The sequence below is a fragment of the Ornithodoros turicata genome, chromosome 8 (assembly GCF_037126465.1).
Source record: "Ornithodoros turicata isolate Travis chromosome 8, ASM3712646v1, whole genome shotgun sequence".
In the NCBI taxonomy this organism is placed as follows: Eukaryota; Metazoa; Arthropoda; class Arachnida; order Ixodida; family Argasidae; genus Ornithodoros; species Ornithodoros turicata.
Window position 1 is genome coordinate 35,784,957 of NC_088208.1, and position 288,358 is coordinate 36,073,314.

General features: G+C 45.0%; 7 protein-coding genes and 1 non-coding gene across 15 annotated transcripts; 4 read left to right on the plus strand and 4 right to left on the minus strand.

Annotated features, from left to right (window-relative positions):
• Positions 1 to 9,929: 9,929 nt before the first annotated feature.
• Positions 9,930 to 17,836, minus strand: LOC135366207 (kelch-like protein 10). Its single transcript, XM_064598877.1, has 8 exons — positions 17,514 to 17,836; positions 16,563 to 16,853; positions 15,197 to 15,478; positions 14,130 to 14,322; positions 12,914 to 13,083; positions 12,748 to 12,856; positions 11,307 to 11,639; positions 9,930 to 10,437 (listed from the first exon to the last, which is right to left on the minus strand). The coding sequence occupies exons 1-8, from the start codon at positions 17,675 to 17,677 to the stop codon at positions 10,156 to 10,158; spliced, it is 1,824 nt and encodes a 607-aa protein (XP_064454947.1). The 5' UTR covers positions 17,678 to 17,836; the 3' UTR covers positions 9,930 to 10,155.
• Positions 17,837 to 23,431: 5,595 nt separating this feature from the next.
• LOC135366208 (cholinesterase 1-like) lies at positions 23,432 to 25,432 on the minus strand. The gene is made up of 3 exons (XM_064598878.1): positions 25,263 to 25,432; positions 23,681 to 25,193; positions 23,432 to 23,611 (listed from the first exon to the last, which is right to left on the minus strand). Exons 1-3 carry the CDS (start codon positions 25,318 to 25,320, stop codon positions 23,458 to 23,460), a joined length of 1,725 nt encoding a protein of 574 aa, XP_064454948.1. The 5' UTR covers positions 25,321 to 25,432; the 3' UTR covers positions 23,432 to 23,457.
• Positions 25,433 to 26,189: 757 nt separating this feature from the next.
• On the plus strand, positions 26,190 to 30,850 carry LOC135366209 (cholinesterase 1-like). The gene is made up of 5 exons (XM_064598879.1): positions 26,190 to 26,380; positions 26,457 to 26,722; positions 27,162 to 27,540; positions 28,257 to 29,109; positions 29,614 to 30,850. Exons 1-5 carry the CDS (start codon positions 26,305 to 26,307, stop codon positions 29,789 to 29,791), a joined length of 1,752 nt encoding a protein of 583 aa, XP_064454949.1. The 5' UTR covers positions 26,190 to 26,304; the 3' UTR covers positions 29,792 to 30,850.
• A 32,308-nt stretch (positions 30,851 to 63,158) lies between these two features.
• On the minus strand, positions 63,159 to 66,808 carry LOC135366210 (neprilysin-1-like). Its single transcript, XM_064598880.1, has 2 exons — positions 66,654 to 66,808; positions 63,159 to 65,374 (listed from the first exon to the last, which is right to left on the minus strand). Exons 1-2 carry the CDS (start codon positions 66,675 to 66,677, stop codon positions 63,203 to 63,205), a joined length of 2,196 nt encoding a protein of 731 aa, XP_064454950.1. The 5' UTR covers positions 66,678 to 66,808; the 3' UTR covers positions 63,159 to 63,202.
• A 17,810-nt stretch (positions 66,809 to 84,618) lies between these two features.
• Positions 84,619 to 220,582, plus strand: LOC135367145 (calcitonin gene-related peptide type 1 receptor-like). 8 transcript variants are annotated; one of them, XM_064600263.1, is made up of 17 exons: positions 84,619 to 84,730; positions 87,701 to 87,895; positions 199,684 to 199,794; positions 200,763 to 200,870; positions 202,315 to 202,475; positions 203,158 to 203,369; positions 207,178 to 207,303; positions 207,392 to 207,486; positions 208,396 to 208,487; positions 208,598 to 208,742; positions 209,173 to 209,323; positions 209,447 to 209,507; positions 211,924 to 211,990; positions 212,815 to 212,900; positions 213,415 to 213,550; positions 216,086 to 216,127; positions 219,092 to 220,582. In XM_064600263.1, exons 4-17 carry the CDS (start codon positions 200,823 to 200,825, stop codon positions 219,302 to 219,304), a joined length of 1,635 nt encoding a protein of 544 aa, XP_064456333.1. In that variant the 5' UTR covers positions 84,619 to 84,730; positions 87,701 to 87,895; positions 199,684 to 199,794; positions 200,763 to 200,822; the 3' UTR covers positions 219,305 to 220,582. The 8 variants fall into 8 exon arrangements, with proteins under 8 accessions (XP_064456333.1, XP_064456334.1, XP_064456332.1 ...); XM_064600264.1 differs by lacking the exons at positions 84,619 to 84,730; positions 87,701 to 87,895 and adding exons at positions 120,657 to 121,176; positions 124,557 to 124,703; XM_064600270.1 differs by lacking the exons at positions 84,619 to 84,730; positions 87,701 to 87,895 and adding exons at positions 120,659 to 121,176; positions 217,529 to 217,668 and having other exon boundaries at positions 219,092 to 219,199.
• Positions 94,945 to 97,293, plus strand: LOC135367589 (uncharacterized). The gene has a single exon (XM_064600879.1). The coding sequence runs from the start codon at positions 94,945 to 94,947 to the stop codon at positions 97,291 to 97,293; it is 2,349 nt and encodes a 782-aa protein (XP_064456949.1).
• Trnas-gga (transfer RNA serine (anticodon GGA)) lies at positions 166,803 to 166,873 on the minus strand. The gene has a single exon. It is a non-coding gene; the product is annotated as a tRNA-Ser (tRNA).
• Positions 220,583 to 245,118: 24,536 nt separating the features above from the next.
• On the plus strand, positions 245,119 to 248,019 carry LOC135367146 (allergen Arg r 1-like). The gene is made up of 5 exons (XM_064600271.1): positions 245,119 to 245,258; positions 246,101 to 246,252; positions 246,322 to 246,389; positions 246,904 to 246,993; positions 247,840 to 248,019. The coding sequence occupies exons 1-5, from the start codon at positions 245,178 to 245,180 to the stop codon at positions 247,965 to 247,967; spliced, it is 519 nt and encodes a 172-aa protein (XP_064456341.1). The 5' UTR covers positions 245,119 to 245,177; the 3' UTR covers positions 247,968 to 248,019.
• Positions 248,020 to 288,358: the final 40,339 nt, after the last annotated feature.

Here is a 288,358-nt window from a genome sequence, read left to right on the forward strand (position 1 = left end):
AGGGGGTACGGTAGGCTTCTTCTCTTGGTGAGCCTATTGTTAATTTTTTATCGGCCAAGACGGTCCAAGCTTGTGAATCTGCTGCTTGATCGTGTTGGGAGGATAATTTGCTTAGATGGCAAGAACAGCGAGTGTGCACATATCGCCCGCTTCGTTCCTTCCCTCGAGACATGGAGGTTTTGGGAGGGGCTGTAATAATGCGCTGCTGCCTTGTAGCTAGTTATGCCCCTGTTCCGCGTTTCTTGTAGTGTTTTTCTTTTTCTTTTTCGTTGCTGGTAATTTGTAATAAAGGTAGCGCGCGAATGAAGAAAAAACGAACAGCGGTAAATGCGTTGTTGAAGAAACGCATATACGTTTCACTTTTCGAGTCTCTCGCAGCTGAGTAGACGTTTGGAATTTCTATTAGCTTTGTTTCGGACGCAAGTGAAATAGCTCAAGGCGTATTAAGTAAAGAAGTAGGTTTCTCTGGTAGGCCTGGTAGAGAAAGTGGATGCAAAGGGTGATTTCCAGGTAAACTTATACCCTCTCCTACTACTACTTTCCTCAAAGTCTTTACTTTCCTTGCGTAGTTTTTTTTTCTTCATAAATTTCCATTTACTTATTTAATCTAGCATAGGTGTACTGATATAGACAGGTCAACCACATCGCAACTGACGCACCCATCTCCTTCTTCTCTTCTCTTTCTTCTCTTTCTCTTGAAAGTCACTTGAAAGGGGGAAATTCTTTTCTTTTTTTTTTCTCGAGTAAGTATCAGGCGTGATACCAGCATGTAATATTTATCCTAATGGCTAACGATACGTAACACTGTTTACAATTTCAAGGCATATGGAAGTGCAAACGATCTGAGGAACGACCCAAAGATTCATTATGGAACAAACAAGCGTTCAGACAAGCATTATGCCTTCAGCATGAGAGCCGCTGATATTTCAAACAGAGAAGAAATATTTGCGGTACTCGTCCTGAAGCTTTTTCCCTAACAATTTCTCACTGGTTCGCCTTTCTAGATCGTGACACATAGTAATGTAGACAGAAAATCGACTGGACATACAGGTAAAAATGATTATGTGGAGGGGCTTGTTGACAAATATATATGTATATATAAATAGTATCTACAGCCCTCCGTGCATGGTCTGTTCAGAAAGTCGATATTGTTTATTGTGGAAACTGCCTTGTAACATTAAGCGTTAACTCCGCGGCGTCGTTGCTTTTAAAGAGTCCCAAATCGATTCGCTGTTTCGCAGGTCAATACGTTCTCCTCTGTTTCGGCGAAACATTTGGCGGAGAAGCGATTATCAGTTCTCCAGTTACTCTCATTCTAGTTGAAAAATCACCTAAGAAAAATTACCTCGGAAAGCTAATCGAACCCCACTGGTTAAACTCCTCGACTCCTCAACCATGCACACAATTTGGCTTTGCCAGTGTTCAACGAATAATTCCCTCGATTAATTGACCGCACATGAAGATTGGGATTCGGGATTGAAAGGACGCAGCCGTAAGGATAGCTGAAGTGCGGTCGATGACTGTCCTCGAGTGTCCTCAGAACTTGTAGTACACATTTAGCAACTCTTGTTTCGAATGTGTTGGTGTAATGCGTGCCGGAGAAAAATCACATATACTGCTGCTGTCGGAGTAGCGAGACCGTTGACAACAAAATTCAACTAGAGACCATTGGAGCATAATATGTATTGTTAACTATTTCACATAGTGATCTTGCACATAACGAACAATCATCTGACAGGAGTATTTTTTAAAGGTCTCGTTTGGTTCTCCACTCCCGCTATGAATTACCTAAATGGCCGTTATAAACGATTACGGAGCGCTCTAAATATGGATTGTTAGCCTCAGCAGAAGCCTTACTAACGCTGATCGCAGCTTGGTATAGCGGAGGAGGAGGGACCGTCGAAAAGTGACACTATTTCTTGTTAAACAAGCTGTTAAGCGCGAGAAGCCCGTTAGTGCTACGATATACTAGCAACGTTCTCGTTATCGATGGAAGTAATAAAGAATTTCTTTGCACGAGACCGAAACGTGCTTACTGCGTCACTACGAACACGAAAAGGGAGCGGTTAAATCTGCAAGGTACACGCGAAGCCCAATGCATGCGCAACCATATATACATAGCAGGGGGCATTCCCGTCTCGCATATCTTCTTACATTTCGCCACTTCGAAGATCCGTGACACGTGCACCCCTGTGTATCTGTACCCCTTCACCCTGTCACGCAAGCTACGCATTCACGATCGACTGGATCATGTCTGATATTCCCTTTCAGTAGCGAACAGCCCTTTTAGTAATTATCCCTTCGAGAGCACGCGTCTCCTCTGCCATTCCTGGCGTCTTTCAAGGGAGTTATTTTATTGCAAACGACTTAGACGAACGATTCTCAAGGCTCAGGAGGAAAGGCTCCTTGAGTTGTCTTGTGTGCATTTGATTGATTTGGTTTCACCCGGTCATTACTCGTATCATGTATCGGGCCGTTTCTTGAAAAATCTTGAAGCAAAAAGGCTCTATTAGATGAGGACTGCTGACTACTAACAAGCCGCCACTACGCTTCTGTCCTTCACAAACATTCGAGTCCTTTGCGAGTGTATCGCACTGCTCTTATTTGGTATATCTCGTATATTGATACCCTATGTAAACTCCGCTGGAATGCGTGCTCCGGAATTTTGTCTATGAAAGCGAAAACGGGAAATATTTCAGCTGCTTGAGGTGTGTTTCAGGAGGTTAGTTGTGACGAAAGGAGTTTATTGTCCCTGTTAACTCGATCTTGAACCACTGAGGCTCCGTTTTGTGATGTACATGCTGTTCACAGAGCGATATTTCACTATGAATATGCAAATAACAGTGCAATAACTGTGCCAAATAACTACAAGCAGAAATGTACCATATCGAAAGCTCCGATACATATAGGATATATATACATACCTCATCGGAAGCCCTACAACGGCCTGTGGGTTCTATCACACAGCAACACTTTGTTTAGTATATGATATTCAAACCAGTACTGCGGTACTTCATTGTCTAAAGCACTGCTCTGATCGTCACCTAAAAAAGGGTCTTAAAATACTTTACAACGATTCGAATACGTCATTTTCCAAGCCGCTGCAAACGGGGGCGGTGATTTAAATTTCAAATTTAAACTACGCGCCACTTCCACACATTCATCACCACCGATAATGGACTTGCGTTGTTCTTCATATGGCTACGCATAACCGTAAACGCAGTTCCTAATCCTCTACTCCAAAAAGTGCTTTTAGGATATGCGAAGACATTCACGTGCTCATAACGATGCACGACGACTTCAACATTCTGGTGCACGCGCAGACACAAATTTTCTTCTACGTCTACGTCTCATGACAGACTCGGGCCACGAGGACGTGACGAAGACGTTTTCGGGATTTTATTATCGCCGCACTTGCCTGCGTGGGACTAGGCTATAACATTGTCTCGATAAAAAGAGGAAAAGGGAAGCAGAGGAGGAAAGATGGAAGACATGTGCGGGGGGAGAAAAACGATCTCGATTATAAATCGAGCTAGATATGAAAGTGCCTCGCACTGTTTCTTCTTCCGAAGCATTTTGTGTTTGCGTTCGAAGTGTATTTTTCATCGCAGCTTTTCTTCTGTGTAATCGGTTCTGAATCGCTCACTATTGCGTGGGTTTCTGTGTGATCTGTTTCGGGTGGAAATTTGATGAATTCAGATTCGGTATATCATAATCCCACACCGCCCCCACACTTCATTTCGTTTTGATGCACGAGTTTTACGCGGTCAAGGGCACCCCTCCGCATGTTGTGCTAGTTTTGAACGCGCCCGAAATGGAAGAGGGACATAGTAAGAGTAGAATTCTGTGGATAAGTTATTGGAAGATACTTTAGTCACCGGCTTATCTCATGGTAGTTATGGAAATCCCTTGGTATTAACTAGGAAGTAACTTTTAGAAATAATGATAACAATTATATGGTCATCCAGTGAATTCAGCGTATATAGTAGTTCAAGCTGGTTTTCTCTTTGTTTCTTACAGTCAGCGCACTTTCCCAGTGCACGAGCATTGCAGTAGCCAGACCTCACCCCGTCCTGACTAGCATTTCCGTACCTTTCATCTAATTTAATCTAACCTATCTATCATTTTAATCTAATCTAATATGTAATACTCCGTTACAGCCGACTACGTAACCCAATCGCATTAATCTGTAATTTTCGTGGAGTGCATAGGTAATGATTATTCATCTTATGTGCTGAAACAAACCAAAAAATTATACCCTCGAGTTTACTATTCCTATGGTATTAGACGGCCATATCTTCCGATGCCGATTCATTACCACAGCTCAGCTTGGAAATACTTTATCTAAAGATTCAGCGCGGCACGCATGGCATGCGAGCCAAGGGGCGTTTCAAGCGAGATGAGGATCCAACCCCTATCGTGTTCAATCTCGCGAGAACCGTTGTCATTCTGGAATCCCGATCACCGCGTGCGTGTTCTTCTGCTGACCACAATGGCACTCGAAGAGCACTAGCGCGGTTTGGAAGGAGCAGTCATCCTTCGCATCACCGTGGTCTGTAAATGAAGCGGACTTTTCCTATGTCGACTCGCCCCTGAAACGAACGGAATTCGTCTCGAACCTCGTGGATTGTGCGAATGACATCCATGCTGTGAACACCAGCATGTCGATATCATTTAGACGGCATCGACGCGGGAAGAGGTTTGCCGAAATGTACACGATCTTAAAATGTGAGCATTATTAAATAGCGGGCGAAACCAGTTACTTGCTGCCACGCAAAGGCTGAAGAATCACAGGACAGAATAGCCGTCTATATAGCATTTCCTTTGGTAGTCGTCTGCTACCCCAAGCAGCACGAACATAGATGTACAATGCAAGAGAGCTGGTGTATACCTGACGTCGGCAGCATGTACCGAAGCTTGGATGAAAGACAAACACAGAAAACTTGTCTTGTGCCGTTCGTTTTGTTTTTCGCCTGCTTGTATTTCCCCCAAGCAAAAGGACATGTTACCAACGTCAAGCACGAACAGTTCCCAAGTTTAGCTATGGATGCCCTGCACTCTACTACACCCGCGTTCGAGGACGACACTAACTGTAGTCCGTCAATCCTTACAGAGATATTCCGCTGGAGAAATTATACTCCAGCGCCACCATGTGCCGTTTATAGCGCTCCTATAGTTTCCGCGTCGGCACACTACTTCTCGTGACGTAGAGCGATGCGGGTAGCTACTACAACCAATAGGCGCACGCGTATGCCGTTGCTTGAACGTGCCCTTCTCAGGTACCAGCTCGCGTGACTTAGTGGTTAGCGTGCTGGCCATGTAACGTCTAGACTGGGAGGTACCCGGGTTCGAATCCCGGTGCCGCCTGTGCTGTCTGGGGTTTTCCCTTCGTTTTCCTCAAACGCTGTCGGGCATATGTCGGCGCAGTTCCCTTAGAAGTCGGCCCAGGACGCACAATCTCCCAGGGCGTTAGTCATGACTTTGGCCACATCTGTCAGGCCGACAACGGTGAGCTCTTCCATTAGCACCATTACCGCCCTTCTCGGGTTCAACGGGTATGTAACAAGACATTTCTCATGTCAACAGTCGGTTCCATCATTTGTATATGAAACTACACCCCTTCCATTCCTATATCCGCCTGGTGACTTCACTATTATCATCAACATCACTGCTTATTGCATGAAACAGCCTATGAGTGCGATGCAATCGTTAGAAGAAGTCGATTGAACCGAAATTTTTAAATCTAGCAATACACTTTCGCGGTATATAATGTGCTCTCATTCCAGACGCACCAGTTCCTGCGCCCGGAGACCTCCTCCTGCGAACCCTCATCAATAATGTTTTCATTCCGCAATATTATGACCTTCTACCGCATAAAACAAAGAAGTTTTCCATTTTAATACCCGCAGGCAACGAAACGAGGGTTCGACCCTCATGTGAAATTGAGTTCAAACTGCGCAACGCAAGATGGCAAGACATTCAATTTGCTCGCGCATCGCCCGTAGCTATTCCGACTTGGGTCGGTGTGCACACTGAGCAGTCTCAAATGTACGAATTAAAACCGTGATAGACGAAGCTCTTCGATGTTTGATGTCGAGTTATTCCAAAGAAGTGCTGGTTGAAAAATGAAAAACCGAAACTACATCCAGTATGGAAAAAATGGAAATGAGTTCCGAGCTGGGGGACGGCTTCCCCCGTGTAACCGCAATTTGGTTTACGTAAATTATTTTTGCAAATTCTGTTTTTGCCTTTCTAGCCGCCTTGATTAACAGGTGTAAAATTTATTGGTCTGCTATTCCTGATGTTCTATAACACGAATATTTTCCAATAAAATTTGATTTTGAACTACATATTTACACTTTTATATAGCTTTCGCAGAAGCACGTCGAAAAGGAATTTGATTTGCTGATATCAGGAAGCACTTTCTCTGGGGAGGAAATGCGCTTCATGAATCAAGTAAGCCGATGAGTACCGACGCCTGCATTCGAACCTATACCCCACTTAGCTCATAGAACCTAGTTCCACAATTCACGAGAAAGCCGTGCGGAAAGCAGGAGGTGTTTGGTTCGAATCTTAGTGCAGGCACACATGAGCTTTTTCCTGAGTTGATTGAACTGCATCGTCCATTATGTGTCTATAGGCTTCACGTCACTGGGTGGTTCGTGAAAGACTCCGTTCTTCTTGCCGTTACAGTCACCTTGAACGCTTCGTGTATTTGCTGCAACAAACGGAACAAAAACACTTCACCCAACTATGATAATGATAATAATAATATGATAAAAGTACTATGATAATAATAATTTGGAGCTTTACGTCGCGAGACAAATGTGATCATGAGCGACGCCACAGTGGGAGGGTCTGTGAATTAATTACTCTGAATTAATTATTAATTATATTTATTTTTCCCACCAGAGGGTTCTTTAACGCGCGCCGAAATCTCGACACACGGCACACCACATTGAACGTCCCTCGAGGAAGACTTTGTGTCTAAGGAAATTGTGCCCTTCCACCATGTTGCCACACGTCCTCGGCCGGATTCGAACCCGCGATCTTGGGATCATCCGACGGACACACTACCAATCCAACAGTACTAGAAACTGACGCCACTACTTCGTGTCATACCAATTTGGCGTCGCGTCTTGCTGTTCATTTGCAGGAATGCAAGTGTACCATCACGGTTACGAATTACAAATTAATATATATATATATATATATACTTTGTGTCACGTGACGCACCATGTGGCCATAGAAAGCTACGGACGGACCTACACGTGGTTGGTCCTATGAAGCCATCGCTTTGAAAACTTTGGAGCTGCCATTTCGCAACAAAAAGAAAAAAAAAGTGGCTGACACAGCGCTGCGCACTGTTCTCCTCTTATCAGAAACAACTCCTGCAGGCCTGCATAGATTAGACAACAGTGAAGCCTTTCGTAATAGGAAGGTTCGAGAATGAAGCTCCTCGCTCATTCGAGTGAGTCGCGTGAGTTTTATCAACAACACCTAAAGAAGAGGCCGAGCAAATCCCTGGGAAGTTGGAGGACTTTCTGCCTTGAATCGATTTTAGAAGCCTCGTTGTTTGTATATGTGGTATATTCTAAGTGCAGTTTACTGGTAAATACACATTCTACACTTATGGAAGCGCTCGTGCTGTCGCCTAGGCAAAAGTATTTCGTCAGACACCGATGCTGCGTCCTTTATATATATATATATATATATATATATATATATATTTATTTATTTATTTTTGTTTGGGCGTCTTCTCAAAATCAAAAGGAAATGATCGACCTGTTTTCACGCTACTTCGGCAATCCGACTTGAAAAGGAGTTTACTTGATCCTGGTATCAGTTGGAGAACAGAAGTTAGTCAGAACAAAGGGAAGTTTCTGGAGAACCATCGTCCCGCTCTAGCCTGGACTGATTTCACGGTTGCTTTTGCTTTCAAATGGAAGAAACTCGAGTCCTTCTCAGTTTCTTTTCCTCCGAGTGTAAACAGATAGTTTGTGAGGGCTCTCGAGGAAAACGAAGAAGTATTTTATGTTTGTACGCGTTGCTTTCGTTGAATGCGAGGGTAGCGTATCAAGGGGCTACCTGAGGTGGACTGAGAAGTCGTGTTTATTGTGCGGGCATACGTCTCCTATGTAACTCATGTATGCCTCCTAGGTATGCGTCTCCTGTGTATGTATCTCAAAGCATGGCATCGATGAAGGTTTTGTTCAAGGGATGTAGAGGGGTGTCGACCAGAACAAGATGTCATTCAGCTTAACGGAACAGAGTTCATGACGTAAACAGCGTATTCTGCGAGTTTGGGCTTGAAGTAAGAGAAGGAACAAACCATCCTCTCTTGTCCTTTTGCCTAAGTGTGTTCGTCCCCTTGTATTAACCCCAAACTTAGAGATATGCTACCTACGTCAGGAGGCCGTGGTTCAGTTTCATAGAACCGGCTTCCAAATCAGTATCCCATGTTTAGTTTTTCGTATGTTATGTGTCTAAAGCAAGGAACGGTAACGTCGTCGTACCGGACACGGTATACAGTCAACCCTGGTTTTACGAAACCTCGACCAGCGGTATGGCCGAGTGATCTAAGGCGTCCGCTCGTTGGTGGTAACCAAGGTCGTGCTGAAGACTGGGAGGTGGTGGGTTCGAATCCTACCACCGGCTGTGCTGTCTGAGGTTTTCCCTTAGTTTTCCGAAGACTTTCCAGACGAATGTCGGCACAGTTCCCCCTGAAGTCGGCCCAGGAAGCATACTAACCCCCCTGTCCCCCACTCCTTCCTGCTGCCCTCTCTCCATCTGTGCACGCCTGTACGCCGCTCATCGCCACAGTTGCTCCGCGGCGCTAACACACAATAAAAAAAAAACGAAACCTCGACCTACGAATTTCCTCGCGTTATCAACGCTGCCCTCTGGACAAGACACCCCCTGTTCCTCATTCCGAACCTCTATTGATCAGTGATTTTTTCTTAAAAACGTGAACCGGTCATAATTCGAGGGTTGACTGTATTACCGAAATATGTACACTGATGTTACCTACGTATATATTACCGAAACCGTACCGTACCGATAACGGAAGCACATACCACGTTCCTCCTTTACTGTAATCCCTGTAATGCATCTCCCCAGTGCATTGAGACATGTGAAACGCAACATGCAAATTTGTGTCCAAGTTCATTGCGAAGTACCTAAGAAATTTCGACCAGTGTAATTCCTAGTGATGAAGCCCCTACTTCGACGCTCACAATCTCTCCATCAAACATTAAGTCCTGGCACATATACTTCCAGTCATTCCTGTGATAAGTGGCAAGCTACACAGATGAATCACATGCTCCTGTCTGTTCCTTTTGAGTTAGGTATTCCTCAAAGCGAACATTACGATTCGGCGACGAAATTCTTTGAAAGAAGCCACCGTTTCATTCATCACCTTGATCACCTGTAGCGTCCATCAATTGCTTGAGATCTATGATCAACGATAGTTCGGTCACCGTTGCAGCTGTAACGAGCAGAGACTCCGTTGACAGCTTATTTATGGTCATGTAGACAATGTCCATTGTGCCAAAGATGATAGAATGAACTTACATAGCACGCGATAATTTCCAAGTCCGAGCATACTCCCGCTATGCCTAGAAGCGATGCCTCTGTTCCTTCTGTCCATATCTGTTGTTCTCTGCGTGTTTGTACGTGTCCAATGAAAAATACGCGTAAATCACCGGAGAAATAATTTAACAAATAAAATATGCGAGCGAACCGTGATTCTCAGAACGTTGCAAAATACATACCACATAAATCGGCATAACGACTGAAATGCCCACTATTTAAATGGAGTGAAATATTACTCCCGTGCTCTTGAAAAAACTCCGCCCTTAGATACGGAATAATCACTTCCAACTTACCGCAGTCATGGCATTGATGATGTGACGGACACGACCAACACGTAGTTTTCATCACCTGCATCCATTATATTTTATTTCTTTGCATTATCCTCTACAGTCACCTTCAGCCTCAATTTTGACCTTAGTGCGAAACTCGGGCCGCTGTTAGTTTCCACTGGCTATCATGTATTGGTATTCTGATAACCTATCAGATCACTCTCACAGGTGCACCATCTCCAAATAAGCTTAGCATGCTCTTACGTGCAAACACTACACCGACGGCTTGAACTTAGTTCACCCTGTCAGTGTCTCTGTTTGTCTGTCTTGAGCGTAAGCGCAAAATATCGAGCATCTTCTGCCGCTTCTCCTCCATCAGGTTGTCCCTCCGCAAGTGAATGTAGTCCCGAATGTTCGGCAGGCCACCGATGACGCAGGCAGCCAGAGCGGAACGAGATTCGTTCATGTCCGTAGCCTCGTACCACTGGTCCGTCGTGGGGTCGTAGCATTCGACCAGATTTGTGGTACTCTCACCGTTGAATCCACCGATGGCGAATACCAGGTTGTCGATTATCTGTTTGGGGAACAACGATATAATATGTAGCACGCATTTGGTTTGCCTACAGTACTACATCGTACCACACTTCAGGGCAAAGGACAAACTTCAACGTCATGTCGGCAGAAGTCTGTTGTATCTTACTATCCGATAGCAGTGTGTTGTGCGTGCTGCTATCCCCTGGCTGACTTCCCAGCCAATTTTGCAATGGACCTTTTTCACAATGGCCTATACGCATGCGTATGACCTTGAGGCGCTGGAGAGGATTATCTCAGTCTTCACTAGGTGGCGCAGTTTGGGGACGACAGAAGTGGGGACCAGTGGGGAGCCCGCACGAATGGCGCGACCTTATTTGTTTTGACGCACGCCGAGCATAGTTCGTTGGAGAGCCGCTAGGATACCATGTGTATGTGAAAAAGGTCCATTACTATGCAGAGGAAATTGAGCTGTTTCTACACACGCTACCATCCAGTAGCTACTTCAACGCCCTTACTCTATGTCGTAGCCGTCAGACGTCCAGTGGACGTCACATGGACGTCAGTGGACGTGGACGACGTCAGATAGCAGCGCGGAGCGCTTTGGTGCTCAGCCCAATGCTGTTCGCTTAATGACGCCGCTCATTTGTTCAATCCACAGGCAGCACAACGTACTGAAAATTCGAGTGCATAGGGCTGGACGGAAATATCTCTCTGGGCAACTCTGAAATGAAGCACTGCACTGATAAGACACCTTCAAGCCGCCCCTGTGTACTTGAACTTTCAACGCATTGTGCTGCATTGATACTTGAATAATAAGTCGTTTCGCTGTGTGCACTGCTGATCCGAAGTACTTGTCATTCCTATCGATCTAAAGCGGGACCAGACAGCTGTACCGCTATACATACTCACAGCCACAGAGAAATTACTTCGTGGTGTGTACATATTGGGGAGTGTGGTCCAGCTGTTGTTCTCCGGGTTATACTTCTCGGCAGAGCATAGCCGTGAAGTGCCATTGAAGCCCCCGATTGCGTAGACGAAGCTCTTGAAGCCAATGCAGCCAACGCCACTGCGACGGAATCTCATGGGCGCTATCGTGCACCACTGGTCCACCGTGGGATCGTAGCGTTCCGCAGAGCTGAGGCATTCGTTCCCGCTGAATCCTCCAGTCACGTACACGTAGCCGTCGTGGGTCGTGGCACACGCGTCGCTTCTTTGCATGTTCATCGGTGCTATCATGGTCCACTGGAAGAGTTGATTCATAAGGGTCTAAATGGGTGTTGGTTGTCCAAAGCTTCATAGAAATGTTCTTCAAAGATGTGTTTTCTAGAAATTTCTCTTATGGTAATTCGTTACATCTCATTTTTGAGCATCTTCGTGGCTCTGTTGGTATTTGTGCTACAAGTGGTGCAGGAAACAAAGAAAAACAGGTCCCGTACAAGTCATTGCTCTGCTCCACGCTTCAGGACAAGTTCAGCTCCTGCGCGTAAACTCTGCGCACAAATCTAAGGACACCTGGTTGGTTTAGGCGGGTGCATGGCACCTCCGTGTCGCCTGTGCATGCTTCAATATGTTGCGAGAACACCCGTCGGAGTCTACGTATTTGGAGCAAACTAGCATGCTTTGAACGCAAACGCGTAAGGTCTTTCCCGTCGTCTGCTTGGCGTCCGACATACTCGGTACGCCCCATATGCGCTGACGGAGAAATACATCTGTGGCCGTAGAGCTCTTATGTTGACTCGAACCATACATGTTTCATGAGACACGAATAACGTCTGCGGAATTGTAAATACAAGATCATCATTACGTAGGTATAATGGTTCTTAGTATGATAACGTAGGCCAGCACCTTCGCACCAATAACGCCGCAGGGATAAAGATCGGAGTCTTTCTACTTGCCTTTCTACTTAGTCTTTCCTGCTTGCGACATACTTGCCTGAAATCTCCAGCCCGTGGCCCAGTCGTCCCCTATCGGTCGGTGTCGCGCGCAGAGGAGCTGTACCATTATCGCTCCGGAGGGGAGGCCGTGTTTCGCACAATTCCACCAAGCGGGGGAGATAATCTGTAATACTTGGGCGTCGTCTGCTAGCATTCTTTTCTCTATTCTAGCAGACTACTCCCAAGCATTACAGATGATCTCTCCCGCCTGGTGGCGTTGTGTGAAACAGGCACCCGGTACGGTCTCCCCTCGGAGGCGATAATGGTACAGCTCCTTCACGTGCCACACCGACGACAGGGGACAGCTGTGCTGCAGGATGGAGATTTCAGACAAGTATGTCGTAAGCAGAACATTCAAATCCGTCATCTTTCATGCTCCGTTAGAAGGTTGCAGTGACTAAATACAATAACTCAACCTGATTTGTTCTGTAGTCGAATTTCTCAGCTGTGTTGAGACGGTGCCTCCCGTCGTAACCTCCCATGGCATAGATGACGTCGTTCAGCATTGCAACGCTCACGTAGCATCTGAAACAAAGCGAAAAAGCCAATCACATTCCTTCCAAGCTCTTCTCGTACTCCTACCTCTTTACGTGCATGGGGGTCACAGATCTCCACTGCTTTGTAGCCGCGTTGAAACAGCGCACGCTGCTGAAGTAATCTTCACCATTGAAGCCTCCAATGACGTAGATGTCTGTATTGATGGCAACGCATTTGTGGTACGCCCGCGGACCCTCGGGGTCGATGCAGTCTACCTACGCACCCGTTCATATGTAGCGCATGCATAGAAGTACGCACATAATAATGTAGAGCAAAGTTATCTAAGGTGATGGCAATTGATGTTCTGAGGCTGGAACACATAGAAAGGACAAATACATACAAAGCCTCAAGTGCCTCAGAAGTTAATTAGTAATTAAGAAGTAATTAATTTTATGATACTTGCCCCATGTAAACTTTTTTTTTTTTCAGAATACAGTGTAAAACGCGTAGATTTGCAATGGCATAAATCGGGTAGGATTCTGAAGATTCGGAAATGTATCAAGCAGCCAGACATACGCAAGCAGATTCACCTTAGATAAAAGATGAAAGAAAGACGTCACTGGGAAGGTTAGCCAGCTGTAGGACTCGAACCCACATCTTCTGGATTGCCGGTCCCGGGCTCTACCAATTGAGCTAAGCTCGCATCCTTGGAAGTCGCTGGGGAGGTGTGTTAGCTTAACTCAACTGGTAGAGCCCTAGACCGGTAATCCAAAAGATGTGGGTTCGAGTCCTACAGCTGGCTAACCTTTTATCCAAGGCGAATCTGCTTTGGTATGTCTGGCGGCATGATACACTTCCGAATCTTCAGAAACCTACCCGATGTATGCCATTGCAAATCTACATGTTTTACACTGTATTCTAAAAAAAAAATCTTTATATGGCGGAAGTATCATAAAATTAATTTCTAGTTTCGAGATGTATGACGTCATGATGTGCCCAGTCTCCACAGGAGTCTGGCAACATTGCTGCTCGATTTCAGTCTCCTCACCATGGCTGCTGGCAGCTTTCCAGCGTGGGGCGCATAGCCGAGACGAGCGCAGTCGCTAACAAACAGACGCCAAACCTCTGAGTGACGTCACGTATTCCTTCAGAATCCGAAACTATGAAGTTTTGCGGTTCCTTTTGAAAATTTCTCTAAGCAGGTAATGTTCACTGGAGCGTTCATTTTTTGAGTATTTTACGATTGGTTCATTAATTATTAATTTATAATTTTATAATCAGAAATATATGGCGTGAGAGAAAGCAAATAGTTTTCAGTCACCCTGATCCAGCGGTCCGCTTTAGTATCGTAGCTTTCGATGAAGGCGGTAGGACCCCCAGACATCCAGCCTCCGATGACAAACATCATTTCGTGGGGGATCCTCGGTCTTGCAAACACGGGGGTAGGCACTTCGTCATTATGTACTACAACGTCCAGGTCGTACAGGAACCTTAATGTGTCGATGACCAGTGGCCTGAAAAATGTATTATGGTAGAGTGATCCAAGACTGTACAGCTGCGATGACGATTTGCTAAAAGCCGCGCGACAGAGTTCGTCATTCTGTATTATAATACAAATACTTCCCAGTAATCGCTATTGTGTAATATGTGATTCTGAGGTATTATTAGACTAATATTTACGTGCATCAAATGAGTAATGCTAGTAATACATTGATACTTAGCTCAGGGGTTCGCGAGAAAGAAAAAAAATGCAGAAACAAACACGATTGCGCAGTACTTATTGAGACAGTCATTCTCCAATCACGTTTTATTTCAGGCTGTCACATTGTAACATGCTTTTATTGAGACAATCCTCTAGTGCACGCCTATTCTGTCATATAATTAGTATAGGTATGATAAGTATCACCGCGCAGATAGTTTTTTTTTCCTTTTTTCTTTCAAATAGGAATGCACGGATAGTGCCGGATCTGCGCGGATAGTGAATTTGCAAATCCTTATCGAGTGTTGATCCTATACAGCCACACTAGGAATGTCATTTCATGAATATGGCTCCTCACGGGCTTGTCCCTATAGCCTTAGTTGATTGAGCGCCATAAAACCTCAATCCTCATCAACAACAACAACGGGCTTGTCCGTCTGCAGTGACAATTGGAGCATTATCGTAACTAAGGGTTGTCCTGAAACTGTTACGAAGTATCCGCTATTATGGTAGAAGATTTGTGCAGAACGTCCTAAGATAAGTCACGGTCGCTTATCATCCTCGGGACTGGACTATCATTGGCAGACAACTGCGCTGATATCTTGTTCCACACGCTACGCATACAACTCCGTTCCCAGCAGTTGCAAAATATCGCTACAACGGCGTATGAATTACTGACGGTCAATTACCTGCATGTCTCATTGTCTTGTACATATTTATGAGCCTTAATTTTCTCCACGAAGAAGTTCGTGTCGACAAGACCAGTGCGGACACAGCGCAACAGGCGAATGATGTGCTGCTGTCGGTTGATGGGGTCGTAGTCGATCCAGCGCGTTACTGCCTTCCATACAGTCTCCTCCTTTATGACGTTGAGGTTTTCATCCGAGAAGATCGCTTCCACTTCGTCGATGTCCAGGCTGAGTAGTTCCTCGCTTTTCTTCGAGACCTCGATAAAATTGCGCATCAGGTAACTGCAAGCAGGTTAATAAGCCATGTAACTTTACCTCGAGTGTTCCCCCGCTTTTTCTCGCACGTGAGGGGGTTTCCATTGGACGAACTTAATTACTCGACCTTTAATTAACTGCTAATTGGAGAAATACGCGTAAAGATATCTGATACTCACGTGTTTAGTAACTTCCACGGTTGTAATACAGTAAAGAATTATCTTCTCAATGCTCTGTCTACTTTCAATTCAGTAACATAATTTTTGGACTGCTACGGCGTTGTACTGGCCTTAGCAGTTCTATAAAAAATTAGCTAATTGTGGTTCATTGTTCTGACATAGAAAGTGTTTTTTCCCTTCTAAAGGTAAAGGGTTAAAGAAAACAATTTAGCCTAGATAAGTAGTGCCAATGGCGCTGCGCTGCGTCGGCGTTCACACGCAATAGCGTAAGAAACTGATACCGCGCCTGGACTAGCGTTCGACTTGTCCTTCGTCCTTGTGGTCTTAGCGTTGTTAACTTGCATTCAGTCCGAACGCGAGACATGATGTAATACTGGAGGACTGCTGGTGCACTCTTAAAAAAAATGGTTACTTTAACTCCTTTTCCTACCCACATATATCACTCCCTTTTGTAGAGTACAATTACCCTGAAAAAGCATAGACGCTCCATTCGCTCCCTTCAGGGATTGAGGGGCCATTAACTCCCTACTGGAGAGTAATTGTACACTCCAAAGGGAGTGATGGCAAGGGTGTACTCCCCAAAAAAGAGTTACTGTACGCTCTTTTCTTTTCTTTAAGAGTGTGGACTAGTGCACAAAATATCGTAACCGCGAGACCATTAGTCCCCTTAATGACGTTCAGGAGGTATTTGCAGTGCTGATGAGCAATTTTCTCACGGAGGGACTAAATAGAGTAATTGCAATGTAGGGGAATACAAGCTGTGTTTACTCCTCAAATTACAAACACATAAGTCTCCAACGCCCAGACTCGAACAACTCAGCGAAAAGGTGCAGACGAGAGGATTCGAACCTGGACCTTGCTATTTCCCCAAATTACTTTCTTTCCTTTCATTTTCTTTTCTTTTCTTATAGTGCCGCATTGGTGAAACGTACTTGTACGCCTTGTCTGCCAGGGAGAAACAGTTGTAGAGCTTAGCGACGTTGTGTATGGAGATGCAATTTTCGGGTGCCATGATGGAAACGAGGAAGTCGCAGCAGTCCTTGATCATGCCCACGACGCAGAGGTAGTCCGCTGCCTCCAGAAGGCTCTCCACGTTGTCACAGCCCACCCAGGTGACTCGCTTGTAGGCGAACTCCACAATAATGGCCATAGTGGCTTTTGATACCCCAGGGACGACCACGTCTGCCCTGGGACGTCCGTGCAGCATGCTCGCAAACAGGGCCCTGCGCCATTGGTGTACTCTAAGTAGCACATCACAACTAACCTCAGGTAACTACAGTGGGCATTACTTCTTATACCGCCACTGCAGACCGAGAAGAACTACCTCTCGTGCAGTGGCCACTCTTGACTGTGCGTTATCGACTTCACTACCAGACGCTGAAGACTGCAGATGTCTACGAACTCCCCATGTACATGAACTGTCGGTGCATTGTGCTGCGTTGGCAACCACCTGAAGCTAAATATCTAGATGAAACACCCTTCGTAACGTGTATGAGTCCTTTGCGCCATGTCATACTTTACAGTTCAGCTACAACGCACTGTGTAACAGCAGCTATTCCGGTCATAACAGTAGATAGCAATGAACTGGTGGATCACGACCATAATCCTCCCCCATGCTAGCAACTAGTGCATATTGTTGCAACATTAGGTAGACTATTATTATGCTTCTAAAGGGAAAGCTCAGGGGCTCTTACATGGCGTCCTAATGGCACGGTGCTCGTACCTTCATGCTGGGCTGTTTAACCCATACCTTATGGCGGTCGAAAGCATGCGACGCTCTTTTCACGGCGACTCAACCTCTACCTCGCGTGATGTACATCGATGTTGTTTGTATACATCAAGTAGCACATTAACAGTTGCGTCCGCTTTTCCACGGGACTCACCGAAAATATTCGCTGCAGCTGGTCATGATAAATCTATGAACGGGAAAGTCTCCTCCGTCACTGGTTTTGATGATGCCGTCGCACAGAAGCCGAGGAACCCTCATGTCCCAGAGGCGCTGCAGGACTTCCTGGCTGAGGATCTGCTCGGCATCGGGGCCGCCCATGCTGGGTTCGCCCCGCCTGGATCGCTGGGTGGGCTCACGGGACCGGCCCAGCCGCTGCCTGCCCTTTGCCGCCGCAGCCTTTCCTTCGGAACGCTGCGTGAGCGTCCACACCCGATTGTCCACCGCGTGCTCGTTGGTTGCCCTTGTCTTTCTTGCATGGGTGATGTTGATGCTGATGTTTCAATGTTGACCGGCAGCACTCCAGCATGAGCAGCAATCAGATCAGTAAATCCGTTTCCGAACAAGGAAGCCTGTGGGACCACATACGCTCAGAATCTCAATGATAATGTTCATTGCTGAAGAAGAGGTCCCTTACAACTCGCTTGAACGTAATTTGTGAATTGGTGAGCGTGCGCATATTGGGTAGAATAATCGGTTATTTCGTAGTAAGGTCACATTGCGACTGAGAGCACCATATTCCTAATATGTTTTGCAGTTTAGCAGCGACCATCTTAAGGTCTATCATTGCAAATTGGATAAACTGTCTCATTGTATAGATATTTAACTAAGATTCAAGATTCAGGCTACCTTGGGTAGCAGTGCAGCGTTGCGTTAGGCGTAGTATGAACCGGTTAGTGTAGGTCGACAACTCCCCGCAGTATTGACCGTACTCGAAAGCGACGGTCGCCACCAGTCACTAGTGGTAGCAAACGCCGGAAAGCGTCTTGCCTACTAGAAACGTCTATGAGTAGCTCTTCAGCCGCAGCCATTGGGTGCTTTTGATGTCCCTGAATTTTGAATACCACCGAGGGGCAGCGTAGCTCACTTTTCTGATACTCTCCTGATGATAGGTAGCACAGTACCGCACAAGCCCAAAGGAACTGGTTTGTGGTACGCGAAGGAAAGTGCCGTGATCTGGGTGACGAGGAACGCCATCTTAGACGCTACAGAGCCTAGGTCATGAACTTAGAACGCTTAGAACTAGGTCATGAACCACATATGGACCCCGGTGCATCGAGATGTGATTCTACGTTAGTGAGCTGTCCATGGTAAGCTCTTAAAGGTACTGTAAAGCAGTAGACACGCATGATATGCCGGTGGTGTGACTAGAGACTCTGTTGCTTCTAAATACCATATGCGGAACCATGCGACCGACAACGCGCTATAAATATTTTTAATTTGCCATGAAAAATGCGGCGTAGTGGAGCGGTGCGACGCCTGGTGTCAAACAACCCCTGTACAGCGGGCAACACTGAAAATTGGTATTACACCCTACTACATCGGAACTTCGTTATTTTCGTAACCATATTATTAGTTTCCCTGTTTACCTATGCGTTCTGAAACCCCTGTTCACAGTGTTGTTTGCGGAGTAACCCAGCGCTGGCCGCCGTTTGATGGAGGCTCGCCCTACTTCTCTACTGCGCCTGCACGCTCCTTCTCTTCGCGGCCTCTTTCGAACGAACAAACTCTCTCTGTGAACCTCTGTAAACAAACAAGTCCCAGACGCTGTCTGGCTCCTTGAACGTCTGATACATTTTTTTTTTTCAACGGCTCAGCATTTCATTTCAGTTCGCTTATCCGTTTATCCTCAGATGTGGATCGTTGTGTGAATTGCAGGGACGGATTTTATGGTGGATTGTGGTGGATTGTTATGTCGGGCCCAGTGTTATACGCGTGCAATGTGGTTGCCGCCGTATGTGGCAGGAGTACGGAATCATTTGGAATACCTAGTACAGTGTTGTCCGTAATCTTTAATTGTAATTTTCTGATTAATTGCACCGTCGACTGGAATGAAACTTGCGCAGTTTTTGTCCTGGTGGCTTGGACTAACGAATAGCCACACTAAATGCCATTTGATCGGTGGTGCTTTACAGTACCTTTAACAAACGTTACTCCGTGAATCGACCTCAAACAAACAAAGCAGTCAATGCTTCCCAAGGTCATCCACAGCGCTTCGGTACAGCTTGGGACAATGTTTGTGGAACCCCGACGTGTCGCATTTCTCAATCGGAGCGACGCCCTAGCAGCAGGAGCGGACGCACATACTGAGAGATAGAAAGAATAGCCCGTTTCACCCGTTTCTTATTGGACCTCTTCCTGGTAGCTAGCAGGCGGACACTCCGATGAAGAAATACGCAAGTGCCGTGTCCCGTAAACTTCTGTCCCAAGCTGTACCAGCATTACAAATGACCTCTTCTCGAACTCGGCATATAAACTGTAACTAATGTAATTGCTCTTATTTCCTTTTTATTTTTTTAATTCCGCGTTAGAGCCGCGAAGCAACGGTGGCCATGAGCAACGTACAGACGTGGACCGATGGAGAGAGGACAGCAGGAAGAAGTGGGGGACAGGGGGTTAGTATGCGTCCTGGGTCGACTTCAGGGGGAACTGTGCCGACATTCGTCTGGAAAGTCTTCGGAAAACCCAGGGAAAACCTCGGACAGCGCAGCCGATGACAGGATTCGAACCCGTGTCGCCTCCCAGTCTCGGCGTGGAAAGCGATCATCCTAACCACCATGCCAGAGGAGCTGGTCTCTCTTCTTTTTTTTTTTTTCTTCCGTCAACAGACCTGCCTCTATTGGTGGCCTCCTCCTACCTGACGATAAGTTGATAACTATTGTGTGCCAGTCACTCAGGCTCACTTTTATTGGTTCATTATCGCATTATACGTTATGCCGTCCAGGGAGTTTACGTTGTGCCGTTCCTTATGCTCTTTCACATGTGCTCACGCGCCTTTCGCATAAAGTGCAGGTCTTTTCGCAAGAACGAGGTTAATATTTACGGCTGAACACGACATTTCACGACTTTTGTGGCAAGAAGAGCCCAGTGTTATGAAACTAGTCAGCAGGAGATGGGCTTTCCAGCACACGCATTTAAATTTGTATCTGTCTGTAGCTTAAAAACTTAATTACGACTGGACGCCGCGAGAGCGCACTACGTCTCATGAAACCATGGTAATACAAGGATTATCAAACCACACTAAAATGTCTGACATGCAAATCTTCATTACACTGGTGAAGTGACGAGCAGAAAACGCACGTGCTCTAGCTATATCACGCCACTATGAAAATTTGAACACTGTCCAACTGCGTCGCAGCCACTCAGTATGTCTTCAAATCTTCAAATCCCTACCTCATTTCGGAAGCACTTGCACGACAATCTTTAGGCGTGTGAATAACAGGGGACGAGCAGTTGATACCAACTGGAAAGAAAAGACCGGAATAGTTGTCTCGTGGTCGCTTTCCAGAAAATGTCACCTTGATGAACATTGTAGAGTACGGTTTATCGAAACAGTGGTTAGACGCTGCGTCGCGTAAGTGGCAATATGAGCACATGGAGTGTGCGTGGTTGAGAAAGGATGTGTTTTGCCCAGCAGAAATTGAGATCTCATTAAAAGTTAAGCGAGGTACACGAGAAGCTTCCTTTACATACCTAAAAATCCGGCGAGATATGAGCTCTGTGTGTTTTTGATACGTGTGTTTTTGTTTTGTTCCCGCAAGTCAAAGCTCATCTTCGACGCATGAGGCGGCACTGTGCTCCTTCACCCTCTCACATTGGGGTGAAGGAAAGACGCGTCTCCGAAGATGCGCAATGAACAAGAAAAAAAAAAAGAAAAAAAAAGGTGTTCCTTCACGAATTTTTTTGCGGACGATCTACCAAGGGATTTTTGTTCTGAAAACGGTTACGATATCAGGTGGCCGAAAGGAACAGATGCTCGCATTGGGGCAACTTCGTAGCTTTTATCATTAAAAAGTGAAAACAGGATATCTATAGCCCTTACGTTTTTTTTATGAAAAATCTGTATCGAAGAAAAAAAAGACACCCTGTATATGACTCCCTTTGAAGTGTACAATTACTCTCCAGTAGTGAGCTAAACGGTCTCCTCACTCCCTTCAGAGAGTGTGGAGACTCCTTTTTGAGAGTAATTGTACTCTCCAAAAGGGAGTGATATATGTGGCAAGGAAAATGAGTTAAAGTACGCCCTTTTTTTTAAAGAGTGTTGACTGTGGAGGCCGAGATAAAGCCCTGGTTTTCCAGAGAGACGTTGTAGAGAACAAGAGAGTTGGATGAGCAAATGCCCTCACGATGTTTGCCCTCACTAAATTTGTGCCGACAGAGGTTTCTCCTCACCTCAACTCGTCTGAAATTCGTTTCGAAGAATTTTCACCACCTCACCACTCCTTGACCTCCGTCGTGAAGATTCAAACGTCCGGGCAACAGCCGCCGCGGTTTCCGGCAGAGGACGAGGACTGTTTACACGAATCTCATCGCAACCTGCTCGTGTTATACCCTCATAACTCCGTCCCGGGTACCGACTGCTTTTGGACCGCTTTAATCTGCAACGTGAATGATCTGGGTCAGGACAAGTGCTGCTAACCCTGGTCTTTTCGCAGCTTCCAAGAGCGTAAGCGGTGTATACGTCACGCATCCTCCTAGATATGAGAATCAGCGATCTGGTCTGCATGTACGCACTCGGTAGCCGCACACTTGACAGGTCGTGTCGTGGAGTATTTGGGCGGCCTTGTTCGCGACCCAATGCACCCCTGACGCCCTTTAATACTGCATGGGCGACTCGGTGATTATCTGTTCTGTCTGTGTCACAGTACTGCGCCCATCGCAGCAATATGCCAGTCAGGAACGATGATCTCGAGACGAAGGCATGTAAAGCAAGCATTATTATGGTCTGGAAGAAAGCGCACAGAGTATGAATATATGCGAACAGCGTCTGAGCCGGCTGCTCAAGGGGGACACCGCCTCCAATTTTACTGTTTGAAAGCGACAGGAGGTAACCACTAGTCGGGTACCCTGAATGAGTTAACAAAGGACTATATTTCGTCTCGGGGTCAGGTTGTCCAAGATAGCGCTTTCAAATTGACCTCAGTGTTGGATATCCCGTGCGCAGTGCTGACACAGTTGACCATCAAAATGGAAAGTTCTTGAGCACCTTATAGCTGCTATATAGCCGCATAAGGCACAACTCGGTACGTATAGGTTGTGTATTTTATTATGTACATATTTGTCGGTACTTAGCTGCGGAGACACGAATGTTAAAGGGGCAAAAAATTGGGAGTTCCTCAAAGGTTCCTGCCAAAGTCGCACTCTCTCAGAAAAAAGGGTAGAGTCGTAGAGACCTTTTGGCGGTAACTGGCTTGCTAAACCCCATAGAAGGGTGCAACATTACCACATGCAGCAGGTACCTATATGCCACCTATAGAAGGGTGTAATAATAATTCGGGCTCTACACATGGTAAAGACATCTAACGTACCTCGCGGAAGACTGCGTGTCTGAGCAACGAAGAGCATTTGAACATTTGTGTTAAATTCACACAATCACAAGATTTTATCACCCCACCATGGTGGTGGTAACGGTGGAAGGTGGTACAACCTTTGTGGTCTTGAGCAAGGAGGTAACGTACGCATAAGGTGGTAACTTGTGGAGTTACCACCTCTTTACTTTACGCATTTTTTTGTTTTGTTTTTTCTGAGAGTGCAGTTGATGCAGATACTCACCGTCAGTGTACCCATGTACAGAAAATTCGCAAAATAATGACCCTGTACATTTTTAAACCGATATTGTTGCTTGACTAGACTATGATTCCTGTGATCCATTGAGTCTGGCAACCTTGTAGCCTCAGTGCCATTGTGCCTGTCATCATCCATCTTTGGCCCTGAGCCGAGGATGAACGCTCCGTTATCAGACGTGTTCCTAGCCATCGATTGACATCACAGTTGGAAAAAGTGACTACCCGCAGAAACATTGTGTCGCCTTCATTTTACTTATAAACATATTTCAGTCATCTGTCCTCTCTGGAACCTGCCAAACAGCTATGCGGAAGTGGTCACAGATAGTTCCGCCACATGTCACACTCGTTACGGTAACGATACTGTGGATCGTGATTGTACTCCCCATTGGCCGCGTAGTCCATCTTTAGTGGCGTACTGGCAGACGCTTTCCAACGTTGCCAGAGGACGTTTGGAAGTGTGTTAGGATTTCTGAAACGCAACTGCATGAATCAACTTTTTCGGGTGAAAAAGGAGCAACGCATGCGCAATTTTTCTCACCCAGTCTTGACGAATCCTGCGAACATCTTCGCCATGTCTTGCGCGAGGATTTTGTCATTTTCGTGAACTGCGGCTGACTCGGATATTATGTCCAGGAACCCAGTCGCGAAAACGTAGTCGAGAAACTGAGGCACTCCCAGCCAAGATCCCCACCACTTGTAATTGGGCGAGTAGGTGAACTCGTAGAAGAACACACGACTGCCCTCTCGGCTTACTTCTTCCAGGAAATACATGACGGGGCAGTAGACGAAGAAGTCACCGAGGGCCACAGCGACCTCTTCTATTAATAAAACCCCTAGCTTGGAAGCAAACGTCAAATTGTTGTATCCATAATATTGGATTATTTCGCTTGAATCCTTGATGCCGTACATATCCAAAAACTTCCTCAGCATGGACACCATCTTTGTCGCACTCAACAGCTGGTTGGCCGGGAGCTCGAAAATATTCATGGCTTCGGTGACGTACGACGTTCCTTCGGACTTTGTGTATCCAATTAGGATATCCAGCGGCTTCATTGTTTTCGCAGTTTCTCCTCTCTTCCAACGGTAGCCTTCTGATAGGGTTGGGCCAAAGAGAGCCCTGTCGCTGCTAGACGACAACTTCTTTCCTGCATTCACGGCAGCCAGAGGTGTTCTCCTCCTCAAGCAGGCTACCATTTCTTGTCGTAACCGCAAGTCCTGGAGCCCTTCCTCGCCTACTTCGCAGCCTAATATCTCGGCAAGAGAATTGGCATTTAAAAGCGCGGTGGCGCCGCTGTTATCGGGTACCGGCATGAAAGGAGAGCCACTGAGGAGAATGGCTTTCTGGAAAAGTGTCGAAGTCTGCTGATGAATTAGATGATACCCAACGGACGCTGCACCTGCTTCCTCCCCGAGAAGTGTCACTCTATCTCTGTCTCCGCCAAACTGGTCAATGTACCTGTGCACCCAGCGAAGGGCGTTCACTTGGTCTGTCAGACCGGCGTTGCCCGGGGCATCCGCTGTTTGAGCGTTGAGGAATCCCAAGACGCCGACGCGGTACGCGGGTGTAACGACCACGACATCCCACGTAGCAGCCATGAACTGACCGTCGTAGTACAAGTAGGTGCCTCCGCCGCCGTACTGGAATCTGCCACCATGAAAAACGACAACAACGGGCTTAGGCTTGCAGCGAATACTGGCCTGTCCAGGTCGCCATATGTTGAGACGTAGACAGTCATCTGTGGAGTGAGATTTAATCTTGAGAAGCGTCGGTATGGGACTCCAAGGCAGTTGAGGGCAGGGTGGACGCGAGCTTAGGTTCATTTCCCGCTGGTATTCAAGGATATCGGACGGGGCGAAACGATCAGACTTGCTCAAAACTTTCGCGTACTTCACGCCTAGGTATTCAGTTATGGTTCGTCCCATAACTGTCTTGACAAGACCGTGCTGAGAGTCGACGAGGTATTCACCTCGCGACTTGCTCGCTCCGGACAATGTGTAGTACATTATAACGCCTACGGTTCCGAGGGCTACCACTGTGGCTACGACGACGGCTGGAAGGATATAAATGCAATGAACAAACTAGCATTCTGTTACACAAGTGGATGCAGTAAATAACTTACTAGTTAGAGACTTGGGTGTCACTATAATAAATCCGTCTTCTGTGTGTGGGCAGCTCATTGTCCAACTCAGTGTCAAGTAGTGTTCGTGCTCCTTCTAATTGGACACAGAGCACGCGGCAGGACGCGTGACAAGTCAACAATACAAGGCTATAGCTATGGTGCGACATGCACGAGACGTGTATACGGATATTGTTGCCAGAGGTGTCTCGCCTGTAGTCTACTCCGATAAACGTCGTTTCCTGCGATTCTTACGAGTGACTTCAAACGGATGTTTCCTATGAAGTCTATTCACCTTTTTCTTCCGTTTTTCTTCTTTCTTTCTGCCAATAAAACCGCTACACCCCTAGATGGTCTTGGTGTTGATGGCGAGAGGGCTTGCAGTTGTCGGCCTCACCGAGGTGGGCCAAGTCACGACTGACGCCCTGGAGAACGTGAGTCCTGGGCCGACTTCTAAGGGAACTGTGCCGACGCATGTCTGACAGCGTCTGGGGAACTCAGGAAAAACCCCAGACAGCATAGCCGGCACCTGGATTCGAACTCTGGTACCTCCACCCCTGTGATTCTAAGTGGTTAATATGTGCTACATCGTGTCCGCGAGTGGCGTAGCCAGAAGGGGGAGAAGGTTCAATTCCCTCCCGAAGCCTTTACTTTGGTAGTGCATTTGAGAGAGGGGAAAGAGGGCAAAATGCTCCTGCCCCATGTAAAGTTCATCAAACTACAAACGAAAATAAAGTTAATCAAACCCCTCCCGAAATATTTTTTGACTACGCTACCGGCGTCCATTAGAGACACATGACGGCCAGTAAAGAACAAGTGTGAATTGCCCCATAGCTATTAAGGGCCCATTTCCTTTGTGGCTGAAGAAGAAGAAGAAGTATAGCTATTCATGGTATAGCATAGTATAGCTATGGTACACCATAGCATACTTCCATCTTTTGCCATCTTTTCCCTTGAACGGAGAAGAAGAAGCTCCGTCAGCTTCGTTACCTATCACGGACCATAAGAAGAAAGAGGAGGAAGAAGAAGGAGGCCAGGAACATCAATGCGAAGCCTTTCTCCGAGGGTTGTGTTACGTCGTGTTGCTCGTTGTCGGCCAGAGGAAAGTAAAAGATTGATTTGTAAGTGCATTTGCTTCTGTTCCGTGAATCTCTGGTGATAACTGCACGGCATGACAGCCTTTTTTTTTTCTTGAAGGTGGAATTGTGCTGTTCGTGGCAGTCGGCATAGGAGGTGTGGTGTTCACCTTCCTTATGATGCGTCACAAAGCCTTCCCCGAACCAACTTTTCCCCGCGAAAATACTGAAGAAATCGTGCTCAACAGGAAGATCTCAAAGTACATGGGCATCCCATACGCGGTGCAGATGACTAAAAGGTGGAGATTTTCTGCACCGCAGCAGTTGTACTTCTCCAGAAGGCACGTTAACAGGACGGGGTCATTCTCTCGTCTCGGTTGCCCACAAGTAAGTGCTGAATTCGTCGGATGCACGGAAGCGTCGATTTTTATCTTTTTTTTTCATTAATAGAGTTTCACCAGACCAGACGAAGCGACTCGTGCTCAGTATAAGGGGCGGATCAGGATTTTTCGGAGTGGGTTAGGACAGGCCAGCAAGCAAACCCGCATAGGTTCAATGGAAGCGCTCGGTGACGACAGGACCCCAGACAACACTTTATATCCTCTGGATGTGCCAATAATGTCCCTACGGATTGGTACATCCAGAGGATTCTCGGTGTTGTTGGGGGAATTGAGAGAGGTCAGGAGATCCGGCCCTATAGGTCCGCCCCTGGACACATATGACTTAAACACAGATCAGTTCTGACGCGGATCAGCTTAATCACTTAGCACGTAACGCTTAACGTAACTGTTCTGTCACTTTGCATACACGCCGCCACTCGTTACAGCCACTGTCGGTGCCCTTTCCCAGAAGGCACATATCCCAATCAAACAGCGAGGATGACTGCCTCTACCTCAATATCTGGCAGCCAAGCGAAGAAGACCTGCGATGCGGCTTGAAACCTGTTGTGGTCGTCTTGTTCGGCGGCGGCTTCCAGTATGGTGGAGGAGGCACGTACACTTTCTACGAAGGGAAATACATGGCTTCATTGTGGGACGTAGTAGTCGTCGTACCGGCCTACCGAGTTGGCGTTTTTGGCTTCCTCAACGCTGGTATTGCCGTGGCTCCGGGCAATGTCGGCATCAGAGATCAACTGGTAGCCCTTAAGTGGGTGAAGCAGAACATACACAATTTCGGAGGGTCGTCTTCTGATGTGACGATTCTCGGTAAGTATGTTACCGGTCTTGAGGTCCGTTCTCACTTGCGACGTCGCAAAACGCGAGGACATTTCGCGACACGGAAAATATAAACGTATCAGACTACATGTGTTGCATTGCAATATTCTTACATACGCAAGGTGATTCGCCATAGACACACATGAACTGGAAACTTTGTAAACCAGCGGGTTGTTTCTCGCTCTCTCTCTCTCTCTCCTCAAAGTACTTTTAAGTTCTTACAGCGTATTTGCATTTCTCTGTTTCTTTTTTTTTTTTCCAGACTTTGTCATGACACATGAATAAACACGAATAAGGTTGTAAAGCACTTGAATGTGCATGGTATTCGCAGGATCACATTTTAAAGAAATCAGCAAATATTCGTCCGTGCAGAAACGAACAACTGGAAACAGCAAAATGCGACCGTTTATGTCAGAACATCCTGAGTGCACGGTGCCAGCTTTCATCTTCTCTCTTTTTTCTGTTCGTGACAGACACATGTAACGTGTTTGTATTAACCAACGACATGTATACGTACCATAACTTAAAAACCCGAGACTAGCGGGCAAAAAAAACGACAAACCCCACCCGACAAACCTTGTCTGTGTTTGTCGTTTTTTTGTCCTCTAGTCTCGGGTTTTTAAGTTATGGATCCATACCACCAGCTCGCTTGCTACCTCTCTATCCTCTCGTTATGTATACGTAATGTTTACCATGTATATTTTCAGGCCACGAAGCTGGAGCTACCTCGGTAGGCTTCCACCTTCTCTTGAGTCACGCAAGCCTCCTCTTCCACAGGGCCATAATGATCAGTGGCTCCCCTTACGCGTTTATACGGAACAACACCAAAAACGCCACCGTAAACGTTCAAAATCTTGCCGCCGGTCTCAAATGCAAAGCTGCTGACGGTCCTGGTAAGATGCACTCTCTCGTCGCTTGCCTCCGAACGCGTCCCGTTAAATCCATCCTGGAAGCCGTGGATCGACGGAAGCTCTACTTCGGTCCAAGCTGCGACAACAAAGTAGTTGTTCTTAGTCGGGGTCTGCGAGACCAGCTCATAACATCCATGAAACCCGTAGACATCATCATCGGTTACACCACCAACGAAGGAAGCCACTATGTCGCGGAGTTTTTGAACTTCTTTGGTCTGTCGTCGAGACCCAAACTCAAGGGAGGAGACATTCTGTCACCCTTGTACGAATGGCTCTATCTCTATGGTGTTCAAGACCCGTCAACCGTGATTGACTTCTACAACATGAGCACTCCGGAGTTTGAACGTGAGGAGGGAACGGCGCTCTTGAGTTTTCTGGAAAGTCTGTTCGGGGACATGCTGGTCCATTGCCCCGTGAATTACTTCATCGAGAGAGCGACGCAAGTAGGAAGCCGGGTGTTCGCGTACGTGTTCGCTCACCTGCCTTATTACCGGTGGTGGAAGACATGGAAAGGGGTGCCTCAGATGTTGGACCTCATCTACGCCACCGGACAAGTGCATGTCATTGAGAAGGATTTCGGACTGGCTCAAGAGGAACTATGGTTCTCGGTAGACATGGCCAAGATGTTCGCTGGATTTGCGTGGAATGCGTAAGTGAGATGGGAGATGTGTAACTCTATTTATTTATTCATTCATTCATTGATTCATGTACCACTGCGACATTTTTGTACCAACGTGGAGAGGATGGGGTCCTGTGCATGCAGCAAACGGTTTGTCGCGTTCTTGTGGCAGCTTCTTGACGCATAATGTAAAACCCCGAGACTGGGGAACACGAAGCGACAAACACAACACGAAGTCTCAACACTGTGTTTCTCTTTCCCTCTGTTATGCATATATTTGTGGGCTGTGAAGTAAAGTTCTCAGCTGTGTTTGAGACTTCGTGTTGTGTCTGTCCCTTCGTGTTCCCTAGTCTCGGGGTTTTACATTATGCATCAACTTCGCCAGTTCGGTTGCTTCTTAGACATCTTTTCAGCTCCTTGATGTCAGTACGAGGAAGTCTTTCCTCCTTACGCTTATCCGATGTGACCTTGACTTGTTCATATCGTTTAGCGCGCGGGGTACCTTTCTTACCCATTACCGTTTACCCATTTCAGCAATCCAAACGTTCTACCCAGCACTACGTGGCTCCGCTGGGAAAAGGCCAGAGAGTCAGTTCTGGAGTTCAAACTGTCCAGGAACGCGACTAGGATGTACACAAGTCTTTCTCAGCTGCCGCACGAGGAGTATTGCAAATTTTGGATTCAGTATCTCAGCGCGAATTCAAAGGCATGACTGAATGCAAATACTACAGTTGTTCGTTCGTCGCGCCATCCAAGGCACGACGAGGCACATGGACTTATCAGTGTAGGCGCCTTTGTTTAATACTTCCATAACCTGAGGTTAACCATAACCTGTCTCCCTATTATTCATTCACGCCTCCTTAGTCCCAATGACGGAAGTTGCTTTCGACTTGCAGTGCTTAATGCAGTGGTGATACGCATCATACACGTGATGTTAGTTCGCCAATGAATACCTACCTTGGTATTGCTGTCCCCTTTTGCGAAAGGAATGTGGCATAAATATATGTTTTTATATGGCTGCGAAGGTTTAACAGTTTACGTCTAAGGCGAGGAGGGAGCAAAGCGTCTCCGCGGGTTCTTTGGCTGTGCCTTATTTAGATAGGTCTGCCCCGATTATTATTTATTACAAATTTGTACAAAAAAATTAGAAGAAAAGAACAGCACATCGCTTATGTCATCGTTCCTGGGCCCTGTGTGTGTGTATATGCACTCTCCGGTTCACAAGCATACTGTTTTGAAGATGTGTTACGTCAAATAATCGCGATTTTCTTCGTAAGACGATTCGTAACATCCTGCCGGTTCACAGGTAAACATGACTATCACGTGATGCATTGTCTGAAGAATTCACAATTAAATTACACAGAGCGTCGCAAGATCGCCATCATAGCTGTCACGCTCACTTGTCACTTTTTTCTAGGAGGCGACCACCATCATGCACTCTACGTTGCTATTTTGAGTTGCACATCGTTATTCATGTGAACCTCCCCTGATTGCCGATTTCCTTAATAAATTTCTCGTGTTTGTCTTACTTGCAATGCTCTATAATATGGATGACTTGCTTTATGGTCAGTTTTTGTCGGACACCCAAGTGTCGAAAACACCGAGGCACGACCATACGCGTACATACATACGCGTACACGTACATACGCAACATTTACACTGTGTTGATAACGCAAACGTGTTTTATATCTCGTTCGTTAGCATTCCCTATCAATAAAACTCTCTTTTACGTGCTGCCTGTCTGGAATAAATGGGTCGTGACACTTTGATACTTATGGTTCATGAAGTCACGCACGCCTTGTACTGCATGCTAGAGTAGTGAGTACAAGATAATGATTTTTTTAGGTGTCATAGTTGGCTATATAACCCTTCAAGAAATTTTGGCGTCGAACGCTGACATCAGGGGAATGAGTCTCGGACACCACTACTTGTAAGCATGTGACATATCCTGAAGCTATGATGCCACACTCCGATTAGTTTCAATGTTTCTTGTGTCAACTCTCTGCACGCCTATTAACCCAATTTGATGTGTAACTTGGAAAGCAGGTTCACGTCAATGAACGTAAACATCCCGTACATTTATCCGGGATGACTTAAACAAATCGAGTAAACGTGATCATTCAGAGGCACGAACACATGGTTTTTTACTCAAGTAGGAAGTGGCTCCTCTTTGGTTCAGCCATTATTTTCAAAAACCCTGTCGTTGATAGAATACAATCAATAGCCTTCTCGTGCGTAATTAAACATAATTTTTAAATAGTATCTCTCCTTGACAGACCATATTATACTTCTTAGTCATGAGGCCTTTTTGGCTGATGGCCTTTCAAATACGGAAAAGAAAGATTACTTTCCAGTTTTAGTTGACCGTGCAGATGCATGTAATATGGGATAACCAAAATATATAGAAATTGCCTGAAACCCGCCAAACTTAGGATAACTTGTTATCTCATTTGAACTTACCGGGTCAGCCTTCTCAGGCGAAAAACGTTTGTAATTCCAACTGGTTAATAACTTCCACTTGGTACTACTTTGCAACCCGCATTCATTTCAAATTGGAAATTATTTATATTAAACCACTCGAAATTCCAAACATTATAAAGCACTAAACAGTTTTAAACTAACATTTCGTCAAAATTTAAACGAAAATAACTCCATCAATAGTATATGTCACTTCCATTTATTCATGAAGGAGTTGGTGTGATATCCCACGCAATGAAAAAAACGACACACGTTTTACCTGGATTGTCTGCTATGTATAATTGCAAGAAAGACAGATCACAAAATATTTCGCGGGAGGGCACGTTGCGAGAGAGTTTGCCGTGTGCGAGGAAGTTCGCTGGGAGCTGCGGAAGTTGTGCGTGCCATCTAGGGGACGGCATCGAAACTACAGCTAGCTGTAGCGGGCGATAGGAGGTGGCGCTCCCAGTCCCAATCTCATTCCTTGAGTGAGGTTTACTTACGCGCTACATTTAGTTCGTTCCAGTATTCATATTTTTGAATACTACGCAGACGACACCGTAAGTATCTCGCTGATTGTCAGAAATCCGCCAAATTAGAGGCAATTTGTTATTGCAGTTGATGTTAACGAATATAACTCCAGTAATAATATGTCACTTCGGTTTATTCAATGCATTTTACGAATTTATTTTGCATTTATTGTAAAATATTTGAGCACTCGTTTGTATTCTCGCACGTTTCTCTTTGTTTAGAACAACTGTCTATGGTTTTTAGAAATTTCTCTTTGTTAATGGGCTTCATTCGTTATTTATCCTTCTCCATAAAGGTATGGGCAAGTGGATGTAATTTTCCTATATCTTGGAAAGGCGTTCGATAAAGTGTCACACACTAAAGTGCTGATAAAATTACAGTCCGCGTCTTCAAGAATCCACACTTCCCTGCATGCATTAATTCGTATTTACCTGACAGACAGTTTACCCCCACCCCACCCCCACCCCCTGGGAAAAATCCTGGGAACGCCCATGCTTCGTCGTCCTTACTTGTTAGCTCAGACGTTCCCCAAGGGGGGTGGGATATATGTATTAGAGGAAATGAAAAAAAAACGGGGGAAAGGTCAGCCAAACGGGACGTCGGCTTGCTATTCCGCAAGAAAAAGAAAATTCCCCAAGGGTCTATTTTGGGGTCCTTATTGTTCCTTATTGACATCAGTGATATAGCCGAACATGTTGTATTGCCAACTGTAGGATGGGATGCCACAAGCTTGCCCACATGACGTTCCAAAAACGTGTCGGAGTCAATATTAAGCTGTTCGCTGACGACTGAAACCCTTTCAACGAGGTATCCTCACAAAGCGGCCAAGTGGGCCACCAAAACTCTTTAAATTGTGTTCTTAGTTAGTGTGCAATATGATACATGTCGGTTAACATTACAAAAGTCTCACAATATGGGCGTTACTTCCTGCAACAAACATCGTACAATATAAATAAGTAGTGTTGAAACTGTTAAACAATATAAATAGTTAGGGTCATTATTGAAGACAATCCCCGCGTCAGTTACTTCGAGATGGTGACATTCCTTGAGATTGAGGGGACACAACGATGAACAAGAAGCAACAGGACAAGTTACTTCTTGTTCTCGTTGTCTCCCTTCACAAGCAGAGTCATCATCTCCATATTATCACCTATCACCAGTTCGCTTGTATCCTACTTTTATGTTCAATCAGTTATTCGGTTTCCCGAATCTGCAACAAAGGTCCAACAAAACGAAGAACCGTCCGTTTAATCCACAACAAATATATTCGCTAGGAATCGGCCCTCTCAACTACTCTCGGAAAGTGGCCTCCCCCAGCTTGCCGTTGCAGGGTACAGCGATTATTTTGGCTGATAATGAACAACAAAACCTGCCTTCACGCACAAAACTTCATCCATTCATATGATTCTGAACAGACTAGTTCCCGACTATATTTCGGGGGAAGAGCCGTTGCAAAACAGTCTCGCACGCGGGGGAAGATTTCGCAGGAAGCCGCGGTGATTGCGCGCGCCATCTAGGGCCCGGTATCGAAACTACCGCTCGCTGAAGCAGACGACGCGAGATGGCGCTCCCAGTCCTTATCTCATTCTTTGTGTGGGATTCAAGTTTACTATTCTGCTACATTTAGTACGTCTTAGTATTCCTATTTACGATAGCTATGGACAGGTGTTGACTTAAAAACACATGTTTTTCTTTGTTCCAGCTGCACAGTCATATCACGTGACTGTCGTCTGCTTGTTTTCACTCTCTTCGCAGACGACACCGAAAACCGTTTCTCTGAGTGTCATATACGAATTTCGTCCGTGTTTTTGAGTTATATTCTGGATCGAATCAGTGCATACCTTCTGGCTTTACATCCCTGAATAGTTTTCCTTCACCACATCAGCAAGACATTGACGTAAGCTGTTCGTATTCATTTATTTGGTTTGCGGTTCCTATAACGAAGCGTAAATCCCTTCGGGTATTGTCTGAGCTGTGTTGCTTATATAATGTTACAGTCGTGCTCAGAACAAAATATTTTTGTTATTTAACTACAAATGGAACACCGTATACCTGATCTTAGAGCGATATGTTTAGTTGTGAAAATCACGCGCGAGCATAAGCTGGGTGTACTTATTCTTCTACGGGATACAGTGAGCCCTGGGTCGTGCCAGTCCACAGCTTCTATTACATCGTATTTGTGCTCCGCCACATTATAAGTCTTTCTTCTTTTCGCTTTTTTTTTGTCCATTCCGTATCATGTTGTGTGACACGATTGGAAACCGAATGCCGTCTGCGTGGGAAAACCAAGTTTAACTCCCCTTTTTCCTGCAGCTTATTCTACTAAAATACGTCTAAAATTATTCAGCTTCGCTTTTTTCGGTTTTTATTCAAAATTTTCACATCGCGTAAAGGTTACTTTCCTGTTCTGTGTAATAACCTAACCTGTGTAACCTAGTGTAATTATCTACACAGTTATTTTTTTTTTTTTACTATGCAAAGTAGATATACACGACAAAAAGAGACACGGAAATACATTGATAGAGATAAATTACATGTCAATCGAACAGCATCAAGAGAACCGAAAACATCTATGCTGTGAACATTAGCAGACGACAAAGCTTGGCTCCAAGCTGCTAGTGGACGCTAAGCCCATATCTTTCAAAAGTTATAATTGACTGCGGAGTATATGCTACTGGTTTAATTTTTTACTATCTACTATCTACTATCTACTAAGATGTTGCTGGAACTTTGCTCACGTTTTCAGAAACGTATTTTTGCTTGTGGCGGTGCATAATTACGTCACGTGACTGTCGTCTGCCAGCGTTTGGTTCTCTTCGCAGACGACATGAAAGGCCGAACAAAATACGAATTTCCTCGTCGCTTTTGCGCTGTGTTTCGCTGGAGTCAGTGCACACTTCAAAATTTTGTATTTCTGAAGAGGATTTCATCACTTCCTGCAAACTTCATACATGTGAGCTGAATGTGGTAATTAATTATTTACTTCACATGCAAACGTCATGACTCCAATCCAGGCGAGCGAAGAACATCTACGTCCGACACGGCTACTCGTCGAGTCACAGTACGGATGTGATCTTTCTTGGTCTTACCATAAGAACCTTTCACAAATCTAAGCAGCCATGAGCATCAGCGTCACCGTTATTACGTTGCTTTTATGTTTTTTTTATTTTTTTATTGGTGTGTCGTGCCATTGACTGGTTTGAGACAGCTGCAAATTGTTGCTATAACTGGACCACTAGCATTGACAAGATGGAAGCTGTCTCCGATCTTCATCACCGATTGCAGCGACGACTTTCATCCACGCAAGAACGGAATATCTACCTCATGGGGGGCTACTAGCGGAGGTACCGCATCGGTGTCATGGTGTGTTTGTGGCTATCACAGTATAGTACTTTTACCAAGCAAGTCAGCCATGTGCATGAATGTGACTGTTATTATTTTGCATGATTTTTTCATTAGTAAGCCTTGCCATAGACTGCTATTAGGTTTCTTTCGGCAAATCGTTGCTGCCCCGGACCGGTGGACAAGACAAGGTGGAAACAGACTCTCATCTCCATCACAGAGACAGTCGGGACTTTCATCCACAGCACAACGGAACATCTACACCAAAACGGATTACTGGCGGAGCTGCGGCAGTGGTGTCGTGGTGTATTTGTTGTTGGGACTGTAGATTACTTTTTCAAAGCCAGCCAGCCATTAGCATGATTGTGACTATTATTGTGTTGAATGATTTTCTCCATTGCTTCATCCTGCCATTGACTGCTTGTAAGTTTCTTTCAGCGAATCGTTGGCGCCCCGGACCAGTGGACAAGACAAGGTGGAAACAGACTCTCATCTCCATCACAGAGACAGTCGGGACTTTCATCCACAGCACAACGGAACATCTACACCAAAACGGATTACTGGCGGAGCTGCGGCAGTGGTGTCGTGGTGTATTTGTTGTTGGGACTGTAGATTACTTTTTCAAAGCCAGCCAGCCATTAGCATGATTGTGACTATTATTGTGTTGAATGATTTTCTCCATTGCTTCATCCTGCCATTGACTGCTTGTAAGTTTCTTTCAGCGAATCGTTGGCGCCCCGGACCAGTGGACAAGACAAGGTGGAAACAGACTCTCATCTCCATCACAGAGACAGTCGGGACTTTCATCCACAGCACAACGGAACATCTACACCAAAACGGATTACTGGCGGAGCTGCGGCAGTGGTGTCGTGGTGTATTTGTTGTTGGGACTGTAGATTACTTTTTCAAAGCCAGCCAGCCATTAGCATGATTGTGACTATTATTGTGTTGAATGATTTTCTCCATTGCTTCATCCTGCCATTGACTGCTTGTAAGTTTCTTTCAGCGAATCGTTGGCGCCCCGGACCAGTGGACAAGACAAGGTGGAAACAGACTCTCATCTCCATCACAGAGACAGTCGGGACTTTCATCCACAGCACAACGGAACATCTACACCAAAACGGATTACTGGCGGAGCTGCGGCAGTGGTGTCGTGGTGTATTTGTTGTTGGGACTGTAGATTACTTTTTCAAAGCCAGCCAGCCATTAGCATGATTGTGACTATTATTGTGTTGAATGATTTTCTCCATTGCTTCATCCTGCCATTGACTCCTTGTAAGTTTCTTTCAGCGAATCGTTGGCGCCCCGGACCAGTGGACAAGACAAGGTGGAAACAGACTCTCATCTCCATCACAGAGACAGTCGGGACTTTCATCCACAGCACAACGGAACATCTACACCAAAACGGATTACTGGCGGAGCTGCGGCAGTGGTGTCGTGGTGTATTTGTTGTTGGGACTGTAGATTACTTTTTCAAAGCCAGCCAGCCATTAGCATGATTGTGACTATTATTGTGTTGAATGATTTTCTCCATTGCTTCATCCTGCCATTGACTGCTTGTAAGTTTCTTTCAGCGAATCGTTGGCGCCCCGGACCAGTGGACAAGACAAGGTGGAAACAGACTCTCATCTCCATCACAGAGACAGTCGGGACTTTCATCCACAGCACAACGGAACATCTACACCAAAACGGATTACTGGCGGAGCTGCGGCAGTGGTGTCGTGGTGTATTTGTTGTTGGGACTGTAGATTACTTTTTCAAAGCCAGCCAGCCATTAGCATGATTGTGACTATTATTGTGTTGAATGATTTTCTCCATTGCTTCATCCTGCCATTGACTCCTTGTAAGTTTCTTTCAGCGAATCGTTGGCGCCCCGGACCAGTGGACAAGACAAGGTGGAAACAGACTCTCATCTCCATCACAGAGACAGTCGGGACTTTCATCCACAGCACAACGGAACATCTACACCAAAACGGATTACTGGCGGAGCTGCGGCAGTGGTGTCGTGGTGTATTTGTTGTTGGGACTGTAGATTACTTTTTCAAAGCCAGCCAGCCATTAGCATGATTGTGACTATTATTGTGTTGAATGATTTTCTCCATTGCTTCATCCTGCCATTGACTGCTTGTAAGTTTCTTTCAGCGAATCGTTGGCGCCCCGGACCAGTGGACAAGACAAGGTGGAAACAGACTCTCATCTCCATCACAGAGACAGTCGGGACTTTCATCCACAGCACAACGGAACATCTACACCAAAACGGATTACTGGCGGAGCTGCGGCAGTGGTGTCGTGGTGTATTTGTTGTTGGGACTGTAGATTACATTTTGAAAGCCAGCCAGCCATTAGCATGATTGTGACTGTTATTGTGTCGAATGATTTTCTCCATTGCTTCATCCTGCCATTGACTGCTTGTAAGTTTCTTTCAGCGAATCGTTGCTGCCCATGACCAGTGGACAAGACAAGGTGGAAACAGACTCTCATCTCCATCACAGAGACAGTCGGGATTTTCATCCACAGCACAACGGAACATCTACACCAAAACGGACTACTGGCGGAGCTGCGGCAGTGGTGCCGGGGTGTATTTGTTGTTGGGACTGTAGATTATTTCTTGAAAGCCAGCCAGCCATTAGCATGATTGTGACTGTTATTGTGTCGAATGATTTTCTCCATTGCTTCATCCTGCCATTGACTGCTTGTAAGTTTCTTTCAGCGAATCGTTGATGCCCCGGACCAGTGGACAAGACAAGGTGGAAACAGACTCTCATCTCCATCACAGAGGCAGTCGGGACTTTCATCCACAGCACAACGGAACATCTACACCAAAACGGACTACTGGCGGAGCTGCGGCACTGCTGTCGTGGTGTATTTGTTGTTGGGACTGTAGATTACATTTTGAAAGCCAGCCAGCCATTAGCATGATTGTGACTGTTATTGTGTCGAATGATTTTCTCCATTGCATCGTCCTGCCATTGACTGCTTGTAAGTTTCTTTCAGCGAATCGTTGCTGCCCATGACCAGTGGACAAGACAAGGTGGAAACAGACTCTCATCTCCATCACAGAGATAGTCGGGATTTTCATCCACAGCACAACGGAACATCTACACCAAAACGGACTACTGGCGCAGCTGCGGCACTGCTGTCGTAGTGTATTTGTTGTTAGGACTGTAGATTATTTCTTGAAAGCCAGCCAGCCATTAGCATGATTGTGACTGTTATTGTGTTGCACGATTTTCTCCATTGCATCGTCCTGCTATTGACTGCTTGTAAGTTTCTTTCAGCGAATCGTTGCTGCCCATGACCAGAGGACACGACAAGGTGGAAACAGACTCTCATCTCCATCACAGAGATAGTCGGGATTTTCATCCACAGCACAACGGAACATCTACACCAAAACAGACTACTGGCGGAGTTGCGGCACTGCTGTCGTGGTGTATTTGTTGTTAGGACTGTAGATTATTTCTTGAAAGCCAGCCAGCCATTAGCATGATTGTGACTGTTATTGTGTTGCACGATTTTCTCCATTGCATCGTCCTGCCATTGACTGCTTGTAAGTTTCTTTCAGCGAATCGTTGCTGCCCATGACCAGAGGACACGACAAGGTGGAAACAGACTCTCATCTCCATCACAGAGATAGTCGGGATTTTCATCCACAGCACAACGGAACATCTACACCAAAACAGACTACTGGCGGAGTTGCGGCACTGCTGTCGTGGTGTATTTGTTGTTAGGACTGTAGATTATTTCTTGAAAGCCAGCCAGCCATTAGCATGATTGTGACTGTTATTGTGTTGCACGATTTTCTCCATTGCATTGTCCTGCCATTGACTGCTTGTAAGTTTCTTTCAACGAATCGTTGCTGCCCATGACCAGTGGACAAGACAAGGTGGAAACAGACTCTCATCTCCATCACAGAGATAGTCGGGATTTTCATCCACAGCACAACGGAACATCTACACCAAAACAGACTACTGGCGGAGTTGCGGCACTGCTGTCGTGGTGTATTTGTTGTTAGGACTGTAGATTATTTCTTGAAAGCCAGCCAGCCATTAGCATGATTGTGACTGTTATTGTGTTGCACGATTTTCTCCATTGCATCGTCCTGCCATTGACTGCTTGTAAGTTTCTTTCAGCGAATCGTTGCTGCCCATGACCAGAGGACACGACAAGGTGGAAACAGACTCTCATCTCCATCACAGAGATAGTCGGGATTTTCATCCACAGCACAACGGAACATCTACACCAAAACAGACTACTGGCGGAGTTGCGGCACTGCTGTCGTGGTGTATTTGTTGTTAGGACTGTAGATTATTTCTTGAAAGCCAGCCAGCCATTAGCATGATTGTGACTGTTATTGTGTTGCACGATTTTCTCCATTGCATTGTCCTGACTGCTTGTAAGTTTCTTTCAGCGAATCGTTGCTGCCCATGACCAGAGGACACGACAAGGTGGAAACAGACTCTCATCTCCATCACAGAGATAGTCGGGATTTTCATCCACAGCACAACGGAACATCTACACCAAAACAGACTACTGGCGGAGTTGCGGCACTGCTGTCGTGGTGTATTTGTTGTTAGGACTGTAGATTATTTCTTGAAAGCCAGCCAGCCATTAGCATGATTGTGACTGTTATTGTGTTGCACGATTTTCTCCATTGCATCGTCCTGCCATTGACTGCTTGTAAGTTTCTTTCAGCGAATCGTTGCTGCTCCGGACCTGCGGACAAGGCAAGGTGGAAACAGACTCTCATCTCCATCGCAGAGACAGTCGGGACTTTCATCCACAGCACAACGGACTACTGGCGGAGCTGCGGCACTGCCGTCGTGGTGTATTTGTTGTTAGGACTGTAGATCATTTTTTGAAAGCCAGCCAGCCATTAGCATGACTGTGACTAATATTGTTTTCCATGATGTTCTCCATTGCTTCATCCTGCCATTGACTGCTTGTAAGTTTCTTTCAGCGAATCGTTGCTGCCCATGACCAGAGGACAAGACAAGGTGGAAACAGGCTCTCATCTCCATCACAGAGGCAGTCGGGACTTTCATCCACAGCACAACGGAACATCTACACCAAAACGGACTACTGGCGGAGCTGCGGCAGTGGTGCCGTGGTGTATTTGTTGTTGGGACTGTAGATTACTTTTTGAAAGCCAGCCAGCCATTAGCATGATTGTGACTAATATTGTTTTCCATGATGTTCTCCATTGCTTCATCCTGCCATTGACTGCTTGTAAGTTTCTTTCAGCGAATCGTTGCTGCTCCGGACCTGTGGACAAGGCAAGGTGGAAACAGACTCTCATCTCCATCACAGAGACAGTCGGGACTTTCATCCACAGCACAACGGAACATCTACACCAAAACGGACTACTGGCGGAGCTGCGGCACTGCCGTCGTGGTGTATTTGTTGTTAGGACTGTAGATTATTTTTTGAAAGCCAGCCAGCCATTAGCATGATTGTGACTGTTATTGTGTTGCACGATTTTCTCCATTGCTTCGTCCTGCCATTGACTGCTTGTAAGTTTCTTTCAGCGAATCGTTGCTGCCCATGACCAGAGGAACAGACAAGGTGGAAACAGACTCTCATCTCCATCACAGAGACAGTCTGGACTTTCATCCACAGCACAACGGAACATCTACACCAAAACAGACTACTGGCGGAGCGGCGGCACTGCTGTCGTGGTGTATTTGTTGTTAGGACTCTAGATTATTTCTTGAAAGCCAGCCAGCCATTAGCATGATTGTGACTGTTATTGTGTTGCACGATTTTCTCCATTGCTTCGTCCTGCCATTGACTGCTTGTAAGTTTCTTTCAGCGAATCGTTGCTGCCCATGACCACAGGACAAGACAAGGTGGAAACAGGCTCTCATCTCCATCACAGAGACAGTCGGGACTTTCATCCACAGCACAACGGAACATCTACACCAAAACGGACTACTGGCGGAGCTGCGGCACTGCCGTCGTGGTGTATTTGTTGTTAGGACTGTAGATCATTTTTTGAAAGCCAGCCAGCCATTAGCATGATTGTGACTAATATTGTTTTCCATGATGTTCTCCATTGCTTCATCCTGCCATTGACTGCTTGTAAGTTTCTTTCAGCGAATCGTTGCTGCCCATTACCAGAGGACAAGACAAGGTGGAAACAGGCTCTCATCTCCATCAGAGAGACAGTCGGGACTTTCATCCACAGCACAACGGAACATCTACACCAAAACGGACTGCTGGCGGAGCTGCGGCAGTGGTGCCGTGGTGTATTTGTTGTTGGGACTGTAGATTACTTTTTGAAAGCCAGCCAGCCATTAGCATGATTGTGACTAATATTGTTTTCCATGATGTTCTCCATTGCTTCATCCTGCCATTGACTGCTTGTAAGTTTCTTTCAGCGAATCGTTGCTGCTCCGGACCTGTGGACAAGGCAAGGTGGAAACAGACTCTCATCTCCATCACAGAGACAGTCGGGACTTTCATCCACAGCACAACGGAGCATCTACACCAAAACGGACTACTGGCGGAGCTGCGGCACTGCCGTCGTGGTGTATTTGTTGTTAGGACTGTAGATCATTTTTTGAAAGCCAGCCAGCCATTATCATGATTGTGACTGTTATTGTGTTGCACGATTTTCTCCATTGCTTCGTCCTGCCATTGACTGCTTGTAAGTTTCTTTCAGCGAATCGTTGCTGCCCATGACCAGAGGACAAGACAAGGTGGAAACAGACTCTCATCTCCATCACAGAGATAGTCGGGATTTTCATCCACAGCACAACGGAACATCTACACCAAAACAGACTACTGGCGGAGCTGCGGCACTGCTGTCGTGGTGTATTTTTTGTTAGGACTGTAGATTATTTCTTGAAAGCCAGCCAGCCATTAGCATGATTGTGACTGTTATTGTGTTGCACGATTTTCTCCATTGCTTCGTCCTGCCATTGACTGCTTGTAAGTTTCTTTCATCGAATCGTTGCTGCCCATGACCAGAGGACAAGACAAGGTGGAAACAGGCTCTCATCTCCATCACAGAGACAGTTGGGACTTTCATCCACAGCACAACGGAACATCTACACCAAAACGGACTACTGGCGGAGCTGCGGCAGTGGTGCCGTGGTGTATTTGTTGTTGGGACTGTAGATTACTTTTTGAAAGCCAGCCAGCCATTAGCATGATTGTGACTGTTATTGTGTTGCACGATTTTCGCCATTGCTTCGTCCTGCCATTGACTGCTTGTAAGTTTCTTTCATCGAATCGTTCCTGCCCATGACCAGAGGACAAGACAAGGTGGAAACAGACTCTCATCTCCATCACAGAGACAGTTGGGACTTTCATCCACAGCACAACGGAACATCTACACCAAAACGGACTACTGGCGGAGCTGCGGCAGTGGTGCCGTGGTGTATTTGTTGTTGGGACTGTAGATTACTTTTTGAAAGCCAGCCAGCCATTAGCATGATTGTGACTAATATTGTTTTCCATGATGTTCTCCATTGCTTCATCCTGCCATTGACTGCTTGTAAGTTTCTTTCAGCGAATCATTGCTGCTCCGGACCTGCGGACAAGGCAAGGTGGAAACAGGCTCTCATCTCCATCACAGACACAGTCGGGACTTTCATCCACAGCACAACGGAACATCTACACCAAAACGGACTACTGGCGGAGCTGCGGCACTGCCGTCGTGGTGTATTTGTTGTTAGGACTGTAGATTATTTTTTGAAAGCCAGCCAGCCATTAGCATGATTGTGACTGTTACTGTGTTCCACGATTTTCTCCATTGCTTCGTCCTGCCATTGACTGCTTGTAAGTTTCTTTCAGCGAATCGTTGCTGCCCATGACCAGAGGACAAGACAAGGTGGAAACAGACTCTCATCTCCATCACAGAGACAGTCGGGACTTTCATCCACAGCACAACGGAACATCTACACCAAAACAGACTACTGGCGGAGCTGCGGCACTGCTGTCGTGGTGTATTTGTTGTTAGGACTGTAGATTATTTCTTGAAAGCCAGCCAGCCATTAGCATGATCGTGACTGTTATTGTGTTGCACGATTTTCTCCATTGCATCGTCCTGCCATTGACTGCTTGTAAGTTTCTTTCAGCCAATCGTTGCTGGCCCGGACCAGTGGACAAGACAAGGTGGAAACAGGCTCTCATCTCCATCACAGAGACAGTCGGGACTTTCATCCACAGCACAACGGAACATCTACACCAAAACGGATTACTGGCGGAGCTGCGGCAGTGGTGTCGTGGTGTATTTGTTGTTGGGACTGTAAATTACTTTTTCAAAGCCAGCTAGCCATTAGCATGATTGTGACTATTATTGTGTTGAATGATTTTCTCCATTGCTTCATCCTGCCATTGACTGCTTGTAAGTTTCTTTCAGCGAATCGTTGGTGCCCCGGACCAGTGGACAAGACAAGGTGGAAAGAGACTCTCATCTCCATCACAGAGACAGTCGGGACTTTCATCCACAGCACAACGGAACATCTACAGCAAAACGGACTACTGGCGGAGCTGCGGCAGTGGTGTCGTGGTGTATTTGTTGTTGGGACTGTAGATTACTTTTTGAAAGCCAGCCAGCCATTAGCATGATTGTGACTATTATTGTGTCGAATGATTTTCTCCATTGCTTCATCCTGCCATTGACTGCTTGTAAGTTTCTTTCAGCGAATCGTTGATGCCTCGGACCAGTGGACAAGAGAAGGTGGAAACAGACTCTCATCTCCATCACAGAGGCAGTCGGGACTTTCATCCACAGCACAACGGAACATCTACAGCAAAACGGACTACTGGCGGAGCTGCGGCACTGGTGTCGTGGTGTTTTTGTTGTTGGGACTGTAGATTACTTTTTGAAAGCCAGCCAGCCATTAGCATGATTGTGACTATTATTGTGTCGAATGATTTTCTCCATTGCTTCATCCTGCCATTGACTGCTTGTAAGTTTCTTTCAGCGAATCGTTGATGCCCCGGACCAGTGGACAAGACAAGGTGGAAACAGACTCTCATCTCCATCACAGAGGCAGTCGGGACTTTCATCCACAGCACAACGGAACATCTACACCAAAACGGACTACTGGCGGAGCTGCGGCACTGGTGTCGTGGTGTATTTGTTGTTGGGACTGTAGATTACTTTTTGAAAGCCAGCCTGCCATTAGCATGATTGTGACTATTATTGTGTCGAATGATTTTCTCCATTGCTTCATCCTGCCATTGACTGCTTGTAAGTTTCTTTCAGCGAATCGTTGATGCCCCGGACCAGTGGACAAGACAAGGTGGAAACAGACTCTCATCTCCATCACAGAGACAGTCGGGACTTTCATCCACAGCACAACGGAACATCTACAGCAAAACGGACTACTGGCGGAGCTGCGGCAGTGGTGTCGTGGTGTATTTGTTGTTGGGACTGTAGATTACTTTTTGAAAGCCAGCCAGCCATTAGCATGATTGTGACTATTATTGTGTCGAATGATTTTCTCCATTGCTTCATCCTGCCATTGACTGCTTGTAAGTTTCTTTCAGCGAATCGTTGATGCCCCGGACCAGTGGACAAGACAAGCTGGAAACAGACTCTCATCTCCATCACAGAGGCAGTCGGGACTTTCATCCACAGCACAACGGAACATCTACAGCAAAACGGACTACTGGCGGAGCTGCGGCAGTGGTGTCGTGGTGTATTTGTTGTTAGGACTGTAGAATATTTTTTGAAAGCCAGCCAGCCATTAGCATGATTGTGACTATTGTTGTGTTACATGATTTTCTCCATTGCTTCATCCTGCCATTGACTGCTTGTAAGTTTCTTTCAGCGAATCGTTGATGCCCCGGACCAGTGGACAAGACAAGGTGGAAACAGTCTCTCATCTCCATCACAGAGGCAGTCGGGACTTTCATCCACAGCACAACGGAACATCTACACCAAAACGGACTACTTGCGGACCTGCGGCACTGGTGTCGTGGTGTATTTGTTGTTAGGACTGTAGATTATTTTTTGAAAGCCATCCAGCCATTAGCATGATTGTGACTATTATTGTGTTGCGTGATTTTCTCCATTGCTTCATCCTGCCATTGACTGCTTGTAAGTTTCTTTCAGCGAATCGTTGCTGCCGCGGACCAGTGGAGAAGACAAGGTGGAAACAGACTCTCATCTCCATCACAGAGACAGTCGGGACTTTCATCCACAGCACAACGGAACATCTACACCAAAACGGACTACTGGCGGAGCTGCGGCACTGGTGTCGTGATGTATTTGTTGTTGGGACTGTAGATTATTTTTTGAAAGCCAGCCAGCCATTAGCATAATTGTGACTATTATTGTGTTGCGTGATTTTCTTCATTGCTTCATCCTGCCATTGACTGCTTGTAAGTTTCTTTCAGCGAATCGTTGCTGCCGCGGACCAGTGGAGAAGACAAGGTGGAAACAGACTCTCATCTCCATCACAGAGACAGTCGGGACTTTCATCCACAGCACAACGGAACATCTACACCAAAACGGACTACTGGCGGAGCTGCGGCACTGGTGTCGTGGTGTATTTATTGTTAGGACTGTAGATTATTTTTTGAAAGCCAGCCAGCCATTAGCATGATTGTGACTATTATTGTGTTGCGTGATTTTCTCCATTGCTTCATACTGCCATTGACTGCTTGTAAGTTTCTTTCAGCGAATCGTTGCTGCCGCGCACCAGTGGAGAAGACAAGGTGGAAACAGACTCTCATCTCCATCACAGAGACAGTCGGGACTTTCATCCACAGCACAACGGAACATCTACACCAAAACGGACTACTGGCGGAGCTGCGGCACTGGTGTCGTGGTGTATTTGTTGTTAGGACTGTAGATTATTTTTTGAAAGCCAGCCAGCCATTAGCATGATTGTGCCTATTATTGTGTTGCGTGATTTTCTCCATTGCTTCATCCTGCCATTGACTGCTTGTAAGTTTCTTTCAGCGAATCGTTGCTGCCGCGGACCGGTGGACAAGACAAGGTGGAAACAGACTCTCATCTCCATCACAGAGACAGTCGGGACTTTCATCCACAGCACAACGGAACATCTACACCAAAACGGACTACTGGCGGAGCTGCGGCAGTGGTGTCGTGGTGTATTTGTTGTTAGGACTGTAGAATATTTTTTGAAAGCCAGCCAGCCATTAGCATGATTGTGACTATTGTTGTGTTACATGATTTTCTCCATTGCTTCATCCTGCCATTGACTGCTTGTAAGTTTCTTTCAGCCAATCGTTGCTGCCCAGGACCAGTGGACATGACAAGGTGGAAACAGACTCTCATCTCCATCACAGAGACAGTCGGGACTTTCATCCACAGCACAACGGAACATCTACACCGAAACGGACTACTGGCGGAGCTGCGGCACTGGTGTCGTGGTGTATTTGTTGTTAGGACTGTAGATTATTTTTTGAAAGCCAGCCAGCCATTAGCATGATTGTGACTATTATTGTGTTGCGTGATTTTCTCCATTGCTTCATCCTGCCATTGACTGCTTGTAAGTTTCTTTCAGCGAATCGTTGCTGCCGCGGACCAGTGGAGAAGACAAGGTGGAAACAGACTCTCATCTCCATCACAGAGACAGTCGGGACTTTCATCCACAGCACAACGGAACATCTACACCAAAACGGACTACTGGCGGAGCTGCGGCACTGGTGTCGTGGTGTATTTGTTGTTAGGACTGTAGATTATTTTTTGAAAGCCAGCCAGCCATTAGCATGATTGTGACTATTATTGTGTTGCGTGATTTTCTCCATTGCTTCATCCTGCCATTGACTGCTTGTAAGTTTCTTTCAGCGAATCGTTGCTGCCGCGGACCAGTGGAGAAGACAAGGTGGAAACAGACTCTCATCTCCATCACAGAGACAGTCGGGACTTTCATCCACAGCACAACGGAACATCTACACCAAAACGGACTACTGGCGGAGCTGCGGCACTGGTGTCGTGGTGTATTTGTTGTTAGGACTGTAGATTATTTTTTGAAAGCCAGCCAGCCATTAGCATGATTGTGCCTATTATTGTGTTGCGTGATTTTCTCCATTGCTTCATCCTGCCATTGACTGCTTGTAAGTTTCTTTCAGCGAATCGTTGCTGCCGCGGACCGGTGGACAAGACAAGGTGGAAACAGACTCTCATCTCCATCACAGAGACAGTCGGGACTTTCATCCACAGCACAACGGAACATCTACACCAAAACGGACTACTGGCGGAGCTGCGGCACTGGTGTCGTGGTGTATTTGTTGTTAGGACTGTAGATTATTTTTTGAAAGCCAGCCAGCCATTAGCATGATTGTGACTATTATTGTGTTGCGTGATTTTCTCCATTGCTTCATCCTGCCATTGACTGCTTGTAAGTTTCTTTCAGCGAATCGTTGCTGCCGCGGACCAGTGGAGAAGACAAGGTGGAAACAGACTGTCATCTCCATCACAGAGACAGTCGGGACTTTCATCCACAGCACAACGGAACATCTACACCAAAACGGACTACTGGCGGAGCTGCGGCACTGGTGTCGTGGTGTATTTGTTGTTAGGACTGTAGATTATTTTTTGAAAGCCAGCCAGCCATTAGCATGATTGTGACTATTATTGTGTTGCGTGATTTTCTCCATTGCTTCATCCTGCCATTGACTGCTTGTAAGTTTCTTTCAGCGAATCGTTGCTGCCGCGGACCAGTGGAGAAGACAAGGTGGAAACAGACTGTCATCTCCATCACAGAGACAGTCGGGACTTTCATCCACAGCACAACGGAACATCTACACCAAAACGGACTACTGGCGGAGCTGCGGCACTGGTGTCGTGGTGTATTTGTTGTTAGGACTGTAGATTATTTTTTGAAAGCCAGCCAGCCATTAGCATGATTGTGACTATTATTGTGTTGCGTGATTTTCTCCATTGCTTCATCCTGCCATTGACTGCTTGTAAGTTTCTTTCAGCGAATCGTTGCTGCCGCGGACCAGTGGAGAAGACAAGGTGGAAACAGACTCTCATCTCCATCACAGAGACAGTCGGGACTTTCATCCACAGCACAACGGAACATCTACACCAAAACGGACTACTGGCGGAGCTGCGGCACTGGTGTCGTGGTGTATTTGTTGTTAGGACTGTAGATTATTTTTTGAAAGCCAGCCAGCCATTAGCATGATTGTGCCTATTATTGTGTTGCGTGATTTTCTCCATTGCTTCATCCTGCCATTGACTGCTTGTAAGTTTCTTTCAGCGAATCGTTGCTGCCGCGGACCGGTGGACAAGACAAGGTGGAAACAGACTCTCATCTCCATCACAGAGACAGTCGGGACTTTCATCCACAGCACAACGGAACATCTACACCAAAACGGACTACTGGCGGAGCTGCGGCACTGGTGTCGTGGTGTATTTGTTGTTAGGACTGTAGATTATTTTTTGAAAGCCAGCCAGCCATTAGCATGATTGTGACTATTATTGTGTTGCGTGATTTTCTCCATTGCTTCATCCTGCCATTGACTGCTTGTAAGTTTCTTTCAGCGAATCGTTGCTGCCGCGGACCAGTGGAGAAGACAAGGTGGAAACAGACTGTCATCTCCATCACAGAGACAGTCGGGACTTTCATCCACAGCACAACGGAACATCTACACCAAAACGGACTACTGGCGGAGCTGCGGCACTGGTGTCGTGGTGTATTTGTTGTTAGGACTGTAGATTATTTTTTGAAAGCCAGCCAGCCATTAGCATGATTGTGACTATTATTGTGTTGCGTGATTTTCTCCATTGCTTCATCCTGCCATTGACTGCTTGTAAGTTTCTTTCAGCGAATCGTTGCTGCCGCGGACCAGTGGAGAAGACAAGGTGGAAACAGACTGTCATCTCCATCACAGAGACAGTCGGGACTTTCATCCACAGCACAACGGAACATCTACACCAAAACGGACTACTGGCGGAGCTGCGGCACTGGTGTCGTGGTGTATTTGTTGTTAGGACTGTAGATTATTTTTTGAAAGCCAGCCAGCCATTAGCATGATTGTGACTATTATTGTGTTGCGTGATTTTCTCCATTGCTTCATCCTGCCATTGACTGCTTGTAAGTTTCTTTCAGCGAATCGTTGCTGCCGCGGACCAGTGGAGAAGACAAGGTGGAAACAGACTCTCATCTCCATCACAGAGACAGTCGGGACTTTCATCCACAGCACAACGGAACATCTACACCAAAACGGACTACTGGCGGAGCTGCGGCACTGGTGTCGTGGTGTATTTGTTGTTAGGACTGTAGATTATTTTTTGAAAGCCAGCCAGCCATTAGCATGATTGTGACTATTATTGTGTTGCGTGATTTTCTCCATTGCTTCATCCTGCCATTGACTGCTTGTAAGTTTCTTTCAGCGAATCGTTGCTGCCGCGGACCAGTGGAGAAGACAAGGTGGAAACAGACTCTCATCTCCATCACAGAGACAGTCGGGACTTTCATCCACAGCACAACGGAACATCTACACCAAAACGGACTACTGGCGGACCTGCGGCACTGGTGTCGTGGTGTATTTGTTGTTAGGACTGTAGATTATTTTTTGAAAGCCAGCCAGCCATTAGCATGATTGTGACTATTATTGTGTTGCGTGATTTTCTCCATTGCTTCATCCTGCCATTGACTGCTTGTAAGTTTCTTCCAGCCAATCGTTGCTGCCCCGGACAAGTGGACAAGACAAGGTGGAAACAGACTCTCATCTCCATCAGAGAGACAGTCGGGACTTTCATCCACAGCACAACGGAACATCTACACCAAAACAGACTACTGGCGGAGCTGCGGCACTGGTGTCGTGGTGTATTTGTTGTTAGGACTGTAGATTACTTTTTGAAAGCCAGCCAGCCATTAGCATGATTGTGACTATTATTGTGTTGCATGATTTTCTCCATTGCTTCATCCTGCCATTGACTGCTTGTAAGTTTCTTCCAGCCAATCGTTGCTGCCCCGGACCAGTGGACAAGACAAGGTGGAAACAGACTCTCATCTCCATTAGAGAGACAGTCGGGACTTTCATCCACAGCACAACGGAACATCTACACCAAAACAGACTACTGGCGGACCTGCGGCACTGGTGTCGTGGTGTATTTGTTGTTAGGACTGTAGATTATTTTTTGAAAGCCAGCCAGCCATTAGCATGATTGTGACTATTATTGTGTTGCGTGATTTTCTCCATTGCTTCATCCTGCCATTGACTGCTTGTAAGTTTCTTCCAGCCAATCGTTGCTGCCCCGGACAAGTGGACAAGACAAGGTGGAAACAGACTCTCATCTCCATCAGAGAGACAGTCGGGACTTTCATCCACAGCACAACGGAACATCTACACCAAAACAGACTACTGGCGGAGCTGCGGCACTGGTGTCGTGGTGTATTTGTTGTTAGGACTGTAGATTACTTTTTGAAAGCCAGCCAGCCATTAGCATGATTGTGACTATTATTGTGTTGCATGGTTTTCTCCATTGCTTCATCCTGCCATTGACTGCTTGTAAGTTTCTTCCAGCCAATCGTTGCTGCCCCGGACCAGTGGACAAGACAAGGTGGAAACAGACTCTCATCTCCATCAGAGAGACAGTCGGGACTTTCATCCACAGCACAACGGAACATCTACACCAAAACAGACTACTGGCGGAGCTGCGGCAGTGGTGTCGTGGTGTATTTGTTGTTAGGACTGTAGATTACGTTTTGAATGCCGGCCAGCCATTAGCATGATTGTGACTAATATTGTGTTGCATGATTTTCTCCATTGCTTCATCTTGCCATTGGCTGCTTGTAAGTTTCTTTCAGCCAATCGTTGCTGCCCCGGACCAGTGGACAAGACAAGGTGGAAACAGGCTCTCATCTCCATCACAGAGACAGTCGGGACTTTCATCCACAGCACAACGGAACATCTACACCAAAACAGACTACTGGCGGAGCTGCGGCACTGGTGTCGTGGTGTATTTGTTGTTAGGACTGTAGATTACTTTTTGAAAGCCAGCCAGCCATTAGCATGATTGTGACTATTATTGTGTTGCATGATTTTCTCCATTGCTTCATCCTGCCATTGACTGCTTGTAAGTTTCTTCCAGCCAATCGTTGCTGCCCCGGACCAGTGGACAAGACAAGGTGGAAACAGACTCTCATCTCCATCAGAGAGACAGTCGGGACTTTCATCCACAGCACAACGGAACATCTACACCAAAACAGACTACTGGCGGAGCTGCGGCACTGGTGTCGTGGTGTATTTGTTGTTAGGACTGTGGATTACTTTTTGAAAGCCAGCCAGCCATTAGCATGATTGTGACTATTATTGTGTTGCATGATTTTCTCCATTGCTTCATCTTGCCATTGGCTGCTTGTAAGTTTCTTTCAGCCAATCGTTGCTGCCCCGACCAGTGGACAAGACAAGGTGGAAACAGACTCTCATCTCCATCAGAGAGACAGTCGGGACTTTCATCCACAGCACAACGGAACATCTACACCAAAACAGACTACTGGCGGAGCTGCGGCAGTGGTGTCGTGGTGCATTTGTTGTTAGGACTGTAGATTACTTTTTGAAAGCCAGCCAGCCATTAGCATGATTGTGACTATTATTGTGTTGCATGATTTTCTCCATTGCTTCATCCTGCCATTGACTGCTTGTAAGTTTCTTCCAGCCAATCGTTGCTGCCCCGGACCAGTGGACAAGACAAGGTGGAAACAGACTCTCATCTCCATCAGAGAGACAGTCGGGACTTTCATCCACAGCACAACGGAACATCTACACCAAAACAGACTACTGGCGGAGCTGCGGCACTGGTGTCGTGGTGTATTTGTTGTTAGGACTGTGGATTACTTTTTGAAAGCCAGCCAGCCATTAGCATGAATGTGACTATTATTGTGTTGCATGATTTTCTCCATTGCTTCATCTTGCCATTGGCTGCTTGTAAGTTTCTTTCAGCCAATCGTTGCTGCCCCGACCAGTGGACAAGACAAGGTGGAAACAGACTCTCATCTCCATCAGAGAGACAGTCGGGACTTTCATCCACAGCACAACGGAACATCTACACCAAAACAGACTACTGGCGGAGCTGCGGCAGTGGTGTCGTGGTGCATTTGTTGTTAGGACTGTAGATTACGTTTTGAATGCCAGCCAGCCATTAGCATGATTGTGACTAATATTGTGTTGCATGATTTTCTCCATTGCTTCATCTTGCCATTGGCTGCTTGTAAGTTTCTTCCAGCCAATCGTTGCTGCCCCGGACCAGTGGACAAGACAAGGTGGAAACAGGCTCTCATCTCCATCACAGAGACAGTCGGGACTTTCATCCACAGCACAACGGAACATCTACACCAAAACAGACTACTGGCGGAGCTGCGGCAGTGGTGTCGTGGTGTATTTGTTGTTAGGACTGTAGATTACTTTTTGAAAGCCAGCCAGCCATTAGCATGATTGTGACTATTATTGTGTTGCATGATTTTCTTCATTGCTTCATCTTGCCATTGGCTGCTTGTAAGTTTCTTTCAGCCAATCGTTGCTGCCCCGGACCAGCGGACCAGACAAGGTGGAAACAGGCTCTCATCTCCATCACAGAGACAGTCGGGACTTTCATCCACAGCACAACGGAACATCTACACCAAAACGGACTACTGGCGGAGCTGCGGCAGTGGTGTCGTGGTGTATTTGTTGTTAGGACTGTAGATTACTTTTTGAAAGCCAGCCAGCCATTAGCATGATTGTGACTATTATTGCGTTGCATGATTTTCTCCATTGCTTCATCCTGCCATTGACTGCTTGTAAGTTTCTTTCAGCGAATCGTTACTGCCCTTTGCTGCTCATTGTAAGGTGGTCATTTGTTCACTTCGCAAGCGACTGTGTTTGAATACCATGCTGCAGGCAGGATGTCGGACTGAACTACTTTCGTTGCGGTTGTTTTGTTCGCGGTTTCGTGCAGTTTCAGAAGAGAGACAGTGGGGTTTCATGACTGTGTGAACATATTCATTTGTGCATGTACTAAAGACACGGTGACTAAAAAAGAGAATTAATATGGTAATTTTGATTTGAATGCTATGAGGCAACCATGAATGCAGTAGTCACACAGAGTGGTTGATAACAAAACTCTCCTATTGTATGTTGTGTCTCGCCGCATCATATTCCTGCTTCATGGCTTCAAGGATACTCATCTCTGCCGTGAAGACTTGTGATAACGTTTTTGGGCTAGAACTATAGTAAGTAATAGAAAATAATATGTGGTCCTATCTTGTCAGCTGTCGGTAACTGCTGTCTTTGACACATGCACACACTTCTTAACAAATGAATTCTGACAGACTGTTGCAGGTACCCTGAGCCGACACAGCTGGTGGCACCACGGAGAATTTGCAGTTACCGGGAGTTTCTCATTGATCGAAGGTAATGCAGACAATACACTTCATGTGGAGCAGGTAGTTAAAGAATGACATAGACTTTCACTTTGGCTAAAGCGCGATGTTGTTTGTTCGGGGTTGGGTGCAAGAGAGAGTACACAGTTGGGTGAAGAGAGCAGTCGCTGATGAACACAATACCAAATGTACCCGTCCAAACTGTCGAAAGTACTTGACAAAGTACTTCGCAAGTGCGTTATAGATACTATGTTACGAAGCATGGCCACTTCACTGCGTACTCATGGATATGAAATGAAACAGATGGAGTAATTTTCATTTACGCAGGTGCAAAGTGTGCAGGTGCTTCATTTTCAGGTGCAAACTGTTATTATTTCCAGAGTTATCCACCTGCCCATTGTTCTAGTGGTAACCCGTTTGTGTTATATGCATGATTGCATGAATCAAGAAGCCATGACTTCAGAGAAAAAAGAAAGAGTCTATGCAGTTAATCGGGAATATACACTTCCAAGCTTCAACACAGGCTTCCCAGAAAAATAAAAGGACAAGAAGTGTTTTTTCGTGTTCACACAAAAGTTGTTGAACTGTTATTGTGTAACAGTTCAACACTGCCATCTCCGACAAAGGACCCACTGATTAAGTGAGTTATACATTTATTGGCAGTTGTTGTATGGGCACCGAACCATATCCTGCCAAAAACCTTATCACACGCAGAACACCAATGTACATTTGGCCCATTACTTTCGAGGATTTGATTTCAGCCTGACTTCATTCCCTTGCATTGCAATACCATTCATCTCGCAGAGTGTCAGAGCAAACAGCAGCAAGCACCCACCGCAATCACGTTCCAGGTTGCGGAAAACGCAAACACCCGCAGCAATTTTTCCGGGTTCGGTTTTACAGTTTTCTACATGCATAAGTTTCAGATATAGGTATCATCATGGTGCGTGAAAGGCAGCCCTGGGCAAAGGGCTCCACGTGTGAGAGCTGACTGTCCAGAAGCTGCTTTTAAAATCCACTTCATATTGTTTGCGACCTTTTATTTTCTAGAAGGTCCTCTACGCTATAGCTCTCGCGAAAATTAGGAATTCGAAATGAATTCCAAGATATACTTAAAGGTATTTTCCTTTTTGCCCTTCGCCTAGGATTTTGTTGTCCTCCTTCATGGAGAAAGTATATATTGTTATTTGAGCGTGCACTAGCGGAGTATGTATTACCTGTCATGTCTTCCGCCACCGCAAAGAACGCAAGCGATTGCTTCTTGCCTCTGATGAAGTGGACGCGATATCTTCATCTCTAATGTGGGTGGACAGAAAAAATCAATATTTATCATCTAGAAAACAGAAGCATGCCGTCAGTGAACGCAACCAATCAACCTTTTGAGACCGTGTGCATCTAGTTCTCCTGGCTCTGGGTTTGTATCTTCTTCGCAATCACCCTTTGCCTAGGCAATCCCAGAATCTGCGTCATCTTGCCTCGGATAGCAACGTGTAGCCGCCTATGGTATATGATGCGTTCCCGTGGCATAGTGGTTAGGATGATCGCTTTCAACGCCGAGACTGGGAGGTGACACGGGTTCGAATCCTACCATCGGCTGTGCAGTCCTAGGTTTTCCATGGGTTCCGAAGACTTTCCTAGACGAATGTCGGCACAGTTCCCCCTGAAGTCGGCCCGGGTGGCATACTAACCCCCTGTCTCTAACTCCTTCCTGATGTCCTCTCTCCATCTGTCTGTCACGTCCGTACGCCACAGATAGCCGCTGTTGCATCGCGGTGTTAATGCGGAATTTTAAAAATATAGTCTTAAATAAATTATTACAAATCTTAAATCCTAAAAAATCATAAAATAAAAATATAATCTATAATAAACAATAAAAAAATAGTGCAATCAGTGCTGGCCTTAGGCTAATTCTCCAATCAATCAATCAATCAATTAATCAATCCGCACGACGATTACCAAGCAGCCCAACGCATATGCCCGCTAGAAGGAAAATGGCGACGTTTCAGGCTACGCGAAGCAAAGCAAAGGCTTGGCAGTACTGCTACCGAAGCACTCCGAAATGGGTGTTCCAAAGTGCTCCAAAACGAATATTTCAGTGCCTCAAAGTGCAACAAAATGCACATTTCGATGCACCAAAAAGTTGCTCCAAAATGAATATTGGGAGCAACACCACTGCGCTTTTGCAATGAAGCAAGCAGCAAAGTCCTTTCCTTGTAGAGCGTCTACAGCCTGGCCAATGGAAGAGTCACACCAGCTGGCCTGCCTTTGCAGTTCTGGATTATTGACTGGTGCTTCGAAATTTACGAACCTTCGTCCCTCGAAAACGTCAAACGTGCCCATAGCTGAGCATGCATCCTGCGACCAGCTTTATAAAGTTGCATATTCTCCCAAAGTGCTGCCTCAGATAGTATTTTATGAGCTGGAAGGAAACATACGCGTTCCCTCGAGGTACGTATACGTACGTAAACACGCGCAGCTTCGTCCACTATTTCGTCGACGAAAAGAAGCATAACAAAAAAAACCTCCTAGACGCGCGGGCAATCTCGAAGTGGTGCACGAGCCTCGCCTTATGTTGCCTATTTATTGCCCCTTTTTATTTATCTGCAGTTTATTGTGCAACCGAACGACTTCCGGGTTCTTTAAAATAGTCCCAATTCTGCGTTGTGGCGTTTCGAAAACTCGCGTGTGAAGAGTCCCCATCACCATGGACGTGTGCAGGTCGTATGGCGTATGAAATTCGTTGCAATGGCGACGTAGCACAGTTGCTTTACATTTGTGAATGTGTCGATGTATCTTCATCAAATTTGTTCACGTGTCATACTGCTATCTTTGTTTCTGACCGATTGCGGCACATCCACCAGAGTGTGTATTATAGCGTCAAAATCTATGTACGAAGCGTAGTGGGAATGTGTTGGGATTGTTTGAAAAAGCAGGACTAGGCCTAGAAGACGGCTCCAGCTGTGGAGTAGAAAGAGGCTTCATTTCCAGTGTACTGGTGATGTTGGCGCCAGTTAGACACACAATGTACGAGGATTGAACAGTCGTTATGGAACACCTTGTTTACAGTACCTCCTGTGGTGGGCAGTAAATCATAAATGTGTTTCGGTATGAGTCTGGGCATTGGTGATATTGATTTTCCGAGCGTCTATGCGCTACGCAAGTGGGTCGGTTCTTTGCGCAGCTCCCCAGTTCCCTCTTTCCCCTAATACCCGTGGAGATATCTCATTGTTCCCTTCTCCAAAATAGGCGGCAACATTTCAAGATGAGACGCACGTGGGCTGTAACTTCGAACGCAGGTTCAGATGCAGGTAACAGTATTTTACTTTCATCCGGCTTAGGGAGACTAAGAGACTGAGCGTCGCAACCCGTTTAACCACACATTGAGAAATAACTGGTGCAATTCACGTACATATGGGAGTAATGAACACTGCCTAGTAACAATGACGCTGCATTTTGATGACGCCTAATTTCACGTGACCTTGTTCGATGAGATATAGACCTGTTGTCGTAGAAATTCGCCGAAACGAGCTAGAAAACCCTGAAGTCCAGCTGCTTCTACAGCATAACCATCAATTAATAGGCGGAAAATTTCACAGGCCGTAATAGAAATTTAGAATAAAAAAAGAAGAAGGAATCCCCTGTGAACCGCTTTCGTTGACCTGCATGTGAGCTCGAGCTTCCGGGTAGGATGAGGCTATAAATCTTCTTGTTTACAAAAAGCGCAAGATGAATGATTCGCATCAAGCTAAAAAATACCAGCGGTTCTCAAGTACACAGTGCAAAGAACTGTATGCACAAAAATTTAGACCACGACATGTGTGTATACAGCTGGAAATGTCTAAGAAATATCGTTGCCATTTTTCTCTTTGGACCCATCAGTTTTTCTTCATGTATGCGCGGGACCTATAATTACAATTTCGAAACCTTTTTTTTAAGCCCCCCGCTTAACCCCCTTCTTATTTATAACAACTTTGCATAGAGCTTCCGTATAATATGATTAATTGCCTCGAGAGAGTTTATTTCAATGTATCACTTAGTGTTCATTTTTCAAAGCTGGAGAATATAGTATGAAAATGAAATGGATGATGCACACGTGATTTGGTCCGCATGGGGAATAGAAGGAAAATCGTAAGGGCTCGTTTATCATACGGCGGGACTCGCTTGCAGGAGGGCCCAAATATTCCGTACCATAGATGTTATTTTCTTATATCTGGGTATAAAAATTCCGGCGTACGTTGCCTGTGTTGATGTTATGCATCTGTGTCATAGCTTCATACTGTACATAAATCATTGTCGAATAATCAATACAGTTTTACGCCACGGTAAGACGTGTTCCTAAAGTTAGCATTACCAAGCACACATACACAATAGACTCCATACCCCCTCCACCAGAGAACCGATATAAATCAAAGGATCGAACACGCCAATGTGTGCCGCATTAATATTGGAAACTTTCTAAATTCCTCCTTGGATGCCACCAGCTGCGCCACATGAGTATTTTTTCTTCTTTCATTTCAACCACCAAGATTTTTACTTTTATTGACCCTTATAAGCCCCTTTTTAAGTGCCGGCGAGATGTTCTTGTTTTGTCGCATGCTCTTGCTCTTCTCGTGCACTATATCTTGTCTCAGGTTGAGAACACTCGCACGAATAGGTTACGGGCAGCGGCTTCATCAATGAGGTTCAAGCAGACCTTTTTATGCGGATGCACACTCACGAATGTACTGGCCTTTGATGGACTCTGTCGGTAGGATGGCACTTGGCTTGGTATAGGGTGTGGCCCGTGATGGGTACTTCGCTATCTTTGCAGTGACACAATCGTAAAGTGCGCTCGGAATCCCAATTACGTGCTGGTGCGTTTTATGTGCAGCGACCGACCTCATTGCGGCACACTCTACCAATAGGGTAACATCAAAAGCTTTATCTGGAAAGAAACATGTATGCAGGTTGACTGCTTGGTGCTACGTGGACATCAGGAGCCACTTTGCTTCTCTTTATGAGTAATACCCAGTCAAGTTAGCAAACTATCAGTACTTCTTGATTAGCACGCAAATTGCCTACCAGAGCCTCACTAAAACTTTCAAAACATAATTTATTTGAACAAAGAGTTAAAACGCAAGTAGGCTAGTGTAGCGATGCTCATGGTATCGTTTCCTTGGGCTTGAGTAGGTGGTAGGGACAGGAACATCAAAAGTCAAGTCCTGTCTATTTGCGTTTTCTGTTCCTGTCCCTACCAATTGCTCAAGCTCAAGGGAATGAAACCAAAAAAATAATTTCTTTCCTACTCTTTGTCATCATGAAACACTAAAGCATGAAGCGATGCAGATAAATTTTCAATCTACTTAACGGGTACCTTAACTTGCTGCTCTGTACCTGTAGCACGGTGCTTTGTCCTGTGCGTAAACTACCGACGAAGCCAGGCACTTCAGGCCGAACTATGGGATACTTTGCTCATAATCGGAAGGAAGAGAAAGGAAATTGTAGTCGACTTACACGTGAGTACGTGTCATTACAAAGTGGTGTCCAGTAAATAACGAAAACGGAAAAGGTAGTCAAATAGCACATGCTGTTATCCCAGTATGATACATGAGGTCACTAATATGAGCGATAACTCTGTAACGGTTAAAGACTCTTTACAAACTATGCATTTAGCACTGAACCAGACGCAAAAGTTCTTTGTGTTACAACCGCATTACAGCTGAGCGATGGACGGGCAGGGGGAGACGGGAAAGCGGGCCTCAACGCTGACGCATCATAGCTCCATTGGAGGCAAATTTTCTTTAGCAATGTTATATGGGGATGAAATATGAGGGTCACGTTCAGTGACGTTATTGCTTCCCGGGTTACAAACATCCACCCTGCCTCATGATAGATGCGCGCCTTTGGCTTATGGCTTTGTTTGGGCACCGGCGTAGTGACAACAGTGACCCCTAACTCTCTCCTACTCTGTTATTTCTTACCTGCTTATCACACTTCATTTCAACATTTATTGACACAATCTAAGAAAAATTAAGTGAGTTTGGGAGTGATCACATCTATACCCTAGAGTGCAATTAATTTCCGTTTCAATCCCTGCACATGAAATTTATTCCCCAGTGCCGCAGACAGTTCACAAATTCCTGATAGCCTTATCCATGCAGTTCATTTAGTCCAAAAACCCCTACTTTATTGCGAGATGATGAATGTGGAGCTTCATCGCCAGGGGCGATACTCTACCCCATTGCGGTGGTGAAGCGGGTAATGAAGTAATAAGCCCCTTCGTAATTAGGTTATTTTTCAGTCCCAAAAAGGATTAGTACGTATTACACATTTTTTTTAAATAAATTTAGCATTTTTTCTCGATGTTTTACCAAGATGTAGCTTTGAATGACAGCTTCTATGTTTGCAATCACTTATTAACCCATTGGCTGCTGGAATTCGATCACAAGTTAGTAACGATGCACATAATCCTCAGAAGAACACGTGTTAACTGTCACAACACCTTCCGATTCGCGGCCAGTGAATAGCTCCGTTTCGGTACGTTACCACCTGCAGCCATTTAGGTGGCCGTAAATCGTGCTTTGCCTGCAGCGCTAGTGAGTTATGCAGTGAAGCAAGATCTATTTCGGCGCACACGCCGAATACAGCATTCTGACGTTATCCTCCCTTAAACCACCATTTTAGACGTTCGCTAGTCAGTACTACCTAATTAATTAGTTGAGAGCAATGAAAATATACTGGCGACTGCGATGCATGACTGCTAACAACATTCAGTTAATTTCATTCGCTTTTTAATCAATGGTGCATGTTACAGGAACACGCTATATGTTTGGCTATACCGATTAATTGTGTAGAAGTTTAATACATCATCATAGCTCTAGCGGCCACAAAGCTGAGAGAACTTACTGCTACTAATTTAAAGATGCATCTCGATAGCGTTACGATAGAGCAAAAGTTTTCAAGTCAGCCAAACTTTTCTCGTACCCCTATGCACTACACGTTAAAAAGATGGCAAGGTGCCAGCTGCTTTCTATCAAACGTTCATTAGGAAGTGAAGCGACCGTGAACCTGTCCTTGTATATCCTTGCAACAGCATTAAAGTAGCATTAGGAGACACTGAAACCTCTGTCATACATTCCATGAAGGAGCAGAATGGCCGCTTGCCGCGTGATCCCGCGTCTGACGTCTGTCTGCTTTGTGAATGGATGTCTCAAACTTCTAGGCGTCTGACATTGAGCTCGTTTTATTTTCTTCTCGTTCGTGCCCTTTTTCAATCTATGCCGTTGCACCACCAAGCTGTATACGCTGCCGTCAAAAGTCGTCGCTTCTTCTGGAGCGTAATGGAATGAATTAGACTCGGCTTTTGGCCTTTTATGTTTTGCTCTAATGCCTTCTGAGGAGGTTGAGTCGTGGTAGGGGAGTTCATATTTCCGTTGTCGCATGGTATTCTTTATATGTTGAATGATCTTGTGAAGATTGGATTTAGAACAAATTCGGAAGAAAGGGCTGTACCTACAAAACTGGTAAGCGTGTACGGATAATTCTATATTATTTTAAAACCGAAGCGAATACAAAAGGAATATTTTTTGTAACCGTGCTGGATACACATGCCGTATGTGCGGATATAAGCACATATGTATAACACTTGTGCGCGACATGTTGATACGGGTCAAAATATAAGGAAGCGTTCGACCTTGCGTGTGCTGTTCCCGGACTATTTCATTGTATATTCGGTTCTGAAACATCGACACGATTCGAAATTCGAATAAGAATTCCGATTTCGATTCGGGCATCGAATCGAATGTAGAATTATTTGGTTCGGTGTCCTAAAAATTCGACGTGCCTAAAAAAGGCATTTCATTAACGAGTGAAACATGTGGTCTGTGTACATGCGGTATTTTAGAAATTAAAAGCACACTAAGTACAGTTCAACCAGTAACGTAAGTTCGTTCTACTGCTCTCTGTAAACTCTCCCGTTCGTTGCCGTTGTGGTTGAGCTACACGTCCACCGTGCCATACACCCTTAAGAGAGAAAAGTTGAAGGGAAGGCGAATGTCTACTAATCACTATAGTTTTACCTTGCATTTCCTTCAAGTACGTGTCGACCCTGAAGGAAGTCCCGTATGCGATATACTGAGTCTTAACTTGGTAGCGTCGTTTTGTTGCCGAGCTATGTGCCTGCTCATATGGCGGTATTGTGCTATCTCTATGGGGATGATCGTGTTTCATGGGCCAACTGTGCCGAGGATCGGCGCCGGGCTAAAAATCAATCAATCAATCAGTGACGCATTCCTTATAGGACACTGGATTCATTAAATTTTGAGGCGTGCCAGTGTTGCTCTGTTTGAGAAACCGAGTGTCCACCTAGCAACACAATAGACAAGAAATTGACAATACATAACACGAGGTGTAATCTTATTTTGCGAGTGAGGCGGAGGATTTCTCTTCACAACCGCGGTCACTGTACGCTAATATGCCAAATTGGTTCGATTCCTGGAGCCGCGAAAATTTACGCTCGAGTTCCTCGTAATCAGGAAGCTCGCGCTTTCCTTTATTCCTCTCGCCAATCCCCATGAATAATTCATGTTGCGGAACTCACGCCCGGCTTAGGAAAAACGAATTATGTCTATCGGAAGATAACCGAAGCAAAATGGCTTGAACGATTTCTGGCACTTTATGCGTACACGGGCGTTAATTCCACAACAAGCAAAAAAAAAGAAAAAAAAAACAAGGAAGTAAGATAAAAGGAAAGAGGAGAGAGGGACAGTAACGTATGGCTCCAACAGACAGCTTCACATTGAGTGTTCCGCGAAGGAGAACTCTGTTTTAGCTGTAAAATGAGAGTTCGTGGATGATAAATTATTTACGTAGTTCGACGACGATGTCTATAAAACACCACCACGGCAATCCGTTTCGGGATAAGCCTTTCCAGAGCACACGGCGTGGTGGTAAGCTATGCTGGAACGTATAAGACGTTCCTCAGGGAAGGTGATTTCGTTGAAAATGTAACGCACAAGTATGGAAAGATGCCTTTCGAAAAAGCGACGTGGCTCATGTATGTGGTTCCAGGGTCTCAAGCTTGGCACCACGCTTTTAGACTTAGTTCTACGGCAGACAAACATCCTATAGCCATTCAGGGTCGACGTTACCGTCGTACTCTCTTAAAAATGAACTTCACCGCATAGCACGCTCTTAGCCAACCATCATCTGGAATGATATCGTTATCTGCCCTGATTTGTTGAAAGTGGGAGGCGTACGCCATTTTTCTGACAATTATGAACAGCGTAAGTGTAATAAAAAAAAGGGCGTACGCCTCCCGTTTTCAACAAATCATGGCAGATAACGTAATCATTCGAGTTGATGGTTGGCTAGTCAAATCTACAAGTGTCTTCCGGTACAGATATTCCTAGTGTTTAGAAAACGGCACTGTAGTTCAGGAACAAAAAAAAAACACAACACAACACACACAAGAAATTTAAGCAGCTTTTACTGCGCTACAGTTTTTTACTGATCTACCAGAAGACGCACTTTCTCGGCGGATTCATTGGCGATCCAAGAGGGCAATTAAATGCCTTACCGAAGTGTTCGGAGCTCATAAGGGGAACGTTACACCTTTCATCAGACGGGGGATGATATCTGTACGTCTGCGGCACTCCGCACCACACCAGGCACCGGGCCACGTAGAACAGCTGCTCGCTTGTAAATCCTTTCACTGTCCCAAGAGTAACGGTAGCCCGTCTAGATGCTTTCTTGAACGCTCGCAGCACGGTAGCAGTGGCCATCGTGTCCGCTAGGTACTCCCGTGCGTAATCGCTGTAGCTCCTCGCCTTCGGGGCGCGTTCGATGCTGACATTATGACAGCCCACTAGGTCAGCGTATGCCTGCTTGCTAGCCTCCGTGAAAAGGTCGACCGCTTTGCCCACACCGTCGTAATTCCTTCCAGATTCGTCAAATCCGTGCATGAATTCGTGCGCCACTATGTTGCCCAAAGCGCCGTAGTTCACTTCCGGCGGCCCACCGTAGGTGAATATCGGCCGTCCCATTATGCCGGGCGCAATAAAAATCTCGTTCAATGTTGCCGAATACACTGCGTTGCCGGAATAGACCGGTACAGATGCTGCCATCTGATACTGCACGAACCAGTCGAAGTTGCCTTTCCTTCTTAACATATCGTATAAAGTCGACTGTTTTAGGGAGGTCATTTTCATCATGTTTGAAATGTAGCTGTCGGTCATGTCGGGAACTGGCTTCAGGTATGTCTCAACTGCATCCTCTGATGAAAATCCCAGAGGGTAACCTACATGTTGAATCACCTGAGATATCTTTCGCAAGGCGGCACTGCGAGTGGCGGGGTCCAGCCACCTCGAAATCCTAAACGATACCGTTATTTCGGAGCGTATGACTTCTGCCATCTCTTTGACGGCGGCGATTCTTGATTGGTCGACTTTCCCTAGCATGACCTTGACTGGTGCAACAGTGTTTAGCAACCTCAAGACGTGGTCCGAGCATCTGAGGGATTTGTAAGCCTCGCTTTTGTGTTCGATGTTCTTACCAGATGCGTTGTAAAGGAACCATGTCATCCTCCATGCAAAGAATGTCTGAAAGTCTCCTGTACTTATCAAAGGTTCGCTTCCAAATAGGTGAATGAATAGATGAACGTCAGTCAGTGTCATTAAAAGCCTATAGTTGCCAGGAAATATCGACGGGAACCATCTGCCCAGGCTTCCGCTCCAACGCTGTACCAGTGCCTGATCTCCTCCGGAAAATTGATCGATGCGGGACATGTCAAATTCATAGGTCGTGTCGTCGTTCGTTTGGTTCCTCGAGGCTCGGTGTGCTTCCTCTTCGGCCAGCAGGATACGATCTTTGATTGTATCATTGAAGCCTAAGTCTCCGAATACCCATCTTGACACTTTTTCGTAAACCCTCTTCCTTAGCGCTGCGCTGCGAAGCGAATTTGCGCGAAACGAAGCGAAGTCCGTAGACGCGCACAATTTGAAGATAATTTCGTTCCTGTGCCGTATAGCAAATGGGGACATCTCAAAGATTATAGGGATCCCTAGGAGCAAAAGGTACACTTGTACATCTAGCGGATCAAAATCTAACGTTCCATCGATGATCATACGTAAATTTCTCAGGGTGTCTACGATCGCTTGTTTACTTGAGTCCGGATCTTTCGTGCACGATTGAAAGAGTTTGGCCACTTTCTGAAATCCGCTTTGGTGTTTGCTCGGAACAGGACTGTTCTTCATCCAAGCTTCAATGGCGCCGCTGTTATTCCACTGAATTGCGGACAGCATGCTCCCTTGACCTTTACCGATATTCCTCATGTGCTCGATGGCCCCCGTGCAGACATATGTGTAAAAATTGGCGCAGGGGTCTTTCTTTGTGTCAACAGACATCTCGATGAGCCATCTCATGTAGTTGCAGTCGTCAGTATCACATGTCTTAGCCGGTTTCGGACTCGTCCTGCTTCTTATGATATCGCCTCCCGGGGGTATCCTGAACATACTTTCTTCATCAGCCCCATCGCCATCATCAGGTGGAGGAGAAGGCGTTTCGTCCTTCGGGTGCAGTATTATTACGGCGACGGAAGATGCAATCACCACGAACGCCAAAACGAAGAATGCCAGCGCAACAAGCTTGTGCTTCCTTTCGATACCTTGTTCTTTATCATCGAAGTCCTAAGAGTGCGGAAACATAAAATTATATTTAAGTCGCGCTAACACGCCGAGTGGAACCATGAAAGCAACGCATATGTATTTCCGAAGTGTCGCTTTCCTCGTTCTAATTTTTGTAATGAAACAGCTTCGCGTCTCAGCTCAATGCGCACTGCGCGAACACGTACATCATTTTCTTCGGGCCAACCAAGCGCTTGCTACACAGAGAAAAAAGTAACCGTTCGAGAAGGAACAGGATGTAGTTCCGTATCGGGGGCAACGGCGTTTTTTAAAGAAAACAGAATAAAAACAAAAATGAAACGCTTTTACGTAAACGAGGAACTAATTAGTAACGAAATTAAAGAGGAATGCGCCGTTGCGTGAAACGTAGAAAAATTAAATTTTATCGACAGTTTCTTGAATGCGATCTGCCATCTTTACTGAGGACTTTCCGATCTACCCCGAGGCACAGCCTCCACGCCCGCAACATCTAATGCGTGCCGGGGGAGGGGGGACGCCCCCGGACGCCTCCCCCCCCCCCCAATCTGTCTAACCCAAACTGACCTAACCTCACTAGAGTGAGGTGATTTATCCCAATTTAAGGACACTACCTTTTGCAAGATTGCAAGTTTCGAATCCGTTAGGCTTAGCATTCCCGTGTTTCTCCTGCGCTAGAAGTGCATCAGATGGGGTTCTTGAAATGCATATAAAAAGTGCTCTAGTTCACAGAATTTTACTTTTCTAAAATTTTTAGATCCATTATATGACCTATCACTTCTATGCAATGTTTACTTCCCAAATGCTTTCACAGATTTTTAAAAACTAGTGGTCCTCGATACGGAACTACGCCCAAAGAACCTTTTAAAGTTATTCGAATTGTTCGTCTACTATGCGTTTAAAAGGTTCTTCAAGAGTAGGACGCCAGAACATCCTTAGCCATTCTTTCGTTCTCGAAGATAGGAAAGGTTCAGAGAAAGATTCTTGCACTTCAAAGAACTCTCGAACAATCTCGAAGTACGGTTCTTTTTCTGTGTGTATAGTCACGGTAACATCCACGGAAAGTCGCACCAAAACCGTTGTTCGAAAAAGATAGGGCGGTGAGCTGCAGAAAATTCGACACGTCATCTGAAGTAATTTTCAACCAAACTCTGTTGCAGAATGGTTACGTTATGTTTCAACCCGGAAATATGGCAAATTTATGTTTTGTTTCTCTATCTCAGGAGCTTCTACGTATATTTCAGGTGGAAGTTTCTAGCGCCACTTCCAGGGACGACCCGTGACGTGCTTACTGCAACAGGCTTACCGAAAATTCTGACGCTTCAGACATGATGCTTGGACGTGCTGATACGTCGGGTGCTTGGTCGTAGACGGATGGTCACTGCAGTGGATACACGGTGGGGACAGTGGATCGAAGCAGCCTGCACGAGGACCATGCCAAGATGATGCGAGCTTCGTCGTTTACTGTGGCTACATGGAAAGGTTAGTCGGTGTTATTTCGTGCGGAAATGACATCGGTGTTCTCGCTTCCATGTCAAGCGCCTCACAGGTTCCGATAGGCAAGGTGCTTTGTGATCGCTGCGTGTTTAAAATTGGTTTCCCAGTCGCTTCCGAAGTAGTATGGGTGGCTGATGAGCTGTTATAAAGGACTGACTATTCCCTTCATGACTACAAAGCCAGGTATTGGCACAGCGACAATAATGCTGCGTACTTCTCCTACGTACGTATGAATGTATGGAAGAATATGAAACTCACAACATCCAAAAAACAAGATTTTAGACATTTTGATTTTAACATTTTTTTTTTCCAGCTGCAACTGAAAATGGCTGCTCACACAGGCAAGAAGTTTGCTCGTTGCAGCCGTTATACTCAATGTTACATTAAAAGTGCGTGCTTAGCGTCGGTAAATTAGTTTATGTATACACACAGAAAAACACAGTCTATTAGTCAGGTTCTGACAGTCGCGCTTTACCGCTTTCTAAAGATGTTTCTAGAGCCAGGTACGTCCATCTCCAGCGCTCATAGTGTGCGTTGTCTACTAGCGTAGACACGGAAGTCGACCCTTTTCCCATGATTCTTAGAAAGTACCGCTCACCAAACGCACTGTCGCATACAGTCTGGATCGGCGCGAAATCCTTGTCGCCGCAATCCCGCGGGATACGTATGCGTCGTCCGCACTTCACGTTCGCGATCCAGGTTTTCATTCGATGACGTCTGGCCAGAGCTTTGCACAATACATACTGAAGTTCCAAATCAAAAGGAAACATTGGTTCAGGTAGGATATCTGCATGAATGAAATTCACGCTGTACTATAGTACTGGGACTGGTGGCTTTTAAATATTGGTTTTGATTGGCTTTTAAAAGTGAAATAATGCGTGGAAGCGAAAGAAGACCATACACTGAGTCTAAAGATATAAGAATTATAATATTGTGCGCTCTACAACGTTTTATATGTGCATTTCAACAACACCATCTGGAGCACATCTACAGCAGGAAAAAACACGGCCACGCATAGCCTAACGGCTTCGGATCTATGATCTTGCGAAAAATATAAGCCTTGGGTTAGGTCAGGTAAGCGGTTTTCAGTTAGGTTAGGTCAGGTTAGGTTTGACAGATTGCGGATTAGGCGGTGCGGGCATGAGACAGTGCCTGACTAAAGATGGCGGAAAGCAGTCGCATTGCTATGAAATTCACATTACAGCATATGCCATTTCAGTTATGTCGGCGAGTGCCGGCGTTTTTTTTTTTTTTGGCGGGTCGCTGCCAGCCTGCCAGCGCGGAACCGGAAGGACGAATTCCGAGTAGGCAAGGGAGAAAGGCAGTCACTGCGCATGCGCCAACCTCCATGAAGCGAGTAATCCCGTTCGCGAACAGGGGACAAGTGTCCCCGTTGTTGGTGTGTATTTTTGCTTTTTATTTTTTTTTTTGTGCGGGTCGCCGCCCACTTGCCAGCGCGGAACCGGAAAGGCGACTTCCGATTAGGCGAGGGAGAAAGGGAATCACTGCGCATGCGCCAGCCCTTCATGAAGGGAGTAATCCCGTTCGCGAACAGGGGACATGTCTCCGCGTTGTTCGTCTCTGTCGCCGAGACTCACTTTGTCCACACCGGAGAGGCGATCGCAATCTCTGCCCAATCACGATTGTGCGCGATGTTGATTCTGCGTCGCTGCGTTTGGGAGCGCAGCATTACATCACCACCGACACTGGGTCACATTGTGTCGCCTAGTAAACAACATGTTCGAAAGATCTCGGAGGCTGTCAATGTCAGAAAGCCAATTATTCTGATTATAACAAGGGAGAAGATTTTGGGAAGATACGCGCGTTGAACGGGTCAGACCTTGATTGATGCCTCCGTGCACCAGGCGAGGTCGAATAAAACGGTCTCCGCTGTCATTAATCGAGGGTTATCTCCAAGCCCTCCGGACTCATGCCCAGGAGTTATCGTCTCTATGAGGGCGAAAGAGTGAATTAATTTCGCTCCTCGTGTGAAAACCTGCGGATACTGAATTTATTTATCGTTCGCATTAATAGCTGTTAGTCTGCGCGTATGCCTGCGTGAAAAGGCATTGATTAATTTGTGTAATATTACGTTGTTTTTAACGAGGATTATCTGCCTCAAGAGTTCGGCCGCTCGATAATAAATGGAGAGATTATCACGTGTCCTGCACTGTGGACGTGTTTATTGGATGGCGCTAACGCAATGTTCAGAGCGTCGAAGAGTATAAGCGTGGAGGCTGTGCCTCACGCCTATGAACACCTTGTACTTGTGCGCCAAATGCAAATGTCCTTCTTCTCGTATATCACGAAATGCGCGTGCTCACACGTTTATTTTGCTGCAGTTATTAGCAGTTCTGCTTTTATGTCATTTTCAGTTTTAACACAGTCCTTCTACATGGAAAGATTTAAAAAAGGTATTGCTGCACCTTCGTCCACAAGGTCCCTGTCGTCCAAAGACACACACCATCACATAGGCAGCGCTTCGTGAAACAGGAAATGACTAAGCCTGGAAGAGCAAATAGGGGTCCCTTAGTTTGAGACGAGAATTTCGATGCGCTGGTTCATCGTCATCGCTACCAAACCTGCATCGTGTTCCACTCGCGAAATAACGGGGTGGTATCGTCTCTGCCCGCATGTGAGCGTTTTCCTTTAATCAACGCGCATGTGTTGTCAGTGAATCACCTGCAGGGAAATGGAGTGGACGGTTGCGTGCAAATTTAGGTACACGATGTAATTGAAGGAGCACTGAAATGAGCCCCAAAATGAGTTTTTGTTTTTTTGTTTTTTGGTGCGGAGTGTTCTCCAACGGATAAAATGAGTTCCTGCGAAAGAACGATGAGCATAGTTGCACTACAGAGCGAGCGCCAGGGCTCCGCTCCGCACACCTTCGAAAAATTCTTCCCCTCGTGAAAAGAGCGCATCGCAGAACGAGAGGACCTCGTGACGTATGCTGCCCCCCCCCCCCCACGTGACCAGTGACGTTATGCTGGCTGCCAAGAATGAGCCGACATTGGTCTAATGCTTCAGGTGCCCTAGCGAGGAAAAGCTACACTATCTTTTATTCCTTGGCAAGTTTTCTGCAGCCCGGCACGGACGCAACTGTTAGCAGCACGGTTACAAAATTACGCGTAGTTTCGCGTAATTATAGGTTGAGCTTAAATAAGCGTCATTTTTTATGACTTATCTTTTTGCTTCTTTTAAGGGTGAGTCTTATTAGCACACATTATACTTAGAGTAATTTCTGAACAACTGCGGTTATAGCTGGAAAAATGTAAACAGCTCGCTTACACTACCAGTCTTATACGAGCCTCGAATATGTAGACAAAGAAGTATAAACATATAACATTTTGCATAAAGTACATTTCATAAAACACATATAACGTATTTTATTGCTTGAAAGCTTTTTTACGACCACGGAAGCAGATGCTGCTGGACGATAAAGGAACATTAGTCTCTGACAACATAGAAAAATTCAATGTAGAAAAAAGTAAGCATCATGATGCGAAGGAGGTTGTTCGGTCGATATGCAAACGGAGCTGCGTCTATCAGAAGACGGGACTCACGATTAATCCGCCCAGTAATAAAGTGACTTGACGTGACCTCCATATTTCATCCCCTTAGAGCATAGCTATAGGGCATGATTTGTACAGAGTGGGACAGCCCCGTGAGAAGGATTACCGGTTCTTTACAGACTCTAGTATAGGGAACAAAGACCTCGGTGGCTCGCAGCGTGAATGGATTGCCTTTATAAAGAGCGGCAAAGATTACCTTGCAGTCTTGCAAAGAATGCTCCACAGCGCGGTAGTCGAGAGCCGTAATTTAACGTAGTCGGCATTATTTCTCAGCGATGAGGAAAGAAGATGCGTCGCTGCTGCTCGTCGGTCACATGACTGAATATCGGCAAATGATCAGGGCAACGTCGGCGAACGATTTTATGTTCTTTCGTGCTCTACCTCCTGCGATGCTTTCCCACACGATTGCGACACTGTCGGGCGCTATCGGCTATCGGCCGGTTGGAAGCCGTCTGCCCCATTGCTTTACCGTATAATGTACCCGACGGGCTGTGCAGCCTGGGGAGTGTACCTCAGCCAGCGTAGCTGTCATAAGGGTCCCTTGTAGCCCGTGCAGCATGTACCAGTTCCAGTAGGCTACTGAAATTACTGTAAATCAGTGCGATATTTTTTTTTCTTTTTCCAGGCAACGTAATACCGAGGAAGTCTCGCAGCATGTGCAGCCATGGCTAATTTTCTTGGCAAGGGTAATTAGCTTCTGAGATTCCCTCACTCACTGAGATCACTCATCAGCATATCACGAGCGCTTTACTAATCTATTTGAACTTCACTCATCACAACGAGAAAGCAGCCATCGATGCCCCTTTACGCCCTGCTTTTTCAACGGAAGCTTCTGAGGTGTGCACGGAAACAACTTACGGTGGCTTATGTGCGCCATATATCACTCATTCCACTGCCATTGACTATCTGTCACAATCATGTTCACGTTAATTATTTTTTGGGGGCGCTAAAGTGAGCTATTCTGACATTCCCAGCATAAAAGGCCAATGATTCAAACCGACGCTGCGATATCGATTGCACCTTACATGCGTGACAGCTTCGAATACCATTGTTCTAAATGCGAGACAATGCAAACACACGCAGGCTAGGCTCTAAATCATCTTACAAAACGGCTGAACAATCGCTCAACGGTATCCGTGTCACGACCCTCCGTGTCTTCCCTTTTACTGCGTGGACAGTACCGTTCATATCAAGTGCTCCGGAACGACAAGTTGATATTACTCGTGAGCTGTAAATCTCCTGACTTGTCCGACGGATGTGTTCAGGAAGGAACATGTGCGGTTCGGAATACAGAACCGCAATACACTTCCGCTCGGACATTGCACTGATAAATGATTTCCCCCCGAACAGCGACGACAACTAGAGAGGAAAATTTATCGCACCGCAGGCGTCTGCGAAGTGATATCAGGCGAAGGGCTCTCGCTGCTCAGACAGTCTCACGAAGTAAAGAGGTTCTGGTGATGTAAACGGGCTACGTTTTTGGTTTTGTTTTTTCGTTAAAATGTAAATGTTTCAATGTGTACGTAGCGTTACCATGCTCTCAATGTAACTTGAGATGCTAAAGGGGTTGCGACACTCCGTCTGAAGTTTGATTGATTTAATTTATTTCAATCATAGTTGATGGGGGGCTGTCGATTGCTTGCATCGATGTAAACGTTACGAGTACATTCAAAGTGTTTGCGGCATAGAGGGTAATAGAAGAGTAGAGAACCGGAAACGCGAATACCGAAACTTATGCGATGTGATGTGATGTGATGGTGGTGGTAGGGCTTGCCGTTGTCGGCCTCACGTATGTGGGCAACGTCACGACTGACGCCCTGGGGAAATGTGCGTCCTGGGCCGACTTCTAGGGGAACTGTGCCGACATATGTCTGAAAGCGTCTGAGGAAAACCCAGGAAAAACCCCAGACAGCACAGCCGGCACCGGGATTCGAACCGGGGTACCTCCCAGTCTCGATGTGACATGGCTAGCACGCTAACCACTGAGCCACGGGAGCGACTTATGCGAGGCTCTGATGTCGCGCCAGGCGTCTCAGCCACTGAGGCAGCGCGAGAGTGGTCACGTGCTTACGGCTACCAATGGAAATGGCCCGGTCTGATGTTAGAGTTTCACGTGTGCGTGTGTTCAAGGGTTTATATCTTTCCAAGTACGACACGTAGTAGAAAGATTCTTGTTCCTTCAGTATGCTAGTGCGCAGTAGAATGAGTGCGTGATGTAATAACCCAGATCACAACCCCTTTAAGGTAGGGTCAGTATTGTAAAAGTTGATGTTGATGTTGATGAAGAAAAATACTAGGGAGAGGTTGAATTCTTCCCACTGCTTGCGACATATTTGTCTGCAATCGACACCTCGTGGTCTATCTTATCTGAAATCTCCAGGTGTTGCGAGAATTTCTTTTTTCTCCTGACCAATAGAATGGTGTGGCATACGGCTCAAGTTCGAACACAATAGTAAGTTTTAGTGCATCCTACGCTACCGCCTTTGCGTACGTAAGGAATAACGTGGTAGTTCTGCGCAATGCGCGGAGCTCTCTTTTTGGTTTGCACGTGCGCGGAAACGCCAAGAGCTATTCCTTACGTGCGCAAAGGCCAGAGCGTAAAATGCCCTAAAACCTCTCTAATATTGGTTCAGCTGCCTCGAAGGCGGTAAAACCAATTCGGACGGTTCAGCTGTTGATTGAAGATTTTAGACACGTATGTCGCAAGGAGCACTCTAAAGTAACAAAGTAACTTTAAAGATGAGGAAGAAGAAGGTTAGTTCAAAGACGAAGATATCCAACTCCACGTCTCGAAGGTCAGGCATGGAAAGTGCACTTAGCTCTAAAGTGAGCAGGATATCTGCGTCAACAGCTTCCCCGGCGCCGTCATCGGATTCGCTAGAGAAGGAAGCGTGGAATGCCGCCTTCACGGCGACGCAGGTCGGTGAAAAAGCATCTAGAGAGACTCGAGGTAGGTCGCTATGGCAGCGATGCCAGGAGGCAACGGTACAGTTCTTTCGTACCACAGGCACAGGTAGACAAAATACATCATTCTGTCAAGAGTGCTTTGCGAAGCGCCGGACGAAACATTTGATCTCGAAGCTCCTTGCCAGTGCTCCCTTGTCAGAGGAAGCGACCGTCATCGTTCTGAACTACATCAAGCGCCGACCGAAGGTTCTTCTTAACGTGCACGACATCAACAACTGTCTGGATACCTTAAGACGCTTCTTTTTAAACGAATCATCAAACGTAGCTTTGTCTGCACTAGAGGCGACGGCGTCCGTGATTAAGAGACACTGGAAAAAGGTCAAACTCTCTTCTCTGGAGGGAGTGATTTCTCGCCTTGTCGACTTGCTCGATTATGCATCGGAAGAGGAACAGAAAACGTGTCTGAACGTCTTAAAGCTCCTGCACAAGTTGAATCCTTCGCGGGCGTCCAGCTACGTCCTAGGCAGCGTGATACGTTGTGAGCCTGGTCAAATCGCGGCAATAATGAACATGTACATCGACCTCATGGACAAGGATAGCTGTCTAAGAGGTCTGCCGTACAGATGCATCTATCACCTTTTTATCGCTTACGAAAGGAGCACTGACCCAGACATTCGCGCAGCCGCTGGAAGAGGTGTTATGAAGATGGATTTTTACTTTTAGGAATCCTCCTGTCGGTACATGAATCCCAAGAATGACGTCGAACACTACACGAGTAATTATGACCGAATTCAAACAGCTCGGGGAGATGAGGGGCTGACGTCAGGAATCCTGAGGCTTACTTGTCTGTGTCGTTCATGGTTGTGGTCTGCCTCGGCCAATTTACGTCGATTACCAAAGAGTTACGGCAGAAATCATGTCATCCAACCCTCGAAGGCATTAGCCAGACACAGACTCTCACAAATTTCCGCGCCGGATGCCATATGGCGCTCTGTCGAGATGACCTGGCAACGCGACAGGTCCATCTTCACGATGACGTCAGAGTCATTGCCTGCAGTCGTTCCAGATTTCGTCGAGCATGCTGTCATGATTTTGCTGCTCTTCGTGATCCAGACGTGACGATGGTAACCTTCTATTTCATATTGGTAAGAACCTGTGTGAGTGGTCAGTCTTTCGGGCGTTTTTACATTCCACCCTATTTTACAGGCCCATCGAAAATGTAGCAATAGTCAATATTGGTATTTTGCAGTTCTTGGGTGGAATTCTGTGCGCCGAAAGACTTCGAAGCTTCTTAGCCTCCATATCACAGGGCGAGTTTTCCTTTTAGCAAGAATGCCAAGCACTAGCACACGTGTGAGAAATACCTGTAAGAAGTCGTTGTAATTATCTGGGAAGCACAGATAGCAAAATGATTATTGTTTCCTGTTCGCGCAATACAATCTTTCGAGTTTCAATTCCAGTTCTTCTCATCTAAGAGATGCCATGTGCATCTCAAATATTTTGGGATAGGAGTACGAAGCGTGAAAACAAATGCACGGTTGTCACTAACGGCTACTATTACCAGTTCCCTAGAGCATACTCTCTACAGGTACATGCACCATGTTTGTTTCACGTTGCAGGCGGAGACCGTGGAGTCATACGCCTTCGGATTGAGCCGCTTATGCGCCGTGTACAATTTGCAACAATGAAGAAAGTACATGTGCAATGCAGGTAAGATGTATTTAAGCTTTAGGGGGATACACGCCGGTCTCGTCAGCTCGATGCGGCTCAAGATCGCGGGTTCGACTGCGGCAGGGGGCAGTAGCAATGCGTGTGAAGTAAAACGTTGCTACCAGCTTCAAAGTACTCCGGCTAGTAGAAATCTTACGCAGTCCCTGAGACATGTACCGCATGTGCATGCCAATAGGTATGCACCGAATCGCCTTGCGGGTAAATCTCCCTCCTCCGGTTATTATAGGGGTGATGCGATTCTGCCTCGTACAAGTAATCACAGCCTAGCCATTATTTGGGGCAAGTTAAGCGTTCTGCAACCGATCACAAACAGAAAACTGGAGAAGCCAAGAGAGAAACGACACGTGGCTATTGAATTACCCACCGTGTACGCCATACCCGTAGACTTGTTACATTTCAATGCCAGACACAATCAATCAGTGGTGCTGACATCGCCTTGTCAGCATCCTCGTGCACCACGTTGGAGTCATCCGTCACCATAATTGCTTTTTGCAGCGGTGGCTTTGCGAGGGTTGTGACACAATGACGGTGACGGTGATCCGCATGCAAAGCGGGATTATGGGCGGAGGAGCAAATGCTAATGTTCCGTTGTGCAATGTCTTCTGTGTTCGTGTTAACGGTACTGCCTCTGTGCTGAGTGTGCTGTGTCTCGCAATTCGTTGTACCGTCTTCTCCGCCTCATTGTTTCGGAGTGTTCCTTATTCCTTACACTCCAGCTAGCCTGCGCTTTGTTCCTTCTTCATCTTCACGTCACAATCCTTGCCAGCTCTGGATCGGATGGATAATGGACGCCGTTTTCACATTACTCCGACGAAATGTTGCATTACACTAGATGAAATGTTGTTGCCTATATCGCGAGGTGTTAACGGTACATTGCTCTACACGTTCTTAGGAGTCCCAATAATAGAGAAAGGGCGACATGACATAAAATGAAAAATGAGAAAAACCCGACTTTATGTGTAGGTACTATGTGCGCGAACGCATGACGCCTACAACTAAATTCTGCGCGTCTCTTAGTCATTTTCCACCTTTCGAAGCTGATGCTAAAGATTCTGAGAAGAACACGGAGGCGATGTCAGGATCCTCCCATGTGAACACGTCGGGCTACTGGAAATTTTAGAAGATTATGCGGATATGCACTGTTTGATTTCCTGCATATCATTACTGTTCCGGACGCTTGCTGTCTTCTGCACTTTCCTGAGTTGTTATGCGGAACGTTAGAAATGCTGTACCTTCCTGTAAAGCGTGCTTTGCCTGCTTAGCTCTGCAGTGCTGCAGTGCACCATGCGTCACACTCACATTATTTTACGATCGTGTTCTGCGCATCCTAGTTCGCCGCATTGCAATGTGCCGCCGACGTTACTATTTTTATACGTCCAATTTCGTTTTTCTTTTTCCCAAGATTGCGCTGTATCACTGCGCATATCACTAAATACCGTTTCTCCTTTCTAAACATTTCATTCGTCCTGCGTACAGAGACCTCGAGCGTTCTTGCATATAATCTGGGAGCTTCACGTGGCAGTAGCCGTGGCAACACCGGCCTCTTCGTACAGGTTGACAGGAAGGTGCTCCTGATTGGGCCACAGATAAACTGGAACGGGTGCATTGGAGCCAGTTGGAACTGCACACTGTACGCACTCAGAGAGGTGATTTTCAGAAAAGGACACGGGAAGCGGAAGCTCAGCACCGGAAGTCGCTCTTATCGTGTTAAATGGATCCGGCGAAACGGAACGTTTCCGTGGCTGAAGCTTAAATCGTTGACAGCTGGGCCTCGTTATCGTTTAGAGAAGTTCCAGTAAAGTACCAAGCAAGGAGAGGACACGACACGTAGGTGCCGACGTCAAGACGCGACGCGGCATGAGGATAAGGTGTGTTTCGGTGTCGGAAGCGCAGATTTTTCTGAGCATGTAAAGCCGTCGCCACACTTAACCGTAATGGGCGATCACGTGGCCCGAAGAGACGCCAGCACCGCCACGCCTTGAAGCTGGGTTCGCGACATTGCACCTATTTTCTCGCACCCGGCGTCAATCGCTTGGCGGCGTGATACCTCTGCCGGCCACGCGTCCGGTCTTAGCGCCAGGTACTAACGACACGCTACACCATACAGTTAACAAAAAAATAATCGCGTGTAACTACGAGAATGAAAAACATGAGATACCGATCACAGCTTGCTACGGATTTGAGTTAAGTTGCTTAGTCAAAATTTCAAGATAAAAAAAATTATTCCATTGTCATTTCAGTGATCATTCATATCAATAATCACAGCTGCATAACACGATGGGAATTGATGTTCTGAGGCTGGAACACGGAGAAAGACAAACACGTAAAAGCCTCAAGTGCCTAAGAAAGAAATTAACGATGAAGGAAGGAATTCACTGAAAAAGTTAGCCAGCTGCAGAATTCAAACCTACATCTTCTGGGGAGTCACCGGGGAGGCGTGTTAGCTTAGCTCAATTGATAGAGCCCTGGACCGGTAATTCAGAAGATGTGGGTTCGAATCCTGCAGCTGGCTAACCTTTTCAGTGATTTCCTTCTTTCATCGCACAGCTGCTTCTTTCGAATGCTTTTTTTCTTCCTGCTCTGATTCTCGAGCGCATTATAACGTCCAAGCAAAACTGGCTTGACGTGCTTATACTCCAACTAGCCACACCCACACACACACACACACTAACAAAATAATCGAGTAAACCTGCGTCCTCCAGGAATATAACCGAAGGGAGGAAGCAGCAGAAGAAAACATCTTGTTTGTTGTGAAATACCGTCCTAATTTTTTTCAGTAATCACAATCCTCTCCACACGAGTTCACCATAGACGTCCTACGTAGCCCTCTACTCAATGTTTATTGTCTGCTGCCATAGTAGGCAGCATACAATAAAAATGACCCTAGCTATGTGTATACCAGCTCCCGCGGCATAATGGTTAAGATGATCGCTTTCCACGCCGAGACTGGGATGTGACACGAGTTCGAATCCTATCACCGGCTGTGCTGTCTGAGGTATTCCCTGGGTTTTCCGAAGACTTTCTATCCTTTCATGTCGGCACAGTTCCCCCTGAAGTCGGCCAAGGACGCATACTAATCTCGTACTGTCCCCCCACTCCTTCCAACTGTCCTCTTTCCATCTGTCCACTTCTTCACGCCGCTCATAGCCACTGTTGCTTCACGGGCTAACGCGGAATTTAAAAAAAAAACTATATATACATAGTTTTTTTTAATTTTTATGATTGAATGATGTTCAACCAGACGACTTGCAAGCAGCCTAGGAGAGAAGCGTAAGTGCGTTTTGAAAATTTGGAAGAGGGGAATGCGAAGCTCCAAAGAAATTAAACAACCATAAGAACAAAGATGTTGCGAGAACGAGCTTGTACAGGCGTTGAAAAAGTCGGCTGGTCTTTCTTCTCCGTCATTCGATACAGAACTCCTCAACTTGAGCACTCCGCTCACCAACAGACTGAACTACTTTTCAGCGTTCTGTTCAAAGCTGGGACTTTTCAAATCCCACGACGACCTGAAATTGTATCATGGTCGTCCAACCAGTTCAATTACACATTTCAAAATTCTCAAAAATATAATAAGCTTACACGCAGTCCGTCCTCTATAGGAAAGAAAGAACTGGGACAGAGCATCTACTGCACGGGATGCGCGCAGCTGCGCTTGACGGGATAATGCAGTGGCTTTCATTCACTCTTTGTACTCTTCCCTGTCCACGTTCTGTAAAGCATTCTGTTCATGCCGTTCCTTGTCTTCAAAATCGTCTTCGAAACTCTCGGAGACAGCTATAGGCGTGGCAGATCCTGTAATGAAGATCCTGTGAGCGTTTTTGATCTTATTTGTCTACTGTAGTGCGCCCAGTTTACGCAGAAGCCTCACAACCCGGGATGTGAGATCTAGAATAATGAGTGGTAGAACTATCAGAGCGATATTCGGTGCAAATTCTGTTAGGAACCTTGTCGATGCAACGCAAAATTATTAAAATCTCATATATATATATATATATATATTATATATATTATATCCCATATATCCCATATATATTATATATATATATATATATATATATATACATATTATATATATTATATATATATATATAACCTATTATATATATATATATATATATATATATAATAGGTTAAAGAGGTAAATATATCAGATGGCTGCGAAGTTGAATAAAAGTAAAATAATAAGACGTGGGACGACAGATTACTGGAAACTTAACAAAAACTAATTTATTTAATGGGTAATTTAACACATAGATTATAATGTGCTATGAAACGTTTAAAAGAACGGTCGACGTTTCGAAAGTAGCACTGTGTTCGTCAGGACAAAAGAGGTACAAGGGTTTCATAGCAAAGTTTTATATCATGTTATAATCTATGTGTTAAATTGCCCATTAAATAAATTAGTTTTTGTTAACTTTCCTGTAATCTGTCGTCCACATCTTATTATTGTACTTTTATATATAAAATATATATATTATATTTTCACGAATACACTTTTTGAGTTCGCTGCTCGCATTTTGATCTTGCAATCTTTCTTCCTTCTCTTGTAGTGAGATTTGCTTTTTCTTTACGTACTCTTAAAGTTCCCAAGAAATATAGACCATTTGATGTAGTCCATTTATAATATCATCGCAAATATTTGCACAACAGTTTCATGAACGTGGGATTACGTGGAAGTACGTCAACAAAAATTTGTCTGGTTTTCCTGCCATTTTCCGAGGAATAAATGTTATTTTGAAACACGGTCGCCTCGAAAGAAGCCGATTTCGTTCTTTCAGAAATATATCCTAACAAAACGGCTTGGGCGATTCTAGGGTACTTCACTTATTGACTGATTCCCAGCTTATGCGGCGAAGACAAACATAGGAAAACAAGATGGAGGATGAAATGCGCTTGATTTAACTTCTTTTTCGCTAGGTGACTTCTCGCTGAGAGTGTTCATCCGAGGAAGACGAAGAAAAGCCGTGCTTTCAATGCCGTAAAAACGTTTTCAGAACGCACGACGCAGAAAAGCTCAAAAGGCTTCGACTCCAGGGCTGATATTTTCTTGTTATACGATATTTATATATTGTTATTTTTATCTTCTTTATCCTAACTATGTTCTTTTCGTTGTTTCTTCTGCGTTAAGAAGGGGCGGCGTATCTACTGAAATACGCGATCAGAATCTTCAAAGACGGTTTAGTGATGGGTTCAAAAAGAAGATTAATGGCCTACATAGACAGAGAAGATCTAATCTTTTAAAGTACTTCTGCACCGTTATGCGGAGTTCTTTTTTTTTTTTTTTTTGTCGCCGTCTGACGTGTTTCCGGTTAGCCGGTCTGTAGGTCAACTGTGGAAGTGCATGTAGGATGATGACGATGATAGTATGCTGTAGTTGTGGTTCAGTATATCACCATAACAGGGCAGTCTATCTGTTGCGTCTTGACAGGCGTGAAAAGTGAAGCAAAGCGGTGCATTGAGTATGAGGAGAGGCAGGAAACTTGAAAGGTCATTCTACTCCAAAGCATTAAGGGATGAAAGGTAAATACAGAGTTGGGATCACTGTCTTTGTAATCACGTAGCACTCATATCAGGCCCCATGGGTATTACATAGGACTTTGATAATTCACTGCAGGGTTGCGGAAAGGGGATCACCCATTCAATTCCAATCCTATTCCGAGGAATGGAGATTTGTGATAATTCCATTCCTTTCAATTCGTCGGAATGAAAGGTAATGGTCAATTCCCAATCCTGGAATGGCTTGGCAACACCGTTCCATTCCTTTAATTCCACCAGTAACAGAAGTGGGACCGGTAACCGTACTAGCTAGCCCAGCAGTGCTATAGAGGAGACTGACATTACCCAGCACGGAAAAAGCACAAAGACAAGTTTATTTCGCCCTTGACCGTGTGGCACCCAGACCATTCCATTCCAATTCCATTCCACCTGCGAAAAAAATGCCTACTGCAATTCCCATTCCATTCCTACGACGGTTTTCGCCATTCCCTTCCAATTCCATTCTGGGCTCTGCTAAATCTGGAATAATTCCGGAATCACTCCAACCCCGGAGTGGCAACTCCGCAACCCTGATTCATTGATTGGTCAATTTGTCTCAAATAAATGAAGGACTTTACTACATTACCATCATCATCATACATTACATTACTACATCACGGGCACAATGTCTGGATTGTTAACACTGCCCTGCTGTTGTACATATTTCATCCCCAAACTCAAATAGAAGTCAAACTAGAAAGCAATTTATCAGTGGGATGTTCGATTTCTGAGAGCGCACCATCCGCAGAAGGTTCCAAAACAACCTTCCAGGCGCTATTAAGCCTTCAAAATCCGCAGAATCAAGTCATGCTGAAGTCTAATCGCGTTAAAATGGCGCTGAGCTATCTCAAAAACAATCCGCGTGTCGTCACTGAAAGTGTTAAGACCTACGTCGTTCGCTCCATCGTCAAAAACGAAAAGAAAAAAATACTTCACTCTGTTGGCGGTGGAATTTCGCACCTTGATTATGAAGCCGTTATCTTTAAAGACGCGAGAGATAAAAGTCACTCGGTGAAGAACTAGGGTTGGACGACGGAAAGATTGATGCCCGCAGCGCGGAGGCGCACAAGAAGGAAAGGCCCATTTTAGCTTCCTATCCAGTTTAGTTGGGCCTCGTCCTTTGACGAGTTTATCGAAGACTTTCGTGTCACAGGTTTAAGAAAGGCAGTTTTAACGGGTGAGTGATTGTATGTGAAAAGATATGTTGCCTGCTGTTCGTGGAGTTACACGGCTTGGCGACATGTGTTCATAATGAAAAGCAAGCGACACGGACAGTTTTCTGCACAGCCGCGTGTTCGTGTTTCCGCCTGAAGTATCTTCTTGACAAGCAGCCAAAGCAAAAATTATTAGCCTGCGACGCCATGATTTGTCAGTGTATACGTTATTTAACCCGGTCATAATTTTTGTAGCATAAAATAGGGCAAATTGGTTTAATCCGCGCTCGGATCTGACCGATCGTTCAGAATCCGTGATCGTCTTTCAGGCATCCCTGTCATAAAACATGCATCTCGATATGTTTAAAGCAAGATGCGCCTCAAGCTGACATCCCTTACCTATGAACTGTTTGCCGCGAAGACGGGATCATACCGTTTGATTAGACGAGAGGCTGTACGTTGGAATTCATCGTTACACATATGATCGTGCAGGAACCAGAGTTAATTCCCTCATAAAAGACGGTTACATTTCCTGGAGTCACAGCTTGCGTTTCTTCCAGATAGATATTCGGAGAGATACCGGATATGACTACACGTCTGACTGACCCGAACGCGTAGCAAAGAACGAACGGACATGGGGGAGAAAGTATTAAAAGTGGTGGACGTGCAACGCAGCAGCTGGTCGTCGTTGAAACTTGTGCGACAAAGTTCCCCCGATTGAAAAAGTAGGGGAGAAGCGGACACGGGAGAGAGCTGGAAGAGTAGACGGAATTTAATATTCAAAGCTTGTCGTTCGTAAGAATGTGGGAAGTGTGGGTTGGCATGTGCGCTGAAGATGAAATTAGACCATGCGTGGGAAACTGGACTCGAAACGAGTTTGTTGTCAGCTTTTTCGCGCTAAACATGGTAGAAAGAAGCGGAAAGAGGATGTTAGAAGAGCAGCGGGAACGAGACGACTTTTCGGGAATTGTATTCTATTCGATGCGTGCAACTGCGTGCGTGGGGGCAAGGAGCAGTGTAGTGTGAGTTGGTTAACAAATATGGCAACAAAAACAATTTTATTGTGAGATCATGAATGGGGAGTTTCATCGCCAGGGGCGAAACTCTATCCCGTTGCTGGTGGTGATGTGGGGAATGAGATAATGATTCCCTTCAAATAACGATCGAAGTCCTATGGTATCCAGAAAGGTCGAGAGAGCTTTGATGGCAGAGCGTTGGTGGACTGGATGTGGCCCGAGACCAAGCAATTTTGTGAGAGAGGGGGTGGGGGGCGAGAGTCCAGCTCGTTAAGTTATCCTTAACAATATGGAAGAGTTTATACCGAAGCAGGTGTCAATCTGCTATTTGCAATGTCGTTTGTATGCAAGGCCAGCTATTCTTCAGTCCTTCATGTCTTCTGTCCTGACTCCATCCATGCACGTCCCAGCAAAACAGAAAAAGAAAATTGCCTTTATCGTTGTGAAATGTTGTGAAGTGAAGTGACGTGAAGCGCCGTCACGTGTCCAGGTCACGCGATGGTTGACCCTGTAAAGTAAATAAAGGGGTTCTGAATTACGGGAAGGACCAGATCTTGTCCATGTCTAGTTTAGGTCCGTCATTCGATTTCCATTTTGAAATCTACATACCTGAACATAATTTTTTAAGGTGCATCGTAATCCATTATTAACATGAGGCGTTCAGTTTCCTCAAGAGACCCTAATACCACCAAAAGATTCGACAGCGGCGGACATGTCATCTCCATGCGCCCATTGTTTACCTACGAGCGCCTCCTCACCACCTAGCCCTCTTCCCCTCATTCTTTTCGCCTCTTTCCTCTCGCCCGTTGCTGGGAACGCGCAGCAGTTTCGCTAGCAGACGACAGCCGCTCTTGCTAAGTGCATTTGACGTTTGTATTTGGTTCCGAGTGACCGCAGCTATCCATTTTAGAGTGGCCTGAAGTGTCTGCCGCAAAAACACACCGCCTCTTATAGATACCTTAGTTGTTATTGCCCTCGTGAGGCTTTTGGGAACGAGACTGTCATCCTGCACTCGCACATATTAGCTGTCAAGTGCACTAGACTCGTCATTCTTGACTCACGTGGGCAATAAAAACGCAGATACCTATAAGAGAAGGTGTGATTTTGCGGCAAGCAGTTCAGACAACTCTAAAATGGATATAAGCGGTCACTCAGAACCAAATGCAAACGTCAAATGCGCTTTCTTAGCAAGAGCGGCTGTCGTCTGCTAGCGAAACTACTGTGTGCTCCCAATAACAGGCAAGAGAGTTGAGACGAAAAGAATGCCGGGAAGTGGGCTAGGTGGTGTGAAGACACTCGGTAGGTAAACAATGGGAAGATGGAGATGACATGACCGTCGCTGCCGAAACTTTCCGCATGAAGCTGGTCTCTGGAGAAATTTGGGGTAGTGAGCGCCGCATATTAATAATGAATTACGATGCACCTTGCATAATTACATTCAGGTATGTAGATTCCAAGGTGGAAATCGCATGGCCTGCCTAAACTATACATGAACCCAAGGTACTTTTCGCTATACGGTTCCAGCATACCAGAGCAAAGCGTCTTGAACGAATTATCCTCTTATCTATGCGGTCACGTGGTTCAAATCGCTCATTGTCAAAAGTAAACCTTGATAGCGCATATTCTCGGCCCAACACTAGTGGTAACTCAAGGAGCTAGCATCAAGCATGAGTCGGCACATCGACGGCCAGCTATGTCCTCATGGTCTCCGGCTGCTGCTTAACGCTTTTTCATGATGCGTTGCTTGCGATAACTACAACTGTGTTTTCTTTCTGACCCGCTAGACGGCACCCTTACTTCCTGCTGAGTCAGCTCTTACTCCAAGACGATCTTGGTGGTTGATTACGGACGCGTCTCGTGCATGTTATCTGCCGAGTGTACACCCACCCCTAAAGCTTCAGGCTACCGTTCAAGTCCGCCTGGTTCGTTGCTGTTTTCCTGTCCTTCGTGGTCCCTGACGGTGTTTTACATGTGAGTTGATCTTGAAAAGTCTGGAATTAAGCCGGCGCGCGAACGCCGCATTTCATTGTAGCTTCACTCTTTTCCCCAAGCAACAACGAACTGTTTGCCTTCGCTTCGGAACTGTTCCATTATACGTAGTGAACACAGCCCGAGCAGCAAACAAATTTAACAGCAAACAGTCTGGCAACAAACAAATAAGGACGACACAGACGGAAGCTGAAACAAACGAGTAAAATGATTTGTTCACCAAAACACGCAAGTTAATACAGCCCACGAGTACCCACTAAAGACACAGTTCGAAGAAAGGCACGGCAGGAAAAGGTTCACGTGAGAAAGAAGTCAACCCGTGTCCACCAGACGCTTCAAGCCCGGATGAATCGAGACAGTAAATTCTCGATTCGAATATGTTCGGCTCGAAAAGCACATCGCTTCGAATCGGAATAAATTTTAATACAGAATTGTGTACACGATTCTGAACGAATATAGAACTGATCGCTTCGGTATTTGAAAAATCCGAACCCTTCGCACAACCCTACTAAAAACGAATACTTGCAAATGATCCACTACACAATGATTTTACAATTATACAGCCACGAAGGCTGTCTATTTTATCCCTGAATTGGAACTCTGCCGCAGAAGTTTCAAGGCCGAACGCGAAGCATGGGATCTCGAGCCTGCTTAAAAAACGGGATGTAATGGCCTGGAAAGCTCTTTCAGTCGCAGTGCACCGTGCATGGAAGGGATAACCATTTTTCTTGGCCGCGCTTCTTTGAGTCTGTGACTTTGACACAGTTTAACCAAAACGATTGTGAGAAAAAAAAAACAAAGAAAACGAAAAAAAAAACGCCGATGTTGTTCGGGGTTTTTCAAACTTGTGAAGGCATTTCACCGTGATGCCGAAACGCTCTGTTTTGATGCAGTTACTGCGCGTCCGTTAGATGCAGTGCTTCGCGTGGCGCGTGCTGCCAGCTTTAGCGTATTAGGCGGTGCACTCTATATTATAGCCTGTTTCCTAACGAGACGCGCGTGGTTAACTGCCATTTCGTGCCGAAACTGTGTGTATTTTGTCTACAGCGCAGTAACGTGAGAAGCAGTTGCGTAAATGCCATATCGTGTTCAATTTTTTTTCCGATGGCTGGATCAGCGCTGCAGTGTTGCAGTTCTGTTGTGCCAGTGCGTCGCTTTTACAAGCCGACAGCGATACGTGCAAACTTCGCGCTCGTGTTAACAGCTCAAACGCATTAGGGGAGAGGCAGAATAAAGGCTCGCGCTAATCGCGGATTTTACGGGTCCACGCCATGCAGCACTCTTCTTTTATTTTCTTTGTTTATTTTATTTTTTTATCCCTAGAGGAGAATGCGCGTATGACTCACTTCTAGAACGGGGCAGGATTCGCGTGTGTCGTAAGTCGTTTCGAATCAACTTCCTTGCTCTGGCGAGAAATCTCTGATTCAGCCGGAACTTCTGCGAGTCACTGTCGTCACATCCGGGTCTTGCGAGGCCGGGCGACAGCGAGAGTTGGTCCTACTCGCTGAATTTGGCCCGTGTGGGCGACGGCCTCGTCGTGCTCTTGTTTGGAGCGCGATTGTTGGTTCGCTGCTGGAGGGTTTGGATTCGGATACGAATTCTGCACGGTGCAGGACTTTGTAAAGAGAGGGGAGCTTGGAAAGATGGAGCTTGCTCACCTAACAAGGCCGTTGTAACCATATGAACTTTTATTCGTTGCTTGTTTCTATGTGCTCAATGAAAAATCTATGCAGTTTTTTTGTGTTTTTTTTTTGTGTGTGTGTGCACTCTTCAGAAATGAACCCTGGCCACGAAAAGATAGACCGATCTGCGGGGAAGTTATGTTCCAGTTATGTTCCAGTTATGTTCCAGTTATGTTCCAGTTATGTTCCAGTTATGTTCCAGTTATGTTCCAGTTATGTTCCAGTTATGTTCCACTTATATGTTCCAGTTATGTTCCAGTTATGTTCCAGTTATGTTCCAGTTATGTTCCAGTTACGTTCCAGTTACGTTCCAGTTACGTTCCAGTTACGTTCCAGTTATGTTCCAGTTATGTTCCAGTTATGCTCCAGTTATGCTCCAGTTATGCTCCAGTTATGTTCCAGTTATGTTCCGAAACAATGTGCAGTCACTGAGATTAAAGCACGTGACGCCCTTGAACCGAAATAATCAAATTGTCTGAAAATAAATGGAACGAGAACGGGATAGTTCGCAAAGGAACCTACCGAGATTTTTGTAGCGACGACTGGCGACCAAACCCTATCGCCAATTTTGGTACTAAAAGGCGAATAACTGTTCGAAACTTTGCAGCTCTACTAAGATGTGCGACATGCTGCGGTGGTGATAAGGTCCACGCCGGATGCCAGATACTATGATACTAGAACGTGAATATCTTCTTACAAGGAGCTGACACCAAGTCTCCCTGCACATTTCCGCCCGAGATTATATTACGAATATTCTTGCAAAAAAGATAAAGATTAATTATTCCTGCACCGTTCTCAGTGGAATAAAACCTGCTGTTTAATAAAGCGAGATACAAGCTGGAATTTTACAATTAGAATACACGAATTAGACTTGAATCCAAAAGATATTTTGCATTGACTCGGTAGGTCTGCACCTGTATTTTTAAAAAGTGTACATAACGTTTCCTCTATTATAATTACATTATATTGTTTATATTCCGCGTGGAGAATAGAGTTAACTACAGTCAATACCTATCCCGTGCTTCAAAGGCCAGGAATTATGGCTATGATTTTGCGAAGCCAAGGCGGAAAGAAATTATTATGTCCCTGTATTGGAATCTGATACGAGAATACAGCAGAGAAGTAGAAAGTCTAAACACACATAGAATCAAAGGCAAAGAAAATCTAGAGGGCTTGACAAGGGTGTTTATAACATACACTGAGCCAAACTGTTGAGCTACCAGAGTTGTTCCGCAGACATGCGCGTGTTAATTTTTTTTTCCCTGTCCAGGCTTCTGCTGTGAACACGGAAGACGCGAGATACATCAGCCAGTGATGTACACTCACTGTCAGTGCCAGTTAATACATACAGTCGCAGCCAAAGAAGTGAAGGCATGCAGACAGACTCAAGAGATGGAGAATGGGAACGTTGTGGATGGGACAGAAACAAAATCCTGGGTGACCTTTCGGAAACGCGCACGAAATGGTGAGTTGCACTCTGACCATCCTCCTATTTTCTTGTCACCCCCTTTTTTTTCTGTGACGTCATGGCCTCGGTATAAGATGTCTGTGCGCAAAGTAGACTAGACCAGATGAAATATTGGTTCATTTTGTTTCGCCTTACCGCCAATAGATCGTGTGTCTTGATAAAGTACATCCTATGGTCAGGGTTCACAGTATTCTCAGTGCAAAAGGGAATGGGACGTGGGTTTCGGAGATAGAGTGCTCCCCTCCGTCTTCTCTGTGTGTGCTTTTTTTCTTCTTTTTTTTCCTTTTTTTTTTGCGTAGCGCGTATAGTTGGGGGAGGGATGAAATATGTGAAGTACGGAAGAGAAGATCGTGTTGCATCTTCCATTAGCGTCGCTAAAAAAAGATGCAAGAATATTCAGCCCTATATATTTGGCGCACTTGAAATTGATGTTGCACAAGCTGCGTTATTTTAGCCGAGCGCGCTCCATAAGCAAAAATACAACAGAGGATATTTGGTTGTACAATGAAGAAACTCGAACAGTCTGCATTGCTTGCAGTTTCATAAATCATGCGCAAACCTACAAAATGTGCCGTTCAGCACTAAAGCTTAATTACAATTACAGGCTCATGAAATTGAGTATGTTCCAGCTGTAATTAGAACCTCATACTTGTAATTGGCTTAGTTACTCTGAAAAATAATTGAGTAAAACCGAGTCCCATTACTATTGTCATGTATGACCGTTTTCTTTGTCTCTAAGGCACGCAGTACATTTTATTCTTTTTTTCTCTTAGAGTTCCTTTCAAATTGTAATATGAAAACAGAAAGATATGTAACATCTATTTATTACGTAGGTTAAAAGCTTTCGCCCAGACCCTGGGCTTCAGGTACGAATACAGTAGCCTGAGAAATGCTTACATAAAGACTACACTGCGCTTTTATTCCCGCGTCAGCCAAAATAGTAATATGGAAATATTTAATGAAGGGACAAATGGAACGGCTGATGGAGTACGATGAGAAGAAAAACGTGTTTAACAGAAATATATGTATGAATCAGAATCAAGAAGTGGTGAGTGATGCTGACAATACACGGCAAGCCTTGTCGTGATACTGTCTACGTTAGCCTCACTGATGCCGCTGAAGATGCGTACTGTACGTCTCGCCGCGTTTCTGAAATTAACGCTGAATAAAGGAATGGAACTCGTTAGACGAAACAAAAGTGACCAAAAAGGAGTTGCGTATACTTAATCGAACATGTTGCCGCGAAGAGTCCTGTTGCTACGGCAACGGGTCGGCATTCCAGTGCTGTCTTGCTTATTGCTGACGATGGTAGAGAGCACACAAATGACCCCACCCCCCGAACAGTAGATAAAACGTACTGCGGTTCTTCCCGGCATTCCTCTTGTCTTTCCTACTCTCCATTTATTTACAGCTTTATAACAAGGTTAGTGGGTGGCAGACCTGCATGTAACTGTAAAAGGCAGCATCTCGAACACTTTGCATTCCGTGCACCGCATGAAGAACATCGTTATCGGGACACATTTTTTCGTACTCTCCACGTAATGTTACGAAGCCTCCATTCTATCTCAAGCTTTTTAGAAGCTTACCGTGAAGCTTTAGCTTTCTGGCGAAGGCACGATTAAGTTACATACTTTCCCCATACTCTCCTCCCCTGCACGTCCTAGCGCGTGTTGCTACGCCGGCGTTTAATGAGAACATATAATATAAGATAAGATGTGAATATATAAGATATGGCTAGGGTTTCGCATTTTCAGTTTTTTAACCGAAAAACTGCGAAAACATGCGCCGGCAAATTTTTCCATCCTTCGGTTTTAATCGAAAACACGGAATACCAATGAATGTATGTGGAAAGATTAGAGGGATTAATCGCAGCACACGTTAAATTTAACGAAACAAGCCGGTTTCGGCTTTCACGGTTTAGGTACCGCCACTTCTCTGTGTAGCAATTAGATGTTCCGTTCGTGATGTCTAACATGGGAAGCCCTGTGAGGCAAATATACATATATGTAATGAACAGAGGAACGTCCGTTCCGAGCAACGTCAGTTTAATGAATACATGCCCATGCACGAGCGTGAGTTGGGCCTCTTCCTCGTTACGTCACATATCTATAAGTGGAATGTAAGGAACGTGGTTGACCACGAAAAATGAAGATACTCAATAAGAAATGGAGAAGAAGAGAGAAGTGGAGACAGTGCTTCTACAAGAAAAATATAAAAGGGATACTTTATTGAAAACTAACAAGGGCTATTCGACGTTTCCACACCGGCGCTGTCTTCAACAGGAATGGGGTATTATGGTGACGCAAGACAATTCCAAATGAGAGGAGAGTGAGAGGAGTACGTACAAGGGGAGAGGGCAGCACACGTGCTTTGTCAAACAAAGGTAAACAGGTTCAGGAAAAAAAAAAGAGTAAAATGAGTCACAGGCAGTCATGTTCTTCGCCAGAAGGCAAGGATTTCCTAGGGTGACCAGGAAAAGGTTGCCTAGGTGACATAGGGTGACCCAGGGTCACCCTAGGACTTACACTTCCTAGAATTTACATTCTTTTTAATCCTTATACGGCTTCCCAAGTCGCTTCATTACTTGTAGTCTATATCTTTTTCGCGTCCATCTGTACGCAGTTATCCAATATATATATATATATATATATATATATAGATACTCATTGAACGATGCGACAGCACCAGAGGACACGTGTTTCGCCGTGTTTGCGGCTCGTCGGCCCTGGGTAGCTGCGCATCGTTCGGGATTGGCTTTTCCCCCTTTTTTATAATTCACTGGCTTGCACTGTGGCATTGAGGAGTGCTCAGTCACCCTCCCAGGTGTATATCACTCGCTGAGTGACCCCTGGTTTGCCAATCCCGAACGATGCGCAGCTACCCAGGGCCGACGAGCCGCAAACACGGCGAAACACGTGTCCTCTGGTGCTGTCGCATCGTTCAATGAGTATCTGTTTCTCTACGTGCAGCCATAGAAGCCATTTTAATCTGTAAGTTTGAATTTCAAACACGTCTAGCATCATTTACTTATTATTTTTTTAATGGCTTTTCCCCCTTTTTTATAATTCACTGGCTTGCACTGTGGCATTGAGGAGTGCTCAGTCACCCTCCCAGGTGTATATCACTCGCTGAGTGACCCCTGGTTTGCCAATCCCGAACGATGCGCAGCTACCCAGGGCCGACGAGCCGCAAACACGGCGAAACACGTGTCCTCTGGTGCTGTCGCATCGTTCAATGAGTATCTGTTTCTCTACGTGCAGCCATAGAAGCCATTTTAATCTGTAAGTTTGAATTTCAAACACGTCTAGCATCATTTACTTATTATTTTTTTAATGGCTTTTCCCCCTTTTTTATAATTCACTGGCTTGCACTGTGGCATTGAGGAGTGCTCAGTCACCCTCCCAGGTGTATATCACTCGCTGAGTGACCCCTGGTTTGCCAATCCCGAACGATGCGCAGCTACCCAGGGCCGACGAGCCGCAAACACGGCGAAACACGTGTCCTCTGGTGCTGTCGCATCGTTCAATGAGTATCTGTTTCTCTACGTGCAGCCATAGAAGCCATTTTAATCTGTAAGTTTGAATTTCAAACACGTCTAGCATCATTTACTTATTATTTTTTTAATGGCTTTTCCCCCTTTTTTATAATTCACTGGCTTGCACTGTGGCATTGAGGAGTGCTCAGTCACCCTCCCAGGTGTATATCACTCGCTGAGTGACCCCTGGTTTGCCAATCCCGAACGATGCGCAGCTACCCAGGGCCGACGAGCCGCAAACACGGCGAAACACGTGTCCTCTGGTGCTGTCGCATCGTTCAATGAGTATCTGTTTCTCTACGTGCAGCCATAGAAGCCATTTTAATCTGTAAGTTTGAATTTCAAACACGTCTAGCATCATTTACTTATTATTTTTTTAATGGCTTTTCCCCCTTTTTTATAATTCACTGGCTTGCACTGTGGCATTGAGGAGTGCTCAGTCACCCTCCCAGGTGTATATCACTCGCTGAGTGACCCCTGGTTTGCCAATCCCGAACGATGCGCAGCTACCCAGGGCCGACGAGCCGCAAACACGGCGAAACACGTGTCCTCTGGTGCTGTCGCATCGTTCAATGAGTATCTGTTTCTCTACGTGCAGCCATAGAAGCCATTTTAATCTGTAAGTTTGAATTTCAAACACGTCTAGCATCATTTACTTATTATTTTTTTAATGGCTTTTCCCCCTTTTTTATAATTCACTGGCTTGCACTGTGGCATTGAGGAGTGCTCAGTCACCCTCCCAGGTGTATATCACTCGCTGAGTGACCCCTGGTTTGCCAATCCCGAACGATGCGCAGCTACCCAGGGCCGACGAGCCGCAAACACGGCGAAACACGTGTCCTCTGGTGCTGTCGCATCGTTCAATGAGTATCTGTTTCTCTACGTGCAGCCATAGAAGCCATTTTAATCTGTAAGTTTGAATTTCAAACACGTCTAGCATCATTTACTTATTATTTTTTTAATGGCTTTTCCCCCTTTTTTATAATTCACTGGCTTGCACTGTGGCATTGAGGAGTGCTCAGTCACCCTCCCAGGTGTATATCACTCGCTGAGTGACCCCTGGTTTGCCAATCCCGAACGATGCGCAGCTACCCAGGGCCGACGAGCCGCAAACACGGCGAAACACGTGTCCTCTGGTGCTGTCGCATCGTTCAATGAGTATCTGTTTCTCTACGTGCAGCCATAGAAGCCATTTTAATCTGTAAGTTTGAATTTCAAACACGTCTAGCATCATTTACTTATTATTTTTTTAATGGCTTTTCCCCCTTTTTTATAATTCACTGGCTTGCACTGTGGCATTGAGGAGTGCTCAGTCACCCTCCCAGGTGTATATCACTCGCTGAGTGACCCCTGGTTTGCCAATCCCGAACGATGCGCAGCTACCCAGGGCCGACGAGCCGCAAACACGGCGAAACACGTGTCCTCTGGTGCTGTCGCATCGTTCAATGAGTATCTGTTTCTCTACGTGCAGCCATAGAAGCCATTTTAATCTGTAAGTTTGAATTTCAAACACGTCTAGCATCATTTACTTATTATTTTTTTAATGGCTTTTCCCCCTTTTTTATAATTCACTGGCTTGCACTGTGGCATTGAGGAGTGCTCAGTCACCCTCCCAGGTGTATATCACTCGCTGAGTGACCCCTGGTTTGCCAATCCCGAACGATGCGCAGCTACCCAGGGCCGACGAGCCGCAAACACGGCGAAACACGTGTCCTCTGGTGCTGTCGCATCGTTCAATGAGTATCTGTTTCTCTACGTGCAGCCATAGAAGCCATTTTAATCTGTAAGTTTGAATTTCAAACACGTCTAGCATCATTTACTTATTATTTTTTTAATGGCTTTTCCCCCTTTTTTATAATTCACTGGCTTGCACTGTGGCATTGAGGAGTGCTCAGTCACCCTCCCAGGTGTATATCACTCGCTGAGTGACCCCTGGTTTGCCAATCCCGAACGATGCGCAGCTACCCAGGGCCGACGAGCCGCAAACACGGCGAAACACGTGTCCTCTGGTGCTGTCGCATCGTTCAATGAGTATCTGTTTCTCTACGTGCAGCCATAGAAGCCATTTTAATCTGTAAGTTTGAATTTCAAACACGTCTAGCATCATTTACTTATTATTTTTTTAATGGCTTTTCCCCCTTTTTTATAATTCACTGGCTTGCACTGTGGCATTGAGGAGTGCTCAGTCACCCTCCCAGGTGTATATCACTCGCTGAGTGACCCCTGGTTTGCCAATCCCGAACGATGCGCAGCTACCCAGGGCCGACGAGCCGCAAACACGGCGAAACACGTGTCCTCTGGTGCTGTCGCATCGTTCAATGAGTATCTGTTTCTCTACGTGCAGCCATAGAAGCCATTTTAATCTGTAAGTTTTGTCACAGGGCGACAAATTTTCAGTCATTACGCACAGGCAGATGCGCCCAGGTAATTTTCCATGACCACGACATGCAAGACTCGTGGTCAGCCACAAAGAGAGCACGTGTCCATCACGAGGACCAGAATAGCAGTACAGCCGTGAGAACGTCGTGGTTCTCACGTAACCAAAAGGGACTTCGGCATAGATTCCGAGAATGTGGCACGCGTGGTGACCCTTTTTCGTAGGGAAGAATGGGTTCGTTTCGTGGAAGCGCCTGAGGGTGCCCCGTCTGCCGAGGGATTAAAAAGGAGCGACCGGCCGAAAGTAGGTTGTCGTCCCATGGTCACCGGATAGTGAAAGTCGTAACGAGATAGCGGCGGTTTTGCCGCCGGAGATAATTGGAGGTGCGGAAGGAGCGGATCGGCGAAGATCTGAGTGACGGCAGAGTTTTGAAGACATCGCAGGGAGCTGCGACAGAAGTGGTGCAACCCAGAATTTTGAAGACATCGCAGGGAGCTGCGACAGAAGTGGTGCAACCCGGAGTTTTGAAGACATCGCAGGAAGCTGCGACATTTTGTGAGAATTAGTTTTGTGTGTGAGCGTGACCAGGAAGAAGGAAAGCATCCGACGTGATCCAGAGGGCCGCCCGACAGTATCGACTGCAACGAAGCCGACCGCCTCCAAGAATCGTCCGCCTCAGAGATAAGTTGACTGTTCGAACTTTTCTTTTCATTGTACGAACTTTGCGGAACTATTTTAGACAGTAGCCGGGCAATTTGTGCGTAATTCGCGTTTAGTCGGTAGCATTGGTGTGGTGCGATACCCGCCTCATTTGTGTGTCTTGATCGATACTTGCACATTTCCTGTTGTGTGCTATTTCGATTGATGTTATGTCTTTTGCGAAAGAGTAAATTGTTGTTGCTTGTTACGAAAGCAATGTGTCCTCGTCCTCTTGTTCATCGACTGGCCAATCTCCACCCTACCCGCTGAGTTCGAATACCTTCATCGATCTCGGAGCTGGGGGATATCACGCACGATCCCTGAGCCCCGTGACATATTTCTGGCGTCCGCGACAGGACTCAGGAACAGTGGTGGAGAAAAGGTTTCGTCGGTGAACTTGTGGTCGAGTTTTGCGAAGTTTGAGACGTGTACGCCATGGATTTGCCCGAGCTAGTAGCGATTGGGAAGGAATTAGGCCTTCAGGGTGCCGCGTTGAAAGAATGGGTTGAGAAGGAACAGAGAGAAAGGCGAGCGCAAGAAAGAGAACTATTGAAGGAACAGCTACATGCGAGAGAGCAAGAACAAATTCGAGAAACTGAAGCAGCGAAAGCTAGGGCAGAAGAAGTAAAACTTAAGATTAGACTGCAAGAGCTACAGAACCAGGGTGCAACTGGATCAACGCAGAGCGCTACGCGCGACGTAAGCAGCACGCTGCCCATAAGTCCTCATAGGTGGCTTGCGCCATTTGATGAAAAGAAAGATGATCTCGATGCCTACTTGCTGCGTTTCGAACGACTGGCGACGGGTCAACGGTGGGCAAAAGAACAATGGGCTACAGCGCTCAGCGTGTGCCTAAGCGGAGATGCTTTAGGTGTGTTTGCCAGGCTGACCCCAGAAGATTCCGCCGATTATGATAAAGTGAAGCTCGCGCTCCTTCAGCGGTTCCGACTCACAGCGGAGGGGTTCAGAGAGAAATTCCGAAGCGGGAAGCCTATGGAGGGAGAAACAGGCACGCAGTTTGCAGCACGACTGAGTAACCTCTTCGACCGCTGGGTAGACCTCTCCGAAACGAAGCATGACTACGTGAACCTACGAAATTTGCTCCTGACCGAACAGTTCATTAAGGGTTGCCAGCCTAAGCTTGCCGTGTTCCTGCGAGAACGAAAAACTGAATCGCTGACCGATTTAGCTAAACTAGCGGATCGCTACTTGGAAGCCCAATGTCAGAGCAGTCTTGGGAAAAACAAGAACGAAGAAGTGGAAGTAGTAGGAGAACCAAAACGAACGACAAACGTGAAGCAAGTACGGGACAGAGAAGAAAACCGTAACCCGAGACGATGTTATTTGTGTAACAAGATAGGGCATGTGGCCTCAGAATGCAGATCGCGACAAGGAAGACAAGTGGGTGTAACGTGCTACACGTGTGGTAAAGCAGGGCACACCGCAAGACAGTGTTGGGAAAAAGCACCGGCCAAGCCCCAGGCATCGTGCATTGTAGCCCCGAGGACGGAGAAACGTAACTCCGCAGACGACTGCATCAGTGAAGGATACATCGAACTGAAAAATGGAGTGAAGCTGCCAGTGGTGAACGCCTTCGTCTCGCCAAAAACTTTGCTCCAGGTCGAGGGTATGCCAGTGGTAACGGGAAAATTGGGAGAACATCGCGTGACAGTGCTGCGCGACACGGGAAGCAATACAGTTATCGTCAGAAAGATGCTCGTCAAGGAGGAAGACCTGACGGGAGAAGTAGGTCAAGTGTACTTGGTGGACGGGACTGTAAGAAACCTTCCAGAGGCGAGGATATCTGTGAAGACGCCGTTTTTCAGCGGGATCCTGACGGCCAAGTGTATGGAAAACCCCCTCTACGACGTGATCCTAGGAAACGTGCCCGGAGCCCGAGAACCAAGCGACCCAGACCCCAATTGGGAATCATGTGAAGCGACAGATGCCGAGAGGCTGCAGACGCAACTCGTGAAGGATGAAGAGACAGAGGAACTGAGTGCCGCAGTGGAGACGAGGAGACAGGCCAAGGAAAAGACTCAAGGGAGGAGAGAACGGGCATCACTCCGAGTAGCGGAAATACACGAATGGCCAGCGCAGCCCGGAGAAATTGCGAAGGAGCAGCAAGAGGATGTCACTTTGAAGTGCTGTTTTGACCGAGTCGGACAGAGACTTCAATGCCGCAATGAAAACAACAGTTACGAGTTCGTCGTAAAGGAGGGTATTTTGTGCCGGTTGTACCGAATGGGAGCTGGAAAAGAATTTCTGCAGATGATCGTGCCAAAGACGTTCAGAGAAGCAGTATTGAAGCTGGCACATGACGGCATTATGTCAGGGCATCAGGGTGTGCAAAAGACTACGGACAGGGTCCTAACGGAATTCTTCTGGCCAGGCGTACAAGCGGATGTCAAGCGATTTGTCAAATCCTGCGACCAGTGTCAACGGACAACCCCAAAAGGAAAGGTGGCCAAGGTACCTCTCGGAAAGATGCCAACGATCGAGACGCCATTCCAGCGCGTTGCCGTCGACATCGTTGGACCAATCTCGCCAGCCACCGCGAAGGGGAACCAATACATCCTCACGATGGTCGATTATGCGACACGCTACCCGGATGCCGTGGCCCTACCTAGCATCACAACGGAAAGGGTAGCAGAAGGCCTTGTAGAAATGTTCACCCGGACGGGGATCCCGAGGGAAATCTTGAGCGATCGGGGACCCGCTTTTGTGTCGGATGCCATGCGGGAAGTGAGTCGCCTGCTGTCCCTGAAGCAGAGTTGTGCCTAACTCGTTACAAGTAACTCGTTACCTGGTAACGGTTACTTTTTTTGGTAACGAAGTAACGATTCAGTTACTTTTTAAAAAATTGTAATAGTAACGGAATCAGTTACAAAAATTGGTAACGCGTTATTGGCATTACTCGTTCCTTTTTTTGAGCACGGGGAGCACATTTCGGCATTCCGTGTGGTGCAATGGCTGCAGATTTGACCTGCGTGACGTGTGACTCAAGGTATTATTGCAGTCCCTCACTGTGTGTTGTTGTCCTTTCTCTTGTTTCCGTAATCTCCGACCATCAGTCCTTCCCAAGAATGGACACCAATTGTGCTATGGCTACAAAAAACGCGTTTCGACTTTTCTTATCTTTGCTAAGCTTCTGAGCGCTCTAAATTATGACGCAGCCCCTCGTCTGTTTTGGGAAACCGTTGGTGATCTGTGGCACGAAAACCAGTGTTTTTTCTTGTGTTTTCGTAATCTCCGATCACCCCCACTTCGGAAACAAGGGAGAAGGTTCAGGCAAACTGATATAGATTCATGGTAACGGGCCGAGAGACACGGAACACGATGGACGGACGACAAATTTCGAGTATCAGCTTCTCCTGAAGTGCAATTCCTCATTAATAAAGAGTTGAAGGCAAGTGACGGCGTGTTTGTTGGCTCCTTTAACTATGCAGCGGTAACGTAAAAGTAACTCGTTACCTGTGAGTAACGAGAACTCGTTACTTTTGTATGTTGGTAACGAGTAACGTATTTAGTTACTTTTTTCTGAAGTAACGGGTAACGGTATTTAGTTTTTTTTTTCGGTAACGGGCACAAGTCTGCCCTGAAGCAACTTCACAGCTCTCCGTACCACCCGATGGGCAACGGACTTGTTGAAAAATTTAATGGGACCATCAAGATCACGTTGAAGCGTATGTGCGAGGAGCGACCGAGAGATTGGGACCGGTACCTGTCGCCGCTGTTATTCGCGTACCGTGAGGTTCCCCAAGCGAGCCTTGGCTTCTCGCCATTCGAACTCCTCTACGGACGCCATGTGAGAGGGCCGCTCTCAGTGCTGCGAGAATGGTGGACCAACGAGGACATCGAAAGTGACGTGAAGACCACGTACGAGCATGTATTCCAACTGCGCAACAAACTTGAGGAAACATGCAAGCTAGCGCACGAGGAGCTGGAGCGAGCGGGGGCAAGATACCGGCAACAATACAATAAGAAGGCCCGCCAGAGACGACTTGAAGTAGGACAAAAGGCTCTAATCCTTCTCCCCACAGACAGCAACAAACTTTTGATGCATTGGAAGGGGCCTTTCCCTATCATCGGGAGGAAATGAGAGGTCGACTACATCGTCGATCTAGGTCACACAACGAAGGTGTTCCACGCCAACCTCCTCAAGCGGTACGAGGAGAGAGAAGAAGCAGAGGGAGGCCAGACAAAAGTGTGCAGCGTCGTGTCGATAGAAGAAAATGAAAGGGACGAGACAGTACCGATGCTCAGCTTGGAGAAGAAAGAGGACCACAACGACATTGTTTTGGCAGGAAGGTTGAGTGATCGACAACGCAGCGAAGCAAGTCAACTGGTACGACAGTTCAGCACGATCATGTCGGACGTGCCGGGTAGTACAAATTTGGAAACATGTCGGTTGGAGTTGTCTACGGCGAAACCGGTACACACAAGGCAGTATCCGCTACCGTTCGCAGTGCGAAACACTGTGGAAGACGAGATCCAGAAGATGTTGGGCCTGGGCATCATAGAAAAGTCAAGTTCGCCATACAACTCCCCTGTATTGGTAGTGCGGAAGCCAGATAACACGCATAGGCTCTGTGTTGACTTCCGTAGGTTAAATGAGGTGCTGAAAGCAGATGCGGAACCAATCCCAAGGGCTGACCATATGTTTGCAGACATCGGGGAGAAGAAGTTTTTCACCAAACTGGACTTCAGTAAGGGCTACTGGCAGATACCTTTAGAAAGAGAGTCTAGGGCGAAGACTGCCTTTTCGACGGAATCCGGCCTGTACCAATTCCGGTACATGCCATTTGGTCTAAAGACTGCTCCAGCAGTTTTCACAAAGGTGATGCGAAAGCTCTTCGACGACATGCCAGACGTCCGTCACTACTATGATGACGTTTTGGTAGCAAGTGACACGTGGAGCGAGCATATGGCGACACTTAAACAAGTGTTCGAGAAGATCCGCGATGCAGGCCTTACAGTGCGGCCAACGAAATGCGAGATAGGCCACGACGAAGTAAATTTCCTGGGCCATAAGATTGGGAAAGGGAAAGTGTCTCCAGTCGCAAAGTTAGTCGAGAAAATCCAAAAAGCAGAGCGACCAGTCACGAAGAAGCAGGTTAGGTCATTCTTGGGACTAACCGGATACTACAGGGATTTCATACCCCACTACGCAGAGGTAGCTGCGCCGCTAACAAGCCTGACGAAAAAGGGAGGAAGCAACACCGTGGTATGGGAAGAGGCACACGAGGAAGCCTTCAATGACTTGAAGCGAAGGTTGACAGAAGCTCCGATTTTACGGCTGCCTGATCTAGACAAGGACTTTGTACTACGAACCGACGCCTCGGAAAAGAGTCTCGGGGCGGTGCTACTGCAAGAGTATGAGGGTGTGTTGCATCCGGTAGCATACGCTAGCCGGAAGTTGTTGGCCCGAGAAGCAGCGTACGCCACCATCGAGAGGGAAGGACTCGCTCTTATTTGGGGAATTCATCGGTTCCACCCGTACCTCTACGGCAAGCCATTCGTCCTGCAAACGGACCATCAGCCCCTTCTCCACATCAACCGAAGCCGACACACAAACGCACGCGTGATGCGTTGGAGTTTGCAGCTACAGGAATATGATTTCCGTGTGGAATATGTAAAGGGAAGGGAGAATGTCGGCGCAGACTATCTAAGTCGGATGTAATAACTTGTGAGGGGCCAACAGATTGTATATATTGAACTATAAGTGCCTCTAAAATGAATACTGTACTTTAATTTATTGTGTTTCCGCATATTTGTAGTGATTATCCCTTATTGCTGTGTACACTTGCGTTGTATAGTTGTGTATGCCTGTGGCTTGCGTTTGTATATACAATTGGTGTAGTGAGAATGTTGTGCTATCACGTGACCCTGTGTTATAACTCTTGAATGTGATGTTTTTGTAATTGTTTCGTAGCATTTCCATTCTGTTGAGGCGTTGAAGTGTATGATACCGATACTTTGATTTGTCTGCACCTGTGAAGATGTTGAATATTATTGTATAATATTCTTGAAGGGGGGAGTCGTGTCACAGGGCGACAAATTTTCAGTCATTACGCACAGGCAGATGCGCCCAGGTAATTTTCCATGACCACGACATGCAAGACTCGTGGTCAGCCACAAAGAGAGCACGTGTCCATCACGAGGACCAGAATAGCAGTACAGCCGTGAGAACGTCGTGGTTCTCACGTAACCAAAAGGGACTTCGGCATAGATTCCGAGAATGTGGCACGCGTGGTGACCCTTTTTCGTAGGGAAGAATGGGTTCGTTTCGTGGAAGCGCCTGAGGGTGCCCCGTCTGCCGAGGGATTAAAAAGGAGCGACCGGCCGAAAGTAGGTTGTCGTCCCATGGTCACCGGATAGTGAAAGTCGTAACGAGATAGCGGCGGTTTTGCCGCCGGAGATAATTGGAGGTGCGGAAGGAGCGGATCGGCGAAGATCTGAGTGACGGCAGAGTTTTGAAGACATCGCAGGGAGCTGCGACAGAAGTGGTGCAACCCAGAATTTTGAAGACATCGCAGGGAGCTGCGACAGAAGTGGTGCAACCCGGAGTTTTGAAGACATCGCAGGAAGCTGCGACATTTTGTGAGAATTAGTTTTGTGTGTGAGCGTGACCAGGAAGAAGGAAAGCATCCGACGTGATCCAGAGGGCCGCCCGACAGTATCGACTGCAACGAAGCCGACCGCCTCCAAGAATCGTCCGCCTCAGAGATAAGTTGACTGTTCGAACTTTTCTTTTCATTGTACGAACTTTGCGGAACTATTTTAGACAGTAGCCGGGCAATTTGTGCGTAATTCGCGTTTAGTCGGTAGCATTGGTGTGGTGCGATACCCGCCTCATTTGTGTGTCTTGATCGATACTTGCACATTTCCTGTTGTGTGCTATTTCGATTGATGTTATGTCTTTTGCGAAAGAGTAAATTGTTGTTGCTTGTTACGAAAGCAATGTGTCCTCGTCCTCTTGTTCATCGACTGGCCAATCTCCACCCTACCCGCTGAGTTCGAATACCTTCATCGATCTCGGAGCTGGGGGATATCACGCACGATCCCTGAGCCCCGTGACAAGTTTGAATTTCAAACACGTCTAGCATCATTTACTTATTATTTTTTTAATGGCTTTTCCCCCTTTTTTATAATTCACTGGCTTGCACTGTGGCATTGAGGAGTGCTCAGTCACCCTCCCAGGTGTATATCACTCGCTGAGTGACCCCTGGTTTGCCAATCCCGAACGATGCGCAGCTACCCAGGGCCGACGAGCCGCAAACACGGCGAAACACGTGTCCTCTGGTGCTGTCGCATCGTTCAATGAGTATCTGTTTCTCTACGTGCAGCCATAGAAGCCATTTTAATCTGTAAGTTTGAATTTCAAACACGTCTAGCATCATTTACTTATTATTTTTTTAATGGCTTTTCCCCCTTTTTTATAATTCACTGGCTTGCACTGTGGCATTGAGGAGTGCTCAGTCACCCTCCCAGGTGTATATCACTCGCTGAGTGACCCCTGGTTTGCCAATCCCGAACGATGCGCAGCTACCCAGGGCCGACGAGCCGCAAACACGGCGAAACACGTGTCCTCTGGTGCTGTCGCATCGTTCAATGAGTATCTGTTTCTCTACGTGCAGCCATAGAAGCCATTTTAATCTGTAAGTTTGAATTTCAAACACGTCTAGCATCATTTACTTATTATTTTTTTAATGGCTTTTCCCCCTTTTTTATAATTCACTGGCTTGCACTGTGGCATTGAGGAGTGCTCAGTCACCCTCCCAGGTGTATATCACTCGCTGAGTGACCCCTGGTTTGCCAATCCCGAACGATGCGCAGCTACCCAGGGCCGACGAGCCGCAAACACGGCGAAACACGTGTCCTCTGGTGCTGTCGCATCGTTCAATGAGTATCTGTTTCTCTACGTGCAGCCATAGAAGCCATTTTAATCTGTAAGTTTGAATTTCAAACACGTCTAGCATCATTTACTTATTATTTTTTTAATGGCTTTTCCCCCTTTTTTATAATTCACTGGCTTGCACTGTGGCATTGAGGAGTGCTCAGTCACCCTCCCAGGTGTATATCACTCGCTGAGTGACCCCTGGTTTGCCAATCCCGAACGATGCGCAGCTACCCAGGGCCGACGAGCCGCAAACACGGCGAAACACGTGTCCTCTGGTGCTGTCGCATCGTTCAATGAGTATCTGTTTCTCTACGTGCAGCCATAGAAGCCATTTTAATCTGTAAGTTTGAATTTCAAACACGTCTAGCATCATTTACTTATTATTTTTTTAATGGCTTTTCCCCCTTTTTTATAATTCACTGGCTTGCACTGTGGCATTGAGGAGTGCTCAGTCACCCTCCCAGGTGTATATCACTCGCTGAGTGACCCCTGGTTTGCCAATCCCGAACGATGCGCAGCTACCCAGGGCCGACGAGCCGCAAACACGGCGAAACACGTGTCCTCTGGTGCTGTCGCATCGTTCAATGAGTATCTGTTTCTCTACGTGCAGCCATAGAAGCCATTTTAATCTGTAAGTTTGAATTTCAAACACGTCTAGCATCATTTACTTATTATTTTTTTAATGGCTTTTCCCCCTTTTTTATAATTCACTGGCTTGCACTGTGGCATTGAGGAGTGCTCAGTCACCCTCCCAGGTGTATATCACTCGCTGAGTGACCCCTGGTTTGCCAATCCCGAACGATGCGCAGCTACCCAGGGCCGACGAGCCGCAAACACGGCGAAACACGTGTCCTCTGGTGCTGTCGCATCGTTCAATGAGTATCTGTTTCTCTACGTGCAGCCATAGAAGCCATTTTAATCTGTAAGTTTGAATTTCAAACACGTCTAGCATCATTTACTTATTATTTTTTTAATGGCTTTTCCCCCTTTTTTATAATTCACTGGCTTGCACTGTGGCATTGAGGAGTGCTCAGTCACCCTCCCAGGTGTATATCACTCGCTGAGTGACCCCTGGTTTGCCAATCCCGAACGATGCGCAGCTACCCAGGGCCGACGAGCCGCAAACACGGCGAAACACGTGTCCTCTGGTGCTGTCGCATCGTTCAATGAGTATCTGTTTCTCTACGTGCAGCCATAGAAGCCATTTTAATCTGTAAGTTTGAATTTCAAACACGTCTAGCATCATTTACTTATTATTTTTTTAATGGCTTTTCCCCCTTTTTTATAATTCACTGGCTTGCACTGTGGCATTGAGGAGTGCTCAGTCACCCTCCCAGGTGTATATCACTCGCTGAGTGACCCCTGGTTTGCCAATCCCGAACGATGCGCAGCTACCCAGGGCCGACGAGCCGCAAACACGGCGAAACACGTGTCCTCTGGTGCTGTCGCATCGTTCAATGAGTATCTGTTTCTCTACGTGCAGCCATAGAAGCCATTTTAATCTGTAAGTTTGAATTTCAAACACGTCTAGCATCATTTACTTATTATTTTTTTAATGGCTTTTCCCCCTTTTTTATATATATATATATATATACACAAATGGAAACTAACCGAAGCTCGGCAGCTGCACGTATATATATATATATATATATAGGGTGAGGTAAAAGGATTATCAAACAGCCACGATGTTTTACAGAAGTTCACAGTAGTTTACAGAAGTTCAAAAAGTAAAATGGGCAAGGGGTCGACGTTTCGACAGTGGCAGTGTCGAAACTTCGACCCCTTGCCCATTTTACTTTTTAACGTCTCCCTATGTAATAAACTAGTGTTTGTAACTTCCCTAAAATCTGTTTCGGTGTCTGTCTTTGAACTTCTATATATATATATATATATATATATATATAATTAACTCTATTTTTATTTTTGTTTAAGGCTGCGCAGAGACGCACACTTTTGAAATTACATTGCGGTTCATGTTCTCCAATAACTGCAGGGTGCATCATGTACACACCAGAAAAAATAACCGAAAAACGCCGATTGCATTGGAATAGATAAACACCGAAAACATACGCCGGACGCGCCCTGAAATAGAAACCGAGAGCGCGGAACCCTAGATATGGCATTACTGACAAAGGTATTACAGTAGTGCCTCCGTTAAGATCCATTACGATCTCCGTCCTCTGTGTCTTAAAACGACTGCGACTAATCCTGAGGCCCACCCTACGCTTCCAACGGGCCTGTCTCGTTTGGCCCGAAATGGGCACACTCTGACGTTATCGGCTCCGTTCGGAGGTTAAGCTGTACGGTGTATGCTTACCAACAACCTCTTTATCTCTATAGCTCTTGAAGAGGGTTGAACATCTCCCCAAACTCTTCGTGTCAGTCTGAGACATTCTAAGATCTTGTAGCATGCTGAAAGTCTACTGAAGCGAATAACAGCTGTCTTACCTCTCACTCTAAATCCCCTTTTTCTTCCTTTGATCTGAAAGGAGAGCCGACTGCGTTTGTTGTCAGTGGGTCTGAAGAGGATAATGTATAGGTTCTGATCCGCCACGAACTGTCTGCACTGCTACTCACATCTGATCATAGCGATACTAAAAGTCCCAGGGTCAAGTGATAGAAGAAGAAACTTTCGCTCTTTCCTTTAACCCATAGTCTTTATCGAGCGCAGCGCATTACTACGGAAATCAACATGGCTCGCTCATAGCAGACGAGAAAGCTAACCACACCATAGACCGTGGCTCCCCAAACGCTCTTTCATCTTTCCTTGTTTTCGGAACGCGCTAGTATACTTCGTGTCTTGTCCTTCCTAATGAGTTGGATGTACACGTAATAAAGGCTCTCGTCGATATTGGACCTTCTTATAGCCCGTTTATTGCATTCTTCCATCCTCTTAACCACAAGTAGTAGAAGCTTACCACGTTCTATGTACCCAAGAGGGTCTTCAACAAAAATGGGTTCGTGCCAGCGGGAAAGATATAAGCGAGTTATAGATAGCCCTCATGTGGAAAGGCAGCGCCATGATATCTTTTTTTTTCTCTCTTTCCTTTTCTTTTCTTTTGGAAACGAGGAGGATACTGTACATAGCCGTAATTGAGGGCCGAAATGTGGCATGTGGTTCAGCCGAGCGTTCCCTGTTCCTTGGGAAGTCTGCCCAGGACGCACGATCCCCCCCTTGCGATAGTCGTGAGGTTGCGCGGCTAAGCATGGCCGATTACAGCAAGCAGTTTCATCACCATCACCATCACCACTACCACCACCACCATCACCATCACCACCGAGCGTAACTTTACGCTGAAATGCTTCTGAAATGAAACTTTTCAAAAGACGGCACCAACACGCTCCCGAGCAAAGCGCGGACGTCACAGAGCTCAGAGCTGCATTCATTCTCATTGGCAGCCGTAAGCACGTGACCTCTCGTGCGCTGCCTCACTGGCGGCGGCGACTGTGATGTCCGAGCCGCAGGAGTTTCGGTATTTGCGGTGCCCATTTTCATCGTTTCTGTTACTGTCCTCGCTGTGAAACTTTCGATGCACGTTCACATCGATGCAAAGAATCGTCTCTTACGTCCATCTTGGATAACCTGGAATGACCTGTCGCGACCCCTTTAAGCCAAGCCTGTGTCCTACTTCCCCAATGTATTGAAAAAGCGGGAACGCAGAAGTCTATTAACCATAGTAAATTGGGCTTCAAAAACTCTCATACTTGGACGGATTACCAACAGAGAAGGAGACATCGTTTTAAGATTTTGTTGACCGTAAGCACTTACATAATCGCGCCCAGGACCAACCCTGTTTCACTAACGCTGGTTAACTTTAAACCGGGATCAAGGGTTGCTACAACTTGAAGCTAACACTCAATTCTTCTTTACAAACGTTAGCTCGTGACGTGATGAATGTTTCAGTGACCATAACTTGCGTTAATGAAGCGCAGTTAAGCGTTAAATTCAAGTTAAGGGACCGTTGATCTCGGTTCAAATGCTAATCCGCGTTGGTGAAACTGGGCCTAAGTGCATGGAGTCTTGATCGTCACATTTTTCTCTGCTATTATCATCATCATCATCCTCGTCGTCAATCATCACCAACTGATGAATTCGTTCCGGTTTACATGTTAAAATTCGATGGTCTCTGAGAGTAATCAAACCAGCGTGAGCGATTCGAGCTCTGCACGTCATAGTCATTCGCCCTTTCCGGGCAGTCTTTCTTCCCTGTAACGAACAACCTCGGTTCACGGACCCCGAGATAGAACACTATGTTCTTCACGATACGGTTACTAAGCACACGCCACAAAGTACGATCAAGCGACTTCCCGTGTTTCCCCCCTGAACCCTGCTGGTCCACCATTAGCGCTTCTTACGCGTTGATGCACTGATTTGTCGCTGTTGTAACAACCTCCGGTGTCTTCAACCGATTCGGGTCAGGACACTGACGCCAACAACACGGCCGAGGATCATCGGCAACTCGTTTGATCCTCCGTTCTTTCGGCAATAATGATCTGGTTTCGCGAGGAAAACTTCCAGGAAGTAGGCTGTAGGCGTCGTTTTTCATGCACGCTTGGTTCGCCTGTTGACAAGGCTGTCGGTGTCGCGTGAGACAGTGCCTGTGTGTGTTCAGTAAACGAAGGGTTGAAAGAACTTTTCTATGCATATATTTCGAGCAGGTGATTAGTTACGCGTACATTTTGTGGCTACCAACTTTGTAGTCTTTGAGGCTGAGTGTTTAATGAGGGAAGCGATTTCTTCCATGGGATGAGAAAAGGAAAATCTTTGAAGATCCTCTAAGAATTCGAATTATCTGCGAAGCATTGCTGTGGCCGGATTGTAGTCTGTTTCTTATGTTTTTCAATACCGCTGCCATTTTTGTTGCAGATAAGCAGTTTGATGTCCTCTTTCATGATTACATCGTTATTAACATCTGTAAACATGCAAATAGGAACACTCATATTCGGAGGAACACAACTATACATTACAATGACCATCTTAAGGACACGCCTGCACTCAATGGAGGAAATAAAGAGTAAATTCTGGATGCATTACAGCTTCCGGTCCCTGTACATTGCGAGTACTCCCCCATTTTGAAAAGATTAAGGAACCGAGCTGTTTTGCATTCCATGATAAACCCATTTTATTCCCCTGACTTTGAAATTGCTCCCCAGCACAACAAATAGCCGTTAAACATTTACTCTACATTTACTCTACAAACATACTCCGTGCATTTATTCTACAAACGGACTAGTGGCGGAACCAATACATCTAGTAGTCCCCAAACTGACTAGGATTGCTCATTTTGTTCTTAGAACACGCCAGAGAAATAGCGAATGCATGCTTAAATCATCTACCTTCGTTTGGACGATGCACTGCATGGATAGCATTATTAGGCAATTGCGCAAGCAGCATCTGGTACTACATTACACGTTTGATAGGGCAATAAATTATCGGTTATGCTTTCCCGGTGCGTCGTGGCAAGCTACATCCTAACAAACCAATCAGCGCGGCTTCCTCTAATTGGCACCCGTTGAGAAAACGTGGAAGAAATACAATCCCCTGTTTTGGGGCCTCGAGGCAGAACATGCCGGTAATAACATAACATTCATCATTCGTATTCGCCGTTTCTTCGAGAAACCGCTAATGAGCTTCTTTACATGGAAGCCCTCTTTCGGACGACGTGGTGATCGTGCCGCGTAAGAATCTGAGGTTGTTAGTCGAGGGACTCAGGGCGTGCAGATAGCTGCGCATGCAGGAACCTAAGCTGAACGTGACGATGCTGTGAAGGAGGCATGTTTTGAAACGCGGCGTGCCTTCACGCTTTGTTTAGTCTCGCTGCTTTCGGTTCTTCAGCCGTTCGAGCTTAATCAGCTATTGGCTGACGCATTGGTTGGTCCTGTGCTCTTTCCCTCTTTTTCTTTTCTTTTTTTCTCTCAAGTATGTTACCTTAGTAACCTTACCGACATCATCACCCGTGTTGGAAGATACCACAATCATTCCCACCGAAAAATAATGTGGTGCTTAGATATAATATAAAATAGTGCGCGGTGTTTAGGGGTTAATAACAGTCGACGACTTAGGAATGCACCTTTTATTTCAAATCACACGAACGTGAAGACTCATTCTGGTGATGGAACGAGTATGAACTCCGAAACTGCATTGGTTTTCAATTGTTTTTTAATTGCTGAGCTGCCTCTGCGATTTTCTTACTATCCTCAATGATATCTTATTTTCTTATCTTAATTCTCTTATCTCCAGAAACTAACGGTGTTATTCTTTGTGTTCAGCAGCTGCCCAGATGAAATAACGTCCACAAAAAGACGATGGTTCGATATTCACACATGCTTCATGCTACTTTCCAATGCTCTCGTTCATGGTACAGTAGGTGCTGTTCTTGCTATTTCGCCTACAACATTCATTCTTCCTCCTTTCAAGATCTTCCTATCATACTGAGGCAGGCCGATTCATATATTCCTATCTCTGTAGGAATGCGCGTTTTTTTAATCTTTATAAAATGGGCGCCTGCTTCGTACGTTAGCGTACACGATGCCAGATAGTCTAGACGACTGCTCGAAACAGATTTGTCAGCGCCCTCGGAAAACCGCTTTTGTGGAAGCTTCATATTTTATTCGCAATTCGTTGATTTGAACTGTCTGTGTGTCAAGTGTGCAGATGCGGGGTGAGGGGAGTGAGGCAAGAGTATAAAGACGTCTCGCCAGTCACACAAGTTCTTATCCATTGTCGTCCATTGTCGATTATGTGATAGGGTTTGCAAATCCAAGAGAGTGACTCTAGAAGGACGTCGACAGCATCTCCATACGTCTGTGCTGCAGAGAATGAGAAGAGATACGCTGATGTGAAGGGAGCAACAAAAAACCAAAAAGAAAAGGAGAGAGAGAGAGAGAGCGAGGACGAACAGGGGGGGGGGGGGGGAGAAGGTTGATTATGAAGGCAATTGCCTCAGGACGGGAGCTGCCGATATTTCGAACAGAGACTGTTCTTCTTCTGGGCACTGCCCTCATTATTGGCATGGTATTTAGATGGTTAGGTATGACGTGTTAAAGGTCCATGCGAGTTGTGGGTCGTGACGTGGGTCGTGCCGTCGCGACGTCAAAGTCCGCCAGGGGCACGGTAAGTCTGAAGCGCCCCCCCCCCCCCCCCTCCGCCCTTCTACTTCAGACAAAAATGCTCTAGTGTGCTACGGTGAGAATACATGTACCGATTTTTTATAACGCCGTCATTTCTTCTTCTTCTTCTTCTTTTTTGTTTTCAGCAGTTTATAGGAGCAACACTGAAACCAATTGTTTGGCGTGCGAGTGACAATGATGTCGGCTGTCGCTTTATTGCCCACCGCTTGTCGTCCGGCGCCCCCTTAGAGAAGGCGTCCGGGGCGGCTGCCCCTCTCGCACGCCCCTCGGAACGGCTCTGCACTGTTTTACCATTTTATAGAATTTCGGAACGATAATCTTCTGTAGCAGCACCAGCGATAACTTAGAATCCACTAGCGAAGTTAACAATTTCTGCCGTCTATGATCCCTGTAGGTAGTGTTGACGCAAGGAATAGCGCCAAGGAGGCACCCGATAATTCCACTCCGACAGCGTGAGACCCATAGCGGCATGTGGAATAGCTGCACAGACAGCGTCCATGGAACGTATTGGAATTGGTTCCATGGAACGATTGATGTTCAAGTCATGTATCGTATTTATTGTAGTAACATTGTTCACATGGTTCTCCCTTCGATCGCTACCCGTCAGTGTGCTGCAATGATAGAGCTGTTGTCGTGTCGATCAGTCAGAAAGGGCAGCAGCAGCAGTAGCTTCCGTTGTTCGAAGCTCCAAAACGTCCAGACGTCTGTGGAAAAGACAAAGAGCGCTTCGTCTGGCAGGTTTCGACACAGGCCGTGGAACGGTAACGTAATCCTTTTTGTTGCCGTCAAGGCACGCACCTCATATAATGAGGAAACCTTTTTAAAGCGATACCCTATAAAGAGCAACACTCTCGTCGCGGCTGCAGCGCTATTATCGCGAACGCTCCGCGACTTTCTATGGATGCTAGAACAAAGTTGGAAAACACGTTTAGAAACAGATCACACCCTGCGCCAAGAATCCTTGCAATGAAAGCGATGGGTTGGGCGCGGACTTAAATGATAGCGTGACGTAATCTGATTGATTGACAGGTAATAGAAAAAAAATGACGTGACGTAATCTTTTAAAACTATAGTGTTTGTTACTGCTTTAGAAATTAGAGGTGTACTCGTTTGCGGTTCGTAGATACCGATTTGTAATTCGACAGCAGTAACTGAATATTTTTGTAAGGGCATTTACCACCGTTTATTTTTCTTGGATTTACTTTATTTCTAAAGCGGCCTTCCATCAAAAAAGTGACATCTATTATAGATTCAACAACAACCAATGACGAAGACAAAGTGATGATGACATGCGATGTTTCCCCGTGGTAGCTAAAGGACCCTACCCCACTTGAAAGAGGGGTAGGGGTAGTGGTAGAAAAAGTTAATATGAGTTAATCATTACATCCGTCATTCGCCTTGAACCAAAATTTATTTCACTTTTAGAAGAGTACGATGCTGGACGTGGACGGAAACGAAATATACCGCCAGAACAGTGTAGTCCGTATTGATTCGAAAAGCTAGCCCTATTTTGGAACATTCGTAGCTCGAGCATGTGGGCGGAAGCGCGGAAATTCAGAATAGGGCTGTCAGGTTGAGAAATGCGATTGAAAGAACGTCCACATACGCAGACGAATTCCTTGGCGACAAATGCGGATAGTTGTATTCAGTTCTTGGACACAGACTCAAACGACTCTGACCACCACATTTGCTCGGCTCGTGAACCAGAGCACAAAGCAATGTATTATTTCTTTCATAGTTGGTCAGGCGACAACTCTGAGAACTAGCATTTCGAAATTACCTCGAGCAAATGCTCTTTCCATGCGTCGTGTAAATCACAATTGAGAATCCGGTTCTGCAAGCTTCAGCGCAGAGCTGGCTACAAGGAAAGTGAGATGTATATATATATACTGCTGCTCACCAGAGATGAAAGAGGCTGAAAAGCAGCGCCTCGTGAAAATCACTACCCGCTGGCGCAATGTAAACGAATGTACCAAATGTACCTACTTCCTACAAAGTAGGTACCAAGGTACAAATTAGGGATTCGAGTGCACGTTAAAGAACCTTCAGGTGGACAAAACTAGTCCAGGAGCAAAGCACTGTGGTATCATAGTTGTCTCTTACACGCCTGTTTATTATTAGTTTCATTACTAGTTCCGAAAGTTAATTTTTTTACTCCTTTCGCCGTGTAGAAGGGCTGTCTTTGTAAATAAACGCCCGTTTTTATTCCGCAGACTCAACTAAAAGGTATACTGACAGTATTCAAAATGGTGTCTGTAAAACATCCAGCTGGAGCAGTGCTTTAAATGGAAAACACACACCTGTTTCTTGGGGAATGTGCTGTTTGGAACGATGCTTTAAAATACACAGTTTTACTTTGTAAGGCACCATTCTGTGTGGTGTGAAGCAAACCCCACAAGAGTCTGTGCCACAGGACAAGACAAAAGACAAGAAAAATATTTGATTTATTGATTTATTCGTGCCCTACAAGAGCCGCAAGGGCCTTGGCGTTGGTGTACATAAAGACAGCCAGAGAAACAGCAATTACCACACAGTTCAAATGCCGCAAATACATCGAAAACGCCCAATGTACACCAACACATGCACAATACCATGCATAGTTTTAGTAATTTAGAAAAGTAGAAAAAGAGAAAAGTAGAACAGTATACTGTGTGCAGTGTAGTACAGCTACCGTACGCTGCGCAGTTCAGATTTTTTTTTTTTTACAAATGTTATACCATCGTTACGCAAAGCAAACAAAAATTCAATTCTATACCTCCGACCCGATTGAAGAATGTGGAAACAACATTATTCGCGACGTCGAGACAGTGCCGTATACTGATAAAGACGTGATCAATGCCACCCGCACAAACGAGCGCGACATTTGTTACTCTTTCGCAGCAGAGCTCTACTCTTTTCCCTCTCAGTATCTTTTATATATATATATATATATTTCATTTACAAAGAAATATATAAGGAGGCTGGTAACTGCGACCGTAAGTCACGTCAGAAAGCGCCAAACCGTGGGTGCGACCGAATTACCGGGAAATCGCCCATTCGCCGCCTGCGTCACGTCTGAAGCGTTCCTCAAGCTGTCTCCGCGGTACATGCGCTTGTATTTTTTTTTCTTCTTTATTTGTCGCACCTCTTTTATTATTAGCATTTTGAGACCATGGGGGCTGCGTCGCAAGCGACGGTTGAGAATCGGCGCCCCTATCTTAACGCAGTATGGTGTATTAGAATGGGGGCTACCACCCTCCCTCCCCCTTTCTAGGGGACCGAATGGTATTGCGAAGCCTTAAAGCAGCGTGCGATCTCTGTCGAATTGATCTGGATAACTGGGAAGACGCAATATATTGTCTCAATGCGACTGCACTGTCGGAGTAATAATAATAAACTTGCCGTCTGGTGCGTTGCGATTATTTATGTGACTTTACGTAGCGTGAAAAAGGAGGGTAAAAAACTTGGGCGGGTCGGCATGTCATAATTAAAATATACGAAACCCTCAGTAAGGGATTAAAGATGAAGGACGTATACACAAAGAAGCCAACGACACAGCACTCCAATGCCAACCAAATAATTTTATGCTGTACAAAGGTGCATAAATACACTTTAAAAATTCCCTCTCCCAGCCTCTCCTCCTGTCGGACTTCCTGATTATGGCTGTCACATCCTTTTGTTATCTTCAAGTGGCTGACATGAACGTTATTATTATTTTTTGAAAGATAAATAGACGGATGAGTAATACCCCTGTCAGACGGACTAATTTAGGGTCACTTTCAGCCAGTGACACTTGCACTTGCTGTAATTCGTGTGCTGTCGCACGACATCATTTAGTGACACTCGGTAGAAAGTGCGCTGACGATTTAGTGAGTTCCCCAAACTCACTTCACTTCTTTTCGGCTTACAAAGTGTGTAGCCTCGACGGCAGGCTCTGTGGCAAAGGTAAAAATATTGAGAAAAAGCGAGGGGTGCCGACATTACAATATTTTTAAACAAGTATTTTCAGCAGCGTGTTTATTTTATTTCAGTCCAGTGTGAAACGGTGCCAAAAACATGTCATTACTCTCGTTAACAGCCTGTGGAAACTTTGCGTATACTTCACGGTCTCGGCGATCTGGCAGCGGCCATTTTTGTTGTGAAGATTTGCAAAAAGTGTTTCTAAATCAGAAGTGTTTCTAAATCACATTCTGAGAAAGGTATTGTGACGCACGCCTAAAATTTTTGCCGCCGTTTATTCTTATCTATCGTAATTGTCATCACTGCGGAAGTGACACTTACTTAAGCCGTGTAGCAAACACGTAGTGAAAGTGACATTCGTTGGTTGGAGTGCACTCCACGAAACTGACACTAAATCATCCCGTGTGACTGGGGTATAATACAGCTATAACCTGCATTTTTTAAGCTTTTATTTACGTAGTTCGTTAACTTGTTAATGTTTTTCTGTGCCCTTCGACGTGGAACGCTTACGGTAGTCTTAGAGTCAGGGCCAAGTCGACCCCGTGACGTAAAGAATTCCGCAAAGATGCGGAAAGTGCTTTGCGTGCTGGTTTCTGGAAGACCTATGTCTTTGAAACACTAGCCACAGTTCAGTGTGGTAGTTCAGCCACAAAACCGTACCTTTTTTGATAGTACACTTCAATGAATTGCGATAGAGGGGAGGTTATTGGTTCACTTGATAAAGAATTGTGGAGGCGAGGATCTTGCATGATATGCCGGCACTTTGTTATAAAAGTTCATTCAACATTAATTCACGGTGGGCCTCATCACATCCCATCACATCAGCATCATAACCCATCAACTTCAAAATCCATCATTCGACTTCAACTTAAGCGTCACATCACATCACATCGCAGCCCATCACTGAACATCACATCGCTATCCATGATGTGATGGTGAATGATACGGCCTTCATGGGTGAATTTGCACACCAATGACTGTGTATTTCTAGGAAGTTCAGTTAAAAAGCAAAGCTAAGGCATTGCAGAATGCCTCTTCCGTACACATTAAGGTTGAACATCGCATCGTACTACAGCCCGTCACTCAACATCACATCATTGTGAATGATGTAATGGTGAATGATGTCCATGACGGCCATTATGAGTGAATTTGTACACCTATGACTGTATGTATGTATGTATGTATGAGTCCCTCATGTCCGCCGTTTGCAAACAAGGCAAGGTGCACGGTCAACATGGCGCCATCCAGGGTGACTTCAAATATGGCTGCCGGTTTAGCTCAATATTTCTCTCTCGATCTCGTTGCCATTGTGCAGCTTACTCGACCTACGCGGTCCTACAATGCTGCGCATAACGCAATCACCGGATGCGACATCGGGCCATTTCTACTCCTACACTGCTATCGTTGCACCACATTGTTGCGCGGCAATTTCGAGCGGATATTACAGTGATGCCATAGTTGCGTGGATGCCAAGTCCTGTAAGAGCCTACGCAATCCTTGCTTCCATACACTTCAGCTGTTGCGACCAGAACACCGACAAAGAATATATACCTAGCTCTCCCGTACCATGATACCCACCTTCAATAGATGGGACCACTCGAGAACGACTCACATCAACGTAATGGAAGGAGGTACTTTTCTTAATGACTCACGGACGGGCTGTAGACTTGCTCGGATAGGGTCAAAGCGCGCCGAAGAGGCACAGCCTTGTTCAACTTTGTAGCTGGACACTGGACGTGTAAAGGAAAATAATGATCTGATTTTAGCGTAAGAGATGGCCGTTCCTTTTGGTGAGCCGCTTCAAGATCACTTGTTGGGTCAAAGTAAAAACGTTGACGGGGTTCTTTCTGTTGGGGATGCGCGAGGCTTTAGCCGTGGAAGTTACTTCGATGACTTTTAATTTAATTTAATTCTATATTAAATCGATTAAAACTAAGTTGATTACATTAATTTACTTAATTTTACCTAACAGCAAACCGTAGCATGAAATTCCTTAGAGTTTAAAAAGTCATTAGATGTGCGTAGACGAACTGAAATTTTCTAAAGAAAAAAAGGAAGAAAGAAGAGACTTGAAGGCTGCTCTCAGATTATGAATGACTGGAGCCTGCAGCGTTAATGGGCGCAGTCAGATAAATAAACAGTTTAGCTTTTCTTTTCAATGTTTTTTAGGCATAGCTCGACAGAAGACTGACAGTAACATGAATGTTAAGTGTTCATGTTCGATTCACTGCTGAACCTAACAACAACAACTTTATTGTGATGATGATGGTGATGATTATTCATCGCTGCACGCGACACTACCCGGCATTGCTCTCGGTAATTTGGGGGAGATATACTAACGCTGAAAACAGAAGTCCTACGTTGTCAAGCAAGATCCGTCGTGCTTTTAGGGCAGAGCGGTCGTGAGCTGGGCGCCAACTAATTTCATCATAGTGAGAGCGCGTGAGTCCAGCTGACTTGGTGACACTACTGAGACACTAAGTGTAGTACTAAAAGCTTGGTAGTGCGGGCAGTGGAGCTGCTTGACATTATGTAAACTGCCTAATGCTTAATAATGCTTAGCGGAGCATTACTGCAGCGTCCTACGCCATTTTCATATTTTCTTCTTCTGCAAGGACTGGTCATTACGAATACAAAGTTAACAACGTGTATAGCTTTTGAAAAAGTCCGACAGCGACAAGGAAAGCTTTGACTAAGATATCGGGCAGCATGTGATTAAAATGGTATGGCCCAGCTTATTATCGTTACGTTGTATATGAGGATGAACGTGGGAAGTCAACCATAAATTCATGACTTTTTTTGTTCAGCGAAAAATTTAAAAAGAAAATAAACCTCGCTATATGTTGAAGCCCATATAGTTTTTCAATATTACAACCTCGTTAAGATGGAACGACTCAGAAAATATTCACCGGGAAGGACCAAGCTTCCGCTCGATCCAAGCTAATGGTCAAACCTTACATTATTCAAAGTCTCAAGAAGAGAGGAAACATACGATGAAGATAACGAACAACGAGCCGTACGCTTATAGTATATGCAGAGACAAGGACAAACGAGACGTAATTCTGCTTTTTATATACGACATTAATAACGTTATTCGCTCAAACGTCATAAAGTGTCTGCGCATAGCCAGTCTGCATATGGTGCACCCCAGTGGTCGCCGGAAAAAGGGGAAGAAAAAAAAAGATAAGAAATTTACCTCACACGAAAGAAAGGAGAGACAGGGTAAAGTCTCCCTCTATTGATATCGTAAATCAGTCGGAAACGGTGTGCAGAACTTATTTGTTGGAGACCAGCAGCGAAAGTTTCTCTCTCCTAAACTGGACTCCTCGGCTGCCTTTTTTCGTCCGTTCCACGTTTTCTTCTGCTTCGTTTTTCTTTTCCTGTTTTTCACTCGGTTGTCGCGACGACCGCTATAGTACACCTCTCCTCCTAAACCCTCTCCTTCTAAACCCTCTTTTTCTCTGAGTTGGTGGGGCAGAAACAGTTTTTTTTTTTCTTTACGTGTATATAGAGACCAGTAATATAGGGGATGTGCGGGGGGTGGGGTGAGGGTTTTGGTAATAAAGTACGATCCATCACTGTTCATGAAAATGTTTTGCATGAAGAAGTCTAGCGAAAGGCCATCGTTTATTCCGGCTTAAGATGGGTCGAATAAATACTGCTGCGTGTATGCGAAAGGTCCTGCAAGTGACAGTCACCTAAAAAGGGAAATAGAGAAAAAAGAGAGGAAGGAAACAGGAAATGAAGCGCTGAATGCAAGAGTTTTCTTCTTCTTCTTCTTCTTCTTCTTCTTGCAGAGGGGCGTGGCGTCGAAGCTGTATACGGGGATAGCCTAAGTGAAAATGCTGAGGATGCGCACACGCGGATAATATATATATATATATATATATATATATATATATATCTTATGTACATGTGGGCTGAAAATGTTATGCTGAGAGATGTGTGAATTTTCGTGACTACATTTCAGTCATGGCTACACAATACATATTCTGACTTTTTTGAACATTTCCGTAATTAATATATTGACCAAAATAATTGCTAGTTCCTTAAAATCGTAAATTACATTTTTATTTAGTGCATGTTCGGAGACAAATCCAATACGTTCGCAATTAGTGCCCTTTACGAAAACTCCCAAATACTTTCGAGTTTGTCTCGCATGCAAATGTGGCTCTTTAGGAAGATTAGCGTATTAATTATGCATCGGACGCAAACATGATACTAATTTTAATTTAGGTTGTATTACGTAGAAATTAACGATTCTTAGGCACTTGAGGCTTTCTGTATGTGTTTGTCCTTCGCTGTGTGCCAGCCTCAGAACATTAATTTCCATCGTATTACGTAGAAACTTTCATGTGATGGAAAGTGACTATTCTGAGGCTGGAACACGACCTGATGAACACAACGCATGCCTCAAGTTGCTAGTTCAAGAGGTGTGGGTTCAACTCCTTCCGCAGCCCAGCTTTCTCAGTGACTATGATACATGACACTTGCATGATGCCACCACAACTGCCTTGTTACCATTCGCCTTTATGCAACTTCTTATTCGCTATTCGCCTTCCAACACCACATTTTTCAACGACGTAAAGTAGCCCCATCAGCTTTCAGTTACTAAGCAATATTTCTTCTGGGACTCCAAACAACACGGGTAACAATTTCGGAAAGCTTGTCCGAACAAAGTGACATCGTAGCACCGCCCGCCGAGGGTCCCCTGTGGTGAGACTCCCAACGGGAGGTAGAGCTGTGTTTGTTTGGCGGACGAGCTTTGGCCAATTACCGAAGAACTCGTTTTGTTTCCCTAATGAGATGAACCGCTGAGGAAAATTAGATGGCACGGTGCTGGTATTGGTCTCTGCGTTGTGGTATCCGCGTCTCCCTACCTATGTCACAAAGTCGCTTTAGTTTCTTTATTGGTATGGAGCAGGGTTGCGGAATGGGGCCACCAATTCCATTCCAGTTCCATTCCGAGGAACGGACATTTGTGATAATTCCATTCCTTTCAATTCCTCGGAATGAAAAGGTATGGCCAATTCCCATTCCTGGAATGGGCTTGGCAACCCCATTCCATTCCGTTAATTCCACCAATAAAAGAAAAGGGACCGGTAATTGTACTGGCTAGCCCAGCAGCCACCGGGGCGCCCAGACCATTCTATTCCAATTCCATTCCTGCGAAAAACTGCCTACTTCCATTCCCATTCCATTCCTAGGAGAGTTTCCGCCATTCCATTCCATTCCAATTCCATTCCGAGGAACGGACATTTGTGATAATTCCATTCCTTTCAATTCCTCGGAATGAAAAGGTATGGCCAGTTCCCACTCCTGGAATGGGCTTGGCAACCCCATTCCATTCCGTTAATTCCATCAATTCCATCAATAAAAGAAAAGGGACCGGTAACCGTACTGGCTAGCCCAGCAGCCACCGGGGCGCCCAGACCGTTCCATTCCAATTCCATTCCTGCGAAAAACTGCCTACTTCCATTCCCATTCCCATTCCATTCCTAGGACAGTTTCCGCCATTCCATTCCAGTTCCATTCCGAGCTGTGATAAATCTGGAATCATTCCGGAATCATTCCAACTCCGCGTCCCTGGTATGGAGTACCTTCATACCAGCTCGTTTGTGTTCATTGCCAAACTATCCCTCTTTCAAGATACGTTTGTACGCCCTGACAACAACAGTTTCATTTCATTTCACTTGTTCTTTTCTTCTTGTCAAACTTGGAAGTGCGATGCCCACGTCAGGACAAGTTAGCTATATGCAACGATAGCTCCTTATTGCCAGAGTTCTTCGGATGCTTATGCTCAGGTAACGCCTCAACGCAACTCCGTGTAGTATTGTTTTTAAGCAGTCCCAAAACATTCATTGCACTTCTAAAGATAAAGTGAAACGCAAAGTAAAAATGCTTCTGTGGCGTCGTGCCTTGCTGTGCGCAGATCATTACTCGTCATCCATGATGGACAGCATGGACATCATTCACCGTCACATCATGGAGATGAATTGATGTTGAATGACGGCCTATCATGTGATGTGGCGTTGAAGTCCAGTAGTTGGTTTCGAAGTTGAAGTCGAATTATGGGCTATGATGTTGGTGTGACGTGACGGACTGTAAGACCCTCTTTTCAGGATGACTCACTCTGATGTTGAATGAACTCCAGGAAAACTACCGACCTATGACTCAGAGCCATCGCCCAGAATATTTCTATATCGATCCGACACGATTATATCACGGCTAACGACTTTAAATGTCAACAGCTGCCTCACATCGCGGCTGACATTTCTGAAAGAATGGACGTTGCTAATCGTACTTCGCGAGAACTTTCGAAACAATCATCTCCTCGTCTTTATCTCTCACTGCTGTGACGTCATCAAAACGAAGAACAACAATGTGTCGCGGGAACAGAACAAGAAACATATGGTGTCTTGTCCGCAAGTCACCACATCAGCACAAGAAAACAACCAGCGCAATGTTACTGGCCAAGGGATAAAAGCAGAAAGGTTACGGTGTATTTTTTTTTTTTTTTACTCCTTTATTGCGGAGTGTATCCCACAACCACGCAAGCTTCAGGTCTTTCAACTTCGTTGCCACTGACGACCTATACTTAGACGAAATAAAGCAAGCCTTCTTTCTGTCAATGCGCTGCCTGGTATGAAGCAACCTGCAGACGCAGTTATGCTTAAACTATTTCCTGTGAGCCAAAGTAGCTTAATGTACCCCACAACTCCATCATGTAGTTTAGAGCTCGATACCAAATCCTACAATACTTCTTTTTCTTTTCTTTTTTTCATGGCAATTACGGTGATGGTCGTAACACAATAGATGTTTTCAGTCACACCGAAGATGTACCCAAAGCAGCGCAATGTGCTGAAAGTGCGAATGCATACGGGTGGACAGGTAGACCAATTTTATTTCCTTCGTGGGCAGCCCAGTTAAATCATCCCACCGCACCTGTAGGTGCGGTGGGATCTGCTGTGGATCTACTGTGCATCTTGGGACCTCACTTGTTACACCCTACCGCAATCCGGTATCTGAATAAGGACTGGTAATTTATTGTCAGGGTGGGGGTCGACTACTATCGAGGGCGCTGTAGTTCAAGGTTTGCATGTCTTGGTTTCCACTGACTAAGCTCCAGAAAGCGCCGCCTCTTCCTACGCGTCGCAAGCGTTTCGCCGGCAATTTCTGTTCCGACTTGCACCGGCAACAAACGATACGAACCCACTTCCACTTGTTGCCTCAGCTAGCAGGCGAGCCGCGAAGAACAACTCCACCGTCATTCCCACGCCCCCCCTGCCACAGATCACGTGGGCCCCCGCGAGCGATACGCTTCCACGGCCCACAGAGCAGACGCGTGCTTCTTTCGGAGGACGTCGCCAGTTGCACGCGTTCTTCTTAGCGGTGCGGACGCCGCTTAACGTCCGCTTCCGAAGCCGACGCGTTTCCTTAACGTCGTTTTCGTCCCTTACACTTGACTGTTGGATAAACTGCGTGGCGTGTCGACGGCTAAGCTGCCTTCAAAGTCCAGTTCAAGTTTCATTCCAGAGCTGAGACTGCTGTTGGTTTGTTTTAATTTGTGTGGAGTGGAAAGTTCTAAGAAAGTTATCTGCGGGCACCTTTTTTGGCAACTGTTATGTGAAATGTGGAGTGATGTTTTCTGTGCGTGTGAATAAGATGGCTGTGAACTGATGGCTTCACGTGAGGTGAGCTGTTTCCTGAATTTGTCTGGGATGGTACCACGCTAACATGAATTTTTGTTTGTTTTGTGTGCCGCTTTATTGTGGACTCTTATCCGGTAGAGAGTACCTGTGTTAGTACCCCAGAAATGATAGTATGGTCCTGTAACCATCTCTGACATTACTTCTCAGCATTGTTGTGAAAATTTCGTGGCTGTGACGAATTCATGAGGCATAGCGCGTGAGTAGAAACGGAGATGGATGGGTGTGACGTTAATCTACCTTCAGTTGCGTGCAAATGCAGCATTCGTACGAACGAAAAATGTGTCGCTCACGCAGAAGAGCAAATTCAGGAAGGCGAGCTGTTGACCGTGCATCGACCAGTAAACCTCAATGAACCGTCCCACGGGCGTTAACCGCGCAGTTAACGCGTGCGGTTAAACCCTGCGCTGCGGCTCGTTGACAATGGCTAGTTTTAGTTCGTTGTTAGGGAACGCTTTACGAAAACTGTACGATAAAGGAAGATGTCAAATCAAAGATTGTCCTGGGGGCAGGCTGGCTGTCCCAACTTTGTCGGGACCTCCAGATTTTTCTTTCTTTCAATCAGTCAGTCAAAGCAATGATTAGCAACGTTACGTCAGCCGCTTCAAAGGAACAATGAGACTGGCTTTTGTTTTCAGAGCCGTTATCATGAACGTCTTGCGGTCTACTGAAGCTCGATAATTTATTTCTTATCTAAAATAAAACTGCTAAATTAACTAATCAGCCTCCAATAAACGCAATGCTCAAAGATGTCGCTGGCATTGGGATTGATAAAGTGGGAACTCAAGTGGGAACAAAATTTTTGCTCCACAAGCGAGGTAATGTTTTAATTCCAGAAAAAAAAGTCAAATTCAGGAAACAAACACGAAGCAGTTGATATATCCGGAATCTTTTTTTTTATGGTGCACTGTAGCAATTTGTCTTATGAGATTATTCTATGTTTGTTAGGTGTTAATTTTAGTTTAACTTTTTATTCGCTTTATGGAGCAGTTACAAAATACCGAGTGAGGTTTTCAAGGCTAAAAACAATGGAGGCTTCAGATATTTTTTTTTTTATGCACATGTATACTCTGTATATACAGCACACTTACTGGAGCTGCCTAAAAAAGGTTAAGAAAGAATGGAGGGAAATCAGGACTTAAACGCAAGAGTCATCCCATTGTTTGTCTGACTATAACCGCAGACCAAATCGATCGCAAAAGGTGATTGTACTGATTTCGTTTGCACCTGTTTCCTGTCTTCTTCGCGTGATCCACGTCTCTGAGTTTAACCATCACTTGAATGTTCTCTTTAGACTGAAATCACTTTCGAAACGTTGGAAGAAAACGGGATGTCGTAAAATTGGGAACATATAAGGTCGAGATCACCTTTCAGAGTCGTACAACCTCGCCAAGTGTACACACTAGGACAGCAATCGTTTTTTGCAAGTGGTTTCTAATATTTGGTGCCACCTCCTGTTCTTATTTGTTCTGTTTCTCCTATTATCAATCGGCTGAGAAGCGCATGAGGCTGCGCTCGTTCTACCGCCTCGTCAGAGACATGAGCCGCTTCGTACAACCAGTCCCAACTTGTTTTTGACAGAGTGATTTTATCCCTTGTTTTTCGCATTGCCTTCCACATATGACCTTCATTGGGAAAAAACTCTTTCGACTTTCGTGAAACGCTAATTGTGCGTGACCATTTTCTTCACGTGAATTACAGCGCTTGCATTTCCTTTCTCGCCATAATAGCCGACGGCTTGACGTTGCGAGGTATTCTTGGGCGGGTATCTTTCCGAGGAAGGTATATAGTCGAGGACGAAACCTGTGTTCGGTGTAACTCACATGTCGTCTGACCCTCCTTTTTAGACCATGTACGATGGTGCCTGTCAGTAGCTGTGCTTATTGTTACCGCCCATCGTTCCTTACTTCTTTTGGTCCGCGTGTGCAATCCTTCCGTTGATAAGCTTTCCAAGGGTTCATTTCTTCCGGCATCCATAGCTTCCGTTGTGGCTCGGAATTACGGCTCGTCCTTTGCTGATACAGTTCTCTGTTCAACTTCCCTGTTCAACATGTAGTCACTCACAATCTGCTGGTGAAAACGAACTCTGTGTTCTGTCATAACCGGTTTATCTGACGCTCCGCCGTCTTGCAAAAAGCGATAAAGCACACCAATATTTCTTCTAATTCCGCGCTAGCGTCTGGAAAAAACCGTGGCCAATAGCGGCGTATAGATGTGGACAGGTGGAGAGAGGACAGCAGGGAGGAGCGTCTTGGGCCGACTTCAGAGGGAGCTGTGGAACGCCAATATTATAGCTGCTAGAAGGGCACAAATATAATACAAAAATTAGGATAACCGTGTCACAGGACCAGGAATGACACTATGTTCGCAATATATATTTTGTTACCTCAGATGTTAGCTCACGACTAATGATATTAGCGGTAAGCTAATATCTGTAACGAATATATATTTAAAGAAGAAAAAAAAACACACCCTGTATAGCCGCTGCAGTTTTGCCCTGATGACGAGTGTCTTTTTACTTTGACCTACGGAGAATATCCAGAAGCAGCGTGGGGGGCGTGATTGAACTGCGCTGTGTGTGTTCCTCTTTTAAAATTGAGGGCGCCAATGTAGCGATTTGTCACCTGGGAAGTTGGTGACATGGCAGACACATCACTGCTGCTTTGCTGACCTGCTTCTCTGGCACTCTGCCAATAATAAGACATTGTGTTTCACTTGTGTCCGCATTTTCTCCTTTCCAATCCCTCTCACTTTATGTTTCTCTAAAAAAAGATATTTAGAAAACGATACCATTTTCTTCACTGCTGCTCCACTATAGGAGGCGACACATGGCGTTTCTGCCGTACAAAATGGTGAAGGGACTTTGTCATCGCTCTGCTAGTTCCCGATCACTTTGACAAAAAGACGAGAAGAGAAGTACGTGTTTAATCTACCTTAATGTGTTGCATCTTACACAAAAAGATTTATACCCTATTATAATGAGGCAGAGAAACGAACAAACGGCTGTCCGGGATGCTTTGTTCAAGCGCAGATCACAAAAGAGAGAGTGGAGAGAGAGAAATGAAATTGCCGGTTACAGAAAAAAAAAAAAAAGCTTCATCAGGATGAAATGAACAGTCGTGTGTAATAGAAAGTCTAGGTCCGGCTGACAATTTTGAACAGAAAAGAGACACGACATGCACAAAAAAAAACAAAATAAAAAAGAACAAAATGACAACTTAATAATACTCCGCATCGACTGAAACCCGGTGGACGCTTTCACGGGGTCCTGTAATGGTTGTCGGGACATTGTTCGGAGGGATGCTCTTTCCAGTTCTGTTTTTTTTTTTTTTCCTCTGTCGTTGTTGTACTTCTTCTCTTTTCAGTAAAAGTATCGCTCTGGAGATTCTGAGTACACGGAGTAGGTCCACTGCGGCGCCAAGCAAGAAATGTCATTGCGTAGAAGGACGTACCTATCTCGTGTATCTTGAAGAGGTACTAAAAAGTGCTGAAGAACATGTCCCCCAAATATGGTAGGTGCGCCGAAATAAGTACGTGAGTCTGACGTATTTATTTGTACCCTCCTCGCCCCCTTTTACTTTGTCTGACACATTTGTGGAAGCAACCACGGTGTAGGTCCGTCAGTGGCTTCACGGAGGCACGTGACCAACAGTACGCTGCCAATGATGGTCCTGTAAACCATTTACGCGCGCTTGGCACGTCACCCAAAGATACCGCCATCTTTTTTTTTTAAATAATCAGGTCTGCACGCCACTGGGCTCTCATGGTCTCTGTGTCACTGTGCTGTGCTCTCCAATCGACTGGCGAATTCTCAAGATCTGCCTACTGCGACTGGAAGTGTCTAACTGGGCATAAAAACAGAAACCTCCCCCTTATTTTTAAGAACTGCGCATGCGCCGGGGAGCGGCCCATTCAGCTGACACAGGTACTGATGTAAATGAATGGGGACAGCCTAGTTGCCTACAGGTGCGAGCAGAGCACGTTTCCCGAGACCGTAAACCACTTGTTCTCGCAAACGACGTCTCTGCATCACCCACGCGCCTAAGCTTCTATATAGGGCCTGTACAAACGTGTTTGCATATTCCGGTCGTTGTTGCTGCAATTATTGTTTGGTTTTCTTCGTTGCGCTTGATTGATCTCTTTCTTACTTGCTTCTAGTTCTAGGAATATAGAAATATGCGGTTTGGAGTAGCCAGCTATAATTATTGAGGCCGACCACCCCCTTTCCCATCTTAACGCAAACCAATGGGGCTTAAGTGAGTGTGTATTATAATTTGGGGCTTTACGTCGCGAGACTAATTTCTCTTGTTAACCCAAGCATCACCTTTAGAGACAACTTGTAACGCTAGAACAGAAATAAGGGTTGCAACAAATGAAATGTAAACAAAAACAAAATGTAATAAAAATATATCAGAAGATAAACCAAACTTCCCAAGTAGCACAACATATTGGTCCAATATTGGACCAAGATGCGCTGCTGCTTGGGATGTTTGGGTTATCTTCTGATATATTTTCATTACATTTTGTTTTTGTTTACAAGGGTGGCAAGCTGGGGTAGTTGGTTGAAGTTCAACGTGGTGTTCATTGCAGCCAAAACAGACACACACTCAGGCAGAGAACACACAACACAAACTGCTACACAACTGCATTTTTGTTTACATTTGTTCATTTGTTGCACCCCTTATTTCCGTTCAAACGTTGTCAAGTTGTCACTAGAGGGGTGCCCCCACCTCCAACTTTGCTGCAAAGCCCCCCATGACAATGCGTTTTTTGGCACAATCACGGAAAAAAGAAGCAAACAAAGACAAAGAGATAACGGTGATCACTAGCGACGCCACAGTGGTCGAGTCTGTGGACTGATTTTGCTCACCAGAGGGTTCTTTAACGTGCACCGAAATCTCCTCCCCCAACCAAGGCAGCGTCTCTGAGCAACTTGCCCCCTTCTACAAAGTTGCTACCGTCCTCCGCCGGGTTGATAGATAATGTACTTCTGCTGCAAGATTGGATGAAAAGGCAAAGGATTTGTATTAGGGCTAAAACATTGAGAGTAAAGGGAAAGCATTGCTCTTGTTTGTGTGTGCCAAACCACAATGCATTTTTATATATTTTGTACATATGTTTCTTTCATAGCGTTAGGTTTCTACAGTGACAACTGGGAATGCATCTCCTTGCATATTCTTGCGGCTTCACTCTCCACATGCGTACTTCTCATAATTTCCCCAGAGTATCTCTTTAGAACTAGGTCAACGCGTACCCTTGCAACAGAAAACAAATACGAAAATAAAACACAACAAATATTTCTTGTTGTTTTACCACACCAAAAAGCCGCACCACAACATGTTTTTACGTTGCGTTATTTAGATATATTTGTTTTTTCATAACCTACTTGTTCATGTATAACATTTTGTGGTGCACCAATAAGAAGACCCTAGTTTTTTTTTTCACTCCTAAACAAAAATAGTTATTATTATTATTATTACCTAATTTGAATCTGGGTAGACGGTACACAAGGAAATCGGTAGAGCCAAGGTTAGAAAAGCACACACAAACAGCGTGTCTCCATACGTAACTAGATTTGTAGACCTCTTTGGCGTCCTGATAAAATACTGTTCAAGCTTACATAATCCTCCGGAGTGTCCCGTGCAAATCTGTTTGTCGCGTTTCGTAAAAGCGATAACATCTCACGTCGCATAGATTATGCGCCGCGGTAGCCACGCTGTGTGATTCCAGTGTCAAGAAAGAAATTAACGACCTACGTCAAAGAATGATGGATCGTCCCCCATGTAACCATGAAATGTGCTGCGAGCCGCGACCTGAATGAAATGCGGAGTTGTCCTTAAAAGACAAGTGAGTGCCATCTTGAAACCCTTTTTTAGATTACGTAAGTCACTAGTTTCAACCGTTGTATGGCGGTGTCTGCGTTACATTTCTTCTTCTTTTGGATTCAACGCAATCACGTCCAACCCGTTTAGCGATAGTTTTTTTTTTTTTTTTTCATGGACATACGGGACATGGGGGATTAGAAGACACCAAGGTTGCCTGACAGCCCCTTTGTACTCTAATCCCCAATAAGGATTGAAATTACTCTTTTTTTCCTTCAGAGTATAGTCACTCGCACTCGGTGGGAACTGACCTTCATTTACATTGAACATCGCGCAGTAACAGAAACCCACATTGGAATTGTCGTCGTACTGTTTCCTCCCTTTACACTGAACGTGTACAACGTAGATTTATTCGCACTTATTGTTACGGGTGCTTAGAGTGTCGGTGTTATTTTGAATATACCCGAACTGGGTTGGGACACTTCCATAGACGTGGTTTATTACATTATGGACTCGTTGTACTGCACGCCAGAATATTGAAGGAAAAAAAGAATTATTCTTCTACGTGTCTTACTTAGCGATATACAAGCTATTGAACACACTCCCGAACAAAGCGGCGACGTCAGAAAGCTCAGGCTTGCATGCATTCTTATTGGCTGCTGTAAGCACGTGACATCTCGTGCGCTGCCTCACTGGCAGCGGTGTAAGCTGTGATGTCAGAGCCGCATGAGTTTCGGCATTTCTGGTGCCAATTTTCGAAGCTTCTATTACTCTTTTCGCTGTGAAACTTTCAATCCAGGTTCGCATTGGTGCAAAGAACCGTCTTTCACTTCTACCTGTGATAACGTGGGACGTCATGTCTCAACCCCTTTAATCGATGTAAAGATAAAGGTAAAAGATAAAAGATCAAGTTCTTAAGATTAAAACCTAACATCAAAGACTTAAGATGCGTGACCTTACATTTATTTTGAAATGCGTGCATGAATGGAAACGTCAATGTCTGTTGTTAATTTTAATTCGTTGTCTACGCCGTGAGTATTTTATCGCTTTTATAAACATGTGTGTTTTCGGCGTTTGGTCAGTCTTCAGTGCATGGATCATTGAACTGTCCGCGTTTCGTTGAATATCATGGCTTTTTATGCTGCTGCAAGACGCTTTGGACATCCTTTCGTTTTCCAACTTATTTTCAACTTATTATCCAAGTTTTCAACTTATTAAATGACATAAGCTTTCATGTAGCTGTCCATATTTCTTCAGGCGTGAAAGACAACGGGGCACATGGTGTACATTACATAGGATGCCACGTAAACAAACAAAAAAAAAAGAAAGAAAGAGAAAGGAAGAAGAGAGGAACCTGCCTTGTGAGTGACCTTGCCCTTATGTCGAGGTTCGGGGGATTTAACCCCGATTATCCACAGAACCCTTGACATAAAGGCAAGGTCACTCACAAGGCAGATTCCTCTCCTCCTCCTCCTCCTCCTCCTCCATTTGTTTTTTTTTGTTTGTTTACGTGGCATCCTGTGTCTACATAATGTACACCATGTGTCCTGTTGTCTTTTACACCTGAAGAAATGTAGACTGCTACATGAAAGGGGGGGGGGCTTGTGTCATCAAATAAGTTGGAAACGTTACTGTTGGATTTTTGTACCGTTTCTAAAATATCTGAGTTCCTGCCTTAATCTTGGGGGACGCTTTGAAATGTTACATAATCAGATGGCTGATACAGGCGTAGATATTTTCGTTACTGTTAACAGTTTTGGATCAATGTTAACTAACATCGTGAAAAAAAGTCATTTGTTTTGTTGTTTTCATTAATGAACTATGCTGTAGTACTTCTATCCTTTTGCTTTGTGCTCTTTCTCTTGCACCATTTAAGTATGCCACGTACTGTTTAAGACAACTTAATACAACGAAATGAAATTAGCAGCGCATCTGTAAGCATTTTACCGTACGTATCAAGCGAATGAAGTTCAATAGGTGTAAGACGCACGGTAAACAAACTTCCTTTCGATGGCAGCGTGACCTTTCGGCCGCGGTGAAACACCCCATCACATCGCCAGCATCTATTGTTGTTGTTGTTGTTGTTGTTGTTGTTCGGCAGGCAACAGATGGGTCGCCGCCCCACCAAACCCGGGGGCGACATCTCGTCAGCGCAGAAATGCGATTCTGGGTAAACAACTCATCAGGGGAGACCTTCCGTAATCAACGTCTACCCAGTAGGGAAGGAAAAGGCGGATTGCGACCCGTGTAAAAGAAACCCCCTTTATTACCTGTGTTGTTTGAGCAACAGGAAAAAGTATTCCGAAGACCTCTGTCCCGTAATACGACGTCTAATTCGATCGCGGTGATTTGCATGTCACTCTTGTATGAGTCAATTCTTCCTTCCGTCTAGTGTCATTGGTTGACTTCCTCGCGCACAATGTTCCTGTATTCTTTGGCACGAAGAGCAAATTGGAAAGGCGAATTTCCTCTCTCTTTTAGATGCTGTAGTCTTAGTTGCTGCAGTTGAATAAAAGGGAGAGGATTCTATGGGGAGATGATTCACACCTTGTAGTGGTTACGCCAAATGTGTACAGCTCGAAGAAGAGTTCACTTGAACGCGCCTCCGACCAGCGGAGCGGGAAGAGTGCCACCCTAGCGGCGCTTGCCAGAAATAAAGGGAAAGAACTTCTACTGTCCCAATTGTGCTGCGGGGATGTCCGGCTTGCCATTAGCTGTTGACACGGCATCGCATCACCGTCAGCTGTTATCATCGCGACGTTTGTTTGGTTTTGCGGCGATTATGTAGATTAGTAGATTATGTAGATTATGATTATATAGATTATGCTGGCCGATATCGCAAGGATGCAGTGATAATCCAGTGCCGAGTCAACAGCTCATGGCAAGGCGGACACCACCGCAGCACAAGTGGGACAGTCGAGACACTCTTTCCCTTCATTTCGCCTAAGTGACGCTAGGGTGACCCTCTTCCCGCTCCGCAGGTCGGAGGCGCGTTCAGGTTAACTGTGCTTCGAGCTGTACACCACAAAGTTTGGTGAGCATTAGAAAAGAGTTATAAAACACAATTTTTCGTATACTGGGAATGCAGAACATACATTCATAAAACATTTGAACAACGATGTTCTTGGAAGGTTAAAGTGACGTACATACAAGTAAGGAACAACACATCGCTAAGCCACACGAAACGAGGAAACCAAGAACAAAAAACAAACAAGCAAAAACTAGCTAATGCCCTGGGGAGGCTGAATAACACAATGTGAGCAATAACAAGTATCGAGATAGATTCCAGGAAAATCTTGACCAAACACACCGTGTGAAGAGTACACGGGAATAACACAATGGGAACATCATGATAACTACGAGAAAAGTACTTACAGTGACACCTGTGGGCAACAGATGGTGTAAGAAATTACTTGCAATAAGAGCAAATGCACGAGGAAGGTCATTCAGGTGGTTCGAAGAGTGAAGGATTGGAAAGAGAAGTCAGTCCATATAGATGGCTACTTTCGGAACCATCTTCATTCAGATTTTTTTTTAGTTCCGTGTTAGCGCCGCGAAGCAACAGTGGCTATGAGCGGCGTACAGACGTGGACAGATGGAGAGAGGACAGCAGGAAGGAGCGGGGGACAGGGGGGTTAGTATACGTCCTGGGCCGACTTCAGGGGGAACTGTGCCGGCATTTGTCTGGAAAGTCTTCGGAAAACCCGAGACAGCACAGCAGGTGACAGGATTCGAACCCGTGTCACCTCTCAGTCTCTGCGTGGAAACCGATCATCCCAACCACTATGCCACGGGAGCTGGTCATTCAGAAATTGATCACTAATATCCATAATCACTCCACCAGCACCACCACTATCTTCATCGCAGCGAATAATGTAGGGAAAAACTTCGTTTTAATGGCCATTCCAAAGTGTAGGCATTTTCCATACCACATAACCATAACACATAACATATAACATAACATAACCATAACCATAACACATAACAGACGGTTACGCACAGCAACCTCGCGGCGATATGCTCACAGAGTCAGACTTTGACTAAAGCAGACGATTTCGCATACGAAATATCGGATGTCTTCAAAAGAAGAGCCGGAAGGAGTCACTCTTTTTATGACAAATGTGACGCGTGCACGCGATATGAAAACGTCACTGCGAGGCAGACGACGCTAATAAAGAAAACTATTAGTTACTGGCGCGCTTCCAGTGCAGCGCTGGCAGCCTTGTGTGCAACAAATATCCAGGATGACGCATGTAGCAGGGTTACGAGAGCTTGTCACGATATCCGCAGAGTGAGTGATGTGTCGGCTGCTGAGTTTTACCTGTTTGCTTGTTTGCATTCGTGTCTGGACACCACCATCTTGGTTCCCCGTTAGACATAGGCTCATTTGCATGAGGCGGTTATTGAGTGTGATTTGTTCTCTTGCGTCCGTCCGTCCGTCCGTAACACTGACACCGCAGCACTTCAGCGCTCTCTCTCATACGGTGTTATAATCTTGATGCAGCAGATGACGCCTCGCTCGGTAGCCCTGTCGCCTTTGAAGCAGAAATCACTCTCTCTGACCACGTGACAACGACGGGGGCACCGTTTTACTGAATGTCAGTCTCAGATTCAGAGAGATAGACATGGTGACACTAATTTTAATACTATACCCCTTTAGTATAAGAAAACATTTTCCTATCGTCCGTATTACGTCTGTACTACGTCTGTATTACGTCTGTAGTTGGACTACATAAACTCTGGTGCGTTCCTCTCATTTTTTATCTACTTTACCCAGAACTGCCCAAAGCTGCTCGTGTTTTTTTCTTCTGAATTCCTAAGATAGTACGCCCTATATGCGACGCACACCACTCAGTATTGGTTGTGACGGTCGAAAATGATGCTGCAAGCGGCCTTCGTGTTTCCAGCGTAAAAATGCAGGTTTTATTGTCTCCGTCCAGAATGCCCGGATGTACGTGACAGCTTCTGTACTTATTGACTTTTTTATGCAGATCCCTGATGACGTCCTTAAATACACCGCCCTGTACAGTAAAGCAAGCCGCAAAATAATTACACCCGTTCCATTTCATGTCGTTTGGCGCTAATCAGCGATGTAAGGTGCCCAAAAATACCGTCTCGTATTGGTTTTACCATCGTGTTCCATTAAGCGATTATGTCTGCGAGAATGATGTTGAACACAGTGCGTTCCTAATGGCCACTTCTTCCTGCGGAAGTTCCCCATAGTTGAGATGCAGGAATTGCTCATTTTGTGAATGTGGAATAATGGCGCAACACTTGGTCTGAAGGCAAATTCTTGTTCAATGCGGGTTCATGGTAGTCTCCAACACGCAAGAGAGAACGGACAAGGTGAAAGAAAGTGTATTCCTGCATTCCATGCGTTCTCTAAGTCCGTGTAAGTTCGACATTTCATACGTCCCTCTGAAGGTACTTAGGAAGCCGAAGTTCGCAGAATTTGTGTTCGAGGAAATTCGAGTTATGTTTACCGCAGTTCATATTCTCGCATCTTCCTGATAACCTTAGGCAGACTCAACGGTAGCATAGTGGATAACATGAGAAACGTAACTACACAAACTTAATTAATTATTAATTGATTAATGCGTACCGCAGGGCTTCATACAGACCACATTGTGTGGATATAATATACTGTTCGAAAAAGTTACGCTAGTAAATCTGTATAACTCAAGCTCATTGACAAACAATGTGAAACAATTATAAGCAAATGAAAACGGTTATATTGAAATATTACCCATCGACCAACGGTTTCATGTTTGGAATATTTTAACGAAATTCACAAGGAGTAAGCATGACAGCAATGGCTGTAACGATAACGTAAGGCAGTTTTCACGTTCGCCATACATAACGCAATACGTAGTATACCAATGAATCTGTCAGGTAGTACAAGTTTTCGAATGCCCGTAACATAACCATTATTCACCGTTGGCCGGAAAGAAACTGGTTTCAGGGACGTCAGTTTCACTTTACTTTATGTTATGACATAAATAAAGAACATCGTGTACCACAATATTCTTCTCCCATCGTCGAAGCTGCAAAACCACTTTCCGTTCGTCCACGTTCGAGGACCCCGTACAACACCCGAGGGCACTGTATGGTGCTTGCATCCTGAACATTTCACGTTAGCTCGGTGTCAACACGTACTCTAGCAGAACTATCACAAACATTGGGCGTAGGAAAATGTGACATCTAACACATAAGCAGTAAATCAATGCACGTGAAACGGATGCTTTGTCAAGTGTCAACACTTTTTCCGTGACGTTGACAGTGATAGAGAGCTCGAGGGGTGACCGCTGTCCTTGTTACATATTCCCTGGATGCGTGCTATGGGAATGAAAGCTGGAAAAAGTTGACATTTTGATATATGTGATTGATTCCATCGTTGCCGCACACATTCGACACGCTACTTGGCAGAGTATTGAGAGAGCAAAAAAAAAAAAAAGTAGTTATTGTTCTACATGTCGTGCGTTGTGAGATATATTTGTAGCCCATTGAACATATGCGTGCGTCAAACTCAAGAGAGGAGTAAGAGCTACAGCAATTCCCATTGGTGCTCGAAAGCACGTGACCTCTCCCATGCACGCCTGCGGTGACAGCCGCATGAGTTTCGGTATTGGCGGTGCCAATTTTCTATAGCATCTATCGCCCTCTTTTGCTTTAAAACTCTGAATGGAGATTCACATGAATGCAAATCTTTCAAGATTATTGGTCATAGCAGGGCCATTCCAGCCGAAACCAGCCAGAGGTATAGCACGACCCTCTGAGATTTCGCGAAAAAAAAAATTATGCATTCCCTTATGGGTGTGTGTGTGCAGGATAACTTTTCAGAAAACTTTTTTCTCAAGATTTTGTTTTCTTGAGCATTGGGGGCGCCTCTAACTTGGCCCAAACATGTGTTGGTCCAAAAAAAGTGTTGTCCGTTCCGCGCGTCGTTCTGACTTATACAGACGGCATTTCTTTGTCTGGTGTTAGAAGGGAAAGGTCCATCTATCTTCCCGTAGAGCATATGGAATGAGAACAAATCTGGTGACGTTGTAAGAGCTCAAGAACGGAGCGCGTTTTGATGTTTACGATAATTTTTTGGCAAGTTACCATTCTCTCAGGGGCCAGAGATTATTTATGCTTATAAACTACTACATGGAGATTCGCTTCACGTAAAAATACGCAGCTGGTCTGTATTCATTGTTTAACCAAGCGACGAGAATATCGACAGTTTGTAAAATAATGACACTTTTCAGATATCATTTTTACATACCTGAGGTCATCTAGGATGTGAAAGAAGTCGAGCCATTAGTAGAACAGATCCTTTCCTATAACATATTGAAAATCTACATATTTTTTTTCTCCTTAAACGAAAAAAAAAAAAAAAGAAAATTCGTCACCATACTCCGCAGGTCATTCGTTAGTTGAGGCCGTCTAGGAGGTAAAAAGTGATGCCTTTGTGACCCTCTCCTTTACCATTTTGAAAATCTACGGAAGTACTTGTTTTTACGCGAGGAAAAGATTCGTCTGCGCACTTGCATCCCGTCTGTAAGGTGTCATTATCACCCTTTCGACTAATTTCGCCTTCTGCTGTTTTACTAAGTTCTACTAACTTAACACTCAAAGTCGCTGCTTCGTAACAGATTCGTCGTCATTTATGATGTGAAAAAATCACACCATTTCAACAACAGATCATCTCCTATAACATTTTAAAAATCGGCTGGTGTATTTTTTCTTAAGCGCGAAAAAACTTCGTCAGCGCATGTGTATCCGCTCTGTGAGGTACCATTATCATTTTTCTTCAACTGTTTCCTGTGGATCTTACTGCGCCAGCTGACCATAGCTATTGACTCAGAGCACGTCAGAACAGTCTAACAGCCGTAACAGTCTTTGGAAACCATTTGTTATTGTCTCGCGCGCACTTCTCCCAGACAGAAAGTAAAAAAAAGGGAAAATGTAGCTGTGCGCGGACTGTCTTTCTTTCACTGGAAGTAGACGTTTTTGTGCATATACCTGAACAGAAGATATAGGGTCAAAGTAACAGTATCTCGTGGTGCCCTGGATGGAGCATGCCTCATTGTGCTTCACGTTTACTAATTTCTTCTTCAACCGGGTGGACTCGGCGGCGAGCCACAACGCATGCGCTCTCTTCAAGCTTTCTTTCACCCGTGGAACCCAAGGAACAGCGGTACAGGTGTCAAATTATCTGTATTCAATAGAGGCGCTGCAAGCTAGCCCTTTAGCTGCCGACCCTTCAAACTGCAATGCCAACGTCGTCACATTGCCCTTTGCACGGGATGAGGCCAAAAAAAAAAAGTGCTACGTACCGTGCCAAAGTCATGCTTGTGGAGGCAAAGGTTAGCAATTGAATTTTCTGTTTTTCTACTGCGACGCGCCATCAACAGCAGTCCTAGCACGTCTCTCGGATATTGTTCAATAAACAAGTGACGAATCGTGTGCACCGTAACAATGTCATGACTCATGAGTCAGGCAACCAGACACAACGACGGATCTGGTACGAATAGACAGCTGTGAGAACTCGCGTTAGAACTAACAGTAGAAGGCCAACTCCCTTCAAAGGGTGATAATGGTACCTTACAGACGGGATAGGAATGCGCTGACGTTTGTTTTTATCGCTTAAGAAAAAATACACATGTAGATATTCAAAATGTTATGAGAGAACGTGTCTTCCACAAAGGAACATTTATTTTACTTCCTCGAAGACCTCAACTAACGAATGACTTGCAGCGGAGTGTGGTGACGATTTTTTTTTCTCGTTTAAAGGGAAAAAAAACTGTAGATTTTCAATATGTTATAGGAGAAGTTCTTTTCTACAAACGGCACGTCTTCTTTCACTTCCTAGACGACATCAGGTATGTGAAAATACCATCTGAAAAGTGTTATTTTTTACGAATGGTCGATATTTTCCCGGTCACTTAGTTAAACAATAAATATGGAACGCCTTCATAGTTTCGCGCGAAGCGAATCTCCATATAGCAGTTTCAGCATATTTTCTTATAGTTACGAAAATGCTGACTTGCCAAAAATTTATCATAAAAATTGCCCAAAACGCGTTCGGTTCTTGAGCTCTTACGACGTCACCGGATTTGTCCGGAGCCAGTCGGGAAGCTAGATGGATCCTTCTAACTTAACGCCAGACAGAGAAAGGGCAGAAATACGTCTGTATGTGTCAGAAGGACGCGCGAAACGGACAACTCTTTTTCATGTTTGGGTCAAGTTCGAGGCGTCCCCAATGCTCAAGAAACCAAAATATCGAGAAAAAAAAAAGCTTAATCCTGCATACACACCCATAAGAGAACGCAAACAGTATTTTAAAGTGAAATCTATGAGGGTCATGCTACACCTCTGGCTGGGTTCGGCTGGAATGACCCAGCGTAGGTCTAAGTGTTGCAACCCCTTCAAAGCTATTCGGTTGCAATTGAGATCCTGAACAATGACAGATCGTTGACTATTGTGGTCCATAAGTCTGAATACCATGTCTATTCGATCCTGATGTGTGCCTGATTTCTTAAGGGAAAGGCCTCATGATGAGAGCGGCAATCGCAGGATTTTCTAGCTAATTTCAAATTTTATTTCATTGCATTTCACGGGCAAATACTTTCTTTTCATTGAGGGAAAGATGAGCAGCAGGTACTCCTTACGTGTGCTTCACAATATCTGGTCATTTACACAACTGCTTTGCCTCAGATGTCTATTAGGGTGACTCCCTTTGAGTTGGTTGTGCTATTTAGGTCGCCCATTTGGTTTATTTCTAACCAGCAGTCCGCCGAATCTGAATTGCATCGACATCTGGATGCTATCTGTGCTCGTGTGAGATGCTGCACGTGTTCTGAGCACATCCCAGTCTCTATTATGCTGCCTCTGATGTATGAAGAACGGAATTTTTTGTGTGAACTGTCTCTGTTGTACCTCTTGTGAGTGAGGTGCTCCAACACAGTGGTAAATCTGGTTCTAGATTCGGCGTTTGAAGCTTCCTCAAGGAAGTTCCGACGTTAAGTTCACGATCCGAGCACGATCGCGATGGGGACGTTGCAGAAACTCCCCGGTGTGGCCGCTCTTATTCTCAGCTTCAGGGCGGTATGTATGGATTGCTGTCAGAGTTTTTTTTTTTCTTCGTAAATTCCTGCTGGTGCCACGTTGCGGATACAGGTATAACTGTACTGCTGTACAGTTACAGTATAGTTACAACTGTATAACTGTACTACTGTACCGTACAGTTGTAGGTGTACTCTGGTCTATACCGTGTTCCTGAGACTAAGTTCAATACAAAAAAAAAAAAAAAAACCCAATAACTTTGACTTCAGTTGTGATCCGGAGGATATCTATAAGCAGAAGTAAGTCTGGTGATTATAATTTCGTCGCTGTTGTCCGAGATTCGACACTCTGTTCGCTAAAGCACCTGATGAACCTGTTCGGCGGCCCTAAACTGCTGATCCTTCATATGTGTCTGGATTATAACCGGGGCAAGCAAATGTTCAGACACACTCGTGGACTCGAATACTCTCATTTTATAAACACATGCAATACGTATCTATCTTTCTGTCTCACACGCAAGTCGACCAAGCACTTCCTCGTTTAAATTATTGCCGTCTTTCATAACGAGCTTCCGCAGCGTCTCGAACCGTTGCATTCAGAGACGCATATTCTTGGAAATATTGGAAACTCTTGCTTAAGTAGCAGAACAGGCGTATCCTTAATCCGTTCTTAGTATGCGGTAATGCACGGGGTTCGAGACAGATGGAGCTTTCTTTCAAATGTGCCTCGCTCATATCGAAGGCTTATGTTCGTGTTTTGCTGCCGTAGATTCGGGGGAGAGTGGGATTTACGTATATGTAGCGTACATATTTCCTGTCTGCCGCGATGCGTGCAACGCATGAACGTTTAGCATTTTTTGGTCACGCCAGTTACAAAAAGAAAGATACAGTAAAGATGTCATACTGCGAAAAATGCTAACCCTTTCCTCCGGCGCCCTATTTAGCCTAAAGTTATATCTCCAGGCAGGGAAAACACAGTAGTACAGCAAATACAGTAGACCAGCAAATCTAGTTCTAGCACAGCAAATATGAATTGCGTCTTGTCTTTCTTTTTTGTTTCACAATACAATGCAGAGGTGGACCCAGTGTAATCAGCATCCATATAATCCTTATCCTTATAATCCTTATACAAACAGTCCCTAATCCTTATACACTAATGCCGAAATGCCCGTCTGTTCCAAAGCAGCAAAAACCGAGGAATTGAAGTTCGCCGACACAACCGACCATAACACGGAATTTTGATTTTCGTCTTTCCTCCTCTCTCCTCCTCTCCGCTTTAAAGAAAGAAACGATGCGTGCACTTTAATTTAGTCCGTTCCGTGCGTATTGTGCGTCCTTTTTGTACATGGACCGGCAAACCGCACGTCCTTCACTGCTTACTTTCGTTACTGTGCCCTTGCTTTGCCAAACAGAACACCCTACTCAATGTTGTCCGCACCCCATTTGAAACGGTTTAAAAATGCACAGTTCCTGAAGGCCTCTGCTAACGGTTTCCATGTCTCCAGCTTCTTTTCAACACGGAAGACGTGAGACGACTTTTTGTTAACACGTCAACTCCGCGTGGGAAGCAGCTGGTGATGGATGCCGCTTTCTGGAACTTGCCTCCTGGGCTTTGGCAGATGCACACGGTCTCTTTTTACTTCCTGCGGTTCCTCTACGTTCTAGTCTCTTCAGTGTCACGCGTTGCGAAACTACTGTCGTCTGCATCCGTTCGAACTACGTCACGGCTGTTTGTCGTGATTTATGCTTCGGCTACTGCCGATTGTCGATATTCCCGTTCAGCGCGGCTGTATCGCGTTTCTTGCGCCTGTTGTGAAATGACTCTCCTTAGCTTATTCGTGCTGTTCCAAGGTTGCTAGACGTGATTCCTGGCTATAGGTTTGGCAGTCAATGTAATTGGCGTTGTAACAGCAGGAATCTGAGTACGGAAGACATTGGGATTACACATCACGTCTTTTGGCTTTGGTGTTGGTTCTACATGAACAGTAACGCGTGCTGTTTCGGTTTGACATTGCGAACGAGCCACAGGCATATACTTCCAGAAGCACGTACTCTTGGTAACATCTTCGAAGGGTTATCGAACAACGAACAATCAGTGAAGCAGGTATCAAAGAGTAATAGCAGACAATGTGAACGAACATATAGTTTTTAGAGCGGTATTATGTGCAGTGATCCCTCGTTAATATGACCCCCGATAATCTGACAGACGCGATTTACAACCATACTCCTGGGGAACAATGCAGTGAAACCTCTTCAAATCCCCCCTGTTAATATAACAATTCCGCATTATGACCAAACTTTTCGGGAATGACCATGGGCTTAAATGACGAGGGCTCACTGTGTATTGTGTCTTTGACGTGCTGGACAGAGAGAACAGAGACTATTAACGGGATCATCGTCATGCGGTATTTTACAGGCTTTCAGTAAGAAGTAAAAAAAAATGAAACAATTACAACACACTGCATGTGTGCGCCGGAGCAGGCAAGTCGGGGTCGAGTCGAAAATTATCCTCAGCGAACCTCTCTGAGCTCAGAAACGTGCGCTCGAAACGCAAAGAATGTCATCTCCAAAGGACTGCCAGTGTACGGAGGGTTAGCACTTTATAATGGTCGCTTCCTTCATGAAAAAATTCGCAAGGTTATGACACACCCGTGACATGTCCCTTCATGCGATGAACAGCTGTGCGCTACAGCTCCAACGGTTTTCAGCTGTTTAGAGAACGCCGTATTCAGAAATCGTCTGTCATCTCCACAAACTCCACTGCACTCTATTATGCGCAACGTGCTCCCGTTATCAACCGGCGGATCAGACAGTACATTTGTGCGTTTCGAAAGCCTGTGCACATTTTTCAGCTTCCGTTTCTGTTGTTTTAAAAGAACTTCGACGACAACGCTTCATATTTCCCGTGCTCGTGTGGAATTGAGTCAGCGAAACTCAAAACCACGTCTGGAACGTGTTAAAATGCTGTCTGCTGTAAACTGTGCGAGTTGGTATCCACATGTAAAGCGATCGTCTAAGTGCGCCGTCGCTCTGTATATGTTTAGACGACGGAAAGAGCTCGATATTCCCGGTTGCAAAATCCCCGTTCTCGAAACAAGGATGATCAAGGAGAATGCTCGATGGCTTCGTACTATATGAAATGCCACGTTGAAAAACTCGACATCACTATTTAACCACTCAAATTCGCGGGTTTTCGATGTCTGTTCGAGTTTATTTCGCAACGGGGATTTCTATCGCTTTATTTCGAGGAACACCCGTAGACGGCATGTACGAAACATGGTTGGCTACCGCAGACATGCAGAGTAATATGCAAAATATGCTAATGCATCCAAACATCAGTTATTCCAGTGCTGTGGGGGTATTATGTGTGTAAACATGATTTGATACCGGGTGTAACGTCCCTTCTGAGTAGCAAAGGGTGTCCGTATAACTTAGCGACATTGCACAGTTACACAATACGACTCTGAACGGTAGAACTAAAACTCTCTATCGACAGGATTCAAACATTCAAATTCCATTGACTGTGAAAGGACGATGGCATTGGGGTGGTGGTGTGAAGGGGCTCATTATTTCATTCCCTGCATCACCACCAGCAATGTGGTAGAATATCGCCCCTGGCGATAAAACTCGCCATTGATCATCTCACAATAAAGCTGTTGTTGTGGCATTACTCGCCGAGCTATTTGCCTGCTCATACGCGACAATGCTGCTCAGGCGGAACCCGCGCGACATGGGCCCATTAAAGCACTGCACGGGCCACATTCGTGGGCCCATGCCCTACCCGAGCCCGGCCTACTATTGATTCTGCCGCCCGGGCCCAGCGAGACTTCTCCATACCTGGCACGGGCGCGGCCCATACCCAAAGAATTTCTAGGCTTCTTGGCACGGGCACGGCTGCAACTCAAGACATTTCTGGGTTACCCGGCTGGAGCCAGTACAGCGGGCTCTGAAAGTTGATCGCGGATAACTAACAGTGGGGTAAAACATGCTCGAGCCCGATCTAGGGTCGGCAATGCACGTGCCCGAGCTCGGCTGGGGCCCATAGAGTCAAACCAGAGGCCTGCGCAGCCCCACGAAAAGAAGTCTTTAGCCGGCCCGGCCCGTGTGCTGGACCGTGTTCAAGCTTTCGTGTCAGCCCGAGAACGTGCAGTGCTCTAGGCACAAGTACAGAATTGTGCTGACATTCGTCTTCGACAGCGTCTCTGGAGAACCCAGGGAGACAACCAAATAGGCACAGCCGTTGCCGCAATTCCACCCTGGTGTACCTCACGTTTTCTGCGCAGAAGGCAGAAAAAACGCTGCTGACGCCACCACACCGTTTGGAGGTTGACCCAGAAAAAAAAACGATTTAATGTGACAGCAGATGACTGCCGCTGAGGGAGGGCGAGACAGCTACGTTGAGCGAGGCCATAGGTGATCGACAAACCTGCCAAGGCCGTAACGCTGCAGTGAACTGTAACGGATATTGAGACTTTCCCAACTAAAACTTTGCACGAAATCCAGCGTCTTGGGATCGTCTTGACCGACGCTTTCGCGACCAGTCTTCTGAACCATTACATGTGATACTCGGTTACATCAAAATACCAATTGGAACGAGGTTTGGAAATTGAAATCAACAAGTGGGCTACGCATCTACCGCATCGAATGAGCCTATCGGTTGAATTGCAACTGATAGCGTGAGAAGTGCGTGCGACGCGGCATACATGAAAGACGGGAAGTTGATTCAAATTGTAAGGCGGACTTTAGAAGATGCGACACTGAAAAATGGAGATAAGATGCAAGCACCAGTCGGTTATGTGTCTGATGGAGAAACCCGTTCCGTCTCACAGATCAAACCGAATTAACCTAAAATATCCTTTTTCCTTCTTTTTTTTTTCATGCAAAAGGTACAAAGTATCCAGTTCTTTATCACCTACCCGCCAACTGAGCACCTTATTTTCTACTTATTATAAGAAGAATGAAAATTTAACGTAACCTCATGAAAAACGTCAGGTCTTGCTTAACAATTGCTTCACAATGCTTCAGTCGCTTCACTATATTCTGCGACCAGCGGCGTGGCCGAGCCGGTTAAAGCGTCCTGCTAGTCGCTGGTAGTCATGGTCGCGCTGAAGACTGGGAGGTGCTGCGTTCGAATCCTACCACCGGCTGTGCTGTCTGAGGTTCCCCCTGGGATTTCCGAAGACTTTCCAAACGAACGTCCCAGTTCCTCCTGAAGTCTGCCCAGGACGCATACTAAACCCCCTGTCCCCCACTCCTTCCTACTGTCCTATCTCCATCTGTCCACACCTATACGCTGCTCATAGCCACAGTTTTTTTTCGTGGCGACAACACGGAATAATGAACATTCTGCCGACATGAAACCTTACTTTGATGTAAAGCTCCCGCAGATAACAATGATACGATTTCGTGTTCTTAGCAAGACCATTTCCCAATGTCTCAAGAGCAAACAGCATTGATCAGAAGACCCTTCTTGTTCCGCATGTTCACTGCTATGTTTCCTCTGATAACCGCGCAGATCATGGACTTACAAGTATGTCCTCTTCCATATGTACAACATGTCAAGTTAATAAAACATCCTGAGGGAAATCCCTGCGATAAACCATCGCGCGCGCTGAGTGATGTTATCAGTTTCTCCAATCGACGCTCTGATTTGTCGTTCAGTGTCCTTCCTCCGATCAACGATACGAACCAATGGTGGCTACAGGTTTGATCTCTTGTTTTATTTAGCGACTTACGCTCTGGTGGCCTTCAGTTTTTACGACTTTGGCTTTGCTTTTAATGCCGCGTGTCTATCGGCACATAACTGATGCTGCGGAAGCACAAGTTTGAACAGTCCGAGCATTTTATAGTATTCGAGGGCATAAATTGTACAGAAAAGAAAATCCTGATGCGGCGTTAGTTCGCACGTCGGCGCCAATCGAAGGGCGGTATCTTATGAGGGGAACTTTCATCCATAGTCTCCCCACTCAATTCTCGCTATAATTGCCACTTACGCAGTCGGAATGTGAGGGTCGCAGAAATGTTGGTGGCCTGCCTTGTAATTAATAGCTCGCTGAAGTTATAGAGGGACGCTGAGAGAGTTCGCGGATACGACCAATGGCTGCCTGGGGTGTGAACTGAAGATTGATTCACTTGAATGCGGGCTGCAGTTAAGGCTATGCAGGCTACGGGAATTTGCGTGAAACTTCCACGTTATCCATTACTTCTTTGAGTACGCGGACTCTTACAAGATGGGTTCCTTGTGTTCAAATTTATTCCCCGCAATATCCGTAAAACGTCGATTTTGGGACGTTCCTCGGTGTGTGATTGGCGCAGTTCGTTTCCTCTTGCGTGACGACATATTGAGGTGATTTCAAACATTTCTCTGGTCTGCTTGGGAAAAGTCCAACGCACACTTGAGCTCCTCGACCACAGACCATACAGCTTGTCCAAAGTCCTTGGCCCATGGAGTTCCCCTACGCATCAGTGCCGGGCTGATGCTCCTTTTTTGCTTTCGTGCATGCTACATGGGCTCCTCGAAGATCTCTAAACAGAATTCCGACCTGTCTTTTGCTTTGCGCTCACCATTAATTGATCCTCTTTGTTCTCCTCTTCTCATTCTTTGTGAGTATGTCTGCTCACAGCCGCCGCTTAGTTAAAAAATTCTAGACATTAACTCAGTGGTTAAGAAAACTACGAAAAACTACGAACTTTTAGAAAAAAAATATTCGCCGGAAAACACCCTCTGAATATCCCATGAGCCAAGCCCACCCCCACCCAAAAAAAAAAAAAGTACGCGAAACCCTCCTTATAAAGAATTTTGGGGATTGTAGGGAATTTTGGGATTGGGGATTTTATAAGACGTACCGTCCCACTGTAATGTCGTTGAGAACGCGACTCTACAGATATTTCGTTGCCTGTTAGTGACGTTAGCAATCAAATAAATACGTAGGTTGTGGTTAGCCCCAATCGTAGATGACGCAACCTGTCATTATGAAGTCTCATCACCAAGCACCATAAAGCCACGGAGGATTACCTACCGTACAACTCCAAACCCAGCACGAGTTTTCCTTCTGACTCCTTAGGAAGCATTTTTGTAAATCATCCTTATGGCACTTTCCCAGACGCAACAAGCGACGCATTAGGAAAATTTTCGTAAGCGTTTCATTTGGAAACGGCATACTCTTAGAAGCTAGCAAACAACTCTCTTCTCGGTAAAATTGGTAATTTTTCAACTATACAGTCTGTCTTTCATACTCCATTCTTGTCTGTACGAAGCCACTGTACATATTTCAACGTGACAAGCAACCAGTGCAAACAACTGAACACGTTATAGCCCAAAGTTTAATAGGTCATAATTCTTACGAAGTTCGTAATTTGCAACTTCTTCACAAGGCTAGTGACAGTCCACGCAGAAGAAACGTAATAAAAATCCTGACCATATGGCAACGAAGTGTAAGATTTCGTTTTACGTAATTTACATATTAAAAAGACAATTTGCCACCGTAACATGAGCAGGTTTCGTAACAATACTCCGCTAGGTCGTCACCGTTAGTGAAAAATATATTGGAAAGTGATTGGAATTTCGTTCGCGCTCAGGCCATTCCAAACAACGGTCGTCACATACAGAAAGGATAACAGCAGCTAATTCTCGAAAAATGTGAAAGAGGATTACGTGTGCCCCGTTAATACCTTTTGCAAAAGGGCCCTTACGTAAATGCTTTTTCAATGTCAGTGCTTCGGGAAACTTCGCGGATTTCGAATATGACAGTCGTTTTTGCGGACCTTATAGGCAGTCCATTAACGCTTATGTCGGTGTCACGAGGGATTTGGATATGTTGTTGGATAAATGTGTTGCTGTCGTTCTATGTTCGCTTCTCATAAAAAAAAAGTCACTTCCCTGGAAGGCAGACGTAGGCAGTGCTATAACTGTTACCCTTGACTATTCGATTGCGTGGGAATGCATCCATTTAGCGAATGCTCTCAAGGTGGCTCTATCTGTGTAGGCACAGCGAAGCGCGTAAACTTATTACACACAAACGCATTCAAGCTACCTTAAAGCAGTAGATGAACAATATCTGAAAATTTATCTATTCGAGAGCGTGAGCTCTCTATACGTTATGTATTCGATAATTCGAAAATTTGTCCGTTCGATAACTCGAAAACTCGATAATTCAAAAAGCTATCTATTCGATAATTCGAAAATTTATCTCTTCGGTAATGCGAAAATTTATCCCATAATTCGAAAATTTATCTCTTCGATAATTCGAAAATTGATCTATTCAATAATTTGTAAATTTATGTATTCGGTAATTTGTAAATTTATGTATTCGGTAATTTGTAAATTTATGTATTCGGTAATTTGTAAATTTATATGTTCAGTAAGTTGTTAGCCCTCAACAATCTTACGCTATTTTCGTTTCAGTTGCACTCATAGTTTTCAAAATTTAGAACACTGCGAGTAACAGCAACATTTTGTGTCGAATTTGCGACCAACTTCACAGTGCTCGTCAAGCGCGCGACGAAACTTCCTCGCATGCGCATGACGCTGTGTCTTAAACGAAAAACAAATGTCTGCTACGTGTCGGCTACGTAGCCATCAATATCGCACTGGATTCCCACCAGACATCGCCCCGAGCACCGTCACCGCAATTTTGCTGGAAAAATAACTAGTTGGCAAATTAATTAATAGCGCCCGGTCACACGTGTAACCTGTTGCTTCCTCTAGGCTTGTCGGCAACGAACTTTTAAAAGCAACGTCCCCATCGTGAACTGCTCTTCCTGCAGTTTACTTCTTTTCTAAACCTTCCTCGTAAATTCTCAGATGTGGCGCTTCGTCGAAGTCTCCGGGGTTGAGACTACGGGTAATTAAACTTCCTGGAGAAACTATTTTCGTGGTGCGGTTGTCAGGTGCTCGATTAGCTATCCGACGTCTTGACGGACATGAACCGTCGGCGGGCATTAACAATACATGCGCGCCTGGCTGTATACGCGCGGGGGTTTCGCAACGAACAGGGCTAGATGTCTTCATTATAAGGCTTGGATTCAATTATGAATTAACGCGAGAAGCTTCGTTGTTGTCGCCTTCTGTCTTCTTCCACGCAAGGATATTAAATATTTGGGCTGTTGTGAAATATTGGTATAGTAGTTGCCTAGTGTGGAGGCCATCAGCTCTTGTGTGCATGAATAAGACGAATTTTCTGCTGCAGCGCTTTGACCCTCAGTTCTCGGCGAACTTTCGTAACTCCGAAAAGGGACACATTTGGTGGTTTACGCAAGATCGAACACGACAATAGACAATTTTATTGCATCGTACGCTATCGCCTCTGTGTACGAAAGGGATAGCGTCGATGGTTCTGCGCACTACACGAAGCACTAAGGCTATCTCTTCTGTACGCAAAGGCGATAGCGTACGATGCACTAAAGCTCTACGCAAACGCTACGTTTAGTGCGTGTTTGTACTGGTTCCGTAGATGCAGGAATGAGGCTCGTCCAGTGATGTACGTCTCGTTTGGTCCCGTGACTTTGGAAGAGATATTGCCGCACCGGAGTCGCAGCAAGAGGGCGTGTCGTGAGTTGTTGCGGTATGCGTGCCATTACGAGAGGAGATTGTAAAAAGACACGCTGCTGCCTCATTGGCCCGCAGTATGACGCCTGTTTCGCATCGCCATGTTTTCCCGCGTCACGTGGCTCAGTGGCAGTGGGCTCATGGGCAGGAGTCTCATTCACTGCCTACCGGAAATAAGATCACTGTCAACAGCCCCAAGCACCCAGCGTACTAAAAGTTCGTACTGGCAGGTGATCCTTCTTAAAAGAGGGGACCTCCTGCGCGAAGAGGCAGAGAGAGTGAAATCTTCGCCTGCAGTGCCAAGCAGTGTGGTCTTGCGCATTTGTCGTGTACACCAGGGCGCCTATTACACAGGCACAAAAAAAGAGGCTGAACCATAAATTTCGTCGGTGAGACGGGTGTAATAATAATTCGTACTATTTTTGGCTATAAGGTCATTCGTCGTGTGTCTGGTTTTTATTTTGTTATTTTTTGAGTTGCAGAATTTGTCGGGTGCCGAATTCAATTCAAAATTTTAATTAAAAAAACTTACTTATCAACTTATCATTCATCCTGGTTGTACACATCTCGCGTCTCAGCAGACAGCAGAAAAGATATCACGCTGAAAACGTGACGACGAAACAGAATACCTCTTGAAGCAAGCATTGCTTAGTTACCTTAAACAACGTTCCGACGGAAGTTTCATGCCGTGGCACACGTGGCAGGTAACGTCAGATCCCATTGGCTGTCTGCGAGCAGCCGCACCAGACTTGTGGAACGACACAGTGTTTGAACCCAAGCGTCTTGAGCCTCAAAGAAATAAATAGTAGACACTGCTCTTTGCGAATCTGTTTGGGATCTGGGCACGACGTGTGATGACCGCTTGTTTTTTTTTTTTTTTTGGTACGCGAAGCGCTTGGGTACGCTATTTTAAAACTTTCTAATGTGTGGATCATCACGATGGCTTTGAACTCTGAAAGGCTGTTGCTCGCTGTGTTATCTGTCACGCCATGACATGTGCCTCTGAAAGAGGGGAAACATATCGCTTGTGCACAGAGATCGGGTTCCCCCGAACGTGTCCAAGCAAGACGAGAGAAGCCGGAAGGAAAAGCAACTGTAAACAAGCCTGTCCTTTCTTTTGGGTTCATTCCAGAAGCCACTGACATCGCTGTTTTTGGCAAGATAACAAACAGCGAAAGTCTGCAATTTGAGGACAGTTGCCGTCAATTTAATATTGAATGAACATCTGTTTCTTCTACGAATGGTGTGGCAATTATGAATTACTAAATGAAGTAGTAATTATGAAGTAGTAAAGATCACAGTTGTCTCGCGACGTAAAGCTACGAATTATTGTATGAAAACTATGAATAGACATGATTTGAGCTCACTTATCTGAACTGCCGCTGCTTTTTTTCTTTGTGTGTGCCTTTTTCTGTTCCCGTTCGGTTTCGGTTATATATTTTGAATTCGACTATATCATATTCGATTATATTTTCGGTTCGGCACAATCAAGTCAATCCAAACATCCCGAACTTAAATTCCTAATATTTCATCGAGCGCTGTAACAATAATTTAATTAGTAGCTGAACACACAACGTGATATTATTTATTTCTAAACATACAACTTGGAAGCTTCTTGTACTGAGGGTAGAATCGACAACATACACTGTAAGAGAAAAAATAAACTTTGGTCCTCGTGGGGACTAGTGGCACCGCCACAACCATTACTCTCCCTCGGGTGTAAATGTTAGGGGAGTTTATGCGAACTTAGGCGTTATTAGGAATATTATTACTACTTAGGGAATTGGGGAGTGCGAACTTGTGCTGATGGGAATATGATTGGAATTCCCATAATATTTAACAGATGCCGCTTGCGTCGCCCAGTCGGGTCAATGTGTGTGCGGGTGAGAAAACATGTAAGAGTGAAAGTGGAGAGAGTGAGTGAATGTATCTGTTCATCCCTTCAAATGACGCGCCCTTGGAAGTCACTGGGGAGGCGTGTTAGATTAGCCCGATTGGTAAGAACCCTGTAATTTAGAAGATCTGGGTTCTAGTCCCACAGCTGGCTAACCTTTTCAGTGACATCCTCCTTCCTTCATAATTAATGAAGGAATGTGAATTTAATGAATTTTAGGTGCCGGGGAATAAACATCGGGGTCAGGGGACTACAATTAGGGAGTAATTGCAGTTGCAGTTGCAGTGCAGTTAGTTGCAGTACGAGCAATTGCAGTTGCACCACAATTTCTACTACCGTTTTCCGTTGCAGTGTAAATATCGCAAATCGAATGCTATAGACAGGTGGAAAAAATGCACTGAAGTACCTCAACAAGAACCTAGACAAGAAAAACATAAGTTAATTAGCCGTCAGTGAAAGAGCATTTACAGAGACACGCACAGCAGGAACACGACAACACGTCTCAAGATAGAAAAACTTGTCCATGATAAACGGACTACTAAAAAGAGAGCCCCGGATAAATTGCCCTTGCGCCAGTAGGCGACTTGCTACCTTGTGCGCAGATATATCTTCGCCCGCATTCCAACAGATGGTATCGAGGTAACGACAACTTATTAGCCTAGCAACATAAACATCTCATAAACGAAGCCAAAAGTGCGTGTGGAAAGAGGGACTGCAGTTTCGAAAGTGGTCATCTATTACGATCACAGAATCTACCATTTAGGCTTCGTGTACTGCACACAAAATAAAAAAAAAGGGAGCTAGTTAAGAGCCAATAAATACCTGCATGCGTTCTTCATTCCCCAATCGAACTGCGGATCTTGGGTATCACGTGACAAATGGTTGGAAGCGAATAGGACGCAAGGTATGCGACGTAATGGTGTTGTAACGCCGTGTAACTTTGCATCAATTGGCAACGGTGAGGACAAGCCCTGCGGAAGTCTATTACAACCGCTTACAGCAGCAATTAGCAGTGAAGTAATAGAATATACATGCGTCCAATATACGTTGTTGCTTACGATGGGCAATACATCTACCACATCCAAAAGGAAAAGTGCGCGTGGAGAAAATCTCGCGAACCTCGGGAGCGCGACCACAATGATAACAAATTTCCGACTAATGAACCTGCTCTTTTCTAACTAACCGAATAATTATGTAATGGGTTAAGCTGCACAAGCTCACATGCGAGTAAAAAGTCCCGACGGAAACATTATAGAGATCAGTTTCAACCATTATGCCTCCCTTGCTCTTGTGTGTACTCGAAAATATCGTCTGAAGAAAATTTTATCCTACAAGAAAAAATAGTCACGAAGAGATTTTGCACGCGCGTCTCTTTTTTGTTACCGAGGAATAGTAATACTCTTCGCAATAACGCTCCATATTGTCAGATATGTTGTGTGCACTCGCCTGTAAAATACCACTTTATATTCATTTTGTAACGTTATCAATAAAAACCTTCATCTGTCCTCTAACGCAAGCTGGCGCAGTGGGTCCGTTTTTCGGGTTGAGTTTCGATATTGAATTTGCGAGCGAGTCTAGTGAACGGTTGTGTGCGAGTGCGTTTCGCAATGGTGCACGGAGCATTTCTGAAACCACTTTTTAAAGTGGTAATATGAGCAGACTTCTCGTGCACGCAGGTAACACAATTATGTAGATTGCGTGCATTCTTGTTCGTGATATGAGCTGTAACTTGAGCCCTGCGTCGTAGTTCGGTAGGACGCCTACAAATAGCCTGGATATGGACTAGTTCGTTGCCTTCGTTGCGAACCATTTGGCGGGCCTGTATTGGCTTCCATGGATAGATGTACGTAACGCGTTACAATGAACGCGTTACTGTACTTGGTAACTGAGTAACGACTTAGTTACTTGTTAAACATATAACTAATAACGTACTTGTAGTGCCCTACATGGAGGAGAACGACGGTGGCGCGTGAGAATAAATCGTTCTCCAGTTTTGGGACCGACTGGTTTGGTCTCTTACAGTACTTAGTTACAAAAATTGGTAATGCGTTACTACACGCTACTCGTTCCTTTGCAGACCACACCCGCCACGACCGCCAGTTGTGGTCTTTCCCGCGCGCACGGCGGTATTCCACGAGGCTAAAGCACGCGGAAAAATCCCCAGCGAAGAGAAACTGGCACAGAGCAACGCCTTTCTCATTGCTCTAGTGTCCGCAGTGTTTCAGCGCATTCAGTGTGTTCCTCCTTTCAAGTATTCACTGCGCTCAGGGCGTTTGGGGCTTTGTCGCTCTGCGCCCTATACTTTGGAACTCATGTCAATGATTATGTGAAGGCCTGCTTGCGAATGAACGCCGTTTTTTTTTCTGAAAATCCCTCTTTCGGATCACCGCCTTCAACACTGTTGTTTGATGTACATTTAACCTAGGGCTTATTTGATGCACGCGCGGGTCGACAGTGTACATGAGACAATCAGATATGTAGGCGTTATAGATGGGCGATGCTTTCGTATTTATGGTGTCTGGTATGCAAATGTAACGTGTTGCAGTAACTCGTTATTTCCAAGTAACGAGAACGCGTTGCTTTTATTTGTAAGTAACGGGTAACGTATTTAGTTACTATTTTTTTCGAAGGAACGAGTAACGTATTTAGTTCTTTTTTTTTCTTTTTGTAACGTGCACATGTCTGCTTTCATGACGAGCTGCACTCTGAAAGAAGGGAGCAAACTGCGGAGTAGTCACATATCTTCCAGTCCCCCTGGATTGAAGTTACTTCATTTTTAGTCCCCTGACGCTTAAAGTTACTCCCCTGCCCTGCATACAATGTCTAAGATTCGTAAATGGCCTCCCTGATGAATGCAATAGTCTGCGGAAATTTGATGGCACCACACTATAGAGCTCAGCAGCTTCCTGTCTTCAGAGTAGAAATAGTTTTTTTTCCTTTCTTGCCATAGTGTGCTCCGTGAATGCCACAGCCGTTGATAACACGACAAAACAATTTGAATTCAAATTAATTCACGATCAAAATTATTTTCATTCATGACAGAGATTGTTATGCACATACGACCGTGAGGACGAAGCGCGAAATACAATTTCCACTCTGTGACATTCATTTAGTCTGATGAATTTGTCACGAAAGGGACTAATAGTTTTGGCAATGCATGTAGCCCCCCAAAGCACAAACTATTTTTTTCTTCTTCCTTTTGGAGTACATATGCAGACGGCGCGTTCTGACCTTGTTGCCCGAGCACATCTGATAGACACTAAAGTGCGAATTACAAATTAGAAGTCAAAAAGAGCGCAAGGAATGAATCCAAGTAATAGTGTGCAGCAGGTGCACTGTAATGGGCTTCCAATAAAGAACCCCCGCGAAGCATACTTGTCAAACAATTGGTCGTGCTAATGCCACCTGGAAGTAAATTTGTCTATAGTCTATACTCTCATTGAGGAAACAAGCCAAGTAGGGGACAACTCCTACATTGCCTTTTGAGTTGCCGACCCTTGCTCTTGTTACGTACCGGATTTCCTGTCGCAGCCGCCGTCAATCTTCATCACGTTCACATAAGCATCACCCGTCATCTCGCATCATTCTTGCTACAGTCGTGACCTTGACCAAACTTTGAGGCCCACAACACTAAAAAACACCTAGACTGCGCAGTCTGTAACGGGATTCAAACCTGCGAGGCTACCGGGGTTGGGGTTGGAATTGCTGCCGTGTTTGTCGGTGTTCTCCCCAGGGTTTTCTTCGGACGCTGTACGTCACACGTGGGCAGCACAGATCCCCGTGAAGTCAGCCCAGGACGTACGATGCCATCATGTGGCAATTACCAAAAGCACTTTCAAGAACACACTAAAAAAAGATCCTGCATTGACTACGTTAACCAGCTTTTACGTCGACAGTGTCTAAACTTGGAACAAAATCTCAAATAAGACATGACGTCAACAACAGCTGGCAACACTGTCGTTCCCAGGCTTTGCCATTATATTTAGCGCGCGCGAAAAGTAGATGCACGAACGCCTCTCACGAATACCTCCCGTTGTTCACGCAAGTCGGGAGATGTACTGATATCTCCAAGCTCCACGGTTCGTTGATATCCCCAGGAAGGACGTGCACGGGTGCTTAGTATTCTACTCACGCGTTTCCTCTGTTAGATCGATCCCCGCAGATTATTGGTTAAAATATCGCAAGCCGACATCTGCGTATAATGCTGGTTGTTTTGGGGCTCGGATATATTGAAGGCGACGTGGAGATCTGAACTAAAATGTTCCTGATCGAGGTAGGTCCGAGGTCATGCTAGAAGACTGGGAGGTGTCGGGTTTGAACCCCACCACCTGCAATGCTGGCTGAGGCTTTCCTTCCGTTTTCCTGCAGACTTTACAGAGGGATATTGGCACAGTTTCCTGCGAAGTCTACCCTGGACTCATACTAGCTGCATGTCTCCCAGTCGTTCTCACTGTCCTCCGCCCATCTCTCCACGTCTGTAGACCTCATAGCCACGGCTGCTTCTTGGTGGTAGCATAGAATCGGATATTTTCGTTTAAAAACAGGTATAATATAGCATGATGTCTCGTTTGGCAGTAAAGAAAAAAAAAAGGAAATGTAACAACCCCGATTTCGCAGGCCAGTTTCGGTCTTGAGTATTCCATGTGCTGACGTCATAGACGACTCTGACGAGTTTAATCTGATCTGATCACTTAATCTGATGTCCTGCCACTAGGACATTATATGTCTCACAAAAACGTGACTTAACTATTCACATGTCGATCAGGATTACTTTCCTTGCGAGTGCAACGTCTTTCGTTGTGGTCGCGAATATAATGCTTCTGGTATGCTTTTTGAGGGTGGCGTACTGATTGCAGTTCACGCTTCGCTTATCGCCCATCAGCAGTTTGACCTTGGTCACGGGCATGAAGCTATCTGGGTTGAGATATCTCTAGGACGCAACAGCTCACTCATGATCGGTAACTGTTATTTTCCACCCCAATGTGATCTCGCATATTTCATAACTTTTTTTTTGTTGAAGCTCTTGAGCAGAACACCAATGTATTGAATTCTCCCTTCCAATTATACGGGGACTTCAACGTTCCTTGTGTAGATTGGAACTCATCCGACCTGTCGCGATCTTCTGGGCTAGCTAGAACGAAGGCAAACTACTTACTGAACTTTACGAATTACCACGGTCTTAGTCAACCCAACACAATGCCAAATGTATCTGATAACACACTTGACTTGGTTCTTTGTGGCCTTGCTGTTGACAGTATTCCGCTTGTTCACCAACCTCCTGTGCATTCCGATAAGTTTCACCCAGCATGTGTTGTATCGTTTGATGCCCATGGGTCTTGTTATCAACGCACAAATGACAGGCTTCCGAGATATGACTACAAGCCTGGTGATTACCTCGGGCTGTACAACTTTTTATCATCCATAGACTGGTGACGTAGACTGTGGCACTGCGCAGTGATAATATCGACGAAGCTGTTATGCTATTCTCTGACATTGTCCTCAGTGGTATTAACCGCTTCGTTCCAATAAACCCTGTCAGGTTTTCGTCCGAACTGAAATTGTTTATGAGACGTAAACTTCATTATCACAGGAAGTAGAAGTCTACTGGACGGTATGACTGGTACGAAAAATTTCGAGAAACACGTAAACAAATTAAACTCATCTTTAAGCGCGACAGCCGTAATTATGAAAGCTTCGTTCAATCGTAATTAGTCACAAACCCAAAATCGTTTTGTAAGTGCGTAAGAGACCGGGTCTCCCCTCCATCAAATTCCATCACGCTCAAGCAGGGCGGGTACCTTCTCACGGAACCCTCTGTTGTAGCTGAAAAGTCCGCTGGATCATATCTCTTCTGTTTTCACACCAGTCACAATAACGAACAGGTGCTTTATATCATCTGTTCCTGCTCCTAATTTCAGCCTTGCTCGCTTTCAAAAGACGGATCTGATGTTCAATTTGCCATCTTGGAGCTGAAATCGAACACTTCAGCTGGCTTTGACCGCATTCCTAATTTCATTGTAAAATGGTGTGAGCCAGTGTTTACACCTATGCTTGCGGCTCTGTTTAACAAGTGGTTGAACACTTCGACTTTCCCTTCATGCTGAAAAAAAAAAAAAAAAAAACGTTGTTGTTCCCGTCCATAAAGGCAGTGCGCCTCCTGAAGAGCGCAAATACAGGCCCATCTCCTTGTTATCTTGTTTCTCTAATATATTTGAGAAAGTGGTGTTCAGACATCTCTCTTTTTACTTTCATTCGTTTCTGTCTGATTCAAAACATGGTTTCACTACCGGCAGGTGTGTTGAAACTAATCTTGTGACATATATTAGCTAGACATTGAAAACCATTAGCAGGTTGATTACGTGTATTTTGATCTGTCTAGGGCCTTTGACACCACTAATCATGAATTATTGATCACACAGTTGTCACTATATGGTATCTCACTTGAACTCTGCAAATGGTTTTGTTCCTATCTTTGCGGCCGGTATAAAATTGTTCGATACAAAGATGCATATTCTCATCCCTACTAGATGACATCTGGTGTGCCCCAGGGATCTACCGTGGGACCGTTACTATTTAACATGTTTGTTAACGGCTTGCTAGCCTGTGTACTTAACTGCCACGTCCTGCAATATGCTGATGACATTAAGTCATTTCGAGTCATTGATAAGAGTCACGTAATCACATACATACATAGTCACGTGACACACACGACGTGGTCACGTGATACCACCACGCGACGACCGCCAGAAAAACGCTTTTAGACGCGTTTGGCAGGAAATATACAGCCAATCTTACATCATTATATTGAAGTTCCTATTACAGTACAGTGTAGTCACATGAAAGCCCACCATGGCTGAGTGATTTCCTTTAAGCGGAACCAAATAACCGATACTTAATTCCGCGTCAAGTTACTCATGGATGATGAATCGCACGATGTCTTATCTGCGCAATCTGGACGCGAAGGAGCAAAACACAAACATCCTCCGAGCAACTTGCGCTTATTTTACTGTTTCGCACACGCTTATACTGTTCTTAATATGCGTGGCACGCACACAAAGCTCACGCCCGATTTGGCGCTGCCAACAAAATGTGACTTAATCCGGTATGCAGGACCCAATGCCTCGCAATGCAGGAAACGACACGGCGACGCAATGGATGCGTGCGATGCTCAATAAATAACAGGGCGTATGGGTGGTATAAGGTATGATCAGATTATAAACGACGTAAGCACCGAGATCTTGGCGGGTACCTTTGAACTCTGTCGGAAAAATAAAATAAAATAAATAATGCCCTTAATAGCAGGAAGCGTAATCCACAGAAAGGGCCTGTGGTTATCGTATTCACGTATGAGGAATTCTTTTATTGGCGTTATCACGGCCTCATTTATTGAGAGGAGAGAAAGAAAAAAAAGTGAAAATAGAACTCAGAGCCATCATTGAGGAACATGATGGAGACAATTCAGATCCACCACCCAGCTCTGGGAAAAGTTTTCTTCACTTCATATCAACGTTTACGTGTAAGAAAGCCAGCTTTACACCTCTCCTGAGCGCGTATTTATCTGCTTCGTAGCAGAACACCTCGAAGCGAAAACGAAATGCAAGGGCTCAGATATGGAGGCAGACAAAAGGAGCACAACAGGAACGGAAAATAAAAGGACCCAGTCGGCGTCTCTTATCTGTGACTTGTTCAGCCATTCGTAAAGACCATTCCCTTGAAACTGCCGCGGTCTGAAAAATAAATAATTATATAATATATTCTCGCATTACGCAAATCTTGAATGCCCTGGGTCGTCGCTTGATTTTGATTGTTTTCAGTTTATCTTTAAACCGTGCGGATGTTGATTTGGATATGGTTACGTTATTTCGAAGGCTTCCATTTTTCATTGTATTTAAAATGGGTTATTATGGTGTTCACTCGATCCTATTCGATTTGTTGCGTTGTAATGAACGATGTTCTGAAACATGACGCGTTTTACTGGATTTCAACGAATGCGCTCCGATTCTCTTGGATTCTGAGTGCATATTGATGGGTTCCTTTGGCGCAGTGTATTATGTAATCTTGATTGCTGGTAATGACTGTGGGTTTGCTCATGGGTGGGCATCTTCTCATATGCCCCACTCTCAGTCTGCCGAACGCATTCCTTTGTGGCTGTATTACAGCGGGTTTTACTGCCGAAATGCGGTATGAGTTGCCTGTGTGGACATAAATGTCGGAGAACCCCTGTCTGAAGACACAGCGAAAATCAAAACTGCTCACCGATGGAAGTAATCTCTTCCGCCTCCGATTCGTAACCTTGACTGCGCCCGCGACCTGCGTGCTGGAACCCATTCCGTAAAATATGCATCTCAGCCTCACACATGTGCGGCCAGCCCCAATGCAAATTCTGCCTAAAAGCGTCAGCTGTAGTAAAATATTAACCAGACCAATAAAATCTCGGCTCGCCCGTGAGACGTGCTCATATATGCAGTCGGGAATTCTTAATCACGAACCTGTTTAGACTCCGTGCCCTGAATGAATTATTCCAAGTCACGGAACGGGTTCATAGAACGGAAGGCTCTAGGCATCAATCTCATAATTAGAAACTGAAGCCAAGCACTTGCAATTTATGTACGAGTGGCGTTACAATCTGCTGAAACCTATTTAATTGAAGTGTTAAGTTATCCGGCTCCTTCATCTTTTTTGAAAGTAGCATAGTGAACAGTGAGGAGAGGTCGGGTACCACTTATATACCACAAACTATAGTAGTACAATAGTATTTCAATACAAAATGGGAGAAACCCTAATAATGCCAGTTAATTCTTAGAAGTATGGGAGTTACCTTTATTCTAGGCTTGCGTGGTCGGACCATATTAATTTTGTCGCCTCCAACACTTTGAAAAAGTTAGGCTACTTAAAAAGAACGTTAAAATCGTCTACTGTTGAAACTAAACTACGCAGAGTTGGTTGCCGGAAAAGGAAACGAGAAACGGTAATTACCGGAATTCAACAGGAAACGAAAATGGAAACGGAAACAAAATTGTTTTAGTTTCCACTACCAGAAACGGAAACGAAATTCAAAAATGGTAACGTTAACGGAAACCAAATTTGCAGGACGTTTCCCCCACTGTTTTCGCGTTAATATGGAAATTATTTATATCTGCACTAATCTTCCAGTCATCATTCATTCATTCATTCATTCGTTTATTTTCGGGACTTTCTTTCGTGGTGAGCCCAGTGCGCAGCAAGATGGACGCGAAAGTTTTGAATGACGTGTTATTTTTGCGCATGAGCGGAGACTTTTGAAACTTAAAGCCATGTATTTCCGCAACCTAGAGAGGCGTCTGCTTGCGGTGTATAAGATTCGTGACGAACTTTGCATTAAAGTCTTTAGCGTTTGTGTTTGGTGTGGCTGTCCTTTTGCATACATTATGTAACTAGAATATCTGACATGAAAAAGCCAAAACCAGACAGTACGAGTTCCGGATGAGAAACAGAAAGCAGTACCGAAAATTACCTCGGAAACGGAAACGAAATTCTTAAAAGAAAACGGAAACAGAAACCGCTACCGAAAATCGTCCAGAAACGGAAACGAAAAGCCGACTTTTTCGGTTACCGGAAACGGAACCGGAAACAATAATATTTTCGGTAACCAACCCTGAAACTACGTGCATATAAGACGTTGATACGTCCTCTTTTGGAACATGCAGTAGAAATTTGGGACCCCTTCCGAAAAATGAAGCTGGAGGCTGTACAAAGTAAGGCCATTCGTTTCATCTTTTCCAAATATGTGACCCCCTCTTTTCTCCTACTTCTGCTCTTCCTGACATTTACTCGTCAACTCTCCAGGGCAGGCGTCGAGCACTTCGTTTGAAAACATTTCACGCTCTGGTCTCTGATAACCTGGATATTCCCTCTGCTTCACTCGTCACTTTCTCTGACACTTCCTCGCTACGGTCATCTCACAGACTAAATATTGTACCTTTACCTTCTAGGGTTGATTGTGTTAAGTACAGTTCTTTTCCACGATGTATAACAATGGAATACCATTGATGGCTATTGTCTGTGAGTTACCACCTGCTCAAATTAAATTTTTTTCACTGCTGCGATAGCCTCAGGTTGAGGCTGCAGTAAATAAGGGAAAATAGAGTTTTTGTGCATCGTACGCTATAGCCTTTGCGTACGTAAGGGATAGCGTGGTAGTTCTGCGCGCTGCGCGACCTCCCAGTACTACCAGAGCTATCCGTTATCCAGAGCGTACGCAAAGTCGATGTCGTACGCGACGCACTAAAACTCTCAAATAACGTAAAGCAGACGTACCATCGACGGTATGGTCACAGGGAAAAGGCAGCTCGTTTTAAAGAAACAACAACAAATACATGATGATACTCTACTTTAAACGCGACTGAAATATCCACGAGCTCGCTTTTTCTGGCTTGCCGCGAGCATAAACCGGCGCAACGTCTCGTTCAGTCGCAAAGGAACGGTTCCCATGTTCGGCAAGTGTCTCCATATCGATAACCTCGCACAGACAGAACGGTGCAGAAAGATATCCTTATATATGATGTCTAATGAGCACGTCCAGCTCACATACCCTCTGTTCTTGAAGCACACCAGCAACAAATTGCCGGGTGCCCGCCGGAGCAGAAGCCCTCGTGACAGGGGAAGTGCAAAACTACTGTCAAAGGGAATTTTCTGCCTTTCAAATACAGGAGGGGGGGGGGAGTGAAATAATGCCCTTGGCACGCATCATTGAAGATACAGATGGCCGCGGCCGATAGTGACACGAAGGAGCACGACATAAGTATAGACGAGAACAACTGCCCTTGATCGGGCAGTTCCGTTTTCTAATATTGGACCACTCAATCATTAAAAGGGGTTGCGATTGGACATCCGAGGTTATCCAAGATAAACGTAGAAAACGTGAACCTGAATTGAAAGTTTGACAGCAAAGAGTGTAATAGAAACGAAGAAAATGGGCACCGCGGATACCGAAACTGATGCTGCTCTGACATCACAGACCTCACCGCCGCTAGAGGCAGCGCACTAGAAGTCACGTGCTGATGGCTGCCAATGGGAATGGGCGCAGCTCGGAGGTCTGTGACGTCTGCGCTTTGTTCGGAAGTGCGTTCAAGGGCTTGTATTTCGCGAAGTACGACACGTAGAAGCATAATTCTGTGTTCTTGCATGCAACGCATCCATGACGTAACGAACCACAGCTATGAAAGTGTTTTAACGCCTTTAAATTATACTTCGCCCAGTTATTGACCAAAGTCTGTCTCAACCAATAGCATAATTTCTCATTTGCACCTCTAGAGGGTGGAGCTTTAACTTCCTATAGAAGAAATTGTCTATATCGTCATTACACATCATGTTCCGCAGTCATTTTTAAGCTGTCGATGAATGCAGTTTACTTCCTAGGATGCTTCATCCAATACTTGCTTCCCGCTGAGTCGTCCGATGGTGTTGAGAAAGCGCAAAGATTGCGCACCATTGCTACTTCATTTAACGCGAAGAGAGGTCTCTTTCGTTTTCTTAGCGTATCGAGCTCCAGTCCCGCGTGCTAGCGCTGAAATAAACAAGTTTAGTCTCCCACGTCGACCGTATAATTGCAGTTTGGACAAAGTTATAGATTGACATCTTTAATCACCACCAGTTTTCGCAGATTACTTCTCTTTCCAGGTACGATGTAATGATATGCAAGAATACGCAATATAAATGCAGGGACTACATGTGTTAACTTATGATAATGATAATTCGCGTGCTTTACGTCGCGAGACAACTTAACTTGTTAACTAAGGTGCGAATACAAATAGGACTTTCAAAACCAGACATATGTCTTCACAGGTCATGCATATGCAAACTGTGAAGCACTTTGCATACGGATGAGGAAGGTTGACATGTCTTGGCCATGCTACTTTCTTTGTGTCACCGTTGCATTCATTTGTCTAGGACGCGTACATGATGGAGTGGGATGTTATGAAGCGACGCCAAGGCCGGGAATGGGGAAATGTCTAGAAAGGTGTCCAAATCTTCTCGGAATGGAATATCCTGTCATGACCGAGTATCCTCGCCACATCAACCGTGGGCGCAAGGAACCGGATATCTTAAGAATTGTCTGCGTGCGCGGTTGTGTTTTTGCGGGGAATGTGCTCGGTGAGTTTGCGTACATCGACATATCTTTCCGCCGGCTGACTTACGCGATGAGCACTGCGAGATATGCAGACATGTGGAGGTGGTAATTATGCATTTCGAAAAGATGGTGCTAACGTTTATCAAAGGGACGCCTCGAATAGTGTTGTCGATCCCTGTCATAAAAATGTGCGATCGACCGTATTTGTGTATAGGGAACTTTTCCCGTGTGCTACAAGTAATTTTACCAAATTTTAATTAAAATAAAATTATTTTCTTGAGTTGAACTCTTAAACGTGTCGTGTCACAGTAACGTTTTCTTGCCAGAATCAGGAAGCCCGTTACAGATTTACCCGAATCCATCACGAAATACCTAGTGCAATGGCAACAGCTGGGGAAAATGTGAAAACTGGTGAAGCACGATTGAAGTTACTGAAGTATACTGCATAAGCAACGTAAGTTGTAGTTTTTGGTATGCCTCTCTAAGATAAACATTGTTTAGCTTATTATAAATCGGTCCTATCAATCTTGGGGTCTCGCGCTGTCACAAATAATTGTCCCGCTTAATGTTTGGTTTAAGGCTCGTGGCAGACGTATAAAATACACCTGCATAAGACGAGACAGTGTGTACTGCATCACATTTGGATCACGACATTTCGGAATAGAGTCCGGCCTTTGAACGTGGTAGCTGACAGCCACTTTCGCTGTTTTGAGCATTGTGAATTGTGTAACGGTACAAATCGCGCACTCAGCAGAGATATGCACCTGACGCAGCTGGAGCACTTCGATCGTTCCTATATAATTCACAGCGTGTACAGTTCGAAAGCTTCTGGAATAATCGAAAGTTTGACCATCTAGTCTCTATGCAATTTATGTACGAGTGGCGTTGCAATCTGCATGCATCTAGTCTAGATGCATGCAGTGTACAAGAGAATTCGTCCAGCGTGGAGTTCTTCTTTCCACATGCATAAATATCGCAGTCTGTTGTATAACAGTATATTTCTACTGGCACGAAATACAGTAAGGCCATGCCAAAGCACGAGCGAAATGACTCTTAAGTGGAAGAAAAGCAACTTTCGTGGTTTTAGAAGCCGTCTGTTAAAGAAACTCAAGCACAGACAGTCGGAAAAGAAGCGGAAGGCCGCCGTCACATTTCCAACAGCGCAACGGCACAAACTCCCTTTGTTTCCAGCCGCTCGTTGAAGATGGTAAAAAGGAAGTCTGTTTTCAATCTAGTTTTCGAGACAATGGGAGGGGATCTTTTCTGTCTCTCGTGAAAACAGCGGTCGCTGAATCAGATTCAAATGGACGGAAGCAGAGCTTGAGGCTTTAAGCATACGCCCGGAAGGAAAGGCATTTGGAAACAAAGCTGAGTAAGGATAAGGGTTGCCCGTCAAAGCGTGGCACTCGAGGATGATACAGTGTGGGAAATTTGACAGTCGATTGGCGCTTTTAGCGCCCTTTTAACCTGTGGCGACGTACTGTAAATATAAATACCTATATGTGTTGTCGCAATACAAGAAAGCGAAAGGAGGTGCGGTGTTGGTTGCCAGGCTGCTTTGTCTTCGCAGAAAGAGAGAGAAAGAGAAGGGTGTTACCGTAAACGCTCTTTCGTTTACTGCTGTGTTCGCTGTCCTGCGTTGATATTGCATAAAGATTGTTTTAGAATGCCGACAGCTGCCTACGAAGTGGGCCCACGACGCACAATGCGACACACAGGCAAGCAAACAGCTGGGTGAATAACGGCGTCACCAGCACCGTGGTTCTTCGGCTTGGCAAATTTCGGAGTTCAATTAAGAACATTGAATTTATTGCGTCTGAAAATGATAGTGCTTTTAAGGCATGGGAAAAGTTTGCAAATGATAACCAGCGTTGACCCTGTACATTGTTTAAAAAAAAAAGCTTTGTGACAGGTCAGGTGAAACACCGTATAGAGTCAATACCTGTAAGAGGCAACTTCGCGAACTTAGGAGGAACAAAGCCAGAAGGTTAAACCACCTTGGGTTTTTCCCACTGGCATGCGTGTATAACAATTATAGACGCGTGCCAATGGGAAATCTCTATAGGTGGTTTAACGTTCTGGCTTTACTGTATGCGGCGCTTGCGAATCTTTCATACAGGCGCATACAACATTGCTTGTGTGCCGCGGATTCCTACGTGTCGGTATTGGCCTTATGTAACTCCCTGTCATTCCACGTGGAATCCTTTTGTCGGCTCCATGATCCCGTGCGCACGTCTCTTCTCGTTTTCTCCATGCAACACCGACTCGCTGAGTGACAGCTGCCACAAAAGTACGCTTTCTCCTGGCCTAGCAAAATGCCCTTGTGACGTCACTCAACACAAAGGCAGTGTACATAATACCTACGTTTGTTTTATAGTGCAAGCTGCCTTCTTGCAGTTGAGCTCTCTTCTGCATGCGCGATTGGGTACTGACATTGTATGACGCCGTGACGGTTAAAAATAGAAAAAGGAACAACTGTTTGACGTTCAGGGATGCGCTCTGCGTGATGTCACAAGGTCGTTACGGAAACCGCTCAGTATGTCGCCATAGTAATAAAAAAAAAAGAATGGAGAAGGAAATAGCAAGCTCTTTGTTCCTTTTAGTATGAATCGGAATTTCTCGATGGAAACGATACGATAATACACGCTATCAGGTCCACGATCAGTCATGTCACGTTAGAGAGTTGAAACAACAACAACTTCTACTTTATTTTTAAGATGATGAATGGGGAGCTCCATCGCCAGGGGCGGTACTCTACCCCATTGCTGGTGGTGATGTGGGGAATGAAATGATGAGCCCCTTCACAATAAGGGTCGAAAGCCTATACTGTCAAAAAATGTCAAAGGAGCTTTGAGGGCAGAGCGTTCGTGGGTTGGATTTGGCCAGGGGCCAAGCAATTTTGAGAGAGAGAGGGGCGAGAGTTCAGCTTGTTAAGGTATACCTGGAGGGTGCGGTTCGGGAAGATTGGTAGTGTGGGCAATGAAGAAGAATGTGCTCTAGAGCACCGCAGTGACAGCATCTGGGACAGTCAACTCGTCTCAAGCGGTAACGCCACTGACCTGTAAAAGCCACATCGGGTCGCATCCGATGAATTAATTCCGCATCTTGACCAGAGGTGTATCGTGGCATGCGGAAAGCGAGCGTTGAATCAACTCTTCTCAGCATATATGGGGGGAGAATTCAGTTGTCCTTGGGCGGGAATCCAGAGAGTGTCACGAGGCGTCGAAGAATGGAACGACGGTCTCCTCTCAGCAGTGCAATACTCGTCCGTCTCCGAGATGAGAGAGCTGCTTCTGCGGCGCTGTCGGCCTGTGTTCATTCCCCACGACACCACAATGGGCTGGAACCCATTGGAGAAGCAGCCTGTGCCCTGCTTTGTACACAAGGGAGTTCAAAGAAGCGCGATTGACTTAAGTTTTCTGAACCCTTATCGGGAATACCTTGCAATCTGCGAAATCTCTCTATTGATGAGTAAATCGGAGTGATCAGTATATAGCAAGGCGTTCCCGATAACGGCTGCGAAAGTACGATAACTCAATCGCGCGTCTTCTTGGAAGTGGCTAACATCACGTTCTTGAGCTGGAATTTGACAGCTTCCTTGATTGGATCGTTTTCCTTTAGTGCTTCCAGTGTACTAAAGCTTTATATTGTAAAATGCGGAGTAAACATCCATAGACAGCTAGCTGACGGCAGCTAGCTAGCTGATTTGACGGCTTTTCGGAACGTCACTTGGCATCAAGAGGGGCTTAAGAAAAGTCGATGCTTAAAGGAACGAATCTTTAGACGTACACCATTGCACAGATTACGGGGACGTCTTTCAGAGTTTACATGGGTTTGAGAAGTCGCGCAGATATTTCTTTGCTTCCGGCTGCGCTGTCTGAGGTTTGCCCGTGGTTTTCCGGCAGACTGTCCAGACATTCGTCTGGACAGTTCCCCCTGAAGTTGGCCCAGGTCGCATACTGACCCCCTGTCTTACACATCTTCCTGCTGTCCCTTCTCCACCTGTCTACGGCTATACGTCACTCATAGCCACAGTTGCTTCGCGGTGGTAACACGAAATTTAAAAAATATATATATATATATACATATCTGTTGTTTTTTTTTAAATTATCGTGTCCATTGCGTGCCTGGGCGACAGATTCTCCGACACACACCTGGTCAGCTAGAATTATTATATTTATTATTATTATTATTATTATTAGAATTATTTCCGTACACTTCCAGTGAATTCATAAAATACTCGCCCTGAAGAATAGCTCTACACCCTCTGCATTCTTCTACGCACTCCTTATGGGCTTCGAGTAATAAATACGTTAGGTTGACTCGCAGGGTTTCGCGGCAAGTTCTGGTGAAAGGACACTTTCTTTAGGGCGTCATCCTGTATAAAGACGGAACTAGGCAAATCCATTTCGTAGGGCAGCGTTTCTCGCAGCGGAGCCTTCTTTCCTTAAATCTTTCTTCGAAAAGCATAACGACGATGGAAGATGTCTGATTCGTTTCTTCTGATGCAATGCCATGTATATTACGCTGTACTGAACAATAGGACCCCACTACTCGAGCACTGACAATGGAAACTGATGGCTTTACGTCGCAAGACGTCTGTGATCATGAATGACGTCACAGTGGTCGATCGGTGGATTAATTTTGCCCAGCTGGGCAACTCGGCACACAGCACACTGTATTTAACGTCGTTAACGTTAAGATATCAACATCTTAAGAACACCTTGAGACTAAATCGCGATCGTTTCACCTATACACCATTCAGCGCGCACGTATTAAAACGGTATAGTGACGTGGCGTGCAAGACGCAGGCTTCAGAGCAAATGTAAGTTTGCCGTTTATGTTATTTGTTCCTCAATTCTAGCCGAAGATCACATTGATCGAATTCTAGTTTCGTCAAATTATGATAACCAGCAGAAGAACAGACTTTTCTCGAAATAACTGACTTCAACGTATTGTTTCTTCAATTTTTGTTATATAATCTACACTCTTAAAAATGAACTTCACCGCATAGCACGCTCCTAGCCAACCATTATCTCGAATGATATCGTTATCTGCCCTGACTTGTTGAAAACAGGGGGCGTACGCCTTTCCTGTGACAATTATGAACAGCATAAGTGTCACAGAAATGGCGTACGCCCCCCGTTTTCAACAAATCAGGGCAGATAACGATATCATTCGAGATAATGGTTGGCTAGGAGCGTGCTATGCGGTGAAGTTCATTTTTAAGAGTGTATTTGAACCGCAACGCAGAAACGGCTGCCTACAAATGGTCATTATTACTACCCGGTGATTGTTCACAGATGATTGTTCTACGAGACAGCCGGATATTCCATCGTCCAACTTTAAAGAGAATTCGGTACACACCTCGTCTTAAACACCGATTTATGCTACATCTATTGAATCGTCATGTTTACTTGTAGTGATGCGCATAAGGACTGCAACGAGTACTAAATATATACCTGCAGGTATAGTTCACATCTCGTTTAACTGAAGCAGGATAACTTTTTTTTTTCTCGCGTATTCTTTGGGATCCATTCACTGGCCATAATGAATATGTGTGCATGTCCTCTCGTCGGTGTGTTGATATGAATTGGAATGAAGCATCGGTGTGTTGATAAGAGTTCGACGTCTGCCCATTGCAACGGCAGCACACCAGGTAGTCAACCAGTTAGGTGTGGATTCGATTTTCGCCGTCGGCACTCGTTGAATATTCCGTCCTCGTTGAGCGCCTCGTTGAGTGCCGTCCTAGACACGCTTTTTACGGCATCTCCACATCGCAAATATGTCGTTGCTTCGGTACTTTGTTTCCTATCGTATAGAGAGCGCTTTCGGTTCTGCCCTGCTTGACGGCATAATCTATAGAACAGTGTTACTAGAAAACGAATGCAAGAACTCAGGGAAAAGAGGCGCTGACGCCAGGAATCGAACCTGGGTCTTCTGATTTCCGGTCACGCCGTTTCCCATGAGCCATTGACTGCCGCAAGTAGGGGGGGCCGGACAACCAACCACGCTATTCCCATTCTCTCTTACATCTTTCTCACTCACTCTCTCATTCGTACACGGCCAGGGCGATCTGTAAACGTCGTAAACGAGATTTGGCCGAGGCAGACCACACTTAGGGACGACACAAACAAGTAAGCCTCATACGCCCGGAAATTAACGAATGCAACAACTCAGGGAAAAGAGGCGCTGACGCCAGGAATCGAACCTGGGTCTTCTGATTTCCGGTCAGATATGCTACCACTACACCACACCAGCACGCCGTTTCCCATGAGCCATTGAGTGTTGCATTCGTTAATTTCCGGGCGTATGAGGCTTACTTGTTTGTGTCGTCCGTAAGTGTGGTCTGCCTCGGCCAAATCTCGTTGTTTACGTAGTGTTACTAGAGTTGATCGTGAAATAGTTTCACTAGTTCGTTTTTCGAGAATTTTACTCGCGTTCCCTGTTATTATTTCATCAAAAATAGTCACATAAGGTAAGCAGCAGGGGTGACGTTTTCGAAGTCATTTATAACACTTTCAGGCACAGAACGGCAGGTAGGCCGCCTTTCCATAAACGTTACGTTACGTTACGTCACGTCACGTCACGCTACAAGAATATAACCCTCCTTCACCTTTCAACATCGTCGTAACCCTTCCTTTAACACATTGATGAAGTCAGTCCTCGTAGTCGTAACATGATTGCTTCCGAAAAGTTACTGTATGTAAAACTTTTCTTTCCACTGCAGCAGATGCTTTCATAGCCGCGTGTATATTGTACCAAGGCCAATAGGCGTGGCCTGGCATGACCGCCCTTGAAGAAGCCACGTCCTGGGGGGTTGGGTGGGGGGTGAGAGACGAGGCCGTTGTTGTCATCTATTCATGAATCAGCGGTCTCCGCTGTAACATCTCGTGGGAAGCACCCTTTTATGTAACCGCGCGGTGCTGTGGATGCCTTTGTTCTGTGTGGGTGTCGTGTTTGCTCTGAAGGGAAAGGCAGTGGGAAGGTAAGTGGTTCTTCACGAGACGGCAGGGGCACGGCCGTGGCAGGCGATTTAATGTGTCAGAACAAGGACGAAGTGTACTTATTTTATTTCGTTTTATTATTTTATATAGGGCGGATGAGAGTTTGCGAGTTTGGATAAGAGTACTTGACGATCTAGCATGACGGCGTGGCAGGGAACCTGAGCTAAGAATACCACGAACTCAGCTTTTTTTTTGTACGTTTCCAATTTCTAGAATGGTGAGCAATAACACAGGCGCTGAAGAAACTAGCAAGATGGCGTTAATATACAGGATAGCTGGTGGATTAACTCCATAATGTAGGATCCTGAGTCTGGGCACACAGAGGGACGACAGGAACAACACGACTCAAAGTTTGAGTCGTGTGTTCGTGTCGTCCCGCTGTTTGGCAGACTCAGGCTTTTACATTATGGCGCCGAAGAATGCTCTGGATCACATTTATGCCGTCTATGGTGTAGAAATGCTCCCTGTACGCCGAGCACTGATGCAAGGCAAAATTGCATCGTCACACTTAGCGTTGTCCACGAGGTTTACAACATAAGGAGCGTGACTTAACGCGCGCAAGCTAGCCAGTTACTGCATAACTGTCAAGAGAGTAATTGAAGATAGTTTACATCACTGCCTGAATTTTTCAGCTTGTCTGGTCGCTTTTAAGCGTGACGACTGAACTTTTAGAAACAATAACGTGCTTGGACTAACTTAATGCGGGAGCAACTCTACAGCCCTTTGCGGCACAGGCGGGTAACTGCGAACGTATTTCGTCAATCATATCACAATAATTCGGTGATGATTTTTTAAAATATCGATATCGATGTTGACTCCACGCATGCGCGCACGAAACGGTTATTTTACGGTTAGTCTTTCACCAGTTATTTACACGGTTCTCGCACCGTATAGCGCACCCAAGTCATAGCCAACGCAAAAAGCACGACTCTTCTCGTCTCGAAAGGGGGAAAGAAATTGAGGAAAACTGTGCGTACGTGTGGTTTCTTACCCGAGGCGTTCACGTGGTAGCCGCGGCTCTCTAATGTGTATGACGTCAAAGGCTAGACACTCCTTTGACAGTGACAGATGACATAATAAGTGCGTATCCTTCAGCCGCGTATCCACGAGTTACACTGAGCGGGGAAGATTTCAAAAATAGACTCTAAGGTGTGGCCGAAAACGTGGGTTTCTAGCAGAAACTGTATATTCATAATTTTATACCAGGGTGTTGCAGATACACTTTATGAATGTGTGTGTTCCTTTTTGTGTCCTGAGGCTCGATTAACATTTGAACTGAGGGTATAGAACTATAGCCTCGGTTGTTTGAATCTTTGAGTGGCAACTTTGTTGTCACTCAAACATTTATCACGTCACAAACTAACGTTGCTAAAAAAGAATTGAGTGTTAACCTCAAGCTTTAGCGACCCTTGATCTCCGTTCAATTTAACCAATGTGGGTTGAACCGGGCCCTATGTCAATGGGTTTTCGTCATGAATATAAAATCTTCGAAGTTTCTGCAATATTTACGTGGCTTTTCGACGGTCCAACTGGATTCTCCCTTGATTATATTCTGCTCGACTGAAAGCGGCAAATTTGTGCATCTTTTTTTATTCGTCTTGTTCTTTTCTGTTTTCTGTTGTTGTTTTTTAGAGCTTGAGTGTTGTAAAGCTCTTAAAGAGGTACCCAAACCACAGCAAACTATATCTTTAATACGCCGAATACTAGGCAAAAGAACACTTCTCCGTGTGTAAGAGCACACCTGTTTCTGATTTTAAGTACGTGTCACAGTGACAAAATTCCTTGCAGCGTTAAAAGACATGGCCACATAACCAGCTTAGCCGTTTCTGGTATAAAAGAAAAAAACATCTTTGTGAAGGTTGGTTGCGTTACCTTGTACGTATATAATGCTTCTTGACAGTGTGGGAAGAAGACAACGGGGACACGATCGATTATCCCATAACCTCTATTCGGTCATTCTTCATCTTGGAAATAACTATACCGAGGCTAGCTTGATTGTTCTGACACTCAGACATATCGTACGCAAGCTAGGAATTCTTTTCTTTCCCTATATATATATATATATATATATATATCCTTTTCCTCATAACTTCTTATTTCCCCCCTTATTCTGTTGTCTCTCGCTGTGACGTTGGGGACTTTCTGACCGCGGGGACACCGGAACTGCGTTCATTCATCATGTGGACAAGTGTCACTATCAGGGACGGAGCATGCCGCCCGTTTATTGCATTGCTCCCGGGGTTCCCGGTGTCTCCGCTAATTACTGGCTGCCATATGTAGGCGGAACAGCTCGCTTAAAGTGACGCACTAAGGTTTACCTGGTTATTATGTTTCTCCATGAAGATACGCGGATGTACCCGACTTAATGAAGCTTAGAAAAATCTTCGACTTCCACCTCCTTTAAACGGGGGATAACTTCGTCGATTTTCCTGGCGGTCATCGTGGCACAGGGAATATCCCAGTGAAGAATACTGATACCAAGAAGCACAACACCTTGGCCCAGGATTGGCCCAAGATTGGACCAGTGCTGGCACAGTGTTGGACCAGTGTTGGACCAGTGCTGGCACAGTGCTGGCACAGAGTTGGCACAGAGTTGGCACAGAGTTGGCACAGAGTTGGCACAGAGTTGGCACAGAGTTGGCACAGAGTTGGCACAGAGTTGGCACAGAGTTGGCACAGAGTTGGCACAGAGTTGGCCCAGTGTTGGACCAATATTGACCCAGTATTGTCAATGTTGGGCCAAGATTCTGTGCTGCTTGGGATGGTCACTGGCATGGTCTCTGTGGTGGGTAGCTCTGCGGGACTACCCGAGTCCCAGAGCGAGAGTTATACTGCACTCCCCCCTTTCTCCTGTACCACCACCATCTTTCCCTCCTCCTCTTTCTCCCTTCCCCTTTTCTGGGAGGCAGTAATGGCTGTGTTAAAAAAACTGATGAAGGCTGGAGATGTGTAGAGGGTGCGTGAGTTCGTCGGGGAGTGCACTTTTCGCTCTCCCTGGTGCACCGAGTCGCCGCCAATTACGAGCAGCAGGCTGGCCGCACCTCCGCCAATCATAATCAGTCTGCGACTGAGTGATTGACGTGGGGACGTTCGAGGGTTCAAAGTATCGCACGAAAGATTTCGAATCGTAAAGAAATATTCCTTTCAAAACAGGAGGGCTTTGCAAGATAATGGAATATAGAGCCTCAAAAGGGGTTAATTTGCATCTCGGAAGAAAGAAAACCTTCTTACCACTTTGGCGGCCCTTCTCATTTTGATGGTGGTACGTTACCTTTCTGTTTCTCGAGCCCATTTTCAGGCTTTTGTGGCGAGAGCCGAGAGACTCGCGTGGTTAATAGTCTGTTTGTATAGCTTTAGCCTTCTTTCAGAAAGACGGAATTCATAACACCTGGTGGCCACGTGGTGGTGCCGGGTACGAGAAGAGGCGTCATGCGTATATTTATAGTTACGTAGTTTCTGGTACAGTTTACAGCTGCGCAGCAGTATGAAGAGCTGTTGCTGTATGCTTAATGAAGAGTATGTTTGAACAGGCTCTCGAATAATTGTCTTCGGTAAGTGTACAAGGCCGTCCCATGTTTTTTTTTTCTTTTCTATTCGCGTTGTTCCTTCTTGTTTTATCTTCGTCTGCATGGTATGATGATCTTATGAACGTTCATGCATATTTGTACTTGTGTAGTTTTTGCTACAGCTTACAGAGCAACAGCAGTATGAGGCGCTGTTGTATGGAATTTAAAGTGCCATTATGGACTAAATCTCGTTTCTTCTGAAAATTACTGAAAGTTACTGAAATCTTCGTGTTTCACTTTACATTCCTGCAAAATAGTTTGGCTGTACGTGACTCGAAAGCTAGGGAAAATTATTTTTGAGAACTGTGACGTCACGGGTCTCGTCTGGCAACGTTCTTGCTCTTCGCGTCTTCTGTGGGGGGGGGGGGGGGGGGCTCACTTTTTGCACTCCATTAGCAGAGCCCCACGTGACATGTCATCCGACCTCCGAGAAAACACAACCATTTTCCCCTCTTTCGATCGGCCTCACGTGACTTCTCCATCATGTGACCCTCCACGGGCGCCTTCTCCAGAACATGAAATCATTGCAATTTGTGGGCTGATGATTACGTCACCCGCTCCTTGCGACATCGAAATTTGTGGAGGCTCCACAGATCTTCAAAAAATGATAGAAATGCACAGCGTTCGTATAGAGGATTGAAATTTCGCATATAGAATCCTTGAGACGCATTCGTTTCATGGACTCAATAAAATAAACGCTGTTTTCCGAATCCGGAGTGGAAATTTTTAGCACGCTCTTAAATTGTTGCCATTAGATGTACAACCTCCTTTGACTTTTCTTCTTCTTCTTCTCCCCCCCCCCCCCCCCACTCGTCTTGTTCTTGCATGCTCCATGCTATGATGATCTTTCCATACACCGGTCTTGTTCCTTTATGGCAGAAAGGAACATAAACGTAGGCGTCGCTGATTTTGAGGCTCGCTGCCTTAAGGGCACTGTAGTTACCTCATTGGGGCGTTTTTTGTGCGACATTCCCCGATGTCGTTGCGAGCACCTTACCACGGCGACAGAGAACAAAACATGCGGCCGCTTCCTCGGGGTTCGAGGCATTCGTGGAAGGCCGATATCGGCCGATATCGGCGGCATACGGCGGAAGTTGTGCGCACGGTTAGGTGAAGTAAAAAAGAATAGGTAGCAGAAGAAAAATATAACGGCCTTGTGGGACGTCTGTAGTCCTATATGTATGTAAAACCTCGAAACGAAAAAAAAAAAAAGAGGGACGATTTTCACTGTAAGAGCGCGTTCGCTTTGTGAAGTGGTGTACCTTTCGAATTTGAATGGCAGAATTTTGCGTAGCCGGTATTGTGGTGTGAGGGCTTTGCTGCTTTACCCTTATTGAGACACTGTCACATCGTCGCTTGGAATTGACCCTCACTTCGTGCTACCTAACCGATCAGTCAAAAAACATTTTTGTTGTGCCTGTGTAACTGTTTCGATGGCAACAAAGTTCTTTATCGGGTGATGTCACATCTCGTTCACTTAATGATATGGCAGATGTGCTCAAATGACAGGTTAAACCTTTAGTCACGAATCGACAAAGAGCTACTCGTAATGTTCCCGGATGTTTGCACGAATGTTACGCCAGTCGTTTCCTCGCGTAATTTTATTACAAAAAAGAAAAAACAAACAAACAAACAAAAACAGAAACGATGTCTGCGGACTCTACGAGGCTTCCCTTCCCACCGCAGCATTGCAGCTTCTGTTTCTTTCTTTGTTTGGTTAGGAGGGTTACTCTGTGAGTCTTAATTAGTGACAGGGCACCTTAATTAGATCCTGACAAATGCATACTTCCTAAAAGCGAACCTAGCAGAGCAGGACGGATTTGGTAATTCGAATCTCTATCCCAGCCAATTAGCAGAGTGAACGCGGTGAAGTTACTGTCCTATTTCTAACTCGTCTGCCCTGTGGTCGAAGGTATAGTGGAGTTAACTATCATCCCCAGTGCCTTGTTAGAGCGGACTAACCCTGTTAAAGCGACACAGCGGTGCAAACTGGTATGCTGCTCGCAGGCAATGTCACGTGTCTTGACCCCGAGCAGTGCTTTGAAGTGGGCGCAGTGTTGCTCTGATATTCACGCTCTGCCGAAGTTCATGTTTGTCTTAACTGTAAACATGGTGGAAGGACGCAACAACGGACAAGGACGGCAAACACGGACAGCGTTCAACTAGTCCCTGTCGTCAGTGTAGTGTAGTCATCGTTGTCCGTGTTGCGTTCTTCCACCATGTTCAGTCCCAAATAACATGCTCTGCACCTTCTTGCACTCTTATCTTAACTCAGTCATGTAACTCCTATACTCTTAAAAAAGGAGCAATGTAGATTACTACACTTCCTGGTTAGTAATATCTCTGCAAAGGAATCATCTCCTTGAGTATCAGGACTTTCACTCGATCGACAGAACAACAACAGAAAATTTGACAAGATCACACATCGAATTCGTTCTCAAGGAAATTATTCGTCTGTCAAGTTCGACACTAACTCCGCTTACGTTATGATATCTACACGCTAAGAAAAAGAAGAGTAAATTGTTGAGGAACATTAGTCCCATAGCTTGCAATTACCCTTCATTTTAGTCCCCTGACACATATATTTACTCCCCCACCATTGGAAATTGCCCCAAAGTCTAAATTAAGCTCCCGCGCATTTAGTCGCGAAAGAGACAAACGGTTGTGGCAATCCATCTAGTCCATGAGAGAACAAAGATCACTCCCTCTTTTTTTCTTTTTTTGAGTGGATTATAGTAATGACGTCACAGCTACCGCTGCATAAGGTAACATCTTAGCATCATACGCAAAACCCAGTGATGAGAAATAACAGCTGCCCATCTTCGAGCTATAATTCGACTTTCCTTTTTGCTTATTAAGACTGAGCATTCGTTCTCTTTGCACTGCAGCAAACGTGTTGAAACATGGCCAAGCACCGTAATAAAGCCTCCTTTGAGGATTGTACAAACAAGGCGGGCTGCGAACGAAGAAAAGGATAAGGTGCCGAGCCTGAAAGATAAGGACGTCTGTGCCGCGAAAATAGAGTTGCTCTGTGTAACTTCAAGACGCAAACAGATGCGTCTCAGTCGCCTAGCAGAAGGTGCTTGTATCAACAACCTCGAAGAGCGCCTCTGACAGTGTGCCTTATACAAACTCAGCAGACGGTCATTTTCGTCACGGATATCTTCCACGCACATCAGCGGTTATTTTAGGCACACTTCGCCTGAAATGAAGCGTGTAGTTTCTCAAGGTCATGTACTGAGCCCAGCTGTCGTGGTGTATGTCGGGACAGAATAGGTTCGCAGGATGAATATGCAACATTCATTGGAAGCCAGGAGTGGGAAATGATACTGATATTTTGTATCGTAATACGAGTATATAATACCTGCCAAAAATAAGATAACAGTGATAAGTAATGCTTTGACTTTTTGGTGTATTATAAGCACCTCAACAACACCGAATATACTCTGGACGTACGAATAATGTCCTAACAAATTCGTACGTCCGACGGATATCCCTCATATATCCATCGGACGTACGAAGCCGTTAGGACATTATTTGTACATCCTGAGGATATTGTTTGTTGTCAGGGCACATAATACTAATACATACTCACCCGAGGGTTATCAAGAAACAAAACGCAGAAATACGCACAATGAGCGTCTCATGAGGGAGTTTAGCTATGACTTGCTCTCAATCTTGCATGTCATTCACACAACATAATTCCTCCAGAGATTACCCCACCGCAGTCATTAAGGTCTTGACATACAGCCCTACGGCTGCGTTCTTTCGACGTCGCGTGGCACAGCGAGTCACTGGACGGCGACGCTTGTTGGCCTTATTTTCACGTCTGCAATCATTTGTGAGGTATCGCGTTTCGTACCGATCTCGAGCGCAGGAAATTACATGTCTTGTTCTTTCTTACTCTCATCCGCGGAGGGGGAGGGGCGGCGCTCTGATCGCCGTCGGTGTTGATAGATGAGGGCAGACATGATGGAAGAGACGTCGGCGGTGGACTGCCGTACTGCCACGATCGCAACTGCCTCCTCAGGGCACGTGCTAGGTAACGCGCAAGGAATCGGGGACGCGCAGTTCAAACATTTCCAAAAGGGTCAGCGCCTTAATGGTGCTTTCGACTTTCTCACTCTCTCTCTCTTTCTCACTCTCTCCTCAGTGTCGAGGGAATATTACCTCTTCGAAATATTACCTAGGACGTACTTTCGTGTTGGACCGTAATACATTATGTTGGACCGTAAGGTGTTCTACCTAACGTGTCACAAAAATTCTATGAAGAAATCTACTTGGCTGAAAAATTATGGGGTGGCTGTCACGGTATTTATCTTCGATGAACTTCAGCCATGGCTTGCGAGTCGCCTTGATCAGTTTTCAGTCAACCGAACATTCAAAGTGATGGAGAGTGCCCAGAAAATCGTCTGCTGTGATATTAACAAGGTTACGCATGGGACATATACATTCATCACTCATGGGTTTTTACTTCGTGGAGGTGTGGTGAACTTGTGGTGAACGTGGTTGGGGTGCGGCGAACGTGTGGCGAACTCAGTGCGACCACTGTGGTGAACTTCTCTCCGCTATACACATGCTCATTTCATATCCTCAGTATGAGGCCCATCTTAAACGTCACTTCAGTCAGTTTTATACAGGTCATTTACCTCTTCACCCTGCCTTATTGCTTGGTGATGTGGCAATCATCCCCTTTAGCAGAGTTTTTAACTTCTTAACAGAAATTGGAATTTTAAACGTTCTATAGTTTTAGATAGACAGTTTTAGAACTCTTCCTCACTAGTTAAATTTAATTTTAACGGGTCTCATCACTACCCACGTTTTGCCGCATTATGACCTTTGTTGTCGATGCGCACAAAAAAGAAAAAAACTCTAATCATCATCATCAATTTTGAGTCACGAAGTTTTCCGAATTTAACTCGGAAATTTACCGAGTCAACGTAATATTTTTATCTTGCTTGCTTCGGCAAAAACAAAAAAGCGCATGTTCGATTTGCCTCCTTTGTAGTACAAAATCCATCCCTTATCTCATCCTAGTCTCATCAATTTGCCCATGCATCATTAATCCCCAACTCTCTCTCTCTCTCTCCCTATCTCTCTGATAATAGGTTCAAAAAATTGCGAAAACTGTAGTTTCGAGACGTGCAGATTTGAATTTCTACGTACGTCGTGCCAAAAGTTCGCCGAATATAAGTATATACCCATAATTTTAACGCCTGTGTTGTGACACGTTAGGTCAAGCACCCTGTATACAACAAGTAATTGGACAGCACACGCTGAACTCCTTTGGCCACATTTGAGGTCTTCCTTCCATCACGAAGTTTACTAGCTCTGCATTTGCCGGCCTCTCTTCTTGATTGTCCTACAGCGTTAAGCCCACTGACAGCTGCTCCGCTGCGCGCACTGCTAATCTTTACATATGACCTATCATTCTTCTATTGGCTCTATCCTATTCGTTTATATCCGAGTAAACAACGGCGCAATGCTATTAGATAACGAAGTTGTTCCTCATGGAAATGATGTAGCCGTGAACCATTCTATAATCTCCCGAACCACGATGTTCACCCGAATAGCCACGATATCTATTCTCTCACGAGATGAACGCAATATCGTTTCTTCCCAATTTGGACGAAGAAAGGGTCTTTATTTGCCTCCGCCATCGAGAAACGTGATCCCCAAAAGAAGCATGTCCAATGGACGGAACCAATCAACTTTGCGGAAGCTGCCTCCATTTGGTGAAAGGACGTCGCAACGGGAGGAATGTACCCCAGAGTGCATCTTGTCCTGATAGGACGGCCAGCAGTGCCGCCCTAGTGGTCCATAAGGGAATTCGAGGAGCGGCATACTGCGAGCGATGCCTCAACATAGGCATAGAGTTAGCGTGCATTTACTTGAAGAGTTCATGCAGAGGATCTTCCCGTCATCACCCTCCGCTTCCAGGGGTCCTTTTGTGAAACTCGGAGGCGTTGTTAGCTACAGGAAGCGCCTAACGATACGGAAAAAGGCCTGGGTCAAGAACTTATATCGTTTCACGACGCAGTGTAGCATTACAGTTGCATGGGAGTCTAGGAAGATGCAAAAGTCCAACCTGTAACGTGTAAAGGTGGGTGTACAATGACTTTTCGTTAGGGCCAGCCACCGTGTAGAGCTGCGTGACTTGTCACATGGTTACCAGACGGTGTTTGCTGCACTTTGAACGTGTGTCGTCACTATAATAGCAATGTAGAAAAATATGTTCAGCGATTTCGGAAAACGTTAAAAGACTTTCAATTAAAATTCAAGGGCATTTAAGAAACGGGAGTTTCGCAAAGATTTACCGCCAACGATAAAGCCCTATAGAGCTACGGGTTTTAAACGCCTTTGTCGTAATTTTGTGTTTTCTTCATCACTTTTTCTTGGACGCCATGTATTAAGAGGTTTTACAAATCACCCGGCCTTACAAGCAAATTCGTAAATTTCACCCATGATATTCACCGTCATGTTTCACGAAAGTTCGCTTTCACTATTTTCCTTCTTTTCCCCCGTTCTCATTTCGCGCACACACCACGTTTCATATATCCCCTCCTCCTCCACTTTCTGTCGATCTTCCACAGATTTTTCCTTCGATAATTTTTTTACTCTTTCTCCAGTATACGGCACTATGTCACGCTAGACCAAACTTCGTTCCTCTACCGAGTTCAGCGTCTGCGCTGACCCCGGCTCTCGGTGACCCACGAAAATGTCCACAGCTACCCCTTATCTGCACCGGGGCAAATGTATGAGCCTCTAATATTATGGGTCCGCTAACGCCAAACTTTTATGGAGCTCCCTATCGGCACTCGGAGACCTGTTGGTGGATTGGACATAAATATTGAAAACGGTCCCTCGGGCTGGACCCGCAGTGGACGTTATCGTTCTGGCCTCCTCCTTTCCCCGTGAACAGACGGCAAAGGAGAGCACTTGTGTGTATGGGGGGGGGGGGGGGGGGGCATATTCTGGAACTTGTAGCTGCTTTTGGGAGGAATGTGCTTCAGATTATTAAGTAAGGGAGTACTCTGAAATGGTATCGGCTCTGCCTTGCGTGATCAGCATCGGGCCAGTTTTTATTGTTGTTGTACTTTCTTTCTTTTCTTTTTTTTGTTTTGTTTCGCAGAGTATTTAGGATATATTTGTGTGTATGCGCAGATGGGGTAAAAGAAGGTGAAATATTACCGGGCAGTGGGTTAGTATAGGACTTATTGATTTGGTAGCATAATGACTGGGCTGAAGAGCCGATTTTCAGTCGTTGACTTCGCTGAGTAGCGCCCGATCGGCCCTTGCCACGTATCAGCAGAAAGGTACTATATTGAGACAGTGAACGTTTTGTTGCTCTCTCCCTCTCTTCAGAGCAATGTTTTATATCCTTATATCAGGTAACGTGTCTTATTTCAGACCGCGCACGTTGACTAAAGTGAGAGGTCTCACATTCCTGGAAAAGACAGTGAACTCGACGACATAACATGCAGGGGCGCAACGGTGAACAGATAAAGAAGAGAGAACACGCGAGGGGGGGGGGGGGGCGATTTCTCGAAACGACTGTAAAGCTTGCTTCACCGTTGCGCACACTTGCTATGCAACAGAGCATCCTTTACGAAACGCTACTATCACTTTACGAGACGGTCCAGAGCTCTTTGTTTTGTCGTCCCGCGTTTAGCTGTCATGTATGTCGTGTATGTCATCTACTTACTTTCGATTTCTGCTACTTTAAAGGGACCGAAAAGTGAAAAATAACCCCCATATTTTTGCCCACTGTCGTGCACAACATCGTTGTTTGATAAGACACAGAAAGCATTACTTCTCAATTCGGCATACTTTTTACGTATAAATATTTTGAAGATTGCCGGAACATGGACGGTGCTGCCAGCGAACGGCGAAAAAGAGCAACTTGGGTTTCAGGTCCAGGGCTCCCAGGGATTGGTCAACCCTTACCACGTGAGAGCTAATTTTGTAGAGAACGAAGCTGGCGCACATTATCTTACAGGTAAACACTATTTTAAAAATGACGCTCACTTCCATAGCTTTTACGTTAATAAAGCATTCAGCTACTTCGCCGCTACGAGCTACGATCCGCCGCGCCATCTGCAAGGTCGTCTGTGTTATCGCGTTTATTGTTTACGTCGTGGGCGGTCGTGTTGGTCGCGCGAAGAGAAGTGAATGACATGTTCGTGGTTGTTGTGTCAATTGTTCGAGAGACCTACATATGAGTGGTGTGGTTTTGGTGTTCGGGGATGCAAAAATCATGTTCGTTCACCATCGGCGGCAAGAGTTTCTACCACAAGATTCAACAGGAGAGTGCGCGAAAACGAATGTGGTTCAAAGCACTCGGTTATTAGATGTAGCAGTCGTGTGGTATGTGCTGAGCTCATTTTGCTGCCGATGACTACGAAGATGCCGTAGAAGGCGAATTGCGAAGACGTCCGAAGCACATTGATGCTCAGTACCCAGTGATTTTGCTTCACCGAGGTGACGACTGACGAGATCGACACAACGTCTTAGGTATGTACAGGCGTCACACATGTATAAATTATAATATAGCGACGACGTATTCCATTTAACTTATGTTATCCTACTTGTCCCGTACTCAACCTTGTCAACATCAACAAATTTAATTTTAGGGGCCTTCCAGAGTTGAAGTGGCGCAAGACTGCTTCGTATGTGTGATCCAGGCACTCAAGTTGACATGACAGAAATAACTGAAAGCAGGTATGCAAAGTCCACAGATGGAAGCACTAGATTTGTTACGTGTTGCAGACTTTGTGACATTTTCTTTTTTTTAGTCTTTGGACAGGTGCAGAACATTAGTATGACGTCAACAAGAGGAGAAGAAACCGATGAGAACTGCTAGCTTGTTTGAAGGGTACGAGAATAGTTCCTGTTGAGATGGAGTTATGACTTTATGACTAAGGAACACTAATTAATTTTCTAGAGATGCATCCTCTACACTTGAATACCCAGTGCAACAGCAAACGTTCATTGTCTTTGAAGCCGCAACTACTGGAATTGTTCAATGTGTGTCAGAGCTGCAGTGAGCCATGCAAGGTTACCACATCATATTCCTCGGACGCATCCCTATCTCGGACGCAACTGTCATTTCTCTTTATTGCTCTTCCGATCTTACCTTCTCAGAAATGAATATGGTTCACCATACACTACATGGGCACTGCCTTTCTCTGCTCATGCTTCCGGTTTCTTGTTCTGTTGAATAAATCTTCACTTGAGTTTGCAGCCATTACGTTGTCTACTGTGTTTGCCCCCTCATCTATATTGACGTGCTCTAACGGTACAGCACATCAACATCCCAACAACCTTCCAAACAACCTTGCCTAGTCTTACTTTTGGGTGGAAACTACACGATGTGGTAACATCCACATATATAAAGTTTTAGTCGACGGAGATTTGCTGTTTTTGTACAACCTTCATTGTACATTTCTTTTGTCTCACTTAGCATGCCTGAAGAAATGTTCTGATCTTCATCAAGATGACAGGTCATTGTTTGATCTGCAGCAGCATTTTTCCTGTAATCTTTCCACCAACACAGAATACAAAAGTGAACAAATGGTAAAATATAACTAGCTTGTTAAATTCAAAAGTGAAGACGAAACTGTTTATGCTTCTCTTGTTTATTTTGTTGTAGGTTTTACAACTGTACGTTCAAGTACGTCAAAACATCAGAGGGCAGGAAGTCCTACTCTATTTCCTAAATCCCTGGACAATAAAAAAGAACGATATAGTTTGCATTGGGACAAAACGTTGCTTCTGCTCTTATATTATATTTCAATTAAATGTTAAGATGCATTTGTAGTGTACACTAAAGCCAGTTTCAATTTGCAGGGCTGTCAAAAGTACTTTACAAAAGTACATCTCAATTACAGTAACAGAGAACTTATGCAATAAATTATTTAGCCATTTTGGAGTACTATGCACACCAATGGTGCATTGTTAACTTTGAACCCAGATTAAGGGTTAATAATAGTTGAAGTCAGCCCTCAAGTCCTCCTTTACAAATGTTAGTTGGCGACGTGATAATGAATCAGTTACAAGTACTCCGTTTAGCAAAACAGAGTTAATTAAGTGTTAAATCCCAATTTTGGTTCAATTATTAGTTGACATTTGGAAACGTGGTCACTAAGAAGTATACTAAAAGGTTATGAACACAATTCAGCTGAATGACACTGATGAAAATTGTCTTACTTACTCCTCACATATACAAGCGAGACATGAGTATAACCTACAAATACATCTCTGCCCACAGGTTACTTAACCCTTCAGGTACAAACTAGTAATTATAATATGCTGTGACAGCAAAGAAAAAGCAATGAGAAAAACTTGCAGCAAACAAGAAATGAAAATGTGCTGACAACATTTCTACAGGTCAGCGCACTGATGGGAAAGCATCCCTAATAGCATGCATGACGCAGATCGAGATCCAGTGGAGTATTTTCTATTGTATTTTCACGGAGCACCCCATATCCTTGTGAATCGCCAACGGGTAGTAAAACGGAATTTCCTGCAGAAATAAGGGTTTTCGGTCCAGTTTGCCGTTCAAGTAGCGCGTAAAGACCACATGGCGCTGCCGTGTACGTTACCATGCTCTTCTGTTTCTCGGATGTATGTAAAAGACACTGGCAGTACTTCGGTGTCAAGGCACAGTATTTCGAAATATTCGTTAGTTCCGATGCAATCGTCTGTCTGCTTTTCACACGCATTCTCTACCTCTCGGCAGCAAAAACCGTAGTATCCACCGTAGTATCCGTCGGTTTGCATTTCACACATGAACACCTGCACGACGAAAAAACAGCACTTGTTTCGGCTTACATAAGTGCTTCTCCCTGATACATGGAAATTTCACAAAGCAGTCCATGTTCACGGCACGGTGAGCTACTCCTGAGGACGATTGTGACTCCGATTAATCTCTGGACGAGGAATCTTCTGCTGCGAAGAACACACTTTCCAGCACGCTAACGCACGAACAACAGTTCTGTGTGAGTGACAGTTCTTGAATGCGGAATTCCAGCGCACTTATGTCCAAGAGGCTCGACATTCTCGACGTAGAAAGCGGTCACAAATGCCCACTGCCATTTTCGTTTTCGCCGGATTAGCGCCCGGAAGTGCGCGTATTACATGCGTCCTCGACAGATGGCGCGGGGTCATGCCATTGTTGACAGACTGCTCGGTTTCCTACTAGGTCCCTGGACATGCGATTATGGAAAATTCGATTACAGAAAAACTACAGCGATTTCAGCGGAGTTCTTTGACATTTGAACTTTTGAAGGTTCAAGCTTTTCGCTGAACATAAAGTTTCGATAGGTTTATATTCACTTTTCGGTCCCTTTAACGTGCCGATAAAAAAGGAAAACCCACATAACTCACACGTTTGTGTTTTACGGAACGGCAATGACACACCATATACGACTCTTTTATGAGGTACTTTACGGTAGAGACACTTAAGGTAATAAAGATCGAGCGGCTCGCTAAACTGCCAACGAGGTTTCTGTTACTTTTTCTTCCAGAAGGAAGCGATGGAAAGAGTAGAAAAGCAGTAGGTAATCCCGGCGCTTCAAAACTGATCACACTTTGGGGAAGCACGAAGGATCAAATACTGGAACTCGGCATCATGTTGCGGGGAAAATGGCTACTGTCACACCATATATCGAATGGAGATCACAGCTTTTTCTTCCAGCTCCCCATCGAGATATTTCGGTGAGGATAAATATTTCAGTCGATTGAATCTGCTCATCTTCCATATGATGCGATTGATTAATTAAACGAAGTACAACTACTGACTTTGAACATTTATGGTCTCGAAACATAACCGAAACAAATTTCAGATCGTTCAGACTCAAGACTGCACGGGGATCCGTTCTGAACGACGTGTGATCTCAACACATTACGAAATGCTCTGAAGGCAGGCGTGTCTGCGTCGCTTGGCGGCATCACACTACAAGCAAGATTAGAATTCCCCCCTTCGTACAAGTTCAACATGTTCCCTCTCGAAAAATACTGTTTAATTATAATCACAAAGCCCGCCAAATTTTCCCGCAGCTGGAAAGGTATACGCAAAGGCTTACCGGAAAGTGCGAACGTCTTTTGTGGAAACTGCATGGAAAATAAGAAGTATTACGTTGGTTTAACGAGTTATTCTTTTTTTCGAGCCGGGGGGGGGGGGGGGGGGGGGCTGTGCTTCCGCGCCGTCGTTTAACCAATACGTTTAGGAAACTCGCTGTTGTAGCCTCGGATTTCATGAAAAGCCGTAGATTTCGTCGCTCACTAAGAATAGTGTGCTGATACGGTTATATATCGTTCGTGAGGGACTGTGTTTACCATACGGCTGAGAAACCCCCTGCCGTCGTGACGCGTCACTACAAGATTGTTCATTACCGCGTGACGCTTGCTGACATCCGCAAAGCATCATGTGACAGAGTTTCTTGTAAAGCCACCCCATCTCATCGTCAGCATCTATTGTTGCTGTTGTTGTTGTTATTGTTCTAAAGCCACACTCAGTGGCTTTTCCTCACTGGTCCAAATCACTAGTTGTGGTTAAAGCTTATTATTATTGTATCCTGCTTTAAAGCAGCCGCCCACCGTGTAGGTCCATCCGCTCCTTTGTAAGGCCACGTGATACCACGTGACAGTCGGTGGTAGTGATAGGTGGTGATAGTCACCACGTGATGGGCAGAACGTGTTTGTGGTACACTGAAATTGTGCATAACCACCGCTGTAAAAATGCGAGAACAATTAAACGACCTCGCGAAACATTAAGAAGCTTTCAATAAAAAAATCAGTAGGATTTCAAAAAGGGTTCCTTCAAAAAGTGTTCCGCGAAAAACTTACCGCAACAATTGCCCCTTATTTAAACTCGTTTGGCGCAATGCTTGAGGATGCCGCCAATTTTTACACCGATGATGTCCTGTTGCAGAGTAAAGACACCGAAAGTGGACTGTTCCGTGGTAAAACAGTAACCTTTGTAAACCACTTTTTCGAAATGCTAAGTAATCTCTGCTTTTTCGTCGTGCATGTGTGAATGACATGAACGATATGAATTCGTGTTGAGAGCGACCCGTTGAAAAGATTCCTGCACAGGCAGTTCTTTCTTAGGTATTTGTGATCTGGCTGACGGAATCACGTGGGCTTGTCGTGAAAGGACTGCGCGTATCCATGCTGTATTCAATTCGTAAGATCGCATATACCCACATGAGGCAGCGCAGGGCGTGGTTCAGTCAGTGACAGATGTCTCGCTATCATCGGCGTGACAACATCGTAAAGCTTGGGTCTGAACCCCACTGACATCCTATTCGTGTGTATGCTGGGAGGGAACAACTAGCGGCCTCGGGAAACCGCATACCAATAATGAAAATGGAAAAGCGTCCAAAGCTCTTGCTCTGCATGCGTGGTAGATGTAGTTGTATTTATAGATAATCATAAGTCTTGATTTATTCGCATCGTTTTTACTTGGATGATGATGATATTATTATTATTATTATTATTAATAAAATAATAATAATAATAATCGGGGGTAGATTAACACAAGTTACATAATACACACACTGCTATTGTGATTATTGTATACAACTGCATCTACTGAATAGACCTCGCTGGAACCTTTTGTGTCACCTTTTCAAAGGCACGCTCTTCCCAGGCATTTATATCGGTTTTAACGTTGATGGCCGAGCTGTGGTCAGGCTTAGCGCCAGGTTTATAAACCATATCAAAATTTGTTCTTCATCTAGAACTGCAGTTCCAGAAACTGAGGCACTGTAGTTTTTCTTTTAGTTTTTAATGTTGGTTTTCTAAGGCTTCGTGTAGACAAAACCTGATTCCATGAAGTCGATAGCCTCAAACAACCTGGTGTTGCCGTACAATAGACAGTTATACAACGTATATGACAGGAACGTCAGTATGGAATCATACCGCATGCTTATTATCTAGAACGGGTTGGTCAACATTCATGTTATGGGAATGTGTTGATCGGATGTCGTAAATTATCATAGGAATATCCACCACGTTTCAATTGCCGTCGGCTACGTTTTGAACTCCTATACAAGCATTCGCAAAACCTTTTACTTATTTTTAATTCCTTGTTAAGGCCGCGAAGCGAATGTGGCTGGGAGCGGCGTACAGAGTTGGACAGATGGAGAGAGGACAGCTAGAAGGAATGGGGGACAGAGGGGTTAGTATGCGTCCTGGGCCGACTTCAGGGGGAACTCTCCCGACATTCGTCTGGAAAGTCTGTCGGAAAACCCAGGGAAAACCTCAGACAGCACATCCGGTGCCGGAATTCGGTGCGTGGAAGGCGACCCAACCTAACCTAAACCCAACCGCTACGCCACACGAGCTGGAGTTTCGTCTATTACTTTGCTGTCTTAAAGGGCCTATGAACTCTACGAACTAACCCGCCGACTGTGTTGGCACCAAACGGCGAAACCGGTACCGCACGGAACCGACAGTTCAAAGTTACATGCTCACAAAACTATTGATATTGATCCTCCGGTTCAGTGCCCAGTCTTTCTTTATCCTTGTATCCGGAGGAACGTAGGCTATCATACCAGCGAAATATGCCCTGCTGTGTAAGTAAGGTTTTCTTTTTTTTTTTTTTTTTCCTTCGTGTCGTCGTCGCTTCGAGGAAATAATTCATCCGTGAATGGACGAAGCAGAAGGCTCACGGTCACGTATGTGGTTCCTCGCCCATCTATCGTCAAAGATTAAGAGCCGGTGCGTGCCCTCCGAAATTATTTGCCTCCGGGAATAGCTGACTCTGACAAGCGCTGTCAACAGACGCGAAACGGATGGCGGTGACGTTCCGAACATAGATCACGCGGAATGTGTATTGTTGGTTTGTTACGTAAAGGGAGTCGCAGAAGAGTATAGGCATGTGTGTGTGCGTGCAGTACTTTGTAAAGTCCTGATTATCCAAATTTAACGCATCTTCAGTGTTTCCTGTGTGCATTGCGGAGCCTATAGTAACGTTGCTTCTCCTTTTCGATGGTTCGGGTGACGTTCAGAAGCGCGAGGGTGGGCTGCCCAGACGTCGTCTGACGACAAAATCGCCACCCAAGCAACACAGCATCTTGGCGCAGTATTGGACCAATATTGGCAATGTTGACCCAATAATAGACCAATATTGGACCAATATTGGGACAGTATTGCAAATAATTATCCAATATTGGGCCAATATTTTGTGCTGCTTGGGTAAATAACAGCTTTGAATGCGTTACATCAGAAGCAGGGTAAGTTTTTCAATCCGCTCAAGTCTCCTCGAAGACTCTGTCTCGTCTGCGCCTCGTTTTTTAAAAAAAGAGAGTCCTGTTCATTGCTTCTCGCCACCATAGTTACCTGATCATCGGCTTCGGTGCCTTCATGGCGTCGTCTTTATGTTTCTGACTGCAGTTTACATTCGGCATCACTTGTAGAGGTTGTCGTTAAATACACTTTTAAGGGGACCATTTTCGCGGAGCGGCAGATGTCCGTTATTCTAATCCCATGATAGGCAAGCCTGAGCGATGGACAAGACACGTAAACAAACACAAACACGAAGGCTTATTTACGTGTCTTGCCCATCGCTCAGGCTTGCCTATCGTGGAATTTATCCACCAGCTAGCCTGCATTTACGCCATTCTGTCCATTATTCTAATGGCGTTCGATGTCGGTTCCTGTTTTAAATGTGCGTTTGTGCTGATTTCAACACGTAATGCTGCAATACTTTTTAAAGGCATATCTTTATATGGCCCACCAACGTCGGCGGCCGTGTAGGTACGTCCGTAACAGTTGTGAGAAGAGTGAAGGAAGGAGTAGAAGTTCGAGTGACACCAGAACGAGAGCGGGCGCCCGGTAGCTTGTAGGAAGACCCCACCACACGGGGCGAAGCCCATCCCATTTTTTGCTTTAACATATCACCATCCGTTCCGTCGCCGAGGGAAGACACGGCAACAGAAAAATAAACCGCACAAGGTTTATTACCGTAGACACTAACTTCCATCGGCCCGATTCCAATCAACATACTGTGGTAGACTGTCTCGACTTAGCGAGCGCATCGCTTTTGAAGGTTTTCCATCCCCTCCCCCATGCACACACACACACACACAAGTATGTCCTCTAGCGGCTGCCTTCCGAGGCTTCCCCACACAACCCCACCGCAAAAATGTCCACCATAGTCCAAAATCCTTGGAGGTCATGCAACATATTGGTGATAACCTGCTGGGGATGGGAGTTGTCTCGCTGGGGGCCATCACGCAGGAAGTCAGGGCACAGACGACACAGCGCCGCCAACGGTGACGATTCGTCTCCAGCTGCACGTGAGTCGTCGGGCCTGGCTCGGTGTAGTTGGCCACGTCGACGAGTGGCCCGATGAATCTGTGGCTCGTTGCACTGGAGGCAAAGCTGCCTCTGCTCCTTCTCGCCGTGGAACGGACGAGCTCGGGCCCCACGTTGGGCTCCATTTGCGGGAAAACTCCCACACTCGGAGCGAAGCCCGTCCATTTCGTTGTCAAGGAAAGACAAAGAAACAGCACAATCAACCATACAGAGTTTATTGCCTCAGACAGTAACATCCGTCGGCCCGATTCCAAACAGCAGACTTGTCTCAACCCAGCGAGCGCATCGCTGCATAAGGTTTTCGGCACACACCCGACACGTGTCAACAAACATGATGCCCTCTAACGCCAGCTTTCCTGTGGCATATCCCCACAAGCTTTATAAGGGTGCCGCGTTTGAACGCGGTTGGCAGAATATCCAAATATACAGCCGTCGGTCAATCCGCATACTAATCTTCCCTGTCTCCCACTCTTTCCTGCTGTCCTCTCTCCATCTGTCCACGTCTGTACGCCGTTGTCATAGCCACAGTTGTCTCGCGGCGCTAACACGAAATAAAAAAAGATACAGCCAGCCAATTTTTGTACCAACGCGGATGCAATCTCATAAAAACAAGAACGCATGAACCATTCACGTGTGTCAGCATGCCGCAAACCAAAACCAACCTAAAATGGAGCTTTCGCCAATAAGCGCAAAGCCTGCGATTATGGAGAAACTGCCCAACGATAAAAGTAAGAAATATTAGAAGATCAATTTTTTTGTACGGCTGTCTTCTACCCTAGTACGCGAATGGGGATGATATCTAGTATATTGAGCCGTGAACGCAAAACACTATTATCCGCAAGGCTTAAAGAAGCGCTTTGAAGACATCTACAAAGGCTATCCATTCAGCTGCCAGTCGACGCGAAGTTCTTTGTTGAGGTATTACACCGAGTGACGGATGGACAGTTTTTCGTAACCGTGAAGCGCACGCTCGCGGAACGGCAAACAAGTCTTACTCGAGACAAATTCTGTCTGGCCAGGCTATATTGAGATGAAATATGAGGGTCACGTTAAGTCAGTTTATTACTGGCCAGTCCGGCTTCATGATGGATGCTTCTTGGCACACGATTTGCATATCGGCTGAACAACATCAGCACTTGTTCCTTCCTCTTCGCTTGGTTCTTTCTGAGCTGATTTTTTTTAGTTTATATACGTTGTTATTGATTAATATGCTTTGACTACAGGAGAGAAAAGCGTTATCGTCGGGAGGCGTCTGGCCGGGAGTGCTCGTAAAACGAGGTTTCGAACCATGAAATAGCGAGCGTGTAATTTTGTTTATACTTTTTTTATATACGTTAGAACCACGTACAAGACTGACGCTATAAGCGGGTTGTGTATTCGCTGCGAGACTCGATTAATGAGAACTGCGCGCTCTTTGAACGATGTTGAAGCAAAGCGTGTCTTCGTGATGCTATCAGTGGCGGTACTGCCGTACAAGTTTCATAATGAGATTCACTGGAGCATAGAGGACTCATCAACAAACATCAACATCAACAAACAACTGCTGCTGCTTCAAACAAATGTCTTCACGTTGTCCGCGGTTTCTTTTGTTTCCGGTGATTCTCATAATGAAGCTTTGCCAGCGAGCCGGCGTCCCTGTTTTAATAGGTACAAGTTTCATTAAGGCGACAGTTTCCAAAGGGTTCTTTTTTTTCTTTTTCTTTGCGGTGTCGTTAACTCTTGTATATCTGCCTGTGTGAACGTGCAATAAGGAGTAGAGTTCCAAAGTATTGTGGATATTCAAAGAAAATCTTGGAAATTCTCAAAATTTAGTGTTGTGGAGTTTTAAAAGTTGGTTCTTCAGTGTACAACTACGTTGCGCAGATACGTTCTGGGTATTCGATTATGTGGTTGATGATAATTAACGAGCTTTATTGCTATATTTTTGACACACATTAATTTTCTCGAAAAGTTCACCCTTGTCAACGCACAAGTGAAACCAAGAGAGTGGCAAGGCGATTCGTTATACGTCACCGTGAGAAAAAAATGACACCGGGGCATTATTTCGTTTAGCGGCGTTGTGATTCTGCAAGTCGGCTTTTACCTTGCGCCTGCAAGCATGAAAAGAAGCCGACTTGCTGTTTGTATGTGCGCACTGTAAAGCAAGCTTCTCCTAACATTGGCAAGTGCTGGGTGGAGCCCGCATGCTGTTTTTGTGTTGACGTCAAGAATGTCTTTACAAACCGAAAGAAAGCCGTAGCACATAATGAAATAGAGGGTGATGTGGTAGCTCTCGTTTAGTTGGGTAGTGATCTACCCGTGTACAGCTAGTGGAAAGCCGAGTAACAACGTTCTGCGCTCTCGTGAAAATGAACGTGCCATCTATGATATTGCATGGTTGTGTGTAGTATACAAAGTTGAACGCTGGCACGGTACCCTACGGATTAAACGGTGACGCAAGATTTAATTTATAATCGTTATGAGTGATGTACATATTTTTAGCAAACTCCAGATCCCTGTGGTAGCATACATAATTTCCGTAAATTTTCGCGTTGAACTACTTTACTATTTATTAATAATGATACCGTCGCACACGCCTACATACATGGCTACCGACTATAAGTGTGAATTATGCATAAACCCTTCAACCTGTAAAATGACAGTTTTTTTTTTTTTCTTTTTCTGACATTACATCAAATTCAGTCTGCGCTCCGGTGCCCCGCCTTGCTAGATACGATGACTCCAGAGCATGACCCTAGAGGAACTCGAAATTATCCTCGATTAATGACAGCCCAAAAGATCATTTTATATGAGCGAGTGTCCAACATAGGAGCATCAATCAGGGCTCGTCCCGTTTAACGTTCGTATCTTGCCCAGGAAATTTTTCTCCATTATAGTCGAGATAGCACTCTGCCGCTGTTGCCTCCGGCGATTTCATACACGTTGTGGACTATAGGGCGTGATGTATTACCGGCTAGTAACTGGGTTACGAGTAATTTGTAACTGTAAGTAAATACTTTTTTTCAGTAATGAGTTACTTTTCGGGAAAAGTGACTTTTAAACTGCGAAACTTAACTCTATAGCAAGCTTGAAACATCAAAAAGCAACATGAGGAAGTTACTTTCTTGAAAAGTAATTGTAATTAGATTACAGTCGCGGCTACTCATTTAAGAACGTATCTAGGTACCGTAATAATGATTAGAAAGGTGATTAATCATGTAACTTAATTTGTTGTAATTATCTACTTCACAGCTCTGCCTGTCATTCTGCTAACACAGCCTGAGTGACTGAGTAACTTTTACGCAGAAAGACGTTTACACATAATAGGAAATGAATCTAATTGTATTAGTATGCCGTGAGTTCTGATGTCTCAATTAAAATGATTCAAACATGCCGTTCATTAATTGCCCGGAAACCTGCCATTAAAGTTTCATACGCACATATAGACGCCCGCGGGGTGAAGCAAGGCCTGTCGTCTGCTAATATCGTTTTTTAAAGGTTCGGCTTGGCTCGCCTCGACTACAGAGGGCGTCGTCTGTCTGGCGTCTGTTAGGGAGCGATTATTGTCCATTACGCAAGGTTTAAGTGAGTCCCAAGAGTACTTACGACAGTATCGGTGTCAGGAAGCGCTGGGCAGGACCCTGATACACTGGCAGGGGTAGGAAAGCACGGTGTGATGAATTGTTCTCGACTGCAGGGCGGTGTAATCTGTAAAAGGTACAGGCTCTAGTACAGTGTAGCCAGATCATGACGGATGAGAGAATCTGCACTTTTATGTCGTGGTTGAGTTATGGATTTGCCTCGAGCGTTATTTTTTTTTACATTTTTCTCTCTTCAAGGCGAACCGTGCGATATATTTTGTTTATTTTTCCTCCTCATAAATTGTATTTCTGCAAGCATGTCTGGCTGGCGCGCTTCCAGTTGAACGGTGCTTCCACTATCTCGTGTATCCTGCATAATTATGGACTAGAAAATACATGATTGGTGGATTTACTGTTACTTTAGATTTACTTGCTATTACTGACAGCTCGTCAGGTGGGACAAGTTTTACTTTACATATACGCGACTTACGGGATATCACGCAGGCAGTTGTATCAGAAAGAAACTGATGAAATGCAGTCCTTTTCATGAAAGATTGTTCGATAAGACGCTTCAGTGTTGTTTCTCTTTTTATCAGAAAAAAATATTTGTTAAGGAACCCCAACAACACCGAATATCTTCTGGATGTACGAATAAGTGTTTTAACGGATCCGTAACGTCCGATGAACATCAGAGGGACATCCATAGGACGTACGAATCCGTTGGAACATTATTCGTACATTCATAAGATATTCGGTGTTGTTGTGGAAGGTATTGGGCAAAAATGTTACTCATACAGTATACGCTAATATAGTTTCGGAAGGGGTGAAGAAGTTGAGAACGGATTCCTCTGCGTTTCCCTGATGTCCAATTTTCGTATGCGTCACTTCTGTTATCCAATTTTCATTTGAGCGATTGATTATGTACCGCAAATGTACCTGATTTGCAACGCTTGGTAGTGTTTTTGTGCATCAGTGCAATTCGCTCAACTTTTACAGAGAGAGCCAAAACCATTGTTGCAGAACTTAACTTTTCGATAACCGGTACAGAAAAAAGTACACTCTGACATAATCATGGATGGACGCGGCGTGCGGTTGACGGATTGGCGAATGCCCAGACTGTGCCTAACCTTAACCCTTGCCTCGTTAGGCTTTGAAGCCCAGCCCAATCGCTCAGCGAGGCTGTCAACCGCTCTTTGGTCCTCTCGTACAGTGCACTTGACCCATCTGTCACGCTCGCTTTTTTTTTTTTTTTTTTGCTTCCCACAACAGCCTTGCAACGTCAGTACAGAACGGCATGACGGTCCCCGCGATCTGCATTCTGAGTGTGATTGCAGAGGAGAATAATGAGTGTCGACGTTCCGCCGCGATTTCTGCACTGTGTTGCAATGATTTTACTGTTGCCGTCTCATGTCACTTCGCGGCGACTGTACTCCGAGACAGCGTAAGAGATTGTCACGGGGGCGTATCTCCACAAGCGGGGAATGTAGTCTGCACACTGAGAATAAGGCATGTGAGAAGGTGGCCAACGCAGGGCACCCTGGGAAGCAGATTCGCATGTTCTGCTAATGCGAATATTTTGCATGTTTGCTTTAAAAGTACGTAGATATGTTCGAATTACGTCGTCTGTGACGATTGTTTTCCCTGCATGATCAGCATAGAAGTAACAGTTCGAAAGCATGCGTGCGAACTACATTATGACTGGGAACCGTCACGCGCCAGCCTGAGCCAATCACATGTGTGTCTTTTGATTTGTGGGCGGAGTTCACCAGTAGCAGTAAACATGTCCCAGACAGACTGTCTACTCCTGACATCGTGACGTAACAGGAGCATTTTTGTGCGGCTGAAGAACGGAAAGTTATCCGTCTGTACACCGCGAAGCATCGAAGCCACGAATTCGAATCACAGACATGAGTTGAGCAAACTGTACTGGTTGACCGTTTTATCTACTTTCGATTTGGGACATGTGTGACGTCAATAAACGAGTACACACTCTCCTCTGTATTGGTACCATCAGAACTCATCTCCAAGGGCTGTCAGAAATGTCAAGGCTATGGGGCGCATTTACTCCGGATACGTCAGTCCTGATACGTTTCCCACTAAGTCAAGTCTCTCCTAATACGTTTCTCACCGTGAACACTTGTTCTCCATGTGAATGAGAGATTAAGTAAAAATCCATTGTAAGCTTTCCGCATATCCACATAATTTGGCTCATTGGTAGACACTTGCGTAACCCTTATTTATTTATTTATTTATCTATTCATTCTTTCTTCCTTCCCGCTTGCGTTGTGCGAGAAGCATTCAAAGTACCAATGTATATTTTGTCTTTCATCGTGTCTGTGTGTGTGGGGGGGGGGGGGGGGGGGAGAGGGGACTTTCTCGTGCTTCTATTGAAGACTGGCAGACGGGGGGAAAGCACTGGTTCTCCACGACGCATTTCAAAAATACACAACCTACTTTCTATTGACATAAAAGTGGAATTCCGACCACAGGGGCTGACTCACTAAACCGTCGCAAACCCTCGGCCGGAACATGTTCCTGCTCAGAGGTGTTCATGAACACGCTAGTTGTCTCCGTACAACAATCGGAGCACTGCAACCGTGCAAAGTCAGAGGAGTATCACATACAACGATGCGTGGCATGTTTATGAGACAATGCCTTGCAGAAAGCAAAATGAATGTGCTGTAGGGGACATGGTAGTCTAAAATCAGCACTCCGTGGTTTACCTCATCTCAAATATCCAGGTGTCGCACTATTTCTTTCAAGTAACAAAAACACGTGCAACACATGGTCCACCGTCAAATACAATACTGGCACAACAATTCCAAGCACAGCGGACTTAATATGGGACGGCGAAGTACTGACAGACGATTTTACCTAATCGTGTCCTCAACAGTACATTTAGTACATTTGTTGGGGCGTTGCTCGTGCTGAAAATAAACTCAAATGTTGTTTTCCAACCCTAACTGCCCTCGAGCATGTTATATAGCCCGGGAGATTGCTTTGAAAAGCGACCGTTAAGAGACCGTAAATAATCTGTCATTACGTTTAAATTGAGCTCGTTCAGGGTTCTTGCGTCCTTCTAAAACGCCGTCGAATAGATCGACGTTTTATTCGTTTTATTCTGGGGGCGTTTCGAGACAGTGATCTTGTGTTGCGTGTTCTTGTATCACTGCAATTGTCCGACACTCAGAAACAATGGCAAAGGTACATATATATATACTCTCCGCAAAGCGGACACCGATGTCCAGCACAGTTACAAAATGGGAGAGACTGATGGAGAAAAAGAGAGGATACGGTTTAAAAATGGAAGGTCATGTCGTTAAAGTGCCACTGCGGACTAAAAACAATTGTATTCTATTTATTTCGTATCATTTTATTTATTCACGGTACACAGTATATTTCGCCGAGAGTGGGAGGTGACGCCGGTTCGAATCTCCACACAAGCTGTGCTGTTTGAGGTTTTCCCTGGGTTTTCCCGCCGACTTTCCAGAAGAATGTCGACACAGTTCCCCGGAAGTCTGCCCAGGACGCATACTAACTCCCTTTTCCTCTCACCCACTCCTTCCTGCTGTCCTCTCTCCATCTGTCCACATGGTACGCCTCTCATAGCCACAGTTGCTTCGCGGCGCTAACACAGAATAAAAAAAAACTTCAGTAACATCTACAGAATTACGTCATACGGGTACACGGTATATTTATATTTATAACACAAGGCTAGCATGATTTTAGCGAAACTCTTCACGTGACGAGCCAACGGCACTTAGATACGGAAGGCCTGCTTATTACCTCCTCACCCTTCTTCTCTACGTGGACTCATAAAGTCAGAAATCGTCTGCTACTGCGAATCGCCGTTCTGCGAATTCAAGCACTTTCAAATAATTGCAGCTAACTTAGAACCTGTAGACCCGAATCTGTAGATAAAAAGTTAGACACGCTTTCCAGAAAATCAGTCTCGAGAAAGATATGGAACCGTTTTTTCCGTTTTATTTTAAAGTTTTTCTCGTTTAGTACACGGGTGCGTTCAATCACTGCTCGCAGACGACGGTGGTTCGTCTCCTTGGCAACGACCGCTGAAAGCTCGTTCGAGATTGGCTACCGCCGGTGAAAACACGATCCTGATTGGCTGTCTCTTAGTTGTTACGTCACGTGGACGAGTAAGCAGGATTTCTCTATCTAGTTTGTGTTTTACGAGCCATCCTCTTCCTGCTTTTACAACACGGGGAAGAAAGCTCACATCAGTGTTGCTCCTTTTACAGCGCGAGCAGCATACGCTAATGTGCCAAATTGATCCGGGCCTCCCGGCTGCAAAGCTTTGGTGCCGATATCCGCGGCAAAAAGATTTTTTCCTGATTTCTCCGTCGAATTCTGATGAATAATTCATGCTTCGTGAAACGGGAAGTAACCGAAGCAAAGCGACTTCGACGAGTTTTCCGGGGTGGCTGTTCTTTTATATTGTCCGGCACTCTCGTCGATACGAGGGGGAGGAGGGGAAAAAATACATATAACATATACTACAGAGCATATAAATTATTCGCTTTAAGTTCTGTCTCCGCGAGGTGTCTTTGTGGCGAGAACGTTCAATCGAGAAGAAGAAATTCCGACTGTTATTTGATTGTCGGCGAAATTCTTTTAGGAAGCAGGCGTAGAAAAAGTGCAGAACAAACAACGGCGATTGAGCTTCCGACTGTCTTCCCTTATCCGTTCTTCATGTTTTCCTTTATTCCTTTTTCTTTCATCCTTTGTATCTGCTTAATGTAAGAGTGTCTTCTGCTTTATTGGCGTTTCGTTAAAAAACAAAACAAAAAAAGAACAGTTCTGCTCGTGCGGCAGTCGGAATGGTAAATGAAGGCGAGGAAAAATCGAGAAAAAAATGCGTGATTAACATGCATGGAGACAGAAGCTCCGATCTCTTAATTCGATTAGAGTTAGCCGAGTGCTCAAATAAATTGTTTAATCGACTGGCTAATGTGTTATTCCTGGTGTTGAGTGCGAAAAGAATTGTGGGTAAAACGTGGAAGGTAATACCAAAGGCAAGGCGATCACTGATCTCCATCGCGATCATTGATTCGACGAATCATTCGTCGCAGTTACGTACCCCGTGCTCGTTCGTGGCAATCTAGCAACTAATGGCCGAGAACTAACTGGGCCATTATTTAAGCTAGACTGTGAGAAACGCCGATTCCTTTGCTTTTCTCTTCATTATTCTCACTTATCCAACCCCCTGTCCCTTCTGTCATAATAAGGCGTATTAAGAACTTTCGCGAAAAGTTGCATGAAGTTATATAATTGCAATGTTCGTGCAGTTAACTTCACTCAGAACACAGTATATTTGGTCCTATATACTTCGTTTCGGGCTATTGTATTATTTACACGACGTAATTTTGTATAAAATCCACACACCCCATTGTTTAGGGTGTCGTTCTCTCTGTTCTCCAACTACACTTTATCAACAGCATTGGCACCAGTGCATGACTATGGACTACACTACGGCCATTGAGTAATGCGTGCCTAACTCTACGATCACCGTCATTGAAAAGTACAGGACGCATAGGTGAAAAAAAAAAAAAAAAAGATGCCGAATATCATAATACGACATCAAAGGTTGAACTTAGAAGAACTTAGAAGATTATGGAATATATTCTTAGGCAACTTGAAGCATTTCTTGTGTTTGTTGGCTTGTCTGTTGCAGTTTGAACTGTTACTTTTCATCATGGTAAGACACCAGTGCAAGAGTTTTAGAATAGAGACAGAGAGAGAGAGAGAGAAAGAGAATGACGATAACTAAATATTTCAGTTCAGTCACAATTCTACGCCTTCTCATTATAAGCATATAGATCCTCGTTAATTTCTAGTTCCCTCCAGCTTGTTACACGATTTGAAATAACGAGCACTTTTAAGTTATACCGCTACCATTCAACCACACGTTCTGGACGAGAACAAAGGAGAAAGTAAGCTCGAGTTACTACACTACATTTCACCCGCGGCGCCGATCCCAAAGGAGAAAAAAAAAAGAAATTTAAATTAACCACTTTCGCGCAGAAGTCCATTCTTTTAACCATCTCCTTCGCCGGAGGGAATTGTAGGTTCCGGTGAGGAAAGAGAAAAAAAAATATATCTTGACAGTGACACCATAAATCTTCCGTTCCTCTTTTTGGGCGCCTGTCCAAATAATTTATATACCCTTCTCTTCTATTCTTTTCGTGTAATAGAGAACAGTAAAGGGCCACACGGAATGAGATGTTATCCACTTCGAACGACATGGGGACCGAGTACAATTCTAAGTGGAGCTTAATATTGTATTGCTCCCTTTCCTTCCTCCTTTCCTCCGTCATGGAACATATAGAAGTAATTGACGGATTGCTAGCAGGCATGAACGAGCCAGAAATAGGGATCAATGGCCAAGCCTTGCTCTATGCTTCGTTAATGCTAGAGTGTCATCTGATCCGCGGTCTGATGATATACGGCAAGTGTAAAACCTAGTGCAGTGTGTCAGTGGAGTTGATTTTTTTTCTCTTGTGACATTCATTTACAAGCGAAATTCGAAAGTTATTACTGCGCCTAATAATTATTCGTGGTGTGTTGTGTTTACGAAATAAATTTCTCTCACGTAATTTTTCGCGATGATAGAAACAACACACAAATGCAAACTAATTCGTATAAACACATACTACAATGGCCTTACCCTCTAGGCGTCTAACACTAAGCATGGTTTCCTTCTTTTCTTCTTTTTTTTTTTTCTCATACAACTAATACTACAGCACAAGCCTTCCTGTTTACGGTAAAAGCACACAAATAAAAATTGAAATAATATAACACCTGAATCATAACCGTTGTGCAACCTCAAAAAGTGCGACTGCCGAGAAGCCGAACAGAGTTCAAATCGTTCAATATTTTCAAAAATAGAAACCCATTCCTACGTCGCTGCCAGCTGACTTGAGAAAACTTCGCAAGTAGTGCTGCTCTCTCGTCTGTCTTTCTTAGGTTCCGTTTGAGCCCGTCTTTGAGCGTTTGATCCTTCTGCAATGTCGACTTCTCTTGTCGTTTTATCTGCACTAGAGGCACGGGCAATAAACTCCCAAAGCACACACTTTCAGACCTTCCTTACGGACAGCAGTGAAAGGGGAGGAAATGTTTCCTTCCGAATGAGCCCACATCGAATGGTTTGTTTACTTTTCGCACAATTGACTCCTTCTATGCCGTTTGTAGACTTTGTGATGCAACACGTGACTGTATCCGGAGTGTTAAGCAACTTTAATGTTGAGCAACTGGTCTCTATCTGATGGCATGCAGTCCGTTCTGTAATGACACCAAGTCGTTGGGAAAAGGAGAGGCGGCTTCGCAAAGACTTTATCCGAGAAGGAGCGTAATGCGGGTGCAGCAACTAAACGTAGGGATAGGGGACAGGTCTTAACCTTTTCTGTGTCACGTGTACCTGAGAGGACCAATGAGAGACTGCTTCGCGCACGTCACTTTGCGGGCCATGTTGGCATATCTATCCAGGAATTTCGAGACCTACTTTCATATCGCTATACGGGCTAATGCAAAAACCGGGTCCGGCCCAAGCAACACAAGATCTTGACCCAATATTGGGCCAATATTGCCAATGTCGGCCCATTATTAGACCAATATTGGTAATATCGGCCCAGTATTGGACCCAGATTGGACCAATCTTGTGCCAGTATTGCAGTATTGGTCCAATATTGGGCCAAGATGTTGTGCTGCATGGGGGATAGCTAGCGGTGACGTCACTTTGCTGGTATCCAATTGCATATACACAATTACACTTAATTACAATTACAATATTCCTCCTCTCGTTCCTCCCTGTGCGCCCTCTCTACTGCTAATGTTCACTGACGAAAGGCGATGGCCGTTTTTTTTTCTGTAAAAAGCATGTAAATATCTGGCACTTGACCTCTTTTATTTCGTAAACATTACAAGATAATAGGGAAATTCAACATCAAGGGGGAGGGGGTGCACTGAACACACGAAAGACTTAGACACGACAAGCACTTTTACTGCAACTGAAGGGATCTTTCTTGTGTTCTTTGATGTTGACTTATGCCTCACCGACCATCCCAGCTTTCCTTTGTAACTGAGATAATACGAAGTTTTACAATAGGGCGCCCGCCTCCTTTTAGGGCTCTAAAGAAACAAGAAGTCACAGCGCATCGCACAAAACATTGTTTGGGTCCTTGACATGCGCTGTAACGATCCCTCTTATTTGTCCCAAAACAAATGGGTGCCCGGTTCCTAAAACTGCCTATTGTTTTATAGGTAGGAGGCTGATGTTGAGTGTAACGTCCAGTCTTGTGCGAAGATGAAGTATGCGATGATAAATGACAATGAGAAGGATGGAACTTGGGACGACGCCCGTTTTCTTGAGCATGTGGCATTGACGCATTTTCCACAAATATTCTTTAGCCCCGCCTCCGTCGGGATAAACGCCGTTTTTCAATGCGCATGCGCGAGCGATTTTGCTGCCAACAACTGCAAATTACGAACATTTCTTTTGAGACCGTAATCTTATTTCGTGACAAATATTTCTACCTAAATTACGTGCGAAAATGTACGATCACTCAACGAGGGCTCTGCTTGTTCTTTTCATGTTGCAGGAGTTATGGTGATGAAGGATCACTGAATGGAGGGAAGTGAATCATGAAAATCAAGAAGAATCTCCCGCTGCGTTGGCCTTTGCCCCGAGATACGCCTCAAGAGAATACATGGTGAGCCATCTGTAACAATTTCGGCTGCGTTTTCTTCCCGTCCCGATGTCACCGTACACCTGTAATTTATTTTTGCGCGTCCCTCGAGGAATCTGCTTTATTTTTTTATGTGTGGGTGTGTATTTTTGATACTTACTCTTAGTACACTACTAAAAATGACTTTGTTGACCTTGAGAGCGGGAACTACGCGGGTACTTCGTGTTTTTTTTACTGTCAGGTTTCTGTGGTTGACGTATTGGAGACCTCGGACTGTGACCTTTTTGGGGCTGGCGTAGGTCGCACTGAGTGGTCTAGCGGCCCGCATGTGGACGTGGGGAGTTTTTCTTGTAGTTTGCCCAATGTAAGGTGGTAGGTTCCATTCCTACCTCCGGCTGTGCTATCTGAGGTTCCCCCGATTTTCCGAAGACTTTCGAGACGAATATCGGCACAGGTTGCCCTGAAGCCTGCCCAGGACGCATACTTACTCCTCCCTGTCCCCCCACCCCTTCCTGCTGACCTCTTCCCGTCTGTACGCCGCTCATAGCCCCAGTTGCTTCGCGGTGCTAACACGGATCAAGGGAAAAAAAATTCACTTCTGTTGCGTAGTACCAACAGAACGGCAAATAGTTGCTCTAGAACAAAAGGTATTTTAAGAACAAAGCACATTCGTCTTCACACCAGCGACAATAAGCGGGAAAACGTGGGTTACAAAATGAAATCTGCATTTGAGAGGGGAATAAAACGCGAGACATCTCTCGCGTGAAAAGCTTGAAAATGACGTTCGGAATGCGATGGCACAAAATGGCTCTATTGCGAAGGTATTTCCGCGCGTGGTCACACATCATCCACTGGCATTCCACTTGATAATGAATCTTCGGCGGGGGCCCCCCAGCGACAGGATTGCCCGATCTCGTTTCAGCGACCCACTGTTGCCGTTTTTAACCTACTCTTGCACACATTCATTTTTTTCCTCTCGCTCCTCTCTCTAGAGCAACCAATGTCCAAGCAAACATTAACACGGAGCACGGGAGAGTGAAGACCGTTGGAACATGATGCATTGGTGCCACGTCTCAACGTCAATATGTTTCATCGGACTTGTAAGTTCCATTTCTCGTTTTACAGCGATAGCGGTTAAGTGAGGCAGGAGTCTCGCACTCCACGGTGCGCGAGTGGTGCATGTGTCGCGTTAAGTGAATGGGGTCTGAAAAACTCGCGCTCCTGCTTAACGCAACCAATGTCGGTGTACGATTCTTCCGCTTCCCACCGGAAGAGCATCACCGAAAAAAGCGGGACCTTTGGATTTGCGCCGTTGGGCGCATGAAGAAAGATGGTTCCGTGTGGATGCCGACGAAGAACTCGCGCGGTCACGCTCTGAGTCTCCAACATCTTTCTCTTTGCCGGTGCTGGCGCATGCGCTTTGAAGCTTCTCGCAATGCCTGCAATGTGTTGCGTCAAACTGTACGAACGTCGCCATGGTCATTGGCATGAAAACGTGGCATGTTATGAATATGCCTTAGCGAGTTTTCGTGTGCTTTCGGGTTGCATCAAGTGTTGTCCGCTTTCACAGGAGCAGGCTGTACCACTCTAAACAAATGTTATGCTGTTATAGTCATGTTATAGCTAAGTCCATGTGATGTCCATGTGAAGTCCACTCCGTCATTTCACCGCCAGGAGCGACGCATATATGGAAATGCTCCAATGCACGTGGGTTAATACTCGTATGTGAGTGGAATGACGATGACAAAGATGAGATACACATGCACATGACAGAACACATAGCAAATGAGAGACTATACATATAAGGAGGCGTCGTAACTGTCGATACCACCAGCTCCTGTGGCATAGTGGTTACGATAATCGCTTTCCACGCCGACACTGGGAGGTGACACGGGTTCGAATCCTGTCTCCGGCTGTGCTGTCTGAGGTTTTACCTGGGTTTTCCGAAGACTTTCCAGACAAATGTCGACACAGTTCCCCCTGAAGTCGGCCCAGGGGGAACGCATACTAACCCCCCTGTCCCGCACTCCTCCCTGCTTTCCTCTCTCCATCTATCCACGTCTGTACGCCGCTCATAGCCACTGTTGCTTCGCGGCGCTAACACTGAATATATATATAAAAAACTGTTGATACCAGCAGTTCGTGCAACTGGTCACGTGATGTAGTGCGATGAGCGGCCGGTAGACGTCAAGAAGTTATGAAATAAGAGCGTGCATTGACGGTGCTGCTCCATTGGCGGTGCTGAAGTTGAATGGCCTGTTGTTGTAGATTAAACTATACGCCGGCAACATAACCTTTCTATCTGAGTTACGGTACCTTTAAAAAAGTACGAGTTAATAGATAGTTTAGCGTAAATGTAATAGATAGTAGCGTTAATAGATAGCGTACGTAAGGGATAGCGTTAGTGGTTCTGCGCACTGCACGAAGCTCTTTCTGTTATGGGCGCGCGCCCAACCACCAACGCTATCCTCTCCATACGCAAAGGAGATTGCTTACGATGTACTAAAACCCTCTATTAACTTGTATCTTTACTTATCCCCGCAGGTGGCAGGATCTCTGGCGACCTCGCTTTTTGAGAAGAGGGTTGGTACCTGCCGGATGGAGCATAAGTTCTACTTCCCCTCGGAAATGTTCAACCAAGTTACGTGTGCAAGGTGTTACAATTACATGGCCAACCTGGCTTTCAAAAACGGATCCCGCCTCATGTGAGTTATTATACCTCATAAAGCCTCAGTGAAGGCAAGGAATTTGTTTCTCGTTCTTTGTATGATGTTGCCCCCAGTTCAGCTTCTGGGACTTTCAAAAATGTTGCCTATAGAAAACCATTTGTTCTCATTGCGTGACTTCTACATTTTTGTGTAACTTTATTGAAGTTGCTGCCGCCGGACTCTAATATCCCTGTCACACAGGAAACTGAATGTAATGTCTATTTCCATGTCACATATTTTTATGTATTTTAGAGTTCGTTCTTATCGAATTTAAATGCTGGTAGCCTGCCGTGTATCGCGAACATGTTGTAAAGAAACACGGTAGAAATTTCATAGGTACACGATACACGAAATCTAATTGTTCAGATTTTTGCATGTTTATGTAGATAGCGTTTAGCTTCTTCCTTTCGAATGTTTCGTTCTTTTTTCTTTTTTGCAGAAAAGCCCACCTTAAAGCACATCAGGATCTGATATGCGGCACGAAGTCACACCTATCACATACTGTTAAATCTGTTATTCTGAAATGCGCTAAGCCCATGGGCGAATCACAGCGAAGGCAATGATATGGTGCCCCATGCGAAATGTTCTACAGTATTTCATATATAACAAAAATCAGTGTCAGAAGTTCACGAAATATCTTGTATGCGCTCTCAGTCTAATTCATTGTTTGTGAATACAGGTACTGTTGGCCGGGTCGTCTGTGCAGCAGCACAACTAGTTGCCGTAGCAACGACACTTCTCAGTGTTTTGTGCCCTATTCGAACCAGAGTGATCATATTGTCTACGAGAGTTTCAAGAGTCGCCTCTACGCTGAACGGTGGGAGTCTTGTTGCCGTGCTGCGAGGCAGTGCTGTAATGAGATGCTCCAAGAGCAGCTGAACCCTCTCCAAGGTAAGACAGGATATTATTTACTGGTTTTCAACGGTGTGAATTCGCCACCTTAAGGTAGTACGTATAAAAATAAGTAGTAGTAAAGGATGTGTCGGGAAAGTTAAGGGCTGAAGACTTCACACCTTACACGTTGTACTCATATGTACTAAATGTTGCTAAAGGTTAGTACTTCATCGTTATCCGCCGGCCTCGGTGGTTCACTGGGTAACGTGTCCTCCTGCTGATCCCAAGAGGACGATTGCAACTTGGCGGAAGGGTACAAGTTGCTCAGACACGCAGTCTTCCGCGAGGGACGTTAGATGTGGTGTACCGTGTGTCGAGATTTCGGCACACGTTAAACAAACCCTCAGGTGGGCAAAAATAATCTATTTACGTGAGCTGATGGAACAATGTGTGCTCGGTTTGCTCAGATGTGTTCAGCTATCAAAAGCTAGTTAAACAAGCGCATACATCTACTTGCGTTCCTGAAGAACGCCGTAAAATGTACCCCCGGAGAAATTCTACTGCAGCGCCATCAAGTGTGTTCTATAGGGCTCCTGTAGTTTCGGTGTCCGGACGCACTATTTGTCGCGGCGTAGTAGAGTGGCTCGGCTAGTTGCTGCTGCCAGTAGGAAGAAGTGCTGGGCAGTGATTGCGCTATAATTTTATTCTTTACATAATTTTTTTACGAACAGCTATTCAATCTCCGATCTTCAGCCCCACCGATAGCATAGCTGTGAACAATGTCTTCTGAGGACGATGCAATATAATCTTCTAATCTACAACGGTGTCTGGAACACCCCCGGTCACCCTCAAGAACAAATGACCTATTATGTATTTAGATACTATGTATATTACATATTATGTATTCAAAATAAAAATGTAAACGAAATACGGCACATACTGAAGCAGAATGACATCAGCGCGTAACAGGATACACGCTCATGTCAAACCCAGTCATCCAATAAGCCATTTTCTCGTAGCCTGACATCTTAAAACATTGTCAAGTTTAGGCGGTGTCATTGCTGTCAGAGCTGCCAGCAATAGTTTGCCCTCTCCCCATATTTTTTTGTTTTTCTACTTTCGCAACTGTCATAATCACCGACAAATCTGTCATGTAGAAGATGTGAAACTTGGTTGAACGTGGTGCGGAAACTAGTGCGTGGTGTCTGAAAAAAAAGAAAAAAAGAAATCACTATTCAACGCCAGATGCGACGTAAACCGTTATGATAGCTTCGCCTCACTGCCACTGGCTGAGGGAAAGGAAGATTCCGTGTCAAACCCCAGTTTTGAAAATGTCTCGTTACACTCTGTGAAGTAGTGAACAGTGCTTCATCAGTACACTCCAGTGGCACGGTCTGTCATGCGGTCACTTCAATAATCTCGGAAAGGATCTCAGTGTAGGATTTTCTTACTTTTGGGGTTATTGCTTTACGATACGAGATGCAGAGTAGTAATCTGGAGGGATGACTCAGAACGAAAGCGGGTTCACAGAAGGAGGTCTCGATCTTAAAAGTGTAACAAGTACGTGAAATGTTTCAGTTGAGGCTTTATCAGTGCATAATTACATAGATTCGGCCTCTACGGGACATTCGCTATTTTAATGACTGAATTGTGTGTAACAAAAATAATGTGACAATGTTGCTGTGGGACTATGCGACTGTGACAATCATGACAACACACACAGATCAGAGCTAAGCAACATCGATCATCTCAACCAGGTTGAGATGCGTGAATAGTTTGGTATATGAATTGATTCTGTACCAAGAAACTAGTATATGTACCGGACTCTGATTAACGGACGTGTAGTATCGATATAGAAACAAAACTTTCGGTGCCAAATTCGTTTTTAGTCTGTGCTCTGCAGTGTTTATCTAGGCATGGAAGAAGGCAGCATTTCGCAAAGATGTCTTGGGGAAAGTGGTTGTCAGCAGTTAAGCTCGTAAGGTCATATTCTGAAGAAGTAGAAATAGTCGCTATAATAATTATCCACTCGATCAGTTTATCTGTCCTATGGCGCCTGTGTAAAAGCTTACGCTGTTGTATCGTCCGATTTATTAAGTGGAAGTACTCACCACAATGCCGAAGGCATGAGCACGGACATTGGTAAGCATGGGTTCCTTGATGACGAAGAATATTGGATAAACGTTTCCATCATAAAAAGCTACATAACCATTAATATCCTTTAATTACGGTATCATGCGCCACATTCTAACACATGCTATTCTAGGACATTGTGAACCGCCACCATCGCGAACGTAGTCTTAAGTTCACAGTAAAATTCAGAAATGCAGTTCGATAAGCATCATCCGTCCCTTGCTTCCAACTCGTTGTTGCGAACCACACACCCGATAACACGAAGGGCAAGGGCAGAAAACATTTCCCTTTGCATCCATAAAGGCGTGTTCCCAATCCGACGCTACGGATACGTTTGGCATTCATGCGTGGAAAACAAATCCAAAGCCTGCTGCAGCTGATCCTCATCATCAGAGACGAAACAAGGGGAAAAATGTTTGAACTGGGACAACCACACGTGTTACATACAACAATAGCAACGATACCTCGTCAAAATTTGCATTTGCGTGAATGTTTTTGCCTGCTCAACATTTGGCTTTCCTGTGCCGCTGTGTTTTTAGTTCAATTTGTTTTTCATTTTAACAAAGAGGGGCCTTAAGAGGCTGTATGTATGCAACGTTTACGCCGTTTCGGTTGAAAAAAAGTCTGTTATGACGTGTTTTTTTCGGGAGCACAACAACAATGGGTACAGGAACGGCTGGTGTGCACTCGTTTGGAATGTGTCGCTGTTCTGCAAGTCAACTTCACATAGCGCTTACAAACGCGACTTCCCATATCTCTGTTGCTAAAGTTTTCTTCACGTCATGGTTGCAAGCGATAGGTGAAGCCGACTTGCTGTTTGTGTGCTACTGCTTTAGGGTGCGCTTCACCTAACGCTTGCGAACATAAGGTGAAGCCCGCTTTCTGAACGAAAGCTTCAACAGAAACGATGCTGGTTGTTTTAACAGAAACTGTTCACGTGATGGCAGTTGTTGAATTAATGACAACTGCTTTCATGCGTAGCGGGAGCAATGAAATGAGCGGGTATAATTCGAAAATGGAGAAAGACGAATTGCGTCAAATTTTTGAGATAATGTTTTATGTTATTACCGTTAATGTTGTTGCGGCCCGCAATAGCAAGAGGTTGCTGTACCCATGTTACCTACCTGTAATGTGTGCATTGCATCGCTACGTGCAACATCTCTTTCAATGTCTGTGGTTCAAATACCTGTGCCAGTGCTTCTTTAGATTAAAAATAAGAGTGCTAACGAGATTCTACCCGCTTACAGTCCATCCTATCCCATCAAGCACTGCGCCTATACGTTGCTTAATGCGTAAAAATGGCCCCCTGCGACTGTCATCGTGCAGAGAGAAATCAAACTCTGGGTGGCGTTGTAAAGCGTGCTTCACGGCATCAAGAGTAATACTGCAGAGAGAAGAGCTGCTTTTACCGCAAAAACTTCTTTGAATATATGTTTAGCTACAAATAGTTTTCCTTTGCGTTATGTATAACAGCATCAAGCTTATTTTTAAACAGGAATGAACAAATGAATGAGGAAGGTTGAGCTTTCCTTTTTTCCGTTTTTGAGCGATTATTTCCCTGAAAGAGGTTGCTAAGAAGTAATTCAGCTTTTTATATTTTACTGATATGAACGTTAATACTGGATTATTTATTATCTATTGTTATTTAGTATTTATTAGACCATATTATTTATTGTGCAATGCTTTACATCTCAATGGTTACTAAAAACCGTTGCATTGCGTTTCTGTGCAGAGGGACTTCACTGTCCGGCGACATGGGATGGCTGGACTTGCTACAGGGACACTCCTGCAGGAACAACTGTCCAGAAGCCGTGTCCCTTCCACGCTTACTACATCACGGAAAGGCCACAATGCATCAGTAGGTTTCACGTACAAATTTATTTATTACGAGTTAATTATGTTAAATATGGTCACTGCATAGTTTTCACTTTCATTTATTACTTCAGAAACATCAAAGAAAATCTGCTGGGACAACGGAACGTGGTACCACAGCCAGGAATATAACAAAGAGTACACTTTCTATGACTGCGGTTCTCTAGAAGTATGTTCTCTCTCTCTCTATCTCTCTCTCTCTTTGTGCTGCTTATCACGTTTTGGGTCGCGTTTCTGCATACGATGTAATTGCAAGGAGGAGTTACTTTAGACTGTATAGAATTTCAAATGTGTTCGTCTCTTATGACTGAAGTTACTCATTAGACACGAAGCCACTGCACGGCGTCTCTTTCAAGTGATATTTTCAAAGCGGGGGGGGGGGGGGGGAGAGGGCTGTGTAATGGAAGGTAAGCAGACGGGTGCCTTGCTATAGTGAATTATTAAAGGACGTTACGTGCTCACAAGAACCACGCGTAATGCTTCGAGGGAAGGTCATCACTATTATGGCGCTAATGTCGTCTAAAGAGACACCGTCGTACGCTGGCTAATTATTATAGGTCCCTAATCATTACCCGTATGCCTGCGTGCTTGTAGGATGGCTATTGGGCGTTTGTAAGCTCGGCGCAATGTGCGATCGGCTTTTTAAGCAGCGTGAATGCATCTGCGCTGAGCATCATCCGATGAGATGCATATTCGTTTCTTCAGTAATAAAATACGCATATTTAAACAAAAGCACAAACTGGACAGGGACTAATAGGACACAACGCACATGCGCTGTACATATTGTCAACTTGTTTTCTTAGTCTCTTCTGTGTTTGCGTTCTTTTTTTTTTAAATATGTATCAAGAGCAAATCACCCTATTCTATATTTTGATATGACATATTTATCTTAACCTGCAAAATTGAAATACTACTTTGCTCCTCGAAATGTGGAGAACTTCGGGATAGCCCTTCCCTTTCAGGAAGTAACACCCGATCCGAAATTCGTAGCAGGTTTAGCAATGGCTTCTGTTGTAGTTCAAAAGTTAGCTATGCTGTCACGTTCTAATCTCTTTTTTTTTTCCTTTTTACCTTTCAGTACCACCGGTCTATGACAGTATTTTCCATCGTATTACATTCTTTGTCTGTTATTGTCCTCGTGCCAGCTATCATCATTTTCTCCATTTACAAGTACGTAAGAAATCTGAATGTAACAGACGAGCGCACACTCGAAATACTTCGCGCATACTTCGAAAGCTAGTCCGTGGTATCACTAAACGTGACAAATTTGCACGTTACAGGCAACTTCAAGTTCATCGCATTTCGCTGCACAAGAATTTCTGCGTGGCCATGGTGCTGTACGACATAAGCGTTATCCTGGTCGACTCTCTCTTCATTCTGGACCACGTGAACGAGGAGAAGCAAATACGCGTCAACCAGAATCCAGTATGTAGTACCATCTTTTGAGAGCCAACGTAATCCCAAAGGATTTTTGTCTTCACTTCAGAAGCTTTGCAAATCTCTCTTCCCGTAGGCAGAACAGACAGAACGGTCTCTGCACTAGTGTTGTGTCCCGTTTCTGTGTTTTTTAAATAGGCGTTGGCCAACATTGCTTTATTTCATAAAAAATCTATTGTGGTCTCAGTGAAGCGAGTTTACGTCAAACAATTAAGATCGTCTATATACGATTCAGGTGCGAAAGAAGAAATATAGCTCAATCCAGCTGTAGGAAATAACAAGCACTACAAAGAATGAAGTATATCAAACCCATTTAAACGAGTGTCGCTCATGTGTGTCGTTCATTGAATTGTTTTTGAGTTGCTTCATTCTTTGATGCAACTACTATTTTAATCCTCTTTCGTTCTTCCTCCCATAGGACCTTTGCAAAGTGTTGTACACTTTGTCACGGTACTTTCGGCTTTGTCAGTACGCCTGGATGTTCTGCGAAGGTTTCTATCTGCACAAACTCATTGCTTCTGCTTTTGCCGAACAAAAATCTCTTCTTGTATTCTACGTCATTGGCTGGGGTAAGTTTAAACGACCTGTCCACCCCATTCTAATTATTCTTATTATCTTACCATTCTTTTTATTGGCTTAGACGACTGGTAAATAGATTAGCGCAGGTGTCATTCTTTCTTCTTGTTTTACAGGGTGCCCTGCTATATTTGTGTCCATAAGTTCCATTCTGAGAGCTCTTCGCGTCGGTCATCCGTAAGTAAACGATTCGTTGTGTTAAATTCAATTTCAATTCATTGAATTTCATCATCTCCCCCTCGATGAATAATAAGCAGAAAGCAGCGTGCGTTTTGGCAATGGAGATGGGGTAAAAAAGAAAACACACTACTCCACTACGCTTAAAGCCGCATGCTGAGGCAAAGAAGTAAAAGTAATATAAAAGTAGGAGTAATAAAAGTAGTTGTAATAATAAAATAGAATTGAAGAAATATATGTGTTACTGGGGCTCTGATCAGTTGCGGTACCGAACAAAAAAAAAAAACAAAAACAAAAAAGAAACGGCCAGAGTGCTTAAGCTGGAACACCCAACCGCAAATATACTTTGGGCCCGATACTAAGTGCCCAAAACCGTCAGAATACACATTCCGCGAAGACTGCAGGCGACTGCGCGCGACAGTCTTACTTGTAGACGAGTACAATGCTAACACACATGACTATGTGGTTTTCATATCTTTGAAGCGTCTACATTTAATGAAGAGATCCATCTTCTTTTCCATTTCAGAGAGCAATCTAGGTAAGACCCTTTAACGTAAGGTTCATCCACTCTGGGTATCGAGGCATGCTTTGAGTGCAAACAGTATCGGTCACCTTAGTGCCTCATCCCTGTCGCACAAGCTGAAGCGTAGACAGATGGAAGATTCGCGAGCAGCACAATGTACTGAATGTCCAGTCCAATAGGGGTGGACGGGTAGGTGGAAGGCCTTGAGCAGGCTCGTGAAACTAAATAACATTGATAAGACACGTACCGTCCACCCCTATCGCATTCGACTTTCAGTACATTGTGCTGCTTGGGTTAGGAACGCACGTTTAGCAGCGCATCAGGAGGTAGCATTGTTGATGATGCATGCAAACAGGTGCACAACGAAGACTATTAGTAGCAGAGGGCAGAAAGGGTGAAGACATCGTGGTGATCAGACATTTCAAATAATTGATACGCCTTTATGTCATCTAGTTAGATTTTAAAAACTGTCGTCAAAGCACACATTCAAATGGTATTCCCTGGCCTCATACACTGGTAGTGGATGAAACTTTTAATGTGTATGCGCTGTTACGGTTGTATGGCATGCATGGCGCTGCGTTGGACTCGCTTTCTCTGCATCAAGTGTTTGTATTGCTGGAATGCTCTGGGAATGGTCCTGTGTGTATGCGTTGATACGTCTTCGATTAGTATTTCTTACATTTCTCGTAAAATTTCGTCTGTCATGTAATAAACGGAATATAACACGACTACGCAGTTTCACATAGGGACGAGAAGCACCGAATTCTACTGAAATGTTAATACCGTCATATGTTGGGTATTGATAAATTAATCGTGGTATTCTGCGCAATATAAACAAATATGCTCGTCACAGGTTAATCTGCAATAAAAAGAAAGAAAAAATCCGGATTCCACTTAACTGTACTACAACTGAGCTTTCGTGGCTTTCTTTCGGGTTGTGTCGACGTTCTGCAAGTCAGCTTTTCCTCGCGCTTAATAGCGTTGTGTGAAGCACACTTTACGAGGTTCATGAAAATCCGTTCGGACGTCATTGTTAGCAAACTTTTGAGTCAGAGCGTGAGTAAGTATGGCTTTATAGAATGCATGAACCGTGCATGTTTAGATGTGCACCATTCGGTATCTCTGGGGAGAGTGAAGTGGCGATGAGGGCCCATTTTGCGTGACAGTTTTAACGAAATGTAGTTTCTTTAATCTTACGACATGTGTTTTCTTCTCTTCCCGCGGAACGCTGATTGCGTTCGCGGTTAACGTCTAGAAATCTTGATAACATTCTACTGTCCACTTCTCCGCGATGCTAACTACCCGACTGGGACTTGCACCCGTTAGCGGTTCAGGTTGCCGCGCTACAGCACTACGCGCACCATTCTTTGGTTTTTCATTCGTCGTTCATTACACAATGTGTTAATTTTAGGCTCGATCGCGCAAGCTACCTCCCGTTCCAAAAGAAGCCACAGCATCCACCCATCCATGCCCATATAGGGATCTACGCATGGAACGGGGTATTATTTATTTAGACGCTCCTGGGGAGGATATGAAGAAGTGGGAGTGTGTTATCAAGCTCCTCACTGGAATACTGAGCTCTCTTGGAGGAACGCCGTTGGTAATCAGCGGTCCGTCTGCCATAATAGCGGAAAGATTGAATACGCTCTTGTTCCTTTAAGAAAGAAGTGTAGGTCAAAGTTACGCCATAACCTCGTGTTTCGCTCTCTCATTCTTGGAGCTTGTAGTTCTTATTTTCGCTGGTTGTTCATTGGTTGTTTGTTGTTGCTTTTGTTTGTTTCTTGTCGTGGCTGCGGAACAGCGCATTTTTGCTAAGGCATCGTTGTTGTGATGCTTGACTGCACCTTCTTTCTGGTTTGGTTGCTGTGACTAATGAATGATAATTCTTCTTAGTTGCTGGATGGACAACGTGGAAGGATATAATTGGATCACTTTGGCGCCTGGTCTTTTTTGCCTATTTGTAAGTATTTCGATAACAGCAAGGGCATGAGTTGTTACTATGTGCGAACATCAATTACATGATCATCAAATACCATTATTATCAAGTTAAGAAATCGGAAATTAAGTTGTTGTTGTTGTTGTATCACTGTGTTCATCAAAAGAAAACAGCTCAGTCCAGCTCAAGGATGTATCGGAATGACAAAAGAAACAACACACATACATCATTTTATATTTATTTTCGTTTTAACTTTTTTACTTTTCTTCGTTTTATAAATGAACAAACGTAATTTTAATGAGTGACAGGTTTTTGTGCTGACTGTGCACAAGAGTTTGTCACTCATAAAAATTGTTTTCGGCTGCTTTATTATTCCCGCTTCAATGCAAAACGTTGCAACATTCAGTTTCAGTTTGTGCAAGCTCGTGCAAGCAAAAGCTTGTACCATGAGAAATCTACAACCGTCTTCAGTGCTTTTGTTTTTGGGATCTTCAACGACGGCCTTAACTGCCAGTTTTCGTCTACATGCATTATAAGAAACTATATCGCCGACATTCGTGTTGTTAAGTTTAGAACATACTTTCGGTGTCGTATATTTTATGGAGTTGCGGCGGCGTCCAGCGCAGAAAGCCTATGAGTGAGAGTGGCTACCTGCTGAAGCTGATTGGAGCCCGCTTCCATGCTAAAGCCACTGAAAGCATGGCTGTGATTCGCGGGGTTCCTGAGGGCTATGTCAAGTCTGCTTGCGATCAGGCCTTGCTTAGTGTAGATGGCGTTGTCGATGGTTTCCGTGTAGAACTTCTCAATTCACTCGAAATACTGTCCTTCACTTTGGCTTCTGTTTGCAGGCCAACTTCGTGTTCCTCTGTAATATAATACGAGTATTGGTGACCAAGCTCAGGAGTACACACGCCAACGAACCTAGCCAGTTCCGGTAAGTAGAACAAACGTTTGAAATCACAAAGGCCTCAGATAGGTAGTGCCCCATTGGACCCTTGAGATGCTGCCATAAATAGATCAATGGATCTGCCAGTTGAGAAAGGGAAGGAGCTTGACACTAGTGAGCACAGAACTTACTAGATCTACCTACTAGATGGTAGATGCACCTGTTGGTGATCGTTGAGCACATATTAGGTTTATGTCGGCACAGTTCCCCCTCAAGTCTGCCCAGGACGCATACTAACCCCCCCCCATCCCCCGCTCCTTCCTCTTGTCCTCTCTCCACCGGCCCACATCTGTACGCCGCTCATAGCCATAGCTGCTTCGCGGCGTTAACACGTAATAAAAAAACAACATTAAGTCTCTGTTGTATCCGGAAAGGAAGCTTCACTCCATAAAAAGATTCACTTCTGGAGCTTCCGTGTGAGACTAGTTCTCTTGCATGCCTTGTTGCCAGGCCTGTATATGGCATTACAACATCAAATACATATGTGTTCGGGTACTTTCAGGAAAGCCGTTCGCGCTGTGCTCGTGCTGTTCCCTTTGTTTGGGATGCATTTCCTGATGACTGTGTACCGCAGCCCGGCCAACTGTGGACCTTGGGAGGTGTACCAGTATATCAGCAAGGCTTCCGACGGCTTACAGGCAAGGCTTTATCTCGACTTTTTAATGTACATGTGTAGAAGGAGCTGTGTTTCTGTACTTCCAATACTCCTCCACATGCCCCATTTGGCATAAGTCCTATCATGCAAGGACGTCCGTACCACTCTCTCTCTCTCTCTCCGTTTTTGCTACTTTCCTCCTCCTTGCATGATATACTAGCACTGCTTAACGGGGGCAGGCTTTAAGAGAGAGACCAGGACAAGGTCTGTCTGGGATGTCCCCTTTACGTATAGTGCAACTGCACTGCAAGTCCAAGCTTCTTTTTCTTAAGGGTAATAAAAATAAATAAGTACATCACGCAAGATCGATACCAACTTGCGCGGTTTATCACCGTTATTTCCTCCTTCGTTTTCTGCCCTTGTCTACCAGTGTTACCTTAAATAGTGCATTTTTCATGCTGCACCGACCAAAAGGAACAAAATTGGCAGAACATATTTCTTTAAGCTTAGTAGCGCCGGCAGCGTGACAAAGGTTTACTTATCTCAGAAGAGTTGCGCGTTTGGAATTTATTTTAACGGGTGTATCACGACTCTATGCCCCAGAGCATCGCCAGAAGGAAAACGTCACGACTGCAATGGAAATGTAGACCTCGTATATCAGAAGTAAACGTTGTCCACGTGCGACCGTATTTCTTCTTGTCCTTCGCACGAGAAATGAAACCGGAATAAACAATGAATATAAAAAAATATAAAATGATAAAAACAACATAAATAGCTGTGTATCTTTTATAGGCGTTTAGCTTTGGCATAAAAAGGAAAGAGCCCTGGTATAAAAGAGTATCTCTTTTACGACCTCAGCGAAACGACAGCCAAATGAAAATAAAAGGCCTTCAACCTTAACATCAACTTCGTATGGGAATATCCGGGTTCTCTTCATAGGCTTCCAGAAGACTTTTTGTGATGTGGCACTACGCTACGATAGACCTCGCTTTGGTTTACCGATTGATATACCGGTGCGATGTGTGGCGGGTGAAATCTCTCAACGGCTAACAGTCGCAGCAATACAAGCAGTTAATGGGTTTTCCCGCACTTAATACTGCATTTAATTGATAAGCATGGCTTTCAGAACAATTATTGAAGAGCTAATGTTCCTTCCTTCGCATGACTTATGCACAGCGGATCGCGCGAACACTTTTTCGTTTCTGTCACGTTTTCTGTCACTGATGTGGTCGAAGCACATAGAGAGTTGAGTCCAGATCCACTTGACAAAGGCAACAAAACAGTGAAACAGTGAAGCTTGGTTACAAGCTACACGCTATACTATACAAGCATACTATAGCTATACAAGCCTTTATTGGATACAGGAAGGGAGTTGCCTTAGGACAGAAGCCGCCGATATTTCGATCAGAGACTGTTCTTCTTCTGGGCACCGTCCACATCATTGGCATGGTATTTAAAGGGTTAGGTCTGACGTGTTTAAAGGTTCATGCGAATTGTGGGTCAACAGCCCGGAGAGAAGAAAGGTTCCGTACGGGCTTCTACGGCCGGAGTGAATGGCTGCTTTGTTAGAGTGTGGAGGGGATTATGTGAACGTTGTGATCTACTCTACAGACCGGTTACAGAAAAATGGAAGGTTCACGAACACGTGGACGAAACGGGACAACAGGCAAGAATTGGCAAGCATAGCGAAAGATAAGGAGGTTAGTGGTTACGTGGGGAAAATTCCAAAACGAGCAAAGGTTTTTTTAAATATTTGTAATACAAAGTTGTGGCATGCAATAAAGAAAGTAGAAAGCAGTGGTCATGCCAAGCATGCCACAACTTTGTATTACAAATATATGTAAAAAAAAACCTTTGCTCGTTTTGGAATTTGCCCCCACGTAACCACTAACCTCCTTATCTTTCGCTATGCTTGCCAGTTCTTGCCTGTTGTGCCGTTTCGTCCACGTGTTCGTGAACCTTCCATTTTTCTGTAACCGGTCTGTAGCCTAGATCACAACGTTCACGTAATCCCCTCCACACTCTAACAAAGCAGCCATTCACTCCGGCCGTAGAAGCTCGTAAGGAACCTTTCTTCCCTCCGGGCTGTTGACCCACAATTCGCATGAACCTTTAAACACGTCACACCTAACCCTTTAAATACCATGCCAATGATGAGGACGGTGCCCAGAAGAAGAACAGTCGAAATATCGGCGGCTTCTGTCCTGAGGCAACTCCTTTCCTACATCTCTACCGGTTCGCTGAATTTCTACCCATCTTTATTGGATACAAGCTTTTGTGCAGTGGACTGTATTTCGTCAAGCACCAACTGAAGAAATGCCGTCTACTGCACGAAAGCTTGCATCAAATAAAGGAATGCTTCAATGTTTTACCGTTTTGTTGTTGCATCTGTCACTGACAGATAGTTTAGAGAAATACGTTGTCGAAAACATTCATCGTAGCATATATGGTTCTCCCGTATTCAGCATGATTTGTCCGAGCCCCTTTGTGTAAGCGCGAATATTGTATTCCGTATTGATGTCGATGTCGCTGTCATAGAAGTACGTTTAAAGGTTTAAAGGGTAACATATTTATGCAGGGATTCTTCGTTGCTGTCATATTCTGCTACTTGAACGGGGAGGTAAGTATCTTTCATACTTACTGCCCTTTGCCATCTTTCGAACTTCGTGAATGAATGAATGAACCTCATCACGGGAAGCCATCCTCGTACATGTTCGTGCATGACAACACGTGATGTTCGGTGCATGCGGGTGGTATGAAGAGACGTATCAGTGGTATCTTCCATGCCTTGCTGATTTTTCCGAAACGTGCTCGTGGTAGCCTGTGACGTCATGTCCGTGGTTGCTTTGTATTGGGTACGAAGTTTTTAAGGGTGACCCCACGAGCGAATCCCCACGCACAAAACAGAAAGGAACAAACGTTCTGTCTCGTAGATCGTTTGTCGCATGTCCTGATACTTTGCGTTTCAAGCGCGATGGTGGTAGGCGTGAGATGACGACATGGGTCGGGTGGAGGGGCGATGCCTATTGGCTCTAAAATTACTGCTTTCACTTTATGACACACAATATTATACGCTCAGTATTGGTTTCTCTTATTTATTTATTTTATTGCATATATATATTTTTAAGCCTTTCTCAGACGCTCAAGTTGCTCGGAGGTCTCAGGCACAGTGTATAAACGGAAATGTCCTTGACGGGTAATAAATATTGCTCGACAAGGTCATTTCCAGATGTCATTCCACATGGACATTTCTTACGAGGACAAAAGAATTGAGTTCTCGATTTATTATTTTTCTTTGTTGTTTGTCTCGCTGGTAATGTGCCTTAAAAGGTCTTACGACCACCCGACCACCATGTAGGTCCGCCTCTGACTTTACAGGGCCAACCACCGCGTGATGTGGTTACGCGAATGATCACTCGACTGCCCTACAAAGCTAGCACACTTAAAGGCGTTTTGCACATGACTTAAAGATGCCGCCAATTTTTCTTCCAAAACCTACCTCGTAAAACCTATACCAAGCAATACGCGTATGAATATGAGAGAACTGATGTTCTGAGGCTGGAACAACACAGAAAGGTCAAATACATGCAAAGCCTCAAATTGCCTAAGAAATTAACGATGAAAGATGAAAGTCACTGTAAAGGTTGGCCAGCTGTAGGATTCGAACTCACATCTTCTGGATCACGTTTTCAGTAACTTTCATCTTTCATCAATATGCGTATATCAGTCTCCACCTTTCTTGTTTTTGTTTCTTTTTTTTAACAATCAGTCAGTATAAACACAACGAAATTTTTGGATCCAGGGCACATTAACGCATGATCGTGCTCTCCTTTCCTTCTTATTACCCAATGTTAGCAACGAGAGTAGGTGCCTCGAAGCCTTTACTCCCGTCGTACTGTAGCTTCTATTTGTGTTCTTGTGTAGAAGTACCACTTTTCGCATAGATGGTGGAGTACAATGTAGTAGTTATATGCGCCTGCCTGTGGATGTCCTTGGAGCGTTGCCTTTATTTTTGTCGCAGATTCAGAGCCAGATCATGAGGTCCATCGCACGCGCGAAACTGGAGTCTTCCTTGGCCAGCCGGTCGAGACGACGGTCCACTCGCTCCCAGTCCCTTGTTCAGTGACCGCTTGTGTGCTTCCTTTTTCTTCCGCCCTTGCTGTGAGTGCATTGTTCTTGCCTTGTTTGTTGTTGTTGCCAGACGCGACCACTGTTTCGTGGCTGCACTGCACATTTAGGAGGAGGGACGTGAACTCGACGATTGCATGCGCATGGTCACGGTTGGGTTTGCACAAGTAACACGTGTGGATGTGGCAAGGTCTCTATACAGAGAATGGGTTCTTGAGGTCTTGAGAAGTCTTGAATGCCGTTCCGTTGCTTCTTTAACGTAGCAATGTAATGGTTACGTTAACACATAAAGGCACCCCAACAACGCCGAATATCCTATGGATGTATGAGTCCGTTAGGACATTAGTCGTCGTCGAGTGGCCATCCACAGGATATTCGGTGCTCTTGGGGTTGTCTAGCCTTGAGTCGTATGCGGAAACGGAACCAAGCGTGGATAGGTACGGACTCGAAGCTACATTAAAGCAAGAGCCGGAATCAGCCTCAAACATAAAAATACATTTAGATGAAACGTAACAAACTGTAATAACTTTTGAACTCCCACTTTTTCACATGGTACACGTTGGGACTGTACTGAGCAATAACATTAGAATGTTGGGAAAGACGACACTCGGGAAACACGACCTAGAGGAAACTCAACCATGTGGTCAATATCTCTTAAGAAGCGAAGTAAGAAGCGAGGCGAGGACATCTGCACGTTGTGTGTTGTCCAACCAGAAGGGATGATTATTCCTGCCTGCGGAATGAGTCTTGTAGCATGTCCATACGCACGTTAGTATTTAACGATGTGAATAGTGCCCATCAACAGACGCATTCATTGCGTGGGGTGCACATGACATTTCACACGGGCTGCATGCATAGCACTTGGTTGTCCCCTCCCATCGTTTATTATTGGACGAACTCGGGCCTTAATATGACCATGTAAAAGAGACCCTGAAGCTCATAATTGCGATATTTCTCAAAAATGGAGTGAGTGCGATACAATGGTGGTTGCAGTGCTTCCCTTATAGTATGTGTTGCAGATGCGTTCCTTTACATGTTGTTTTGTAACTTCTTTCTTTCTTTCTTCCTTGTTACACGCTGCAGTGCTCATTTTCATTAACGTTGCAATAGTACTCGTATTGCTGTATTATTGTTTCTTCTGCTACCTCATTAGGGGCATTGTTTCAAGCTTATAATTTTCGCTTTCGTCTGCACTTCAAGTTTCAACCAATGCACAAACATGAGAGCCCGATTCTTTATTTGATATGTCTCCACGTGATTTTACCTCATAGATCGTGAACGTTTTACAACACTCCTTTCAATCTGAACCACAAGTCACAATGTCGTACCAGGAAAGGCCAAATCAACATATGTAACATAGGAGGTAGTGTAAGCAAGCAAGAAGTCGTGATCGGCTGGTATCTATCTAAATTGTTCCTTCTACTTAACTGCCCGTGATCTGTTGTACCTCTTGCAGGTCCTCCACCTTCTGAAGCGCTCGTATGGGCGGTACCGCCTGCAACGGGGCTTCTCCGGTCCACACCGTCGGAGCATGGCCATGACACGTATGTCCGTCTCTACGCACGTCTCATCGACGGGTGACAACTTCTGTCCGAACAACGGTTCCAGCAAGAAGTACGCATGCACCCGAAACGGAGACGTCATACCTGAGGATGAGGTGTGGTACTAGTGCATCTCCGCCGTTGAGTGGAGCGTCCCTCGTGGCTTGTGTGTAACCAGGAAACTACAATAGATGTTCACCACGGTGCGCCGTGCAAGGCACTTATGGTTGCCATTTTACGTGCCATTTTACGTGCAGTTGCTCGTGGCACGTTTCCTGCACCCTACACCGTGCGATGAGGGTGAGCGTTTCAAAGATATGCGCTCAGAGCTGAGGAACAAGACAACGCCACGCGCAGTCGTGCACTTTGGCTGGTGTGAGCGCGTTCGTTTTCCGTTCAAAACATTACTTTCGGCTTTTTTGCGCTTTTAAGAGGACACGTGGCATGCACCTAGAGAACGGGATGTCGTGTTAACATGAACTACGAAATCTCCAAAGACATTCCGAAGTGTATTCGGAAGATTTCATGTCCTCCCCAGGTACACACAGGAGGAAACCGACGAGAAGCACTCCAGTGGCCATGGATGAGGAGAAGCACAAACACGTGGTCCCCAGGGCAACGTCCTGGGGTACACACAAAACTGACACAATCAACGTTTTTGTTATGGTGTTATGACGTTCAACAGTGCAAGCTCAAGATGCACCTAGATGTCGCGCTGGCGCGCCTTCGCTGTTGGATGGTGCAGCTTGCAACATTTCCCGTCTTTCTTTTAAATTATCTCCGAAGAGAGCCGCCAGATCGGCCGACTACTTGTCTGTTGGGGTTGCGTGTGGTTTTGTTGGGCATTCGTGCTCGCAACATACAGGAGCGATTAAGATGTAAAATTTCCAGGAAGTATCAAATTAATTCAATAAGCAAGGCCGATAAGAAGGCTATCACTTGAGAGTTCCTACGTGTCTAGTAGCTTGACGACTCTCATTAAGATGAATCACTGATTGTCTGAAATCTAGACATCGTTCGTGTCAGCGAGGCTATACTACTGGGGAAAAGGAGACAGTGCGTTGCGGGTCGTCTGTCACGGACATTGTGGTTTAGAAGTGGTTGTAGGAAGCGTGTGCAGAACTGAACGATTGACTCGTTGACGAAGTACTGTGGCCTGTCTGCGGATACGTATTTATACGGCACGTAGTAGAGTTTACTCTACAAGAATGTTCTTCCGGACGAAGCACACTGATTTTGTCTGCTGAAAGTTGGAGAGGCGGGGCTGTCGACGTTCAACGGCGTTGCCCCAGAGGCATGTCTACCGAGACGTGCGTCATCAGAGATACTGGATGATTACTTTTATCGCAGATTCAGTCGAATGTGTTTTTAAACAGTCATTTAAGTATAAATAGAATCTGAGTGGACGTTGCTCGAGAAGTGTGATCATTGTCTCCGTTACCGAATCTTCGCGTCCTCTCTCAAGGTGTGCTCCCAAGCTGACAGGGAACACTTGCACAGGGAACAGATAGCGCACAACAAGCAAAACACTCGTCCACGCACTTGAAGATGATTAAACGTAGCACTTCTCCATTATCAGTGGTAATGGTTTTCGAGTTGGAACTCAGTTTCAGCTTTTAGTACATCGTATTTCATCTAACTGAGAAACAGTGTGAAATACTAATCTAACGCGGAAACTGTGGCGCAGCATTCACCAGGCGCCTCCCGTGGGACAAGTGGATCGGGGTAATCCCATTTGCCATTACTTCTGTGAAACGTATTACTTCATGCTATTCGCGTGCGAGGGTCATCTTATATTCACATATTTGTACAAAAAGTACCAGGAATTTAAAACAATCATTAAAACAACTTAGTGTAATATTTGTACCTCACGTACTGGCGGGGCGCTGATGCATTTTGTAGTATCCACACCGTTACGTGAAATGTAACAGGTGTAATCTATTGAAAGATTCAGACGTACGAAGGTTGTCCAGGAAAACTTGTACTTGTTTCAACGCCTCTATGTGGACTAGAGCCAGGATCACCATAAGGAAGCGATCCTTTAATCCGTGAGATTGATATTCGTGTCCTGACGGTAGTGCAAAGAACAACTTCTTGAGCTCGTGAGATATTTGCTGCGTGTTGATCGTGTTTGTGTGTCTGCCCATAAACGGCCGTGATGCAATCTAGTAACTTCTTCACCGACATTTGTTATACCAGCTGGACTGAGATACTCTAGCAGACTATGTAGCAGAAGCAGACCATGTAGCATGTAGCAAAAGACTGGTACGACAAAATTATCCTTAAAGGAGCAGCGATGAAGCCCCCATTCGGCGTGTTCTACAACGAGCTCCTGCGGAAGAACAACCAACGTGGGTAGGTGTCATGCGGGGCGCTGGGATGCCCTCCATTACACAGACTTTTCGCCTTACAAACGTTATTCTTTCAAAGAGTGTAAGTGAACGAGCGAGTGTGTGAGCTAGAGCAGTTCGTGACATGAGCAATTCCACTGCCAGTGCCGATCAGGTAAGTCGTGACATATACGCTGCGCCGCCATTTTGATTGCGACCGCTGCGCCGCATCGCGGGTGGACTGGGGGCTTCGGCACAGTCGAACGGCAGAGGCGTGCACTTAGGATATAGCTGGTTACGCACGCGCCCACTTTCTTTGAGTGATAACATTATAATGGTGAGAACGCGTGGTTTTAGGTTGTTAGTAGAGACTTCTGAACATGAGTGGCCAATGTGGTCTTTTTGTACACAAAATGTTGGAAAATATTCTTGAGTCCCTCCTTCCTCAGTAAGGTTTGCATCGCATTGGTGAAACCAGAGAACCACAATTTCACTCGTATTATCAAATGAAACGTCTGACAACCGAAGCAAGAGCGGTACCTATTCTCGACGGGTTTCAGTCGGAAATCTGTAGCACGAGCAAGTGCCATTCATGCCCTCGTGCGCATTGCCAACTTTCTCGCAGTAAAACGCAACAGTGCAACAGTTGTTGCACATTGAGCTATCGTGCTATGCGAACATACCGTATACAACCACTGCCACCCATAGGAGACTTGCGTTCCACCGCCACCTATGCAGTTCTTCCCGGGAGTTGTACCTCCACTGCCGGGAGTTGTAGTATTCAGTCTATCGTATGAGCATCACGTCACGTGAGAAATGAGAATATGAAATATGTGTATCACGGAGGGGTCAGCGCTCGCACTGAGGCGGCACCTCTCCGAAGTAAAAATTCATGATTGATGAGTGAGTGAGCCTTATCGGTAGCCTTATTAGTATCCGGGCCAGGCAAGCACTGACCGGGCGGGCTCCAGAGGTGGGCAGAAGCGGAGAGCGGGTAGTGGTCGATGTGAACCAGAGAGGGCGACGACAGAACCGCGACCGGTTCGTGAGCAGTGAGCTCCTAGTGTTGTCGCCAAGGAGAGTGCCTTGGAGGACCATCGTGAAGCACGGAGAGACCAGTTGTAGAACTCGGAGGACTCCGTCAGGGTCCCCGGTAGAATGTTGGTCCCTGTGCGTTGTGACCACAATAGGATGGGCTGCCAGCATCCTTGTATAGTAGCCTAGGCGGGAAGGGTTCTTGGGACTGGGATGGTAATGGGGATGGCACCATGTCGCCAGTGACGTACGGCAACCAGTATTGAAGCGTGATGCTCGGGAAGGTACCGTTAGTAGAAGTCCGAAGAGTGCCATCACGAAGCATGTGGCAAGGTGGTGTGGAGTGTGCGACCATGGTGAACTGTGCGAACCATGATGACGCGCGTTGGGATGTGTGAGCCGCGCTGAACTGACGTCATTGCCTGGCGATACTTAGTAGAACGGTGCACCGGACCTTTAGTGACTTCGAATGCGGTCTTGCAGAAGTTTTGGATGGCATGGTGTTCTTTGTTCGGGTCACCAAATGTAGAGGAACTGCATTCCTCTACAAAAATCCTGACTGGCGATGATGGAATGTCCCAGCGTGCAGATGTGTGTGGCCTCACGCTACGACGGTGCCTGTGGAACTGGCTGACAGGCTCAGTGGCGCCGGCCTGCACAGGCACATCTTTATCGTCGTCCATGGGCCGCCACAACTCCAGTGAAGCTTGTTGTGTGTTTGGCTGTACGAGATTTTGTGAATTGATTTCTTTATTGAAGATGCAATGTCCTGTAAGGGGAACTCAAATGGGGTTACGTCACTTGAAGCTACAGCTGCAATTCATTACCATGTATGCCAACGTGGCTTAACCCCCAGCATAAGACTGCAGATTAACCTCTCCTGTGTAATGCGTGGACAGTGTACTGTGCTTGCTGGACAACAAAATTCTTCTGTATGCTACAGATAACATTAAGGGGACTCGGGGGAATCCATGTATATACAACTGCTGATAGTATGCAACCTTCAAGAATGTAATTCAGTGCAAGGATAATAGCATTAATTTCTGCTGAAAATATGGATGCAATGTTTTTTTTATGGTGTGACCTTGCGCATGTTCGCCAGACGATGGCACAAGTCACTCCTGCGTTAGACTTTGACTCATCAGTGTACAGCTCAATGTGATCCCCAAAGCTTTGCCTCAAATATTCAAATCCTTGTTGTAATACAGGCATGGCAGCGTTATGTTTGCCGTACTTCACCAGTACAGCAACTTCGTTTGCTGTTTGCTGTGCTTCACCAGTGTAGTGTCAGATTTCAGGAGTAGTTCCACACATCTTTTATCTTGAGGGCAATGATGTGTCTTCTGTTCAACTTTCTTCTCACCAGGTGGTGGAAAGTGTAGTCGCCCAACTTTCTGAGAATAGCGAGAGCCTTCTCTTAGCTCAGGTGAGGTGCTTTTCTAGTTGTCTGCTCCCCCCAAGACGTCCCTCTGGTTTCTCATATCCCTCCAAAACTCGTCATGCTATTGAGGCTTGCTGCTGAGGCCCGCGACATTTGGGCAGAGAAATCAGGCGCAATAGTTTCGAGACTCTGGGGAACCAGGAAAGTTTCTTCCCAGTCTTACTTTGCAACATATAAGTGAAGAGTTCTAAAAAAGAGATGTTCCAGATAGGCTTGCCCGAGACAGAAACACAACCATCGTGATCCTAGGAAATAACTTTTTTTAATTGCAAGATGACGCCTTCCGCTTCCTCTTCATCAACCTCTGGAGAGAGGAGCGAATAGTCAGTCATTCGTAGCATCGGATGCCTTCCTTTTATTGTGGTAGGGATTGAATCCGTACTGCTTGAGTATGTGATAGTGCCTGCAGTATGGGTTTCACTTTGATGTCGTCACTCTTCGGAAAGAATGTTTCTGATGGAGCAGTCCACTTGAATTCTCTTGGCCATTGTAGGGTGTGTCGGAAACGTTCAAAACGGCAGAAAGCAAGAAAGGAACCACCAACAAAAGAATGTCCTGCCCTCGCTACTGAGACAAATAGCACCCAAAATGTTGCAGACTCTTGTGAATCTTTTTGTAGCTGAGCCGAAGTAAGAAGCCTTTGTGCTTCTTCAAACTTGCTAGCGTATCCAGAGCCAATGAGACCTTTCCGTTCAATACATTCAGACAAATTCTGAAAGGTGTTTCATGTCGGACGAGGAAAAACATCTCGAAACGTCGCTCCGGCACGGAGGGGGTTGCGTGGAGTAAAGTGAGGTGAAGACGGAGATTCATTTCGGAGCATAGACATTTTGACGTTCTCCTGGAAAGATATTGCTATGCAACCTGTGATCCTCGTGTGTATAGTTGTGAAGGTCCACGAGTAAATAAGCTTGGTGTCACAACATTGCTTGTTTATATGCATCCAGAATATACTCAAATCTTTTTCTACCAAATACCTGTTGCCCAAAATGTTCTATCTGGTGGAGGATGAGCACGGTGCGCCATATGGTGACATAACTGCCATTGTAGGATATAGCTCTAAAATGTCTACTGTTGAAAAAAATGTTTTGAACGAGTAAGAAGATCGACATGTAAGAGTGGTGAGAACACTGGATGAAAAGATGGTAACCTCCTTCAAGGAATTGGCGTCAGTCATGTGATTGTTGAGGACGATGAGCGTAGCGCACGACATGTCCCACTCTCGTGGTAGCTCCTTTTTTTATTTTATTATTTATTTATTTTATTTATTTATTAATTTTAGAGTCCCCAAATTCGTCCTACATGCTTCGCGAAGCATATTTCTGCATGTACAATATATGCGACGGAGGCTTGTCCACGACGTCATTCAAGTCTCTCAACACGTTCACTACGAACGTGGATATACTGCACTTAAAAAGATGTTAGAAATGAAATGGCAAAAAGGATGTCAGAAATGAAAAGGTTCTGGGAAAGACATGGGGCATGCATATGCAGTCTTGGGTAGTAACTAAGTTACTTTTAACTTGTAACTGTAACTAGTTAACTTTTGGTGGTAACTAGTTACAGTAACTAGTTACATTTCCAGAAAAGTAGCTTTTAACTGTAACTAGTTACTATTTCTGTGAATGTAACTGCAAAATGTAACTAGTTACTCGAATAAATGTCGTACTTTTTTTTTTCTTTACCCTACCTTCCCCTACTTCCCCTTAACAGTGTCTTCCTTCCTTTTATCCGTAATCGGTACGTGCCCCGTGCCTTGGGCTCTTAACCAAGCAGGGAATTCCAGACTGGAATTTCCAGCTTTGCGAACAGAAATAAGTTTAAGTTAGTGACCCTCAACAGTCGGAGTGAGTCATATGTGAGTGATAGTGTCACCACCCTAGCACGGGATCCTGCCTCCAGTGGATATAGGGTTGCCACCTTTAGTACTGAAAAATACCGGCTGAGGGAGAGGAGGTGGAATAGAGGGAAAGGAGGAAATCTTCGCGGGAAAGGGAAGTAAGTGAGGGGTGGAGAGTACACAGGGAGAGAAAGAACGAGTGTACTGGCTCAAGACAACAATGGTAATGGTAATGAATAACTAAGAAAACAACTGGTGACTACGGAGTTGGGTCTGTGCTCCAGATTTATTCAAGCTGTAGTGGAATGTTGAAAGGAAAACCCCGTAAAAGCCCCTATGAAAGGTGTTGAGCCACAAATACCGGCAAAAGGCTGCCGGTATCACCTTCCTACCGGCAGAGCGTGCAAATAACCGGCCGTGCCGGTATAATACCGGCCTGGTGGCAACCGTACTCTCTACACGCTACGAAACACGTGCGCGTCACCGTGCTCTTCTTTTTCACCGCGATGCGCCTGGTCGCATGCACATGTCGTATTTTTCCGTACGGGATAACCGCGTATTAACTTATACTGCTTCTGGTTAAGTGCAAGACAACTTTTATCGCACTTCAGTAAATGTAAATACATGTATGTTTTTAACAATTGTATCACCCTCTCATGGTCATTTTTCTAAAAAGTAACTGTAATGTAACTAAGTTACTTTCGCTCAGTAACTGTAACTGTAACTAGTTACTCGACCAAGAAAGTAACTATAACTGTAACTTAGTTACTATTTTTGGCAGATAAACTGTAACTGTAACTCAGTTACTTTTTAGAAGTAACTTACCCAAGACTGTAAATGCCTATCTTTTACGTACACATCGTCCTCTAGACCTGTACTGCATTCCCTGTACAGATTACCCAGGCTCAGGTGGGACTTCTTTTTCATCAGTCTGTCCACCGCTAAGATGCGGTCGAGCGCCTTCACCTTGTCCTGGTACATTTCTTAACGTGCTTGAAACCTTTCAAGGCGGTCGACTTGAAAGGCTTCCTCCACGGTTCCTCGAATAAATTAATGAAGTTCTTTGTTTTTTTTAGCACGATAAACCACAGGAGAATAAACTACACGACGTTTTCCATGTATAGGTCAGAATGATGACACGAGAGCAGTGTGTGCTCCCTTTATAGTGTGTTTTCAAAGGAACACTCAAATGAAGAAACAAGACCGAAACCGAAACTGAGATGCAACCCATTGCTACTGAGAAAGGAGAGAGTGAAACCAAATCTTAGCACTGCAGGGAACGCGCCCGCGAGGGGATGACCGCTGGCAGCCAGTCTCGTCGGCGCAGAGGGCACTAGGAGTGTGCGTGAATGCGTAGCACCTGCAGAGAGGCGCTTTCGTCAGTTGAGCAGTGCCTCTCGTTGGGAGTGGACGTGTGGTCGGTCACTCCACCGACGCCTCGCCGCATCAGTTGAGGTCTGGCTGTCGACGGGTGGGCACACTCCATCGCCACGGGGGAAACGTTAATGACTTGCCGTAGCGGGTAGACTTTTTTCCCAATGTTGGCGAATTTCTACCTTGGTTATGCTAAGCCTTTTCCCCGCATGACTGGACTTGTTTGGCCTTCCATGCTGTTGAATTTCGTAGCATTGTGCGTATAGCGCATGTTTAGCGGTGTTCATTTTTTAGCCTACACCTACCATTTTGTGGTTATCATCATGTGTCAGCTGTTGAATTTCATATCTTTGTGCAGTGATGCTGCGGTTAGGCCTAATCGATTGCCTTAAGCCTTTTCAACGATGTGTAGTGTTTTTCCATGCTGTTGCATGCCTGGACTTTGTTAGCAATGCTATCCTAGTAATTTGTTGCTGTTTACATCTCATGTTAGCTGTCAAGTCTCATAGCGATGTGCGATGTGCGGTGGCTCTGTGGTTAGGCACCCGTCTTAAGCCATTTCTTCTTGCTGTTGCATGTTTAGCATTTGCCGTAGCAGTTGCCTTTCTTGTTGCAATTTTTACCCGCTTCTAGTATTTTGCCTCTTTTTCTGTCATGCACGCATATAGCCACGACGGTGGCGCCATGTGGTGTGATGCCTTGCAACTAGGTAGCCACCTGTCGTCGATCCCTGCAACTATTGGCTGTCAACAAGCAACATGGCGGTCGCTGGTCACTCGGCCTTTCCGGAGCGATGTTGACACTGCATCTTTGATATTCGAATGCTAGCAGGGTGGTCTGGACACGAGTTAGGTGCTCCCAAAATAGTGTGGTGATTGACTGGATTGTCCCAATTACTGTGGAGGTTCTAATTGCTAATTTAATGGCGTCCACATCCCCTGTGTTTTTCGGCAGCCGGTGGTCAGCGCCTACTACTTAATGATTTGTTATTACGCTGTTGTTACGCTGTTTGTTATTATGTTGAAGTCGATGACGTAGATGTAACATGATGTGATAGAAAAACAAAATAATCGACGATGTTCAAGTCGAATGGAATTATAGGGTTGTAGGGATGCGACGTGAAAAATCTCGACCACTTACGTAAAAGTGTATGATCCACGTTGACATAGCGTGATCTCTAGCCTGTGGTGATTCCTTCAAGCGTTTTAAGGTTTTTGAAGCGAATAACGTTGGTGCTCTGCCTTTCCAGCCCACTCGCAAGGATATTGAATAACCGTCAAGTTTTAAGTGTGCAAACGCATCTCAAATCGACCAAGGCAAACACGAATTCACAGTCTCTGACAAGGAAGAAAAAAAAAAACTTTCTATGCCTTATCAATTAGCAAGGAAGCCGATAGGCCTGCCTACGTCCTCTCCATACAACCTGCAAATGATGCTGCTTTCATGTATGTGTAAGCAGATTAGAGGCTTGACTCTGGCCACCATACAAACGTATTCCATGTTGAATAATGTGCTTTTGCAGCGTCTTCCCAAAGGATCAGCGTTAACCAAGCAATTACAATGCAGTGCGTGGTGTCTGAGGCAAAATATAAATTTCTAGAATTCGTCGTCGTTTCTATATACATACATATATTCGATTCGCTGGGCTCAATCCCATGGACAGAGCCGACAATGTTAAATGCAGAGCGAAGCCGCAATTACAGACCTGCCAAATGCTGCATGGTCGATACGCGTCAATATGGAATACGATGATCGGCCATGAACTTTGTAAAGTCATAATTGAATGCAGACTTCAAAGAAAACGCTCTGACATAGTTCCCAGAACCGTAGGTAAAGGTGTTCGCAACAATGGTAAATCGAAAATGAAACCGAGATATGAGCGTTCAATTCTGTAGAATAGTGAAGCAACTTTCGCGGAGAAGATAATAAAACAAACCAAAAGCACACTTTGTAAGGAATTGAATACTACAAATTAAATGTCACACAAACCTCTGTTTATTCAGAACTGACAGTTACACAAGCACTGAATGCAAGTCGTGAAATAAGACCCACGCTTTTTGAAACAGTGATGAAGGTCGTTTCTATATACATACATATATTCGATTCGCTGGGCTCAATCCCATGGACAGAGCCGACAATGTTAAATGCAGAGCGAAGCCGCAATTACAGACCTGCCAAATGCTGCATGGTCGATACGCGTCAATATGGAATACGATGATCGGCCATGAACTTTGTAAAGTCATAATTGAATGCAGACTTCAAAGAAAACGCTCTGACATAGTTCCCAGAACCGTAGGTAAAGGTGTTCGCAACAATGGTAAATCGAAAATGAAACCTAGATATGAGCGTTCAATTCTGTAGAATAGTGAAGCAACTTTCGCGGAGAAGATAATAAAACAAACCAAAAGCACACTTTGTAAGGAATTGAATACTACAAATTAAATGTCACACAAACCTCTGTTTATTCAGAACTGACAGTTACACAAGCACTGAATGCAAGTCGTGAAATAAGACCCACGCTTTTTGAAACAGTGATGAAGGTCGTTTCTATATACATACATATATTCGATTCGCTGGGCTCAATCCCATGGACAGAGCCGACAATGTTAAATGCAGAGCGAAGCCGCAATTACGGACCTGCCAAATGCTGCATGGTCGATACGCGTCAATATGGAATACAATGATCGGCCATGAACTTTGTAAAGTCATAATTGAATGCAGACTTCAAAGAAAACGCTCTGACATAGTTCCCAGAACCGTAGGTAAAGGTGTTCGCAACAATGGTAAATCGAAAATGAAACCGAGATATGAGCGTTCAATTCTGTAGAATAGTGAAGCAACTTTCGCGGAGAAGATAATAAAACAAACCAAAAGCACACTTTGTAAGGAATTGAATACTACAAATTAAATGTCACACAAACCTCTGTTTATTCAGAACTGACAGTTACACAAGCACTGAATGCAAGTCGTGAAATAAGACCCACGCTTTTTGAAACAGTGATGAAGGTCGTTTCTATATACATACATATATTCGATTCGCTGGGCTCAATCCCATGGACAGAGCCGACAATGTTAAATGCAGAGCGAAGCCGCAATTACGGACCTGCCAAATGCTGCATGGTCGATACGCGTCAATATGGAATACAATGATCGGCCATGAACTTTGTAAAGTCATAATTGAATGCAGACTTCAAAGAAAACGCTCTGACATAGTTCCCAGAACCGTAGGTAAAGGTGTTCGCAACAATGGTAAATCGAAAATGAAACCGAGATATGAGCGTTCAATTCTGGAGAATAGCGAAGCAACTTTCGCGGAGAAGATAATAAAACAAACCAAAAGCACACTTTGTAAGGAATTGAATACTACAAATTAAATGTCACACAAACATCTGTTTATTCAGAACTGACAGTTACACAAGCACTGAATGCAAGTCGTGAAATAAGACCCACGCTTTTTGAAACAGTGATGAAGGTCGTGATTCTACAATAAAGCTCAGCGAGTCCGCCCTTCCAAACTTAACCATCGCTACAATATGCAGTTCATTCGCTAAAACGACTTCGACGAACATCGAAAACACGCGATGCTGGCGTGTTGCTCAACGATGTCCTACTTTGAGACAAAGGACCTGCCTACGAGTCGAAGCACCTATGACCGTGCCTACGTACGGTCATACATTCGGTCAACAAATGAATAATTTAAAAACAAAGTAAAACAACTAAGATATAAACAAAGATTAAATAAATTAAAAAGCGTCTCCCTGCTCATGCCACAAAGAGCAGTAATGCGATAAATATAGTTGAAGTAATAAATTTTATTGAATGTTGGTTTGGGATAGAAATTTTATCATTTGAAGATTGACTATTGAATATTGCATTTTATTGAATTGAATTAAAATTGAAGTAAATCATTTTAAATTGCGCGTAATGGTTTGCAGATTTGGGTCACATGTAGTACCAGAACTGCAATGAGTTTATGATGTAATGCTAGAAAGGATAACGTGCTCTGGGGTTCGGCGTGAAGTTAGACACATAGCCATCTCGCAACGTACTTGCCCGATGTGAAAGTGAAGTAGCCGAGAGCCCGCAGAATTTGTCCATCAGTGATAGTCCTTTAAATCACCTAGTCCTTCCAAAGGGGGGGATATGTAGGCTCCGTGCGGCTCACAGCCCAGAGTCGAGCTCGATAGAAAGAATAAAAAAAATTAAAAACAGGACAGCGTGATTTGTATTCGGTATTTACAACCGCCTTGGCCAGTGTCACTTCTATGAAACATAACCTCAATCTACCGCTGCTTTCCACTCACTGCACAATTATTTGTTTGTTTGTTTCACAAAATTTTGTATCATAATATTTACCTTAGGCGATCGTTAATCCAGCAGCCTACATGTATATCTCAGCTCGTACCGATCATACGCAGAAGTTCGGCATTCCCTCATGCTTAACGAGGTCATTTCGCGATTCATTTCTGCATCATACGATCGCTTGAGTGGAACCGCCTTCCCAGTGCCATTACCTCCATTACCGAAGCAAAGCAATTTAAGAAATGCTTATGCAATTTCGCTGCATTGTTCAATATCTCCATGTTGTACACTTGTGCTGTCATTTGTTTGCTCTAATAGACCCAAATGTTTCGTTTTCCTTATTTACCTCCACGTATCTCTGCAATTTATCCATGTGGACTTTGCAAATCTCTCTGTATATGCTGGTCATATCAACATTATATTATTGGAACTTAACCACCCATGCTGTATTGTCTCACGGCACTGAGGGTAAATAGATGAGTTTCAAGGTCGCGGAACACGGCAACCGTTCACCATCCGCCTACATATCATTTTAGGGTGCCATGAACGAGACCCCAGCGCGTGACCCGCGGATGCCATGCGACTACTGAGGTTTTCTTTTCTTTCTCTTCTTTTTTTTCTGACAGCGGCCCTAAACTTTTTTGCGCCCACAGTTCCACTGCAAAAAACAAGAAGAGAGGCAAAGGAAGAGACATTGCGATAATAATCTGAGGCTCCATGGATTCCCATTAGTACAGAGCAGGGGCATGTTCTCCTCTCATCGTATTTTTTCAGCCGATTTCGTGCGCAGTTGAAATACGCACGTCAGAAAAAGACGATTTTCAGTTTTTTTTATCGCACTCGCTGTAGCACTTGAGATCTTCGGCTTAAATAAAATTTCGGGACACGTTAGAGCTAATACCCTGTATATTTCAAAAATATATTCGCATTTAGCTGGGACACCCCGTATACGATGGGGGTTGTAGAAGCAATGTTTTGAGGTTGTCATTATAATAACGAATTTTATGGGAGCAAACTATACAGGTTGACTTGAAGATCTGTGCGTGTCTTTCTGTGTCTATGCCTCATGGTTTTTACCATGCTTCACTAGCAGCTTGCCTGCACCTTCTCTCTCCCTTGGCGGGTGTTACTTTACGGTTCAGACCGTGACACTGCAATTGCGGATTACGCCTTATTGGCTTACACGAGATGTACCACAAGTAGTTCGCAAAAAGACATTGTCCTTGAACTCTCCCGTGCAGAGCTGTAAAGTAACTAATTACAAGTAATTAAGTTACTGTAACTAATTACTTTTTGAGTAATTAATTACTGTAGCTAAGTACTTTCTAAAAAGAGTAACTGCAACTGTAACTTAATTACTTTTTTATTGCAACTTGTACTCGAAGGAGAGTTACCTTTCAAGCCGTTTTTGACGTGACCTTCCACACACCCAAATTTCGTTACGCGCAGTGACACTGGAAGACCCACAGACTAGCCGCAACGCTGCAAGGAAGCACAAATGAAGTTTGTTGGCCAAGCCAGCGACAATCCGGTTGGGTTTTTTATGGAGCGGTGTCTGCGTACGCACACGATGAGAAACGCACTTGTAGGAACGCGTTTTCGAAGCTCTGGTTTGTCATCATGAATGACTCCACATGCTCAGAAGAGCCTGCTGACGCGGCTCTGTCATTGCCTTGGCCCTACTACGCCCGAATTTTTTTATGTCAGCTCCAAGATCGATGAGAAGAACATCGAAGTGAAGCGCAAGGTTGTGTCTGCCAATGACAAAGTTGCCAGAGACAAGTTCAAGCCAAGACAAGCCAAGCCAAAGACAAGTTCTTGAGAATGTCCACGAAAGAAAGACAAATCCGCTTCTCCATGGGAGCAACAATTTGCAAGCTATGTTTCAATGCCTACAACCTCCTGCCTGGATGGATTGAATGACTTGCCACTTGTAAAATTAATGTTCGTAAAATACAACACGTCACTGCAAAGTAGTCCAACTGTCGAACGGTTGTTCAGCATTGGTGGCTTCATAATGAGAAAGAGGAGGAGAAGTTTCTAAGATGACAACTTTGAGAGTGTTTTCTTCGTGGGCACTATCAGCTCGGCAGAAAACGTGTGTCTGAACTCTTCAAGAAAATGTTCTTATTGTTCGAGTTAATATTTCTTGTGATATACACATATTTAATTTGTAATAACATGTATTCCAATAAATATTGTGTTCTTAGTTATCTGTGATCAAAAGCTTTATCCACAACCACTTGTAAGCTTGGGTAAGTAATTGAAGAGTAACACAATTACATTTCATGAGTAATTGTAACTGTAGCTCAGGTACACTTGAATGCTAGCAGTAGCTTTTCCTGTGACTTAATTACTTTTAGAATGATGTAACTGTAACGTAATTACATCCTCCCCGCTAGGTAATTATGGCCAACGTGGCTTTCCAGTGTTTAACCGGCACGTTGCGTTCGCTAGACTGATATATCGTTGTGATTAGATTTCATTTCTGGATTTCAGTTGTCGGGTAACGAACTCAATTTCTCTTTCTGTATAGCTCTCAAACTCGAAGTTGTCATTTCTGGACGGTGATTCTGCGTTTCAATGATATATGATATTAATTCATTTCATTCAATGATATATGATATTAATTCATTTCATTCACTGATATATGATACTCATTTGGCATTGTGATCCGACGAAATGGGTTTTTGGTCCCTGCAACAGGTGCTAACCTTTCTAGGCCTTTGTGCTCCGCACAGCGCAGAACGATATGTCTATATGGCTGAAAAAGTCAGATGTGAGGCCGATACGGAACCTAATGGAAATTGATCCGAAGTAAGTGTTGAAATATCCTAAGGCTTTGTGTTCAGCACTGCTCACGATGACCTATATGTAACCTTCACTGAAAAGTGAGACATTATGGTGGTATGACGACTAAAGTAAATTGCTTTTTCCGCTTTTTCTAGCTCAGGTTTGTGATATGTTCCAAGTGCCACTCTCAAAATTTATCATAGTTACGCACAGCGGGCAAGTCCGCGTACGTTCGTCTGCGGGCAACACGATATTCTGTTCAACGATATCCACAATATTTACATTTCTAATGAATGTGTTCCGTAATTAACTATCTTTCTTCCAATAATAGTTGATGAAATCGAAATATCCAGTTTGAGAGTACCCCTGTCACACGGGCATTTTCGATCCTGCTCGACCGAACCTGCTTGAACCCAATGCAGATCGGATGGTGCTACACGGCCGCTTCCAAGCAGGATCGAACTTTGATCCTGCTTGACTCAAGACAGTTCCCATAACAGGATTGAGAATTTCAAGACGGCTCGACGGCCGCCATTTGCATCCCCGACCCCGGTGAACTGTCATAACTTAAGACGGACATGCGCGCGAAGCTACAAATGATGCTTACATCGGTATACGATAAAACCACTAATATCGCTCTTATATAGGAAACGCGAAATTAATGAGTTCCGTTTATTCATTTGCCTATATTCTCGACACCGTCAACGATTCAATGCGCATTGAAAGTGGCCGTGTAGCAGCGTCAAAACTCGAGCGTGCTCGGGAAGTTCGATGCAGATCGGATTCGAGAAGGATCGAAATGCCTGTGTGACAGGGGTAGGCGACGAAACTTAAGAATAGCACACACATTCCTGAGTTGAGCTGGTGAAACAATTCCATGCCTATATGCGCTGGAAGGCCTCGTGGCATAAAGGGATTAGTGTGGCAGGTTTCTTTGTTCGTTCCCTTATTCCCTCCGCACACTCAAGGATATACGTAGGCACGGCACGTGGAACTGGTGGATGCATGGACGACTAATCGTGGTCACAAGCTAGAGCGGACGTTTCGAATTAGTCCCCTTCTTTACTGTTCTCCTTGAGAGTAAAAATACAGATATTTAAAGTACGTAGACACGGAGAGTGTGCACACAACCCACTTCCAGTAGAGCGAAATTGTCATTCTCACTTGAATGCTCATTCCATGAGTGAGGAGCGCTCTATTTTCCGACAAGGACACATAAAACTTCGACAGTCCACGAATTGGAGAGGATGGATTTCGAAAGATTTATTTCGACGTGTTGACTTTGCGAAGTTGAACAATTTGTAGGGGACTGTGCGTACAAAGTTTTTCCCCTACACTAGACAGAATACCGTGTTGGTGTTGGATTTCCCTTAATCTTAATCTTTCCAGTAAGTGGGATCAGATCTCAATAAGAAAGTGCACCAGTGAAATGCGCGAAACCAGCCCTTTCACTGTACCCTCTCAAAACCCAAAGTGTTTACGACGAAGCCTTTCCCGTGACGTGATGGATTGTACTGGGTATGACAGTCAGTGCCCGAGGAGTTCGAGGTTACGAAGACAGTCAAATTTAGACAAGGAAAAACATAACACAGCTGAAACTGTCCCTACAGGGAAAGTTACGACAAACTAAGGAATATTATTGCTCACACTCATTACCCCGCTTTGCGACGGAGAACCCGCAGAAATTTTGACGGTATCTTTCTGAACGTAAAAAGTGTGTCGAGCAGATTCAGAATAATGGTTTTGTTATATCGGACAATGAAGAGATGGCGGATCTGTTTAATGCATAAGTGTATTCACTGAAAGTGATACTGGTTGCGTGACAGTTTTGAATGATGAAGGCCCTCATCTCCACATAGATGTGTCCTATTCTGGTGTTCTATCCATGCTGTTGAATATAGATGTGAAAAAGTCTGTTGGTCCTGATGGTGTTCCAAATATGTGTCTCCGGAGATATGCCGAAATGGTAGGAAAATTTTTAGTGCAAATATTCCAATGTTCGCTTGAGCAGTGCAGTATTCCTGAAGATTGGCGGATCGCTCGTACAGTGTTTAAGAAGGGTGACAAACATAATACTCTTAACTATCGGCCTATTTCGTTAACATCTGTTTCATGCAAGCTTTTGGAACACGTGATAGAAAAAAATTGGGTGTTCCCCAAGGGTCAGTCTTGGGCCCATTATTGTTCTTACTGTACATTAATGATCTACCGGATTTTGTGGGTCCCAAGGTTTCAATCCGAATGTTTGCGGATGATTGTATATTGTTTCTTCCGGTGTCATCCATTGAGGATCAGGAGCACTTAAATATTAGTTTACATAGAGTGCCAGAGTGGTGTTCCCAGTTGGACATGGTTGTTAATCTTGCAAAGACCGTTTTTATGAGCATAACGGCAAGAAAGAATCCTTTCGTGTTCACATATAACATAGGTGATACTGCCATAACAAAAGTAAGTTAGTATAAGTATCTCGGCGTAACCATTTCAGATAAATTATCCTGGTCCAAACATATCGCAAATATATGCACAGTGACCCGTAGGAAGCTGGGATCATTGCGAAGAAAGCTTCACTGTACTAGCAAGGACCTTCAGATCGTAGCTTATAAATCTATTGTTCGACCATCGGTTGAATACGCTGCCGTGGTATGGGATCCCAATACACAGGAAGACATAGGTGAACTTGGAAACGATTCAGCGCCTTGCATCGAGATTCATTTTTAATAGATAGAACAGGCGTAACTCGCCAACACAAATGCTTCGCGATGTCGGTTTAGAATCTCTAGCTCATAGAAGGAAATGCGCGCGGTTAAAATTCCTCTATATGTTTTATACCCGTAGACTAGGGCTCAACCATGACCAGTATGTATGCAGCATACAGTCTAGAAGTACCCGACACAGTCATGAATACAGTTTAATGCAAATATATGCTCGTACAAGTAGATTTAAAAATTCATTTTTTGTCCGCACTATAGAAGATTGGCATAATATCCCTCAGGTTGCATTTACATCACTAGAAAGTTTTCTTTCCTGTCTCTATCGCATGTAGCACTTGTCTTGTCAAACACTTGTGATCTCGTGAAGTGCAAAGCGCTGCTATTCTATTTTTTGCATTATGTGATAACTTCGGAATTGCTTGTTGTGATAGATACTCGTTTGCATTCCTTTCTGTGTGTGTCAGAGACCACTCCTGCTCGGACTCTAACGGAGTCTGCAGTATTTCATAAATAAAAATAAAAATACATCTTGAAAGGAAAATCGGAAGACAAGAAGGACCGTGAGTATATGCTTGTATTACTGAACAATTTCTCTCATTAGCCTATTGTATGACCCATGGCACGATTTAGTACCGCAGCGCTTGGAGACCCAAGTGTGGGTTAACCTTCCGCGACTAATTTGAATAGCTGATTTTAATTCAGCTTTAATTTGAAGCGTTGGCAACATTGTAGAACTCTTACTGTTTGCTGAAGTAGTCACGAAATTCTATATCGTCTACAGATCGTCTACAGAGGAACGGCCAAGGTATCGGGCGACACTTTGCACAGGGATTTGTCTGAAGTTGTGAGTTGGAACTACCTGCTGTTCGAAAAATCTGTGGCTTCTTATTTGAGGCCTGTCCGTACGAAAGGTACTTTTTTTGGAATTCGAACACATTGATCGATAATCCATTAGGTGTTTCCGAGTGGTTAACTTAGAGAAAGGCTTCACAGGACTGTTGCAAATCGACCATCACTTTCTTGAGTGCATGACCTAGCGAAAATTATCGGGCCATGGTCGGACCCCTCACACCTGATGCCTACGAGCTGAGTTCCTCTCCAGCACTGGACTAATGGACGAACTCTATATAAGACATCTTTCCATCATCATCACCACTTTCTCATCCCTTCCACAAGCGCAATGGGGCGGTGTACTGCCATAACGGCGGAGAATGACCCAGCTCATCATCATACCATTTATGTGTGTGTGTGTGTGTGTGTGTGTTCAGTGTGCTCGTCGAGCTTCTTTTTGGCGTCACCAGAGCATGAGGCGCAGATCCTTCTGTCGACAAGCATTCGGTGGTTCCGCATTCAATAAAGTTTCACCGCGGAACAAGTTGTACGATAGCGACAACAGCTTTTGGAGGTATGCCGTATGCGATGCCTTCGGGAAACACGCGGTGTTTGCGCGGTACGCTCGTCATAACCTGTTTGTTTGTTCTTAATGCCCCCGCTCTCGCATAGCCGCGTAGCCTTTGATTCCCTCAACGTGCATTTCCATTTCTTGTTTTCCCTCATTCCTGTTTACCGTGATAGTGCAATCAAACTGGAAACATATGAAACATTCTCACGCACTGTCACTCTTGAAATCTATTTGATGTTTTATTTTTATCCTTTACTTTACTATTGTTTGTTTTACTAGTTTTAGTGTGTGTGGGTAGCGGGGGGAGGGGGGGACAGAACTTTAAGAGTTGCAAGGCATATCTGCGTACCATTACGCGCAATTCAAAATTATTTCCTCATGTACTTCTACTAATGTTATCGCATTACTACTCCTCTTGGCATCAGCAGGCAGAGAGCTTTTTCAGTTTGTCATTTGTTAATTTAATTTCTTTGAACAAAGTGACTGTGGCGATCTCCGAGAAATTCCAAGCCGGGATGACCTCAATCATGTAGCCGAAATGTGGCGGGCGGTGCTTGTGCTCCAAGCGATCCTAAAGGGTCGCTGGGTTCTTCGATGAACAAGACGGAGAAGATGGCGTTGACGCGCGTCAGGTGGTGGACGAGATCCACGAGGAACAAATAACTACTGAGCTGTCGGCTGTGGATGTTGACTGTGTCGTCCTTATCTGGGTGCTGTCCAAGCTCTCAAGCTCTCAGCCAGGATCTCAGGCTCTGCTCTCGATTAAAACCTGAGCTTTATAAAAGTTACGCCGTCTTGTATAGGAAGCGTAATAATCAGACCGTCGTTTCGGGACAATGTCATCAACCTATGAAGTCCAAGAACGGCGACTGTATCTTTGAATTCGCAGTGAGCTTCGTGAATTTTAACTGCGGTTTCGATTACGTATTTGTTGTCTCTCCAACCGTTTGTCGCTAGCGAGCTGTTCATTACAATCCCCGTCTGCTTCGTCTCGCTGAAACACTTGCTTGTCTGGAAAACTGCCTAAGCTTATTTCTGCGAAATAACAATACTTAATCAGCCTGAAAAAGTTACCTCATTCTTCGTTAGAGATAAGGAGTGAGAGATTTCTGGGAAAAGATTGGAACAGCACGTCACTAACAAGCTGCTCATTAGAAGCTCGGTCTGCCACAACAAGTGCTTCAGCTCAGTGCAGAAGGAAAAGGAACTAAACACGTTACACGTAATCACACGCTTAATTGATAATAATTAAGCATTGCCATTCTCACATCACCATCACGCCATGTTGACGCATGTTGAATCCGCGTTGCCTCATTCGCCGTCATTGTCTGTTGTATAGTCAGAGTTCACAATTGGCCTCAGACGCTTTCAGACATATGTCGGCACAGTTCCCTTAGAAGTCGGCCCAGGACGCACATTCCCCCAGGGCGTGAGTCGTGACGTTGCCCACATACGTGAGGCCGACAACGGCAAGCCCTATCACCACCACCACCACCACCACCACCACAATTGGTAATAATAATTTCACGATTTCCATTCGGCAAAAATTAGTCGCAGCAAGCGTGACTTTTACAGCAGACTGCGTCGTTTGTGAAGCCAGGGAATACAGTAAACGTGTTTTTTCATTCTTAATGTGACTGGCATTTTACGTTGAACTTCCTTTCAGCAACAACGGGCGTTCAAAAAGAGCCCCAGTAGAGTGTGTCTGTATAGATCGTTGATTACGTCACCGTGACGTTATCATACTTACCGGAATCACCGACAGCATGCATGATTCAGGATATTCTTTGATTGGTTGCTGTAGATACGGTACTTCGGAAGCCACGTGATCATATGTCTGCTCAGAAATGAATTTCACCACATAGCACACCCCTACAGCCAACCATCATCCTGAGCGACGTTGTTATTTCCCCTGATTTGCTGAAAACTGTGGCGCACGCTATTTTTGTGGCATTACGCAGTTCACAATTGTCGCAAAATGGCGTACGTCTTCCCCCCCCCCCCCCCCTTCTCTTGTTTTCATTCGGGGTGATGGTTGGCTAGGAGTGTGCTATGCGGTGACGCTTTGTTTTTAGGGTGTACTTATATTGCTAATAAAAGAACTTTTTATTTTTACATTTTTTTTAAATTTTTCCACTATAGCTTGTTCCATCGTTGCTTTCCCGATCGTTTTTTCAGTCGCTGATGGAACCACGGAACACTGAACTATTATTTGTTTCCTATTCTATTAAGATTTAAGGGCGACAGAAACGAGCGAGAAACGGTAGGTTGTGTCGTGTCTAGACTCCGGATTTTTAGGCACGATAAGCCATGTTTCAGGCGCCTATTTAGGCACTTAGGCACTAAAAATGGCATTATAGGCACCATAAAGTGTTTATTAATTTGTTGATTTATTTTTTCATCTACAGCTCTGAAAGTGCAAAAACAAAGTGACTAAATCAGTTCCGTCCGCAAAAACAAAGCCGTGAATGGGAGTTCGGGGAAATTTGTTGGTGCTCCAACCTTTAAGATGCGCCGTCTAGATTTCGTTTTCGGCATTAGCATAAGGCTAGCAATAGCAGGCAAATACGAGGGATCAAGTCTGCTCACATTGAACGCGGCCTCCTCCTCAGCATTTTACCGTGTGTCAAGTTCATTATACAAAAAAGAAATAAATAAAAAAACCTGGGGACTCTCTCGATGTAAACAGGAAACAGCACTGCGAGTTCTAAATTGCGGCAAAACCGTTACGAAACGTGCCTATATTTTATAATACCGACCCACGCAATAACAGCGCAATTCTGGAAGGGAGAGAAAGAACGAGTAAGCGAGTGTACTGAATAACACACTGGGGATTTTCAATTCCCAGTGTGTTTTGCGAACACCAACCCCGCGCATGCGCAGATGGCGCCTTTTGTTTGTGAACAGTAACCTTTCTGCTCCATATGCATTATCGGATGTTTAATCAAAAGTTCAAAATGAAAGCATCGACACTAAAATCGGCACTAACGCCAGAATAAGCGTTTATAGGCACTATCAAATCGATACAGGTGGTTACCTGTGCAATTTTTTTTTTAATAATTCGGGGGTTTAAGTCGCGAGACAACTGAGATCACGAGCGACGCCACAGCGGTCGGTCTGTGGATTGCTTTTGCCCACCTGAGGGTTCTTTAACGTGCGATGAAAGCTCATCACACGGCGCCCCGTATGTAACGTCCCTCGCGGAAGACTGCGTGTCGAAGCACCTTGTACCCTGCCACCAAGTTGCTGGCGTCCTCGGCCGGGTTCGAATCCGTTGCCTATGCAGCACCCAGTTCGTGCTCGCGTATTGAAAAGGCACTATTAGAATCACACGAGAAAAAAAAAATAGGCATTTGCCTAGTCCATCAGCGATCATGCTAACTGTTGCTGATCGATGTTACTGGCCAGAGACGCCGTCTGTAAAGGTCACACTTTGCAGCTGAATGGTACATGATGTCTAAAGTATGGAATGGGATAGGGGGGGTGATGCCGAAATAGCTTGCCGCTGTTGGTCGCAAAACATCGTCACTTATATTGCCAGAAGGAAGAAAAAAGACGAAATTGCCTATTGTGAACTCTGATTACACAACAAACAAAGACGACGAATGAGGCAACGATGATTCAACATGGCGTGACGGTGTTATGAGAACGAACGTGTAGCAGAGCAAGCGTTTGGGCTGGTTGGTTTATATTGGATTAAAAACAATTAAAAAAAACCCAGTGCTGGGTAGGACGAGGACAGAGGATAAAAGGACATCAGTGCTGGTCCTTGTCCTTTATCCTCTGTCCTCGTCCTACCCAGCACTGGGGGTTTGTAATTGTTTTTAATCCATTATGAGAACGACAACGCTGAATCGTTGATTAAGCGTGTGGTTACCAGTAATGTGTGTATCTTCTTTTCCTTTTGCACAGAGCTGCTAGCACGTGTTGTAGCAGACCGGGTTTGTAATGAACAGCTTGTTAGTAACGGGCTGTTCCAGAAATCTTTCACTCATTATCTGTAAGGAGTTACGAGGTGACTTTGTCGCGCTGATTGGGTATTGCTATATCGCAAAAATAAGCCCTGACAGTTTTCCAGAGAAGCACGTGTTTAAGCGAGAAAAAGTAGACGTGGGTTGCAATGAACAGCTCGCTAGCGACAAACGGTTGGCGAGTCAACAGATACGTCGTCGAAACTGCGTCTGGACTGCGTCATCCGTGTGGACGGATGAAGAGAGGACAGCAGGAAGGACACGGGGTTGGTATGGCGTCCTGGGCCGACTTCAGGGGGAACTGTGCCGACATTCGCCTGGAAAGTCTTCGGAAAACCCAGGGAAAACCTCAGACAGCACAGCCGGTGACAGGATTCGAACCCGTGTCACCTCCCAGTCTCGGCGTGGAAAACGATCATCCTAACCACTAGGCCATGGGAGATGGTGTGAACTGCTTTCTGTCGTTATTTTGCGTAACAGTGCGCATGCCCTCACAGGCAAATTTTAGTCCCTAATGCGCCAAATGGTATCAAGCACCAGCTGGTATACTGAGGTGGTAGTTGCTGCAATATTCTGAAAGGGAAAATGGGACCCGTGAAAGACAGTGAGTACTTATGTCGGTAAACATTCTCTCTCAGCCTCTGATAAGCCTCTTGTCCTCCTGTAGGCGAAAAGTAGACATCGTCCCTGCAGATGACATACCTTTCTGATGACTGGACCTTGATCCTCCATATTTGCCTGCATTCGCGAGCCTTGTAGCAATGCCGAATATGACATATAGAAGGCGAAGTTTAAAAGGGTTCGAGGACTAAGAAATTTAGAGAGACTTTGACTAAGAAAATGCTCGAAGCCCATCTCGTATATCGCCAGTATGCTACCCGCGACAAGTCCTTCTGAAAAGTGTCGTGGAACCGGGAGCAATGGCTAGAAGAGCTACAGCTAGAACTACAGATGAAAAAAAGATTTCAATTTATAGTGCCTATAATGCTAGTTTTAGTGCCTCAATCTGGGTTTTTACGCCCTTTTATAAGAACCTAAAACAAGGTTTTCTCGGGCCTAAGAACTCTGGCTCTGATGATAACATATCTGTTGGTAAGATGTATATACTCTTCATCAGAGTAACCCTTCCCGTTGCGCTCATGTATTACTGCAGTTGATGCGCAAATTGGTGATGGTGGTTGCAGAGAAGTAGCAGGTCCATCCTAGTCATCTGTTTGAACTTCATTATAACTGTATGAAGGAAGTTCCCTCAGGACGAAAACCGCCAATATTTTGAACAGGGACTGTTCTTCTTCTGCCCGGAAGGATAGTCTCTGTTCGAAATATCGGCGGTTCTCGTCCTGAGGGAACTCCCTTCATACTTCCTTACCGGTTCGCTGGATTTCTTCCCGTCTGTGTTTATTCCACTGCTGTTCCCCAAAACAATCGCTGGAATATGAGGCAGGGCCGTGACTAACCCTGCACCATTGAATGGGCGTGGCAGAACAATATAGTTAATTCTAGTTTCGTGATCGCTTCTAACCATTTTTCTCAAGTTCCGAAACTCCCCTAGAAGAAAAAAAAAACAATTAGGAAAACTCTTATTTTTGCATATGTCTCTGATGTCGTCAGAATTATCTCATTTGAAAGTGTGAGAAAAGCAAAGAATATGAGAAATTGGAAAGTCTACATGAAGGGAATTGACATTCTGGGGGGCTGGAACACATAGAAGGGACAAAGACATGCAAAGCCTCAAATGCCTAAAAAGTTAATGATCAAAAAGAAGGAAGTCACTGAAAAAATTAGCCAGCTGTAGGATTCGAAGCCACACCTTCTGGATTACCGGTCCTAGGATCTTACCAATTGAGCTAAGCCAGGACGCCTCTTCAGTCACCTCCAATGATGTGTCATTTGAAGGGACAAACATGTACACTCCCTCCCTCAGTAACCTTTCACACTTACGTGTTTTCTCGTTCGCGCACACATACACACTACGGGGCGACGTAAGCGGCATCTGTTGAACTTGAAAGCAATTGCTGTTCTGAGGCTGGAACACATGGAAGGAACAAATACATACAAAGCCCCAAGTGCCCAAGAAATTAATGATAGAAGAAGGAAGTCACTGAAAAGGTTAGCCAGTTGTAGGGCTTGAACCCACATCACGAGCGGTAATCCAGAAGATGACCAGAGATGATGGTTAATGAGAAAAGACCGATAGAACGTAATTGTCCGCGTTCCGTTACGAGCCTATTATTAGAAATCATTAGTATTAAAAAGAAACGATCTTCCAACACATGGAGCGACCTCCGACAGGATAAACCGTCAGCTGTCGATTTCAAGCAAGTATATGTCACAAGCAGTACTTTTTCCTCCTCCTTCTCTTTTGAGGTGTGGAATGGTGCTTATTTGGCGTTGCTAATGTTTGACGCATGACATTATCATCCTATGCATGTACGCGAGCGTGTGTGCGACACACCTGTTGGTCAGGGCAGCTCAAATCACCTCCTTTCGCATGTATGTCCTATGCGCACATGCGAAAGGAGGAGTAACCTGCCCTACAGCGGACACAGTGTCGCTGTGATTGGGAATTCGCTTACTCTTTCCAGTACAGGTGAGATCATCTCCCAATGAGAAAGTGCTCCGTGTATTTACACAAGCGGAATGCGCGCAGCGACTACGTTCCCTTTCACTGTACCCTCTCAACACACAAGTGTCTATGACGAAGCCTTTCCGATCACGTGATGGTTCCTATTGAGTATAAATGTCCGAGGGTTCCGAGGAACCGCCACAGCTATATCGAACGTTCGCTATATAGCACTCAAGATGGCCTGCAAGTTCGCTCTTGTCGTTTTTTGCCTTTTCGTTGTCGGCTATGTCGACGCTGCCGGCACTGATCTATGGACTGTAAGTATAATCGAAGCTGTAACACTTTCATATCTCACAGCGTGACCATCCCTGAACCATACGTTTAGGCTTTATCAAATATCACGATAGTGTGCATCGAAGTGCTCGTATGACGGCTTTGTCCTGACGCTTCAGGAGATATCTCCCTGGAGCTATGTTGGAGAATACCCCGCACGTTCTTACGAACTGAATAGACGCCCCTTCATCTTCTTACGCACCGCGAAGTGACCCGACGGATATTTCTGTTGACATCCTGCCGAACGCCTAAATTCGGTCGACAGTTTAAGCGATCTTTGGTCCGTACCACTAAAATGAGGTACTCCTACCTGTGATAACTTACGTGCGTGCAAGGTGTCGTATCAGACTATTCGGCACGAACTGAGTATAAAAATTTGTTCTTATAATTTGTTTATCCCACGCTGGATGGTCATTACGTAAAGGCATATTCTTCGAACGACCGGCAATCAGGGATGTGTTGGTTCTATCCCCACCACCAGCACTCGGTGGTTGTTCGTCGACTGCCGTCTTTTAGAGCACGAGCTGAGCATTTCCTGAGGCGGAAGCGGGTCACGCAGACGGATGTCAGTTATGTCTAAGTCGTGTTGAGGGGATTGTCGCAAATTCCAAGTGATAGTTTGAGCTCGCTTCATAATGCGCGGGCCTACTGGGAAAATGCGACCTCGAACACTCACTTGTCCTGTCGCCCCCAGGTCATCATCAGTACTGCGCGTTTGTGTCCTGTCATTATGTGCGATGATAGCGAAGCCTATCTTTATCAGAAGACGTGTAGTGCGAAGATGGAATTTACAGACATTTGCTCTGTTTTCATTTTATTGTTTCAGTTACTCTCTGCAAGTGATAAGTTTCAACTGATCAGCAGAACTTACATGCTGGGTAATAACGAATGTGCCTACATGAAGGTAAAGTCTAGAGAACAAAGCAAACATACATTGGACGTTCTAATGGGATATCGTGATGGCACTACAAAAGAATAGTAAGTTTGAGATTTATTGATTAGTTGCCAACGATACTACAATGTAACCAAACAATCTCATATTCACAGCAAAGGACCAGGCTCCTACACTGTAACAGTAAGTGGGAGTCAGATGACTGTTACAGTACAGGGTTACAGTAAGTACACTTCCCCCCAGATTCGTCCGTTAAGTAACAAAGAGTGTACTGCCTTTAAATTAATTATCGCGAGGATCGCATATCACGTTGCACGAACGTGCTAACAACAACACAACAACAGATAAACACAGCACAGTTCTAAGAGGTTCCCTTACAATTGAGACGAGCGTATTTGTCGCAGGAACTACAGATTCATCGATACTAAAAGAAAGACATAGAAGCAAGCTCCTGTTTTACAATCGATTTTCCTGCGCATACCTATAAGCAGCTTGAAATGTGAAGTGCCTTGTGGAACATAATGCCTAATATACACCCACCGGCAACGACCTTTGCACAGCTAGGTTGTCCTTTCAACGTGTCAACATTCTACAAAACTGTCTCATATTCAGTTAAGAAACGAGATTCCAAAAAACAAATCACTTCTCGCCAAAGCCTTTAGTGAGGAATGTTCTCTATATTGTTATTTTGCGTCTACAGTGTGCATACACTCACGTGTAAATTTTGGTCTTCATAGCGAGCGATGGTATCACGTATAACCTGGAGTACTCAGATGGTCAAGGCTGCAATATCTTGAAAGGGGCAGCAGGAGGACAGCGGGGAGGCGGTGAGTATAGTATATTAGTGAGCAGTCTCTCCCAAGCCTCATATATGACACATGGCACGATTTAGTACCGCAGCGCTTTATGGCCCAAGGGTGGGTTAACCTTCCGCGACTAACTTAGATCATTGATTTTAATTAAGCCTTAAATCGAAGCATTGACAACGTCGTAAAACTCGTATACTGTTTTCAGAAGAAGTCACGAAAATATATGACCTTCAGAGGGAAGGCCAAGCTATCAGGCGACACTTGGCCATGGGATAAAGTCTGAAAGTGCTGAGTGAAAAGAATCCGCTGTTCGAAATATCTGGCTTCTTACGTAATACCTGGCTGAAAAATATAGCTCAGTTTGGGAACGGAACACGTTGATGGCTTCATTATGTGTTCCAGTGTGGTCAACTTAGAAAACGGCTTCAGAGGACTGCTTTTGCAAAACAAGCACGACATTCTACAGTGCCCTTGTCGCGCTTCTTTATAGCTTCACCAGAAGCTGACGCGCACATCTTGCCACCGGTGTGAACCGCAAAGCAATTTTTGATAGCAGGAACAACGTGACTGGTGATAAACTGTCTCGAGTGCTTTCTCTCATGCAGTTGACACGGATGGGAGATGTAAACTAACATGTAGTTAACTAACAAGCCATGAAGCACGGGCGTGAACGGTCGCGCTGTTTATAACGAAATGTGTTTTGCTACTGCGTAAATGTTCTGGCGTAAAACATAAAGCATTCAGTTTTTGAGAGTACAGGCAGTGCGACAGGAGATGAAGGTACAGACATTATACTCTTCACCCTACTTGTTCTAGGTTGACATGGATGGCAGACGTTGACTAATACGTGTTTTGCGTTTTCAGAATGCGAACTGTGGGCGCCAGAAGGACAGGAATCTCATGCACAGGGCACCAGCTGTAAAGCGCAATTCGAAAGCACATGTGCCACAGCAGTACAGCACCCATACCAGAGTGACTGCACGATTCCTTAGATTAAATAGTACGGAGCACAATAAACGTCCTCCCGGGCATCCCCATTGTCAATCGTGTCTTGATTGAGTTCAACGACAAAGAAATCAACACAAATCACGAACCCATCCTCAGTTAACACACCACGGATGCTTTGACCTTCAACCATGTATTGTAGCCATGTCTAACTGGTGAACTGTATACCGTGGTCTTCGCGCCCTTTTTTTTATTCCTTCCTGCTCTGCCATATGGCAGCGTAACAACGATATCACGTGCTTATTATTTATTCATTAGCAGTACCGCGCAGAGTTCCGTTTGAGCGACATTACGCAAGAGACAGGCACGATACATGGCCGGACGACACTCTCACCACTAACAACGGCAGCAGCGAAACAAAGGGAAAACATTGCCGCACGGTGAACCCAGATGTAGTCATTCACACAAAAAGTTATACATAGATTGTTTGATACGAAGGCAGAATAGGCGATGTCAAGGTGCCGATGGTGAGTAAATCAAAGGGCGGTACGCCAAAATGAATATTTAAAAATAAACGTGAAAAATCCACACTTCAAAATCCATTTTCTGAAATAAACCGCCTAAAAATACATGCCCTCAAAATAAACACTGCTAAAACAAATCATGGTTAAGCTTAGAAAGGTAATGCTCCGTATGAAAGTTTATGGGCTACACGATGCTCTTCCCGGCGGAACATGCTATTGTGATGTTTATTACACATCTTTGTACTGTTATCAATTACTTTTCTTGAAATAACATTTTAGGATTTCGGAATATCCAGTTACAAAGTGATGAGGACGGTGCACGTATGAATACAGGACACGCACTCTTGACCCTTTAGCTGCGATCCAGGCTAATAGGATTCCGGAAAAGGGGGAGGGGAGACGAAGGCTATAGCGGTGTTGTGGACGGATTGCGCGGCGACTCTTTGCGAATATTTTCATGGGGCAGTTCGAAGAAAAAACTTTAGCATCCTTCCCGATCAAACCTTTAGTCTTCTTAAGGTATACATTGACAACATTCTCATCGTATGGTCGGGTGCTGAACCATCCCTAATTGCGTTTTTCGAGCCTTTTAACTCCGTGCATCAGGCAATCAATTTCACGTGTAACCTTTCTCACGCATCAGTGAATTTTCTAGACGTGACTGTCTCTCTAAGAGGCAGAAGCGGGTGCTGTAACGATGGATTATTTCAGCTAATGAGGCAATGTCCCCCACTTTAAAAATGACAAGATGATGATAAACATCTGGAGGGCTCCTTGCAATGGACAAAAGTTAAGAAGAAATCTCAGGCATTTTAGTACAACAAAAAAGAAGAAAACTCAGGCATTTTTTTTACAGTCAGTGTCATGGTTACTAGATGACATGCAGCTTGTTGTGAAAAGCTAGCATATCTCAAAGCATATTTCAGTCAAGACACTGCCTTAAGTAGTTCAACAACTTGCTTCATACATGTTGAACGCAAACACAGATCCCACAAGAAAACGAACCACACACGCGCTGCTTCATAGCTTCGTCTGCTTCTGCCGACCGGCGCAGGAAGAAAGAGCAGCTGGTGGGTGGAGCCACAGCGCTGCCCAAGGAGGTGCATGCGTAGAAGCGCGGAGCCAAGTCTCTCTCGAGATGCAGGTCGCCTCGAGCGGAGCGCTTTCACTGCGGTTGTTATGCCAAAAACGTGCTTGGAAGGATGTGGTTCTGGACATTGAGTTCTTGAAATAATTTCAAAGTGAGTGAGGGTAATTTATTGGAGGAGTAGTCCAGTAGGCTCCTTTGCAGGGGATGAAAATACGGGATGTGCATTTGTTCCTGTATACATCAAGGGTCCACTCTTTATGATGTTTTGTCACCGCGGTTGTGTGTGTGAAGCAAAATGTACCGAGAGCTGAGGTTAATGTTGTAATAGATTTTTTATTATTACTACAAGTAGAACGATGTCACAGCCATTCAAAGAATGGTCTCTGTGTCACTTCGTTCTCTCTTCGGATTGTACACGATATATTCGCCGCTGGCTGGACGAAACTTGCATCGAAAGTATGACTATATCAAACGCGTGCAATATATGAGTGAATGTATGCGTGAAATGAATGTCGTGAAGTGTGTGAATTCGAAGGTTATCATCTAGTTTCATCTCACAGTATAGCAGAATTGACTTTTGACTTTCACGTACGTTACCATTTGAACACATGCATGCAAGTAAAACACTGTCAACATCCCCGAAGGTTCCTTGTAGGACTTGTATAACACATTTATGAGCGCAGCAATCGGAAAATGTAAAACATATGTATTTTGTGTGCATTATGAAGCACGCGTGTGCAACGCTATGTTTCTGAATGTACCTGCTCGTTCACTATAAGATAGCTGTTGTAACCAAAACTCAGTTTACATAGTTAGTGCCTGACCAGTTACGCCCCACACAAAGTCAGTTCACCTCACAGATGTGGTCGTCTTGTAACATATTTTAACATCGTAGCATGAATCCCGCTCCAGATCTCTTTGCGCGAGGCTGGCTTGCACAACCTTAATAACCACCACTGTTGTACGATGCAAAAAGAGCGAGCGAAGTGCTTCTATACTTATTGGACTATCCTGTCCGAAGGTTGTGTCGATTGATTGTCTGATTGAAAAAAGAAAACAATGGAAGCGAAGTATTGTGTTCCTGCACACTTATACGCTTAGCTTACGGGAACCAGTGGAGGCAGCGGTTTTAGCGGGGAATTATTTTCTTATTTTCCTTTCCTTTTCTTTTTCTTTTTGTATTCGATTTTCCCGATCCGAGACAAAAAAGTTAGTGCGAAAGACTATGCTGGTGACGAATAAGATGTTTGAGGGAGAACACCAAAAAGCAAAATCGCGACTAAATGGGTGACATGGTAGTGTTTTCTGGTTGGAAACCCTTCAAGCCCTTCAAACCTTGCTGCTTTGTCCATTTGTGAAGCGCTTACTGGAGGCCTAGTACATGCCGGACATTTTCTTTTCACAATTTCGCGATTCTAGCGCTTCGCTGTGATGTACTTTTTGTCAACTTCCACACCTTTTTGGGCGTTCTATGTACGCGTTTGAACATACCAGAAGATTTACCGGCAACATGTGAAGCCCTGGCATGGGCAATTCATCCAGAAATACTGCGAAACTTAAAGCAAAGCCAGTAGAAAAGCGTCCGCTTTCTGCGTCGGATCATGCCGTAACCCACTCTATGGCTAAAGCTTTAACTAGGGCTTCACAACAGCGCCTCCTACAGTTCGATCTCGCGGCGAATACAGGTGCCTGTACTATGTTCATGGTACCACGGTTCATGGAAGAAAGGTGTGTGTGGAAGAAAAGAACAAAGTCACGTGGGCGGTATTTATATTTTGATATCTTTCCTGTCTCATATTTCTTTCTTTAATGAAGATATGCCACCTTTGTGAAGAAAAAAAAAACGATATATTTTTTAAAGAATACGTGTTCGAAAACGATAATGTTCATTGGTTCAATAATACACGCGTGGTGTCTCGGCGTTCAGAAATAGAATTGGGTGACAGCAGGTATTAGCTACAAGGAATATCAACCAATTCATAATCAGAGAAGCGTAAGTTACTGAAAAACATAATTAGGCTACAATTACATGATTCTGAAAGCAGTGGAGCTACAGGAAAAGCTACTGAACTCAAATGAAACTCACTCGAAGTTACTCAGCAAATGTGACTGCTAAGCTTGAGTTTTTTCAAGTTATGGGAATAATGTGACGAAAGGTCCGCTTGCTGCCCAGAGACCGATCAAAGTAGGGTTTATTAAGCAGACGTAATGTCTGTTTGCGCAATAAAACACATCTGTGACAAACGAAAGACACCAAGCGAGATTAGATACCACATCAAACACTGGTGGGAACTTACTAGGAACTAGACCACTGCACTCGACAATGAGGTAACACTTCATGGCTCGAACATGGCTCGAAATCCTGTCTCATATGTCAAGATGCTCAGGAAGAGTCACGTACAAATTATTTTCGCTGTGCGATGGATTGTGCGCAATCAAATTTACAAAACAAATGGAAAGAAAGAAAATAATCTGCGGGAGAAAGCGGCCCCACACGGACGACACGATCCTCGTGCGACGTCGAATATTCCCGAGTACGTTTCTTCCTTGTTTCTTCTCCTCCATCGCAATGTCGACAAACGCAAGGAAAGGTGAAATATTAAACGTTGTGAAAAGCGCCTGCGCTTTGAAACACACTATTGCGGACAGATTTAGGCTACAAGAGATGCGTTTAAATCATCCGCCATAACACAATTTCAAGGTGTCTTCCGTAAGGCTGTAAGGTCCGTAAAGTCAATTACTAATTTAGGAAATACTTAGAAACAGTAATTAATTACCACAAAGCTAATTACGATCAAAGTGTAAAGTCCATCGAAAAAATCATTCCTGATTGCATTGAACGGCTTCCATATGAAACCGTTGGCATGATACTCGGAATAGAGCATCTAATAAAGGCGTTGTATTGAAATAATGGCCGACTCCAACTCAGCCCTCGCTTATTTTTCCGAAAACATCTCATTAATAAGTTAATGAATTTTTCGTAATTAATCGTCGTTACAGTGTCATGCTTTTCCGCAACGGACGTCCCCACATTGTCGCATAACATGCCGGCGAACTCTCCATCTTGATCAAGTGTCTAATCTCCTGCAGAGACAAACTGTCCTGCACCCTACTAGCATTATCCCTAATGGCAACTACAAAAATATGCGTGAGCCAACCTAGCATTGTCCTCCCACAAGGCTTGGCCACTTTCCTTAACCCCGTTACCCCAGGATAACTTCTCTAACCTCGACTAATTCCATGGGAGAGACTCAGACACATTTTTCACTTCTGAGTTTTACGTTGTATGTTTGAATTTTTATATATTTTACTGTTACTGTTATCAATGTTTTTACTTTTTATCGTCCTTTTTGTAATTTGTGTAGCTTTGGAATACCTCTCCATTCTTTGCAAGCATACGTATTCCCTTGTGCAGTTATGGACGCTACTATCGTCTGTTAAGAGGTTCGTATTACGCGCTTCATATTCACTTACGGAGAAACGCAGAAGTGTACACTTTCTTCTTACCCTGTCTGCCTTGTACTTTGTGAATTAAAGCTTCATTGCTGGTTCGTCAGTCTATGTGTTTCTATGTGTGAGTCTACGCCAGCTAGTTTGACTGCTCGTGCTATGTTCATCGAGGTTACCACATTGCGAATGTTTGAATGGGCGTGTTAGCATACAGCGTGAACAGCGCGGACACATAGCGACATCTATACGGAGAAATGGGAACTGCATAAGAGGAGGAAAGGGGGAAGGGCCTCTCTCTCACTCTGCAACATCTGCCTGTTCTCACTGAAACCCCTTTCTACGTCTGCATTTCCGTAAGACAAGCACGAAAGGGCCTTCAAAGAGTCCGTAGTAAGGGGTATTTGGGGGCGCTATATTCCAGCTTGAGGTAAGGGTTCTTGCACCATAGTCCACTTTTTTAAGGAACATCCCGTAGCAAGGCAGAACTCATTCACCAGCGAGGGGACCTGGTGAGGTGCAATTACCTGTGGCACCTGTTTAGCCAAGTTCCTCAGTGCTGTGACAGAAGTTTATTCCATGATAAAACACGGGTGCATGCATCTGTGGTCCTTAGCGCTTTATTTTGCACTGGAAGGCTAGAGAGCAGATACTTCCTCTTGACTAGGCCTCCGGTTCACCGTAGAGTATGTGGAGGTGTGCCTCACTTCGTTGACATCCAAAAGACACCAAAGACACCAAAAAATATTTAAATGAAGATAAAAAAATAGCAACGGTAGAATGTAGTGAACATAGGGTACGCATCAAAATGAAAGTAATTAAGATAGAGTAGCAAATAGCAGTAATTAGTGTAGAGTAGGAGTGCCGAAAACACAAAATTGTCAGATACTCGAGTACCCTGAGGAAGGCTCGTTGACGCCATCTCTAAGGCAAAGGCACCAGGAATTATTTGATGTAGCGGGAACCTTGGAAGCGACTTTGTGAGGAATTTACGAGTAATTTAAATAAAATAAATTGAAAACACGAAACGTAGTATATCTTAGTGTGTTTCCTCAAATTTGTGTGGGACATCTTCCTGGCCTAGTGTACCTCCTTCCTTGTCTAAAATATTGTCCTGACTGTCCGAAATACGTTCAAAACCCAAGGGGGGGGGGGGGGGGGGTGCGTTCTGCAGGGTTGTGTGGCTCCCATATTTGCAGCTTTTCTGTTTATTTTTCTCTTGTATTTTTTCCCGTTTTCTGGCAGACAATTTGGAGGGGTGTTGCAGGCTTTTTTTGGGTGTCTTATGGGCACGTGGGGGTGCTGGGAAAGTTCCTGACCAGTGGTACAAACGCGCATTCTTCGTGGAGTCCGTTCTGTGGTCTTACCACAACACCGCACTGACTATGTGACTGACACCGAAAAAAACAAAAAAGGGACAATTTACTTGGAAATCTGTGAATAAACATGTTCCCACTTTGTGACAAAAAATAATAGTAATCTGTAAGGATACATGTTCGAAAATGATAATCTCATTGGTTCAATAGTACACGCGTGGCCTAGACGTTCAGAAATAGGATTTGTGATATTGCAGGCATGGGCTACGAGGAATATCCTCATACTGGTCGTTTATATTTCGATGATCAGAACCGCGTAAGTTACTAAAAAAAAATAATAACATTACAGTTGCATGATTCTGACAGTAGAGGAGTTACAGCAACAGCTAAAGTGTAACTCACTCGCAGTTACTCAGCAGATGGGACTGCGCTGATCTTGCGCTACTTCAAGTTATAATGTGACGAAATGTGAGCTTGCTGCGCAGACGCACTAAATGTAAGGTTTAGTAAGCAGAGCTAATGTTTATTTGTGAAATAAAATGTTGCAAAACAAAAGACACCAAGAAAGATGAGATAGCACATACAAAAGTAGTTGCAACTTACTAGGAACTAGAGCACTGCATTCGCCAATGAGGTAACATTTAACATGGCTCGAAACTCTGTCTCGTATGTCAAGCTTTCCATGAGGAGACACCGTACAAAATGTTTTCGCTGTGCGATGGATTGTCACTGCGCAATCAGATTTACAAAAACGAAAAGAAAAAGAAAACCTCTGGGAGAAAGTGTCCGTGCACGGCCGATAGCATCCTCGCGCGATTTTTGCATGATAGTCAGAATAGAGCATCTAATAAAGGAGCTGCATTTAACTAAGTAATGCCTGGCTCCAATTCAGCTAACGCGTATATTCCTGAAAACACATAATTTATAAGTTAATTAGCGAATTTTAAGTAATTAGTCATCCAGTAGTTACATGTTGTTTCGCAAAGGACATCCGCACATCACCGCACAGCCTATCTGAGAAAAGCAATATAATTTTAAGAAAAATTAAAATGACTTCAAGTGTCAGGCCCGCAACCCCACATCACTTGCACCGGTTACTTTGGTGGAAAACTCCTGAAATGATGATGCCAACGACGACATCTAGGTAGCCCTCACAACTTTATTATAAAAATTCTGTACAAAAACGCCTTGTATATGCATGTCCATATAGCTCAAGGAACAATTTTTATATTAGCTCCGATTATTTGTCGCGTGTTCATCGTGTTTATGTGTCTCGCCACAAGAGGTCGTCATGAGACTATGTAATGCAGATGTAACGTAATGTCCCCGGATTGGGAAAAAGTTGCGATATCTTTTCCCTTTCCCGCCGTGACCTTGGAGCTTTAATGGCGACCACAGCGTAGGTTTGCACGGCACGACGGCAAGATCAATGGATGTCACTACTTGTCCTAATCTCGGGCCTTTAATGTAACGCCCTGGATTTTTAATTCCGTGTTAGCGGCGCGAAGCAACTGTGACTATGAGCGGCGTACAGATGGCGTTGGACAGATTAGAGAGCACAGCAGGAAGGAGTCGAGGACAGGGGGATTAGTATGCGTCCTGGGACGACTTCTTCAGGGGGAACTGTGCCGGCATTCGTCTGGAAAGTCCTCGACAAACGCAGCGAAAGCCTCAGACAGCACAGCCGGGTGCCGGAAGTCGAACCCGTGTTGCCTCCCAGTCTCGGCGTGGAAACCGATGATGTCTTGCTTGACATTTGTTATACCATCTATAGACAGTAATACCCTAGGGTAGTGTTTGTCAACCGAGGGTTCGCGGAACACAGGGCCTCCGCGAGCCTTGTCCTAAGGTTGCGCGAACAGGACCCGAGAGTGCAACTTGACAGCACACCAGGATTCGCTTTCGCACAGCCTTCTTTTATCGAATAGTGCTCGACATTTGCTCGTTGACATTGGAATTGTCATCGAGATCGAAGGGGCAGGTTGCAGAGGCTAAAGGTCAAAGAGTAGAACCAGCAGCTGTGGTGTTCATGAGTTGGCTCATCCCGCAGCTCAATCAGACGGCTTCTCCTCAACACGTTTTTGCTTCTGTCTTGTGTTTCAAAAGCATTACAAGCACTTGAAATTCCATAGCTACTTTGGAGAAACTTCGTAACGGCTCTCCCGCCCACATGGACTTTGGACTTACGAGCATCAGTAGCAACCCACAATACGATATCTGCGTGGAATTATTGTGAAATAGTTAACGAATCCAGCAAACTCCGAGCGACATCTTGCTACGAAACAACAAGTAAAGTACTCGTTATCATTTAACATTTAAATAATCAGACAGAATAAAAATTTGCTACCGTACTTACACGGCATCGAGTTCGCCTCACCCACTTCTATAGAGCAGTTTGCGCGCCTGACGTCACACTCTAGCGGTGGCGCTGCAGTCAGCAGATCGCTTGCTTGGTGTGGTCAAAATGGCCATCAATTAGAGTGATTGGAGTGATCCTTTCCATGCAAAGTGGGCATACCGCGAAGCCGGGCATCCTTCTGTGTCACAGCGCGATGGGGAAAGGATGAGGAAACCACTTTCCATGACTTTCCGCGCAATGCAGAGCGAAGAAATCGTTTGATCGCTGCCCCAACCCCATTTAAACGGAGACATTCCCTAATATCGCCCTTGTGAGATTCCCTCACGATACCGGCATACAAATAAACGACGCTGACGTAAATCGGGGCACGGTAGCAAATCAGCACTGTTTTCAAAACCGCTCTCTCTCGTAACTGTAAGCTTCCGTTATGGCCTCAGCTCTGAACGCTAGAGCATCACGAGCAGCACACGGGCGGCGGATAGACATCCGGCAGGCGGAAACAGTAAGGGACACTGGTATGAGTCATAACTTATACTGCACGTCGTGCAGCCGCATCTGAGCATAAGTTGCAGGATAGGCGCATATGACCTGGAATCCATTGCAGAGGAAGAACGTGACCATTGGCACAGATCCGATTGTATGCCTGGATGATCATGCTGTGCATGTCACTTGTGATGCAGGGGCGGGAAGACAGCAAAAGAAGTAGGGACGTCCTGCTGTCAGTAAGGAGAACCCAGGCGGGACTCCTCAGGTGGCAGGCGAATTCTAGGATCGCGAGGATGCATTGCATATAGTTCTTCTTCAGTAGAGGACACGGAATAAGGCAACGTGTAGGCTTGTTCGTGGTCCGTACCTGTGGCTTCCCCAGACGTGTCAGGCATCACAGACGCATCGGTGAAGATGTGACAACAGCGGGGGTAGGTAGAGGTCGTATGTGCCAAGTACATCTGATGAACTACAAGAGGAGGAGCTTCGTGTTTTCGAGAAGGGTGCAGGATTGTGGGGTGATTTTGGGGTTCTTGATATCCCGGATCCCAGCGCCAGTAGTGACACATTTACTTATAACGTGTGACCGAAAATTAAGTGTTGGCACAAAGATTGTACTGGCTGCTAACAGAGAATTTCTGTTTCGAAATTTGTATTTCAATTTCGAAAAACACGAAATGGCACACCTTGGGGTCCCCTGCCTTGTCGCGTTCTTGTGTCGCAGCCTCGCGAAGCTAACACTTGGAACGCGGTTTCGTAGTCATACCGCTATGACGCCTGACTTTTCAGTGAATGCTGCACATGTATCATCGTGAGCTGGACGCAACACAAAGGCTTAGGAAAGGTCAACACCTGTTGTAGGGATCAAAAACGCATTTGGTCAGATCACAATGCAAAGTAACGCACTATTGAATCCCAGAAACCCCGTCCAGAAATGGCAACTTCGAGTTGGACAGCTACACAGAAGGAGAAATTGAATTCAACACCCGACGACTGGCGCCCGGTAAGCAACAAATACACTGATGATAATGAATAGGGAAATTCGCCACCTGGGCAGTCAAGAAATAATAACACCACCACCAATAATAATAATAATCACCACGACATTAGTCTAGCAAACGCAACGTGCTGATCAAGCAAGAAAGAAGGAAATCACTGAAAAGGTTAGCCAGCTGCAGGACTCGAAGCACCTTGAGCACATCTCTCACCTGTACTTTCAGAAGCTATCAAACGATACTAGTGTGAAACAATGGGACACATTATTTGAAAGTGAGAGAAATGAGAAAAACGAAAATGGAAAGTTTCCCCCATAGAAAATACATAAGGCCGTACACATCGTATTCCCTGTTAAAAGCAGCATTAAACATATCCCCCCCCCCCCGGTTGAAATGCAGGGAGAGTCTCAGAAGAGTAAAATGACCTTTGGAAGAGTAATTACACGATCAGTAAACCGATCCAGGGGCCGTGGGTAGAAAAGCGCGAAAGAAAGTAGTTCACTTTCAATGTACTGCTTTCTACACACTCGCCTTCGATCTTCCTTCAAATGTGTGTAGCAGCTCGTATAGGCTTGGCCGCCCTTCAAGCAGCTGTATATACGATTCTTGTGTTTGAGGGTGGACAATAGACCTCTCCCTGTTTACGTTGGCTGGTACAACAGCGCCACCAACTTGGTAGACCCGAAGTACTATAGATGTAAATCAGTAAGTGACAAGAAAGCCACAACAAATATAGCATTTGAAATTCTACGAGTCTTTTGTAATTTCTTACACATTATTAGTTGTATGACCTTGTTGTGCTCCAGTCTGTTGGTGGATCTACCTTTTGGGTAGCCCATTCTAAATGAGGCTACGGGGCTCCATGCTCCAGGACCTCATGAGTATGCGTTTCTCTTGGAGTACACGTGGTATTTCTCTACAAAGCAAGCGCGGATTAAGCCGTACTAACAACCACATTCCGCAGAAAGGGAAAGGGTGCAGGCTAGCTGGTGTAGCTCCATGAAGAAGACCGAAAGACACTGACACTAGAGTCACTAAATAAGCTACGCTTATTTATTTACGCTTATTTAAGTAGCTTTTTTAGTGTCTCTAACTGACACTGAAGGGGGCCGAGAGTAATCTTCTGTGTCCGTGTGTCTCTGTCTTCTTCATGATTCTGCACAGGATTTTGACATTGACTTTCGAGACGATGCAACTCTTTGGTGGAGCCTTCTTTTCTTTGCGCAGTGGACAGGAAATATGAAGACCATGTTCGTGAAGGTACCAAACCGACTAAAATCGTGACCTCATTTGTCTGTACCATAAATACAAAGAAGCGACTCCGGAGTCATGACCTTCCTGAAGGAATGCGGCTTAGTGACACGGCGGTGTTCTCCGTCCGCGCTGTTTCGGTTTCACTATGTCTACCAATGTCGTGATTACGTCACGGTGACATTACTTGGGTAGACGTCTGCATGCCGTACGCGTCTTTTAGTCGAAAGAAACCATCTTCCAAGCACATGGTGCGACTTCAGACAGGATAAGCCCCGAGTTGTTGGATTTAAACAACTATGTCGCAAGCAGTACTTTTTCCTTCCCGTTGTTTTTGGATGTGTGGAATGGTGTCGATTTGGCGTTTGTAAGGTTTGTGACAGATGGTGATATCACCACCCTGTGTGTTTATGTGACACCCCTCTTCGCCTAGGGCAGCTCAAATCACCACCTCCCTCATGTGGGCTATGTGCGCACATAACGTGCGCAGCACTCTTAAAAATGAGTAGGAGGAGGATTAATGGCAGGGTCTGCTCACCGTTGTTGGCCACACACAAGTGGGCGTCGTCACGACACGACTACAGCAAAAAAAGAAAGAAAAAAAATCAACAAAAAGCACGGACGGATGAAGGGTGGAGATGCATAGAGGGTGCATGAGTTCGTCGGCGAGTGTAATGTGTTAGAGGGAAAGGGTAAGCGCATTCACGATCACTCATCGGCATGTTGTCGGCTGTGCACTATTAAAAAAAAATCTTCACCGTATAGCACGCTAATCCCGATCACCATCCCGAATCACAATGTTTTCGACCCTGATTTGTTGAAAACGGGAGGCGGGGCCTTTTTTGTAGCCATTATGTACGGCATAATTGATACAACAAAGGTGTACGCCTCCCATGTTCATCAAATCAAGGAAGAGAATGTTGTCATTCGTAATGATGGTTGGCTATTAGAGTGCTATGTGGTGAGGTTCATTTTTCATTGTTCATTATTGTTATTCTCTTTCTGCAGAAGGTGGGTCTTGCTCAACGACCCCTCTAACACTTTGCTCTCCCCGACGAACTCATGCACCCTCTACGCATCTCCACCATTCATCCTCTATCCTTCATATTTTTCTTTATTTTTTCTCTTTTTTGCTTTAGTCGTGACGACGCCTACTTTTGTGTGGATAACAATGCCTATCCTGCCATTAGACCCCCTTCATTTTTAATAGTGTACAGTCGACAGGATGCCGATGAGTGATCGTGAATGGGCTTATCGTTTCCAGAAAACGGGATCATTTCCCAGTCTTTCCGGTCATGCCTGACTAACCTTTCCCCGCCTTGGTTTTCGATAAACATACCCCCCCTCCCATTTCCAGTCATTTCCTGTCTTATAATTGCATCGTACTGGCTAGGAATGCCCGAGGATTTCTATGAACCGCCGCCACTACATCAAGCATTCGCTCTGTAGCACTCAAGATGGACTGCAAGATTGCTGTTGTAGTTGTTTCTCTTTTCGCTGTCTGCTATGTCGACGCTGCCAACAGGGTATGGAAAGTAAGTATAATCTAAACTGCAACCCTTCCATTCTTCATAGTGTGACCCTCCCTGAACCATCCTAGACGTTTAGACTTTATCAAATATCACGGTAGTGTACCTCCAAATGCCCGTATGACGCCTTTGCACTTACGCTTCAGGAAACTGCTCCCTGTGGCGTTGTACTGTACAACCCCGTATGTTCTTATAAACTGAACGAACTAAGCTGCTTCAATACTAGCTTCCTTTGCCTAAGCAGCCAGTACTTGGGCACGTTAGAATAAACGCTCTTCACCTTCTTACACGTCCCGAAATAACCGCAGCGGATATTCGTGTTGACATACTGCCGAACGCCTAAATTCTGTGGACAGTTCAACCGATCTTTGGTCCGTTACTAAACTGACGTTCTCCTACCAGTGATAACTTACGTGCGCGCAAGGTGGCGAAACAGAGTATTCTGAACATACACACATACACATACATTGGATGATGATGAGGTGGATGATTCACCGCCGTTGAGGCGGTACACTGCCCTATTGCGCATTGGGAACAGATGAGAGGATGATGATGGGGGAGCACTTTCAGAGAGCCGTCACCAGACCACTGGGGCGCAAATAATCCGCAAGAAGACGAAGGCCTTGCATCTGGTGGGCAGCGTTGGACTACGGTCCGAGGATCTTAGCGAGGTTGAACGGCCGCTTGTCAATACGTTGCATAACTTCCATCAGTGTACGCGTGTGGTTGCCCACAAGCCAGGATGACGTTGCAGAGGTCGCCGTGCACTCCACAAGTGGAGCAGAGCGAAGACGAGTTGGAGACGAGACGGAGTTGAAAGGCAGGTGTAACGTCAGCGTTGAGTCTTATGCGGTGAAGGAATGCAAGAAAGGGGCGCGGTAGTCGCGGAGAAGTGCGAGAGAAAGCGTGGGGTCTACATCCGAGAGAAAGAAGTGAGCTATGTCGTGTTGCCACTGAGCCTGTATCTTGGGGCCGTTGACATCGCCCGAAGACATCATTACCGTGGGAAAAGCTCCGTGCTGATGGGCGCTTAAAGCCGGCTCTGTCTGCTTCTTCATTGCCGTTGATGCCGAAACGTCCGGGGATTCACTGCAATGCTACAGTGTGCATTCTTATAAACTTGCAGGATGTCAAAGACAACAGGACTGAGGAACCCGCGCATCCCCAAATTGACCACAGCGACAAATTGACCGGAGCGCGGGTCTTGAGTCTGTAAAAACGACCCAGGACTGAGCTGGGCTGACTGATATTTTTTTGCATAGCAAATAGAATGGCGTACAGCTCGGCACATGTAAATGATGCTCTGTGAGAAAGATGGTGACTGTAAGAGACAGACTGAGACGGAATGACAAATGCCAAGGACGAGCCAACCCGAGCATATGACCCGTCAGTGAAAACCGACGTTGATTTCGTGTACCTGTCATTCGTCGTGCCCAGGGTAAGCTGCTTGGCGACACGCGTTGCTGTATTCCTTTTCCTTCCAAGCAGGCAAGGAACAGTTAGGCGGGTGACTGGGCTTGACACAGACCATGGAGCTGCACTGGGAGCCACTGTCTTCACCAGAAAACGCGGAGTGTTAGGCTTCAGCTGAGCAATCCCCGAGCGGACCTTGCAGTGCTTGCACCTGAAGATCTCCGATACGAGAGGGTGCCGCCAATGATGGGATAAAAGGCGGATGTAAAGTCTGCAGGTCTCACCGTAACGAAGAACGTCCGGCGGGGTCTCCTGCGTTCGTTTCAGCAATAACTGCTCGGGGGACGCCAAGACACACACGAATGTTTCGCGCCAGGAGGCGCTGCAACCTATGGTCTGAAGATGTCGGGAGGCCATTAAGCACCGTCAAAGGAGGCGTCGCAGGAGGGCAGGACGGGATTTGCCGCTGGTCCAGAGACAAATATCATCAGCTCAGATGGATATAGCCACTTTCCTGCTGACGCAAGCTCGAGGGCCAACCATAACAATGTTAAATAATATGAGGCTCAGAACACTCCCCTGGAGCACCCCATGGGCCAACGTGACAAGGTCTGTATCTTCCTGGCTTGTGCGGGCGAACAGTTCCCGTCCACAGAGAAAATTAGTAAGCTATGAGAGTGCTCTGGAAGGTAGGGCGGCATCGACAGGACCATGGAGGACAGAAGCGTGGCTGACAGCGTCGTACGCCTGGTTAACATCGAAGAAGGCTCCCAGCACCGTGTTCTTGTGCGCCATTCGGCGCCGAACTGCGTATAAAACTCCGTTTCTTCGTATAATTCGTTTGTCCCGTGCAGGCATGTGTTGGTTCTATCGCCGTCATCAGCACTCACTGGTTTTTCGTCAGCTATAGTTTCTTAGAGCACGAGCCAGACATTTCCCGAAGTGGAAGCTGATCACACAGACCGATTTTAATTTTTGTTGAAGCCGTGTCGTGGGGACAGTCGCGAATTCCAAGATATAGTTTGACAGAGCTTCAAATGCACCTGCTTATTGGGAAAATGCGACCTCTAACAGTCCCTTGTCCTGTGACCTCCGCGTCATCATCAGTACTGCATATTTGTGTCATGTCATTATGTTCGGTGATAGCACAGCCTACACTCTTAGAAATGAACTTCAGCGCCTACCACGCTCCTATAGCCAACCATAACCTCGAATGATATCGTTATCTGCCCTGATCTATCGAAAACATGAGTCCTTTCGAACAAATCAAGGCAGATAACACTATCATTCGAGATTCTGGTTGGCTAGGAGCGTGCTATGCGGTGAGCTTCATCTCCAAGAGTGTATATTTAGCAGAAAATGTGTACCGCAAAAATAAAATTTAAAGGCAATTGCCGTAACTGTTTTCTGATTTATTCTTTCAGCTACTCACTGGAAGTGAAGGGTTTTACTTGGTTAGCAGAAGTTATCCAAAGGACGGTGGCAGGAATGAATGTGTCTACATGAAACGAAAGTCTAAGGACGATGACAAGCATAAATTGGAAACTATAATGGAATTTCGCCCTAAAGGTGAAAAAGCATTGTAAGTTAGTCATTAATTGATTAGTTGGTAATTATACTAGAATGTCAGTGAACAATATAATATTCGCAGCAAATCTGCAGACTACACTATAACAGCAAAAGACTGGGAAATGACTGTCGCAGCAAAGGGAGGCTGTAAGTAAAGTTCCACCTAGACTAGCGAGTTCCCGTAATAAGTAAAAAAACCGAATACCTTTTAATCAATGCGTAATATCGCGAAGATGGCATATCGTGTGGCACGAACGTGCAGAGAGCAGCAGACCACTGTCTTACAAGATTCACAAGAATGGATAGGCGAGACGAGTATATTGGTCATAGGAACTATGGATATATCGATTAATTAAGTATTAAGTAATAAAAAGATATAGAAGCAAGCTTCTTTTTTTTTCTAATAGATTCCTTGTGCAGTGCTAGTAGCCGGAGATTTGAGCTGCATGTGGAACATATAACTTACTAATATCTACTTTTCGGCAATGATCTGTCCACAGCCACATTGCCGTCTAAACGTGTTACCATTCTGCAAAATTGCGTCCTATTCAATTCCGAGAAAGCTACCAATAAACTGATCAGTTCCCGAGAAAGCATTAACCGAACGAAGTGTTGTTGAATGAACTGTTTTTTATTGTTATTTTGCTGAACAGTGTCCAACGACTCCCCAATCGCGATCTTAAGAATATAGTTGCTGTTATTAGTGTACATACACACACCCAAATTGTGGTCTTTACAGCGCACGGTGGTTTCACATACGACCTGGTGTACGGAGATCGTCTAGGATGCAATATTTTTAAAATGAGAACGGTACCCGAGTCTAAGAGTGAGTACCTAATTACATTAGTGAACAGTTTCTCCCGTTAGCCTCTTGTATTACGTATGGCACGACTTAGTACAGCGACACTTTGAGGCCGAAGTGTGGATTAGCCTTCCGCGACTAATTTGGATAATTGATTTTAATGATAAAAAAAAAATCCCCCCCCGAAAAAAAGTACTTCGCTGGGACCGCCACTCCAAGTGTCTAGCACCACTACTGTTGGCATGTTTCCCTGGTGATGTGTCTCTAGTATCAGTTACGCAGTTAATCTCCCCACCAAGTATAAAATTGTGAGCCCCAATAAAATATACGGAAGGTCCTCCTTATACAACTCCTCCGATTATTTTGCTCTGTTTGGCCCATGCACGTTAATATGTTAATTACTCTAAGTACTCCTCCTCTGTGTGCTATGTCCACTGTAATTACTCTCCCACGATGTCTTTTTCGAATTTAATTGGTCTTATGCTCCTTGGTTGTAGGAACATAATTCCAACCCTTCTGAGTTGTACGTTCCATAACTCCAGTACGACTTTGTGTTAAATATTTTATCGAACTCCTTGCTTCTTTTTGTTTGTGCTAATGTGTCTCTTGAATTAGGATACGGTTAACTCCCCAAAAATTTCTACGAATTCGTTTTGTTTTTGTTACACAGGAAGTATAATCCAGGCTTGCTTCCTCTTCAACATTGCCATTGCCAGCCTCTGACCCTCGCTTTCCTTCCATTTCTTCACTTTTACCATCATCATTTGCCGCTTCCCTCTTCCCCCTTGTTGACCTTCATTCATTTCATCCTCTAAACCATTTTCTTCTGCCTCACGCTGCTTATCAGATGCCCATATTTCTCCCTCTTGACTTCCACTGACTACTTCATTCATTTTAACTTCGCCATCCTTCTCTACCATTGTGGTGACCGACTTGTTTCCTCTACAACTTCCTTGTGCACTTCCTGCTGCTCTGTACATTCCAAACGTGGAAAGTTCTCCTCTGACACTCACGGTGTACTCTTTGGTTCAACAGTTCCTCCCCGTACCGATGACCTCACATCTGCCGGGACGTTCCTCTTTCTTGCCTGATCGCTATTACATTTCCCACAGTCCACCTCGTTGTAAGACCCACACCAGCGGCATCTATGAACCTTACGTTCACGAGCAAGGTGATGAGTTTGCATCACACTTCACGCCACTCCGTGTGATCCCATGTACAGGCACTCAATTCTGACTCCCCTCACCGTCAAAAAATTTGAAAGATCTCAATTAAGCTCCACGATGATCAGTCTTGTTCCAGAGTCACAGTCTTCGTGCTCTCCACCATATTTATCCCTTTGAGTCTAAATGATCAATCCATACTGCCCTAACTCTTCATCCAGATCGGTGTCCGGATAATCGACGGGGTATCGAAATACAGTTATGCTTCGCATTTTCGCTCCCAAATAATATGCTTCTATCCGTTTTCCACCAATCACTACACCTCCCTCTTCCTTCAGTAACCTGACACCCTCCATATTATTCATAACTACCTCATAGAAACCATAACCCTGATTCTGTGCACCGCTGACTCTGCCGGGGGCCACCTTCTTACAGGCGTCCACATCCTTCCCGAAATACTCCTGAGGTGCTCTTACATTAAAAACCAGGATGCGATCTTCCTGACTCTTATCCAATGCCGGCGTCTGAATCTACGAGACCCAGCTACACCCTGTATGCCGCTCTGCGCTTCAAACGTAAAATCACCAAACGCAACTAATAAAAGGATGCAGAATGCGAAATCAACAATCACCCGAAAAGGTTCTTAAGCCTAACAGCGTTTAATGACAAGAAGGAGAATGACGGTTATGAAATAACGGTTGTGAAAGTTTAAGAAAAGATCTTCCCGGAACAGCACCGCAAGCGGTACTACTAAAATGAGCAGTTGTTGCGCATATGCAACACCGAAATTACACCCGACTTACTGCCCGAAGTTGCACATGTGCTACGGCCTTGCCACCTTGTAGTTCCGTATCAGGACCACTCGTTTTTAAAAATTAGTGAATGCATTTGGAACGTAAATATTCCATAGATGTGGAAGAAGGTCATATACTGAATCTAAAAATGCAAGAATTATAAAATTCTGTGGACTAGAACTTTTTTATATGCATTTCAACAACCCCATCTGATTCACTTTTAGCGCGGAAGAAACATAGGAATGCTAAGCCTAACGGACTCGAAACTTGATGTCTTGCAAGAGGTAGGGTCGTTGAATCGGGGTAGATCACGTTTGGATTGGTGATCTTGCGAAAGGCATGAGCCTTGGGTTAGGTCAGGTAAGCGTATTTTAGTTATGTTAGGTTACACAGATGGGAGGGTGTGGCCCGGGGACGCAATAGGCGGTGTGGGCATGAGACTGTGCCCGTTTAAAGATGGCGGAAGTCAATCCCATTGCAGGGTGGACGCAGATAAAGTAGCTCCACGTTTTCGCACATAGCGCGTTCCCTGCATACCGTACGGACTTTCGGCGGCGCAGGACGGTGCATGTATGCGGTGCAAATCGAGAAAAAAAAATTGTGGTAGCCGGACTCTGCGCAATAAAATCGTTAGCAACGTTAACTTCGCTCCGTGTATTTCCAATGGGACATTGCAGTGTAGCACAGTTGCATCGCCCTACCGCTGGGGGTGCCACATACACAGAAACAAAACGAGATCTGGTACGCCTAGAGGTAGCTAGACACAACTGTGCTGTGACCCCATATTGACTTCTGCATACGTAAATCAGGATGCACGGAGAGCAACGTTTGTGTAGGTAACTTTTTTGTTGCGTGGAGTTGAGTTACTACTATTTTTTGTGCGTTTGTACCGGATAAATGCGTCATCCCGCGCCACCGGACGTTCATGCGATAAGGAGGGAACGCCATACGTGCAAAAATGTGTGGCTACTTTATCTGCACCCACCCTGTATATCCCATTCATCTTTAATTACGTTACTAATTAGCTCCCTCTTTCACGTAAAAGCGTTTGATTTTTCTTTCATTTATTTTTGTTTACGAAAAGCCAGTGGTCCCGATACGGAACTACATCCCGCTTTGCTTCCAAACGCTTCGTAGACAGACCCAGCTTTCAACATCGAAATATGTCCATATTTCGGAAAATAAAGCATTTTTACTTACCCTGTTTTCAGAGCACGCCATTTTATAATTACTTGTGCAGAGACAAGCGGCCCCCAAGTCGTGAAAAAGTGAGACACGCGCACTGAGAGAGAACCAAATATAAGCGCACGGGCACGCTACGGCTGGCGACGTCTATCTTCATAGGGAGTTTTAGTAGACCGTTCCGTAACGCACGCAACGTTAACGCAGAGTACGTAGTTCGCTACCGTCAAGCGGATAGCAACAGAGTTTTAGCAGATCGTCAGGCAACGCTACGAACGGTACGGTAAGAACTGTGTTGCCATCCAACGGCGATAACATGAACTACCGTTCCCAAATTATCTAGGTATCTGTTTCCGAACGAACTGCCTAAAATAACTACGTTTTCGTGCATGTTCTTGTTTTCTTTGCGTTTGAAAATTAATTTGTTGTTCCACCAACAAACGAAAGGACAACGAATAGTCCCTGCAGGTCAGTGCATCACTATCACCCGCAGTTATGGCGGACGCTGTTGCTCACTCGGATTTGGTTGGCAGCATCCAGAGACCAGAAGTTCGTGTTTTCGAGTGGTACAAGGTATACCGCTTCTTATAAGAAGAAGATGTAGTCCCTCGTACTGAAGCGCAGTCTCGCAGCCTTCACTTCGAACACAGTCGACGAGGTGTTGCAGGCAGCCATGTAGTTTTGCGCAACGAAAATAACGTAGAGGACGGAACGCAAAAAGATGAGCCGATCGTTCCAACGTGAAACGCGGAAGCCACGTTTCCGTCCGTGCGCACGCGCTCTTGCTCACGTCGGGAATAGCGTTCCTTCCGTTCGCTCCGTAACGGTCTACTAAAACTCTGTCTTTTTCGTGCCGGAATTCGCTGTTGCAAATGCACAACATGGGTCATCACTGATGCTGTGGCGTGAAATACAGTGCAATTTTTGATAGCAGAAGCAGAGTGACTGGTGATAAACTGTCTGAAGCGCTTGACCTCATGCAGTTTACACGGATGAAAGGTGTAAACTAACATGTAGTCAACTAAAAGTCAGGATGCGGACATCAACGCTTGCGCTGTTTATACGACGAAAGGTTCTTGCTACTGCATAAATGTTCTGGCGTAAAACATAAAGCATGCAGTTTTTGAGAGTACAGACAGTGTGACTGGAGATAAAGGTACATACATAATCGTTTTAAGTACTCTAACGCTGCTTGTTCTGAGTTGACATGGATGAGAGGTGTAAACTAATACGTGAGAGGACTGATGTTCTGAGGCTGGAACAACATAGAAGGGACAATCACATACAAGGCCTTGTATGTGATTGTCCCTTCTATGTTGTTCCAGCCTCAGAACATCAGTCCTCTCATGTTCAACATTTGCCGCTTGCGTCGATCCCTGTCGTATGAATGTGTGTATGAGTGTGCAAAAATGTAAGAGTGAAAGGAGGTTGAGTGAGAGAGAGTGACTGGTTTGTCCCTTCAGATGACGCACCCTGGAAGTCGCTGAGAAGGCGTGTTAGCTTAGCTCAATTGGTAGAGCCCTGGACCGGTAATCCAGAAGATGTGGGTTCGAGTCCTACAGCTGGCTAACCTTTTCAGTGACTTTCATCTTTCATCGTAAACTAATACGTATTTTACGTTTTCAGAATGCGAACTGTGGGCGCCACCGAAAAATGTGACACATGCACAGGGAAAGAACTGTAGTGAGCAATTCATGAAGTTATGTGGTAGTCCCGTAGAGGAACCCTTCAACGACGAATGCCATATTCTTTGGACTCCAGAGGACGAACCACATAACCGTACCCCTAAGCCACCTGAGTGTTGCCCGTGTTTTCGTTGAATACAGCCAGAGCACAGCAAATAAATCAATACAAAGAACGAACCCACATTCAGTTAACACAACACTCGCGTTTAACGTTCAAGGGTGTAGCCATGTCTTGCATGCTTAAGTGATTAAGTGTATGGCAGCAAAAGAAAGAAAAAAATGCGGTAGATGAACACCAGATGTAGTCAATCGAAAAAGAAAGAAAAACAAACATATGACAATTATTTCGGAAGGTGTCGGTGGAAGAAGGGGGCCAAGTCAAGTGAAAACCTCGACCACCATGAGGGAAAGGTTTTACGGCCAGAACTCTGACATTGTTAATAACCATCCTACACCAGTTTCTACACATTTAAACGTTCCTGTACACGCTTTTGGTACACAGCTCAAAATTGATGTCCTTGAATTGGGTTATAACAGTGACATGAGGAACAAAAATTCGAATCGTTTTTAATCGCAAAATTTTAGCCTCTGAAGCCTCCCGGTTTGAACGCCCACGCTGGCCCACTACAATTATTTAACCCGTAAATATCATTTTTCGCATAAAATTAAAGAAAATAATTATAAACACACACACAAATTGCAAAGCAACTCTCCATTTTTCTTTCCATATTTTCTTCGTTTGTCTCTCTCCTGAGACCACCTCAGTCTTCACGTTCTGACGGTCCACTGGTCACCTTTGTACTCCGGACCTGTGTCCTCATTCCGTCGCCGTAACCCCCTTTTATCCTTAATTCCTCGAACGTCACCTACATGCGTTCTCGCTTCCTGTGTAATCCCTTGGGCTCGCGTTATGTTGCGCTTCTGATGCCCCTGCTTTTGTATTTATGTTCTTTCGATTTTTACTGTATTTCCATCCTTTCCACCACCATGTTACCTTCTCATGCCAAAACTCCCCCGTCAACTGCATGCGCCGTGAGACCGAACAGTATCGCTGCCATGTGACCGCTCCATGAACTGTCGTAGTGTGGATGCCCGCTTCGGGCGGAGCGCTTTCCCTGCGATTGTCGTGCCAAAAACGTGCTTGGAAGGCTGTGTTTCTGGACTTTGAATTCTGGAAATAATTTCAAAATGAGTTAAGGTAATTTATTGGAGGATATATTTCCTCCAGTATAGGCTCCTTTGCAGAAGATAAAAATACAGGATGTGCATTTGTTCCTGTATACATCAAGGGTCCGCTCTTTATGATGTTTCGTCTCCGCGGTTCTGTGTGTCAAGCAAAATGTACCGAGAGCTGAGGTTAATGTTGTAATAGATTTTTTATTATTATTACAAGTAGAACGGTGTCACAGTCATTTAAAGAACGGTCTCTGTGTCACTTCGTTCTCTCTTCGGATTGTACACGATATATTCGCCGCTGGCTGTACGAAACTTGCATCGAGAGAATGACTATATCAAACGCGTGCAATATAAGAGTGAATGTATGCGTGAAATGAATGTCGTGAAATGTGTGAATTCGAAGGTTTTCATCTAGTTTCATCTCACAGTATGGCAGAATTAACCTTAGACCTTTCACGTATGTTACCATTTCAACACATGCATGCAAGTAAAACACTGCCAACATCCCCTAACGTTCCTTGTAGGATTTATATAACACATTTATGAGCGCAGCAATCGGAAAATGTAAAACATATGTATTTTGTGTGTATTATGACGCACGCGTGTGCAACGCTATGTTTATGAATGTACCTGCTCGTTCACTATAAAACAGCTGCTGTAACCAAAACTTAGTTTACATAGTTATTGCCTGACCAGTAACACCCCACACAAAGTCAGTTCACCTCACAGATGTGGTCGTCTTGTAACATATTTTAACATCGTAGCATGAATCCCGCTCCAGATCTCTTTGCGCGAGGCTGTCTTGCACAACCTTAATAACCACCACTGTTGTACGATGCAAAAAGAGCGAGCGAAGTGCTTCTATACTTATTGCACTATCCTGTCCCAAGGTTGTGTCGATTGATTGTCTGATTGGAAAAAGAAAAGAAGAGAAGCGAAGTGTTGTGTTCCTGCGCACTTATACGCTTAGCTTACGGGAACCACGGTGGAGGCAGCAGTTTTAGCGAGGAACGATTTTCTTCTTTTCCTTTCCTTTTCTTTTTCTATTCGATTTTCCCGATCCGAGACAAAAAAGTTAGTGCGAAAGACTATGCAGGTGACGAATAAGATGTTTGAGGGAGAACACCAAAAAGCAAAATCGTGACTAAATGGGTGACATGGTAGTGTTTTCTGGTTGGAAACCCTTCAAGCCCTTCAAACCTTGCTGCTTTGTTCATTTGTGAAGCGCTTACTGGAGGCCTAGTACATGCCGGACATTTTCTTTTCACAATTTCGCGATTCTAGCGCTTCGCTGTGATGTACTTTTTGTCAACTTTCACACCTTTTTGGGCGTTCTATGTACGCGTTTGAACATACAAGAAGATTTACCGGCAACATGTGAAGCCCTGGCATGGGCAATTCATCCAGAAATACTGCGAAACTTAAAGCAAAGCCAGTAGAATAGCGTCCGCTTGCTGCGTCGGATCATGCCGTAACCCACTCTATGGCTAAAGCTTTAACTAGGGCTTCACAACAGCGCCTCCTACAGTTTGATCTCGCGGCGAATACAGGTGCCTGTGCTATGTTCATGGTACCACGGTTCATGGAAGAAAGGTGTGTGTGGAAGAAAAGAACAAAGTCACGTGGGCGGTATTTATATTTTGATATCTTTCCTGTCTCATATTTCTTTCTTTAATGAAGATACGCCACCTTTGCGAAGAAAAAAAAAACGATATATTTTTTAAGAATACGTGTTCGAAAACGATGATGTTCATTGGTTCAATAATACACGCGTGGTGTCTCGGCGTTCAGAAACAGAATTGGGTGACAGCAGGTATTAGCTACAAGGAATATCAACCAATTCATAATCAGAGAAACGTAAGTTACTGAAAAACGTAATTAGGTTAAAATTACATGATTCTGAAAGCAGTGGAGTTACAGGAAAAGCTACTGAACTCAAATGTAACTCACTCGCAGTTACTCAGCAAATGTGACTGCTAAGCTTGTGTTTTTTCAAGTTATGGGAATAATGTGACGAAAGGTCCGCTTGCTGCCCAGAGGCCACTCAAAGTAGGGTTTATTAAGCAGACATAATGTCTATTTGCGCAATAAAACACATCTGTGACAAACGAAAGACACCAAGCGAGATTACATACCACATCAAACACTGGTGGGAACTTACTAGGAACAAGACCACTGCACTCGACAATGAGGTAACACTTAGCATGGCTCGAAATCCTGTCTCATATGTCAAGATGCTCAGGAAGAGTCACGTACAAATTATTTTCGCTGTGCGATGGATTGTGCGCAATCAAGTTTACAAAACAAATGGAAAGAAAGAAAATAATCTGCGGGAGAAAGCGGCCCCACACGGACGACACCATCCTCGTGCGACGTCGAAGATTCCCGAGTACCTTTCTTCCTTGTTTCTTCTCCTCCATCGCAATGTCGACAAACGCAAGGAAAGGTGAAATATTAAACGTTGTGAAAAGCGCCTGCGCTTTGAAACACACTATTGCGGACAGATTTAGGCTACAAGAGATGCGTTTAAATCATCCGCCATAACACAATTTCAAGGTGTCTTCCGTAAGGCTGTACGGTCCGTAAAGTTAATTACAAATTTAGGAAATACTTAGAAACAGTAATTAATTACCACAAAGCTAATTACGATCAAAGTGTAAAGTCCATAGAAAAAAATCATTCCTGATTGCATTGAACGGCTTCCATATGAGACCGTTGGCATGATACTCGGAATAGAGCATCTAATAAAGGCGTTGTATTGAAATAATGGCCGACTCCAACTCAGCCCTCGCTTATTTTCCCGAAAACATCTCATTAATAAGTTAATGAGTTTTACGTAATTAATCGTCGTGACAGTGTCATGCTTTTCCGCAAGGGACGTCCCCACATTGTCGCACAACATGCCGGCGAACTCTGCATCTTGATCAAGTGTCTAATCTCCTGCAAAGACAAACTGTCCTGCACCCTACTAGAATTATCCCTAATGGCAACTACAAAAATATCCGTGAGCCAACCTAGCATTGTCCTCCCACAAGGCTGGGTCACTTTCCTTAGCCCCGTTACCCCAGGATAACTTCTCTAACCTCGACTAATTCCATGGGAGAGACTCAGACACATTTTTCACTTGTGAGTTTTACGTTGTATGTTTGAATTTTTATATATTTTACTGTTACTGTTATCAATGTTTTTACTTTTTATCGTCCTTTTTTGTAATTTGTGTAGCTTTGGAATACCTCTCCATTCTTTGCAAGCATACGTATTCCCTTGTGCAGTTATGGACGCTACTTTCGTATTACGCGCCTCATATTCACTTACGCCGAAACGCCGAAGTGTACACTTTCTTCTTACCTTGTCTGCCTTGTACTTTGTGAATTAAAGCTTCATTGCTGGTTCGTCAGTCTATGTGTTTCTATGTGTGAGTCTATGTGTGAGTCTACGCCAGATAGTTTGCCTGCTCGTGCTATGTTCATCGAGGTTACCACATAGCGAATGTTTGAATGGGCGCGTTAGCATACAGCGTGAACAGCGCGGACACATAGCGGCATCTATACGGAGAAATGGGAACTGCACAGGAGGAGGAAAGGGGAAGAGCCTCTCTCTCACTCTGCAACATCTGCCTGTTCTCACTGAAACCCCTTTCTACATCTGCATTCCCGTAAGACAAGCACGAAAGGGTCTTCACAACAGTCCCTAATAAGGGGTATTTGGGGGCACTATTGCCCAGCTTTAGGTAAGGGTTCTTGCACCATAGTCTACTTTTTCGAGGAACATATCACACTTTTTGAACTGTAGCAAGGCAGAGCTCATTCACCACGGAGGGGACCTGGTGAGGTGCAATTACCTGTGGCACCTGTTTAGCCAAGTTCCTCGGTGCTCCGTCATAAGTTTCCTCCCTCATAAAACACGGGTGCATGCATCTGTGGTCCTTCAGCACTTTATTTTGCAGTGGAAGGCTAGAGAGCAGATACTTCCTCATGACTATGCCCTCCGTTTCACTGTAGAGTATGTGGATGAGTGCCTCACTTCGTTGACATCCAAAAGACACTCAAGACACCAAAAAATATTTGAAGTAAGATAAAAAATACCAACGGTAGAATGTAATGAAGATAGAGTATAAATACATCAAAATGATAGTAATTTAAGTAGATTAGCAAATAGCAGTAATTAATGTAGAGTAGCAGTATTTAAAATACAAGATTTTAAGATACTCGAGTACCCTGAGGAAGGCTCGTGAACGCCATCTCTAAGTTAAAGGCACCAGGAATTTTTTCATGCAACAGGAACTTTAGAAGCGACTTTGCGAGGAATTTAAGTAAATAAATCGAAAACACGAAACTTAATATACCGTACTGTGTTTCCTCAAATTTGTGTTGGATATCTTCCCGGTCTAAAGTACCTCCTTCCTGGCCAAGCGGAGCCTGCGCTTGTCTAAAATACGGTCCTCAGTTTCCGAAACACATTCAAAACACGGGGGGGGGGGGGGGGGGGTCTGTAGGGTTGTGCGGCTCCCATATTTGCAGCTTCTGTTCTTTCATTTTTATCATTTTTTTTTGCCTTTCAGGCAGACAATTTGGAGGGGTGTTGCAGGATTTTGGGGGGGATGTAGGGGGTGCTGGGAAAATTCCTAGCCAGCGGAACAAACGCGCATTCTTCGTGGACTCCATTCTGTTGTCTTTTATACCCCTGTCACACGGGCATTTCGATCCTTCTCGAATCCGATCTGCATCGAACTTCCCGAGCACGCTCGAGTTTCAATTAGTTTCTGTATAGCTCTCATGCAAATCCAAATAGAGTGGCCGACATTCCTCATTGTCTTCTGCACTGCCAGCAGCACATTCCCCAACGGCCCCGCTCCCCCCGCTGCTCCTCTCTAAGATGGATAGACGGACGTCCGCGATGTGTCCCTGCAGTGCTGCAGTCTCTGACATATGCCATCTTTTGTTGCACTGCAAGCGGTACGCCGGCCCCCGAGCCGTTCTCGCCTCAAGTCTCACTTCCCTATGCCACAGGGAACTTTCCCTGGCGACGCTGCTGGGACCTGTCCGGCACTCCAGACAGTGGGCAGTCACCCGAGCCCTCCTGCGCTACCTGAAGGGCACTGGGCTGCTCAGCAGCCTTTGAGCCACCCCATCGTCCCCCGCCACTTCTTCTTTTCCTTTTTTGCTTCTTTTTTCTCTTTTGGGAATAGCAAGTCGGCCTCGGCCTGTCTGACCTTTCCTCCTTTCCTTTTTTCTTCTTCTTCAATAAACATATCCCCCCCGCCCCACTCTCCTTGGTCCAGTCCATCGGCCTACTCTGTGGGCCGTCACCACAGCCCTGCTCCGCTTCTTAAAAGACCCGGGCCTTGCGTCTGCCCTCTGACTGGACATTCTTGGGACTGCACTGCGTGCCTGTTTTTCTTTCATTTTTTCCTTTCCTTTCTTTCTTTTTTCTTTATTCTCGGTTTCCTTCTTTTCCTTTCTTTTTGTTTATTTTTCAGTTTCTTTTTCGGAATAGCAAGCTGGCAATAGCCTGGCTGACATTTCCGTTTTTTTCATTCTATTAAACATATCCCCCCCCCTCAAATACAGTTGTACACACTTAGTACAAATGACGATTGCAAAGTTTTATTGTTTCAGCGGGTCATTTGTCCTTTAGTCTCATAAATTACGTCCTTTTGCGCTTCTCCGCGACCAGCCGCGACAAAATATGTAAACCGAAACCAATTAATTACAGCAACAAATGACCCGCTTCGGTAGCAGATTTTTCTCTAAAAGATGTCCACTGAAGGTCCCAAAAGGGGTAATACCCATTTTAATACCGACAGCGCCCTGCTTTAGAAGTTGTTTTTTTACGAAACTCATTTGAATTTTCATTTAAATAATGAGCGCCTCCCACTCATTCGCACGGTGCGCGGCGTGTAGGTTGTATTAGATACTTGTCAAAACAGAAAGTTCGTCGATTGGTGCACCTGTTCGCGAATTATTTAGCCCATGGATTTAACTGAAACACTCGGTATACGAAAAGCTTCGCGAGTGAAAACTTTGAATGCCATACAACCTCCCTGTTAAACAAGAGGAATCTGTTTTCGCGTTTGTAGCTGAGCCATTTTGCTTAAAATGTGATCTTCAGTGATGATCAAGCACGGGGTGCAACGAAACAAGAGAAGTGCCTTCTTGCTTCATGTGACATGCCTCAGTAGGCGAAATGGGACTGCTTGGCACCTACAGTAGGCGAATTGGGACCCCGTGTAGCTCTGGGTCAGGGAACTTGGGGAGGGATTGGGAGATGATCTGATAGAAGAAAAAAAAAAAAAAACATCAGGCGAAGTGGGAAGACACGACGGCGCAGTCCATAAACAATCACACTCGTTTTCGGAGCTGTATGACGTACAAAGTTGGTTTTACTTCTTGGGCTAATTAGATTGTCCGTGTTGCCTTTGTCAAGTCAGACTACAACAGACGCAACGACAAAACGATGAAAGAAGCAATCAGGATTTGTTAGTCGACGTGGAGACACAATGCTGAACTGACACGTTGCGTGTGCTAGACTGATATCGTGGTGATGACATTTATTTCATTTCTGGATTTCATTTTGTGTGGCTCTCAGACTCGAAGTTATTTCTTGACGATGATTCGACGTTTGAATTATATATAATAGATTAATTGACATTGTGATCAGACCAAATGCGTTTTTGGTCCCTACAATAGGTGTTCACCTTTCCTAAGCCTTTGTGTTTCGCACTGCTCACGGCGATACATGTCTCACTTTCACTGAAAAGTCAAACGTGATGGCGGTATGGACCATAATGGGATTTGGTCCCTGAAGCAAGTGTTGACATTTCCTAAGCCTTTGTGTTCCGCACTGCTCGCGATGACACATGTCTAACGTTCACTAAAAATTGAGACGTGATAGCGGTACGACTACGAAAGTAAATTGTATCGAACTGCATTTTCTAGCTCAAGTTTGTCATATGTTGCAAGTGTTGGCCTTGCGACACAAGCTACACAAGGACGCGACAAGGCACAGGAACGCCCCTGTGCTTTCTCGTGTCTTTCAAATATGCCTCTTAATAGCAACAACAACAACAATAAATTATGACGACAGTCATCCTCTTAATAGTCAACACATGGTCCTGGTGCTAACTCTTGATTTTCTTTATTCATTCAGTGCTTCCACGCGTCAAGCGTCCTGGAACAGCTGGTCTCACCAGTGCAACCTACGTGTCCATTTTTTTTCTTTCCATTTCTATTCTATTCTTGATTTTCGGTCACACTTTATGAGTAAATGTGTCACTACTACCGTTGGGATCCAGAATATCAAGAATTCCTACATAGCGGGATCCCGGCTGTTTTTGATGTCCCGAAATCCCGATATTTGTCGGAAAAAATACCCGGGATTTCGGGATTTTTTTCTGTTTTTGCATTCTTCGGGATTTGTAATATAAAGGCAATCGCCGAATTTTCTCGAAAAAAACTCCGACGCAAAACTGTGGAATACTTACGAGTTGTTCATTTTCGAGCAGAGGTATCGTTTATGAGTACGATTTATATGGTTGAGGTCACATAGGATGATATTTCATTGTGGTCCAAATGTGGTCTATTTTTATGTGACCTAATGTGGTCTGTTCAATGTGGTCCTGCAAGAGCAGCTCTTAAGAAAGAACTTTATTAAAAAATAACTTTGATATGCTGCTGGAGTAGTCTCCTCTGTCGGATTATTTGTAAATTTTTAGGTAATTTTTTGGTGAGTCCAGGTACTTACCCGGTTGGGGCTACTAGGCTCCCAGAAACCAAAAGCAAACGGAACAACACAGAAAATCAAATCTACTCGCAAGGAAGATGGATCAGCGAATTGTCGCAGTTATTTACTTAAAGAGACAGACGTTTTAGAGTTAAACCCGATTTCCCCCAAATTTGCACCCCGAATCGAGGTTCACCGATTTAGGGCTAAACCCGATTTCTACTTTCAAAACTGCACCTAAGCTAGCCACTTCAATGCAGTGATACTAATTGTTCACAAGATACACGGTTGACCACTGCTTCTGGCACTCTGGATAAACGGTACAACGAATATTTATTCTACGGTAGAGCCCGATTTCTTCCCGAATTCAGCCAGATGGTATTTTTTCTGCCCGAATTTGCATGAATTTTCCATATCAAGTGATTGACCCGATTTCTACCCCCGAATTTGGAAAAAAATAAGACCAGATAACTTCAGGGTCTATTTACTTATGTGGTCAGTATGAGATCCCGAATGCCCTGTTGTTGGATCCCTGGAGACCGATTGTGGTCCCCAATTAGGTCCAACGTTCATGGCTTTGCGACCCACTAGAGTTAGTTGAGACCCCATAGAAACATATTGGGGTCTGCCGATGCGTCACATTTAACATCATACATGCTATGTGGGACCCAATAGAGTAACATTAAACCTCATAGATGGATCATATTGGATTCTGTGATTTTTTTTAATAGGGATATGGATATTATTACACCCGAGGATGGGTATTTACATACCGAACTTTCTAAACAACGTGGTATGTTTGTGTTGGCTTTGTGCACATCTTGGTATGCTAAAAAGGAAAAGGAAGCGGTCACTTTTGATAATTTATGCGTTACAATATAATATCTTGAAGGCTGCCATTCTCTCTTGTGGTGTAGCGGTAGTCGAGGTTGGAGTTTCCCGTTCCAGCGGCGATATAGGATTTTGCATCTGTATTATTCAAACAGTCAGTGGCAATATGAGTCAATTAAAACTTACTTTTCGCATCACGTAATTGAGGTGCTGCAGTGTACTTGCCTGCTGGTCACGTGAAGAGGCCGCGACTTCCTACAGAGAAAACAACAGGCAGTAACATTTTTACCGTATATGTTTCGAATATGAGTCCCCAGTGATCTGCATGTTTTTTATCCTTACTCGTCTTTGTGCTCCTAAGTCAGGACATGAAGTCCCTCATTTTGCAAAGGAGAAGGTGTAGAAGAGACGTATTCGCTGTTTATCGTGCTTCGGGCATTTCGTGCTTTCGTGCCCGATTATATCGCTTTAATATTGGTGTACAAGATCTCTGTTTTTATTCGACATATATGCTTTTTTGTGTGTGTGTTTTATTTAATAAAGGTAGAGAGTAATACATCCGGAGTATTCGCAGGTTGGCTACACGGCGCTTGGCCAATTAAGTGTCCTATTTTGACCATTTTTCTCAACTTCCGTAACGCCCCTAGCAAAAATAAATTAGGAAGACTCGTATTTTTTGCATACCTCTCATCTCTACTTTCAGAAGCTATCGAAGGATACCAGTGTCGTCAGAATTGGTCTATTATTTGAAAGTGAGAAAAACAAAGAAATGGAGAAAGTGGAAAGTTTCCCCCCATAGCAAATACGTAAGACCGCGCACATCGTATCCCCTCGTAAAATACAACGAGAATCTCGGAAGAAAAAAAAAAGGCCTTTGGAAGAGTAGACCACGCGATCAGTTTAAGTTATGGTGGGTAATGGGAAAAGCGCGAAAGAAAGAAATAATTGCGAACGGCGATGTGTGCAATGGCAGAGCGATTCGTCGCTGCACCATCGCATAGATCCGGAGCTGAAGTTCTGTGTTCCGTTTACGTTACCGCGCTCTGTTCAGACGTTTTTACTCCGGTGTCGGTTCAATGTGCCTTCTGGCCGTCATTTTCTTCATAAAGTTGGAAGAGCCGACTCATCGAATTTTTCGGTTTGTGCAACGGTGGAGGATAGTGAGCATGTTATAATGCACTGCACTAGGTATGCGTCTTAAAGAGCTACACTAAAAGCTACACTTGCTCGACTAGACACCAGTGTCTGAAGGTGTTGGGACTTTGGGCACCGAACACGAGGGATGCTGCCTTGGCTGCACGTGTGAAATTTGTTCACAGCTGTGCGATGGACACCACTTTTAGGATCCCCTGTGCATGATCTTGTGATAATTGTGAATAGTGGACTTCTAGTGAACATGTGAATAATGGATAATTGTGAATAGTGGATTGCTAGTGAACATGTGAATAATGGATAATTGTGAATAGTGGACTTCGAGTGAACATGTAAATAATGGATAATTGTGAATAGTGGACTTCTAGTGAACGTGTGAATAATGAATAATTGTGAAAAGTGGACTGCTAGTGAACATGTGAATAATGGATAATTGTGAAAATCATCTATCATCTGCATATCTTTTTACTGTTGCCCGTCGACCGCTTCATTTTCAAAATTCGCATCGAAATCATCGAACTTTGAGATTAAATGTAGCAAGCACTACTGCGAATTGAATCTTCAGAATAAATTAACTTCTGTTATTGGAAGTGGTTAATATGCTCAATTTTTCTTGGATTTCTCACTCATCTGGAAAGTTCTCTTAGCGAGACCCAAAGTGGGACGAAACAGCCCCGCGAACGGGGTCCGTTTGACTGGTCAAATCCGCAACGAGCGGGAATAATTTAACTTTGACACGTTATTTGAACCCTACTCTCTCGTTCTGCACCACAAACGCCTGTCCAGCTGCACTATTCTGGCCACTAGTCTGCTAACTTTCTGGTATGGATAACGTCATTCTTACAAACTTTGACAACGGGTAAATTCTGAGCGGGCAAGTATTTTCGAGTAAATCTCGGAGACGTGCGTATCGTAAGGAATGCGTGGTAATTTTTTTAGCCAAAAATTGTGGGGGTCGAGCGCAGCCATTGAATCATTTCGCCTGGAATGACCCTGCTTGTTCTCAGTTTACATGGGTGGAAGATGTAAACTAATACGTATTTTACGTTTTCAGATTGCGAACTGTGGTCGCCACGAGACCAGGTAGAACACGCACAGGGAGTGCAATGTCTTCGGCAATTCAACGCAACATGTGGTGAAGTCAAGGAGACACCTTACAGGGACAACTGCACAATTCCTGTGGTGGAAGACTAGTACGGAGCACAATAAACGTCCTCCCGAGCATCCCACTCTCAGCGGAGTTTTGATTGAATACAACCATAGAACGACCAGTGGCGTATTTAGAGTTACCTGCGCCCATGGCGACATGGTTAACACGATGTCCTTGGGGATGCGTTTTCGTGTGGTCCGCACTAGGTTTCACACTACAACCTCTCTAATAGCGGGTGCTTCAGATCATTTATGAATGTGCCAGGTTGAGTTCCCGACCTGGCACATTCACACCCGACCACATAATGGCGCCCCTGTTCACCTGGCGCCCATGGCACCTGTCCACACCTGCCACACCCTAGATACGCCACTGAGAACGACAAAGAAATCAATTCACAAAACACGAACCCATCTTCAATTATAACACATGGTTGTAGAAATCAGTTGTAACACACCAACTCGCATGGCTGTGTGGTTAGCGTGCTAGCCATGTCATGTCGAGACTGGGAGGCACCAGGGTTCGAATCCTGGTCCCGGCTGTGCTGTCTGTGATTTTTCCTGCGTTTTCCTGAAACTCTGTCGGGCATATATCGGCACAGTTCCCTTAGAAGTCCACCCAGGACGCACATTCCCCCAGAGCGGTAGTCGTAACCTTGCCCACCTTTGTGAGGCCGACGATGGCGCGCTCTTTCAGCAGCACCCCCGCCACGTCAGTTGTAACACGTTCACTTGACATGCGTTAACCTGCAAGGGCAGGGGTTTTCCCATCACCCCCCCAACCTTCTAAGACACCCCCAAAACCTTGCAGCACCCAGAAAGGCCACAAAGCCTGAAAAGCTGAGAATTATGGCTGCCACCCCCTTTTTCCCTACGGAACATCAACACCCCCGCGAGATGAAAATCTGGGAATATCCCTGTGGCAAGGGCTTGCGCGTGTTGTGGCATAATGAGAGCTGTACCCACGCGGTCTTGTGCATTTCTTTAATTTTTTTTTTTTTCGCGTTCAGCCGCGTATCGTGATTACGATATTACAAATTTATTCTATTTATTTTTTATCTTTTATCAGTACCCAACCGCTCTATTTCAGAGGTACCCCGTTTCAGGGGTACCCCAGGAGGAGTAAGAATATAAGGCATACACTTGGACCCCGCCTCCACACCAGAATCGCTTCGCGCGAGAGAATGTAGTGCGGCGCGGGCAAGTCCAGGGCCGGGAGCGAGAGAGCGACGGGAGGACGGCACTACATCGTGAAGCCGAGGCGTCGTGCAAAGGCTGGTAGCCAATCACAGGAGCCTTCCACGGATGAGTGGGCGGTCCCAATTGTAAGACTTAAGTTGTCACTGACTATAGGTTGGGTTCCTGGCGCCAACACCTTTTTCCCCCCGAGTTGTTGATTTTATTGATTCTGGCCGTTGGAGACTTACGTGTTTGTGTCGTCCGCCTACCTCGGATGATTCTCGTTATTTACGTTTACATCAGTTTCTGTACTAGAAACAAAATGTATAATTAGGTTGTTCTGGAATAACAGCAATGAATGCAGGGGCCGGTTGGTCTGCGTTTGTTTGGATTGCGTCGACATTCTGCAAGTCAGCTTCATCTAAAGCTTGTAATCGCGACGTGAAGACTCTTTGTGTGCGCATGCTTTGTTGTTACGCCTAGGGCTTGCAAGTATCACGAGAAGACGAAAAAGCTTATGTGATTTTTCTTTTTCTTTTTTTTAGTACGTTATGTGAGCTTGATATGGACGACGAGTGTGAGGAATATGACCACGTCACAACCAGTGAGCGAATATGCAAAACATCCAGCCGAGGTTGCGCGTTTTTGCTCTCCCACCCCTCAATAAACGCGCGTTAGAAAGTATACTTCCCAGATTTTCCGTCAACGTGTTCTATACGGATAGAAAGAGCGTTTATAGACGAACAGTACGGTGTCATCCATGTCAGCTTTCTGGTATTTGCATAAAAGCAATTATGCGCCGAAGGCATGCAATCTTTTTTCTTTCTTTTTTTTTTTCAATCAGGCGACTTTGAGATTTTTTATCTATACATTTGCAAAACCTATAACCCCGAAGGCAGAGCAAACAGTACAGCAGCACATAGGCAATAAGTGTGGAAAATATTAACGGCATAGCCTTTATGATTACGAAGGTACGACGTCCTAAAATTGAGAGGAAGGGCGGGGCCCGAAATGGTCATTCTTGAAGATTAAAAAAATATATAATATATTTTAAGCTATTTCCTCCGCCAATGTACTTCCTAAGCACTAAGCTTCAGTTCAAATTGAAACGAAAAAAATCTGAGAGGTCGATCGAACCACCCTGCCTGAGTCGGCGTGAATTCACCCTACAAATCATCCCCAAGTCCGGAACTCATCCCCACATCATCGTCATCATGTATTTCTCTCTCTCTCTCTCTCTCTCTTGTGATGCACGTATTCCGAGACGCGAGTGCAAAACACTCAAGCGCGAAACGCTCAATGCACGAAAAACAAAGAAACAAAGAGCGTCGCAGAGGGTCAAAGAGGGTCCGTCGAGACGAGGAATTGCACAAAGGCGCGCAATGCAGTTGCAGCTGATTTACAGGCCAGCACCAAAGAACCTTTGCGCCAGCGATGACACAAGTGTACGACGGCGTGCAATGTACCTCGGGCAGTTTTGGAGTGCTAACAGTGTGATATGACGTGATAGAAAAAGAAATATGTTTGTTGTCAGTAAATGAGGCAAAGTTACCGGGTAATATGCTTGTTTAACTTCCCTAATGACGTATTTCTACAAGCTGGAATGGAACCAACTTCCCGATTCCATCGCATCCATTCTTAACAATAATAGTTTCTAGAATGCAGTGACTGCTCAATACTCAATGTTAGTTTTCTTCGTGTCTGTTAACTTGAACGTTTATTGTTCCCTAACAATCCTTATAATCCCACTCCCCTTTGTAACAATACCAGACACTGACGGTAGAATAAATCTGTCTGAGGTTACAGCCGCAGGGTGATATAGATAACTCATACTCAGATAACGAACGATCCACGATCGTGTAATTTGGGGGGGGGATAACTTTTAACTAGGGTTACTGGCTTTCGGTGTTCACCGAAAAGCATCGATAAACGTACGCCGGTAATTTTTTTACGCGTTCGGTGGAAATAATGATTCACCGCTTGTCGTCGAAATGAGTGCTTCAAATGTCTTGACATCATTTGGTGCCCCTTGGTGCTGATCTGCTTTGCAAGGGACAGGGGACATCAGATCATTTTTGAAAGGGAAAATATTTCATTTATAGCCTTAGACAGGGTCTCAATGTTGCCAGATAGTCAAGAGGTAGGCCAGTTACAATCAGGTCTGTTCGGTCAAGGAGTGCCCTAACTATAGGAGCTAGAGCCCGTGGAGTGTACCCAGTGTGTTGGCCCAAGTGTATCGGAAGCTCCCGTGTCGTTTCTAGCTGATTTCCATCGGGAGTCTCCACATTTCCAAATATTACCACCGAAACCCAGCAATTCCTAGGGGTCGAAATAGACACCGATTTATGTTCGAAAAATTAAGCACCGAAAATCCTACTAATAACTTGAGACTAATAACTAATAATAATAATAATTACTAATAACTTGAGACAGTGAAGAAAGTTAATTATTTTACTCCAGAAGCTAAGAAAGCAGTGTAGATGCCGTTTTTATCACTAGTTTATGTTGCTATTCGTAATTTTGATGTCCAATTTTTGACAATTGACTTTGGAATTTTGAGCTGAGACGCACGGAAGGCATTCTTGCTTGTCCCGGGGAAGCTGACAACACCTCCCACATGTGGACTTTGGGGCTTTGTGCGCGCAAAACAATCGACAGGATGCAGAGTGAGTGTCCTTTCCCGTTTCCACTAAGTGGTATCATCTAGTAATTAAAATTAAGAAAGTGTTCCGCGCATCGGCGCATCTTGGAAACACGTCTCGATCCCTTTCCGTTTCATTGTTCCCTCTCCAACTGTTTATGATTAAGCCTTTCCGGTCACGTGACGTGTTATACTGGGTATAAATGCCCGAGGATTATAATGGACCGGCATCGCTACATCAAGCATTCGGACGATAGCACTCAAGATGGGCTGCAAGATGATTGTTCTCGCTTTTTGCCTTTTCGCTGTCGGCTATGTCGAAGCTGCCAACGATGTATGGAAGGTAAGTATTGTCGAAGCCGTGCACTTTTAACATCTCCCATTATGACCGTCCCTCAATCTTCCTGGACGTTTACGCGTTGTGAAATTTCATGATAGGACGCCTCCAAATGCCCGTATGATGCTTTTGTACTGACGCTTTAGGAGACTGCTCTCTGGGGCACAAGTTCTTGCAAACTGAGTGACGCTCTTAATCTTCTAACTAGCCCCAAATTAAACGCGGTAGGTATCCGTGTTGACATATTGCCGCACGCCTAAATTCGGTCCACAGTTTAAACGATATTTGGTCGGTTACTAAGCTAAGTTATTTTGCGACATCGTACCTGCTTTCGTTCTTAAAACTTGGTTCGTGCTAGAAACTTACGAGCAGTGAAACTATTATTGTATCACAATTTTCTCCATAGCTGTGAAACTACTATTGGAAGTGGCTACATTGGTGACAATGAGTATACTATCCTTCGCAAAAACAGTAGCAAAAGCTTCATTGAAGACGCAGGCGCAATCGGCATCATTTATATTTGGGCCTTCGCCATCAGTTGGGCTAAAGGGTTCAACACGAGGGGGTTTATAACTCGCCAAAATTTGCGGGGGTTTATTAAACTGTAATGGGATATCGGGATAAAACTTCACAAACATTGTAAGTAAGATATTAATTCATTAGTTGGCAACTATACCACAATGTAACTGAACGATGTCCTATTCACACAAAAACCAAGCACTTACGCTGTAACAGCAACACAGAAATCAGGCGGTGTCTACAGTGAAATGACTGTTCAAACGGGAAGTGTTCGTAAATAAACTTGCAACCAGACTAGTCAGCTCGCTGTATTCAGTAATAACAAAGCGTATACTGCCCTTTAACTAATTATCGCGAAGATCACATATAGACCATGCCAGCAACAGAACACACTTGTAAAAGGTTCACTGAGAAGTTAGACGAGTATATTTATCGTGGAAACCAAGATTAACAAAGGCGTAGAAGCAATTTCCTCTTTTGCAGTAGATTTGGTTGGTATCTTGAAATATGAAGTGTTCGAGGAACATACAATTTTCTAATATGTGATCTCTTTGCAATGATCTTTGCATAGCTACATCGTCATTTAAAAGTGTCAGCATGCCACAAGACTGTTCTCTATTCACTTCTGACAAAGCTTCCAACAAGCTATCAGTTCCGGATAGAGACTTAAGTGTTTACTGCTTTGTACTGTTATTTTGCGCAACACTGTACATACACTCACGCCCAAATTTTGATCTTTGTAGGTCTCGAGTACACACTGGTACACTAGTACGGTCAGGGCTGCAATATCTTGAAAGGGAAGAGCGGGTCCGTGGCTAACCGTAAGTATTAAATTGGTGAACAATCTTCTTCATTAGCCACGCATGGCATGATTTTTTCTTCGAAATCTGAGTTCTGACACTACACCTAGAGGCCAAGCGTGGGTAAATCCTTCCGAAACTAATTTCGAACGTCGATTTTCATTAAAGGGTTTGTGAAACCATTTCCAAACTTTGGAAGAAAAACGGACCAAGGTTAGAGCCTTGGGCAACACCTTGGGCTGGTTCAGATATATAACATTAACTTAAGAACGATCCCACACATTACGCAGGACGGTACACTTTCGCGTACTGCAAAATACCGTATCATTGCAACAGACGATGTACAGTGCCTGCTCTGCGACCGTACGTGAACTGCGTGTGGCGCAACGACAAACTCGGCCTGCAATGAGCCCTTTGCAGAAACGTTGCACTCGAAGCACCCGTACCGGCGGCGTCGGTTTTGCCGCTCAACACTCCATGCAGAGCTTCTGCACGCCGACATTTACGTCCAACTTCGGCAAGCGTAGCGGTCACCCTTTCGGCAGTATATAACGGCATCGGGCTTTGCACTGCTATGGTCAGCTTCACTCGTGGTTGAGACAAGTGTCGACTACAAGATGGCGGCTCCGCGTCGTGCGCCACGACGCTGCTGCTCTTGGCCTGCACGTCGGCGCACGTCTTCCGACGAAATCTCACCAGGATAAATAGCGGCTGGCTTTGGCGAACGCAAGCGTTTCCCACTGAAACATCTTAAACATGAGTTCCGTCACTGTTGAAATCCGTTCGATGTTCTTTCTTTCCTTTTTTACATACTTTTAGTGAATTACAGAACTTGAAGCACTGGAAAAGTGTAAATTGTTCACCATTTTGTACCCGTACTTTCAGTGTATAGCTTCAGAGTCTCCGCTTTGTAACCCCTTTTTAGAGATAGTGTCACGATGCGCGGTCGTCAATGGTTGCGTTAATAATGAGACGCGTTTTGCCAATGCGTAAATGTTCTGCCGTAAGACATAAAGCAGTTTTTGAAGTACAGACAGTGTGGCCCGATAACAGTATAGACATTACTGCCCTATAGTTAACGCTGCTCGTTCTCAGTTGACATAGATGGAAAATGTAAACTAATACGTATTTTGCGTTTTCAGAATGCAAACTGTGGGCGCCACCATAACAGGTAGAACACGCACAGGGCGGCCGTCGTCAGCAATTCAAAGCCAATTGTGGTAGAGACGCCATAGAGACACCCTACAAGGGCCCCGAAGGACGCCCTGTAGGCTGTACAATTCCCTAAGCTGCATAGGACGAATAAACGTCCTCCCGAGTATACTCAATG

Excerpts from the sequence above, each read along its gene's own strand:
- LOC135366207 (XM_064598877.1), bottom strand. The coding sequence starts at position 17,677 with ATGGGCGGCCCCGATGCCGAGCAGATCCTCAGCCAGGAAGTCCTGCAG. Across the intron at positions 13,084-14,129 it reads AAGCGGACCGCTGGATCAGG|GTAGACTGCATCGACCCCGA; the intron begins GTGACTGAAAAC and ends ACGGGTGCGTAG. Across the intron at positions 12,857-12,913 it reads ACCCCCATGCACGTAAAGAG|ATGCTACGTGAGCGTTGCAA; the intron begins GTAGGAGTACGA and ends GCTTTGTTTCAG.
- LOC135366208 (XM_064598878.1), bottom strand. The coding sequence starts at position 25,320 with ATGAGCTGCCCACACACAGAAGACGGATTTATTATAGTGACACCCAAG. Across the intron at positions 25,194-25,262 it reads GACACCCAAGTCTCTAACTA|CCGTCGTCGTAGCCACAGTG; the intron begins GTAAGTTATTTA and ends ATATCCTTCCAG. Across the intron at positions 23,612-23,680 it reads GCAGGATTCGTCAAGACTGG|AAATCCTAACACACTTCCAA; the intron begins GTGAGAAAAATT and ends GTTGCGTTTCAG.
- LOC135366209 (XM_064598879.1), top strand. The coding sequence starts at position 26,305 with ATGCGAAGCCTTTCTCCGAGGGTTGTGTTACGTCGTGTTGCTCGTTGT. Across the intron at positions 27,541-28,256 it reads TTCTGATGTGACGATTCTCG|GCCACGAAGCTGGAGCTACC; the intron begins GTAAGTATGTTA and ends GTATATTTTCAG. Across the intron at positions 29,110-29,613 it reads GCTGGATTTGCGTGGAATGC|CAATCCAAACGTTCTACCCA; the intron begins GTAAGTGAGATG and ends TACCCATTTCAG.
- LOC135366210 (XM_064598880.1), bottom strand. The coding sequence starts at position 66,677 with ATGTCTGAAGCGTCAGAATTTTCG. Across the intron at positions 65,375-66,653 it reads CTGAAGCGTCAGAATTTTCG|GACTTCGATGATAAAGAACA; the intron begins GTAAGCCTGTTG and ends CCGCACTCTTAG.
- LOC135367589 (XM_064600879.1), top strand. The coding sequence starts at position 94,945 with ATGGATTTGCCCGAGCTAGTAGCGATTGGGAAGGAATTAGGCCTTCAG.
- LOC135367145 (XM_064600263.1), top strand. The coding sequence starts at position 200,823 with ATGATGCATTGGTGCCACGTCTCAACGTCAATATGTTTCATCGGACTT. Across the intron at positions 203,370-207,177 it reads GCAGCTGAACCCTCTCCAAG|AGGGACTTCACTGTCCGGCG; the intron begins GTAAGACAGGAT and ends GTTTCTGTGCAG. Across the intron at positions 208,743-209,172 it reads TACGCGTCAACCAGAATCCA|GACCTTTGCAAAGTGTTGTA; the intron begins GTATGTAGTACC and ends TTCCTCCCATAG.
- LOC135367146 (XM_064600271.1), top strand. The coding sequence starts at position 245,178 with ATGGCCTGCAAGTTCGCTCTTGTCGTTTTTTGCCTTTTCGTTGTCGGC. Across the intron at positions 245,259-246,100 it reads CCGGCACTGATCTATGGACT|TTACTCTCTGCAAGTGATAA; the intron begins GTAAGTATAATC and ends TTATTGTTTCAG. Across the intron at positions 246,390-246,903 it reads TGTTACAGTACAGGGTTACA|CGAGCGATGGTATCACGTAT; the intron begins GTAAGTACACTT and ends TGGTCTTCATAG.